This window comes from Colius striatus, chromosome 1 (genome assembly GCF_028858725.1).
Source record: "Colius striatus isolate bColStr4 chromosome 1, bColStr4.1.hap1, whole genome shotgun sequence".
Lineage (NCBI taxonomy): Eukaryota > Metazoa > Chordata > Aves > Coliiformes > Coliidae > Colius > Colius striatus.
In genome coordinates this window covers 116251967-116507047 of record NC_084759.1, presented here as the reverse complement: position 1 = coordinate 116507047, position 255081 = coordinate 116251967, and the positions used below count along the sequence as shown (strand labels likewise).

Genomic DNA, 255081 nt, shown 5'->3' with positions numbered 1-255081 from the left:
GACCACAACTTCCTCAAACACCATTTCCCCTCAGAGCAAGCCAAAATAATAATCCCAAAAAAGCCAACACCCACATGAACTTTTAAACTATCTTTTTAAAAAGAGCACATTTACTACTAAGTTTTTTGTCTTGTCTGTTTCTAATGACTGAAAAAATACTGAATGAAGTATGACAAATGAGAATTAAACACTAACTGGATCACACACTTAAATACCTACGGTAAAGCTGAACACCATTGACATCAAATGGAAATATCTAATAACTTGACACATACATTTACCTATTTAGAGACTGTTACCTGTAAAATGCTGCCCATATTTTTACAAATTAAACATCCAGATACATGTCTTCTTGAAGTAGTGTAAGGAAACCAGAAGCACTTCTCTGCTAAAAAAAAAAGGCAAGAAACAGAGTTGGTGGTTCGTGGCTTTTTTTTTTCTTTATGGGGGGAAGTCATTAATTTACCATATGTCTCTACCAATCCTTAAGTTTGTGCTTCTCAAAATACACATAAATGAGTATGGAGGGGAGGGGGAAAAAAAACCAAACAGCAATGCAACCAAATGGGCTGATGATCTAGTTACAAAAATAAAAAAAGAACACCACAGGGCTGAACAAGTAACAATCATAAGAAAGGAAACATAAAAGAAAGCAAGTAACAGCAATATTGTGCTGCTGTATACAGCTAGAGTATAAATGACTCAACTTTGCACAGTTCAGATCACTACTGTATACCTCAAACTCAACCAAAGGGAGACAGCAGAACTGAAAAGGTAAAGAAAAAGGAAAGAGTGGCCAAAGCTTAGGAGGAAATTCCACAAGAATAATAATAAAGAAATTAAAATAAACAAACAAACAAAAAAACCCCCACATATACACACACATAAAAGAAACCCACAAAAAAAAAATCCCAAACAAAATAATCAAAACTTTTCTGCAAGAGAAATAGTCACTGAAGGTTACTACATTAAAGACAATAATTTATGGAATAGAAAAGGTCAAAGGGAAGCAATTGTTTCCTGTTTCCCAAAACATTAAGCTAGAAAGTACTAAACAAAATTAACAAAGGCAGCACGGGAACATATTACTTGTTTCTTTTTCCTTCTAAAATACTTATTTTCAAAAAATTTGTGTGACCTCAAAAACATTGGATGTATACAGCAGTTTCTCTTTATCACTCCTTCCTTCTCACACTTCTCCTCTGCTGCACCATGAGTTTGCCCGAGTCTGTATCTCTTCAGGAAACAATCAAACAAATCCTGCTGCAGTTTGTGATTCTCCATATGCTGCCCCATCTGATCCCTATACGGCTGCAGAAGAACATGCATCCCCCTTGTCCTCTGACCTCAGGCTTCCCTCTGTTGCTTCTTTTGTTGGTTTGGGTTGTTATCCCTCTCCTTTACCTGTCTGACAAGTTCTGCCCTTCTTTAAATACTCGTTCGGAGAAGCACCTCATGTGCGGCTGCGGGGCTCAGCCATGCCCTGCAGCAAGTCAGTTGGAGATAGCTGGAACTGGCCATGCCCGGTCCTGGGCAGCCCTGGCTTCTCGTCAGAGTCTGACCTGTCATCCTTGCTGCCAGTGCCTGGGCACCTGCACCAGGTACACAGCGCACACTGAAACGCGGGTGTGGACGTGGCAAGAGAACTTCAATGATGAAGTTTCCTTAAGTTTGTGGCCTCAAGTGACATCTGTCTTATGTAAACTCTCCAGGGAATTCACCCTACAGTCCTTTTATACATCTGTTACTTCTACTCAATGCTTTAATTTCTGGAAGCTTACAGAAACTTAGTATTGCTGAAACATAAAACCCCATAGATGGACATCTTATAAGCAACATATATGCTCATAAGAGCTTCATTTCCTTAGAAAAGGAGATTAAAAATGGTGCATTGGTACTCAGACAGTTCTGGTATCTCAAGTACTTCAAATGAGTTTTTCTCGATCTGCTGTTCCTTCATGCTTCATCTGGTTGAACTCAACTGTGCTTTGGACAACGATAGACTTAAATTAACTAAATCAATTCTCATTCTGTATTCATGTATTACATAAAAAAATCCACAGGGGAAAAAAAAAAGAGTAGACAGGATTAAATCTCTTTTTATTCATACCTTTGATATGTTCACACTTTTAATGGTTCCTAAATAAATGCCTGCAGTAAGAAAGAGTCATAAAATAATACAGACATCGAACAGAAAGAAAATGAGACACAAAGCTGTGAGTTAGGGGGTATGAACAGAAACAGGGGAGGCTTAATTTCACACTCTGTAAAAGTATACAAGGTGGGTTTTCACTTCTGTGTTTTGGGGATGGAAAGTGGGATTCAATCCAGAGAAAGCTGGAAAGAAAGTCTGGAAGTCTATCATTTACCTAAACTAGAAAACAACAAAAGTGATCATTTCAAGCAATAATAACATGAATTATTTCATGATAATTTTCTTTAGAAAACTTTAAAACATTAATAACTATTTTTATGTTGTATACACATGCATAGTTTTGAATTATTCCTTACTTTTTGGAAGTTAATAAATTCATATATGTAGTCCTTTTCAAAAAGCAATTTCAATTTTAACAACTGTGCATTCTTAATAAAAAAGGAAATTTTCACATATTTCAGAGAATGTCTGGATAAGAGATTAGAGCATTACATACCACAGGAGTGATTGTAGAAAGCAGCTTTCTATCAGAGATTCACAGAAAAACTGTGATGGAAGCTTAAATAGAATGCTGAGTCTACTATTACCTACATATGAAGGTCTTCAGAGAAGGGAAACAGAAACTGAGCAAATTCTTGGATCCCAAAGTGAGAAAGCTGTTACATATCAAGGATAACAACATGTATCAGTAACAAAAGAGCACGCTATACCTGGTTGTTCCTTATGAATACAACAAACTTCTTATAAATGGCCGAGAATTTTCAGAGACCTCACGATTTCTTATTTAAATGCATAGGGAAGATTTATTTGAAGCTAGTGACAAGAACACTTGGCAAAAGTGGATCACAAATGGAAACTTTGAGTCATGTTAGCATTTGAAGGCTGTACATCTATGCAGCAATCATACACTAATGAATAGGATAAAAACTCAAAGATGCTAACCCCATCTCACACAGTTCCTCCTGTCTAAAATGTTACATAAAATCCTCTTAATTTCATAAAGTAAATTTGATTCTAGAGAAAAATACATAGTCAGCCACTACATAATTATTAACTGGGAGATTTCACGTTTGTAACCTTAGATTGATCAAACTACTGAGGAAAAGTCAATTCTATATGTAGATTACTGCTAAATATTGTCCACTATGTATACCTTACATTTTTTTTATTACCATCTATTTAGTGACAGCTAACCAGTCTTGAAAGAAATATTCACAGTTGTATTGTTTCCTCTGAAACTGTTAAAGTATCAAAGTCATTTGCCTCAAGAAGTCAGTAATCTGTGCATTTAAGTAGAAAATATAGGTTAATCAATGACCAGTATTTATTTGTACAAATACATTTAAGTTCCAAATTTAATAGCATCTATTTCTCTACCCTACAAATTGCAGCCTGCCAAGGAAAATGGTTATGCATAAAAATGGTTCTAGTTTTGGGGAACAGTTGAAATGAATACAGATATTTCTGCATTGTTCTTAGTCACAACTGCATAGGAAGAGAAGATACAGGGTTCTTGAACAGAGAACAGAGGTAAGCGACACCACAGAAAAACTCCTAGACACTTTCTTCTTCCAGAAGATGATAAAACATTTCAAGTTGTATTTACTAAGTTTCTGAAATGTCAAGAAATTAAAAATTTTGCTGATAATAGCAAGCATATTGTAGTTTGCCTATAAACAAGAAAAACCGGAAACAGCAGTTCACCACCTTTCAGGTTGGAATTTGTGTGTCACAAAGAGAGCTATGCTAAAGCATTACAAACAGGATTTGTAAAACAGAGTTGAAGTAACTCTTCCTCCATTCAGATTTGATTAAGGTCAAGTTAGTCTTAAGAGGAGGAGATTTAACAATATCTAGTATCATAATTGCTTGGATCTTGGTACTAATCCATATCATTCTACAAAATGATCTGAACAGAAGTCTGGATTAGAAAGTCATTTTTAGAAAAATACATACAGTCAAGGGAAGAAGAAAATCTTCACTCTCCTCTAAAAAAATCCACCCAAAATGCAATGATATTACTGGACCTAGAGGCTATTCACAAGCTAGACAGGAGGTAGAACTCACAGCAATCCAATAAAAACAGAGAAAACAGGAAATTACAACAATGTATGACTGTAAACAGATTTCATGCGGAATATTATCTCTGCTCACTTTTATTTAGACAGGATTCTTTATAAAACAAAGGAAAAAATAAAAACAAACTGCTCCCCATCTGCAAGATCTATCAAAATAATATTGTCAAAAATATTTTTAAGAATCATTCATTAAACCAATTTTTGACATGGTTTAAACTGCTTAACGGACAGGACTTTTACAAAACATTTAAGCCCTCAGATCCAAAAGTGAAGTTTCATGGCATGACTCTTGTAATATATCTTTAGAGATTAACTGAATGCTTTACACTATGGACAAATTTTGTAATGAGGAGTGATATTTTTATACATCCAGTCTTCCAAGATAATAATCCTAATAACCTAAAGGCCATGTTGCTTCTAATGTAAAATTTAGTTGATACAACAAAATGTAACCTATGGCTCCTGATTATTTCTTAACATCTGGAAAACAGATGCTGAACTCTGAGATGAATGTAGACAAGAAACCAGTGCGAGTCACTTCACACAGAAAGACACATCTATTTTAGTAAAATATCCATTACTGAGGAGTCTGGATTTCAACCTGACACCAGGAGCAAAGACCCAAAAGACGAGTTCTCGGAGGATGCCAAAGTTGTAAAATACAGTAAGCCATGTCAGACAGAGTGAAACTAACTGTGGTTTACATCCATAAAATTTTAAAAGGAAATGAATTATTGAAGAGTTAGACCAGAAAAAGATTAAAAAAAAAAAAACAGTAGTCTAATTGCAAATATCTATGAGTGCTAGAAATAACCGTTGCATTCTTTCCTCACTAGATGTACCAATGTACTTTCAATCTAAGTAGATGAATCAATACCAGCTTTTGTTTCAGAACACTTAAACTCCAAAATAAATTTCTTATTTACAAATAAGGTTTATAAACACAACATACAGCCTTATTACATTTGACAACACTGTTCAAAAACTGAAAAGTTGGAACTGACACACGTCATAACAGAAAAACAGACAGAGGAAGCCTCACCCCAAAGAAGAATTACATACCAGGAAAAACAGATGCTGATAAAAATGAGGATAACAAAAGTTTCAGACTGACAAATAATACAAATATGAAACTCAACATCACAAGAAAATTATTACCACCTATTTTTTGAGTCAAATAAGGATTACACATTCATCTACTTCTCTTTTTGAAATTCAGATAAAAACTTTATTTAGTCAAATAGCAAAAACAATTCTACAGAAATTCCCTGGGAAAAAATTTAATTGGACTTTTCCTGTGCATCAGAGTCTGTCATGAATTAACACTCACAATTAAAGGTAAAACCATCAAAGTTCTGCTAACCAAAATATATTTTTTTAATTCATCGACCAAAGCATTTACACAGACTACATTCCTTTTTTTACCTTTCTGGTAACACAAGGAAGGTGTTTTTTTTTAAAAAAAAAAAAAACAAAAAACAACCAACCAAGGAAAGATTTTCAGTTTGGTTTTATCTGAAGATATGCTTTGAGGAATTAAAAAGTATGGACTGATATATGTCGTCTTCTATAGCTATTTAATGAGATATTGCAGCCAATGGCAAACTAAGACAGCAATCTAATTTTTTTCATAAATTTATTTTAAATTCTTTTTATAGGTCATGCTTATTAGTGGACATGACAAGCATAGATGAAAACTACTTGCTACTAAAAATAATTGGTCTGCATACCAAAATCTGTGACAGCTTGCTGGCACTATTAAACATGCATCAGTGAAAGGGAAGAGGGCAATACAAAGTTTTCTCAGCTCACAACAGAGATGCATCTGCTCAGCAGCACTGTAACTACATAAGCTATCCTGATCAGTACAAAAATAAACAAAGGAACTATCAAAGAGGAAGAAAAAAAGATGATCCCTGTGATTACAATCTGCCAAAGCTGTTAACTCAGTTAACTTATAAATTTCAACTTCTTACACAAAATTATTTCACTTCCTATACACTAGCTCAATTTTTTTGTACATGTAATTAGTGAATTCCGTAGACAGTATACTTTATACTTTTATATTAAAGATTTCATTTAGTAAATCAGAGACGGTGAATACCTCGTTTGACTCATATCACCCTGCAGAAAAACAAGCAGAAGTGAAGCATTTCAATGTTTTTTGTCTGGACAGCAGTTTAAAAAAAAAAATTAAAAAAAAATAACAACTACAAACAAAAAAACCCCACACCAAAAAAAATCCCCACTGTGCCAAAATAGAGCTTCTAGACTTTCCAAGGCCATCTTTTTGCACAATTTCCCAATTCAGAATTAAAATAATTCTCAGAATACAGAAAATGTGGTGTTTGATCCACTTGATGCCATGGATAAAACAATAAACAATATTCTTTAATAACTAAACTACAGAGGTCAAGCATAACCATGTCTCAATCCTTGGCCACACACTTCATTTGAAAGATCTGTTGAATTTACATTATGCAGTACTGTTTGATTACTGGTGGAATCCATCAGAGTACATGGATTATCTTCTTTTTCCATTAATATGTTTTGCTGAATATGACATTTGAGAGAATACATGTGCATGAAGGTGCATGACACATGAAAAGATACAACAAAGATAATACAGAAAGAACAAATACAGTGTTAGTACAAGCTCTTCCAGAATTTCTCATTGCAGCACTACCTGTTTTACAAGCAAGCCAAGTTTAATACCCAGACCAATTCAGCTCTTGATTTCTTAGCAAAAGCTACCAACAAAGATATCAGCACTGTTAGCGGTAGCTATTCCTGCAGTTTGGAAACCTGCCCACTGCGAGTGGATGTGATGCAAACAGACATTACACAGACTATGAGACAATCATCAGTAGGCAGTTTTAGATATAAATTGGTATTTGCATGGGGTTAGACGTATAATAAGTGCTGTTGTTACAAGGTCAAACGAGATTTCAACACTCCAAGGTGCAATAAAGCAAACATTAATAGTTTACAAAAGTTCACCAGGTATAAGTCAGGAACTGAGAAGATTGTATCAGTCCAATCTCATTTCTGTATTCTCCATTTGCTCTATTAAGATAAATGTGGTTAATATATGAATCAACTGTTGATTTAGTTAGTTTAGCACTGTCTCAAAACCAAGCATTTGCACTCAAACACAATAAATAATTTAACTTTTACAAGCCAAGGGGGGAAAAAGGATTACTGCCTAGGTTAGCCTGTAGTCTTTCAAAGGTTGAAGTCTTAGAGCTCATAAAGATTGAAGAAGTTTTGCATATTGCAAGTATCATATTAGACTGTAGAAAGGTTTTAACCAGGAGTATACTAGCTATTACAAAGCCAGCTTAGAAAGGAACAAATCATGAGAGAAGCAGAGGGAAAGGAAGCTTGCCATTAGATGGTAAGCCAACAAGTCTCAGCAGTCAGACATTCCACTTTGGGCTGATCTCTCATCTTTCTTAAGGCTGCAACTTATTCCTTCAGGACTTTTTCCTATCAGTTCAACATGTTAAGAGAACAAAGTTTAGAGAAGCAAGAGACAACCATCAAGGCTTGGAACCTTGAGTCCCTCCCAAAAGAAACAAGACTTCTATGTTATTTTAGGATTGCTTTTATAATCAAATGATTATGCAGCTTTAAAACAAAATTCTAAGACATATCTTGAAATTCAGAACAAAAATAAACATAAAAGGAGTAACTTCTTCATTAGTTCAGTCAGTTCTCAAAGGAAGGGGGTGTGGTGACAAGGGCAGTGCCAAAACATCAAAAAATATACCTATATTTATGTACATAAAGTTCTCTATCACCAATTCTTTCTCCTGCCCATTATATCACAACATTTCCAAATCACTGTACATCACCATACTCTAATTCCACTGAAAATTAAATTATTACCTAAAACTAAGTATAAAGATTTTGAAGATATTTGAAAACAAGTTGGAAATTAGAAAAAGATGACACCTCTTACTCCATTTGGAGCAACACATTGCAAACTTCAATCTACAAAGAATGGTAAATGTTATCATTTCCATGTGGGTTTTTTTAGTGTCAACATTCATGATTTTTTTCACCACAGTATGGCTCCAATTCCATTATTCATACATTACAGCCAAAAATGTTACAAGGCAGCCATGGTTCAATGGTTAGGCTTTCTTGAAGTGTTCCAGAAGTCACCCTCAAGAGCACAAACTAAACTGACATGCAGACTTTATAGAAGAATAACTTTTCTACTAGTTCAACTTTACCATCTAAGTCCTGCCAAAGGCACCAACTTTTAACAGGAAGAGATAAAAACTATTTCTGTTTCTACCATTTTTTTCCTTTGTTATTTTTGTACTTTTAAACCCTGGACAGCAGTCATTAACAAAAGGAACTTTCTTTACTTACAGCTTTGTCAGCATCTTGCTCAAATGACCGTTATATATTTCTTTACAGACCGTTTCATTTGGTTAAAATGGAATCCAAATGAAGGCATAGCTTACACTTGGAGTAAATTTAACCACTCATTATTAAATAGGGAAAGAATGGAGAAAACTGAGTCTTTTCTCACTGCAGTACATATATTGCCCCAGACATACTGTCTTTAGGTGAGAGATATCAATGCTGTTAAGTTTTTGGTGTCCAAATCCTTCTTAAAAGAGACAGCAGCTGGTAAATTCAGCTTGAGTGTATTAAAATCATGAAGATGCCAATGTACAGGATAGAAGCAAGACAAAGCTCAGCAAAAGCATTAAACAGAATCTTAAGATGACTTGGCTCTTTTACTCTCTTCCCTATCAACAACTGGGATACACCAAAAACATTAGATTAATCATCTGTACTATATTTGTACGAAAATGACTTCCCAGAGAACAGATGTTCTCAGTATTTGGCGCAAAGTTTCTTGTCTGAACTGGCCACATTTTGTGTCAACAGATAAGGTGAAAGAGTTGTTAGAACATCATAGAAGCAAGCAGCCTTTATGTGTTCTTCACCTTTCCTGTTATTAATCCTTAGAGTTATTTGGGGGTTTTTTTAGTGTATTGTATTAAAAAAAAAAAAAAAAAAAAAAGACAGAAAAAAAGCTGGGCACAATTTGTTTTCTCAGCAGCTAACAAAGCTAGTTTTTTCATCTCTATGTAGATTACACAGTAAAATAGACATCACAACTCTAAACAGTCAGTAGAACAACAGAAAATTATGCTCCCATCATCACATTACAGCACATCTCCATATCAAAAATTCATCATGTCATAGGTGAGCCACTACGTTGCATTTCTGCTGAAGTGGTTTTTTTGCAGGCACAATTTATTGTTTAAAGATTCTGGGAGCATGCTACAGGCATAGAAAATCTATTCAATGTGGTCAGAATGATCTTGCTGTAGTCTGCACTGTACTATACTCTTGAAGAAAGCAGGTTACATCATCTTAAGCATAGAAACAGCTGCATTTGCATGGTTGTTTCTGTGTTACTTCAGTTAATGAAGCAAGATGACAGAAAAAGTAAAATCAACTTTTCAAAGATTTCCATTAGTTGAATCACTGCTGCTGGCTCTGCCTCAAAGCAGAGTGCCAAATGTAGAGAGTGTCCTAGACAGCACTGAAAATATTGTAATGCTGCCCTTACAAAACCTCCCTGTAAGTCATGTTAGATCAATTCTTCAATTTTACAGCTATTTTAAAACTGATAGAAATCACTTTCAGTTTTTTAAATGAATCTATTATAATGTTGTCTTGAGTATTATTTAAAGGCATTCTGACAGTTCTGTGATCATTTTCAGATCCTTGTAATTGCCTTCACTGACATTATCATGTTTCTGCTACTAAACATAAATGATCATATTTCAAATTTAATCCAAGAAAGCATACCACAAATCATCTTGAATCAACACTGATTAGTTTTCAGCAAGAGTACTCTGCAACAACATCTAGTGGTCTCCATTTTTTCCCTCATTAATAACTGAATAGACAACTGCATAACATAACCCTATGTCATGATAATCACAACTATTATTGTGTTTTACCTGTGAATATATGGGCTAGAAGGTGAGCTCTTTCTCTTGGCTTCTTTCTAGCATTTTAATGGCTTTCTTGGTAACCAGGGCAGGAAGAGAAATTACAGTAAGGTAGTAACAGGTCTAAGAGTGGTTAAATATACAACTTTACACTCATTACAAAGGGACAAGAAAAAAAAATTATAAAATTCTGAAAGTTACAGGGAAAGCAATACTATTTATCACAATACATGATTATTTTCTGCTGGAACCATACTAGCAACTGCTTAAAAAGTTATTTCATTGGAGGCTACATGTACTTCTGCCACGTGTCACTAAAAGCTATAAACGTGCATGGCTTTCTAACTGTATGGTAGCATTTCTGAGGTCATTTATGAGCAAAAACTTTCTAATATTTTTTTAAAGCATCTCAAAAACCTCTGAACTCAGATGTTGTTTTCTTCAGTTTGGGTGCTTTTTGGACATTTTTTGAGACGTTTCCCAAAATAAATTTTCAACATATAATATAGGAAACATGTTTATAAATTTAGAAAGTTTTCCCATTAAATTTCACTAGATTTTTTTCTCTATAGCTTAGACACAGTTGTTAATCTTTTCAAGAAACAACTATGCTCAAATTATACACTATGAGGTGAGGGGTAGGGAGAAAAAAGAGACTGCAAAAAACCTCAAAAACCTAGAGCCAGAGAAAGAGTGGAGTTTAAGGAGCTTTATATCATACTATTTTAAAGTATTCATCATATTTAGAACAACACATTTTTAAATAAACAAACAAAACTGCTTCCATTTAATTCCCAGTAACTATAGCTGAGAGTAATTTATTATCCTTTGGAAGTTTCATGTACCATCCAGTACAATATGATTCTTAACAGTTACCAAGTGGGAAACAACCAACTTGGTTGTTTGGGGAGTATAAAAATACACCATGCAAAACTTGATGCATTTATTGGTCTTAATAGTGTAGGAAAGCATAGAGGACACCTGCTATCATTAAACGAGTCTAATTTGTATGCAAATGACTGACACTTTTTAGCTCTGCCAAAAAACTATTTAATTTAAAAAATTCTGAGACCAGGTTCTCCAACATGTGTACAATTAAGAAGGGAAAAAACCCAAACTCTTGCTATTCTAAAAATTCTCACTACTCTGTTTATTTTTTTAAGAAATAGCTAACACAAATATTCAAATATTTGCAATCAATGGGAGTTATAACACTGCATTCCACAGTCTACTTTAATCAAAATATCTTCCAGCTTTCTCTGGTAACTTTTTCATTCTTAGAACTTTTTGAACTAATCAATCACCATACTGGTGACAGTTTTAGATACAGTCAGCTACTTCAGATCACTGAATTGCGATACTCTGAGCAGAGAGCACACAGCATACAAGACAAGATTTTCTTTGTTTGTACATACACAGGCACATATAACTAGGGCTAGTAGTTGAGATTCAATGAATAGTTCTGATATTCAACACTGATTCAGTCTCCTATCTGTCTTCTTAAACGTTCATATGTGAAAGAGTTTATACTAAACCATCTTTGCTTCTCTTTCTAATATCTAAATGGAATACTTACTTAAATAAAAACAGATACAGAATAAAGATGTTTCATTAAAACAGCCATAAGGAAATTTAGATCAGGCATCTCACAAAACAGAAGACAATCTGTCCAGCTACCTTCTAGCTAGTATTCTAGACTCTCTTCTAATAAAGATTAAAATGGGCAGACATATACAAATGATTCATCTCATCTTTTGATCATATCTATAAGATTGGAATGAACATAAATAATTAGCTCTTGTAACACAAACTCCCACTAGCAATGATTACTTGCTTTCTGAAACACTGAAAACTTCCATGAATGGCTTACGACTATCTAGAATTTGTGTCAAATTGCAGTCCTTTATGTTATATCAGAAATAAATAGGAACATCGATATATTGATGCCTTACACATAGAGAAGTTCTAGAGAGAGTCCAATGGAGGGCTATCAAGATGATCAGGGGATTGGAACATGTCTCTTAAGAGGAAAGGCTAAGAGACCTGGTGTTGTTCAGCCTGCAGAAGATTGAGGGAGGATCTTATCAACAATTATAAATACTTAAAGGTGAGTGTCAAAAGGATGGGGGCAGTCTTTTTTTCTGTAGTACCTAGTGTCAGGACAAGGGGTAATGTACACAAGCTAGAACACGGGAAGTTCTACTGGAACATGAGGAATTTTTCTTTTCCTATTCAGGGGAGTGAGCCCTGGCACAAGCTGCCCAGGGAAGGTGTGGAGTCTCCTTCTCCAGAGGTTTTCCAAACCTGCATGGATGCATTACTGTATGACTTGATAGAGGAGAACCTGCTTTATCGGGGGGCTGCATGATTGCTAGAGGTCCTTTCCAACCCCTACTATTCTATGATTCTGTGATTCTATCAAAATTAGTTTAGCACTAATGACTTTGAAGGGAAATCCTACCATGAACAGTGACAATCCAAAACAATTATAGAACTACTGTCATTCTCAGTGAATATAACAGCCGTATTGAGACTGTTCCCAAGGTAGTACAACTTAAAAGCAATTCTTAACTTTCTAATCCCAGAAAAAGCAAGGACTGAATAAGGTAAATAAAACAATCTTTGACCTATAGTCAGAGACTCTCAGCTATCTCATACACCTTTGGAGTACAAACTATAACTCTTACAAGGATATTAAAAATTTATATTTTCAACAAATAAAAAGAGCAGGTGGTAAGCTAATCAAAACACTGCATTCCCTATTCCAATGCCACAAGAAACAGATTAAAAGAGTCACTCCACAATTCTGATGATAGTAATCCTAACAAAGAGACACAAAGCTTTATTTGTCTCTGAAAACTGTAACTGTAAATAGGCCTCTGTGTGTTTTTCTAAGAGCAGCTCTTTAGAAACTTCATCCCTAAGAGAAAACAGTGTAACTATATCTTGCTCTGCTGTATCTTCTAACTAGGTTCACATACAGTTAAAACTCTGCAAGAAACTCTCTTGAAACTTCAAAAGGATTTTACAGTTTTGTGGTATTTTAATACTTGCTTAGCTCAACTAAATTTTTAGATCCTAATACAAATTAAATTGTCCAAGCCTCAAGCATTACCAACCATACTAAACTAATCCTATAACTTCCATTCATACAACTTGAAACTTAAAATGGATGATAGCCAGGACATTGCAATTGACCATTCTCCTTTGTTAAAACTGAAAACGCAAAGCATAAATTTGTTACTAGTTCTATTTAAGAACATAGTTTTTGCAAGGATGTACTTGCATGGGTAATTTTTTTTTTTTTCTTTTCAATAAGAATATTTCTCTTGAGCTACTTTTCTAGTATGGCTCTGTCCAAGTATTTGTAGACCTTCACAAAAACGGTTAACATGAAAGAGACTAAGAGCTGAAGTACCTTTCATTTAACATATTTTAATGAAAAGTCTAAATTTGTCTACATGCATAAGTTTACCACCTCTGTATTAGTATTTGCATTATGATAATAACCTATGCTATGGTATTATCAGACAATCATAGAATGGTAGGGGTTGGAAAGGACCTCTAGAAGTCATCTAGTCCAGCAACCTGTAACAGTATGAAGCCTTATGAGGAACCATTCCCCTTTAAATACACAGAAGAGTCCACGTGGCTGTTCTTACCATACTGCTCTGTACCCAATAAAAACTCTCCAAACGCGTCAGGCACACATTTCCTTGGGGATAAGAAAGTCTCACCAAAATAAGCAGAAGGTAGCCATTATTTATAAACAGTGAATAATTAACATGTTTTTATTTACATCACTTAGAGTTGCCTTCAAAGAAACATGCCCACAGCTCTAACTGTTCACAAAGCTTTATACAGAAACAAATTCTACACTCCTAGTTCTTATAGTTTCAGCTAAAATTCAGAACAGCATGGCAACAGAATATAGATAGACCTTAAAAATTTTGTATGTATCATCAACAGGAATTCCTACAAAATTTTAAAATATCTATCTATAAGCTATTCTGTTGCCATGCTATTCTGAATTTTACATTTATTATCCTTCCCAAAATTACACGTGACAATGTGTGCCCTTGCTCTTGAACGAAAAAATATTAAATAGGTCATTCGGTGTTGGGTATTATAAATGAAGGAAAGGTGAAAGCTATGATAGGAAAGCTCTACCAACGACTATCAGCCATAACAAAGACAATGGAAAGGGCACATTATTTACTATTTTAATCATTCCATGTAGCAGACTCGTATGGTTTGGTTTATTGTTGGGTTTTTTCCTCCAGTCTTCCTCCACACTAATGATCATAAAATAACATTTCTGCACTGGGTTTCAATCTCTAAAAGAAAGAATTTTTACAGGCCTAAAATATCTGAGTTCTAGCCCAATTCCTGTTACAGAACTAATTAACCATGTAAGCCTACATCACTGACAACAATCAACTCAGTTCTTTGGGACATTATTCATGTCCAAAAAGAATGTCTCTGCACCACAGTAAACATAATAACTATAATGTATATCTTTCACAATGAGCATTCATCCTGCTTCTTTCTGATGATACATTCTCATCATCTGCCCAAATAAATCAAGGTCAATCAATTGGTAATTCAATTAAGGACAAAAAAAAAATGGGCTAATGATGGCAAATGCAGGCTTGTGGCTGAAACAAATGAGTAGGAATATATATGTTGAAAAGCCAACACATCCTCCGGCCCATGTTGCTCCTGCCTCTTGGTTCCCTACACTACATATTCAGTTCATTTTTTATTTCAACACTCCATACAACTTTATATGAGTATCTTTATCTATTACATCTAACTTTTATAGGAAATATTGCTTCACCGTTCACTGAACTGCTAATCATTGTGCTTTCCAAGAACATTTCAAACTATGCAAGTATACATTTATCTAATCTAACTTGAATTTCATTTGTTCTGTGAAGCAAGGTTTAACCTACAACACCAAGAGTGGAAAATATTAATAATAATCTTTTAAATCAAAGGGCAAGTCTTATTTTTAAAGGCATACAGTCAAGCATTTCCCAATAGAGAGCAAACTGCCCTAGGGTGGAGGCAGAATTTAAAAAAAAGCAAAAAAAACAAAAAAACCCCAAACAACTAGTAAACAGCAACAACTAAAAAATTAAATCTGATAACTATCAACTAAGAAGCCAACTCCTTTTATAGAATAGCAATCAAAGCTAACTATTAACATATAACAACATGCTCAGAGAATCCTTATAAAGGTTACAGACGCTAAATGCTGTGTAACTGTCATTTTACAAATAAGATCTCTCTCTGGTATATGCATTCTCAGGCTTATTACGTTGTCACTGACAATCACTTTATAGTAATTTTCTATGACCTGAGGAGATCAGAAGAACACATCGGGATTGAACAGTGTTGCTTGCCTTCAAATACAGCACACATAGGCACAAAGCACTCAATTTAACAAGAATCTCATTGGATCAGGAGACCTGTACTAGAAACAGAGATTTAATTTAGTTTTAATTGTCTTAGGTCCTTTAATGTTCCTCTATATCAAGAACAAGAATCTGTAGAAATAGCTTTAGCATCCTCCCCCCAGGAAAATAAGTTTTCTATATTTCAGGGGCTTAATGATTCTTAATAGAAAATAAAATCTGCTGAAAAAACAACTGCAGAAACTACAAGAATTAATCTACCCCATATGTTTAGAAGCAGCCCTTCAACAGCTGATTACCTTAAGGTAAACCTTACTTACAAAGCCCCAGTACTGTACTTCTTCCATCTGCAAAGAAATCTTGCTATTACAGTACAGTATTCATTTCAGCTGAACTTTTAAAAATAGATTCAACTCCTTAGCAACAACCCCTCATGCAATATTCCTGTTAAAGAACATATGACAAGGCAAAAACATCATTGACCTTGGATCCAAATCTGTTTTTTCAGGGTTTAGGTTTAATTCTGTAAAGTGATATTTGAAACATCAAAACTCTCACTTCAAACCACAGTATATAAATTTTTTAAAATTTTCCTCTTGCAGGATCATTACTACTTTACAATTTAGAATGTACATTAAATCTATTCCAGTCATATTTCCTATTTTTAGGTTTCTGTATTTTACCCTCTTGTATTGCAACCTGTGCTGTAGGGATTTTCCTAACTTTTTTTTTTTTCCTTAGTGAAGTTGAGCAAGAAATGGATTGCTCATGTAAAGATCGAGAAATACATTAGGAGGTAAGTGAAAAAACAAAAACAAAACTTTTAAGTGACTTTTTATTAAAACTGAGGTTTGATATAATTAATACATTTTCAGAACATAAACCAGGCAATAGCCTGTATATACTGAAAGCTATTCTGCATATCATTGTATATACTAATACTGGGTATGTGTATTTCAAGCATATAATTATATCATAGAATAATATAATGGTAGGGGTTGGAAGGGACCTTTAGAGATCATCTAGTCCAAGCCCCTGCAGAAGCAGGTTCACCTAGATCAGGTCACATAGGAACATGCCCAGGCAGGTCTTGAAGACCTCCAAGGAAGGAGACTCCACAACCCCTCTGGGCAGCCTGTTCCACTGCTCCATCACTCACACAGTGAAACAGTTTTTTCTTATGTTTAAGTGGAACTTTTTGTATTCCAGCTTCATCCCATTACCCTTTGTCCTGTTACTATCTGCTACAGAAAAGAGGGATGTCCCAACCTCCTGACACCCATCCTTTAGATATTTAGAAATGTTAATAAGATCACCCCTCAATCTCCTCTTCTCCAGACTAAACAGCCCCATTTCCTGCAGCCTTTCCTGGTATGAAAGATGTCCCAGTCCCCTGATCATCTTGGTGGCCCTGCCCTGGACTCTCTCCAGAAGTTCCCTGTCCCTCTTGAGCTGAGGAGCCCAGAACTGGACACAGTAATCCAGATGAGGCTTCACCAGAGCAGAGGAGAGGGGGAGAAGAACCTCCCTCGACCTGCTGGTCACATTCTTCTTGATGCATCCCAGAATGCCATTGGCCTTCTTGGCCACGAGAGCACATTGCTGTCCCATATTTAGTTTATTATCAAACAGGACTCACAGGTCTCTCTCTGCAGAGCTGCTCTTCAGCAGTTTGACCCTCAGCCTGTACTGCTGCATGGGGTTGTTCCTTCCCAGATGCAGGACTCTGCACTTGTCCTTGTTGAACCTCATGAGGTTCATCTCTGTCCAACTCTCAAGCTGGTTGAGATCCCGCTGAATGGCAGCACAGCCTTCTGGGGAATCAGCCAGTCCTCCCAGTTTGGTGTCATCAGGGAACTTGCTGAGGGTACACTCTGTCCCCTCATCCAGGTCGTTGATGAAGATGTTGAACAAGACTGGCCCCAGAGTGGAACTCCACTGGCCACAGGCCTCCAACTCGATTCTGTGCCATTGATCACCACCCTCTGGGCTCTGTCATTCAGCCAGCTCTCGATCCACCTCACTGTCCACTCATCCAAGCCACACTACTTGAGCTTTCTATGAGGATGTTATGGGAGACAGTGTCAAAAGCCTTGCTGAAGTCAAGGTAGATGACATCTGCTGCTCTCCCCTCATCTAGCCAGCCAGTTATGCACTCATAGAAGGATATCAGGTTAGTCAAACAGGATATCTCCTTGGTGAAGCCATGTTGACTTCCCCTGATAACCATCTTTTCCTTCATATGTTTAGTGATAATATTCAGGATGAGTTGTTCCATTACTTTTCCAGGGATGGAGGTGAGGCTGACCGGCCTGTAGTTTCCTGGGTCATCCTTCCTGCCCTTTTTGAAGACTGGCGTGACATTGGCCTTTCTCCAGTCCTCTGGCACCTCACCTGTCCTCCATGATTGTTCAAAAATGATAGAGAGAGGCTTAGCAATCACATCAGCCAGCTCTCTCAACACTCTAGGATGCATCCCATCAGGACCCATTGACTTATGAGTCTTAAGCTTGGCCAACAAGTCTTTAACCTCCTCCTCTTCCACTCAGGGCAAGTCCTCTGCTGTCCTGGCCATCATGTTATCCTTGCCAGACTGGGCTTCCCGAGGGTCAGCCTTGGCCATAAAGACTGAAGCAAAGAAGGCATTCAGTACTTCGGCCTTCTCTGCATCCTCAGACACCAGGGCACCCTCTGTGTTTAACAGTGGGCCCACATTCCCCCTGGCCATCCTTCTGCTGCTGATGTACTTGAAAAATGCCTTATTGCTGTCCTGAACATCCCTGGCTAAATTTAATTCTAGAAGGGCTCTAGCCTTCCTAGCTGCACCCCTGCATGCCCTGGCAATGTTCCTATGCTCTTCCCAAGAAGCCAGCCCCTGTTTCCACCTCTCATAGGTGGCTGCTTTCTGCCTGAGTTGTCCCAGCAGATTCTTGCTCATCCATGGAGGCCTCCTACCTCCTTTTCCTCCTTTCTTGCGCACTGGGACACTGATCCTGGGCTTGGAGGAAGTGGTGCTTGAAGATTGACCAGCTCTCATTGGCACTTCTATCATCTAGAATCATATCCCATGAGATCTGTCCAAGTAGATCTTTGAAGAGCCCAAAGGTGGCTTGCCTGAAATCCAGGGTCATGGCCCTGCTTTGTGTTCTGCCCCTTCCACACAGGATCTTGAACTCTACCATCTCGTCACTGCAGCCAAGGTTGCCTCCAACCTTCACATCCCCAACCAGACCCTCCCTATTCATCAGTACCAGGTCCAGCAGCACACCCCTCTTCGTTGATTCCTCGATCACTTGCAACAGGATGTCGTCGTAAGCAATCTGTAGGAACCTCCTGTACTGCGTGTGCGTGGCTGTGTGGCCATCCCAGCAAATATCAGGGTGGTTGAAGTCCGCCATGAGGACCAGGGACTGTGATCTTGAGGCAGCTCTCAACTGTTTGTAGAAGGCCTCATCCACATCCTCCTCCGATCAGGTGGCCTGTAGCAGACTCCCACAACAATATCACCTGCCTTGCCCTGCCCATTAATTTTTACCTATAAGCACTCTACTCTCTCCTCATCCCCACCCAGGCACAGTTCAGTACACATGAATTGCTCCCTCACATAGGGACCAACTCCACCTCCACGCCTTGTCAGTCTGTCTTTCCTGAACAATACATAACCCTCCATGGCTGTGCTCCAGTCATGGCAGCTGTCCCACCACGTCTCTGTGACCGCAATGAGGTCGTAGCCCTGCATCCGCACCCACATCTCCGGTTCCTCTGGCTTATTCCCCAGGCTGTGTGCATTGGTGTAGAGGCAGCGCAGGGGCTTACTCAAACACACAGGTTCCCCTGGGCTGGTGCAGGAGGTTCCTCCCCTGTTTGGCTCTTTCTCGGGGTGGTCAGCCTTCTGTATCTCTGCCCAGTGTGCAGATGAAGGGCACTTATCGTTGCATTCCCTGTCCTGCCCTGTTTCCCAGCTAGAGGGGACAGCTGGTTCTGTTTTGCTTCTCCCCCCACCCCCCAAGTCCCTTAGTTTAAAGACCTCTTTATTAAATTTGCTAGTCTACTCCCAAATAATCCAGTGCCTTTACGGGAGAGATGAATCCCATCTCGTCCCATGAAGCTGTAGTCCCCAAGGAAGGATCCATTGTCAAAGTACCCAAAGCCTTCCTGCTGGCACCAGCCTCTCAGCCAGGAGTTCACTTGGCTGATTTTTCCATTACAAATGCCTCCTTTATCACCAGTGAACAGGATAGAGGAGAAAATAACCTGAGGCCCTCTACCTTTTACCTGCTCCCACAAGGATATAAAATCCATCTGAACTCTGGAGATTTCATGCCTCATGACATCATTCACACCTACAAGGAACACAAGTAGGGGATAGTAGCCTGCATCCCTGACAAGCCGTGGCACTCTCTCAGCCACATCCCTGATCTTGGCTCCAGGCAGGCAGCACACCTCTCTTGACTCCCTACCTGCTCCACAGATGGGTCTCTCAGTGCCCCTTAGCAGCGAGTCACCCACAACAAGCACCCTTCGCCTCTTCCTGCGATGTCCATTACCTGCTGCAGGTGGAGCAGCTGATGGGTTGTTCAGTGGGTTTTCTCCTCTTGGAGCTTGCTTCCTTACTTTTAATCCAAAACTTCCTACTTTTGCTTGCCACCTAAAAACTAACTATGACCAGGTAGCCCTCTGTTCCAAGGAAATTGTAAAGAACATACAGAACTATATATTTAGCAGCATATAGCTCCTCACTATTACATCTAGGTTTATTTCGCAGCAATTGTCCTAGTCTTGAATTGGTGCTGGCATATCTATGCAAGTTACAAAGTACACGAGGACAAAGTATCCTATTTATTTATTTATTACAAACTTTAGAAACTCCTCAACTCCACAACTACATCTCTGCCTTACAAGGAAGGAGTCCTTCACATCAGATTCTAGATTTGGGAAAGGGGCAAGGAGATGAAAAAGAGATTAAATTCCAAGAATTGCCTTAAAGCTTGGGAGCAATGGCACAAGCCCTAAATTCCTTAAATCAAGTTAAAGGATATGAACTGGACCCTTCACTCCTTTAAGAAACCAAGTATTCTAGAAGCAATGCAATTCCTCTTCTGAAAGATACCCTTACTCTCTTCCTTGCTCTAACAGAAAAACAGAATGAAACAGAAACAGAAGAGAATCTAGCTTTCATTATCTTCATGGGAAAGAGGCATATCTCTTCTTCCTGTTTAAAACAAGAGAAAGCCCTGTCCTCTTCTCCACACACTGTCATTCTCTCCCCTGCCTTCCCAACCAAGAGTTCCTTTCAAGCATGGTTAAAACACTGAGACCTTAGTTTGAGCTTGTGAGTAGTGTAGCTAGAGAATCCATATCTTCAGAAAGAAAAACAATCTTTAAGCTTCTCCTAACAAATATTGAACTTCCTAGATATAGTATGCACCTGTTGCACTTTCTCTCTCATCAACCATGTGGTCTTGTGTTATGAGGTATTAGATAGTTACTAAGCACCATTAAGATGTCAAAACTATTAAAAGATTGACACTGGCCAGAGGCCTGGGAAATTAAATTCTTCCCTAGTTTGAATTCTGGTCTCTGAACAAAACAGTGTTAAAATAGAGAACATGAAAAGTTATTCAGAGGAGTCTTCTAGAGGGTCTATTTTCTGTACTTACACAACCACTGGCCCATACACACAATTCCTAGAATATTACTTAAGTTCCCCAAGTAAAATTTTATGGTATTTCTATAGAGGAAGCTACCAAACAACCTGTTGCATCCTGCCACTAGATACATTTCTGGGCAAACTAACTTCAAAGTTGTCTATGTTTTGAGTGAGAGGCTGAATCACATGGCTTCACTAAAGCCACTTTTATAATAAATTATTATACGATTCAGCATTTAAATGCAAAAGAGTTCAGGGGCAGCAGTGCTACAATTTCACAGAGTACAGATATTAGTGATAAGTGGTATTAATACAACACCAGGTAATCCAGAAAGACATGTCCAAACTATCATTTGTCACTTGCATGCCTCTGGCAGAATAGTGTATTTCTCATATGTTACATAGCTAGTTTAGGTCATATTTTTGCCAATTAATAGAAAAACAAAGCTTTGAAAGTTTATTCACTACCTTTTGGCCTCTTCTCACAACTGTTAAATATAATGAAGTATTTGGACTGTTATCTTTCTGGAAAAGTAGAGTGCACTTAAGTGTACTATATCTTTTTTTTTCTGATGAACAGATTAAATGCATTTTTGAGACAAAAGCGATATGTATCACTATTTACTGGCAGTTAAATGGAATTTATCAAATGGTTTGGTGGCCCTTCAGATTTTAATCTACAATTAGCAATGCTAGTTATATTTGATCTCTATGACTCAAAGCTAAGAACTATCAATACACAACATTTGATCCAACACTTCTACCAGTCCAATGCAAAATAGCAGACTGAACTCAGAATTAGCTGCATGGTATCAGTGATAAGTTGTTAAAACCCAGGTGCTTCATCAAGGTGTTTAATAGCTCAATTGCCCCAACTACCAACTCTACTATGGTGTTTGTTTTTAAAGTTCTTATGAATCATTTTAAGGCAGAGGCTTAAGGATTTAGTCTATTGACAAATAATATAAACAATATTGATATCCAGCATGACTTCTTCAGTACTTGATAGTCTTTATATGCAATTTAATATAAAAATGCCTCCTTTTTTTTTAAGGATGTATGTCTCCTCACATCCACTTGCACATTTCGCAGTCATTATGATTGTGCTAACATTGGCCAGAAAACAACACCTATAACAACAGTGAAAGCAAAGAATAACCTACATTTAACTGCAGTAGTCGAGATTTGCTTAATAATTAACTTCTAAGAAAGTATTTTATTTAGAGTTGGTTTACAGACTATGATATGTACTACACAACTTTCATCACGGTTGTCACTTTATTTGGCTCATAAGGCTGTTAAACAGTGAGCTCATCCCTGACTCAAAAGAGTTCCATGTTTTCCATATGAAAAAATAACTTCCTGAGAATATCACAAAAAGGATAAACAGAAAGCAAGAGGGGACAAAACCTCTTTTTCTTCACAAAAATAATACATACACCTTTACAAATAAGTACATCATTCCAAGTGCAAGTAATGTGGATCAAGTTCATTCAGAACTTTATTGTTACAATCAAAAGCATACTGGGAAAACTCAACATCCCTTAGGATGTTGACTGAAATGTAGAGACATGAATGAAGGAAGACACAAGTAGAATAAATTGCAATGCCTAAACCAATAACCGCAGATGTTTTACAGTAAAATAAAACTTTCATGCATCTAACACTACATTGCAGCAGTTCAGGGATGGCACTTACTTCAGTCATCCCTTTTACATAAAGCACATGTTCCAGAAAACAGGCAGGGCAGTGATCCCTTTAACTCTTCATGCTGCAGTAGAATAGAAACCATGGGAAACTAACAAAAACATGCAATCCAAGATGATATCTTTCAATAATTTGACAAAAAAACAAGAAAAACCCATCTCAGTTGCAAGATATTGAATCAAAAGCCTATACAAATAAGAAAAACAGATTTATTTGAAGCAAGAGTAAATGAGAAGCAAAATACAGCCCTATAAACAAAACGGATTATATGCTCAACTTTGGAAATCGTAACTCTAATATCCAGAAAAGGAGGAGACACAGAAGAGCTTAGGGATATTATATATTACAGGAAATCCTTTAACAAGATAAACTAAATAAACTGTTGACATATTGTAAAGACAAAGAACACAGACCCCTGAGTTCAGTAGTTCTATCAAGTTTCCTTATAAGTGCTGTATGGAAACATAAAAGAACGGCACATTCTGCTTTTTTATTTCCTTTACCAGTCAAACCAGAAAAAAATGCTGTCTTAGAATCAGAATCTCTCACTCTTTTTTCACATCAAAGCCTTTGAATTCTTCTAAGCTCTCTCATGCATTCAGCTTTTCTTCCCTATGATACCTCTAATCTCCTACTCCAGGAAACACTTGTCTTGGATCCTCACAGTATAACAAGACAAAATTTTGTATTTACAGTTTAGTTTTACAGTTTTTCCCAGACAAACAATTTTTGAGGACAAACAAATATAGGCTTCTATATTGAAATAATATACTAAACCAATAATGTCAGATTTTATACACTCTATACAAATATTGCAGTCCCCACATGCAATCATTAACTATTTTCATTCCCGTTACATAAAATAGTAATCTGAAAGCACAGACCTATTAAAGATGCAGTGTATACTAGGACTACCTACATGCACATACAGAAAAATCTTTTTTTAAAAAAGGATTCAGGAAATAAATTTTATTAAAAACACTACTGTTTTGGTCTCCCCTGCCCCTTACTCTCTGCATATTTCCTCAACAATTTCTCTATATAATTAAATATAGTCATCCTAAATTTCACAGTTAAGCCTTCTGTCAGTTTCTGATATTTACAACAAACAGAAAAAAAGTTTGATTGTGCTCTGCAATTTGTCATCCTTCCACAATTTCTATGCCTGCCCTGCTAAGCATTAGGAAATTTGCAGTCCCAAAATGACAAAAAGACAGAAAATTCCATCACATATGGAACACAGATCCTCAACCTTTTTCTCCCTAAACTTACCCTCTAATGTGTAGAGACTCTAGATAACCTCCAAAACCATATTTTATCCACATTAACCAGTGGCTCAAGAACTGTTTCTGGCTGTTTGCAGGACCAGTTCTGATTAATGGACAGGGAGTTGTTCTAATCAATAAATTTCACCTCCGAGCTGGAAAGGCTCCTTCAACACAATGCAGCTCAATCACCTGTATTTTAATCTACACCACAGCTCTACTCATATTCCAGCTCTGGGTTTATTTTTGAAAACTATCTTCACATACAATGGAGGATTATATTTCCTCCTACTTCACCTCCAAACTACAGCACTATCACTACACAACTGGATGATTCTACCATAAGTAGTGGCCCAACTCACCATGATGTTAGTTTCACATCATCCAGAAATTCACATTTAAGAAATAGATAAAAGACTTCAGCCTACTGCATTTTTCTAGCTTTCCATTATACAGGCCTAAGATTTTTGGCTTCTACTTGATGCTTTTGACAAACACTGTCCTTACAATTTGAACAGCATGAGGGTGGGATTAAGAAGTCCAAGAACCATGGTGGGCTTTTTAACAGTTTGTATAAGTAGCACCATCCCTTACATTAGCCTACTCATAGATGCTAGAAGGAATTTACCTTGACAGCCTGCATTTGTTTTGAGATGCATATAATTGTATGAACTTGCAGTTATCATCACTGATATTCTTCAGGTACCATAAGACAAGGCAAGGAAGCTGAAAATAAGAAGCACTCACCAGGTGGAAGGAATTAAGTCTTGCAAAGTGGCTGTGGTTGTGCTAGAGTATGCTGGGAAGGCAAGTGGCTGTGGTGTAATGATGGCTACACAAGGAGTTGTGGTACTTGCTTTCAGTCCTTAGGTGCGTACTCATATTTTTCTGACTATGTGACACAATGTTTTCCTGTTTTCAGGATTATCAGGCTGTTCTTACCTTCAGCTTCTCTTAGAGTTGCAGAGAGTGGACTTGACAGGTAGTCTGGGGAATGGATGAGAGGATTGTGTTTTTTCTGTCTGCAGTGTGCTGTACAATGTAGCTACAGATACTGTATTTTGTTCATCTAATTCTATTAGAAAAAATATTTTCAAGAATTGAATCAGTAGATGTTTATAGTATACTTAGGAAATTCAGAACCCAGTTATGTTTTATGTTGCTAAGTATTATTTATATTCAACTTTCTGACTTTGCCTTGTTTTGAAATGGTTTTTTTTTGTCTTTCTGCTTTCAATGGTAATGAAGCCAACCTGGTCTTGATCCCCACAGTTGCTGCTCCTTGCATTCTTTTTAGGAACAAAGTTAATATTCATTATGTGCCCTGTAGATGGAAAGCAGGCTGAGCTTTAGATGTGAGCTTATTGGTTAATAACTGCTTAGGTTGGAGCAGAGCCTGGGGGATTTGGAAAACCCAGACACGTTGTATTAGAAGTAAAGAAACAAGGAAAATCCAAAAGAAAGAGTAAAAACAGAGGTAGGGATAGAGGGAGGCTTATCATACTGTTAGAGTATTGAGGAAAGACCAAGAAAAATGAGGCCAGAAATGACCAAGTACTCAGAAGAGACAATTAAAACACTGGAAGTTGTGTCCTATGTGCCATCTGATAGGTGAATTGCTTCCTCGTCACCTACTTGAGAGGCCTCTTTTTAAGGTTTTTCAGGCTGTTTTTGAAATTTGACTGCCTATATGTGCTTTTGTAGTTGAAATGTAAAAATATATTCCTGTTGTTCATGTAGGGAAAAAAAGTACCTTTATTTTTTAAACTACTTTTCTTTTCCAGATGAATGCTGGGGTTTCTAACGCCTGTCTGTAAAATATTTTTCCATTTTACCAAATGCAAGTTCAACAGAAATTTTTACAATAAGTTGTTACCATCTGATACAGATTATAAATCTTCATTGGAAGATGTTCATTGATTTAATCTCTAAAGAGGTAGTATTTTAAAATATTGAATATATTTCTGTACACTATTGGAGTCTAACTTCAGTCTCATGCAGGTCACCAGCATACCTGCAGGAATCTTTACATTTTTCTTTGCTCTAGTCTGACAGGGTTTTAAGAGTAATTGGGAGTGTATGAATCATCAGCATATTTATGAAGTATAGGGAGTAAAGAGTATGTTATTCTTTATCTAAATAATAATATAGTGTCTTTTAGTCCTACTAAAAAAACTTAGAATATTTTTAGTGTTTTTAATTTTATTATAAAAAATAAATATGCTTCAAATATTTTCAAGTAATATCTATTTAAAATTTATTTTTAAATCAGTTTTATTCTGTCAGCTTCTATGAATAGTTAATAGTCTCTTCAACTATATTTTATGGCAGTTCATAGAATCATAGAATGGTAGGGGTAAGGGTTGGAAGAGAGCTTTAGAGATCATCTATAAGTAGATTTCTTAATGAAAATTAAAATCATATGTAAGTAATCAAGATTTTATTTGAGTACTGTAAAGTAGAAGACTTGTGGTATTCTATAAAAATTCTTCCTAGTGCATTTAAAAGCTCCACTGGCAGTGTCTAAAGATAGTTTGATCTAATTATCACTGAGAGGCTATAAAGTACAGGAAATTCTATTCAGCATCTCATGTGGTATAGTGACTGCCAAAAGAACTCCAGGCACAAATCAATAACTATTTTCTAGGATGTTTGGTATTTTCATGCCTCCAAATCATTGTATTGGTATTTTGCTCAGAATTATTACATTACCCATTAAAAAGTCATTAATCTCCTGGCTTTAGGTTGTTCCTATATGATGTTGTAACAAGATGCTTCTGACCCACAAAAAAGGAATGCACATGAAAGTTGCCATGCTGAGATTAGCACTGCAGTCAAGAAAAAGTCCAGCCAGAATTCTTGAAAGCAGCTGCACTTTCCAAGAAGTTAAAGTAGAAGTGAATAGTACATTTGCCCTTTTAAAAAAAACACTTTTTTTCTGATTTGTATCTTATGATACAAGTTTAATAACATTTCTGCTTATATCATAACAATTATCATTAACCTTGCCGTGTTAAACATATATAATTTTTGACCATTTGGAAAAACAGGACTGGAAGTTTTGGCAAACTTCAGAAGAGAAGAAACATCCCATAAAGGTGCTTTGCCTGCCAAGTGTTAGAATTTGCAATTGCATTAGATTTTTACAAAGAAGTTGGGAATTTACTTCTATACCATGATGTCACTGCAATTTTAAACTGAAATTTACCATTTATATTTAAATAAACCAAGCTTTTTAGAAGCTTCAAAACTGTCTCTAGATTGCCCCAATGCCATTTTTTAGACTGACAGGAGCAAGCAATCTACAAATTTGCAAATTGCTGATTATTTATGATGGGTGAAATACATTTAGAGCAGAATAGCTAATGAAATTTACATTTTGGCTCTGTTATGAGTGAATTATAGTTGCTTTGCTTGAATGGTTATACAGTTTTCCAGCTGTGAATCAAAACTACACACAAACAAACATGAGAAACTTGCAGATGTCTACAAATGCTGATTAATTTTGTATGGGCCCATTTTGTATGGGCTTTGTATTGGACAACCAGTTTTGTATTTCTCTGACCTTGTTCCTGCACCGACTAAACACAATTCCCAAATGGATGCAGTGAAATAAAATATCTCATAAGGGAAAATAAGGTAGGTGGCTTAACCACTCCAGCAACAATGCAAATGCCTTCATCTGGAATTCTGAGAAAACTTAAGGGCTGAACAGTTTCAGAGAGATATTCACACAGATGAATACTAGACAAATGGCCTATATAGCTTGAATATATCTCATATATGTCTGAAAACTGTTTGAATGCTCCAGAGCAGAGGGTATAACTCCAGAGCATGGGAAGATTTTAGTCCAGCCTCACTTTGCTGCAACTTCCAACATGTCTGTTGTTCTGCAGATTTTTTTGCCCTGTAATATCAGGAAACTATTCCCATTGTAAAAGTGTTTTGGTGCGTCAATATAATCTGCTGCTGTGTGCTTTTTTCTTCTTTTGCATGTAGTTGGTGAGCCTCTTCTGTGTGTCTTGCCTTTCAACAAGTTTGTTATACAGATTAGTCTGTATTACCATTCTGTCAGGGGATAAACCTAAGCTCATCTAATTCAATGCAAGTTTTAGGAGAACCCTTGTATTGACACAAATGCTTACATTCTTGCTGATCTTTTTCTTCACTGTGACTTTACTGTTGAAAGGTATTCTACTGAAAATGATTTGATAAGATAATGATGTAATTTTTATAGTCCATTACTTTTCTGTTTGATGACACTAGCAAGTGCCTCAGAGCAAATCTACATCTCTCCTAAAATATTAATGTCTTACTGTATTCACAGAATCACAGAATGGTAGGGGTTTGAAGCGACCTTTAAAGATCATCTGGTCCAATCGCCCTGTAGAAGCAGGTCCACTTTGATCAGGTTGCATAGGAATGTGTCCAGGTGGGTCTTGAAGACCTCCAAGGAAGGAGACTTCACATCCTCCCTGGGCAGCCTGTGCCAGGGCTCCTTCATCCTCACAGTAAAATAGTTTTTTCTTATGTTTAAATGGAATGTTTTGTGTTCCAGCTTTATCCCATTACCACTTGTCCTGTTGCTAGATACCATTGAAAAAAGGGATGCCCCAACTTCCTGACACCTACCATTTAGAGATTTGTAAATATTAGTGAGATCCCCCCTCAGTCTCCTCTTTTCTAGACTTTTTCAGCCTTTCTTCATATGACAGATGTTCCAGTCTCCTGATCATCTTAGTGGCCCTCCACTGGACTCTCTCCAGAAGTTCCTTGTCCCTCTTGAGCTGAGGAGCCCAGAACTGGACACAGGACTCCAGATGAGGCCTCATCGAGGCAGAGTAGAGGGGGAGCATAAAATCCCTTGACCTCCTGGCCACATTCTTGATGCATCCCAGGATGCTATTGGCCTTCTTGGCCACAAGGGCACATTGCTGGCTTGTGTTCAGTTTATTATCAACCAGTCCTGAAGTATTTTTAGAAATTCAAAACCACAAGCTTCATTTATGTTCTGAAATGTCCTGTGAGATTCTTTATCTTGATCTAAAAGATGGTGCTTAACATTTATTTCATGGCAACAAACATTGCAATTATTCATTGTTCTAAATTATGTTTTCATGTATGCTCTGACCAAAATATGAACAGAGAAATTGTATTAAATTCTTATAAGTGAAACTTTATTTTTCTCAATTTGTTTCTTAGTGGTTAGGAATCCACAAGCCCAAGAGACTCTGAGATATGTTTAGCAGAGAATGATGAGATTAGTTTGACCTCAACAGTCTTCTTGACTTACAATAGTAGATGAATCATCAGGTCTAAAAAAGCAATATGGGAGGATTCCTCAATTGCTCTATTTGCTATGTTTGTTTAGATTTTCATGTGAAGGAAACAAATTAAATAATGGCTTAGGAGATTTATGGAGAGCTGTGTAACTTCAGAGGCAATTAAAAAAAATATTCAAAAAGGCAAACAATTATGTTTATCCAAAAGTATTAGGAAGTACAGTCTCTGTTTGATGAACTGTTAACCACCAGCAAAGGCAACTGAAGGCATTTGCTTGAGAAGGGGAAACAGTAATTGAGAATGAGAGGGGTCTCAGTTGCAAAATCAATCAGTGGCACAGGGAGACTCCTGAGGTTTCCAAAGTAATAGTCACAAGGTCATAGCAATCATGACTAAAGAAATCTGAAAAATCTTACTTTCTTTTATCTTCCCACAATGTAATGACAGGACAGAAAACTTGAGATACACGCTGAGGAACATACTCACCCCTAATGCTGTAGGGAAATCCATATGAGGCAAAAATTGCAAACTAATACTCTCTGTTCCTCATAAATAAGGTCTTGTATTAATAGTTATATAGCCAGTTGATGTAAGAAAGAATGGGACAAGGGAAGAAACCTGCAAAAAGATATTTTTTCTTATTGAAACGACTAGGCAATATTGGCCCTTGAACCCTGGGGTAAATATCCTTCAGAAAAAACATTACAGTGTTGTTTTGCTCAGTTTCACATACTTTAGCAACATATTCTTGTACTATGTTAAGAATTATCATGTTGGGATTTTTTTTTTTTTCAAGCAAATACACAAACTTCTACTAGCTCATTGGAGACAGCTGTCTTTAAAGACAGATAAGGACAAATGTACTATGGTTAAGAATTTTCTTCTGAAACTTACATTGTGCTAGTAAGTATATTGAAAAAAAACCCAAGCACTTGGGTATGGGATTTTTGGATATTTGGCTACCATTTATTTTACTGTTACCATTTCCCTGTGCTTTTATATATCTGGTCAGCATTGCCTTGTTTAAATAACAATTGCTTTTTCCTGTTGGGTAAAACCTAACAGAACTCTCTTCAATTTCTGCTTTACTTAACAGATATTACCTCTAGAGAACTGATTTTTATAGTAACTTATGTTTGTATTCTAGGCTTACTGTCTTTCTCTCTATAGCAGGTAGCTTCTAAATAAGTTAGTAGAGCGGCATGAGTGTAATAAAGCAGAATCCAACTTTATGCAGTGGACCCAGGAGCTGTTTTCTGTCCACTTGCTATACATGACATGGCCCTTACTTCCAATGTAAAGGCTGGAAGCAATAGCAGCAAAAAGAAATGTTTTGGTGGGAGAGCAAGCAATCCTGTCTGCTTTTTGCAGTTCTTTTCCTTTTACTCTCCCAGCATCGACAACTGTTGTATTAGGGATGTTGGAAGATAAATTCCTGCTTGATCTCTTTTGTATCTATCTATGAACCTATTTTCTGTTAATCTCTGTAATCTTTCTTAGGTCTATTGATACTGTCCACAACTGTCTGGCAGTAAATTCCAGAGGCTGGCTACCTGCTGCATAAAAAAGACTCTTCCTCCCTTGCCCCCTGTTTTACACCAGTCTTATTTCAAGTGTCTTCTACTAATATATAACAGGATTTGTTGAATGACAATTTTTAATTCACTCTGTCTCCAGTCTTAGTGGCATCTGCAAACCTGTTATATTCCCCTCTGCCTGGTCTTCTCCCAGCTGGGATGTTCCAGCCATTTTAAACCACCCTCTTAAGGCTGGATGTCTTTTGTGAGCTTAAGCTCTTACTCTGTCAGTTTTACAGTCCAAGAGTCAGGGAGCAAGTCTTGATGGTTCAGGTATCATAAAGTGTAGATCATGCATGTAAAGACTTATTTTGTGGTGAAGGAACTCAGTGTAACTGTATCTGCTATTTATCTTTAGTGTATCTCTCATTATTTTCAGATCTATATTGTTACTTAAAATGAGGAATGAGTAATTATATGTTTGCTGATGACTTTGTTGCATATAACTAGACTTCTTGAAGTTTTATAAATCGTTTTAATTTTCCAAATTGATGCTCTAACAGTAATAGTGATGTTTAGCATCAATTTATTATAATAACTGTGTGGTTTAGAATTTAGACAAATTACTCACTAGGCACAAGGACATCATTTAATATTGAAATATAATTGTGCGAGAAGTTATTTTCATTTCTTCCTGATTTTGTCACTTTTCAACATCCTAGTAAACTTCCAAGCCAAACTCAAAGTGGTACAGTCCTTAGTTTACAATTGAGTTCAAAGTTTATATGGGATTATGTCAGTTCTCTTGAGCTGAAGTTACATGGTATCTCAGCTAAGCATAAACATAATTTCCATCAAGAAAAGTATTTACCTTGGGTATAATTTAATCTTCACATACTTGATTTAACATATTCTGCTTGAGAGAGAATGGCAAACTTGAAATAAATTTGGGTTATTTTTCCCTTACATTCAGTGTTGCCAATACATTGAGTGAACTTTTACTTTATGCACTTCCTTTAATAAAAGAGCTAATGAAATGTAACTGTCTTAATTCCTTGCCAAGTTTGTAATGGGCTAGTCAGACATGCCTGTGATTTTTTTTTTTTTTTAGTGAAGATGGGAAATGCTGTTGGGTATGACTCAGTTTCACTTATCTTAGGATTCTGTTATTACATTTATTTAAAGATGGGAAAATAGTAAATAGTATTTCAGCATATAGGGCTTGCAGTTTGATATGTCACAGAACTAGAGGCTTTGTAGAATTGTGTATTAGTTGAATAAACTATATCATTCTTTTGACAGCCATGTAAGTGTGCAAGTAAAACATTACAACCTCAAAGAAAATGCAGTCAGATGGAAACTAAACTATATCGACCTAAAAATATGTTAATATACTTATTAAACATACATACTCTTGGAATTCTTATACTGGGTTGTAAGCTAGCTCACAAGTTTTTCTTATTTTAGTTGCCATGCAATTGTTTCTTAAATAGCTTTTCCACATGGCCATTGTGTATCGTTTGAGAGAAGAAATTAGAAAAAAATTATACCACTCACACTACAGGTTCAGTTATAAAATAGCTATTTTCTTTTGGGAATAAGGAGAAAAGAGGAGCTTTCCAAAAACCAAAATATGCAGTGTGGAAAGCCAATTTTCAGTTTTAACTGAGTGTATTGTGTAAGATTCCAAGCTAATATGTGTCAAAGGACATTTAGAGTGTTAGAGCAGTTGGAAATATAGTGAAGATGGTAGCTGTAAATAAACTAATCATGTTATCAAACCAAATCAAGCCTTCCAAAAACTCAAATTCAGACACCATTCTTCACTTAAAAGGCTTATTTACCACAAAATCTCAAAATAAAATACCATTATGAAATAAACCTTTTCAAGAGCACTGTGGTAGACACTTCTGTAAGTATGACTATAATTGTAGAATCATAGTCACCTCACACTGCCAAGACTAAACCATACACCTCAGTACTACACCTATGTATCTTTTTAACATCTCCAGTGATGACTCCACCACCTCCGTGGGCAGCCTCTTCCAATGCTTAATAACCCTCTCAGTGAAAAAGTTCTTCCTAATATCCAATCTAAACCTCTCCTGGTGCAACTTAAATCTATTTCTTTGTGTTCTATTATTTGTTACTGGAGAAGAGTTTGAGAAAATTGATAGAGGGTCTTGCAATATAAGGCCAAGATAGTACCAAGATTATGGTACTATTTGGCTTTAAAACACTGGTCAGTTATCTGTAAAACTACAGAGATTGTAGATATATTTAAAATTTTTCTCAGAATCCTTGTATCTTTAAAAGAAAGATTGCATATGAAAACAAAAGTACTCATGTTCCTCTCTTAGAAGCTCATCATCATTTGCTTCAATGTACCAGACCAAGATTTTGAGCAATATCAGCCACCTAGAGAGCTTTCACACTACTGTTCTGTGGGCTCGGAGTCTGCATCAGGGGAAAGAAGAGTTGTTATAAATAAATGAAAATAGTGCTGAGAACCACCATGAGATACAAATGAGGGTGCAAAGACCAAGGAATCACTGAACCTGGAACAAAATGAGTTGACAGACTCATGACAGGAGAAAAAGCAAGAAAAATTAGTAGGAAAAAGAAAGTAATAATGTGTGTACTTAAACACTATCATTTGACCTCAAGAGTGGTTGGGCAAATACAAAAGCAGGTATAAAAGAAAAACAGCACCTTTCTTTAAAAAAATAAAAGAAAGAAAGAAAAATCAGATACTGTTCCAGATATTTGAACTGTCAAACTATCTTGTGCAACCAGAATTCTATATACTTATAGCATAGCTGAATGGCAAACAGGCAAATTAAAGACATATGCCCTATTTGTCAGAGAAACACCAGACAGCTTTAGCAACTTGATGAGGCCCCATACTTAGTGTTTAAAAGCACAGTGTTTATAAAACAACTCGGTCAATTCCAGAATATGAGCTAATGTACTTTACAAAAAAAAGTACATGAAAGCAATGCTACAGTTTATATTAAATGTAGTAACTACTTTTCAATATCCATCGAACATGTGGTTTTTTTCCAGAATTCGGAAAAGATGGTTTCATTCTGACTACAAACCATCTATTGCATACAGTTATGAACAGAGAATATTCTCTGCTGAGAGGGAAAGAGAATGGAAAGGGTGGAACAAAGAAGGAAAAATCACTGTTGCCAGTAACCATAGTTAATAGACATTGAATTGGACTACTACCTAACTAGTTTTTATACTAATGATAAGAGCTTGAGAGTTACTGATACATTCATTATTAGCCATCAGGTCTTGCGGGTTGTTACAGTAACTGCTGCCAGAGTATATCTAGCTATGTAAGTGATGCACAGGAGGAGTAGACACCAGAGGCAATGTGCTTTGGGAGATTGCAAGTGTGACAGTGGTAACGATGCAGTACTCTGCAGCCAAATCAGTCTACAAGATTTGTGCTTGTGTGTATCTGCTTCCACAGATTTACAGTGAGGAAGGAAGAGACAAAATGGGGAATGTCTCTCTGCTTTTGAATCCCTTTAACTTTTGCTTTTCCATACCATATCCTGTGTTGTCATGGTCTGACACGTAGTAGTGCGCTGTGAAAAGCTTAGAAATGTCATTCTGCAGATTTCAATTCCGAGTCTGGATCTGTGATTTAAAAGCAGCTCTATTTCAGGTTTTCATGATTATTAATTTTTTTTAAGTGCAATTATAACTTTGAATTTTGAAATATAGATACCTAAGCTTGGAATTAGGGTAAGCTACTTTTTAGTTTTTATAACTGGGAACTAGTAAAGACATGCTCAATTAATACAGGTTCAAGAAGAGTTCTGTTTAACCATCTATTCAAATTGTAATTAAAATGTGCCATTGTATGTGTTGATCTCAATAACTTTTTTTTTAACAATATCTCTATAATTAACCCATTTTCTCTACCAATGTATCTATACGTAGTTCTGCCCTCTACAAGCATCAGGACTGCTCACATGTTTCTGGTTAGCTCTCCCATAGGAGGCTGTAAATCCTAGGGCTCGTAACTAATAAATACTATGAGTCTGCTTATGGAAGTATTTTCAGTTCTGAGATCCACAGAGAGCTGTAAAATGCAACTGACAATGCTAATGTTTGTTTATGGGAAGATCATTTAGAGAAGATTAATCTCTTTCCCCCTAGTCAACCCTTAAATGAATAAATTGGAGGCCTTATTGGATATACAGGCCAAAGACGTTGCACATACTTGAAGCGAAATATTTTGAACAATACTTTTACCTCTTCCAACCCTAGTAGGCACTCTTTAAATAAATGTTTAGCAAAACTAATGGCTAAATAGTTACTGATAATAACAATTCATTTAAATATTGTCTGTTTCTCTACAGTTATACTTCACTAGTTTATAAAGAACCTAAAAACAGCACTTACAACTAGTTGACCTTGCAGAAATCTCTTCCAAAATGGTTTAACAATCAACAGTTTATGTAAAATTGAGCTTAGTTACAACACAAGAATAGAGGAAGGAAGAGAAGACTTGGCCATGTGCATATCTGGAAAACTATCTTGCACTAAAGCTTATTGTTTTGGATAAAGTCAGTAAATGAGTATCCCATCTGGTATAGTTTTAAAGAAAAGCAAGAGCTGTCTTACTGAGCAGCTGTACTCTTGTACTCAGTGGCAGTCACAAAAGGAAAGGAAGCAAACAAATGCAGTACTGGCAGGATTTTGGAAGAAGTAATGGAGATTCCAACATCTGCAGGATTTATTGAACCCATTGAGAATTTGTATACTGTGCTTGTGTTGTCCTTTCACCTTTACTGTCCTCTATTACAGCCCTTTGTATTCATTTGCCCTGACAAGTAGTTCACAGAAAGATAGCTGTGTGTGATCAAACCAGAAGCAGTATAAAGCACTTGTATTAGAAGGCAGTACATTTGGAAGACTAAGTATTTACCTTAGTACTGCTTTGTTTTCCCCACTGAGAAAGACATTGTATTTAGGGTGTTTTAAGTCCTTGTTTTAAGCCAGTGAAAATTTTGTGCCCATACTGAACATATTATCAAGTGTAAGTATAGTTACAAAAACTAGTAGCAGTAGTACTTGTATTTTAACTGTAATATTTATGAAGGCTGATTTTGTATGATGATAGTACCATCATTATGTGATTAAGGATCTGATAGATTGTCAGAAGTGGTTTAAAATCACACAGCCAAAAGATGGCTGGCTCTGAAATGCTTCATCTGACAATCGCTGCCAGATGTCAATAGTTTATCTTTCTGTATTAGGCAGAAAACTGTGGCAATTCAGAAGCAGATCTGTGACCCTCAATTAGGCTGTGAGGCTGACACCCAGGGGCAGTGGCAGCTTGAGATATTTGATTTTCTTCAGCTGCTGTGAATGTGTTTGGAGTTTCAGGCTGTGAACAGATATCCTAATCCATTTGCTTCTATATTGGCCAAAGTTGTCACTGTTAGACATCTAAGATGTTGTTTGTGGCTCAATAACTTGTCTATGCCAGAAAAGTGCTTTGACTAATTTGGTTCCTGATTTTTGTAAAGTGAAACCTAATCGGACATCATCATACCTGGCAAGTGGATTTTATCATTTTGCAAAGTTATCGTCAGACCTGCAGTCTTATTAATCTTCAAAAAGAGATGTTTGGAAGCGAGCTAATCAGTTGCCAAACCCAGACCTTAAAAAAAGCATTGTTTAACACTGTGGGGAAGCTGTTTGGTCCATTTTTTTCAAACAACAACTCCTTCAGTGTCTCAAAGTAACTATTCTCTTCAAACTGCAAATTGATCTTTTATGGCTTCAGTCAGACCTTCAATATGTGAGTTTTCTTATTGTGATGATTAGAGGTTTTCTGATTGGTGATTGAGACAATTATTTAAACCAGAATTTCTAAATTAGGTTAGAGAATAGATGCATAAAATATTAATTTGTCTCTTAATAGCGTCTGCTTAAAAGCTTTCTGGCAGCTTATAATAGTACATCAGCTCAGAAAGTTTATGAAAATTCTTCTTTCAGTATCCATGTTTCTCCAGAAAGATTGTAGAATTTGAGCATGGAGACGTTGCAATTTGTTAGATGAACTATGCAGGGATGACCTTGAATTAAAACATTATTTCTGGCTATGCAGAGAAAAGACCAAATTCTTCCAAGTGTATAAACTGCATCAACCTAAATCAGAAGGGGTTTTGTTTGTCTTTTTCTTACTTATGAAAAGCAATTTTGTGGAAATAGCTTTATTGACAGAAAAAGCTGTTCCTGGGAAAGTGTTAGCTGCTTGGAATTTGAACTGGAAAGCCAGTCGACACACTTAAAAGCAAGTTTCCGTTTCAGCTTTTATATTAGCATATAGAAGACTTTCCTCTTTTGCAGTAGAAAAATATAGTCAAGTGTAGTCTCAGCAACGTGGTTTCAATAAAATATTTCTATTAATCAGGCTAACAGCCACATAGGAAATTAACCTGAAAATTCCTTTGTGGTATACTTATGTATATGAGAAATACTGTGACTTAGTTCTCTTCAGGCTCACTTAAAACTATTTCAAGCCTGAAGTCAGGTAAACACTGACAATCTGTTACATCTAGACCCAGAATTGCACGGAAGACTGCGAGTATCATTCTGCATGCATTGCATCCATTCTGGATGTATTGGATCCTCTCTAAATAAAGAGAGCAATGCCCCATTGCTCTTGGCTAACTGCTGATACCTGTTGACTGTTAGGACATCTTACCAAATGCTGAAAAATCTATATTCTAGCTAAGTGAAACAAAACCTCAATATTGGAATTCTGTTATCTGAAGCCTGCACAAAGGCCATCTGTTTACTTTCTTTAGAGAAAATATAACTATGGAAAAGTTATTTGCAAACTAAGATGTCCTCAAGAGGCATCTAAAACATCTGAAATATCTCGAGTTGGCCAGTAATAGACTATGACCAGTCTTGGTCCCAATTCCATCAAGGGGTAACATAGATAAATATATGGCTGTGCGCAGGAATGATGCTGAATAGGCCAAAAAAAAGATGCTGGAATCTTCTGATACCAAGGGAATTTTGAGATTATTTCAGCACTGCTTTATCCAAAATCAGAAGCCACAGTCATTTCCTTCCTTGTCTCATGGAAGAAAATTGGGTTAACTTGATATCTGGCTGTTGGAAATGGATTACATAACCTCTGTTGCTGGTGTTTTATATGAAATCGTAAAATTAATTGCTTGAACTGGTGCATACCTCTAAAATTTCCTTTTTAACTTTCTACACTCTCAAGAATAATTTGAAAGAATGTAATGATGTCTTAATTAACTTTGGAGCTCAATACTACCTGATGCTCAGTTATTGTTATCTATAGAAATGTATGATATTCCCTTTTGATTGCTTTAAAAATAACCTGGAATCACATCTTCAGGTATTACAGAGGTGTCTGTGAACAGTGTAGCTCCACATTAGGAAAAATCGTTTGACAAGCTCTGTGTCTTAGCCATGTCTCTTGTCAGTAGCAATTAGAGGTATCTGTAAGAATAGAAATGAACTCAAGCTGCAGAGAGCTTAAAATAATTGTGGGTAACCTTTTAATCACATTTTTTTTCAGAAGGAGCAAGTAGTGTTCTTTAAGAAATAAAGCCTGGTGCTTTGTGAATGATCACAGTTCACTAGAAGTAGTCATGAGACCTGCTTTACTTAACAGATAATAGAATTGTAACAGGCTTGTATTTTAATGTGTTAAATTGAGGTGGATTTCAAAGCCAGTAAACTGTAAAATCATGTCTGTTGACAGACTAGTTGCATCTGTGCATGGACAGGTGAATGACAATTAGCACTGATATCAGATGTAAATTCTTTGTATACACAAAGAGGTGTGTGTTAAAATGTCTGACCACTTGAGCTGGGTTTACTGGCAAATATGCTTCTCCATTTCTTAATGGAGATTGTGGGCATGTGCTCTCACTTTTATTGTGGCTAGATACGTTCCACTCGTAGATTTCTTTTTGTGACTTTTAAGAAATTAATTAAAAATATCATGGCTTGACTTTCAATGTCCTCTGCTGTCATTTTGGGGATGAGAGTTTAAAAATAATATATATCCACTTGTAAACTGATCTAGTTAAATAGCCATTAGGCAGGGAAGAGTAATGTATTCCAGGACACTGTTCCAACTATCTCAGCAAAACCCCCTCAATGTTTTACTTGGTGAGGAAGAAGCAAGAAATAGCAGATGGGTTGCAGATGGGTTGCCAAACACTTCCAGATGATGCCAGCTCTGACTAATATTAGTCCTTCTTATCTTCCTAAAACACTCAATTGTCCTCACAAACAATTAATTGTTTCATCTGTAACTGTAGACATTTAGTTCATAAACTTTGGAGGTTATGAAACAAGCAAGTGGAAACTTTGAGAAATGAAAATAGGACTGTATAGAGGGACTGTGCTTCAGTGTGAAGATCATTTATTTTTACAGACACTGCTGCAGCAAGATGTGGAGCTTCATTTCAGGGACTAATGGCAAGTTAAATGCAGGCCCATTAGGCTAAGTCTGATGACAGCATGGTGAAACCTGGGAATTCTGTCAGTCTGTTAGTGAGGACACTGAAAGGCACCTCTGAAAGGTGCTTTTGCCTTCCTCCCAGTGGACTACACTTGTTACCAACCTGGTGACAAATTGTTTACAAGGCAGTATGCACTTAAGGATTGACAGTAAGCCTAGAGAAACTGCTATTGGCAGTGGGCTTGTTAGCAGCTCAGCAGACAGCCTTTTTTGGTTTTTCTAGAAAGTCTATTGTTGTTGCATGAAGGCAATAACTTCCTATCCTTCTCATGTCTATAAATAGACTTGAAGATGGAGGACTAAGTATGACCCAAGATTTGTTTTCTTCCTGATGCAGATAGCTCCTAGATCAAACCAAAGCTTTTTCCTCAATATCATCCACAGTACAGGAGGAAGGCAAGTGTGCAGCTTTTCAGTAGGTTGAAAGACTAGAATCATCTTTACTCATTCCTGTGGTTTAGTGTTTTAGTAGTCAATTCTTTAGTAGATGCCCTAGAAATATGCAGGCTAAAGACAAGACTCTGAAAAATTCTTAAAAACCTTTGTTTTCATGTGTTTTCATGAGTGGATTCAAGATTGTAGTCTTAAGTCTTAATGGTGGTTTCTCTGAAGTGTGTGTATACAGAGAGGTTAGTTAGAATGGACTGATAACTTTTGTGCCATAATTTTCTTTTCCTGTCTAGTGGGTGTTCATTCAAAAAAGTGCAAACTAAATTAAAATATGGATATACTTTTCAATATGCCTGTGATGCTTGCTACCAAATCAGTACTGAATTAATAGAACCAGAAGTAGTTTAGAGCAATGCTATACAAATAATAATTCTTCCCAATAGCTTCTATCTGAGTCACAAAAGAGCAAAAACTACTTGCTTCTGTTAAGTAATTTCTTCTATCAAATAGGAATATGCTGTAAGATATATATGTTGCATCTTCCCTGCTTGTCCTCATCTGTCTTGAGTAATTGGATGCTGTCCTAGACAAATTACAGTTAATCTCTTTGTTTCAATATAGTGCACAACACTTTCTGGCATGTAATATGAAGCGTTAAACAGTATATAGAAGGTTATGAAGGCTTAATGTGAGCTGATGAAACACATATATGTAATAGTCTGAATTTTAAAAGCAAAATAGTTTAAAAATATGACCATTGCAAGCCTTATATTTATTCAGGGATATTTTTGTTGCTGTTTTGCCCAATGTAAGTGTTTATTTGTAGGGCTGGGTAGTTTACTTCAGTATCCCCTCCAAACAAAAGGTTTATTTTAGCTCCTAAAGAGTATGAGGGCTTCCTTAGAACAAAACTATTGCTGCCTTTTGGTAAAACTTAACCATGGTGTGGGGAGCTTTGCTTCACATTTAGAACTACTACCTTTCTAAACAGCTTGTGCTACATAATGCTTTAGTCTCATAAATTTCAGTTTGGGATAATGGTACTATATTTTTAATAAATACATACATTTTAAATGTATTAAAGGCCTACTCCAACTCTTTTGGGGTGTGACTGGGGGAGGGGGTTGTGACTTAGACATTTCCAGGTATCACATTTCTTTCTCTTCCTGAATTGTTGTGTAAGGGAAAATTTCTTGTATTTCATGCATATTTGTTTCTATTAACATCTGGGTTTTGTAGGTGTCTCTTGTTACTTCTTGTGGTTTAAGTAAGTTAAACAGTAATGTTGAGATGAGATGTTGAATGAAGAAAAAAAATGGAGAATTGGGTTAATTTTGCAGTTGGATTAGAGCACATCTTCTGTTTTACCAAAGAAAAGCTTGTCTTAAATTTCTATCACTACTAAAACAAAAACCTAAACCTCCTTTGATGAAAAATTAGATTTCTCAGATGAGAAAGTATTGGACAGTCTGATTATTATTTTGTTTTGTTAAACTGAAAACTTCCCAGGATAAAAAAACCTCAAACTTATTTTGAAAGGGTCTGATCCAATGGTATTAGTCTTTTGACAACAGACTGTGTAGTGTAAAATGACCATCTGCTTTGTGAGATTTTTATTGAAGTTATCTCATGCCTATATTTTCTTCAGGCTTTTTCAGCCAACTTGTGAGTTCATGTTTGAGGTAGACATTTTGAGGCTTTGATTTTTTTCTTGTCAAAGAAGTTTGTGAACAGAGTGATGGGATTATTTGCGGTTTATAGCATCAAATTCCTGATGACTTCATGTCTGATCTCTGCTGTCTGTTTACATAGTGCCTCATACCCATAACGCTACTGTGGAATCTCTTCCATCATTGGAATCAGTGTTCATCTTCAGTTTTGACACGTGGATAATTTTTCATCTGCCCCCTCTCAAATCTTCTCCCATTTGATTCCCATCTATATTCTGAGATTCTGCACTTGGCCACTCTCTGTCTTCTCTGCTTCTGGCTCTTGCACACAATTTTTCTGCTTTCTTTCCTCACTACTTTAGAAATAATTAGTTCTTTATGTTTCCCTTTCTTGTATTCCCTTCAGGAGAACTTGAATTCTTTGGAGTTCTGTCAATGTCTGGTTATCAAAATTTTGCCTTCTAGAGAATATGCAGAGCTGATGCATATTTCTTAGGACAGCAAATGGGTTTTTTTTACTTAAATATAAACAGTAACTTGTGTTTCACATGAAGGAACCGTCTTTGGATAGGAAATTGAATATGGAATATCCTCCTATCAACTATTTCTGAGTGTTATGTCTGACTACACAAAGCTGTATCAGCTGCCCTCAGTTATGTGTCTTCTTTCTATATATCCAGTAGCACTGGTTGTGAATGCAGGTTCCAATCTATTGTCTTCCCTTAGTGTTACTGACACAACTCTCAGAAAGTTTTCCATGTGTTCCAAGTCAAAATTCAAAAGTGATATTTCACTCTTCTCCTTGTTTTCTCTTTTGCTTGTAATACTGTCAGCATAATGTTCCTGAAATGTTGCATTCATTCTTATCTTTAATCACTCTTCTATCAGAGTATTGGTTTTTCTCTGACTATTCTCCCTTTTCAATACAAACTTATCTTCCCCATCTGATGACAAGTCATAGATTTACCTTTAGACCAGATGTCTGTGTCCTTGTAAATATTGACATCTTGAAGTGATGGGGTAAGATTATTTCTTGTGAATGGGCTGCAGAAACATGCATAAAACCTGACATCTTTCATCCACCACCTGTCTGATTACTGTATAGAATCTGTGCTTTCATTCTGCCTGTCATTTGCTTTCACAGACAAGGTATTTTTCTTCACTGAAAGCCTTTCCCCAGGATTACACATCTAGGTGACATCTAAGAATTATATTTTTATTTTTGTTTTTATTCTCTCAGCTGGCTGCTAGCTATCCAGACCAGTAGTGTCTGGCCTGCAGAAATTTGTCGTGTATCTTTTCATACACCTGGTCCCACTGAGTGTGACATCTCTTTGTGAGAGGGGAGCAGTCAGTTACTTAATTACTTTGGATCGAAAGCTAAAACCATTGTCTAACTGACATTTAAACACTGACAGTTCTTTCTATTATGATACAGCTTTCCTAATTCAGCTGCACAGACATACTCTTCTCTCTGCTGTCCTTATTGTATTAGTTATTAGAACGTCCATTTTGCAGACTCTGAGAGATGGGAGTCTTGTGCTTATATTAATGCAAAATGCAACTTTAAAAACAATTCCTAGGGCCATTGTTTGATCCCATCACCCTTTTATTTGCGTCCTGCCACTTGTTTCTATTCTCTTCTACAGATCCACATTGCCTGTCTTTGTTTTCATAGCCCTTTCTAGCTGATTCTTGTATTTCTTTTAATTTTAGAAGTATTTGTTTCCTCCTGTCAGAAGTGAACTAGCATAAAAATTGAGTGATACAAGCATGGTGATATTCATAGAAAACAGACCTAATAAATATGCTAGTGACTTTTAAAAGTGGACTAGGTTTAAGTCAGTGTGGATTTGTGGATGAAGATTAAAACACAGGGAAGCAATTAGGCAACACTGGTCAGCATGATCTCAGTATATTAGCTGTCTGACTTGAGATGCCAGACACTTTAAGTCTTGTTGTTGTTTGTGGACTGGGTATTTTGGTTTCATCATAGAGACTTCTAAGTGGACGTTTGGTTAAGATTTGGACCTTTGTCATGATGTGCAAGTATGTGTTTCATTGTTGCTGCATAGGTGATTAATACATTTCCAACAGAACAATTTCCTACTTTTCGTAACTTTCATTTTCACAGTATTGAGAACTGGCTTAAGAGTTCCAGTAAATTTTAATGCAAAGCATAAACTTGGTCCTGAGTTACTTTTTTATGCATCTGAGCTGGATTGGCCATGACTCTTACTGGAACAGCAATACTAACAGATGTTATCCCTTGTGTAATTTCCAAATACAGCCACATTGGTTGACACTTTCAAATTATAAAAACAAAACCAGTCATGCTAAGATAATAGCCATCTTAAAATTAAGTGTAACAGATATGTAGAGGGACAGAGGTTTTCTTTAAGTGTACTCAATGAGAAGTCATTGCAGCAGTAAATTACTACAGGGACAGTAATCATGTTTGCTATCAGATTTAAGGAACAACATAATAGAAAGTTGTTCACAGTAGCCATTCCTGTTTATCAGGCATAAATAAATAGAGTATATTCTTATTCTACATAGCAACTGCCTTATACTTTTACAGTTGTGAATGTACTTCTGAAGACAGGTTTGTTTGGGTTTTTTTTTCTGATCATCTATTAGGATTCAGAGTAACCAAGTCAATGTTTGTGGAGGTTTTGCTGGTTTTTATTGTTAAGTCCAAATTTTACTGAAATTTTGTCAAGATTTCATCTCTGAAATGTGATGTTTCTATTGTTTTTTTGCTAATCTCCTAATGCTAGCTGTTGTCAGCCACGATTGCAGATCAAATAGCCCATTTTTATATTTATTTGACTGCGTTAGGAGTGGTATGTCCATCAGAAAGTGGTTTGGCTTCCAAAATATTAGTTTAGCTTAGAAAAGAAACTGATCCTGTTCAGAGCAGACAGTATTTCTTTTTTTAAAACATCAGCTAAGATTTATAAGTAGTTTTTTGTTTTGCTTGGCTGCATCACTTATTAAGCCATAGCACTTCTAAAGCCAACACCTCAAGAACTTTCCTATGAACTAAATTCAAATTTTGTAGGTCACATTTTATTTCCTATCTGCAAGGAAGAGAGTGTTTTAAATATTGAGATCAGAGATAACTGCCTTTCTCTGCTTCCCATTGTGGGACAAATGATACAGAATTCACTGCAAGTAAACCACTATGATCAGTGAGAACTGACTTGAACAGAATAAACCTTGCAGAAAGCTTCTTATTCTGGAGTATTGCAGTAAATGGAGTTGACATTTCTCCGCAGTTGCTCTCTTAACATCTGTTGGAAAGGGCAAAGAGACTAATATATCCAAATAGCATGCCTAAGAAAAGAATGTAAATTATCCTTTCTATTTATTTGTCTTTAAAGACTGTCTGCTAAAGTTCTTAGCATTTAGATACCACTGTGATAAGTGCATTATAAATAATACTATACCTTTTCATAGTTTTAGTCAAAATAAAATGTGTCCTCATGTACCCTTTTTTAATGAGATGGAGGAGTTTTGTGTTCAGTAAGGCCCATTTCTCCGGAGCAAATGACATAGATAAAATCAAAATCACAGGAAGAATCTGTCTGCTGCTATAAAGTAGGTAGAGAGTTTCATGTTCATACTTACACTGGTGCCCTCTGCATCTTGTCAGGCTAAATATGTTGCAAAAGGTTTCTGATGGTTAATATGGGAACAATTTATCCACAGCAGTTGGACCTGGATTGATGTTGGCATGGTATACTCAAGCACACATTGAAGACATTCAGCTGTACCCTTTTAACAAGCTAGTATCTTTAGATTAGCAAGAAATAAATTGCTACTTGACCTTGTCTGAGTTGCTTTGCCATTCTTGTATTTTTCTACTTTTGGAATAGAGAGGATACTCCTTGTGTATAAATCTTAACACTATTCTGAAAGCTGGTAAATATAGTAATGCAAGACTGTTGTCACAGCCAATATACAACAGCTAGACATGAGATGAATAGAAATATTGTGTTATTGAAAGAGCCCAGTTCCTCAGACTTTCAAGTGTTTGATACAGGCACCAAACAGAATGAAACTCTGAGAAAAGTGGTCTTAACATTTGGGAGTGTAAGATGTCCTCTGGATATCTACCTCAACATCAGTTCAAATAGAAGTGTGTGATTCATTTGTGTTTTATTCTGCATAGTGAATTATTTATTGTTGCAGAAAAAATGTCTAGTTCTTGATATTGAATGGAGGTTTTTACCTGTTTTGGCCATTGTTAACATACACAAGTTTGTTCCTCTTTTGTATTTTAAGTGGCACAGACCCCCCTCACCCCAGCACTGGTATAGTTACCCAGCAATTACGTATGTCCTACAGTTTATATTTGCAGACAAAGAGAAACAATCAAAGTCATCATAAGGCACTTGTCCTGTGATGACTGGCAGCTTCAGTCAGCAATAGGGAAAAGTCCCTGCAGTAACTTTAAAAGTAGATTCCATAAGGATGGCCACCTTGATGATTGTTTCTAATGAGCCAGAACAGACTTTTCAGATTGAGGAGGGAATAAGCAGTAGGGGTCTCAAGATTGTAGCCTGAACTAGGCAAGGGAATAACTTTGCTGGACAGCAGAGTGGCAACTTAATAAGCTATGATTAGCCAAACACATGAAGTAATCTCTGGTTATTCAGAAGGACAGTTAGAGGGCTGCTCTAGCAGGTTGTTTGTTTTTGTATCTTTCAAATAAGTTCCTCAACCACTACAGGAAAAAAAAAATTAACCCCCAAAACCCACAACACTTAGAAACCATAGTATTGTTGCTTACTCCTCATCGCACACTTAGCTTTCTGCTCTATTCCTAACCAGTCTGAAAAAGAGAACTAGTCCCTTAAAATCTGGACAATGCCACCAGCCTACTGTCTAAGAAAACAGTTCTTGTTTTCTTTGTGGTGGTTTTTTTTGGTTGGGTTAGTTTTAGGGGTTGCAGGAGGGGAGGGGAGGAGAAAGTTGGAGGTTTTTAAGGTTCTTAAGGGCTGAAAAGGACTTCCTGTGGAAAACTGAGAAGGTAAAGACCCTTAACTTAAAAGATGAAACTACTTGCATGTTCAAAGTGAGATACTATTGCAAATTGTTTTAAGATGCAAACTGACTGAACAATTTTCAATGTAGTTACTATTTGAGTTAAAACACTGCACCTGTGGAAAGTATGAGAGTTTAGTAACAGATTAATGAAATAAAATGTTAAACACCATACATAGTGATTCATCTTGCTCCCTACTCTTCGCTAGTGAGCAGCTAATGAAATGGAAGTGTGTTTACATCTGAGTCTGGGCTTGTGTGCATGCTAGTGAAGCTGATATTTTCCACCGAGTACAGAATGTTAGTCAAGTTCTAGCAACCTGCCAGCATGCTAGGCATGTGCATGGTTTCAGTTAGCCCTCAAATATAATCATTCACGGTTTCTAAGCTTCTAAATTTTGGTTAACCACAGGTGCCACAGGCAATTACTTGCAGTTTATATAAAGATTAGTTCTAATTCTAATAGCAATTTTATAAAAATTCAACAGGAGTCTGTCCTAGTGTTGTGCAAAGTAATAGTAGGATAAAACATACTCTAATTCTCATTTCCTTCAGTCCACCCAGATGAATGCAGTTCAACTGATATATGTTGGCTATCTTGACATGTCTACCTATATTCTTTTTGTTTTTCCTATGTAATTATATTTTTCTTGTGTATTCTTGGATAGTCTCTTTCATACCAGAACTGTAAAGTAAGGGGTCATTTGCATGGGATTCAGCAGGCAGACACAAGCTTGTTCTTATCTGTGCCTGGTGCCAGATGGATGGTGGCCAGCTCTGAGCAGAAGCTCGGTTGTGCAGGGATGAATCTCAGCTAACACGCTCTTCTGAGAAGCAGGTGATAGTATCTCAGGCCATACAGGCACATTAGGGTGATGATGGCTTACAACACGGATCTGCAAATGCATGATGTGTTGTGTGTAACATCCAAGGTCTTGAACTTAAATAACTCCTTTTCTGTTGTTGGGACAAAGCTAGTGTGCAAGGGCAATATCTGCTCTGCCTCATTCAGTTTCAAAAGAAGTTAATTGCAGAGCATCCTCCTTTCCCTACCATAAATTCTTTCGCGGTTAAGTGATGCTGTTGCTGATTTGAACAGATGTGATTAGGCTTCTAACCCAAGTTTTAACATACATAATGAACGTTAAACATGGGAGACATACTCTGTAAGTTCACAGGTTTCCAAAAGAGAGATAGTAAAAAGAACTATTATAAAATCTAGCTTCATTGAATTGAGTTGTTTAAAGTCATCCTTATGCAGCTGTTTATTCAAGTAAAATAACAATAGACTCTTTTTGGTGGGATCAGAAGTGACCAGTGTTTTTCTAAAGTGTATATGCGTTATTGAGTAATCCTTTGTTTCTTCTGGTCTATGTTGGTTGTTATTACTTTATCTTCATCTGCTTGCAAGACAAGTTCTTAAAAACTGACTGAAAATAGTGTCTTAAATATGAAGCTTAAACTGGATATGGTTAACTGACACAACTAAGATATAACTTTTATTTATTTGATGTCTCTGCTTCTCTTCTCACTTTATGGCAGCTTGGGTAACATCTTCAAAAGATACAATTGAGAGGGCAAGTAGAAAGGATCTATAAAATTGAGTGGCTTGAAGAAAAATTCAATTTCATGTTAAACTTTCACTTCTTGTGTTATGAAAATATCAGAAGTACTTAGGACTGAGCATGAGATGTTTCATAAACTGAAGTTCTAGTTTAACTGAAAGAGTTTAGGAACGTATGGTATTTACTAGAGGGAGTAGTTATCCTCTCCTTTTCAAGAAGCAGTGAAGTGAGGGCTGAGACTTTTGTTGCTTTTTGTTCAATACTACAGCATGGGCATAAGGAATTGAAAATTGTGGGGTCTGCAAAGAATGTTCCCTACCTTACAAGGAGAATGAACTTAGTATTCTTTTTGCAGCTGTCCTACTGCTACTAACAGTGTTTATCTTTACTGTGTACATAGTCCCTTGTGAAATGTCATTTAAAGTGACATTGCATATTTACTTGACAGCACTTCTTTCAATTCTGCTGTGACAGGTGAACATATTGAGTCACTTCATAAATGTGGTTTCACAAGCAACTCTTTTTTATTATAAATCAGCCCTTGTGCTCACCTGTGAGCAGCAGTACTTTATGTGCCTTTTGCAAAGGTGAAACAAACAAAATAAAATTCTGACTCAGACACAGAGAAACAAAGCTGATTAAATAGTGGTGATAGAAATGTCAATGAGGTTTGGAAGAATTAATACACTGCAAAGAAACAGAAATACAAACCTTCCAGAGATGGGCAACATACAGGAGCGTATAATCAGTGACTGTTGAAAGAAGACAGACGATGTGTTTGCATGTCTTCCTTGCAAAGTCTTTTAGTATAGCACAAGTAGCAGACTTCATGATAATTTACTTTTTGCCAAGTTCAGGTAACCTCTGGAGTTCAGAGTTCAATTTTGTAAAACACTTGGTGTCAAAAGAGTTCCTTAGAGAAAAACTTTGCTCCAGAAAAGTGATATTGCCAATTAACAGGTGGACTAGGGAGTCCAATAGGATGACACTTTGACTAGCATGCTTTTGAATGCATGATTTCACAGGAAATTACTAAATCATAGAATCATAGGGGTTGGAAGGGACCTCTAGAGACCACCTAGTCCAAACCCCTGCTAAAGCAGGTTCATTTGGACCAGGTCACACTGGAAAGCATTCAGGCAGGTTTTTGAAAATCTCCAACAACCTCTTTAGACAGCCTGTTCCACGACTCTCCCACCCTCACATGAGGAAGTTTTTCTTTGTGTTCAAGTGGAATTTCCTCTGTTCCAGCTTGTGTCCATTGCCCCTAGATCTGCCACCGGATACTACAGGAAAAAAGTGTCTCTGGATCCTCTTGACATCCAGCCTTTAGATACTTATAGAATCATAGACTAGTTCTGGCTGGAAGAAACCTTTAAGATCATTGACTCCAGCCTTTGTCCCAGCCCCATCAACCACTAGACCATTTCCCTAAGTGCAACATCCGTCTTTCAAATAGCTCCAGGGACAGGGACTCCACCACCTCCCTGGGCAGCCCATCCCAATGCCTGACAACCCTTATAGTAAAGAAATTCCTCCTCATATCCAACCTGAACCTCCCCTGGCACAACTAGAGGCCAATTCCTCTTGTTCTATTGCTTTTTACTAGGGAGAACAGACAGACCCCTGCCTTGCTACAACTTCCTTTCAGGTAGTTGCAGAGAGATCACTCTCTCCCCTGAGCCTTCTTTCTCCAGGCTAAACAGCCCCAGATCCCTCAACTGTTCCTCATATGAGACATGCTCCAAATCCTTTACTAGCTTGGTAGCCCACCTCTGGATCCTCTCCAGCACCTCAATGTCCTTCTTGTACAAAAGAACCCAAAATTGGACACAGTATTCTACGTGCAGCCTCGCCAAAGCCAAGTACAAGGAAATGATCACTGCTGTACTGCTCCTGCTGTACTTACAAGTGATAAAGACTTAGTCTTATCAGGCTAAACAGCCCCAAGTCTTGGAGCCTTTCCTCACAAGAAAGATGTTCCACCCCCTGATCATCTTGGTAGCCCTCTGGTAGACTCTCTCTAGGAGTTCTCTGTCTCATTTGCGCCGGGGAGCCCAGGACTGGATGTTTTATAAAATTATGTGCAAAGATTATTAAAGGATATTTTAATGTGTAGTTAATGTGTAACTATTATCTCCATAATGCAGTAGATACGGCACTTTTCACTGGAAAAGACTATGGGTCCCTGAAGCCGAGAAGGCTTCACCGCGAACCGGGACGGCGACGGGGCCGTGCCCCAGCCTAGGCCGGCCCGGCCGGCTGTGCCTCAGCCTCTGCCGCACTCTGGCGGCCGCAGAGGGGCACCGCGGAGCCCTTCCGGGCGCGGCCTCGGATACGGGCACGGCGGCGAGGGGCTGGGACCAGCGTGCCTGGGTCCCCGGAGCTGTTGGCCGTGGGAGGCGACAGCTGCTTGGCCCTCACCGTCCGTGAGGACTGTTTCCGCTGAGCGGCGTTACAGTCAGCAGGCTGAAACTAGAAGGGAGACCACAGCTTTGGGTGTGGCATTGCCATTTCCAGGCACGACTGTGTCTCTGGTTCTGAGGACACCATGCTGTTGTTGCCCCGACTTTCTCTGCATAACTTTTCCCTTTCAAACATAATTGAAGCAGCAGTAATGACAGTATGTACTTAAATGTCTTCAGCACACAGCCTGAATTGGACATTAAGAAAAGGTTCCTCACTGAGAGGGTAGTCAGTCAGTCACTGGAACTGGCTCCCTAGAGAGCCGATAGTAGTACCAAGCCTGTCAGAATTCAGGGAGCATCTGTCCTTAGTCATATGGTTTAGTTTTGGATAGTCCTGTGAGGAGGAGGGAATTGGACTCAATGATCCTAATAGATCCCTTCCAATTTGAGATACTCTATTCCTAGGTCAAATCAAAGGTGTTTCTCCTCTCTTATAACAGAATTGGGAAGAATACAATCACAAATGTAACAAGTTACTTGAAGACAGTTCCAGTGTTAGATGTGGCTAGTGTAATCACAAATGAGTAGAGAGGTCCAGATAAACTGGAAGGTAGATGATTTTTGTACGGCTGCCAGGTGTGCATTTAGAACAAGTTTTTACCCAATAGCCTTGTGCATGTGTGACACTGCCATATAGAATATGATGAGAAGGCAAACAGTAATTGAAATTGTGCCAGAAGCAAACTAGTAGCCAATAACACATTAACAGGGCAACAATACACATACATATTAATACCAGAATCCTGAAGTGCCTGTCACTCCAGCTTTTATTATATTTAATCTTAAAGTAGAAGAAGAAAATCAAGTTTAAAAGCCTTCTTTTAAGCTGTTAGGCTACTAAGAGCAATGCAGGAGTTTCTGGCCCAAGATTTTGTAGTGATGTCACTCACAGGAATGTCACAGCTGGGTGAGGGAGTCTCCTGAGTAGTCACAGTTCATTTAGGACTTTATAGGTCAAAACTGCTAAGCCTGTTGCACTGGCACTACATCAGTCTGACAATATTGTGGTAAAGCAACACTTTACCTTCTTTTGACTTATGTGAAAGCTACAGCATTGGCACTCCTATGGTGTTTACATGTTGGCTTGAATCTCTTTTGAAATATAGAGGATAAACAGCTGACTTTCATACAGCAATGTGCAGATCATTTCTTGGTTCTGTGCTTGCAAGTTGTCAAGCATATTGTCCTTAACTAGTTTGGAGTTAAGATGACCTGTACTCACTGAAAAGCCTCGGTGAAATCAGAGCAGTGATTCCCTGAAGTTCTGTTTGTTGGATTTGGATTTGTGGGGTTTTTTTACCAGACAAAAAAATAAATAAAAGAAACTTGATCCATGTACCAGTGCAAAGAGACTATTTTCATGTATGCAGGCAAAGTGAGAGATGGGTAATTCAGCTAATTTTAACAGATGAAAACAGGAAATGGAAAAGGCAGATGTTTGCTTTTTTGGGGAGAATATGTTTGTGGTAACATGTTTTATGGGCTGTCAAAAATGCTACATCTGGTTGGGCTTAGTGTGCTTCAAAAAGTCATGGGGATAGCAAGATAACTGCTTGCTGAAATGTGTGCTGAACACTTCTCTTTTTTTTAACTACTATGGTGAAATTAAGCTCAGTAAGTGTGACAGAAAAGTTCTTCACCTTATTGTGGGAGATGTTAGACCTTTGAGTTGACAGAAGACATAAGATGGGTCAATAAAGCCTGGAAAATAATTTTAAGTAAAAGCTTTTAACTTAGCAGTCTCGCAAAAAGAGAGATGGTAGTGAGAGTGATGGTTTTGAGAATTACAACAGCATCCCTACACTGTAGATGGGGAAGTTAGTTGAAGGGTGGAACTGCAGGGAGCAAAATGAGATGGAAGTCTTTAAGAGAAGTGGTGTACACTTAATGTATGGTGCATGACATAGGTATTTCCAAAGTCTTAGTCCTGTGTGCAACTGGATGTGTGTCTGAAGAAATTTCCTGGTACTCTAGCATCCTCAGGTGGCAAGAACCACTGTTTGTTGGTGTGTTCTTTATGTGAAGTTGTAACAAACCAAACCAGATTGTTTGCTTTTGCCCTGAGAGGCTTTGCTTTTAATCCCCATTCCTGGGATTGGATTAAGACCTGAAGTATGAGGTTTCTCTTCTTTCCAGTGATTTGCTGTTACAGGCTTTTAGCTGTGGGTACGATGGATAACTTGACAAGTTGGGCCAGAGATTTTGAGTGCTGAGACCCTTCATTTGCCTGGCATTTCAGTAAGCAAGAGTATTTCATGCCATGTGGAGAACAGTGAACTTGCTTAGGTGGAGATTGTACCCATATTGGAGCTGGATGCATTGTCACCATGTCAGCACGCTGTTAGTAAGGCCCAGGTAGTACAACTTGCTGGTGTGCAGCTCTGTGCTGTCTCTGTGTTTGGGTGGGAAATGTAGTCTGGCTATGGGACAACCACACCTTGTCCAGAAGTGTCAGCCCAAGTGTTTCTGCACTGGGCTTTATTGTGCAGTACAGGCACAGTGAACCGTCTAGCAAGTATAAACACTTCTATTACCTGTAAATACATTAAAATACAATTTGAGGCTCGTAAAAATGTCTTAGATCAATAAAAATGAGTGAAGCTTAAAGACATCATTTTCAAGTGGCAAAAAACAGGCTTTATGGAATCCTTTGTCATACTAGGATTTACTTGTTATCTTAATTGCTATGTGACAGGAAGATTTTTTTTTATTGGATTTTTTGTTGTTGTGGGGGTTTTGTGGCTTTTTTTATCATTATTTTTATTATTTTTGTGTGTATGTCAGTTACAAGAACAATTTGACTGCAAGAATCTTTTCAAGGAAAAACAGCAGAAATGTAATCAGAGTGAATTGTGGAATAGTGATTCTGCTGCTATGTAATGAGGTAGGAAACAAATACTGCTTCTGGGGTAGTAGTGGCTCTGCATGACCAACAAATTCAAAACCCACCTGGACAAGTTCCTGTGTGACCTACTCTAGATGGTCCTACTCTAGCAGGGGGGTTGGACTAGATGATCTTTTGAGGTCCCTTCCACCCCTTAAGATTCTGTGATTCTGTGAAAGTCAAGTAAGCCTTCCAGTTACTGACAGAAGCAGATGCAAGGTTCAGCAAGGCGTTATCTCAAGCACTACTTGTTTCAAATACATCCTTTAGAAATAATGACAAGTTTACCAATAGATTTGTTTGTTTTAAACTGTGTGTTATTTCATCAGGATGTTATATGTTGACAGGGTGCCACTTAAGCCTCCTAGGCAATTTTGTAATGGAAATTACTGAACTTGAGGGTTTTTTGCGTGAGCTCTGTAGCATGTGACAAAATGACCCAGGCTGACTATGGGAGGTGTTCCATGTAAATACACATGTTTTTTCCCAGCCACTACATAGTAGTCACTCAAATTGAGAGGAAAAAGGTTGCTGTCTAGTCTGGACTAGAAACTTGGCTTTGTTTGAATAGGCTAAAACTCTCTGAATTATGATTATTTATACATCCATCAGACATCTGCTTTCCTCTCTCCTCTCAGCTGCCTCTCAAAGCATAATGTTGAGTGCAGCTTTGAGAGCTGATGGAAGGCACACACCCCATAAAATAGACAGTGCAAAGCATACCCTCAAAAAATAGGTGCTGAAAGAAGAAATATCAAGTATAGGACATGCTCTTTTTACTCATGCTGCTGTTAAACAGCTCACATATCCTATCTTCTTGGGCTGGGAAACAATTATGACTTAAGTTCTCATGCCAGCATTTGCACTGCAATAAATCCTTGCAGTTTATACTTGTACAGGTTTACTCACATCACTTGTTGAAGTCCAGCATGCCAGGTTTCATCTACATACACGTTAACCCCCTGCTGTAATTAGCTCAGCCCTACAGATGTTTTTGACCCTACATGTTCATTTAATTCTCATCAACACAAATGCAATAATTTAGTTTGACTGCTTGCAGTCCCACAACTAGGATGAATAGTCCTTGCTGCACTTAAAAGGAAAACAGCATTATGGGTGAGCAGGAAGCTGCCAGCTAATGGAAAGTATATACTACAATAATCCTAAAGTTCTTTTCCTTCAAACAGATTACAGTATCATTTGGAGAAATGAAGAGCTCCCATTTTTGCTGTCATATGAGTTTCTCTTTCTTTTCTAATATATACATTTGCCCTTTGCAGATTGTCCTCTTCTAGGTAGCAAAATGTAATTCTTGGAAGAAAATTATGAAGACAGTCATTCTTTGGAATCCCGATTTTAAAAAATGCACATACAAACCAAGAACTAATCACCGTATTTAAAAGGATGTAAGTTTGAACTTTGTCTGCTCTGGGAACTAAGGTCATGTCCTATACAGGATCTAAATCCTTCATCATCAAAAAAAAATGGCATGGAGAGAAGGCAGAATAGGGAGAATATAAGCTTAATGTTTGTATCAAACTGGTCACTACCATTTTATTTGTTAAAGGGTGTTATTTTTAGCTTTTAAAAAGCAGACAAGCAAACAGAACTCACTAAGTGCAAACTAATTTAGCTCTTCTCTGTTGCAAAACAGTAAACAGCTTTGCTTGCCTTCTAGCAGCATTCAAAAGATTGGGCAGTGATGCAGTCTCCAGTCAGAGCTTTTCTGTTGTGGAGTTTGAGTAGAAAGCAGCAGCTTTCCCTAGACTAATTGTAGTAACATCTTGGAGATGTCTTTCTCTCCTCAAAGACTTTAGTAAATGACTGAAGGAGACAAATTTTCCTCTATAAGTCACATTACTCTGAGATGGTATAAATACATTGTAGTTTTCTGAAGAGTATTGAGTTAATTGCTCACTTAGTTTTGGTGAGGACCACGACATGTCTTCAAGACACTCTAGTAACAATGGGGTGAGTGACAGTGAAAGGTAGGAACTTTCTTCTTTCCACACTTTCATTCAGTGTAGATCATCATGTGATATAAATTAAATGAACACCACATCTCCACATTTCTCTGAGAAACTCTTTTTTTCCTCTCATATGTAACACAGCCTTTGTTTAAATTCTTTTTGAAAGCCATTATTGAAGTGGAGTCTCCCATAGTAACTTAGAGGTAGCAGTCTAGACTTAACTGTCTTGACCGTGGTCTGTCTTTAAGGCCACAGATACTGATTGCTTCCCTGAATTTTTTTCCTTCCCTGATGCATCCAAACTTGTGCTTCATTCTAACTATATGCTATTGCAGGTACCCTGTCTAATGCATTTCTAGGGCACAATGACAGCATTCAAAAATATAGGACACTTTATTATGATGATGATTTATAGAACTAAAAATATAAATTACTCAGAGAAGCATGAGTGAAAGAATATTGTGATTTCTCAGTGATTGTGCTGTAGGTTATCTGCATTAATAAATTTGACAATGAAGGAGTAGAAGCAGCGTTGGAAAGGCAGGAGAGTTTTTCTCTGTGGTCCACAGTGTGGATTTCAAATAGCAAAGCGTAACTTTCACATGTTCTGTATACATGCATGAAAAAATTCTCAGAGATTCTTTAAAATTGTTAGACTCTAATGGTTATAAAGCAATGTTATTCTGAGCTACCCCAAATTTTTTTTCAACTTGAAGTAAACTTAATGTCAGCAGACATACTCTCATTTAACTTTTCCTTTGGCTTACCCAATTCAAAGGACTAACCTGATGAAGTATGTGTTGACCAGGAGAAGTCTGTTTCATTTTACTTTATTGATTCTTTCTTGCTTGTACTAGTGATTGATTTCAAGGGGGGTTTTTTAGTTTATTTTAGACAGAAGAAATTTCTGACAATAAAACCAGAATATGCTTAATACTGTTAGGGTACCATGAAATAGTTTACTGTCACAAAGACTGATCTATGTTTGTCCTTTTACCATTCCAAGAGCCAACATCAGTCAGATGTGCCAGATTGGCATACTGGTATACATTACATCCAACAGTCTTTACACAGAAGTCTTTAAGGTTTTCTGAATTACATTTGCTGTTGAGCCCCTTATCTTTTTCTTCTATCCCAAAAAGTGGAAGCAAAGAAGCACAATGTGAAGAGAAAATAGCATGAGACATTTTGTAGAGAACTCATGGGGAAGGCTCAAACTATCAAGCCTTCTTTAAAATAGAGAAACTGTAGTATAGGCATTCCAGAAAAACTCAACTAAACTAACAAAAAACCCAAAGCAAATACTCACTTTTAATATTTTTTTCAGGTGCACTATTGAAAAAAGTGTTGCATGTTTTCCCAGCAGACATAAGGTGTTACTGGAAAGACATCCACTGATTATCTTATATTCAGATCAGTTGCATTCCAGCATTGTGTCTCACAGTTGCTTAGTCAGATGGCAGTCTATTTTTATCCAAGGTTCATTGCCAAATGGGATAACAGGGCTCATCTGACTGACAGGAAAGCTTGATTTTTTTTTCAGACCTGTCAGGAAAGCGTTCTTGTAATACAGGGAAAGCTTGCAGTATGCCATTTCCCAAACACAGGGCTGACAGGAGATTAGACTGTTAAATAAATGGATCATCTCTCTTTACCAGAAGCTGTGCAACAGTAATAAACCATCTGCTCTCCTGATTGTCCTTAAAAGATGAATGAAAATTGAAGACAAGTTTAGCCAGGTTTTCTCCTTTATTTCTTCTAATGAACTCTTTTGCTGGTAGTTCAGCGTGCAGTTTGTAAGACAACAGTTATTAGTTGTGACATTTGACAGCTTGATAGACATTGATATTATGGTTAATAAGACACAAGGTGAATGATATAAACACAGAGAATTTTTGAGATGCATATCTAGAAGCTGACAAGTTATTTCATAAATCTTTGGCCTCCACAATTAGGGTTTGAAGTGTTTCTCTGCTTGTTTTTTGTTGGCCAAAATTGTTGGGTTTTGCTGGGTTTTAGTTTTCCTCTTTTACTGCAAGTGATTTATACAAGTTCCATGTGAACCTTCCTCAAGTGCTTAATTGCCCTCTTCAGCACCCAGATGAGGCACTAATGTTATCCCTGTCTAATTATTAGAGGAGCAAGATTAATAGATTGGGAAACATAAGGACAGATCAGAATTGTTTGTCTTGTCATGAATCTGAGTGAACTGAGTACTTCTGTTGATTCTAGTGAAGAGGAACATGGTAATCCAGACTTCTAGATATTTAGTAGTTTAGTAACTTCCCTGACATAATGCAGAAAGCCTGTGACAGAGCTAGGACTGTGGCCCAGAGCAGGACAAATTTAATATGGTTCTGAAAACTAAACATCCAAGGCCAGAGGTAATTTAGAGTGAGAATGTGTGTTTGTGTTTACAGATATTTATATATAATTGGGAATGGAGTATGGTTTTCTGTGTTGTTACAAAGAAGTTAAATTTCCATTTCTTACCTTCTCAGTGATGTTCTTAGTTTTTGTTAAGTTTGGATTGGTGTGTTTTTTAAAGTTAGCAGACTAATTGTGTAGGTCTGTTGGATGGGTTTCCTACTGGGGAAGCATGTCTGTGGGGTTGAGATGGGGAATCACAATTAAACTGTTTCAAAGAGCTGATGGGAAGTAGGACAGGGAAATCTCTACAGATAGTTGTGGACAAGAGTTTTCTACTGGGGGTAGTGCAGACAATGGGATAGCAAAGTCTAGTGACACAAGATGGGATGGAGGTACCATGAAGTATTAAAATGGAATAAGTATGTTCCTGGAGGCAGAGGATAAGCCATTATAGGGCTGCAAAGCTTGTGAGGATGGCAGATCAGTGAAGGAAGTGTAACTGAAGCTACCAGCTAGAGTAACAATCTCAGTAGTATTACACTACCTCTGAGGAAATCATAGAACCACAGAATGGTAGGGATTGGAAGGGACCTCTAGAGATCATCTAGTCCAACCCCCCTGCTAAAGCAGGTTCACCTAGATCAGGTCACACAGGAACATGTCCCAGTGGGTTTGAAAATCTCCAGGGAAGAAGACTCCACATCCTCCTTGGGCAGCCTGTGCCAGGGCTCCCTCACCTTCACAGGAAAGCAGATTTTCCTTATGTTTGAGTGGAACTTTTCATGTTCCAGGCTATGTCTATTACCACCTTTTAGTCCTTCTCCATTATTAGCTCATGCTGTTGAACTTAAGGTGTAATAATGTGATCACGGAAAGACAACTGGATATAAGAGTATGCAAAGTGTTTAAAGTTGAGACATTTGAGGTGTGGCATGAGACAATCATGTCAAGTGCCATTCAGTGTGCAAAACTCATTCAAGTCCTGCTTTCTGAAGGGAGAAAAGGAAAAATTATACTGTAACAAATGTGGCTTAGGGATGGGAGAACTTGAGAAAACTAAAAGAATTGAGCAAAGAATAAGGAACTAAAAGAGAAGTTGGAGCAAGGAAAATGATAAACAAGAATCAGAGAATATACTATTGGCAGACACTCCTTGTTTCTATAACGGTTTTCAGGTACATCTAATAGCACTGCAGTCTGCAGTTGGTTGGTTGGTAGTTGTATGTCATTAAAAAAATTCTGTGTTTGAGTGTTTTGTTTATTTATTTCCGCCTTCCCCACCACAAAACTGAGCTAAAAAGTTTAACTAGATGTATAAAGCCACACATGTGTCCATATTTTTCAGTTGTTAATGAATGAAAAGATTTTGCAGTCCTTTGGATTTTGTCTTCAGTAACTCAGAAAGAGGATGTCCCAGTCTGTATGCAAATGTCTGTGAGAGGTTTTTTTAGTCCCTTGCACTTTCCCATAGAATGCTGGGTTTGAGAGCCTGACTGTCTTCCTTGGATGTTCTGATAGCTTGAGGTAGTGGTAGGAATTCCACTTAGAGGGGTGGAAGGGAATACTGTAAATACTGAAGAAGCAAATGGGCAAATAGCACTAGTGTTCATACAGAAAGCTGTAGTGTGGTCTGCTGATCAGGTCCCAAGAACTCACTGTGGCCTACACTGATTATGAAACTGCATCTTAAACATGGACATTGCTACCAGAAAGAGCAACCTCACCATCTATTTTCCTTAGAATGCATTCCTTGCCTGTTTGCCAGCATTGGCACCAGTGGATGGGCAGCAAATAAATAGAATACAGCCAAAATGCTTGTTAGGGCTTGAGGGTTTTGCTGTTTAGGGCTCCCTGCTTCAGCTGAATTCACAGCTGTGTAACCTCTAGACACAACAGACTGGCAGCAGAAATGCCCAAGTGGGCACAGGGAAGAGGAGGAGTGCTTTTAGATAGGTTTATTAGTCTCTGCAATTGCTGCTGTGTTACCCAGAGTTTCCAAGGTGGCCAATACTGAATACTTGAGTGAACTATTTTGCCTGTAGGGCTCTTGTGAGGGCTTGGTGGGGGCTCTTGTGTTATCTGGGCAGTTCTACAAGCTGAGAGTCTTCTTCTGAAAGTCCAAAAAGATAGTACCTGGACCTCCCTGGTTACCCAGATAGAGGCAGTTTTCCTTGTGTGTTACTACAAAGATAACATACAATGTCTCACAGCAACATGCAGATGAACTTATGAGTTCTCAGTGGATTGTAAGAGCATTTCTCTGCCTTTGGGGAAGCATAGTCCCAGAGTAGATGGAAATTGTGGGAAGGCATTGGTAACTTATACTGTGCCCTTTTTGTGAAATGGACAGCTTCCCAAACCTCTTGGGAGCTTTGCTCTGAGTTATGCAGCCCCCAGTAAGCCATCTGGTCTGCCTGGCAGGTGTCACTGCACTCTGGTTTGAGCTGGTTTTGTGGTGATTACATAGAGCAGAGTCCCTGGTACTTCCTGTGACTCCTGGATTGCCTTTTGTTAGAGTAGAGCAAACTTGTGGCGATGTTTTGTGGTCTCTTTTTGTGGTCAAAGCAGATTTTTGTCTCTTAATCTCTTTGTCAGGGCTCTATCTAGTTTCAGCCAACTAGCAATTGCATTTAATCATGCACCAAATGTCTGGGCAGGTTGTTTGTTGTTCTTCTGGGAAGGCACACTAGAGTAGTCCACCAGCTGACAGAGAGAAACTATTCATTTTGAAGAGCATCAGGAAACTTGTTAGGACTAGCAAGGAGGGCATCTGAAAGCAAGGCTCAGCTTAAGCAATCTTGCCTTCTGTCTGTGCCACAAATACATTAAAGAATCTGAAGGACAAAGGCTGTGGATTAAAATCTTAAATGGATAAGTGCCAAGCAAATCCTAAAATGAGTTAAGCTTTTCTAGCAGACAGTGGCTGACATGAAAGCATTGAGGCCCGTGCACTTTCAGGTCCTTTTGAAGTTCTTGAGTAACTATTTATGCACTGCATAGTTTCAGGGAGAGCAGCCCTTGAAACCTTGTGCTTTAATTCACTCAGGACTTCCACTGCAGTTCAGCAGCCACATAATCAGTAGCATACAAAGAAAAGGAATTTAAAAGATGTTTACAGAGACCTAGATGCACACTGTGTTTAAACTAGGGCCTGGAGCTTGGTCATTTTGAAATAATGCCACTTTCAGCCCTGAATGTTGAACAGTGACTTAGTAGTCACTGTTTCTGTATTTTAGCATGTGTGTATTTGCCAGAGATAAGGATGGAAGCTCAAAGATACTTGGAAAAGTCTGGTGGATGCATGAAAAATTTCCTTGGGAAGCCCTGCCAGACAGCGCATCCAGACACAGGTGGTCAGACCAGGGAGCTAACGTGACTAGGTGTATGAAGAGACAATATGATTTGTGGGTTGATGTTTCTGGCAGATCTTTAGTTTAACAAATCTCTCTTAGTTATTTCTAGCTTTGACTGATTTGATGTGTGTTAATAATACTGATAAAAGAGTCAGGAGCAATAATAGAAAGGCCCTGGTCTGCATTACCATGCCTTTGATCTGTTTTGTTCAAAGTGTATGTGGGGTAATGAAATAAGAATATCTACCGGTTTTGGTTTGGTTTTGGTTTTTTTTAAGAGGCTACAAAACAACAGGTGCAGATTTACCAAGGAACTTAAGAGATTTCTCTGATGTGATTTGTGCTCCTGTTCATTACATGATGTGAAAGTAGCTGCATTCAGCTTAAGCCAAAAAACCCACTACTTGCTCTAGGATAAAAATAGAGCTTTTAAGAAGGCAAACAAATTATCTTCTGACTATTCCACTTACAAGTTATTCAGAGAAGCTCCCATATGCTACTAACAAAGATAAGATGTATTAAACAGCCAGTAAATTCTGCTATACAAAAACATATTTTCTACATAAATTGAGAAGAGGAAATTCAAAGGATATTTATGTACCTGTTGCTATTAAGTTTAAAACTAATAATAACTGCTTACATATTTTACATAATCATTTTTTTTTAACCTTCTCTCTAACCCATAGGGAGAAATTGGAGCACAGGAGAGCATATTTAAGAGCAAACTAGGTGACTCAAACTCAGACAGTACTTTTGGATCAAAGATAATGTTCGAATTAACCCATTATGGAGGTATATGGAGGCTGATTACTTGGAGCTTCGTTGTTGAGGCTGATATGAGGGCTGCTAAATGTGGAATATTTTTTAGTAGTGCTGTCATAGCAGTGATGGTCTAAGAATACAAGCAAGATAAAGCTTCTAGGGAAGGAGAATATTGTTACACCTGCTGCTTCAGCAAATGGGTAGGGGAGAAGAAGCAGCAAATGAGATTTCAATTTGAAAGCCATCAGTCTTCCTGTTCCCTGAAAAAGACTGTTTCTGGAAACATAATAGATCATATTTAAATTTCTGATAATAGGTGCTGGTAGCAGTATTTGGCATTCAACTGTCCTTACTCCTCATGTAAATAGATTAGTCGTACTAGGGGAAGAGAAGAGTATTCTGGTTCTCCTTGATCTCTCTACTGAGAAAGCCAATAAGCCTTCCAGTTATGGTGGTGGATTTTGTGTGTGTATGAGATATAAACACCTGTTTATTTTCCATAAAGTAATGAATCACCAGATGGTAAAGGTTTTTATCCATGCTGCTCTAGCTGGATTTGTACCAGTAAGTTGGAGGTGAAAGGTACCATATGGTACTGTTAATCCCTGAAGCATTTGTTATTTCTAAAATAATCTTCAACACCTTTTAGTGTTGACATCTCTCATTAATGTCTGTGCTTATGTGGACAATGTTCAGATGAAATGTAACTTAGAGCATTTGGGTTTGTATTCTTTTTATGTGAGTATTCCTGCAATTCATTGCCAATTAGAAAATTAATTGTCCTTGGATAGCAAGTTGGGGGCTTATGTGAAATGACCTGGTTGTCTCATTACAGTCTCCAGTGGATACAGACTGTCACTAACAGCCTCAGCAGAAAGGCAAACTGCAAACAAATGGGATATCTTGGGAAGTGATATGTGTTCTGGTCAATAATATCTAAATATTACTACACAATATTACTTTTCCTCAGAAAGCCCCCTGACTGCATCACACTGCCCCGAGAACGGATCTGAAGCACGTTTAATTTGATTGTAATGAGGAAATATGTTTAACAAGACTGTATCACTGCTGAAACAGCTTCTGCTTCAATACAGCTTAGTGCTTGAATTAAGGTGGTTTGGCCAAACAACTCTGCCTTCTGAGGAATGTTTTATATCATAAAATCCTGTCAGTAAATACCATTTATGTATAAAGAAACGGAACCAGCTTTTAATCATCAGAAACACCTTGTAGCAGGTTTTTCAGAAATGTGTCAAATACCTGAGTTGACAAGTAGCTTATTGAAAGTGATGGGCTTAAGCATTCCAGCGTGATTTCAAGAAATCATTTCAAAGCAAGAAACATGTCAAAGCTATGCTGCTACTTTGAATATGGATGCATTTATTCACTCTTTCTTTAAGAAGCAAAGACAGTACCAATAAGATAATGTTTTCTGCAGAGCAGTCAGACAAGGAACCAGTTACTATAGTAAGCTATGAGGAGAGCCGTCCACAGAACCTGAAACCATCACATACCGTTGTCTTTGTGATCTCTCTGCACAGGAGACACTGGAAAATGGCTGTTTTGCAGCTGCTGTTTCAGTGTTGCCATCCTTGGTGGTGAGGAGTGCCCAGCCGCTTTCCAGCAGGCCCTGTTTGGGAAGCCAGCACTGCCAAAGCCAATACACTGCTTTCAGCCACACCAGACTGTTCTGTAGGCACTGGGGAGCGAGCCTGGCCTTTCCGCTCACCAGAATGCAGGGATAGGGGTCTTGCTGAGAGAACACCCACTGTCAATGCAGGTGCAATGAAGAGGAAGATGCTGGCTGTCCTCATGGGTTGATCCTTTCCAGGATAGCATTTGCCAGCCACTCTGGTGGTTGCTGCTGCCAGCCTGTTTTTCTAGAGCTCTGTTGCTTGATCGAGGCAGTGGGTCAGCACTGATCAAACTGTCACTTGTGTTGTTCCATGTACTCTCCTGCTACAGGCCTGGAGCCACCTTCACTGGGCACAGACTAGCTTAGTGCTAGAAGCATCCTGAGTGGCCTTATCTTCCATGTGGGATAGTTTATTCAAGAAGGTAAATTAACCTATGCTGAACTTTAACCTATGCTCTACTGTACAGGATCTTCACCTGTAGACCATTAGCCTGTATCCAAACTAAGCTAATAGTCTTCCCTTTTAGTCTGATATGGACTTATTTGTGGTCCACAAATTGCATCATAGAATCACAGAATGATTGGGGTTGGAAGGGACCTCTAAAGATCACCTAGTCCAACCCATCTGCTAAAACAGATTCATCTTGATCAGGTGGCGTAGGAACACCTCCAGATGGGTTTCAAAAGCTTTAAAGAAGGAGACTCCACACCCTCCCTGGGCAGCCTGTGGCAGGACTCCTTCACCCTTACAGTAAAAAAGTTTTTCCTTATGTTTTGTGTTCCAGCTTTTGTCTATTATCCCTTGTCCCATCACTGGACACTACAGGAAAAACTGCCGCCTCATCCTCTTCACATGCACCTTTAAATACTTGTGTTAATGAGATTTCCCCCCCTCAGTCTTCTCCAGACTGAACAGCCCCAGTTCCCATAGCCTTTCCTCGTATGAAAGATGTCCCAGTCCCCTGATCATCTTGATGGCCCTGTGCTGGACTCTCTCCAGAAATTCCCTGTCCCTCTCGAGCTGAGGAGCCCAGAACTGGTGAGGCCAGAACTGGACACAGTACTCCAGATGAGGCCTCATCAGGGCAGAGGAGGGTGGGGGGAAGAACCTCCTTCGACCTGTTGGCCACACTCTTCTTAATTATATGGCTACTTTACTGAGCTGACAGTTGCTTGGCAGGCTGATTGCTTTGGGCTTTCTTGATGATGCTCAGGAGACCCACATATGTCCATATGATATTTTGAAGGCAGCTGCAAATGAGATTTAGTCAGTTGGAATCAACCAAAAACCTTGTAACTTGAGTAGGGTCATACATCTCTCTTTGCTTCTTGGGATGGAGAATGAGACTCCAGACCTGGCTCTTTGGTCAGTTTTTGGTACCACACAAAAAAGGCAAAGTGTAGTATCTTTGCCCCACATGAACAGGTGTAGTGGTACAGACTGTCAGCCATGCCCTTGAATTGAAATGCATGAGATTTATACATCTGGCATCTCAGTTATCAGTGAAGCAATCCTGTATCTTAGTGAGATCCTTGGCTGCATTTTGAGCTTAAAAACTGCACCAAAAAAAAACATTACACCTGCTTTGTAAAAAGCTCTTGCAGTATTTTATTACAGACCCATTGAAAATGAAGGCATGACTGGGTTGACAGGAGGACATTCTGTTCTCAGCCTCTGAATAAAGGAAGTTTAGGGTCAGAGTTGTATTTGGGAGCTGCTATGGATAAAAGTTCTGCCATAGTCGTATGCAGGATTGCTGTTTGGGGCTAGGTGTTTGAGTGTGCTATAATTATGGATATTAAAAGTAGGAAAGTTAATTTGAGAAGCTAAGGAAGGACAGCCTATGTTTTGAGGGAGAAAAACAAAACAAAACCAAACCCTGAAAAGGTGTTTACTGCTTCTGTTTGTGGAGAAAAAGTGTGGAAAGGTAGGGAGCTTTCAAATGATAAGTTTTGGCACTAGTAAGAAACTTGAGTGCTTTCCCCCTTCCTCTCCTAGACTGATGGTATTCTTTGCCTTGGCTCTAGTTCATTTCATAGTTCATTTCAGAGGTTAGATTTTTTAACTCCAATTTTACCGTGCTCTGTGTGTGGAAAAAACAGAGCAGATGTTTCAGTGCACATAGCAAAGAGACACAAAGTTGAAATGAGTATTTCCTAGGGTGTCTCGTGTCCTGCAGTGGAATAATCCCTCCAGGCTTCCTTCAAAGCTCAGGGAATTCTGTGGAAATACATCTATCCTTTGCCCTGGTCCCAGTAAGAGCCTTTAAAACAAGAGATGGACAGGACCACTTGTTTTCACTTCCTACATTTTCATGTAGATTTCTGTTTCTGACTTATTGTTGCTGACCCAGACTGTAGCCAAGCTTTGTCTTTTGTCCATTTTTCTTCCCTTCTTTTGCCCCATCTTCCCACCCCCAAAAGCATCCTGAAGCAAGATCCAACTGACACAGATGTAGAGCAGTTAGTATTGCTGTGCTTGTGGACTAGGTTGAACACTTCTTTAATTTGAACTGAGTCTTAATTTGGCCATTCTAAGCTGAAGCCTTTTGGTACCATTTCGACTAACTAGAGGGAAGGAAGGTCAAAGTGGCAGGGCTTTTGAGGCAAGCACAATGTAGATCAGCAGAAGTCCCGAAACAATAAAGTAACTTCATCTGTGTGAGACAGCTGATGATCTTAGAAAATCCCATCAAGAGAAAATGTATTTTGCTGTACCAGATGCGTTTTTCAGAATGATTTGCGTGTGGGCTTTTGCATAGACTGAAGTTTAAAACTGGATAAATGCTTTTAGTTATCAACTTTGGTCCCTGAATGCATCCTCTGTTTGCTGACCAATCTTTGCTAGATTGGAGGTTTCACATTTCCCAGGGCAGAACAGGGACTGTGCAGCACAACCATTTTGACATTGTACATCAAGAGGCTTAGTTAACCAGAGCTGGTTGACAAATTCACATCTTTGGTTTTCTGTATTACAGAGCTGAATGGCTCTCCTACTTCATAGAATCATAGAATAGTAGGGGTTTGAAGGGACCTTTAGAGATCATCCAGTCCAGCCCCCTTGCAGAAGCAGGTCCACCTAGATTAGGTTGCACAGGAACATGTCCAGGCAGGTCTTGAAGACCCCCAAGGAAGGAGACTCCACAACCCCTCTGGGCAGCCTGTGCCAGGGCTCCCTCACCTGAACAGTGAAATAGTTTTTTCTTATAAGTGGAACTTTTTGTGTTCCAGTTTCATCCTATTACCCCTTGTCCTGTTGCTAGATACCATAGAAAAAAGGGATGTCCCAACCTTCTGGCACCCACCATTTAGATATTTATAAATGTTAATAAGATCTCCCCTCAGTCTTCTCTTCTCCAGACTAAACAGCCCCAGTTCCCGCACCCTTTCCTCATATGAAAGATGTTCCAGTCCCCTGATCATCTTGGTGGCCCTGTGCTAGACTCTCTCCAGAAGTTCTCTGTCCCTCTTGAGCTGAGGAGCCCAGAACTGGACACAGGACTCCAGATGAGGCCTTACCAGGGCAGAGGAGAGGGGGAGAAGAACCTTCCTTGACCTGCTGGCCACACTCTTCTTGATGCATCCCAGGATGCCATTGGCCGCCTTGGCCATGAAGGCACATTGCTGGCTCATGGTTAGCTTCCTCAGGATCTGCCAGCCCAAGATTTTCACGTTATAAAATCATCTGCTTTTTGCATAGAAATAATTAAACAGTTTTGTTAAATGTTTATGGTACATACTGGTCAGCAGAGCTAATCGGGTTTTTATTTCATGATGTTGGACTCTGTGCTGTGCTCCATCTGGAGAGGAGCAGCTGATGGTTTGCAAGTTTGTTCACAGACAGCTGAGGGTACTCGATACAAGACAGTTTTTGAACAGGTACTAAGCAGCAAAGCTGGAAAACCTCAGCTATACTTGGTCACACACATCTCATTAGTATTTCACACAAAAACAAATTTCCCGTTAACCTCCTTTATGAATACAGGTGCTGTATTTAATCCTTCTTCCTTGTTTATTTCTGGATGTGGCAGTGGCAAATAGCAGACTTTCTTCCTTCTCTCCAGGATAAATGATCCTTTTTTGGAAACTGGTTTGTGGTGCCTGCAAACCACAGACTGGTTCTATGCTTTGAATGCCTTACCAGCAGCTTCTGCTTCCTTTTTTCGCCATAGGTAAGCATAAAGTTCTTAGGTTCTTTGGTCTTTGAAAAATGTCAGTGTAGTCGTGTGGTGTGCTGAGAGATGGCCCCAAAACACTTACCATCAGCCTTACTCTGAAGTCATGCACCCACGGATTCTGCTTTCTGTTTGCTGAGTGTATTCAGAATTGCATTAGACGTGAGGTGTGTCATCAGGAGCTGTATGCATAACGCAAAAGATCCATCTCTCCTGAAAAGTCAGTCTCTGAATGTATAAGGCTCACAGTCCTGTTCACTGCAAGCCTCGGGATGACATTTCAGTGTGGGTTTGTTGGTTTGGTATTTTTAAAGCAGGTATGCATGAGCTGACATTATAAATGGTGTGGTGGGGAAAAGGGTAATGCGAGAACTCCTAATGGAGGAGCTGTGTGTAGAGCCACAGTGCCTTCCCACCATCACTGTGGGTTTCCTTCCATCCCTAAGGTTAACAGATACAAAGCAAATGGTAAAAATGGAAGTGTGGGAAGGGTTTTGGGAAGTTTTTTTAATTATTTTTTGGTGGTGGGGGTTGTTTCAGGTTTTTTTAATCAAATTTAAATAAGAAGTAACAAAAGACACACGCATTAAATAAAAAGCTCTGCATCTGTCCCTGGCTTATTGGAGGACTGTACAAAGCATTTTTGTGAATCAAAACCCTCTGCTCTTCCCATCTGAAAACAGGGCTGGAAACAACAGCCACTCCCTTGCAGAGCAGATGACTGGAACTGTGAACAGTGAGCCACAGCCAGCAGTTACCTGCAGGTCGTGCTAGGAGAGTAGAGCACTGCTGCTGGAAGTGCTTTGCATCCTCCTCCCTTTTTGGGATGAGAGATAGTGTAATCACTGTGAAATCCTCTTTAGGTGGAGCTGAGTGCATTTCCTTGGAGCTGTGTCTCATGATGGAGGTCTTTCACTCTTGGGATTGTTTTGTATGCTCAGCACTTAGAGCCTGCCGCGTCCTTGCCCTGTTTTATCCAGCCACATAGCCTCAGTACTGCATAAAGTTTTGATGTATGGCTGTATCCATTATTGTTCCAGCTTTCATTTCTGTTGAAGCTATGTCAGCCTTTCCAGAAAGGCATAGTTTCCTCATCTGGTAATCAGCTGTGGAAATGCAATGGCAACTCCAGTTAACACAAACTCTGATTTGTGATTAATATGAGACTTTTTTAATAACATTTCAGCTTCCAACAATTCAAGACAGATGGTATTTTTTTGTCATTTTCTTTGTGTAAATGAGAACTGGTGAGGCAAGCTCCTCTTATAAAAGGTCAGGCTTAAGGTGTAGTTTACTCCAACTTACATATTTGATACAGAAACATAGTCCTTAGAGGTGCTGATGGTAGAACTCATTTTTAAACTTAATAAATAGGCACACATCACACAAAATTCCAGGACATTTTTTATCCTGAAGCAATTATGAGCTGTTGAATTGGAAACAATGAGTTTGAGGTGTTGGTCAGCTGGCTTATTCTGAACAGCTGTAGCACCTCAGACGAGCTCTCATTTTAGTCCTGCAACCTGCTGTAATCTTCCAAGGAGCACTGCCTGCCATGAGTGTGTTTCCCACTGCTAAGTGCAGTGGGTGACCCAGCAAGGAGGGTGAGAAGGAGGATGGGCAAGAGCCCAAGAACTCAACTAAAATTCCTGGGAGCCATTAATAATTTGGAGTAGTAGAGCCAAGTACTATTCAGTGTGGCAAAATCCAAACTTTCCTGCTTGGATTGACAAATTAAAAAAAATCCTTTCCTGGACAAGAAATAGCTTTGGATTTGTTTTTGGTTCAGTTGGGATACCAAAGCCAATGGATGGATATATAGAACATAAAACATCTGTTCCCAAACTGGATCAGGTAGTGGAAAGGTAAGATGGAACTGCTGCTTGTGTTGCAATGCATTTCAAGTCAAGTGCCATGAAATTCCTGTGTGCTTTCTAGTAACAATGCCCCATCACCTTTCTTATGCTGCACAAAATCAGGCTGTAACTGTCCTACAGTGCTTACAGATAGATAAATTGGTGAATATTTTTGTTTTGTGTTTTAGTAGGGTGAGGTGCCTGTCCCTGGGCAGGGGCTCTAGCACCTTAACACACCTGCTGTGCTCATGCTTCATGTGCAAGAGTGCTCAAGGTCACTTCATGTTCCTTTTGCAGGCTTTCACAACAAGGACCAGTTCCAGTAGGTCTTATGAGGAACATGAGTGAAAGTCTTGATTCTTAAAAGCTTTTCCCATTTTTAGCAATTAAGCTGCAAGTTCTTAAAAAAAATCTAAACTTTATCCATACTCCATTTTTTAGAGGAGATAGGAGAAAATCATAGATTCAGCTATCTCTGAGGACCTGAAGAAACCTGGGATCAAATTGTTACGTGGTGGTACACAAAACCCACAGACCTGACCTTAACAGAACAGCTAAAAGCTATGGAGTGACTGAGCATATTTTTGGTGGGCAAAGCTCTGTCCTTTGCCAAAAAATTACTAAATAGAAGGCAAGCACACAGTTCCTGAACTGCTGTCAGCCTTGTAGCTCTGAATGCTTGTTCCGATACCCCAGAAATAGTAAAGGCACAACCTACATCCAGTGTTTTTTGCATTACATAGAACTGTGATCCAGTGTGGGTTGCTGTATGTTTGAGATCCTCTGTTAAAGGAGCAGCTGGCAGTGTCATGCAGGGCCTTGGTTTTGTCTGTGTTTCAAGCCTCCAAGGGAGCCACAGAAACTGAAAGACCTGTTAGTGTTCAGGAAACAATGATTGATTTTGTCCACATTCTTAAATCAAGCCCAGTCCTTAAAACTTGTACTTTTTAGCGACTGAAAAACTGCATGATAGCTGAGAACAGGTACTGATAGAGTTATACACCAAGTCAGTTTGGTTGGTTTTCTTAATATGAATTTTTAGAGATCTTTGTCTCAGCCTTGGATTGGGAAGAATGAATCAAAGAATGAAAGCCCACTAAGCCCTTCCTTGTGTGTTGTAAGATGCATCATCAAACAGCTTAGATGAAGAGGTTTGAAAGGGGAGGTGTTTGGTTTTAAGACTTCAAGATTATCTAAGTAACAACATGTTTTGGTTATTTGAGCTGAAGCATCTTCAAAATGGGCAAAGAGCTTAACCGAAATCAAGGCACTCAAGTATGTACTTTCCAGCATGAATTTTCAAAATACAGCCTTGCAAGTGAAAACTAAGTTTGGCATTGTTGTTAGCAAAGGAGTTTAACAGTTTAACCAACTCTGTTTCAAAATCCCCAAGTTTTCTGATCCTATGTGAGAAATCATCATAAATAAGATACCTTCCCTCTTCATCTCAATCTCATCATCTTTACATTAATTTTACAGGAAAAAATACTTTGGAAATATGGGGTTTTTTATTGTAGTGAAAATAAGATACCATTATGTTCATATGCATATACACAAACAAAGAAAACATTCATTGTATGTACACTGAAATACCTCATGCTTGGTATACCCAAGACTCTACTCAGCTCGTGCACAGCAACTAGTAGAACATCTTTAAAATGTGCCTGATCCCAGCTGCTACCTGCTGCTGCTACTAGGCAGCAGCATCGAAGCTCCCAGGGCTGGCAGCCCAGCTGCACAGGAACAAGCCACAGGTTGATGCCTACCCCGAGCCCAGGATTGTCTCTGTTGTACAGTGATCATGATGGCAGGCCTTGATGTCAGAGGATGACTCAGCCGTGCTGCTGCGAGGGCAGGAGGGAAGAGTCTGTGCCTCCAACTCTGGCCTAGCTGCTATAAGCGCCCTTGGGTCACGCAACAGAGCGGGGCCTCTGTCTCATAAGTGTTGAGCAGCACCATCTGACCTCCCGTTGCCCTGCGTTATTTGGGCTCACGGTGGTTTATGAACAGGTTTCTTCGACAGATGCATGGCTCTGAGCGCCACTAGCTGCCACCCAAGGCAAGGAGATAACTACTCAAGTGAGCCAGTGAGGTTCTCCAGAACGTAGAACAACTGAAACTGTCACTTGTTTAGCCAAGCCACCTCTGGACATGTAAGTAATTCTCACTGTCGCTTAACTCTACAAAGTGTCAGGTGGCTGTTGGCACATGTGGGCTGAGAACTACAGACTGTAGAAGTAACAAATAACTTGGCCTTATTTGCTATCAGAAACTAATGGGAGACTATTTAGTGCCCTAACCCTGACAGCCATGTTAATGCTTTAAACAAGTCAGACTAAGTGATGAACAGAGCCCCCACACATACTTTAACATTGTAGTCAGAACTCTCTTCACAACTTGGAAGATACAACTCTGTTTCTGTACCTTGGAGGTTCCCATCTCAATTCAGCTATTTTAAAATGCCTCAAGGCTGACTTCTGGTTAAGGAATTCTACACTGACTTCCACCAAGCCAAGAGTAATCTCATTTTTTCCCTTCACCATAGGAAAGTGCTGCCATCTTCCAAATATGCATCACTTAAGTACCACAGCCTGATTTTTGAAACAGAGCTCATGGCAGGCTATTGTCCAGTTCCATAAAGAAAATTGAAATATTAGTTGGCTGAATTCAACATTGAGTAAATGCTAAACATATTTTTAAAAGTAAGGATCCCACTGTAGCATTTCATCGTTTAACTATTTGTCTTTCTATTTCAATGATTAAATTTGTTCTGAAAATAAGCTAGTAGGGATAGACACAATGAATAAACAGTACATATTAACTCATAAAATACCAAACAAATAGTATACACAAAAAAAGTCATGGTTAGTCACTTAAGCTCCACACAACTCTTGTGTGATAGAAGCCCTTCTGTGTCTCAGCTTGTGTGTCTGCCACGAGCAAAAAACCCTCCTGGCTTTAACGCCCTTCAGTGTGCTGCTGACACACTGCCCATCTCACTGAGGCACCCCATGGGTTCACTGCCAGGCAGTGCTGGTGCTTATTGTGGGGGGAGAGCTTTCTAGGAGGCCATCAGGCTCAGTCCTACACTGTGTTTTGCTAATGCTGAGTGTCAAAACATACATCAGGCATCTGTACACAAACCCCCCTTTATCTAGTGGGGTTACATTTATGTTTATAATGGGAATGCTTTAACACAATACTAACATAATTCTAGCACAATACTTCTCCCCTACAATTCATTCATATGCAAACCAAATACTTCTTTCCACTAGTGCTTTATACCCGTGAAACCACATCAGCCTCCAGTGAGGGGATTGCAAACAAAAATTTCAACTGTGCATTTCCTTTTGATTGTGTATATATCTTCTCTTACCTGAGGAGATCTACCTTGGGATACAAGCTTTCACTGTCCATTTCAGAGTTGAAGAAAAATGAACTTTCCTACCCTTTGCCACTTTTGATCACCTCTTTAAAAAGTCACTTTACACCGAAAAGCCAGAAGTAATTGAGATAAACAGACATCTGTACATTTTAGCCATTCCTTTAGAAAACATCTGTATCTGTCCATGCAATGTTAAGACTATAAGTAATTTCTCAGTTACATCTGAGCCCATTGCTATGGCAACAAGGTAGTCTTTGTCTCCCACATACGTTCTACTGACTTCTGTTTTTTCTTAAAGCAGCTTCCTGAAACGAAAAACAGAGAAGCAACGATTAAGTCAGACTCTTTCAAACACTGGATCTGAAGCTTTATATGAGGCAGCCTTTATGACTTTCCATCTGTGGAAAATTTAGACACTGATCTTATTCAAGATGAAAAAATGTACAACTGACATGAAAAAATGTGAACTGCTTTTGCTTTCAATTAAAAGTATAATTGATGATCTTGGAGTGCAAGAGTTTTGCTACTGTGGCTATTTTTAATAGGATCCCAAGGAATTGTACTCTAGTATCTTTCACACCAAACAAGCAAACTGTAACTTGCTGCTTGCTACAGTGAGAGTACAGTTCATGAGGCTGCATATGCTCATAATAAATTCTTTGATGGCCTTTTTCATGGTTAGCTTTCATCAATGCATCCAGCTCAGCTTCAATAGTTGTTTGGAATTGTGAGCCTTCTGGGGTAGTAATGTGCTCACCATACCAGACAAGAGTGCAGTAGTCATGTTGGGTTTTGGTTAGTTGCTATGCTTTTTAAGGGAATCTGTTTTAAATAGAACATCAGGCAATGGTTACTACACTACAAGAGTTAGGGAGGTTTTATCTGTTCTTTCAAGGAACTAAATAGATGTCAGTGCTTCTCTGACACCCATTAACTTTGGGATTCCTCTTCACTGCTTTTAACATACCTTCTAGGACTGTCTCTTTTTTAGATGTACGATTTTAAGTATTTTAAAAGGGCTGAAGCTCTTAAGAAATAAAGTTGAACCCTTAACCTCTAGTGTCCCAGGATTTCTACACCCTTCTATGAAAAAATACAGTAAAGGCCACATGAGAAAATGTCAAAGGAGTTAGTTTTTCAGGCAAGGCATTTCACTCACATTTGGTGCTGCCTAACAAACTCTGCAAACTGACGGTCTTTAGCGTAGAGCTCTATAATTCGAATTCTGTCCTGTATTTCCTAGAAACAAGAAACATAAGTGTAAGTACATAACAAATCAAAACTCTACTGAAATGACTGATTTATTGGTTTTGGAAAATAAAACTCTTCTGCTTCTTGAAATAGAAGAGCTTAAAATCAGGAATTCCAATACTAAAAGTCTTCTTAATGCTTTTTTTCTTTTGTCTTAAGTGAAAGGCTTCATTGGGGTCCAGAAGTACTGTATTTCTAAATCCAAACCAGAGTTTGGAGAGAGTGTGGTGTTTCAATGGGCTTTAACAAAACTATATAGTTTGCCTGCAAGCCCAGCCACAGGCTCAATTCACACCTCTCACAGTTGCCTAAGGATCACTAGTTAGTTCCTGGATGTAAATTCCTTCTCTTTAGCCTTCTAGAATAAACCCTGGATATTCTCTATGCAGGAAGAAAAGACAAGGATGTGGTCTAACTTGCAGGCTACAGAAAGACCTAAACTGTTTCTAGAATACTCTGTAAAAAGGCTTGGCTGTTGCAGCCTTTCACTGAATAGTGACTCTTACATAACGTAGTTGACACTAAAAGCTAAAGGCTGGGTTGGGCAATACAGCAAATCTCCCCAACTTGCTTAAGCAGTCAGGTCCTTTATCCTGTAGAGTTCACTACAGCTCAGAACATACCCATTCCTATCTCTATACCTAACAGCAAGCAGGGAAAGAAATAATTTCTCTCTTCTCTTAAATAGCTGCAGCAGCCATAGTTACAACTTTTTTGTGTAGAACAGAGATACTGGGGAAAGACTGGGCCTACTTCTGAGGTTACAGGCATTGCATAAACTCATCATTCACGTGATCTTTTCCATGCCACTATGAAAACAAGGTCATTTACCTCCTTAGTAAGCTCACTGTTTTCATAAATGTGCCTGATCTCTTCACTGCTGTAGTCTGTGGATGTCTCTGCACTGGTGGAACTGTAGGACGTTAGCTGAGGGTATCTCCGGTAATAATGGCTGTAGCCAGTTGTATCACTTTCATACATGGGGTTGTATTTAACTGCGTTCTCAATGGACGAGAGGCTGTCACCCTGCCTGGGGGAGCAACAAACAAATGGTGAGCTTCACTGTAGTCTGGAGGGGCAGCTGGTAGCTTTAGGAAGCCTGGCATATGGAGGTGCATGTACATTCTGTGGCTCGTCAACTGTGTGAGGGAAGACTTAGAGCAGAATTGTCCTTATTGTGCCAGATGTGTTTTGAAACAGTAAATGATGTCACTTACCCTTGTGAGTCCTCAGTATCACTCTTTGTGTACTGGTCTCGAAGGGTTCTGGCCAAGAAGAAGATGATAGCAGATGCCACAAGAAGGAATCCTGCCACAGAAGCGATTGCAATACCCACAACTAGTGGCTCAGACACATATTCTTCACAGTGCTCCCCTCTGTACCACCAGTTCTCTCCCACACGACACCTGCAACAAACACAGGGAAATTAAACACCAGCAAAAGCTTTGCTTAACGTACATGTATTTAACTTCCTGTTGATGTACCCTCAGTCAGGTCACCTTAACAAATACCTTTCCATGTTCTCGCACAAACTTTCTATTATTATTATTACTATTATTAGTATTATTGTGAACAGCCTAGGTATAGAATCACATAATCATTTGGGTTGAAAGGGACCTTTAAAAGTCATCTAGTCCAAATCTCCTGCAAAGAGCAGGGACATCATCAACTCAATTAGGTTGCTCAGAGCCCCATTGAACCTGACCTTAAATGTTTCCAGCCTCTCTGGGCAACCTATTCCCCTGTTTCACCACCTTCATCATAAAAAAACTTTTTACATCTAGTCTGAATCCACCTTTTAGCTTAAAACCATTACCCCTCACTCTATGACAACAGACCCTACTAAAAAGTTTATCGCCATCTTTCTTGTAGGTCACCTTTAGGTACTGGAAGGTGGCTCTAAGGTCTCCCTGGAGCCTTCTCCTTTCCAGGCTGAACAACCCTAGTTAACTTAATTGAGTGAAGAAATGTAAAGTAATAAAAGAATAATTCATTTGTGATGAAAAAAGCCTGTGGTTTTTTGCAATTTAGAGTATCCTGTAATGTGTTAAAACTGGAAGGTGTTTAGACTAAGTAAAAAGTTAGGCCTTAATTGAGCCTTGCATGTGACACATTAAATACTGTGAAGGTAGAAAGCAGTTGTCTTATTCATACAGTAATGTAAATGCAAATGAAGATGTGTTAAATGAGCAGAATGGCTATAGCATAGTGAACTCCACAATGGTTAAACAAATACATAAACAAATGACTAGAAAGATGTGCGTCCAAGATTGTGTCTTTGGAATGGTTGCCCAACAGAGCATTTGGTGTTTTTGCCTTGCTGTGGCTTTGAACATGAGAATTGTAATGTTAATATTGACTTTAAATATAACAGTAAAAACAACAGATTTGCATTATGTGTTTGGGAGTGCTTGAAGTAAAGACTCAAGGAATTGGAAGTCGTTACGAGCACTCAAAGCAGTGAAACTTATAATAAGAAACATCAGTAAATTAAGTCTTCCAACATAAGTATCTGAAAATAGTGAGCAGTACTTTAAATTTTTCACAAAGTTCTTAATAAATACTAACCAGAGCATGCTGGAGTTCAGAAACTTGTCTGTTTCTAATTAACACTATTACATAAATATGATAACATATTTGCATCTGTGATAGTATCAATTGTTATAGCTTTAAACACATTTTCATTTATCCTGTTAACTATTAGGACTCTAAGACTGACTTCAGAGACTTTGTAGGTAAACTTCTTTTCCTATCCTTTGTTCATCAGTAGATTTTGTTTTAAAAGATAGACTGTTACATTGCTTGAAAAGAAAAATTCAGTCAAATGTCAGAGAGAGCATCTTTTTATCTACATTTTGTACTCTTTTCCCTTCCTTGTAAAATACAGAGATCTTATTCAAATCCTTCTCTATCTTTTAAAAGCAAAAATTTAAACCAGAGGGCCTGTGCCTTGATATTTTTGAACCATACATGATTTTGTCCAAACAGCCAATGATTTACTTTTATGATTTTTTCTTAACCAGAAGCACTACTTTTAATATACTTATGCTGTATGAATATGGAATTCAGATACAAATTTTTGTGAGAGATGTAACTTTCGTCTGCTTCATGACATTATCTAAGACTTTGCTACTTGAGAAAACTTCTGGAGTTAAATTCAGTCCCCAAAGGTCAATGAGGGGACTTGAACAACTGAGTGTGCTACCATTTTTGGTACCATTTACTACCCTTTTTCCTAGGGAACTTTATTTCTTGATATTCTGTTCTATTAAGTAAATTTATTACTGTCTTATTTCTGGTCCTTACATAGGAAAACTGATGTTAGTATTGGAACCTCCACTCAGCAGCTTAAGATGAATGATAATCATTATCATTTCACCTGTTACACATTATCTGACAGAATTTTGCACAAATCCCATCAAATGCTGCAACAGAGAAGACAACAAGGGTTTTTCATCAGGAAGCATGCACTTGAAACAGGCGGATGACTTACCTACAGATGGCCCCTTGCCCAGGGCTGATGTCACACTTCCCATCATTCAGGCAAAAGTTTGGTTGCAGGTCACAAATGCTATTGCAGGGTAGCCCATCAATGCTCAGGTAGCCTGGATTGCAGACACACTCAGCTTCCCCACTCCAGCGATTGACTAAGCATTCAGAGAACTCATTGCAGGCCTGGAACTTGCAAGGATCTGCCTGCTCACCTGAGAATACACAGACCAGAAAATATTAATGTTAGAGGAGTTCCTTAACTGAGATTCTGCTGAGATGAACACACTCTAGGAAGCATTTCCCTGGCTGCATGGCTAAGACCAACTAAGAAACCAATCAAAAAAGCAAGTATACAGTGTACTTTTTCTTACCAGAACCTGCAGTACACCTGAAATGTTTTCTTGTCTGCTGGAACCGTGTTTTGCAAATGGGTAAAACACAACTGATCACCACTATGTCTTGTTATAGAAAATCTAGGCAGTGTACAAGGAAGAGCACGGGGACCTCAGGCACTCAGAACCTACTGTGAGATTTGCCTTTGGAAGCAAGGAACACGAGCTTGTAGCATTTGGGAGATCTTACGCGTATCAAGCTTAAGAGGGCTGGCATATAGTTAAATGATCAATATCAGAAGATTAGTCATGCTAATTAGACTGTCTTTATAAGAGAACTACCTCAGAAGAACAGTTACCATCTTCCAACAGGTCAGCACCATTGTGTTTTCTCTAACCTTAAAACAGGAAATATTTCTGCTTTGCTTCTATAGTATATTGGCCAGTTTGGACAGGAAAAAGAAACTTTCTTCATGCACGAGTGAACTAAGAGGGCCTGGAACTTTATAGTGCAACCAAGACTTTACACAAGAGTGAGGCAGCAGCTCTTACCTGTGCAATTGCCCGCCTGGCACCTAAACTGGCTGACACCTGCAGGATCACATGCACTGTAGTTCTTCCAGCCTCCCCCTCACTCCCTATTAAAGGTTCAGTGGCATTAGCTAGAGTATTACAGGAGCTAATGTCATCCCAATATGTCTATATTGGTTATGTATAGTTTGCTCAGTCCAGGTCCCGCTTTGATTTTGTCTCTTTAGTCCCTTAACAGATTTTTGTTTGTTTGAACTCTGTGGAAGACCATCTTTCTAAAGCCCAGCCTGTGAAAAGTAGTGGGCATTCTCTGAGCTGCTGAGATCTTCAGGAAGTTCTTAAAGCAGAAGTTGCTCTAAATCCCTTGCCCTAAACTGCATTTACCTGATTCCACATCCAGGGAGTATTTATCAATGGCCAGGTTCATGGTGTGATATGCAGTGTTGCAGAAGTCTTCCAGGATCATATACACAGCATTGGTGACGTTTCGAGGCACAGGTTTAGCAAATTTCATTCGGCTGTTTACCACAATGCTGCCATTTCTGAAGTTCAGGATTTCCAGGTTCTGGAAGCCAGTTAGATTTGACTGAAGGTAGGGCACCAGCTGCAACGTGGGATGAGACAGAAAAGATGAATCTTTGAAGCTTTACTCGAGCCAGTTGCACTGTTAACGCATAAGCGGGAGCCTGAATTACTTTATCCCAGTCCCCCAGCGAAGGCCTTAAAACATCACAGAGTGGAAGCCTGTGTTGCAGCCTTCCAGAAGCCCCAGTACTTTGGACATTTCTTAAGAGCACATGAATTTGCATGTTTCCAAAGATATACAATTCAAAAGTACAATTCTCGGGACACACATGGTGCTCCCCTTTGATCTAAGCACCTGGCATACTTGCCAGGTCAGGAGTAGTTCCTTCAGATACGTCTTCTTTCCCTCTCTCTTCTTTGCTCCTTTCGTCTCCCACAACAAAATGTTAATTTCAGTCAGGAGAGGTGAACTCCCTGGTTAAAGTTTGGCAGTTGGCGCTGTATAACTCCTGTGAGGTTTTCCTAGCCATCAGTAAGTTTAGGAAGAGCTTAGTTCCCTGAACTACCTCTTACTTAGGATGGGTTGAATATCTGGCAGAAAAGTTACCTCATCACAGCCCCAGTTTATTCCTCTCTCTCTCCCTATAGACTAAAATTAGGGAGCACTCTGGAGGGTCATAGGGACTTCAGCTACATTGCTGCATGTATTGACACCAGCAGAGTATCTGCTAAAATTTATACTTTTAAGAGGCTACTGATGGACTAAGACACAAAGCACACATTCTCACCTCAACCATTTCCAGACAGAATTTTTCTATGGACAACTTTCCAAGGAAAACACCTCATATCTGTAAACACTACTATTTACCAACCCTTTTTTGTCTATCTGGTAATGGACTTTCAGTACAGAAGTGATTCTTACCAGTTCCAAGAATCGCTGCTCCAATGCTTTGTATTCAGGGGAGTTTTTATTAAAAAGGTCCTCTGAAAACATCATGTTGGTAACCCGAAGACTGAAAAACACCACGAGAGCTCGTGATGGGACAGGAGTGCTACTGCGATTTTCATGCGTGGCCCAGGCCGCGCTGGCCATCTCTGTGGACTGCACATGAGTTGTCAGCTCCACATGACTTTCAGTTATGCTCCTTCCCTTCTCCGTCAGCTCAGGAGAAAAGTGGACAGTGCTCATATGATCCAGGTCCACTGAAACATCCAGAACTCTTGTTGTTTCATCTCCTGGCTTTGTTGAGGTAGCCACAGGCAATGCTGTGGTGGATCCCACAGGAGGGAGATGGGACAGAAGCTCAGCAGTGGTGGTTGTTACACTCACTGTTATGAAAGGGTTCCCAGCAGTGCTGACACTCATGGAAACAAGTGTATTGTGGTCTGTGATGCCCTGTCCAGCAAAGCCCTCTGCAACAGTGGTATGATCTAGTGCAGAAGGAACTACAGTTGAAACTTGAGTGGCAGCTGGTGCTGCTGGTTGTACTGGCTGATCTAAGGAGTTTTCCAGTGCTCTGTCAGTAGGCCAAACATCAGCAGGTTTCTTCACAGTTGACCTAGTAGTGTCTTGGCCTGCCAATGATGAATCTATGGTCTGCTGGTCTTCTGTGGAAGCATCGGTGTTTACCATGGAAGCATCAGGGTTTATTGTAGAAGAATCTGCAGTCAGAACAGTTTCTGAAAAATTTTTGTCCAAGTAGCCTATTGTAGTAGCTTCAGTTACCTCTGATAGCTCCTCGGTAAATAGTTCTACCATTGTCCTGTCTTCATTTTGCTGTTCCACAGCTTCAGAAATAATGTTCTGACCTACATTGGACTCTTCAGGTTGCTCCATATGGATGGTCCCTGTTGACATATGTAGACTATCTTCCATGGACAGATCTATGTTGTGTGGTGAGATAGGAGCCTCTTCAGTCGGCAGGTCTACAAAGGAATGGTCCAGTGAAGGCTCCAAACTCAAAGATGGTTTATCAAATGAAGAATCATACATGCCTAATGTTTCCTTCTGTGTAGATGGTTCCACAGATGATGGCTCTTCTGTCTGTAAGAGAGGTACCTGCTGAGTTGTAGTCTCTGGAAAGACAAATATTTCAGACTCATCGAGGAAATTATCTTTTATATCGGCCATACCTTCATTCTCATCTTGGGAAGGATCATCATCTAATTTATTCCTGGAGTTAAGAATATAGTCCAAGATCATGCCTTCAGGAATATCCTCAGTTCTGATTAACAAAGACTCATTGTCATCATCAAGCCAGCTATCAGGACCAGGGTAAAAAATTGGTTCCAGTGTTGCCTCTTCCCAAGGCCAAATACTTGACTCCATTTCTTTTCCTGAACCGTCAAAAGCTGAACCAGACCCATCATCATATATAACTCTGTCTCCAAGATATACATCGGTTTCATCTTCCACAGGGTACACTTCTAAGGGAAATGAATTTTCTTCCACAGATTCACGCAACACAGGATCAGCACTGTTACTGCTTGCAGGACTGCCTTGAGTTACTTCTTCCTTCTCAGTAGATGCTGTTTCTTTACTATCAGTCTCTACGACTGATGAAGAGGCCACTGTTGGTGCAGGAGGTAGAGGAACTGCATAATCATCTGTAGATGGAGGTTCTTCAGGCACAAGGTGAGGAGGACTTGAAGGCAAAAGGTCTTCAGATGGTCCAGTATCTTCAAACACTAAAAATATAAATACATTTCCAATTAGTTGCTGTTTATGATCAAGTGTGTCAAATTGCATTAATTTTATTGTCTGTAGATCTGTATTCAGCATGTTTCCCGTGATATATCCTGGCCTTGGTAACCTGAAGTCAGAAAGACCCCTGTTGACCTCCCACTTTTCATTCAGATGTTCTACGGGACAAGTCAAGACATAGGAAAATATTTCTGTGCAACTAAACAAGTACCATGCGTGTACCATTTCCTGAAGGGATAAACAGGCATTATTATCCATTACAATTATTTTTATCATAGCATATTGTTCTTGGACACATGCACACAGGAACAGTAAAAAGTATCAGAGAAAGATATCCAATTTTTGAGAGCTTTCTGAAAAGTCCTCTGGTGAACTACATCTTTGGTAAGTATCAGCAAACACTGGCATCCAAACCTAAAATTTGGTCAACACCATTAACTTACCATCTAAGGAACTGGGGGCTGAAAGCCATTCCAGGGAGTCCACAGAATCACGTCCAAACACTGGTGCAGTGACCAAATTCTCATCCTCTAAATTCAGCTCATCAGGAAAAGAAGTGACATCAGCCTCTGAGGAAAGCGGAGCTTCAGGTGCCAAACTGGTCTCAGAGTCCAGATTTACTGGTCTTGGCCGGATTTCATTGTCATTGGACTCTTCAATGTCTGAAGGGGAATCTGGTTTGGTGAAATCAAAGGGCAAGGTATTGCTGACAGTTGATTCATCTGCTGAAGGCCGTTCAGCTAAAAAGGTGCTGTCCTGGAACATAAACCTACTATTAATATTTCCACCATTACGGGGGAAGCATTGGCTGACACGCAGAGGGTGTTAACAGCAGCCAACAGCAAAATCTGGTACTACTGCCTCTGAGAGAAAGTAATGCACAGCAGCAGGAGGGGCCAGACTGTTATATATACTATTTTATATATAGAGATACATATATATAGTGTGTGTGTATATATATATACACACTATATATATTATTTGCTAATCATGTGCAAAGTACATTGTACACACCTTTGTGACATAGATTTCATGTCCAGTCACATTCACTACAAAGGGAGAGAAACCATTCATAGTTTTTTGGAGTGCAGCTTCACCTATGGTATTAAAGAGATTTACCTTCTATCCTCACCCCATCTCCTTTCTTTTACTGAAAAAGAAAGAATCTGTCCGTTTCTAATTAAATCAAAAAGAGAAATGCACACAGTACTGCTTGCCTTGCAAAAGTGTGAAGAGGTCTCAGCTATTATTCAACTGCTACATAATCAGCACAGTAATTAAGAAACTAGAGTGATTTTATTGACTATAAAACAGTTTAGAAACTGGACTTTAATGTCTGTATACCCTGTGATCAATTATTGCTATCTTAGTAGGTGGGTATGAGAACTCAGGAGAGAAATAAAGTCCACAAGGTAAAGAGGACCATTTATAACCTGGAACAACTTTAGTCTCCAAGTCAAGGTGCCTGTGCAGGGGAAAAAAGTATAATCTATCAGCAGTAATGATGAAGAATAAAGAATATGCACAGTGAATCTGCGAATTGACATGTGGAAATAAAATTTGGATTTAAATCTCCAACTTGCACACCGTTTTCTTACTACTCCATACCCCAATCATTATTTGATTTACACTTAGAATACTTAGCACATTTCACCTTTGAATATTGACCCACTACCATAGTGTCTCATGAGGTAATTATATTTGGGAAGGAAAAAAAAATGATGAGATTAAACTACTTGGTCAAGGCTAGAAAAGCAAGCTGACTTCTCAAAACTCAGGAATTCGTGCTTCACACGGATACCTGCCTGCATGTCAATGCTGTGCAATAGTCTAATAAGGGCAAAAACAACCTTGGCGTATGAAAAACCACCAAGAAGGAGCAATTTACTAAGAACTAACCAATTGCTGAGGTTGAATAGTAAACTTAAATGGACAGCAGACATCAGTTACACAGATTTCTGGATTACATTATTACAGTTCAGAACCATTTTAACCATTTCTGTAGCTCACTATTCCTGTCTAATCGCTCTCTCTTATTCACACTGGTGAAGTAAAAGAAAGAGTCCAAACGCTTCTCAATTTAAAATTTGAATCCTGGTTGAAATGTGGGAGGATTAAGTTTTCAATTTCATTTAAACTGCATTTGAACACTTTGGAAACAAGCCAGTTAAGGTATTTTTATTAAATTATTCATCTACTTGTATTCATTTATTTTTTTTAGCCAGTTATTATGCCACCATGATCTCGTCACATTTTTTAATTTCTATGGTAACAATCAGTTGAAAATTATATACACCATATAGACATGTGCTCCAGCAATTATCTTTTGTGGTAAAAATAAAGCTGTAAAAAAAGTTGCTGTGCAAAATTAGAAACAAATTACACATACAAATTCCATAAAGAATGAATAAGGACTACCAGCAACAGCTTCTCAATACATTTTTTTTTCATATGACCACTTAGTTGCCAGGGATTGCACTTCATCATTTATTTGAATGTGGATAGATGTTCCTATGACAACTAACGTTATTCAAAGATACCTCTTACAGTGCAGTATATTATAGTAACAAGTTTAATATCATTTTGGCAAGTTCTGCTTTTCACTAATGTCTTTTGAGGGGCTTGCAAATATGACAGATGACTGCAAATACAGAATCCGCTCCTTGATTTTCAGTTTTCTGCTGCCAGAGAGGCATTGTATTCAGCAGGCCGGAGCATTCTACCTGTTACAGCTCCACAGAAATAACAAGAAAATACAGATTTCAAAAACTAGAGTTGATATTTCCTTCACTCTTTTAAGAGAGCTGTAAAACTCAACGAAAAGAGCTAATGATTAGTTGGTACTAATGATTAGCAATTAGGTGGTGAAGTCATGATAATCCTGATGATGGTTGGAACAGGCTGCCCAGAGTGGTTGTGGAGTCTCCTTCCTTGGAGGTCTTCAAGACCTGCCTGGACATGTTCCTATGCAACCTGACCTAGCTGAACCTGCTTCTGCAGGGGGGTTAGACTAGATGATCTCTGGAGGTCCCTTCCAACCCCTACCATTCTGTGATTCTACATTATGTCATGAGTATGTATGATAATAGAAATCCAACTTAAATCAGCTAAGAAAAATAATAGCAAAATCCTTCTTTGTAAATAACAGTTCTACTTATCACTATCTACTTGGACCATAAAGGTATCGTATCTGTGGAAGTAATTGACTAGAACATTTTCAGCATTGTTTACCGTTGAAGGACATTTATGATTTTTTTTAAGATTTATCTGAAGTTACTTCCCAAATTAACTGTGCACAATCTGCAGCACACAGATGTTTTCCAGATATACTCACTATCTTTTACATAGAGTTTTTGATCGAAGACATAGATGATATCATTATAAACGTAACTTGCAGAAATTTTTCTGGTACATAATAGTCCCTAAAACTGGTTTGAACTTTATTATTGCAAAGCTACTTCTACTCTAAAATCTTCTTGCCTGCACATCTGTCAGAGTATCCACAGAGAGAATGTAAAGATAGCACAACTCATTGTGTTACTAAATTAACGTCTGCAACATTTTAATCTAGTCAGATGGCTCTAGGAAAGAGCCCTTTCCTGAAAGCTTAACTTAAATTCACATTTATCCACAGTATGTTTAAACCATATGAGTTTGCATTTTAGACACCAGGTTTTAAAAAAAAAAAATCAGGGAAAACTGGCATGAAATCAAAGATATTATACCTATGACAAACTCAAGAATATTTGAGTTCTGTGAAATGACTACAAATTTCTTCCACAAAGATTTTAGAAGCTGACCTGACACTAAATGTGTCTGTGTTCACAACCTTATCTCATTGCAAACTTGGTGAAAATCTACCATTTGACATTGGTTGACTGGGATTTTGTGACATAAACTGAGCCTGTTTCTTCTGGGAAGGCACATCTGCTCTATGCAACAGAAACCTACTGGATAAATCCTTAAGCCTGGACAATGCTCCACCACTCAGAAATTCTAGCAGTTGGCAGAACTATTTGACTTGACCTCAGGGTTGCTGTCACCCAGTTTGATATCTCTGCTTAAAGCCTCTTTTTGTGGGACAGACATGGTCAGAGGTACTAAGTCTCCTGCCTATGTTTTGTGTTGTTCCAGAGGTAATCAAAGTAGGTAATTAACATTTCAAGAGGGGGAAAATGAATCCACTGTCTAGTATGGACATCCTTTTAAAACTGAACTGAGAACTTTCAGTGAAAGCCATCCAATAACAAAAGGAGCATATCAAACTTACCATTTTATCTTTTCTAAAAGCTAGCTTAATGCTTACATCTATTTCTCACTTTTCAGAGAAATGTAGTGTTGTGGGAAGAATAATGCCTTCAAAGCAATTTACAGTTTAAACATCATGAAAAAATAGACCAAGGAAGGCTAAGAAGCAAGGCTTGGCTGTGCAAATATAGTATTGCCATGTAACATAAGATGATCACAGAAAACTATCAAATCACAGAAATTATCAGATGAGAGATTTCACCAGAGGTTTGACTCCAGTAGAAGGTGTGCCTTCACTACTACGAATTCTAAATGAACAATAAGATAGAGAAGCTCTGGGTATGTAAATGTGTGTTAATATGGCCTTGCTGACTTAAGTTATTAAAAAGTGTCCAAAGGCCATAGAATTGTACTCACATCAAACTCCGGACGCTCCAGCACAACTGGATGCTCAGTAATCCAGGATGGATCTTCTGGTGTAGGGTGGAGTATTTCTTTCACTGTGGAAATATAAATACTTGGGATGTAAAGGTTGCAGTAGCAGTGTGAATAGTTTGTTTTGGAAGACTGAAAAATCCTCTCTCACCTCAGATTTGTGTGTAGAACTTTTTAAAATATTTGCCAGAGAGATTTTGTTCCTGAAAATGCCCCCAGATCACTTTCCTCAAGTACAGAGGAAAGATTAGAACGGAGGGGTGGACAGCACTGCTCTACGACCTCTAGCAGGGTTGTTGAATATTCCACAATAAGCTATTTCCTTTGTGCTGCTCAAGACTAATACATGGCCACTAAGCTGAAGGTCATCTTGGCACAATGTGCATCACATGAACCACATTTTCCTTTTTATTCCTGTGGATTTTTTTAAGTGTTCTGAAATTGCATACCACAAGCCTCAGTGCCAAATTAAAAAACAGGCTAATCTAGTGGATTAAGAATGGAATACTACTGCTAATGACTTGGCCTGGATTAAGATCAGAGAGAAATGAGCTACAAGACAGATGGTTTTGCTGTTTGGTTTTTTTTTTTTCAGAGGGCTGTCACTCATCTGACACAAGTTTTATAAAATCTTAGATGTGTGGCCCACCAGTACATCATTATTAATACCCACCATTAGTAAGTTGGAGAGAGTTAGGGTCTAAAGACAAGGATGTGTTTTCAAGCAAGGCATTTTTCTGAAGGATTTCGGCAATATAGTCTCGGAAATCACTGATTGTGTACACGACTGTAGGATTATCCTCTATGCCCATAAAGGAGTTGTCCTCCACCTTGTTGGATTGAAGATTAATCAGGTCCCAGGTGGCATTGCTGATGGCTTTTCCACCAAACGTAACAGCATAGTGAACTTCCACTCCACTTACAAAGAGAAAGAGAACACAGATAAGAAACGCAAGGTTTTCCAACATAGAACAAGCACTGTATTTGTACTTAGGGAAATGGTCGAGTGGTTGATAGGGCAAGGACGAAGGCTGGACTCGATGATCTCAAAAGTCTCTTCCAGCCAAAACAATTCTATGATTCCATGATATTTCTTTTCCGAAGAACCTGTGTCAATACTCTTCTAATATAAATATGTATTGTTTCAAAGGATACTAAATATAAACAATTTAATCATTTTCACACTTGTGTCTGCCTGCCTGTGTAGGTTCTTACTGCAAAGTTCTCAAGGAAAACGCTACCAGAACCTGACATCTGGTCTGGTCCCAGCCCCATATTTCTGTTTGTGAATGGTAGAAACATCACAAGCTCACCAAAACATTGGCTTTCTGCCAGCACTATTAGTGGGCACACCAGCATGCAGTGGTGTGAGTGACAATTTTAAGATCACGTCAATGATGTGATGGCTCTGAGGTACAAAAACAGCCAGGAAAAACAGGATGTATATATATATAGTAGCAATCTACAGTAGTAAGAGGGAGCCCTGATAACTGTCACTGTGCAATGTCAACCTGCTTGAAATAATGTCTTTAGTAGCAACAAAATGCTATTTAATATTGCTTATCATTGGGAACATTTTTCTAGACTCATTTGGTCATTTTTTGTTTAAGTTTTGTGTCTGTGTCCAGCATAGCTTTTTAACTCTCCTCCATGTGACTAACTTTCTTTTCATGAGTCTGGATGTCCTTTCCCACATGAAAGCATAGGCAGCAATCAGATACACCGAGCATAAGCCCAAGGGACCTTTAGAAAATAAAATATATTTTGGCTGTACACAGAGCACTGCATGAAGATGAAGCAAGCTATGAAGTGCTAGAAAAATCACTGGGCCAAGGCCAATGCCATGAGTTTCAATAAGGCCAAGTGCTGGATCCTGCACTTGGGCCACAACAACCCCCAGCAGTGCTACAGGCTTGGGGAGGAGTGGCAGTGATAGTTGACAGCAGCTGAACATGAGCCAGCAGTGTGCCCAGGTGGCCAAAAAGGTCAATGGCATCCTGGGCTGGATCAGGAACAGTGCTGTCAGCAGGAGCCGGGAAGTGATCATTCCCTTGCACACCTCAAATACCGTGTCCAGTTTTGGGCTCCTCTCTACAAGAAGGACAGTGAGGTGTTGGAGAGGATCCAGAGGTAGGCTACCAAGCTAGTAAAGGATTTGGTACACATCTCATATGAGAAATGGCTCAGGGATCTGGGGCTGTTTAGCCTGGACAAAAGAAGTCTCAGGGAAGACCTTATCACTCTCTACAACTGCCTAAAAAGGAAGTTGTAGCAAGGCAGGGGTCAATCTGTTCTCCCTAGGAATAAGCAATAGAACAAGAGGTAATGGCATCAAGTTGTGCCAGGGGAGGTTCAGACTGGATATAAGGAGGAATTTCTTTACTGACAGGGTTGTCAGGCATTGGAACAGGCTGCCCAGGGAGGTGGTGGAGTCACCATCCCTCGAGGTGTTCAAGAAACAGTTGGATGTTGCATTTAGGGAAATGGTCTAGCGGTTGATAGACAAAGGCTGGACTCGATCTCTTCCAGATGAAATAATTCTATGATTCTATGAAAAATGTGCTTCAAATATAGATACTCCTCAGTCTACAGAGACAGACTGGATTGCTAAATAGTGGCTTTGTTCAGAGAAGTCTCTAAAGCACCAGTGCCAGATACAACAGAGACATAATCAGCAAACACCTTGACTAAAACCAGAAGCCTGCAGGAGTCTTGCTGCTGGCTCTGTCATTGAAACAAGCCCACTGTAGGCTCAGCATGGGCACTGACAGCAGGGGAAATAAAAAGGGCAGTAGTAGTGCCCAAACACAACAAAGATGGACTATAGTATGCTCCTGAAAAGTAATGTTTAAATTAGATACAACTGTGCTGTCAGTTGTAGTTAATTCCTAATAACTATGGCACCATCATCAGTCAGGAAAGGGCTCAAACATCTGGTGCTTGGAACACAGCCTTTGTGAATAGTTGAATGCATCTTAGCCTGCCCAAGTGCAAAGTAGCAGAGGACGGCTTTAAGTTACTATTTTTTGTGAAAAGATTTCTGGTTTTTAACCTTTCTTCTAAAACTAAAATGCACATTATCTGTAACAAAATAGAAACTGGTTACGTCTTTGCTGAGAAATCCACACAAGAAAATAATGCATCTAGTAAGTTCAAGGCAGCAGTTCTTTTTTTATCTCGTGAAATTCTTAAAATACCAAAGAAGAAAAAGTTTGGATGCTTAACCTGCATATGTCTGACAAAAAAAAGTCCACACCGATCCCATTGTCTGCTAAGGATTGTTTATAAAACTGCTGCTAAAATGTGCAGCACATCTGGCCCTAAAGTAGCTAAGCTTTTGCTGGACAACTACAGTTTTCTTACCAACTTCAATTTCTAGAGAAATAATCCTCCTGTATCTGCTCAAGACTTTGCTGCAAAGTATAAAGACCTTGAGGCATCATTAAGGAATTTTGTTTTCTTCACAAAGAGACTCCTATAGACAAGTTAGCCCAGTACTTGACTTGTGTTTAGGAAGATTTGCCCCAAGTATTTTTTTCTGATTGGGACATAAATAAGCAAATTAGGTTTATCAATAACCAAAACACATCAGTTACTTGCAGTTTCTGGTAGAACCCCCTCACATAATATTTATGCTAGATAACTCTCTCACTCTGGAGGCAAAACTACAAATCCCTCAAACAAACAGCATCCTCCAGCTAAACACATTTTCTTCCACCTGTATTATGACAATATGTATTAAAAAGTTGTCTTTACCTGTCCTCCTCAGGAGCGCTGCATATAGAAACAAAAAAAAACCACAACAGCAAAACCTGTTAAATCAATGTTACAATTTCCTTTAAAGCCTTCCAGCTTTAATATGTTTGCCTTGATATTCTACAGTGGACACATTTGAAAAAGCATGCAGCAAAATTGTTATAAATTGAATAGTTACTCTGCCACATAACAAACTGTTCTGCTTTTACTGAACTATCTCCTATTGATCATAAGGAATCAGCAGAGCAGTTACCTCAACTTACTGGAAATAATGCAGTTAAATTGCTGTCAGTACCAAGGAAATCAAGGCCCACTAATTCTACCTAAAGGTTTAGTTTACAAAGACTATTTTTTTCATGCACAGTGAGCACAGTTCACCAGAAATATCAACCTTTTATTTGTCTTCTCAAATGAACCAAGAGCTTGAAAATGTATTAGACTGTAGATACCAAGATGGAAGGTTCTGCTGCCTTCCAGGCTGGAAACTCAACACAGTCCAGGTTTTCAACCATAAATTTTTTCTAGCTGTAGCTGCTTTGTTACCTGCATGTATTCTAGGTAGAATATTACAGCCAGTAAATGTTAATAAACACAGCTTAAAAAGTCTCAAGGAAAACACAATTTAGATTAACTTGTGAACAGTCTCATTAAATTCTGAAAGTTATATCCAGGCCCTTCAAGAAAAATTGTAATTTGTAATCCACATATGCCAAAATCCAGATATTAGATTTTTTATGTGTAATACACTGGATCCCGTTTTTCCCCAAATTCACTTAAAAACACAAATTGATTTGAGGAAACCAGTCTCAAAAAAAAAAAAAAATCTAAGAATACAGAGAGTTAAAATGTTATGTATCATTTATCAAATTATTCACTCACCTTTGCCTTGACCAAAGGGAGAAAGACCTTGACATATCTCAAACACCAAACTTTAGAGTAATCCCACTTTAACATTAAGAAGTTGAAAAAAAAATTCAAGTACACCATATTTTTCCAAAAAGATTTCTGTGTTCTTGTTTAATACTAGGACATATCAACAGCACTGAAGAAGTATCAGATACAAATTCTAAATTAGAAAAGATCTCTTTTAATTTTAGGACAGAATGTTGAATAAGAATGCCTTGTCTTAAAATCAAGGCAATCACATCATGTGAGATTCTCTGGTGGATGCCAGGAGCAAAAAAAGAGATGATTACATTTACATACAGTTCCATATTTCTATTTCAACCTCCGTATATAGAGGTAGCAAATATGAAAGCTCTTGTTCTTTGTTTAATGCATCATAGAAACTCCCACACACTTGCCTGACATTCTTCCAAGTGCGCCATCATACACAATTAGTTTCAAGCACCACATATGCATCCGCATCTTTTTACCTGTAATCCAGGATGTGGATGCTTTTGTATCCAGGCAGTCCTTCAAATACACTTTCAATCTATTTTGAGGGGAAAACAAGAAATTAGCACAGATTTCCTTCACCCTACTTGTTTAGGGAAAAATCAGGAAGCATTTTCAACATTTTCTAAAAATGTATCTGAGCTGTTATATCTAATAGGATACAAACATTCTCATATTCTCCCTCTTTATGCAAAAGTTTTGGTGACATTGTTTCATTGTTAGAAAATCATGAAAGAACAACATTCAGTGCTCCTCCAGAGCTGCATAAAAACATTGAAAGGCTAGGGGAGGGGGAAAATTCCGACTCTGCAGAGATCTGCACTGCCTGTTGCACACTACGTTCTTTCTCTTATTTATGCAGCACAAAGCCTTCTCTGCCCTAAAGGCTTCCATCACATCCCAAATATCTCTGGATTAAAAAGAATTCAGGAAAAATTTTTTGGTCTTTAGCAACTTAAACAAGAAGAGCGGCGGCTGCTGTAGAAAGAGAGAGCCCTTAGACTCCAGAGATACAAAAGTACATTAGTGCAAAGTGTGGCTCATCTCCACTGCCCTAAACGTACAAAGGGCTCAGTGGTGATTGCCTTTACTAGTCAAAAAAGATAACTGCGGACAGTAAAACGGAAGTTCATCCAGGCCTAATTCAATAGTCAACTATGTCATGTGAGACAGAAAACAAGAAACGGAGTATCGAAGGTTTACATCGGCTTGAGGGGGGATTTCTTTCCCCCCTTCCAAAAGATCCTTGCCAGTTGAGGATTATTTTCTAGTCCTCAATTTCTTCTTCTCTCCCATCTCCCTATTTTTAAACTGTCTCTGGTGAGACTTACACAATCAAAGTAATGCTGACTTTCTTTTTTTCAAGAGCTTTTTATCCAAGCACAGAGAAAACCAGGCAAGGGATCAAAGGAGTGGAACATCCATATGCCAGGTGGACTCTGTCCCATCTGACATTTCTTACACACTCACACACACTATGGCATTGCTACTTGGCCACACAACTAGGAAAATTAAGATGTCTAGCCTACACTAGCAACTTGTGACAGTTGTGGTGATGCTTTTTGGCTGCAGTGCAGAGTACATCTCTTTCCCATCTGGCCCAGGATCTGGCACAAGGTTAACCCCAGGAAAAGGGATTCAACAGAGAACCCCAACTAAACAGAACTAAAAAAGAAGCAAAGCTAGAGAAAAGATAAACCTCATGATGCCCTGCTGTGTGGTACCCAAGATGCCTCTCCCAAGAGAAAGCAAAGATAAACTTATTTCATTAACATTAAATTAACCTGAAATCAAGTTTTAATAAATTGTGCTTATCATAGAATCTCAGAATGGTAGGGGTTGGAAAGGACCTCTAAAGATCATCAAACCCAACCCCTTATGTGCACATGTATTTTTTTCTTCAAAGTAGGTGATTAACAGTCTAAAATCACGGTTCATTTCCACTGATTCCTAATGAGAATCAAGCATGTCTTTGAGAAGTGGTTATAGAGTTTTAAAGCGTGCTCACATGCACTGCTGACTCTGGGCACAAGCAAGGAGCATGAGCTGCCTCGGAAGCCTAGATTTCATCCAGTATCTCACTGCAGCGTACAACGATTCCTTCGAAGAAATGTCACTTGTGAGCAGAAATAAAGAACAAGTTCTGCTGTTTGCAGCTTCTTCTGATTTCTCCATTTATCTGTCTGTATAGACAGATTCTCTAGACTGATGCCACAGTCTTTTCTACAGTCCAAAATCTGGACACTGTGTAATAAATAAGATACTCTGTATCCCATATCAGTGCTCAGCTTCTGTAGGAGACCCAGCACATGCCCACATGAGCAGATGCTGGTGCACCTGGACACCTTCTATCTGCATTCCTCATTAGTGCTGTACTACTCTGAATGACTTAAACTGCCTTAAGGCAATGCCCCGGTGCAAAATGATGGCTCTGAGTTGCAGTCAATTCATGTCCTGCCATTTGAGAGTACAGGCAGGCTGGTTTGCTAAGACCCTCAAATTAATTTTTCACTCTCCATTCTCAATCTAACTACGTTATGGAACATATCAAACTGGACCACAAGATTAGAAAGCACTGAAATAAACTGTGTGCAGACTAGTCACTACAGAGATCTTAAATGCATCTTTAAAATTCAAGATTTTCAAATCATAAAACTTTAAGAACTAATGAGGTTGCATAAAGAGGCAAACAAGAATCTTGCCATTTTGTGAGTTTAAAAGCTCTACTGCAGTAACATTGACACGAAGAGGTACTGAAAAATTCTGAAAGGATGGTAAGGCCAAAATTGACCCCAGTAGAAATAAGTCCTTTTTAAAAGGACTAAAGTAAGTGGGAATGTTTTTCATTTATTAATGGCATCTGACTTAGTTTCTTTTGCTAACATGAGGCAAAGCAAGTCAAGGAAATCAGAATATGGCAGGGAAAGCGAGAGAGAGAGAGAGAGATTAGTTGCTCAGAAAGGTCCCATTTAAAGTATGTCCCCATTCAGGGGTTCAGCATAACTTTCTGCTCCTCCCAAAAGCATACTTTTAACCATTTCTGTCTGCAAAAATGATAGCAGGCAAGTTCATGAGAAACACAAAAAGAAAACTAGAGAGTAATGGGTCTTTGACAACTGGTATGCTACACACAATGTATGGCACTCTGCTACCTCTAAAAGGTAGTGTATCAAACAGAATGATGTGTTCTCAACAGTGAGTGAATATTTTTCCAGCCTGCCTCAGGCAACAAAAGCCCTGAGCTGGTTCTGCCAAGCCCATGAGAGAACAGCAGTCCTAATGCAAGTGCTATGGGCTAACACTGCTTTGCAAAGCCAACAGAAAGAAAAAGGAAGTCAGGGAAGGCAATAACCTGAGAAATGAATCGTTCAGAAAGCAGCTGATGCTTTACAGTAGCCGAATCACTCAGCTCCTCACTGTACTTTTCACCAATAATCAAAGTGCTGAACTCAATCATCTGCTCAGTTACAGGTCTCACTAGCTTCTCATCCTGCTTCTTTATCTCATTATTGATCTGAAAGAGAAGGAAGGAGAAAACAAGAGGTGATTTAATGCCTTTTTTTCTCTATTTTGCCATTTTTTTTTTCTAAGAACTAAATCCTTGTTATTCATAACAGGCCAGATTCCTACCTACCCTGGGTTTATGTATAAAGCATCCCTAGATATGGTCTTCCAGCTGTCAACAGCACACCACATACCTAAGCTGTCCAAACATCTATCTTACATGGGCAAGAAGGTTCTCCAGCTGGTGTAAACCTGGAGGTTTCTCTGGCTTGTGATGGGGCAGAAAGCCTAAGCCATCTCCATACACCTCAGGGCACTATTGGTGGGCCACACTGATGGTCATGAATACACTCAACGACATGCGAAAACTGCAGTCCAAAGCATAGCCTGCTCACTTAAAAATAATACAACCATCAATCAGAAAAAGGAGGGGCGACAAAGGAAAATAATTAGGCTGTAGCTTCAATTGTGCATTCCCATCAGCATAGCTATTTGCTTTGCACTACAAGAGAGTGTTCATGAAGCCTCAGGGACAAAGATGGCAACTAATGAGGCAATCAAGTAAAAAGAACATTTTTTGAGAATTCTTGCAGTGCAGATAATTCTGGTTTGCATCTACATATCTTTAGAGCAAGGCCACCCATCTGACCTCAGCTACAAACAGAAATCCAATGGTGTGGGATGCTCATGAGGCAATTAAAAGTGCAGCTATGGATACACAAAGAGCTCATTTGAGCCCAGTCAGCAATAGGCCCATTTACCCCAAATTTACTCAGTTATCACTTACTGTTCCAGCTGGAAGACAAGCTACCTGTGCAAAGTTCTACATTCAGAACAAACACCCTGTGTTTTTCAGCCTCTTACTGAGTGAAGTATCTCCCCAGATCTCCAACAGACACTGAGATCTGTAGGGAACTCTGCTGAGCTGAAGTAGTGGACTTCAACTAGTAGGTGTACAATTGCCCAGGAAACCCTGCAGCAGTGGCTGTACAATGCATCAGAGAAAGGTGCCATGGGCAGCAGTGAATTTCAAGTTTTAATCTGCTTTGAATGACTTAGCAACACAGGAAGAGCATTTTATGTTTAGTTCCCTAGTATTTTACAACCAGCATACTGTTCCTTGTGGTATACTGAAATAGATGAGAAAAAACAGATCTCATTTCTTGGTTTTGTTCTAAAACGAACCCCACAAAAAATGAGTTTGTGGGGGAAGGAAGGGAAGGCTAGCTTAAGTTACCTTTAGCCAAGTAGTCAAATGTCTTTGGCTATTTACATGCCGTTGTCCTTTTTCCTCCTTAGAAAAGGAAAAACTAGAGCCAACAAAACAGACCTTTTCAGCAAAACTTCAGCTTGTGTTACATATGGTGCAGGAAATGGGAAAAACTTTCTCCAGAAAGTTTTGCTGCCACTCATGAGAAACTTAAACATTGTTCAGAGACCCTCTGAAAGTTTAAATTCTCTTCCTTCCCCATCCCTTTTTTGCTAGATAACTTTGTTAGAGACCCTAATGACTGGTACGCTACTTAATCAGCATTTGAGAGGTACATACTTAGCAGGCATATATGTGCTGCTACTATATGGTTGTTTGGAAAGCCATGTAGTTTTAATCATTTGTCAGTTCCCCAAAAGCAAAAGCACAGTCAACACGTGAGTGCAGAAGATGAGTTTTGCTCACTCTTGGTCTTGTAATCTGCAATGCATTTTGGCTGCATAGAGTAATGATGAGGTGTGATGTAACTGTATAGAGTGAAAACACTGTAGCAGCAGTAATCTAATTCTGGTTTCTCTCTGATTTACTGAGTGGTCCTATTCTCTGCTCAGGCAGAAATATGTCAGACAGTTCTGTTTCAAAAAAAGAATAATGGTGTACATGGGGCCAAGCCACAAGTGTTCTTGGTACATAATATAAAGTCAGACTCTGGACTTGAGTCAGAAGCTGTCTGACTGCTTCATATTTGGTATTTATTCTTGGAGGCACAATATCAGAGCTCCACAGTCAGCCCTGAAAGCTCCAGAAGAAAGTACAGTTTGGCCCAGCTTTGTTTCATGGCCATACTTGGTTACAGAGCAGTGCACAGTTAAACCCAGTACCATAAATCAGCTTCTACTTATATGGAGCATGTGGAACTTCGTAAGCTTCTCATTAAATCCTCCGAGAGTTTCGCATTTATAAGAAAACGAAAGCCAGCTGATTCATACCACTGGTTTGCAAGATTTTCTTCAGTCATGTAGGCCCATGCATATTGCAATTGGATTCTAAAGTTTGGGCTTAAATTTTAATCCAGAGGAGCAATTACCTAGAAGAAAATAATTCCTGGGGACCTATGTGGTGGTTAGTACTTCTGAAAGTCAGCTCACTCTGACAGAGACATTTTAAATGCTTGAAGTAGGCTTCCCTGTGTTAGGAGTTTTGTTTAAATATCAAGGTAAGGGTGACTAAGGTAATAAATAAACTCTGTGTCAGCAGAGGACAAGGAGCAGAGAATCAGACTCAGTCTTCAAAGGCTATCCAGTCCACCTCTCTGCTCTCCTACACAATTGGACCACAAGGACCCTGGAAAGACTACTTCAGCAATTTAAGGCTCATTGCATTTCCATAGGAATAACAACATTCCACACTCTTCTTAGAGCCCTAGGCATTCCCTGTCTAGTCCTATCTCAACTGGCAGCTCAGCTGATCTGTTTTCTCTCACCATCTGGGAAGCGGCATTGCGAAGCCTCTGCAAGCAAAATGCCTACCCAGGAAATGGTTTTAAAACTTTCTTAAGTTCATACTTGTATGAAATCTTAATTTGTGTTAACACATTTTGCTAACAACATCTTTTAAGTACTAAGAAATGCAAATAGTCACAAACAATATTATTTAAGAAAGGTAACAGAATGCAGAAGCAAAACAAAAAAAGCCACTCACAGTAGTGTCTGCATCTTCAATCTCAGGGATGGTGCCAGCCACAGGACTTTCAATGGAGATTTCGTGTGGGGGGGGAACATTGGCAGCTGCATCTGAGTTTGATAGACAGCAGTATTATTTTGTTTGCCTTTTTTTTATACCCACATACATGTAGATACACACAGAAGCAGTTCAGCAAGCATAAACCAACAGTGAAATTTAAATTCCTATTCCTATCATCGTAACTGAAACAACACAGTAAATATCTGAAGAGTCTGAGAAGTATCAAATACACTAATCAGAATAGAATGCTAATATTCCATCTAAGCAGATATACGTTCGGGAACCTAAAGTTAATTGCAGTAAAAACTGCAGAGAACTAATTTCTCAAGTGGAATTTTAAGGATTTATACAATAATAGAATAATATCAACAAATAACACAATGTCCAGATCACAAGCAGCTTTACTTGAGATGCAAATTTGAGGTGTTCTTTCTGAAGTCCAATCACCATTGAATTTCTCAATATCCTAGTAACTCAGAATCATCCTTGACAGGAGCTAAATGAAAACTGACCTCTCAATGTGGTAACATCAGCATCCGAAGCTGGAGTTGGCGTCCCACTACTGCTAAATAAAAATAAAATCAGAAATTGAAGTTGGACACAGTGAGAGAGATTTATCAGGTTTGGATTTATCTGTGATTCTGTTGCCACACCAAAAAACATGTTTGCAGTAAAATTTTTTCATGATGCTACTTTACTGATGGTTTCAGAACAAGTAGGGCTTTGCAATATTTCAGTTATCTTTTGCAACTTGGATATTGCATCACTTCCATCACACATCACATGCCTCCCTGGGTTGCCAGCCTCCTTATATTCGAACTGACTTAGAAGTCCAGCCCAAAAATGCTTTTGCCTTCTAGTTGTTCTGCGAAGGAAGCAAACGTGAAGATCAGAGGTAAAACACTAAGATAGCCTGTAACATTCTGTAAAATGCTCTGCTTTTAAAATACTCTCCACTGCACTAAAACATCATAAAGGAGGTGTTTCTCTGCAGCACACTCTTCATTTCACCCTTGTTTTGAGCAGGGGAAAAAGAGGAAATTTTTGTACTTGGAGGCTATGAGTCCTCTTCAGAGTTCTGTAGCCACTGGTAACTACCATAAACTCTCCATCTCACAAATCTAATGAGGTTTTCTTAACTGTGCATATTGCCTCCTCACTGAGAAGGGCTGTGTCCAGGAACAGTCATTCTCTCAGGTAACCGTTTTCTCTCTAACACAAATATAACAACCTGAGCAGCCTCACCGAACTGAAGATATCCCTGCTTATTACAGAAAGGTTGGAACTAGATGACCTTTAAAGGCCCTTTCCAACCCAAATCGTTCTGTGATTCTGTAACTATGTTGAAATCACTGCACGGCGATATGTGCTTTTCATCGTGACTTTTACTCCGCTTATTTGGAAATACTCAAAGTTTACAAATGCAATTCTTGCATTCACACACACATAAAACAACTCTAGGCTAAATGTGCAAAAGATAAAAAGTCAGATAAAAGTCCGATGAAGACTGTCAGCCTGAAGAAAAACTAAGAGCTTTGACATGGCTCTTGCAGTAAAGTCAATCTCCTGGGGCCAATTCTGTGAGCCCTGGGGAACTGCCAAGTTAACAAGTGTGGAAGACACGCTCTGACAAAGACAAGTCTTTCCTGAATGAAGAAAAAACTATTTTTCAGGTTTGCCATATTTTTTATACACACACCCACTCCAGAGAGAAACTGAACTTCATATAATCATTGAAGTTCAACGCATTGCAATATTGCTCTCACTTCTAAAGGAACTCCTTTCTTATTGGTGGTCACACTTGTGCCATAAAATAAGCATTGCAGCAAGGAGTCTTCACTGCAACATATTCAAGCACTGGTATTATGCCAGCCATGGCTCCTAGCCTTATCAGCTTTGATTTTTGATTCACATAGTAGATTACTGGTCTTGCAGTGTGTCATCAAGAAAAACTTCACTCCAAATCGATATTTTGCCTCCTTCAGGTTGTATAATCAGTCACTGTATCACTCCAAAAAACAAAGGCTTCCAGTACCAGCCAGACAACCAGATCCAAAGTTAAGTACTAAAGATACCAAGGCACAAGCAGGTGATCAAATATGTTACAGCTTCACTGAGATAATGTCTTAAATCCTGTTTCTGCCCCTGCATCTCACAGACCCATTACTACTCACCAATGAACAGACCTGAAGAGAAAACTGATTCATTTTCTACTTAAGAATCTTCTTCCCCAGCCTTTCCCAGGAGGCACAGGCCAGTCCTGCATATAATGACTTACTACACCAAAATATACTAACTTCAGGGACTTTTAAACTGACAAGGTGAGATCTACTTAATAATTACAAAATGTTAACAAAAAAAGAAATCATTTCCAGATTAACAAAGCAGAAAATTCTTATTTGAGAGTTTAAACAGTACCTTCAAGTATTTTCATGAACAACTAAAGTCAGCTCTGTGAAAACTTTAAAATGTGCAGTTATTTGTGTCTGCTTCCATCTTGTGGTCATTGGTACCTGTTTTCAGCCAGCACAGCACAAAGCAACTCCCTAACAATTCTGCAACAATCTCAGTAAATCTTGGACTGAGTTCAAAAACTGGAAAGTCAAATTTTACTAGCAAGTATAATTTAGACAAGGTATCCTCTCTCAATCTCTCTGACATTGCCATCACATATATGAAGAATCACAAGTAACTCTTTCAAAAAACATCATCTGCCTTCTGAAAAGAAAAATAATCTAACTCACATTAAAAGAATTTAGATATTCTTAAGAATGCTGCTTATATCTTAGAGGAATTTAGTTTCCTTACTTGTGTATCATCTTAGAACTTTAATAAAAACTATTGCTTCATTGTTAACTTATGACATGAAATATTTTCAAACTAAATTCACCTATCTGCAAAGATGCATTACTCTTACCAATTTTAATAGTCATTAGATTAAATCTGTACCAGAGTCTCACCAAATTACAGAATCAGCCATGTTTAATGATGGTATATTCAGAAGCAAATACAACTCTACTTCTCAGGAGAGGTGAAACAATCTGGGATTTTACTTATTACAAACTGTTTAATGTAACTAAGGTCAGAATAAAAACCCAACAAAAGCAAGATGATGTGCAATAAAATAACTCTTCTACAGGATTCACAATGTTCTGGTCAGCTGAAGCGCTCAAACCCAAATGTAAACATTAGCTGAACCCTGTATCAACCCCTTTTTCTTCAGAAGGGAATGGTGAGAAACATGACTTGCTGTGGCAGACTCAGCCAGAGATTCACAAGAGGCAATCCAGTTGCCCATGAGTTAGTTGGTTGGTATATTTTAAGGGACTTCCAGGCACTCCTGACCTACAGCACAGGCCACCTGTGGATCCCACATCATCCTTGACAGCATTTTGTAGATGTGTGCTAGAACATAGGGCATCTCAAAAAGACCTAAATGAGTATCTGAACGTCTGAATTGAGTGCCCAGATCTATAGTGGGTTAGCCTTGGCTAAGGGCCAAATGCCAATTCAGCTTCTCTCTCACTCCCCCTTCTCTACAAGACAGGGGAGAAATTAAGAAGGTAAAGCTTCCAAGTTGAGATAAAGACTGGAAGATTTATCAGTTACCTCCACAGGCAAAACAGTCTCAGCTTGCAGAAAATTAGTTTACTGCATTCTTAAAAAGGTTTGGATAGTGAAAAACCAAGGTAGGGCTACCAAGATGATCAGGGGACTGAAACACTTTTCTTATGAGGAAAGACTGAGAGACCTGAGGCTGTTCACGAGAAGACTGATGGAGAACCTTATCAACATTTGTAAGTACCTAAAGGGTGGATGATGTCAAGAGAATGGGGCAACATTTTTTTCTGCAGTGTCCAGCAATGAGACAAAGGGTAACGGGCATAAGCTGGAACACAAAAAGTTCCACTTAAACACAAGGAAAAATTTCTTTCCTGTGAGGACAAGGGAGCCCTGGCACAGGGAGGGAGGGTGTGAAGTCTCCTTCTCTGGAGGTTTTCAAAACCCGTCTGGACATGTTAATGTGTGACCTGGTCTAGGTGGACCTGCTTTAGCAGAGGGTTGGACAAGGTGATCTCTAGAGGTCCCTTCCAACCCCTATCATTCTGTGATTCTATGAAACAGACAAACATTAAAACACCACCAATACTCCACACTTTCCCAGAGTCAGCTTCACTCCTGGCTCCTCTACCTGGTGTGGGTTGTGTAGGGGCAGAAGTTCTGCCACAGAGCACCTCCTCCATGCTTGGCCTGGCTGTTCCCTATGCCACCATAGGCACCAATATAGTTGTGTTTGCCAATGTACCCACAAGATCAATTTTAACTAAGTTGCTTGAGTTTTTAGAGGAAAAATCCTCAAAGTAGACACAAAATCCAGAATGCTATAGTTGAAATTACACTTTCAAAAGAAGAGCAGTTTACAAATGGAAAAGCCTAAAATTAGCTTTCCAGAGTACTACCTCTTGATTACTTTACTGGTTATAGATACATCAAAATAAAATTCTCAAAGTTTCAAATGTCATAGAATCAGAGTCATTTCAGTTGGAAAAGACCTTTAAGATCATTGAGTTCAATCACTAACCTAACACTGACAAGCCCATCCATGTCTCTCAGCACCTCACCTGCATGGCTTTTAAATATCTCCAGGGATGGAGAACTCGACCACCTCCCTGGGGAGCCCATTCTAGTGTCTAACAACCCTCTCAGCCCAGTCTAAACCTCTCGTGGTAGAACTTGAGGCCATTTCCTCTTGTGCTATCACTTGTTACTTGGGAAAAAAGACTGACCCCTGCCTCAATACAATCCCCTTTCAAGTAGTTGTAGAGAGTGATCACGTCTCCCCTCAGCCTCTTTATCTTCAGGCTAAACATTCCAAGCTCTTTCATCTGCTCCTCATCAGACTTGTTCTCCAGACCCTTCACCAGCTTCATTGCCCATCTCTGGACACGCTCCAGCACTTCAATGTCTTTTTTGTAGAAGATTTCTGTAGGTCTCAAAGCATTCTCACTGCCACTGATTCAAATGAGCAGGAGCCCTCCATCCAACAGGGCACTATGTTTAGTTATGTCAGCTTAGGCACTGGGTGACTGTGAGTGCTGAAAAGTGAGGTCACTGTCATTTATAGCTTAGCAAGTCCATCATCTTAAGCAGCAACAGGCCACGCTCCTTGCTGAATCTGGGTAATACATTTTTATTGGCAGCAAGAGACTTTTAAATGCAAGCCCCCATGAGCTAAATGACTTTCTGACAAAATTCCAGCTCTCAGGTAGCAGACAATTAAGACCAAGACATCTAGCAAAACCCCAATCGCAAGACCAGTCAAGTACAAATGTAGTGGGTCTGGGACGGTAGTGATTTTCCACAGCAGCTCCTGCAGTGCTGTGCTTACTGTTGATATCAATATTATGACTACCGCTTGCACAACATCGGGGCTGTCCCTCCAGCATTCCTTCCCCCACCTTCACCAATAGCTGTGAGTGGGCATGATCTTGGGAGGGACTATGGCCAGGACAGCTGACCCAGGCTGACCAAGGAGATATTCCATACCATATGACGTCAGCTCAGGAATATAAACTGGGGGAAAGGAGCAGGAAGGGGAGGCGAGATTCATTTCTGGCCTTCCCAAAGCAACCGCTACGCGTACTGAAGCCCTGCTTCTCGGGAGGTGGCCGGACATCGCTGCTGATGGGAAGTAGAGAGTAACAGCTTATCTGCTTCTGCTTTGCTTCCCGCGCGCGCGGCTTTGCTGCTTATTTATTAAACTGCTTTTATCTCAACCCACGAGACTCCCATCTTATTTTCTCCCCTTCCCTGGCTTGCTGAGGAGGTGGGGGGTAAAGCGGTGTGGTGGGCACCTGGCATCCAGCCAGGCTCAAACTACCACAGCCTTTTTGGCGCCCAACGTGGGGCGAGATAATAGCAGATTTACATTAACTGCATTGCAATTACAGTAAACCAATGAGAGCAAAGTTCCTGTGCTGGTCACGGAGCCTTGCTGTTATGCAGCTTATCTTACACTTTCTAATGTTTGGGAACATGATGCTCCTAACATTGACTCTCGGCTGTGCTTTAACCTTAATAGCTTTGCTAAGCTGGCTATATAATTTTGTGAAGAGGATGAAAGGGCCTGGGAACATGATGGCCCAAATAATAATAGCAAGTCTCATTCTGTTACTGATGAATTTAGTGTGCTGTGGGAGCTATCTTGTGGAGGCCATGGGGCAAAGCACCTCTTTCTCCTCAGCTCGGACTGATCTAGACAATTCTGTTACACAAACTTCCCAGGTCCTTAGTCACCCTTATACGAGAGTTTTAATATTACTAATTAACATGGTTGGTATATTATATATCTTGTGGAATCTGGAGTCATCTGGGTATCAGAGAGTACAAATTTGCGATGGAAACATGTTAAAATGCCCCCTGAAGCGGCCAGTCCCTGGGTAAAGAAACATGGCATTGAGTGGATATACCACATCCCCTATCACCCACAAGCCTCTGGAAAGATTGAGAGATATAATGGGTTACTAAAGACCATGTTGAGAGCACTGGGCAATGGGGCATGGAAGCAGTGGGATAAAAATTTAGCAGAAGCCACTTGGCTGGTCAATAGCAGAGGTTCAACTAACCGTCCTGGTCCTGCCCAAACAAAACCACTACATACTGTGGGAGGAGATAAGGTCCCCGTAGTGCACCCAGGGAAATGGCTGGGGAAGGCAGTATGGGTTGCACCTCCCATGGGAAAAGGCAAACCCATTCGTGGGATTGTCTTTGCTCAAGGGCCTGGCTGTACTTGGTGGGTGATGAGAAAGGATGGGGAAACTCGATGTGTACCTCAAGGAGACTTAACCTTGGGGGAAAAATAACCTGTTATGTGAGTTATCTGTTGTAGATGAACTTTGCAAGAAAAACCGAACAAGTGGACAAACCAAGCCGGTGCTGGTGCCCAACACTGAACATACTGTTTCCCCTGGCCTGGATATTCATCTTGATGGATGAGACAGAAGTTATGACCTGCTCCAGTGAACATCTACAGAGGATGAAAGATATAAGAATGTTGTTTGTTTGTTTGATGCAAGAGGGAATACAAGAATGATGTTTGTCTGTTGAAGAGTGGGGGTACTGGTTAATGAGAGTATATAAGAATGTATATGGATTGTTAAGATGGTTTGTCTGAGCATGACATAAATGGTATGGAATAAGGGGTGGAGACTGTAGTGGGTCTGGGACGGTAGTGATTTTCCACAGCAGCTCCTGCAGTGCTGTGCTTACTGTTGATATCAATATTATGACTACCGCTTGCACAACATCGGGGCTGTCCCTCCAGCATTCCTTCCCCCACCTTCACCAATAGCTGTGAGTGGGCATGATCTTGGGAGGGACTATGGCCAGGACAGCTGACCCAGGCTGACCAAGGAGATATTCCATACCATATGACGTCAGCTCAGGAATATAAACTGGGGGAAAGGAGCAGGAAGGGGAGGCGAGATTCATTTCTGGCCTTCCCAAAGCAACCGCTACGCGTACTGAAGCCCTGCTTCTCGGGAGGTGGCCGGACATCGCTGCTGATGGGAAGTAGAGAGTAACAGCTTATCTGCTTCTGCTTTGCTTCCCGCGCGCGCGGCTTTGCTGCTTATTTATTAAACTGCTTTTATCTCAACCCACGAGATTCCCATCTTATTTTCTCCCCTTCCCTGGCTTGCTGAGGAGGTGGGGGGTAAAGCGGTGTGGTGGGCACCTGGCATCCAGCCAGGCTCAAACTACCACAACAAAATATCGCCAAATATTGAAAAAGTTACCACTTTTTCTCAGGAGAATAAAAACATCCTTTTAAGAAAAAGTGTGCTGTATTCAGCCTTTACTTTTCGCACAACATTGTTTTCAATGCTCTACCAGAAGAGTGAGGCTACCTTTCTTTTTGCATCAATTTCTTTTTTTGGTTCTATTTCCCTTTAACATTTTAAGATTTCAAATACCCACTTAATAAAGTGTCCTAAAAAAAGCAGCAATAGTACTAGTTATCTCTAAGGAAGCCACTCAAAATGCACATGACAATGCATATATTGATTTGCCTGAATACATTGATCAAGGTAAACACAGATTTGAGTTCTCTCTCAGTCACACCATTTAAAACACAAGTGATTCTTTTTTTCCCCAGGATTAATCCCAGGCTTTATTTTTAGCTATAGCTATGCAAGCAAGCCACTCTGAGTGGGGGACTAAATTCCAGCAGAAGCTTATTGTGAATTTGAGACACATACATACAAAATGTCATTTCTATTGTCCTACCTGCATGAGTGATGCCCTGGATGACCTTGGCTGAGCAGTAAGCAAAATATGAAAACATACACATATGTATGGAGAGGTAGGGAGGCAGATGCACAAGCAGGTGTCTAAGCAGAAGGACAAACAACACTGCACTGTATTTCCTTGGCAGAAGCAACCGGTTTCAGATCACACAGTTCTGTTAGACACTGGAATCTAGGCAGGTGGAAGACAAGGCCCATAAGGGCCCCAGAAGTTTATCTGAAGCAAAGGGTGCTTATGGACAGCCTATACACATTAATACAACAAGCACAGTTCACAAACATAGCCTATATATATTCCCCTTTTTCAGATCCCATGGTACATACTCCTGCTTGCCATCGGTCATGTCAGGAAAAGACTCAATAGGTCCACCAAAGCATATACGGAGTCCCATTGACTCAAAGGCAACTATAGAGGCTAAACAAGTTCATTGTGTTGAGCCACACTGTTATTACAGACAAATACCACTCTGGACCTATCAAATGAGACATCACTGATCCCATTTCATCCATCCATGAAATTTCATAAAGGTCTAAGCTGCATTTTTCTCTACATTACTCCTCAAGGTTTAACACAAACTCAGTGCTGTGGCTAAAGAAGGTAACATCTTCAGATTTCTACTGCAAGTTCTGAACATCCATCAGTTTATCAATGACTGATGTAGTTAATCAGTTTGAATGTCCTAAAGCCTAATTTGCTATGTCAAGCATTTGTTTTTCTTAAACATCATTATTTCAATGCTCATATTGCACAAAGAAGGGAAAATAGTTTTATGGGCTGATTGTCTTCTTTTTAAATACTTTAATCATACATCTTTGAACTAAGTAAGCATGCGATTTCAGAAGTATTTTTATGCAGGCACAGAATGCAAGGCTGAGTCTTGTCTTCAGATTCTCCTCCTTTTAAATGGCATTTATCTTATTTTTCGTTTAGGTAGTTCTTGATTTTTGTCCTCTCTTGGTTTTAATTAAGGCAGGACAGACATTTCTTCACCAGCTACCTGACAGTAAGAAGCCCAAAAGAAAATATACAACTGCAGAGGGGCAGTGTGGAACTCTTCACATGGGAGGAAGCTGCGCTGATGCTCAAAAATTTCTGATATGAGCATTTTCATTACCAAGTCTACATGCAGACAGTAAAGGAGTTCAGGTATGTTTCTACTTCGCTGCAGGCAGAACTGCTGAGTGGTTGAAATTACTCCAGCACAAAAGAAATTTGTTTTCTTTCATGAAGCAAAATAAATTTGTTTTCTTTCATGAAGCACAAAATTTGAATTGATACATCACCAATCATTGCTGTCACTGCTGAAGACATATGGATCCTGCATTTGCTAATGTATTTCAATGCAGAAAATATGGACAGAACAAAGGAGGTCTGGACATGATTTATTGTGACTAATTTCAGTGAGTCCAGAATCAGCAAGTACCACAAGAAAGGACACATGCTTCTATTCATTTCATTTGACATTAGTAGCTACTTCTGAAGAAGTGAAAGAGTAGTTTATTATATTTGTCCCTCTCAACTATCCCATAGTCCTTATCTTTTCTTCAGTATATTATTGTGCATACAGTGCTTGAGCAAGGCTATGACATAAAATTACACTCTGGTTTTCCACTGTGGTGATTTTATGCTATTCCTTTGCCTTCAGTTGATTCTCAACATCTGGCTTTTGAATTCTCCCCCAAAACTGACAAGATGACTGTCCCATTTTCAAGAGACATACTCCAACATTAAGGGAGCAAAAATCATTCTGCAAAGTCCCAATGGTCTACTGAATAAAGCAGTCATTAAAAGTGTTTACCTGACGTAATACTTTCATATTTCCAACTGAGGCAAAACTCTACCACATCCACTGGTCTGCTCTTTACACATCTGGATTATGTCCAGATTATTACTTTTGCTTGGAGGTTTTCTCCTCCGTGGTACTTAGTTTAATCCCTCAGTTCCTTTAAAGGCCAGGCAAGCTGAGCGTTTAACCTACGTGAACGTGTGCACCAGCCTTACAGGAACAAACTTCCATCCTGCTGTTACGTAAGTGTCAGTAATGCCGGATTGAGAGTTATTCTGGGAAGTAAATTACAGAAGTACAAACCACCTTTCTGCAGGCCACAGCTACATCAAAAACTATCCTAGCAATTTAACTAGCTGAAAACAACTTTTTTCCAGCTAGAGACATGCTATTGACATCTAGGTAGGATTATATGAGTTGTATTAACTTATTTAAGTCACAGCTTCAATTCTACAGCTGTTTATAGTTTTCAGCACAGTTTTGCTTTAATCTAGAAAGGTGGGTTAATTAAAATGACCGATGGATATATATACAAGCCTGTATTTTGTTCCAGATTAGCCCCAACTTAAGAAATTTTTTCACAGAGGAAAAAAAGGCTGGTCAAAATTCATAAAAAGGAAGTACTCTTAGAGTTTTTTTCTGTTTGGGCTATTGTCTAGAAAACAAACCTACTGCAGGACTTCCTTTGTTCCTATCAGTGGGGGAAAAAAAGGCTGAACAATCTGCCTAGTGCTAGGCCTCCAAACTGAAATGACTGCTTCTGCACATTTGTCAGAGAAACTGGAGTTCACCAGGGGATAAGTCAAAGCACTCCTGCTAGACTTCTGCATTGAGGCAACCCCTGGAAAAGCCTATCCTTTCCTGACAATGTCAAACATCTAATCTAGATACTCAAAGCTGGTGCTTTAGGTTAGTCCTGCCATCCTTTCAGACATGAGACCAGGGCAGTTCTCTGGTCTGACAAAGATGGCACAACTGGGTGGTGAGACAGCCACCACTTCAAATCACAGCATTGCCCTGCACTGGACCAGCTCCTCTCTGCACACGTAGGTCAACAGCCAATGACAGCACTGCCCAGGAAACAGCAGAATTGCACTCACAGCTCCTCCCATGCAGAAGGGATTTGATGCTGGATTTCCCACACTGTGCCTTAGGGACTGGGGGTGATCCTGGGTTTAGTACTTTGAATCCCTACAGGACATTTTTAAAAGGTCTTAATTTTATTCTGATGTGTACTGGGAGGTCTACTGTATTTTTGCAGGAAATAATAATGTTGGTTATTGGCAATACTGAAGTGAGTCACTCAGTCTTCTTGATGGAAGACATCCAAAGTTAGACGAGACATCTTTTACCCGTGAAAGCAAATCACGGCTTTGTTTTTATGTTTTTTCAAACTTCACATCTTCAACCATGAATGCCCTAAGACGTGCAGAATGCTCTTAGAATAAGTTTAGGGGTTCTAATATTGCCAAAATAATTTCAGTTAATTTCTTCATGATGCATCACTCTCCAGGGAAGACCTGTCTGTTTCTATGTCACTGCTTCAGTCCTATATTACTCTCTTTAGCCTAAAAAACACTGTCACATCCAAGTACAATACAAAAACTTTTAGAGGAAAGATATAAAACCAAAGTTAAAACCGACAAAGATCCATCCCAAAGCTATGAACAATGTGAAGTAACATATACTGGGATAAAAGCAGAGTATTTTTGAGAGACATGCAACACAGCCCCGTAGTGAATTGAGTTGAGTACAGTTTGCCAACCATCTCCTGGAGCCCCTTTAAATCAATTCACAGAGCACTTGAAAGATGGCTTTTGTACAGCAGAAAGCACTTTGATCCACTTTTCAATGAAATGTTAGGCGTTTTGGATTGTTAAGTTGCTTACCCCAGTGCATGCGGTGACTATAGATTAATTAGCATTGACTCTAGTTCCTCTCACATATTTCTACATTTACCAGATTTCCTGAGTGATCACATAAAGGGATATAGTAGGTTTTCAAACTCAAACTTTTTCAGAAAGATGAATTTTCTGATACAATGTATTTCCATTCATGTAAAGAGCCAGTAGAGAGGATGCCTGATGCTAAAGAGAAAGAATTGGTCGCACAAAGTTTAAAAGGACAATTTATTATTATTATTAGTAGTAGTAGTAGTAGTATTTTTTATAGTCTTTCTGAAAAGATAAGCATATAAAATTTGGGCTCATGTTGAATTCTTAATAGAGAAAGTTTTGAACAATTCTAAGCTACCCAATTGACTTGGAGGCTTCAGGGACTGCTCCAGTCAAAGGAGAGTTGAGCTCAACAGGAGAAACCAGATCCCTCTTAGAAATCACTTTTGCCCTTAGTGTCTCATTATATTAATTTTAATGCATAATACTGTGGTTATTAAATCATTATGATGATACATAATTTAGGATATTGGGGGTTTTTTTTAAGTCTGTTAAGTGACTGCTCTTCCCAGTAAACGAATTGCTCATATTTGTCATAACTTTACATGCAGAATATTGAGTCTGTCATGTTTTCAGATGAGTTCAGCACTAGGTTGCTTTGGTTTGACTTAACCTAAGCTGTTATTTTTAGAGCAAGTTCCAAGTTGGTGTAGAGTAGTAATAACTTGAATTGTTTTCATTTCAGTTCAAAAAGGACAAGAAAATAACAGGTCAAGTTGAGGCTTGCTTTGGTAAAAAGAAGCCACAATTCTGAGTAGTTTTCATTTTTATTGCCTTGTTAAAAGTATGAGGAGCCCAAGCAGTCAATGCCCTTGTAAATGCTTTTAGAGTACATCTCTCAAAACATGGTTTTAAAAAGCATTTCAAAAACACTCCACTTCTTTGTTTTTTGCAATGGTGACCAGGACTACCTTAAAGCCTTTGGGAAAGGTTCTCAGGATAACCAGAACACTAACACAAGTAACTATCAACACATCTCTTTCCCAAAATAGATTTCCCCCACTAAACCTCTTCAGGTAAATAGCCTGCATCTGTGCCAGACAGCCAACAAGGTGAGAACGTACTTAAGCAAAAGTACAAGCCCCGGATTGACTGAGATATTTTGAGCACGTCGAGCATGCCAGGACAGAGGTTCACGTGCAAGAACCACAGGATTTCTCCACCATACTTTTCTGTATGCCCTTTTGCACAAAGGTGAATTTTGTTCATCCTCAGTGTGCAAATTAACTCCAGCAGTTGTGAGAACTGGAGGAAGGACTGATCAGAAGTCTTTCAAAGGGGAAAATTACTTACCCACATGACCAATCAGTGCAGGAGCTGACAAGAAAAGGAGAAAAAAGGTTACAAAATGTTACAACTTGGGCCTGCTGTTATCTCCAGAGAGACCAAAATGCAAGACAAACACAGATACTCACCTGCCCATTGCTTCCTTTGTATAGGACAATTTCTGGAAAACAAACAAACAAGCCCTAAGTATATTAGAGTATCATAAGGTGAACGGAATTGAAATGCAGTTTATACCACTTTGTTTCCTCCTCTGTGCCAAAATAATTCTCTTTTCATTCTTCTGTGTTTACTTAAGTTCAAAACTTATTAACAAAGCCCCTGCTGAAAGAAAATGGGTGCTACGTTTCCAAAATACAACTCAACAACAGGTGTGGCAAAGTGCACTAGGTTTAGCAGAAGATGCTCTGTATTTCTGCATTTTGCTGCATTCTTCTGCAAGAACAATGTTCTCTCACCTTAGAGGAGGCTAGAAATAAGACCCTTCTAAGCAAGAGGTCTTAAAGAATACAATATCACTTCTGCTACTTTTATATAGACTTAAAACCATTTGTTTGAAAGTACAGTTACAGCTTCAAGTAACGTATTAGGATTAGTCTGAAGACTTTTTTTAAGGTTATACAAGTGACAGGGATGACATTTTTCATTTATGCTGCATAGTTCACATTTTTTCATCAAAATTGTCATGCCCTTGATTCTTGAGAGATGTAACAGGAATTTCTGTGAGGAGCCCCACAAGTGCAGGAGATCCTGAGCAGTTTGCAGCATAATAGCTGCTGAGGAACAATGCAGGAAGTAACCTGCTGTTGTACCAATGTGAACAGAATATACAATACTCACAGACAATTACCATCTGGACACAAAATTTCTGGTTTTCTCTGGTTTGGGGGGAAATGGGATTGTTTGTTGGCCTGACTTTCTTTATGTAATCAATGCAGATAAATTCTTCACTAAAAGCTCAACCCAAAGTGGATTGACTCGAATACCCCTCTGAAGTCCTATTTCAAGAAAATTATCACATGCTACTTCCACTTTGAAAACAAAACACCCATATATATTTAGTGACTACAGACGGTCACTTTAAGCTATCCTGGTGATTCTTTTTGCAAAGGAGGGTTGAAAAGGCAAAAGATACTTTCTGAGAAGGTTAGCCTGCTCATTTTCTTCACCTGTGTTTCTAAGGAAAATAGTCAGTCTTTATTGGTTTGGAGCTACATCAATGACTACCTTTCTGTCCTTTCCAGGACATCTGTGTACAGTAAGTGTGATCACATCTAGAACGGCTGGCAGCCTGGATATCAACCTGAGGACATTTTGCCAAAATATTGGTTTCAGTCAGTGTGCTTTTCAGCAGGTCTGTTGGCCAACTTCTATCGTACAGGTCAATTAAATGAAGTATTTGTAGACACTTCAGTATGAAAAACTAAGACACAGAAAGATCAGTTTTAAGTGACAAACTATCAGAACTAGACAGTCTACAGTGAAAAGTCTAACTCAGGACCACTAAAACTGTACTGGACCTGGACTTAGGGTATTTTTTTTATATGGGTCATGTTGGGCCTCCAACATAAGGAGAATATGGGCCTGTTGAAGTGAGCCCAGAGGAGGGCTGTGATCAGAGGGCTGGAGCATCTCTCCTATGAAATAGGCTGAGTTGGGGCTACTCAGCCTGGAGAGGAGAAGGCTCTGGGGAGAACTTAGAGCTGCCTTCCAGTACCTAAAAAATACCTACAAAAAAGCCAGAAAGGGGCTTTTTACAAGAGTATGTAGTGATAAGACAAGAGGTAAAGGCTCCAAACTGACAGTGGGTAGATTTAGATTAGATATAAGGAAGAAGTTACTCCCTGTGAGAGTGATGAGGCACTGGCACAGGCTGCACACAGAAGCTGTGGATGCCCCATCCTTGGAAGTGTTCAAGGCCAGATTGGATTGGGCTTTGAGCAACCTGGGCTAGTGGAACATATCCGTTGAAGGCAGATGATCTTTAAGGTCCTTTCTAACCCAAACCATTCTGTGATGATGGTTACACTGCTTTATATAGGGCTTGTACTCAGTTTTAGAACACTGGGATCTGCAAGAAAATAGAGAGAGAGAGGTTCCCTCTCTAACAAGCTTTGGAAAGTTATATGGTAAAAGCTGGTTGTTCATTAGAAAAAGACTTTCTTCCATGTTCAGTCAGTCAAGGCAGTTTGTAGGTATTGTTAAAAACAAATCCAGTTATTAGGGGGTCCACACAACTTTTAATACCACCTGGTAGTCCATACCCAACAGATTTACACAGTGATTCACAAATGCCATTGACAGCAGAGGTCAGCATAGTCCTAATCATTTCATACAGCAAGGCAATAGATGCCTCTGTTACAGGTTAGGAGTGCTTTGGCCAAAACGCTGTTGCAGGGTAGCCCAAAGAGCTGCTGGTACACAGCTTTCCTGAGCCTCATCCAAGACTTAACCAGTATGCCTTGTTGTTTCCAAATCCTACAGTCAAAAAAGAAGAAGAACTTATAAGAATCAAACCTGAAATGCCAAATTATTATTTTAATGGCCAAGGCTTGGAATAACAAACACATCACATTGTCACCTTTCCTTAATAATGTAGATGTGAAGACAAAGTTCTAAGTTTTCATCCAATTTTGTAGTAAACTAGCAAAGCCTAATACTATTTGATTGGCTTTGAGTGGAAACTTGTGTGTAGGGTAGCTGGATTATTCCTTAATTCACCTAGTTCAGGACAGAATATTCTTTCTTCATTGCAAATCACTTTATTTTATTTATCTTTTGTGAAATAAAATAACAGTTTAAGTGATCTGACTTTTCACTATGCTTCCTCGGGCAAAATCTCCCACTGGATTCAAATGCAGCTTTGAGAAATAATGGTAAAGATTGTCACTCTTACGTTTGCTGTGAAGCTATTGCAAAAACAACCAAAAAAATGCCTAAACTGCAAATTATAAATGAGTTGATAGAAGAATTATCTATTATCCATTAAAACCCATATGCCAATGCAAAGCTTGCATGGAGATTATTATCGTCTTGCAGCTTCATGTCACAGGTGAAGTCTTAGGTTTTACACTAAATTCAAAAGGGGTATGATCTCAATACCAAATCTTCAGTTTCTTGCAGTCTATAGAGGGCTGAAAAACAGATTCACATATCTTAGATCAGTCCTACAAACTGAAGTAAAAGACTTCTTTAAAAAGTTAAATATGCTTATCATCAATTGAGGATGTGAAAAAAGAAGCATCCCCCTACTGCTAAGCTGGCATGCTCTGTAATAGCTTGTAGTAAAATTGTCTTCCTCTCTCTTAAATGTCTAATTTACATTCCAGGACACAGGGTGGGCAAGCACTGACATATTTTAATTTCAGGGCAAACAAGTACCTTTTTCTCTTAATTAGAAGCCAAGGGCTCTAGATTTCTACAATTGTCTTGGTTTCTCATTTAGTACAGAAGACCCTTTGCCAAATCACCTCACATCTCTGGCTCAGTCCCTTCATTAACAAGATAGAGCTATAAACATACCTACCGAACAAGGATCTGCATAGATTAATATTTTTACCCTTTGAATACTTGAAGGGATCTATAAACAGCTGTACATAATGGGAGCAGCCACAGCAAGGTTCAAGAGGATGACTTTTTAATCAGTGAAGATACCTCTGGCAGATGTTTTGTATAAAATCAGATCTCCCGAAGCCAGACTTTCATGACATTGTTACACTAATGGGAGCTGAGTTTTGTGTTAGCTGCATTGGCGCTTACCTTTCTCAACAGACCATAGTTTCTTTTGTTTAATGCGTAATTATCATGAATGAATAAGAGTCCATAGCATAAAATAAAGTCAACCACACCACCACAAATCACACACAGTACCAACTGGATGGATGAGCCTCTGCCAACTCATCAACTTGCAGAAAAGCAATTATATAGAATATTCTTGTCTGATCCTAAAAGACAATCATTATGCACAGAAGACAAAATATCTTGGAGATAATTCCAGGCAGGAGAACAAGGTGGAGGAAATGTCAAGGAGATCTTAAATAATCTCATATTAGTTTAATCCTGTCTGTGTAGGATTGTACTGAGCACGTTCGATTTAACCCACCTGTACACATCATTTGCAACAGGAAAGTCATACCAAGAGACAATAATCTCTTTGCTTGCTCCAATTCCCCACCATGGTGTGCAGCTGAACCATGCCCTCACAGAGGCAAGGCCAAAGCACTGGAGGGAATTCAAAGAAATGGATGACAATGTCCAAAACTGAAGCTAGAGGGAAAGGGTAGGATGAAAAACAGCATTTTTAGGCTCAGATAAGGTGGTAATACAGTCTACAGTAAGAGAAGAGATAGCAGGGAGCGCTTAATGGATCAGAAGATCTTTTAACTACGTTCAACTTGAAATAAAGGTTAGAGAACCATGGAAAGATGTCAGAAACAAGCTGAGAGTCTAGTCTGTCCAGGAGGAATCCGCTCCACAGAGAAGGTGAACTTTCAATATAGAAATGATTCTTCATTGCATGTTTAGGCAGTGCAAAACACAGAAAGTAATGAACTACAGATTTGCAAAGAAAGTAACAGATCAGACAAGGATGATGAGGATGAAGCATCAATTCTGAGCTCTGCCTGGAAAGAGAGGGGCACAGACTTGATGGCTGACAGGTTTTTTGGTGTGTCAGAGGTCAAAGAGAATAAAAAGGAAGATTTAGGCTGGAACTAGAAAGTGACCAGAGGTAATTGACACAGAAAGAACTTAAGAGATGAAAGAGAGGAGACAAGATTTGAGGAAGCAACTGGAGCCCATTAATCTTTCTGCATAAATGTAGTGAAGGTTTGGACTTTTTTTCTTTTTATAGTTAGCTATAGTTATAGTTAGAGGAGGTTAAATCTTGCTATGCAAAAAGAAAGATAAAGTCAACAGGAGCATAGTAAGTGTGGGGATAAGAAAAGCGGTGAAGTACTTGTGCTGAATAAAATATAGTCTGTTTGATTGAGACATCAGTGTGGGTTAGGTGCAAAGCATAGTGGCAATCAAAAGGGTGTTAAACAAGAGGCTGTAAAACTACTCAAAGTAATCGTCCAAGAATATCAACAATAGTTGTGGGGTTTTTTTCCTACAGCCAAATGCCACCTTCACATGCTATAGCTAAACATTATAATACAGTTTCTATTACAAAACAGTCCTACATTCAACATGCATGTGTGTTCTATTCCCTTGTTTTCTGCTATATGATGTCAGGATAATGAAAAAAAACAAGCAAAAAAAAATATAAACATGACAGTAATTTCTTTTATTATTATTATTCCTTAGGAAGGAAATGGATCTTTTTCCTCCTCTTCTAATCACAGTAAGTTTGTGGATTATATTCATAACAAGACATGACATTGCTTCTTGTTATATGAGCATATATACTACTAGTTAAAGTGAAATCACCTAAGGTTACATAGAAAAATATAAGCAAAGTATTGGTAAGGTAGCTACAATGTTAAAGGTATTCACTAGTATCTTTCAAAAGAAGCTGAATGTCTGCTGTGTATTCTGCCTATTGTATTTGAGTTTTTTGTTTGTTTTAAAGAACCACAGACTATACAAGGATGTGCTTGGCTTTACTTCTACTTTTTTAAAAACCTCTTGAAAATATCTCTCTTCTTACTACCACTCTATGTTTCTTTTTGTTTCTTTTAGCTTTGTTCCTTCATGCTTAAACATTCAGTGCAGCATCTACAAAACATTTCTTGCAGGACAGCAGGTGTCAAAACAATTAAACCAACTACTCCAGAACTGCTGCATTATTTCAGTAATTTATGAAGTAAATAAAGGTGCCCACAAGCTATGTGGGTCTGACAGAGAATTACAAATACTAGCTGTAAATGCTCCTGCAAACAGCACAGATGTGCTCGTTAAGCAGCAGTGCTTCTGTCTCATAGCAAGTAGTACAAAGGCTCCTGGGAAATCAGTTATTTTTGCTTTTGTTTCTCCTCTTTTGCATTTTTAAAAAAGTTTGCTAGCACAAGTGTGAATGCAGCCACAGCCATAGGACAGTCAGGCCAAATTTTGTCAATATCAGAATTCTAGAAACACATTCCAAAATGTAGAATGACCATATGAATGGAATGAATAAGGACATTCTACATAGTACAGAGCTATACTCTCACTGAAATAGACCTACATAGTAAGGAATGCAAGCTGAGTCAATTCATAGGAAGGAAGGTTTCTATGGAGAAATACACTGCAAGTGAAACTTCCCTTTGGACTGCAATTACCTTCTCCTCTGTTTCACAAGAGTTGAAAAGAAATGGAGGGATAGCATAATACGACACTTTGTGTACCTATTTAATATCCAAAGAAATTAGTTAGGCTAGTATTCTTCTTATGTACTGTCATTTAACATGATGGTGTAAAATGAAGAATTTGAGGGGAAAAAAAGAATATTTAAAAATCATTTTTATGGTCAGCATAAATCTGCTCCTTCTGAAAAACCGGCAGATTACTTGCTTTAAGGATCTAATGAAAATTTAGAACATGTATTATGTATAACCGTTTAACATGCATATATATATATATATATACACACACAAACACATACATGGACAGGCAATCACACAGAGGCAGGACTCAATCCCTGAGACAATGCACAGCACACATCTTGCTCATTACAGAGCAACAGAAGTGTTGTCTTCTGAGGTGCACCTCCCATATCAGTAGAGGTCATGTGATGGCAAAAGAGCAAATTCCAGCTACATATGTCTTCACTTCCACCAAATTAATCAAGTCCTTTTAACAGACTACTAGAGACAGAACAACAGTTTTCCTGAAGAAAAAAGTGTGATCAGAGCTCATACCAGAGCTGGTCTGAGCTCCATCTCATACCTAGTAAGTGTGTCAAAGCAAGAGAAATATAATTTTTCTTTACATGAACTAAGCCATGCTGGGGAAGACATTGCAACATCTGTAGGTCTCCAACAAAGATTACTAGGGATTAAAGGGTAAGAAATAAAACCAGGAAGGAAGGCTAATAAAGTTTCATGTAATTACACTGCTCAAAACTACAACTCCACACTACAAGAAAAATTGCATAAAAGCAATTGCTTTGCCTAAGCATTGCTTATTGAGAGCAAACTCCACAGATTTATTTTGCCTAATTTTCAGATATGCTGAACTCCTTTTGAGAGAGAGAGAAAATCCACGGCATGTAGTGCTTCTAAAAATTGAGTTTCATATCACTATCTACCAAAAAGTAATACAGAAAAATACTCTGGAATAAGAATGACAGAAGTTGCCAACATGCACAATGCAAAATAGGTGGTAGATCAATGCTATTGCAGTAATAGCTAATATACACCAAATGCAGAAATCCTTTGATCAGCTTCAGTCTCTAAACTAAACTCTTGAAATTAACCATATCTGATTCGCAAAGACTGGAGAGCAGAGGAAGTGTAGAAACAAATGGTATTTAATGAAGCATATAATGGCCATCAGCCAACAACTGTCACCTTTTATCAATTGTGCCAAAAACAAGTAGAAGGATAAACACTCTTTTTCCAGAATATTGCAAAGCTGAAGGGAATCTAACCATCTACAGGATAAAGGAAACCTAAATTACAGATGAAGTATCTGAATAAATCATCAAACGCAGAGCACTCTATCTGACTCCATTGTTACGGTGAAGGGCCATGTCCAAAATAGTAAAGCAGCAGCTGGAAGTTAGATGCATCATTGTGCTTCCAAAAATCATCTAGGTTTCTTTTAATAAGCTCTCACTATAGATTATCTTACTGCCAAAGTCTTACCTAGAGCAACGATACATTCATTGTGCACATAAAAAGTTCATATTAATTTTATTTGTCTCCATCTCTTCTAAGGATACCATAGAAGCAAACTTTGGATAGGATCCATCTCTGAAGACTGATATGCAGGCTTAGGAAAACAATCCCTTACCCAGACTAGTTTTCACACATATATTCCCCAGTGCACATGCCTAACATAGGAGTCCATAAAAAAGCAGAAAGGAAACCTATCAACACACCTACACTAGCTGAACATTGCTGATTCTATGGGATCAGACATTTAAGACTTATCATAAGTTTCATAAAGCTACTCATTTTCTTGCAAAAATAGATGGCATTGTAATCTTAAAAAAATCAATAAACCTCAATACATTTTTAAGACAGTCTTTTATCCAGAGAAATTGAGATAACTACTGTATCTCAGGTATGTAGAAAGTTAAGCACTTCATTTTATAATTCAAAAAAATCTTGATATTTAATTTGACACAGGCTTCTTTAGTTTAGCTTAATGCTCTTTTTATTTCCTTTAAGTTTTATGGTTTTACATTTCTACTCTGATTTTAACCTCTGCAACTCTACATGGTAACGTTAGCAATTTACTTCATAGGATGCCAAAGGTTTTTATATTTATAACCACACTCATTTCAGTCAGGCTACAGAGCACAGATATCATGAACCTACAGCAACCTAAAACATCAACAGGTAATTTTGCCATAGATCTTAGTAGCATCAGAAATACAGCTCAGGCCTTCCTGCTTCAAAGTGCCATTTGGACTGAGGGCATCTTCATGTGCAGTGCAGAGCAGGAAGGCTTGCTACATGCCACAGGGGACAATGAGCCACAACCTGCTTCACGTCATGCTGTCTTTTTAGACACAGTCTAGATATTGTATACTTGTCAGGAACATGCTCACTGAAGACAACCTTCTCTTCATCATCATTGCTCTTCCCTACATCAGACCAGCTACGGCTTTGGTTTTGGAACCTGTCTCAGACTTATAGATCCAAGAGCTGGTATACACATGCTTGTCCATTTTAAAGGGTTTCACATGCCTGTGCTGTGCCAAGCTGTATGTTGCAGTGGGACATTATCACCTTGCTCATGAGAAAATGTCATCCCAGTGCTGCACCCACCTTCACAATCAGACTCCGGTGCTCCTCAGACTGACTGAAGTTTGTGCCCATTTCAAAAGTAGTCATTGTTCCCTCCTCACACAGGCTCATCCAGGTCTGATATTCTTCACGCTCTGGCAGTCTATCCCAGAATGTCTTGAAGACCTCCCAGACTGTTTCCTGACACACTGAGGGCACAAGAAAGGTCTGGTGTTAGTACAACAGAAGCACTTCCATGGCATGGGTGGCCATGATATTATTGGTCAAATATTGCATGCTTTTCAGTCCATTGACATATAGAAGATAGTGACTAGATACCTACAGTTAAATGTGTAAGATGTTGAAGGGAATGATGATGAAGATCTGGTGGGCCTTCCACACTTACTACATTTCCCTCTCTGATTTTGTTTCTACTGAAGTAATTAATTACTTCATTAAAGAAAAAACAAAAAAAGGAGAGCATATCTTCTAAAAGCATCAAAAGCAAGCACACTTTCACAGAATGAAATTGTCTTTGATCAATAGATCAAATTCTTAGAAAATTTAGAAAAAAAAACCCACCAGGATGACAAATGTCCTCACAGAAAGCAGACCTGGAGTTTAATTTGTACGAATGATAGTGGCACTGATCAAAGTTTGAGAGACTCGAGACGTAACAATTCCTTTGGACTCACACTTACATTTTTGAATTTGAAATAAGTTTCAGAAATTATAGTTGCATTAATAATTTGAAAAACAAAGCAGGACCATGACACAACAACATAATATGCTAAGAAATAAGTCATTCTCTGATCCTACTGTATGTATGCAGCAAGAAAGTACTGGACTTCTCTGACTGACTAGACAGCCTGTGAATTAAGGGTTAAATTCTCTTGTGCTATGCCAACTGCTTTAACTTCCCAGTCTGGCATGTGCTCTTTGCCAATCAAAGCAGTTGGTCACATAACACTCAAGCAAGAGCCTTTCTGTGACTCAGGATAACTGGAAGAGAAGAAGATTTATAGGATTCTCCTTGTGTCCTGCAGGATAACAACGTCAAAAGGAGAACAACTCTAAACATCACTCCCAGCAGCAGCTGCCAGGCTGGAGTAGTAGCAAACAAACCTGCTTTTTGGACTTAACCAGATTTTACTACTTAGAAATACACAGTTCAGCAGAGGAATGCTTTGCATTCAGGGATAGTCCTGACATCATAAGCAAGACCCTACAGGAAACTGACCATAAATATATCTACAGATAGTCATTTTCTTCAATCAGCTTAAAATAAGCTCCATACTGACAAAAACAGTACCTGACTGATGTTTCTTCTTGATACTCTGTATTCTGAATTCCAAAATCAATTAAAGGTACTTGTGTAAAACTCAACACAGAGATGAATAATGGAAACATACTTTCATTCAACCAAGAGATGGACGTTTTTCTTAAAGGCAAAGGCTTTATAAATATCAACCATGAGGAACTATTTCACATGTAGCAGTACCCTTTCAACTTAGCAGATTGGCACGCTGGAAGGCACCATGCAGAAACATCTCTTGTCTTCACCCTGAATTTCAGTTTATGAGAAAAGTTGAGACCATTTCTCCACTGTCAAGTTTTACAGACACACAGATCTCTAATTTCCATGCCACACTCTTGGTAGCTTTCCTACATGGAGATTAGCCTTATAGCGCATTTGATGTGTGACTCGAGACAAACAACGACTCCAAACTCTGCATTATTAACTGGCAATAGTATATTACTGTTCCAGCACCCCTCCAGCTTCCCAGTAGTTAACTTTAACTGTAAAACACAGTAATTAGGTAAGGGGTATTGGAGATGCTTCCAGTTTTGCTTATGCATCTTCATAAATCAGAAACAGATAGCCAAATGTAAAAGCATCCATGTGCCCTCTCACATTCCCCCTCAAGTTAATGCTTGCTCCCTCAGCAGCCAAGTCTTTAAGGCAGGGACGGACCACATTTCCATATGACCTTTGCACAGACCTCAGGCAACAAAGCCATAATCCTGCTCTGGGATTTCTGGATCCTGCTGTAGTACTAATAAGCTTCCTGAAGCAGAATGACATCTGTAGTATCCTCTCTACTATCCATCTTATAAGACCTAGGCATCCAGAAAAAGACCAAAGTCTAGTTTCAAATCCAGATGGTTACACTTAAGGAATACCACTCACCCATATTTCCTTCAGCATTCTTGTATTTTATATCTGTATCTTGTATCCTGCATTCTGACTAATGGATCTTTCACTCCAGGTGCAATACTATACAGCAACAATCCCACAATGAGATTATTCCCTGCGGCTGCAATAAGTCTTCAGCAGGCTCTCAGTAAGCGCTGAAGCTATAGCAATAGCTTGCAAATACGTTGCAGTGGCACTATCTAATCCCACAGTTTTCAAATGGCAACAGGCAAAGGACTGTCTTTGCAGCTGCAAGCAAAAATTGGCAGTAATAACTGAAGGCAGTTTTCCTTAATGCTCTTAAATAAGTTTAATCTCTTTTTTAAAAGAAATGTGATGAGACAGTGTCTTGCCTGAATACAAGCTCCTGCGTATGAACAGTTGTCCCAGTCAGCTCCCAATAGATTAAGGATTTGTTGTGTGTCCTTTCAGTTGGAATTAGACACCCCACTGAATTCCAGTCCCAAAGGTTTTGTGCTATCTGTGACCTCCAAGCCCATTAATCAGACCTAAGCTGCCAGAACAGGGTCATATTTTCTGTGGAAGGAGGAAAGGAGATGCAGATAAGGAATGACCTTCTGTCATCTCTAGCCTGCATCCACTCTAGCTGTTTCCACTGCAGCGAGTAGCAACAAGTTGGACAATGTGGTGCAAGGTGCTACCACATTCAGAATGAAAAGACTGGCCCATTTCTTCCTCTCTAGTGCTCTGAGTATGTTTGTTCTGAAACATACAGGGAGGGATTAAAAACTCCAGGCAAACATCTACCATGATTGCCATTTAAACAGTCCCGTTACCCTTGCCCAGGAAACTGCCACTCAGCCATGGTGAGCTGCTTGCCACACAGGCACGTCAACCTTGTTGACACCACAGTCTATCTTGTCATTTTCCTGTTTATCCCAACTAACCAGTTTGTAAAGCAGAGGATTGCTTTGCAGGATAACAAATCCAGGCTCTAAGGGCTCAGCTCAAGAATCATCCCCAGGCATGCTTACCTATATGGCATTCAAGAGCAAATTCATAGCCTGACTAAGAAAAGAAACAGTTTTGTTTCAGTCTTTCACACACCTTTGCAGTTAGATAACAGTTGCCACTCCATGCATAGAAAAAGAATAGCCTCATTTCTTCAGTGTGGTTTAAATCATGCTCATGTAAAGAAAAAGACAAGCATGATTCTATCTCCACTTTCTCCTTCAGGTATTTCAAAGAGGGAGCCAGTTCTTATCGTGGCTTCATTGACAAGGCCACCCAGAGAACTGAATTGACGCTAACCTTACAATATGTTCAAGTTTCCCAATCAATGTGATTAACCTTTTAATTTGCGGGTAGAGCTCACCACTGTGGTAGGTTTTCAACTCTGCTGGTGAGGAAGGTTTTTCAAAGTTTCTTGTCAACAACTTCTGAAAAACTCAAATATAAGAAAAACATGCCTTTGATAACAATGTTATAAGCATCCCGAGACTCTGTAAACAGAACTCCGGACATAACAATGGAAGCAAAAATAAACAGGATTTGACTGGAAGCTTCAGGAAATAACTATACCTTACCATATAAGAATGATTCACGATCTTTGCTTTCTGACTTTGCAACAACTTGCCAGTATCTGGGTCAAATATACTGTATATATATAGGCTGACAATAAATGAAGCGACTTTTGACTAATATTTAAAAGAGCAACTCCTTGAAAGCAAAATTTTAAAATTAAAGAAAAGGGGGGAGGGGAGGCACGTGACTAAACAGGTTTGACAGTAAACTTTTTTACAAGTAATGTAACCTTGAACTTTAAATATAAATCGTTTAAAGTAGATGGAGAATGGAAAAAAAATGCAGCATCAGAGCTTACAATAAATGGACAGAGGTCCAACAGTTCAGAGTTATGACTGAAAGTGTCTTCTGTGTTAGCATACTCCAATTGTTAAGTCAAATCTGCTGTTTAGGCTTTGTGTTATGATCTTGCCAGGAATTAGGTTTCTAAGACTAGACACAATGCCCTTAAAAACCAACCACCCAACCAAGCAGCCAGCCCTGCCAGGATCAGGAAGGAACTGCTGAGCAGCCCCATCGGTGCTGCCACATGTCACCTGAATTGCAGATCAGCCCTCAGGGCATGTGAGAAGAGCCTGTCTTTGTCACTATATCTCACACCAAACTTTCACTAGCCTGCTACAGCAGTAGCCACAGGCACAGAGATATGGGACAGTATTATCAGGCCCTGAAGGAGACAGGATTTGTGATGAGGCCTCTAATCCCTGGCAAACAATACTGATTAAAAGCATCATAAAATCGAGATCAATCTTTTAAGGCAGTGAGCTAAGAACCTTGAAGCTACACGTGGGTGGGAAGGTAAGCTCCTCTAGAAAATTACTTCCTGCATCCCATTACTGCAGTAACAATTAACTTGTATTTCTGGGTTGACTGATCTCTCTGCAATTTTCCTCTGGAGAATTCAAATGTTAAAAAAAAACCACAAAAGACCAAAATGGAAGCTATGAGATAAAGAGAGGCTCCCTGCTATGGAGATGCCACCATTCCAGCTGCCTACAGGAAAGGAAACAGGTATGCAGAAGATGTTTGACTGACACAATAAACCAAAATTCAAGCCAAGAATGCAAAAAAGAGAGCTCATTCTGCAATTTTTCTCCAAAGTACATCTTACAAGCATATACCACATTTTGCATGTACTCCATCCTGAAATACCTCAGAAATTAGAGGTCACTTAACTCATCAATGAGATCATCATCTTCAAGGTGAGAGAGGAGATAAGGCAAATTGAAATATTAGTATGTTTGGCTCATGCCCTAGTGCAGACTTCCACTTCAGCAAAGTGTCACAGGCACTCAAAGTAGGAAAGTCCTGACTTTTAAAGGTCGTTAACAGGTTTCAAAGGCTGTCTCAGAAAGCCGGACATGTAGTAAGATCACGTGAATCCCAGCACATCAACTCTGAAAGCTGAGAACCCCAGCCCATGGCAGCTTATCTGCTTCAAATGTTGTGTTTACACTCAGCTAATACTTACAAATAATAGAGACTGTCCTGAAAAGCTTAAGATAAACTATGTTGTAGCCCCCTAAAAAATCCACATAGCTCTTATCAGCCCTATAAATCTGCAGAAATGGGTGAAATAAAACTTGATTTGAAGCTCCCTTTGCTAAAGACTTCATCATTGTTTTCTAAACATCCAGCTAAGATCTGGGATGAGATGATCTCTCCCTCCCTCTCAAATTCTCCTGTATAGCTACATTTCACACATCTGGACAGGATACAGCATCTCTGTGGCTCCAACATTACCATTCAGGATGTTTTTTTATCTCTCAAATAAGAGACAATTAGCCCATTATGTTCAGTCTGTGCTCAGGGATTTCTGAGGTTAACAGAAGAGGCACCACATGACAGCACTGAGCATCTAGTAGGGGGTAGGGTAGCTTTCTGGCCATTTGTGTAAGTGGGCAGTGCTGGAGTTTAATCCCAGTTAAATCCCATTAGTGCTTCTTAAGAGTTGAATTGTGAACAGTGGCTAGAAGCACGAAATCAAGCTGAATATTCTATTTTGAGGCAACATGAGGCCAACTCCTTCTCATCTCTAATGATTTCTGCACAACTTCTGGCTCAATTTTTATTTGAGTACAGTGACAGGGAGACTGCTAGATACCTCCTAAGAAATCTTTCCTGCAGTGACTTTATTAGCAGTCACCAAAACAAATTAATATACACATATTCAGTGAAATCACTTCATCTATTGCTGAAAAGCTGCTGTGTATGGCCTATAACACAGTAATCCTTCTAAAATATACAAAACTGCCCAGGATTTTTAATTGAAATAGCTGAGTGTGAATTAGCTAACCCACATGAAAGTTTTTATTCTTTGAACACTAACACACAAAACTCTCACACATAAGCTCCTCTCACCAGTAACTACAGACCAGTCTTTTGTGGGAAAAGTCAAGTGTTTTAGAAGCACATGCTGACACCTAAAAATTCAAATTTAAAAAGAAAGACAGAACTAGGCCTTAAATAAATAAACTTGAGAAATGTTTTTGATGAGTATGAGGTATGTGTGATATGTGCCAGGGATGAGAAGGAAACAAGGAGAAAAGGCTTACTCAAATACCTTTATTTCTTGTATGCTTGTTCAGCCAGGTGCTTTGTATGACTTTGTATGGACTGTTTGCTTTCACCACCATTCAAGCAAGATTTGAATAATTTTTAACATTTAGGGTTTCAATATCATATTGAAACTTCACTCTTAACTCTGTCCGTGTGCATCATTATTTCTAGCACTTCAGTAAACAGATCTGAAGTGACTCAAGAAAAGGGAAAACGAGGAAACTCTTCACTGTGCCCAAAATCACCAAATCTAGGGATTATAATCATGCATGGAACTTCATTCCTGAGAAATCTCTTTCATTCCTTCTAAAGTTCCAAAATGTCCTTGTCTTTCATCAGCTATGACATACTGGAACACAATCTACATCCTTCTTTGGTCGGTGTCTTTAACCTTGATCTTTAGGTTCTCAGCTTTATCTGAAGCTCTGACCGACAAAAACAAATTCTTCCAGAGAGACTATCTGATCTACGCATATGAAAAGAAAATGTACTCACTTATAACCACACACTGAATTGTTTAAGATGGCAGATCACTGTAGGAAAAAACCCAAATGGAAGTTAGGAAAAGTACATCTCAGAGGTGGCAAAGAGCAGCAATAACTAACCCTGAGCCATGCTGTCAAAATCCAGCAGCCTTTGTTTTACCCAACTAACAGGCATAGGATAGGGAAATTATGCAAGCCATTCTATCTTGCAATCTTTGTTTTATTTGTGTTTTACTGGCTAAATTCAGTCTCCACATCTACTACAATCCTCAGCCATCTATCAGTGTCAGCAATTTACATCAAAGGAAATGAGCAGATTCACTGAATTGTCTACATAAGATGACTGGTCATGACAGACTTCTGGTCTAAGCAGGTATTGCTATTTTTCATATATTAATTTTTATTTAACAGGGGCTTGGGCTATCATCTTGCTGTCAACAGTAAACAACATTATTCATAATCAATATTACCATATATGGCACACTCACTATCTGAAATCCCACTGTCAGATTTCAAAAAACTCTGTTTTGTGAAATCTCCAGCTGCCCATTGGACACATTTGGTGTTCATCACAACAGTCAGCTATGAACTACCACTAGATTTAGATGACTCTTCCAGAAGCAGCCATAACATGACTACCATTTAAAAGGACGTGTGTTACAAACATTCTATAAGACCCAACCCACAGGCCTACAGTACCCAATGTGTAATCTTTGTAAGATCCATAATCATAAATTAAACCATAATCCCAGGTTCATCTCAAAAGAGACTGAAAAGAATATCTTCTGCTAATGCAAAACTCAGTTTCAATCTGTGATGTAATTGACCATAGGAAAAAAAATCAGCACTTCAGAAATCTGTCTTCTAGACTTCAGTTGTAGAGAAATCAGCACAAAACCACCTCTACTCTTAGCTGGTGCTTCTGACTACCATAGTAATAATAATAACTATCAGTGAATAATCATAACATTATTCAGACTTTCATGTACTGAAGGGTGATATTGCTGTTTTAGAAAATAGTGATTTTTCTCCGGATTCCTTATTTTGCCGTAGCATCTCAGCTCAGGAAATCCTTGCAGATTGGGTAAGCCATAAGTCCAGTAGGGAAGCAGATGGGCTAGGTGGATTTCTGGTTTAGTCTAGGATCATTAAGTTTTAGACATGCCTTTACCACCTAATTTCCAGATTTTCCTTCTTTATCATCACTCACACCTTTGCTTACTTAGTATTGCCCTTACATACCCCTATCAGATAACCAAGAGGTGACTCCAGTTAAAGCACATAGTATGGATTCATTTGGAGCAAAATAAAGAGCAGTTGAGTGTTAGTGGGTGGACATAAACAAGAAGCTTGCAAAGCCTGTGAAACTGTGTGATTAGTGGTGTTGGCATCCCTAACAAGCTGGGCAAAATTCACATTTGAATGAGGCTCTGGAATCATATCATTCCACCGTGTAATCCAAATGGATTCTTTATGTTTACTTATATACAGACACTCAACAACTCTCAGTATAAACTGTTTTTCATTGCTCTAACTTAACGAATTGAGATACCAGTTGAGTTTCTTCTATAGACCATCAAAAAAGTCCCATTAAACATAAGCCTCTCAGCATCTTTCTTTCTCCTTTAAGTGATAGCAGGTATTACATGTTTAAGACACTATGAATCGTTTGAATACCAGGAAGTGTTGCATGACCTTGATGCCCTGTTCCAATGTTGTCAGACAGTAGGGTTTAATATACATTACACTGCTGGAATATTTCATCACATGAAAGAAGCTGTTCCTGGCAATACCTCAGCTTTTCAGAGAAAACTTTGTCAGATCAACTTCTGCATCTTAAAAGAAAGGCTTTATCACTGTTATACTACAGGGTGACACACAGAGGCTGGCTTTTGACACAGGACATACTAAACTTTGGAGAATCAGCATGGTCAAAAGTCACATGACTGAGACACCCATGTCTCACATTTGACTCTTTTTTGGAAGATCCCCCTGTGAATTCCACTAGTGCTTGAGGAACTCTAAATTAAAACAAGCTCTGTCACTTAGCTAACCTGTACAGAACATCTATTTTTATTAGCATTCAAATTGTTCTGTGAGAAAAAATTAGTCATTATTAAACATTAACTGTGGTTTCAGGGACTGAGAGTGTAACCCAGAACGCATTCTTTTAGCTCAGAACAGCTCTCATAATGAGGAACAAAAATCTGAAAATGGGTGTTCTTGGTAACAATGTATTTCTTATGGCCTGGTATTTACCTATGTTTAAAAGCTTAATCTAGTATTTTTTTCTAAATAGGTGTTCTTTATTAATTACACGAGACATACCATCACTTACCTCTGAGCCTGAAATATTTCAGATGGTTGGCAATAGCCTGCTCAACGGATTCATCAGGGCAGATTTTAACTCCACTAGGAAAAAGAATGGACCGTTTCCTTCGTAACAGCAAATGCTTGTGAAATTGTTCAGCCTCCACAATGCCATTAAACTTTTTCAACTCAGGAGGTAGAGAGGGGTTTTCCAGTTGCCAGCCACTGAGCTGGGAGTTTGGTGAACTATCTTTAGTCTGTCCTCCTGTAGACAAAAAACCTTCTGCTGTAATATTAAAACCACATGTAAATTTCTCAGATGTGATAGTGAAGCAATCGTATGTACCTTAACACCATTTCTGTGGTCTCTGAAGGACACAAGTGTGGCTTTTTTTCATTAACAAAACTTGCCTGTATAATTATACTACAACAAATAACCTCAAGCTCTGTGCAGCATCCTCTCAGATGGTAGCAAAATCTAAAGCTCTAACTTTCGAATGCTAACGTTTTGTGTTTAACTTCCCTTCTGTGACTTGGCTTAAGTCTATGCAACTATATTTGTGAATAAGCATGTAGTTAGAAGCTTTCAGGGCTGAAAAAGCATTATTTAATCATTCATTGAGAATTCCTCTTATTCCATACTTTCTTTCCACAAGAAATATTTATATCCCTTGCAAACAGAAAGCTGCTTGAATCGACAGTTAGTATCCCTTTCACCACTAAGTGGGCTCCTACCCAATTAAAGCAGGAAAAGAAACAAAACATAAGAGAAGGAAAAAAAAAACCAAAACAAAAGAGAAAAAAAATATAAAGGGCTAAATAAATTCCTTCTTAATGTTAGTTGTTTAAAACTGAGGGGAGAATGTGTCTGTCTGGTTTTACTCTGACGGTCTCTCTATCCTCTGAAATCAGCTGGTTTGAAATTAGTTGTTTCAACTTTCGTCTTTCACTTTTTCCCCGGAAAACATGTCTGAAGAAGAATCACAATCAATCATTTATAAGAGAAAAAACAGTAATAAGTGTATGGCTTTTTCCATCCCACAGAATGAGTTTATTCTGCAACTTCAAAGTCAACAGGATCTTTTGACTTTGAAGACGGAAAGATGAAGAATGTGATTATTTTGACGGTGTATTAAGAGTCAGCTTTAGTGAAGACCACCAGCAGATGGTGCGGAGGGAGAAAAGAACATCAAAAAAAGTCGCTAATGCAAAAGCCCAATCTTTACCCAAACTGATACATCTTCAGCATCCACAAACAGAAGACAAAATCTCACTTTTTAAGATTTAATACAAAACTATTAAATAAAGAAGCATCAAGTAAAAAAACCTATCTCTCAAAGCTGGAAAAACCTGCCTTCTGTAGCTACATTCTACCCTTACAACAACACAACTGTACCATAATATCTCCTGGAAATCACTCCAAGTATTCTATAATTACACTGATATCATGGCATAGATTTGACCAAACTTTTCTCTACATTAACCCCTTTGTATATAATTAAAGCAGAGAGGTATTTTTATTTCTACATACTGCCATAGGTGAACTTTGAAAACAAGACTAGAAATAAGATTTCTGCATTACCTGCAACTATTTGAAGATCGCCTTTAATCGTTTCCAGAATCAGAAAGCAAAGAAAGATTTTCCAAATGAAGCCAAGCATAATTATTTATGAAAAAGAGGTGGGAAAAAAAAATCCTTTCAGCAAAAGAGCAGTATTCCACTTCAGTGAAGAAACAAGAAAAGGTGATGGAAGTAAACTCCTTGGAGCTAGCAGATGGACTGAGACAATTTTTTAATTTTAATCTGGCCAGTTAAGCTCTTTACCAGAGCTTGTCATACCATTAACAGACAGTCCAAACAAGGACAGCACCTTTCACATTTAATTAACCAGGGCTTTTTTTCATTGGCCTTTCAATTTCTGCCCTTTTTAAAAACTATGCTGACCACTGAACTTCAGAGGGAGCATGCTTGTCCCTAGTGGAAGGTTCTCAGTGTGTTTTGTCTTCTGCTTGTATAAATATACCCATCCAAAAACACACCAACTTGCTTAAACTTAGATAACACTGAAGCAACCCTTCTGTAGGACTGTTTCTTCTGGTGACAGAGCAAACACAGTCCTGCTGCCTCATTCTGTGCTGAAGGACAAAATCTTGTGCTGTTTCATCACTGTTTCTCACATCCCTGAAATGGCACTTCCCTCAGACATAAAGCCAGGGCAAGTTGTGATTCTTTCATCTCAGTCCAGGTATTATCTGACATGAGCAGCAGGAACAAATTAGAACAGACACCTGAAGAGATGATCAGCTAGGAAGAACTTCAGCAAGGACAGAATGTGGGAAAGCTGCAGCACTCTCAGCTCTCCTCCTGTTCAGGCTCAGTTCATTGGGGAATCGTGTACGGAAGCCATCCTGCAACAGCAGACTGCATTCAAACCACCAGAAAAGCCCCATCAGTGCTGTCCCCTGGGTGGCGTTACTCAGGACTTGTTGGCTACTGCATTCACATCAATCTAAGCAAACTGTTGGGTTTGTCTGAAGTGACTATTTTTAGTAGTGGTTTTGCTAAGTATTTGAAAGTTAGATCCCCAAAACTTCCCAGATGACAGTCTGTAGATCATTTGTGCAGAGTTCCTCAGGTATACAGTGCTGATTCCCTTCTTCTAGCTGCTCTGCTAAACTGCCAGCAATTCAGATAACACAGATAATTCCTCATATTATACACAGGACACACAGGAATCAAATGAAACCACCTTTGTTTTTAGTCTCCATCTTCTGATATCTAACAGACTCAACTTGGTATTCCTCAAAACGGCAACAGACTTTCCTTGTTTTGTTCCGTATTCCACAAAACTACTAAATTCCACTTCACATTAAACCACTGAGTTGCTATAACAACCTCCCAAACAGTTGTCTTACAATCAGACATTTTGGATCTATCAAACCAGCACTGTTCACCGAGGCTGGCTGTCAATTTAACTACAGCACTGACAGCAGCATCAAGTGCTGAATGGTCCTGATGGTATGAGGCATAGGAACAACAATCCACAGCCAGCGGCATTTCTAATCAACAACTCTAGGTAGCCAGAGCAACTTTTGAGCCTAGCTTAGGGTAGCTTTATTACAATCCTGGATTCAATAAAACAGACCAGCCTTTTCTCAAATCCTGGGCAGAGACTTGTGCTTTCAATATTACAAATGCTCCTTCTTGCATTACTCCGCAAAAATGCAACTGAATCAAGATTTAAAATATTATACGTGCTTATAAAGGCAAAGACTAACTTCCCTCCAGAATGCATGACAACTAATCCTTTTAAAGAAAATTCTCAGAATACACACGCTTTAGTAAGAGTATGAAATCCAATGAAAAGTTTTCTTGGAAAGTCTTCAGATTTACAGCATTGCTGTTTTTTTTTTTTCCATCAGCAAAGTACCCAAAGGCACGAAACACTGTAAAAACTACCTGCTTTATACCTCTGTCAAAATTTGTTTTCTATTGTATGGCTATGTGAGCTTCTGTGTGCTAAAATGTTTTAAACACTTCCATTCAGTTTTATTAATATTAGTTTAAGCTATCCATTTCAAATTCAACACCAATTCCAGTACTGAAATTTAGATGTGCGATAGTCGAAAATCTACACTTATAATTAAATTTAAAAAAAAGGAAAAAGCAGCAAAATCAAAATTTAAAGTTTCTTAAAACAAGCAAAACAACTCTTGCAATATATTTCCAAAATAACCTTGGAAAATTAACTCCTCCCTTAGTTTGATTAAAGCCTTTTCAATAATACTTTGAATCAGATGCATAATTCTTCACTTCCAGTAAATATACAGTATCTGTTCAAAAGTATTCAATACAAACATATTCTTCTTGGGGGGATAAAAAAGTAAGTATAATCCTAGTGACATAACACACCAGTGTCATCAGTACCTCCAAAAATAAAAAGACAAATTTATGGACAATTAGTATTTCTAAAAAGGAAGGACAGGCACTTTCACATAGGAAATGTGAACCACATTTCTCCACTGTTCTAAATTACTTGGTTTTCAAGTGCAATTTATGCCAAAAGCTAAACCCACTCATCTGTAACGAAAAAACACAAAACAAAGGTATACTTTAATGAAAATGCCTCTAATGAAGAGCCACTCGATGGCAGACTCTCTGTTATCCAAGCCTATACAGCTTAATACCAAGATTATAAATCGTATCCTCTGACTGGACTGCAGCAACCGACTTTATGGCATTGGACAGAACTTACTAGTTTAGCTGATACAATTATGTTAGACAACACCTTTTCACTTGTTCCGTTTCTGTGGTTGCTGTTGCCAAGTATGTCAGTTACCATTTTTTGCCTATGCTACTGGAGAGTTCTCTAGAGAACCATCTCCCAACAGCAAGCATGGTCTGAGGCTGTTTAGCCCTCCAGTTGAGCACATTCAGCCCACCTGCTGTATTGCCACCTCTTCCATCAACTAGCACTGTAAGAATTCAGAACAGAAAAATGAGAAAGTGAGGTCAAGAAAGCCAATCTAACACTTGATTATCTACTCTGTCTCTGTAACGTAAATCTATTCTTAGGATTCTTCTGCTTCTGAACCGTTGATCAGGTAAGTATCTCTTACCTTGTTTGACAGTCAAAGATGATCCCAGTGCCTTTACTTAATGTTTGAACGCTGTTCTCAACGTCTATTTGGTTGGACAGAATTGATGCTATTGATGTTGGTTTTATTTGACCATTAACAAAAACATTTTAAATAGAGACCTTTCAAGCCACATTCTACCACTCCTGCTTTTCCCTCTAGAGGTTGCCAGAAGCAATATTCTGCTTCCCTGTCTTACTCAAAAGCGTTACTACCACAGCTTTTAAGTTTTTAGTCTTCTGTAAGGTATAGTACTTACTGAGTACTGTGAGCACATTTCAGAGTCAAATTCTAGGAGGAAAGTCCCACAAGAGGACAGTTGGACTCCAATGAATCTGTCTGTAATTCCAGAAGAAAAGCAAAGTAGTCCAAATACTTTTTAACAAGCACACTTGAAGTTTCACAGTTCACTTCTCCAGTTCTTGATGAAAACTAGGGAATTTTTTATATTTTTCCTGGAAGATTTACTTCCTAAAACTTACTCCTCTTTGACCTTGTTTCTTCTGTCATGCTTGCCAATAGTACCTTAAACAAATCCCTGTAACTCAAGTTTCTTCATAGCAGAAGGTGTCTGGCCACACACAGACAAAATGTAGCACTTTATTTTAAAGAAACTCATAGCTACATTTGACACCTGGGAGTACAACTCATTGCCTTGAAACAAAAATTATAGAGTTGAGGGTAAAGAGCCTTACAAAGACTCTTTTGCTCCGAAGTACTATGCCAGTCCACCACTTCAGTTAAATAGGGATTAATATGGGAAACAGAGATGTGGTAGATGCACAAAAACAGTCCCTGAGTCAGTTTGTTGCCTTATATATGCTAAAAATTACCTCTGGGGAGTTCCAGCAGCTAAAAAGGAAGCACAAAGGTACCTGGAGGGTTTTTTTCCCCCCCACTGACACTTGCTAGTATTCACTGCATATCTGTTCAATGCCAATGAGTGGAATGGGGTGGGTAGTGGCCAGTGTTCCCCGGGATTTCCTAGGCTAGTCAGTCAGGCTGTTGTGACTGATAGCCTAACAACAGAAAACAACTGCAAGTCTCAAGTCAAAAAGCAGCCTTGCATGCCACAAAAAGCTCTGAATTAGCTGCATGCCTTTGTAAGAACTGAAGAGCAAATAAACACTTCGACACAAATGTGGGTTAAGAGACATGTACTGCTTATATACCTTAACAGCAGTAAGATAGCCTGTCTTACGCTGAGCTCACTGGCTATTTGTGGCAGCTAGGAAAAGAATGGTAACAACCACATTCAGCAACTTCTGGAGATAATTTTAATATCAAATGTATTGGCATTCTTGTAGTACATATCTAACAAATCTACAAAGGAAAATGTTTAACATTATAAAACCAATTTAGAAAAGTTCATACATTACTTTTGCTTTTAAATATCTTTAAATCAGTCAAACCAAAAAACAAGAAGTTACTTTATAACAAAAACTAGCTCTACCATAAGAAAAAGTGCTAACTATTTTTTCATAAAGGAACACCAAAAGCGTTAAACTAAAAAGGTGCAGAGAAAGGGTACACATTTCCACATTTTATCTTTTGTCTATCAGAATAAATATATGGATTATCCCTCTAAGTATTGCTGATGTCATTAGGTCATGAAAGCCACAAAACTTCAGCAATGAGGGCGGTAGATTTTGTGGAGGGTAGTGAAAAGCCACGGAATTAAAGTAGAAACAAAGACAAAAAATGTACAGTAAATGCACTAGGCTGCTCACAGCTATACAGAAAGTAACTGTGCTCAGCAAATTATTTTGGTTTTAAATTGCCTCTCTTCTCCAGAAAGAATGATTCCTGGTTTGAGAAACAATAGTGACGGGGTTTTTTGGATGACTGTACAGAACCTGAAGTAATAAAATGCTAGGTTTCAAGAGCAGTCTTTAGGAAAGAGGCCCTGAGAATTTTGCAATAGCATAAAAATGTTCACATCTTTGGGTTGCCCTCAACTTCTACTCTCTAGCCTACTTCCAAGCCTGAAGAGCTCTGGTTTTGTACATACATTTGTGAATCGGGTGGTTTTGGTGGTTATCTGACACATGGCCCTTCTGAAGTGTGTGATGACACTGAAGTTTACTCACAGTGGGGAACAGCAGAAAGCACCCTCTTAGAGTAGTCACCTTCTGTCGTGCAATAGCTACATTTAAAAGTGTGCAGGTGTCAAAATATTATTAAAGTTTTACGTGATCACTCTGGAAAAACTACATAAATATGTATATTGACAGAGATAAACTTGTGCTAGTTTATCAAGTTCAAACAATTATTCAGGCACCTTTCCTCAATTCAATTCTTCTGAACAAAATACATATAAGACAAACAGGATTTATAAGTTGCATATCTAAAGGACTTCTTATATACAACATAATGACTTTTGTGAAGGAGAATGGTAATCTTTTTAAGTAAAACACCTCTAACTTTTAGGGTTGTTGTGCCATAACTTGCTTGCAAGTAATGCCATAAAATTTGCAGGAATAACTCCCCAAAATAAGGTGAATAAGATTAAAAAACTACTGCCTACGTGTATTGTATTGACACTTGAGAGCAAGATTTCTTCTAAAATCTGGTAAGAAAGAAAAATACACTTTTTAAAAAAATCCACTCTTCAACTGAAAAGATTTCAGTGGTCACTCTCAAACAAATGTCTTCCACTCATGGAAATAAAGTTTTACGATGAAAATGCTTGGGAGGGGAAAAAAATAAAACTATTCAAACTTAGCAGCCTCAAATCTTGGCAGAATTTTCTGACACATGCAGACTACTTCTGTATATAATCAGAAATAAATAAAAAATACATCTCTAAAGAGAGTCAATATTAGATCCTTAAATTAAAACAATACATAGTATTCATTCTATTTGTACGAGCTGCAAAATCAAAGACAGTACAGGGTGAAAATCTGTCCTCAGGCTTGGCTCTTACTGATCATCCACGTTGATACAGAATTGTAAACAACAGTTTCCAAAAGATTAAAATATTTTAAGTGCTTGTGGTACATACTTGTGTGCAGCTTTCATATTCCACGTAAATAACCAATTAGCAATCCACATATATCAGCTTTAACTTAAATATTTACACTTATCAACAACCTTCTCCTTCACCTCAATGCATTATATGGCTACACAACTCAAATGAAAAAAAAAAACCACACTGCCTAAATAAATATAAGTCAAACAAACAAAACACTTCTTGTGGGAGGTTTTTTTTCCATTCTTTTCTCTTTGTTTTTTTTTTTCTTCCTTTCAAGGCAGAAAGAATCCAAAGGATGCTAGGCTGAGTTCCAGTTTTTTTATACAGCAATGTTCTTTGCCAGGTTTGGCTTATCAGATTTATTAGCTGCTACTGCCACTATGCTGTTGAAAGTGCAGTTGCAAGATCAGGTCTCGAATTTCTTCTCTTTTGCTTCTGATCAGTTGACGAGGGAACCACTTCTCCAGATGCAGTGGCTCTTCAAAGTTAACTATGGGATTCTGGTAACAGAAGAAGGAATATTGACAGCATGAATTTCCTAAAGCAACCTTAAAAAATAATTTCAAACCCTACTATTACGCTTGAGACCACAGAGGTACAAACGAGTTTCCCTAAGGCAGTGACAGGCTTCAAAGACAAATTCCGCTTCCTCCATGGTAACCACATATATACATACTACAAGCTACTCATGGTAAATGCTAACCAGGTTATCATCACTTCTCTTAAAGATATATCAGTATAAGCACATATTCAAAGCAGATTCTATGTATTCTGACACAATTAGATGTTCTCTTCATATCTAACATGAGACAGATGCACTTTGGTCACAAAACATTCACATAAAAATCACAGTATAGGAAAGATTCAAGCAAATGGCAGTTTAGCATGATGAAGTTTTGTTGCCTCAGGTATGTGTTTTTCTGTCATGAGCTACTCTGTCTGATAGAAGGAAACGAAGAAGCAAGAACATTGGTGGCAGTTTTAGCAGGACATCAGAAGGGGAGGATTCAGAGCAAAAGAGGCTAGCAAATTGAAATGGCTGAGAGATGTTGGCAGTTATGGCAGTAAGACCACAACACTGCACTTGAGCTATCAAATTTTTTTCCTCTTTTCCCATGTTTATATTATACCTTGTCCTTCCCTTTAATATAATAAATTCAAAAATCAAAATGAAAAACACATCATGATCTGCTGTCTACGAGCCCTGATATGTTTCAGAGAAATTACAGCCACTTTGTCCAGGCCTTGATTCTGGAAGCAGAACATGACCTTACTGTTAGAGAGCGGGCATTTTCCACCTACACAAGAGCTCAACCTATCTGTTAGAGAACCACAGATGTTTGAGGACTGAAGGAACTTCTGGACCTTCCCTTCAGGTATTAATATATAATATTAATATCCTTCTGGTATTAAAACACACATTAATAGGATCCCTCCTAAGCTTTCCTCTTAGAGTCCAATCTCTCAAACTTTCCCCGTAGGAGAGATGTTCCAAAACCTTAGTCATCTTTGTAATCCTTGGCTGTACTTGCTCCAATAGCACTGTCTCTCTCTTTCACTAAAACCGGACACAGCATTGAAGGGAAGGATCATCAACCTCAAACTGCTGGCAACATTCTTCCTAATACAGGAAGCTACTGCTAGTAGTAACAGCAGATATTGCTGACTACCTTTGCCACAAGGACATACTGCTGCCACATGTTCAACTTGGCGTCCCACCAGGACCCTCAGAGGTCCTGGAAATAAGCTTTTTCAGAAAAGCTGATTTCCAGCAGGGTGATCTGCAGCAAATATTGGTGCCTGAGGTTACTATCTGGGTGCAGGGCTCTATTCTTCTTGTGAGCTTTGTGAAATTCCTGACAGACCACTCCCCAGTGTCTCAAGACCCCTCTGAACAGCAGCTCAACCTTCTAGTGTATCAGCCACTCCTCTCACTTTTGTGTCATCTTGGAACTTGCTGAGGGTGCACTTTGCCCCAACACCCAGATCGTTAATGAATATGTTAAATAGGACTGGACCCACTACTGGCTCTTGGGGTACATTGCTAGATACTGGCCTCCAAGTAAACCACCTGCCACTCATCACCACCCTCAGGACCAATCCAGTTTTCAATTCAACTCACTGTCTGCTCAGCCAGCCCATGCCCCATCAGCTCCTCTAGGAGGATCCTATTGAAGAGAGTGTCAAAGGCCTCACTGAAGTCCAGGTACACAATATCCACTGTATCCTAAAAGACAGTGCCTGAAATCCAGCATCTGCAGATGTTGAAAGGTATGTGCTGAACAGAAGAGAGAGGCTCTCCTGGCTCTGTGCATCCTTTTTTAAGGAGTCCTCCCTCTCTCTGCAAATTGCTGCCTGCAGAGCCACTCAAAGGCAAATGCACAGGCCAACCAAGAGGCTACAAGAAGAGATGCACAGAAAAGAGATGTTTGCAACATCTGTAGGCCAGAAATGGGCAAACTAAATATACTCCAAATATATCCAAATAGAGATATTGAATCAGTCAATGTAAAAGCGACATTAAACAAAAGTCACAGATGTCTGACAATAAACACTGATGTGAAACACTGTGCTCCAAATAGGAAGACCCTTGTCACTACTTTAAGAATGAGGTTTATCTCTTCTTCCTCAAAAAGCTTTGACACTTTTGTTGCTGAGCGTCACAGGCTACATTTGGCTATTTAATAGAATAGAATCATAGAACGGTAGGGGTTGGAAAGGACCTTTAGAGATCATCTAGTCCAATCCCCCTGCAGAAGCTGGTTCACCTAGATCAGGTTGCATAGGAACATGTCCAGGCGGGTCTTGAAGACATCCAAGGAAGGAGACTCCACAACCCCTCTGGGCAGCCTGTGCCAGGGCTCCCTCACCCTCATAGTGAAATAGTTTTTTCTTATATTTAAATGGAAACTTGCATTTCCCTCAGAAACAGTTTTTTGGTAATTTGGGGGAAAGGGGAAGGTAGTTTTCATTTGTACCTGGAAGAAGCTTTCCACATATTGCAGCAAATAGACTCCACAATCACTGCTGTTATCTTGCTTAGGCACTCTGGGACACAGGCCAATCATTGTTGATTTATTGAATTCTCGATGTGTTTTTCGTTTAGCTTCCCATTCCATTTCAAGGTACCTGCAAAAGAAAGCAAATAGATTAAGTAACTCTGAAAGCCAATTCATTTTGGATACTACTTAATATTGTTCTGAACCTGGCCAAAAAACTCTAAAATAGCTTGAAGTAATTTCTTTCACAGAATATGTCACAGAAATTCATACAAGAAACACAATTTCCACTATCCAATATTCTACAACCCTCAGAGGCATCTTTACCACATAATATGCAATGCACAAACCAGAAAGATGCATGACATCATTTTAGAACTTTTATTTGTGCTAGTTTCTTCACGCTATTGGGAAACCAGGACATTTCTAAATCTTAACTAAAGGAAGAAGCTATCTTTCCAGGCTATTACACAGATTTTTCCTGGGTTCATCCTAAGAGTCTGGCGGTGTTTTTTTTAACTAAGCCAACCATTTAAAGAACCTTAGGATTCACCTTACAAACAACTTCAGTCACAATTGCACTAATAAACCCTTGCAACATTAATAGCATACAAGGTATACAAAGACTTGTTAAAAACCTTAAGAGATCTCCTCTTTAGTGATTAGGACTTGTTAATTGTCAGGTTTTCCTATTGTTCTTGTGCCCCAGTAGCAACTCACTGACCCCACAGCCCGGGCTGGCAACTGATTTTGATGATGGGATTGAAGGCATAATGGTCTGATTTTCAAAGGCAACAGTTACCTATACTTTTCTGCTGACTTTAGTCAGCACTGCAAAGGCTCAGGGCTTGTGAAAATTAAACATAAAGTCTGACTGAATGTATGTATTTTTTATTCCCTAAAGTCAGACCTTGTGTTCGGTTTCAAGAAGTCCCGAGTCCTTGCAATTTTGAGAATAAAAATACACGTAAGTCATACAAAACAGCTTTTGGGGAAAATGGCAAATGGTAAAAAGAAGGTAAATATTAAATAATTCAAAGATGAAGATAGTTTAGTGAAGCACATTTCCTAGAAAATAGAAGAATCTATGACTGTAGACTTTACTTGTTTGAGTCTGACCACAGACCAAAAAACCCAAACAAAAAATCACTTTATGGAAAGAAAAGGTCACGGAATGCCTGCATCAGTTTGCTCAAACTTCTGCTTTCAGAGCATCTATTCCTCAAACTTCCCCAATCTCATAACTCCAGAAACCACCTCTTTGCCTTCTGACTTTTTTTGGTATCTCTCTGAACCTCACCCTCTCCATCTAGGAAAACCAGGCCTCTCTATCTAGGAAAAAGACAGTGTCACAAAAATTTGTGATTCTCATCTACCTCTCACATAGTATTTTGAAGAATTCAGTTTTACAAGGAGCTGCTACTATTTGTTTTACAGATTTTTACTCCTTTCAGTGAAGTGAACACAATAGATTACAAAAAGAACAATTCTGTTAAGCAACTTTTTAAAGTTGTTGAATGGTGTTAGTCATTAGAAGTGTATGAAAGTTTGAAGACATTTGCTTACATACTTATATTAAAAACTTAATATATTGTTACTCTAACTTTTTAACACAAGTAACGCCATTCCCATATAACCATACTGTCACATCAAGCTTTTAGACAGCCTCAGTCTCATTTCAACTTTTTTGCACATAGACAGGAGTGGATTTAACACTGTAAATTCTAGAAGATCCATTAAAAAAACAAAACCAAGCCCTTTGGAAAAGTAATCATTTATATTTTAAGCAATCTGTTTTAATACCCTTAAGAACATTGCTCCATTACTGAACTGGAAGGAATAAAAAAACCCACTCTACTCTCTTATTTATTTTTCAATTTCAACAAGACTGTCCAATTTATAATTTTTGCATTATATCTGGGCTTCAGAACTATGACAAGCTTTTCACACACCTCTCTATTGGTATTACATTTTCTTTGTTGTGACTCTATGTATTTTCCTTTAGCATTAGAAATGTCAATCTTTATACAGAAAAGTGTTCTGAACACAGAAACATGCACAGAAGTATCTCCTGCTTATAATTATAAACTGTAGTTACTTACTCTCTCAAAATCTGAACTGTTTTCTGCACAGAACCAGCTTTCAAAGAATCTAAGATGAGTATACAAGGCCTGTACATGACAAAAACAAATAAACAAATCATTGTAGTCTTTTGTTACCATTACTAAAGCAAATATTTTGTTTGAATACAGCCTATCAAGAGCATCAATATCTGAAGAAACATGTGAAAAAATGGACAACTCCCTCCAGCTTTAGCTTTATGACAAATAACTGAATTACTGCAGAATTTTAAGTATAATTTAATGATACAATATCAGTATGAAAATAGAAACATACCTTTTACAAATCTGCCTTTTGGAATTACTTAGGGAGATCTGGGAGGAGAGAAAATAAAAATAACCTTAGAAAACCTATAACAATTATAAACTCAAATGTTTTAATAGATCTAAAGGTAAAGCCAGAGACATTTCTGTGTCGGAAAGGCAGAAACTGATAAATTAATTTTAAAAACACATGAAAACATGGCATGGCCAACATAGGCAGGCCAAGGAGGACTTTATGTTAATTCAAAGTGTCTTGCATATGCTGCAGGCCACAAAATATCGACAGGTGCTGCAAAAAATATGATGCAGAATCACTTGGTCCAGTCTCAGAGCCTTCAGAAACAGAGCAACACTTGTTTCCTCTGCCAGTATAAAAAGGCACTTACTTTAGAAATCCCTGAATCCAGGATGGAAGCAGAAGCACCCAGTTCATTGTCATCTAGTACAAAATAACAAATTAAAAAGTCTTAAGAAAGTATTTCCTAACTGAAATATCTTCATTTTCAAATTCATGATTATTAGTATTCAAAATATGATAGTGAAGTATAAATAAATTTTGTTTCCCTTTTGAATGTTCATATAGCAGTTACTGAAGACTTTTCTTTCTAATAAAATCCTTGCTGAAATCCAAGAACTTTCCGCTCTTGATGGGAACCAAGTCACTGATTTTACACGTCCCTTCCAGTATTTCTAGACTTGCAGACAAGAATGCAGCGCAGTCATAGAGTGATAGAATCATTTCAATTGGAAAAGACCTTTAATATTGAGTCCAATCACTAATCTAACAGTAATACAAAAATATATTACACAATCCTGATGTGAAAGATACTTTTTAAGACATCACATCCCTCCTTCAGAGATTAAGACACTATTAGAAACGTATATGGCTTGATACAATTTTCTTCTAGATTACCTACCTTTTGAGAATAAACTTCTGTTAGCATCCACCACTTCTTCAATATTGCAGTTACCAGAAAAGGCCAACGGTGAACCACATGGAGTGTTCTCACTCTCTGACTGAAGTGGAGACAGTTGAGGCTGATGACGTAATGAATTCTGATGGGGCCATTCCTCATATATAGCTTCTTCTAACCAAGGAAAACAAATAACTGCAATGTACCAATGAGACCTGCCAAGCAGTGGGGAGAGGCAGGGAAAAAAAAAAGAAGTCAAACCTGTGTAACGGTAGGTTGAGAAAAGGATACAAAAATTTTTTATAACATTGAGAATTCATAAGCAACACAAACATCATTGCCATGCTCCTTCACAGCATCTCGTATTAACCCTATCACTCATTTTTTACCTTTCATTGTGGCATAACAGTAAAAATAAGTATCAATTCATTTAAAAAATCCCAACTAATCCACCACAGCAATTTATCAGTGTCTCAACACTCATTCCACATTGTAAAAAAGAAATGTAGTGATCTGTGATGGTAAACTCAGTTTTGAATATAGCTTGAGGTATGACATGACATGTCTCCAGTCTCATCTCTTTCTGCAGCTGTTTTGCATACATAACTCTCCATAGCTATTCAGTTTTACTGGCATTTCCATGTGCAAGTCAGCTATTCAACCACATCAAGTCACAGACCATGGAAGCACTACTCTTGATTCAGCAACAGTTGCTGTGATTTCTTTACAGAAATATCACTTAAGCACACAGGGATCATCATAATGACACAAAAATTGAACTGAAAACACATGAAAGGAATTTTCAGTTTAACAAAAACCAAAGAAGCAAAGTTTAGTGAAGACAACTAAAAAAAAAGTTTAACTTCTGAAGTGACTTCAAAAATTAGTCATTACACACCTGTTGCTTCAAAATCTCATTTTCAATGATTTAAGCTTACTGCTAGAAATCTTTTTATCACCACAACAATCAATTATTTAAATCTTTAAATATCAGAAAAGGTGTCAAACACATAGACTTACTCCTCATTCACAGGCACGAAGATATAATCTTTAGTGAAGATGTTTATATGACGAGTCCATGTTCTTACTCTTCTGTGTCTTCTCTGTGCTGCTCTGCAGAAATTACATGACAACTGTTGTTTGATTTTTCTTTATTGTTGAAGCAAAGTACAGGGATTAGTACTCTTACATATTCCCACTTCCTCAAATAGTTTTTCCTCTACTCTTCAAGTCTTCCCCACAGAGAAAAATAAATCAGCACACTATTACAGGCAAGTGACTAAAAACCCACTTCCAAACCATCTTAAACTCTTATGGAAAAAATCATCCACAGATTTGAAAGGATTTCTTGCAAGTTACTTATCCAGTAACTATTATTTACTATGCCAAATGCAAAAAACTCATCTAGACACCACCCAATGTAAAAGCAGATCTACAGCAATCTACAAATGTCCAGGAATTAAACTTCACAATTGAAGGCCTGTCTAAATAACCTTATCTTTTGAAGGAAAAAGTTAAATGTCTTGCACATGGCCAGTTTAAGAAGAAGGGGAGAAAAGGAGTGAGTGAGGAGCAGAAAAACAAGACTCTGCAAGAGTCCGCATTAAGTGAAGAATTCCACAAACTACCTCTGCTTCACAGAAGCATTGAGAATTTAAGGGCAAGGCATGTTTGCAACCTGGGAAAGCATCTACAGAAGGAGCTTTCTTAATCTACTGCTTAAACAGCATGAAGGAGAGGCAATAAGTTATACAGCTACATCAGTGGAGATTAATTTACAATAATAAGAAATGAAATCCAAAGCACATATAATCACTAGTTAAGTATTTAAACCAAAACACAAAACTAGAATTTCCAAAGCTATCTCCTGATCCAGAGGCCCTACAGCCCTCAAAAGACAGTGAATTAACAATGCCATTCTAGTTCCTCAAGGAGACAGCCCAGCCTTTTAAAAGGAACGAGATTAAAGGACAACAGCATTCTTAACATGGAAATTTTCATCTCTGCCTCAGAACATTCAGCAAGGCAAGGCAAGCTCCACTCTCAAACACCAGCTTTGAGGAATCAGTGTTGAGGAGGAACAGAAAGTGTGCTAGGGATGGTCCTATGCTTTATAGTCATAGCTGGAAACACAAAAGTGATGCAGCGTTCTTGAGCTGTTCATGATACCTTTTCTGAAAGTCTCTGATTCCACAGTATTCAAGTGTTAACAAACAAAAAAAAAGAACACACCAAAAAACCCCCATATTTTTGGGGTGAAAATATTCTTTGGACAAGAATTTACCACCAATACGTGAAATGAAGTATGTGGTAACTCTAAAAATATTTTTAGAAGTGCAGTTTCTTAATATGATGCATGTCTTGCAAAACTCTTGAGTTTAAAAGTTCAAAACATGTAAATAATTGTAAGAAATAAAGATTCAGATAGAGTCATAGAGAGGTGGATTCAGTGTGAATCACACGTCGATTTTAATGAAAAACACCAGTATGCTTAAATTGCAACTTACAACATTTAATCACTAATCCTTTGAAGAGTGCTGATTACTATTTTATGTGCTAACTAGCAGATGAGCTGCAGCATTTCCAAGTGACATCAACTGACAGCTTATTTCTGGTCATAATGGCAGGTAAAACAAACTTACGAAACTTTGAGATCCCCCTCAGAGTTTTTTTCTGTCCTGGTCAGGCACTTGTAAAAGAAACTGCTAAAAATGTGTGTACGGTCAGCAAGATGTTTTGGCACCTTCTCCAACAACAGGTATCTACCAAATTAAAAAGAAGAAAAATAATAAATTATTTTTCTAGAAACTGTAATTACTGATAAAAAAATATGGACAATTACTTTAATAACTTACCATACAGAGGTTATGCTTACTATCAATTGCTTTCATGGCCACTAATCATGCCAAACTTTTCTATTTTCAATATGTACAATGTAACAACCAAGCAACTACTAAGAATACAATGGTTTTTATCTCAGATTTATGCTCCAGTATTAATGCTTCAGAATTTGGAGTTGGAGTTCTATTCTAGCCCTTGTAATTAAGACAGGCTTGAAAACCTAACCAAATATAAACCTATGGAATGTTATACTCCTGTGTATACAAAAGCATAGAAGAGGTCAGTACTATAAATTACAGAATCACACAGAATCACAGAATGGTTGGGGTTGGAAGGGACTTCTAGAGATCATCTAGTTCAACCCACTGATAAAGCAGGTTCACCTTGATCAGGTCGCACAGCAACATGTCCAGGCAGGTTTTGAAAAACTCCAGAGAAAGAGACTCCACACCCTCCTTTGGACAGTTACAGGTGCTGCATGTGAAAGTTAAGATAAATGTTCTCCAAGTATTCACTCTGTGTTACTGATGATTATTTCACCATAAACATCAGCTTGAGTGTTTATTCTGTCATCTTAGAAGGCCAAAGTTCTCATTGCAATTGTCCTACACAAGTTGCCTCCAGCTTCACCTGATGACTTGGGCATAGTTATATATTATATAGTCTGTAACACAAGGAAAACTGAGATAGCAGGAAGTCTAACAAAGGTTACAAGCAGAGGAGTTTCTGCAACGACTGCATCAAATTCCTTTATTCAAATTTTCCTTTTCTGGTGAGATGAAGCTACAGATATTGAGAGGACCACATTGCATGATTTGTTTCTAGTTTTGAGCAAAATACAGGGGGCTTTGTTGTAAAACCACATTGAAACACTGGTGCATATTTCCTTTCCCACTCCTCTAGACAAGAAGTTTTAACTGGCTTCCTATTGCTCAGTTACTGCAGCCACATTGGATGCCAAGAAAACAGGATTCTTGGCAGAACGGACAACCTTCAAAAGAGCCAGAACTCTACTTGAGTTTAAGCCAGAACACAGAAATTAAACCTCAGCTTTAGGGAATGTTGGGCCACAATGCTAGTTCTGGAAAACTTGCTTTCACAAGCAGCATTAGCAGAACAACATGAAGAAGGTAAGCCAAGCATGACTTCAGCATGAAGTACTAGCTGTGTTCCTTTCTGTAGGAGCTTCACACACAAAGAATTCCTGAGTTCTTACACAGAACAGCAGAGGACGCTCCACATTGTGCAAACTTCGTAAACAAACTACTACTAGACCCTTTACTTTGTTCAACTGCCAGTTTAAAACCACTCAGCACTTTCAGTTCTATGAGGTCACCAAGAGGCTTTTTTCTCCCCAGCTATTCTGTCTGGATTACATCACAACCCTTTTTGAGGGACAAGAAGAATGAAATTGAGATAAATGAAACTGTAAAGAATACACAAAAGCTTTAAAAAACCAAAAAGTCTAACTTACAAATTCACTATACTGTTACTTCTGAAATTGTTGTATCAATTTTAGTGACCAACATTTTACAGTAACATTCAAGTCCAGATCTGGTCTCAGAAAGCAGGGTACAAGTAATGCCACAATTACTTACTTCAGATAGAAATCAATGATGACATCATTGAGAAACTCTCCATATTCTAAGCACTCTAGGTCTTCTCTTGTGACTCCCAGTCCTCCTTTTTCAGGTGGGGGTGGATAAACAATTAAACTAGAAGACACAAATCACGTTGTGACAGTGACAAACTGTGTTTTACATGACCGTTTTTGTATGGCTTTTCCACATGTAGAAGATTTTCTAGAAAACCTGTTAAAAGTGGTAGTTCTCAAAACAGTTTTCACTTACTCAGAAGTCCTCTACCATTTCTTCCTCCAATAGGAAAGTGTTACAAAAGAAATATGCACAAAAAGAAATATGTTACAAAAGTGCATACTGCACTTTTGAGGAAAACTTTTGAAAAGGAGATTACTCTTTGCCTTCATCCTGTTTTTTTATTTTTGATTAAAGTAATCAACAAGTGGCTAAATGAAATGGGAACAAATACCTGGGGACATATTCTCAAAGGATATGAACAAACAGTGACTGTCTATTCATTAAAACTCCAATGTGAATGTCCACATTTCCAAGCAGGAAACTTGGGTTTAGGCACCATGTAGCGTATGTGCTGTAAGTGGTTTGAAAAGTCATGAGTCACCTCTAATATCAGTATTTAAAATGTACTTTAAAAGCTCTAGATTAACAACCATATTACTTGACTGGAACCATAAACTGAGAAACAAACCAACTGCTATGCTGTCAGTAAAAATAGTGACAGCAAAACATCAAGAGTTCTTGAGAGTAACTTACTTCACTAACGTTTGTAGTACTAAAAGGACTAAAAAGCTACTGCAGACAGAGCTGAGACACATCAGTGCTCTCCTAGTATCTTGCTTCATTATACATTTATGTGTTCTCACTTTCTACCATCTTTTGTTAACCAAGCTCCTGTGCTGACTAGTAAATTGTATGACAAACTAGTTCTAAACAGATTCAGTGTGACAGAACAGTGAAAGAAAGCTTTGTTTAGACTTTAAAAAAAAAGGCTCGTCTTGAGTTAGTAATAGTTTTGCTTTGATTTGGACTTAGATGGACACTCACAGAGGCCACGACGTCCCTATCCTCCCACTCATGCGTGTGCTTGCAGTCACATTCAGGTATTCTCTAATTTCTGTGACATTTTCTGCCATTGAGTAAAACATCCATTCTGTCTGCTGACAATTAGGAAACTACACTCATAACTGGTGATATTTTAGATTCATATAGTATCTTTCACATAACACTTGCAAATCAAATAGAGAAGGGTAGTTAAGCAGGGGCTTTTATTCCAGCAATTTGTTTATTCAATTTGGTTTATTTTCACTTTCTCAGTTATAGGAAATATACTCACTTCTTAACTGTGCCTGTTTCTCTTACTTCTCTCCATTCTTCATTCAGTGCAGAGGACAAACAAATAGAATAGCAACCACTGTTCTGCTTATTTGCAAGGGCATAACTAGGCCTGGACACTTTCAGTTTTGACTCCTACCAGAAAAAAAAACAAGCAATAAAACTAATAGTTAAAAGCATTATACAGCTTGGTATGTCACATAGAACACACAAAAGCCAAGTGTGAATGAAGCTCACAGGAGTATTCTGCATCACTGAAAAAGAATCTTGCTGGAGATCAAAAGTGTAAACATCAGTACTTAGGCAAACGTGCCACTGCTCAGACAATAAAATCAGTAAAGTTCCTTTTAAAATTATGACAGGTCTTCATCTGTTTATAACCTCTCTCTAAAGCTACATAAGCATTATTCAGCTGACTGACATAGAACTGACTTGGGTGAAGAAACAGGACCTGAAAGGATGGAGATAAGTATCAGACTGTCTTGCTAGGGAGCTGTGCAGGCCTGGGGGATTTCCAAATCTAGTTCTTAACAATTTGCCTAAAAATTATGTAGATTTGAACTGGTTGGTTCAATTTTAAGTTCTCCATTTCACAGCCAGATTGATCCGTTGTCTCTGTGCATTTTACTGATGGGAACAAATATGTAATTTCTGAAAGGACAATGATGTGGTGGTTGGGTTGCAACATTTACTCCTCAGAGGGAGGTGCATTAACACTTTAAGTTACACACAATCACAGAATGCTAGGGGTTGGAAGGAACCTCTAAAGATCATCTAGTCCAATCCCCCTGCTAAAGCAGGTTCACCTAAAGTTGCACAGCCCCATCTCTCCAGTAGCCTTGGGAATCATTTAGCATTTCAAGCTGCGAAGACCCCACAAGAACGTCTAGAGATGTCTAGAATGAAAAGACACAGCTCCTCCTCTGCTGCACACCTTCATTTCCAGCTCAACGGAAAAATGGCTTCATCACACATTACTTGATTAAATCCCAACTTGCTGCCCTGGAGATACCACAAGGGCAGGAAATCCCTGCAGTTCTAGGCAGATGCAACCACGAGTCAACACAAAGCTTCAGTATTTGCCACTTACTGCTAAGGTCTATCACTATTGCTTCATGGACACAATCTAGTTTACTCAAATTCTGACCCATTGTGAGAGAGAAATAACAGCTACACACTTACCTGAACTGCAGGCTCATGAGCATCTGAGGTCTTCTCTTTTGGCAGACATTGCTTGAATAGATCCTTACCGTAACTCAAAAAAGAGCTCTCTTCAGGAGAAAGATCCTTAAACAAGGGTAATGCGTGCTTCAAAGACAAAAATTCAGGGAGATCTGGTGCTCTGTTCTTCTTGCTCACATCCATAATCAGTTCAGTCAGTCTTTCCTGATCCCATTCTGTGAGTGGCTGGGACAGTTCAAGAAATAGAAATTCACTGGATTTGGCTGGAAAAAGGAGAGAATGAATACTTGTAACTATTAGGTTATAAGCTAAAACTTACCAAATGCACAAAGGAGCATGAAGAAACAATGGCAGGAGAGGAAGCCCAAATAATACCCTGTCAGGCCAGTATAGGGGTCGATAGTGCACCAAAGTGCACCCTCAGCTGCTCCTCATAAGACTGGTGCTCCAGATCCTCCAACAGCTTCGTGCCCACCTCTGGACATGCTCCAACACCTCAGTGTCTTTCTTGTAGTGAGGGACTCGGAACTGAACACAGTATTTGAGATGCGGCCTCACCAGCACTGAGTACACGGGGACAATCACTTCCCTGGTTCCGCTGGTCACACTTTTCCTGATACAAGTCAGAACACTACTGGCCTTCTTGGCCCCCTGGGCACACTGGTGGATTATATTCAGCCATCTGTTGACCAACATTCCCACATCTCCACCAGACAGCTTTGAAGTCACAATTTTTATCCAATAATAATGCAATGGCCCAAAATGCAGTCTTGTCAAAGACCAAATCAACCTTTACCTGCCAAGCTTTTTGTTTGGCATATACATTTCTCAAGAGCAAGGACACTTAAAACTTCTCATTGATTTTAAATGGGGAGACACTTTATACACAAGTCTAGTTTCAGATAGCCTCCTCATATAGATTACAATTGAACTGTGTTACAAGGTCTTTTTATTAAGTAGCAGTGGTTTTGAATTACCTTATGTTAGATTTTTCTTCCAAGTACAAGTATAGCAAGGCATTTTAGAAAAACAAAACTAACATGGTCTCAAAAGATATAAGCTCTCCTCTGTTTTCCAGAAGCACAACTGTAAAATAACTTCTTTATTGACATGCCACATATTAGACTCTTTTTTTTTTAATTTAAGGAAACAGACTACTTACATGGTTTGCTGATAACTAACTTTCCTAATTGGGTTTCAATCTTTTCTAGATAATCCACAGACAACCAAAGGAAAACGAACATTGTTGAAGAACAGCCACCATCACTTTTCCATAAGCCAAACCTCCTCAGATCCAGGGTATCCACTGTCAGCTTAATGTTCTTATTAAGAGCCACTGTAGAAAACAGAATTTAAAATAAGTAAATCTTTCAAAGCTGTGGATAAAGTCATATTACAGTAAGTATATGCTAAAGTATAAGTATGATCAGAGTGCATTAAAGCAGTACTTGTAGATTTTAGTCCTGGCATTACATAAAATGAGTTTAGAATTTAACACTTAAATCACTTATCATAGTATGGAAAGAAAGCGAAGAAATATTAACACCAAAAGCTAAACATCAATGTAGGATTCTTCATGGAAAAAAAATGTATTTTTGTTCAGAATAACCACAGTTAATTCCTACAAATTAGAAGAAAAAATATTGCAAATCATTAACTCCTGGTCCCTTTTATTAACCAAATCCACAATTGCTCATAAACTTTCTCCTATGAGATACAGAAACCATATATCCTCTTCAAAAAACAGACAGTGCAAATCTACAGTTATATTCCTCTTAGCTTGTCAGCTAATACATTTTTCTTTAATAAATCTAAGGGTCTAAAATCCTAATCTGAAAATGTTGTTTCACCTAAAAATATGCATTCATATTTACTGCAGTTCAACATAATGTATGCAGGAGGAAAGGTTATTAATACTAAAAGTTCACCTTTAAAGTTTAAGAAGTTGTTAAGTTATTCATGCTTACACTATAACACTGATAGTTTTCTTTATTGAAAAATGCAAATTTTAAAAGTTATTGAATGTGTTTGTGATGTCAAATAACATTATAAATTATTTGTAGCATTATTCATAAATACTCAGCATATTATTAACACATTAAAACAAGACATTAAATATATAGTTAAGAAAAGATTCTCTTACCTTGAAATGGGATCGTAATATACTTGGTTGTAAACTGAAATAAGATCAAAAAAATATAAATTTGTTTGCTTTTTACAAATCAGTTAAAACAAAGTAAGAATGTTCAACTATCTGCCCATACTTCTCTGCTTATAATCAAACAAACTGAAAATAATATCACAGAATCACTCTTAAGATCATTGCGTTCAACAGCTAACCTACCACTGCCACATCCAATGTGCCTAGTTTGAGACTTAATATTGCCTGTTTCATCTCAGGCAACACTTCTAAATATATATTGTAGACTCTAAATGCAAAGAGCCTTCCAGAGGTATTAAGCACTGAGAAACATGCAGAAAGTTGCAGAGTTACCTACACCTCCTCAAGAAAAAAACAAAAAACAAAACACTTGGGACAAAAGGAGCTTAAGCATTCCATGACAAAGACTGAGTTGCACTATTATAGAATCATAGAATGGTAGGGGTTGGAAAGGACCTCTAAAGATAATCTAGTCCATCCTCCCTCAACCTGCTGGCCACACTCTTCTTGGTGCATCCCAAGATGCCATTGGTCTTCTTGGCCACGTGGGCACATTGCTGGCTCATGTTCAGTTTATTATCAATCAGAACTCCCAGGTCTCTCTCTGCAGAGCTGCTCTCCAGCAGGTCACCCCCAGCCTGTACTGGTGCCTGAGATTGTTCCTCCCCAGGTGCAGGACTCTGCACTTGCCCTTGTTGAACCTCAAGACATTCCTCTCTGCCTAGCTTGAAAAGAATAGTACATGAATGGCTCAGCTCTGGGGTGTTACTTTGCTATTTACATTAATTTATTTTTTTAAATTTAATTTAATTTTTAAAAATCCCATCTTTAAAGGCCCTTAAAAGTTTCCACTTACACTGCTCCGTTACAAAACTCGACTAAATAAAGAATGCTTTATGGCTGGTTTGACAGAAAGCTGTCCTATTCATCTGAGAAATTCTCTTACATTACCACAAGAAACACAAAGAACAAAGTTGGTTCTTCCAAATAGTATTTTTTTTTCACTTTCCACCTAAAAGCACTGATTCTAAAATTATTTCAACTTATCTCTCAAATTATTTAGATAAATTAATTTAGGAAATTTCCATGAAATCTTTTCATTACTGCATGAGAACTGCTGCAACAAACTGTTTTGTGAAAAGCTAGAATTATTATTACAATCCAAGATTTCAAAATGTCTTACTGTACACAAAAAAAAAAAGATAAACAGATTCAAACATTTCTTTTTCCATTTCAATATACAGAATTGAGCATGGTCAAAGACCTGTTAAAACTCCTGCAGCTGGTACTCCATTTGAAGTGTACATTCACCTATGTTTCCACATCCTGTGAGAAGCATACTGCCTACATGCTAATGCTTTCAGTATTGTTTTGATACTTTAAAGCTACAAAACAACAAATTCTCTGTTTAAAAGGCAAGAGTCATGCACAGAGTATATCTGAACTCTGAACACTATGGATTACTTTATTCTCATATCTACACTATTTCTCAGAAAGGTAATTTTGTATTTTAAGTGACATTAACTCTAATGTGGCCAATAGCTTCTGTAATAATTCATGAAAAGATTCCTCAGTATGATTTCTTTTCCAACACTGCATTTATACCGAACCTTTACCTCTGAAAACTTCAGGCACAGAAAATCACAGCTTTTCTACTGACACCAATCCAAAGATATACACTCCATCATTTAGCCAAAGCAATTTCATGCCACAATAATCAAAACTCAGAGCTTCCATACTAAGTAACATTAACTTTGCTTAACCAGAATTTTAATTTTTAAATCACCGTAACAGAATGACTTACCCTAGCAGGACCTGTTGAGAGCCATTTAAATTTTCCAATGTATAGACTATGAAATTTAACGTCCAAGGTTGGGTTCATCTGTTTTGTAGGTGTGCTTCCAGAAGGTAAGCTGACAGGACATTTATCTTCAATTGACTCTGATAAAAACTGGTAAAAAGAGTATATTTACTACAGGGCTTTAAAGGACATACTTCCCTCCTGTAACCTTAAGAATTTTCACATTGGTAAGAATTTACTCCCAATCATTACTGACAACATTCTTTAGAGTTTAACAATATCTTGTTCTACTTCTAAAGTTCCCATTGCCAAGACATAACCCGTGCTCTTTACTAATCTAGAGCAACATAAAAATTCAAACAACAGAGCAACAAAAAATATCCCTCCTTGATAGCAAAGGTATAGATTCCAAATCAATGTTTATGATCAAAAAGATGCACCTGTGAGAAGAGGTAGCAAAGGCTCTTCTGATCCGTTTCAGGATTACAGAGATAACCCAAATCCAGGCCAACAAACAAGGAGCACAGAGCTGATTAAGTCCAAAATGGGGCAACAGCCTTTATGATTAGTTTTATGTTCAAATTCTACTGCTGGTTATCCAGGAAAGGGAACTTTACCTTATCTCTGTCTGCCATCAACAAAGATCCTTGAACCTCTTCATACACCAATTTACATCACAGGATTGGTTGACCAGAAGAAACTACTAACTGAAACTATGGTCAATATAAAGCATCGTGTGAAAAATAACTATCTTCATCATGTCTACCTCTAACTCAAGTTGATATTTGATCCCTCCTGGTTTGTAATATTAAATATTCGTAAAAGTTCATTTGAAAAATATGAAGTACATTGTATGGTGCAAAAACACTCAGCATTCAGAGTCAGAGATCTTCTCTAAAGACTATCCTGCATTCTACCTGTGAAATAAGTTACTGCAGCTAATGCTTGTTGCCGGGAGTAATCACATCTGCTCTAAGTATTTCACTTTTGTCCTAACATGCAAGAAAAAACAAACACTGGAGAAATAAAGGGCTAGCACAACAATACATAGTCCAAAAAGTAGACTACCTGCTCTGTGGGACTTCCCATCTTGTCTTCCAATTGCTTTGCTGAGTAACAGAAGTCAGACTGTTGGCCTGTTTCTTTACTGCCAGTGATATTATCCTGCAGCAGTTCTGTGCCTTGTGGTTCAGAAGGTCCATCTTCATCATCGCTGGAAAGGACAACTAAATTGGAAACAAAGAAGTATAAATATACTACAAGATGCAGATTTGAGAGTATTTCATTCATGGTGGATTTCAGATGAGCAAAGAATTCTCTCTGGTAGCATGTAATATCAAAGTACATTGCCCACACCAGTCAAGGTTTGTGTGCATGAAAGTGTATGCAACAAATACTGCTTTGTATCTTTATTAAGACTTTTTACCCAAGATCTCCAAAATGATTTGACTATTAAAAGAAACAGGCAGTAACAAAGCTACTTCAAAGAGGAGAGAATACTTTTTCTCACTTTAAGCATCATCAGAAAGTACAAGCTTGATTTTCCATAGCCATAAAATCAGTTGCAAAATAAGGACTGGAATTTAAAATTACTGCTATCTCAAGTTCAAGACCCTTTATGCTCCAGCAGAGGAAACTCGCACTAGGGACTCTTCTCTAATCTGCATAACATAACAAGCAACATGATCTCTGTATTCAATCTTTTGTTCCGTATGTTTCTACCAGTCAGTCATGGCATGAGCTCTCCCAGGACCTAAGTATACCCATAATAACTGTCAGCAGCACAGATACAGTACATACTTGGGTCAATTGAAACAAGTTGCCGATTACCCCTGTAGATTCTGTTCCGCAGCTTGCTCAAGTATTCCGATGTGTCCATCTTTAATCTCCTGATGGTACTAACTCGTGGTGAAATCAGGTCCTCGCTGGTAGCAGAAAGTTGTTTCTCTGACAAATTTCTGAGAGAGGAGTCTGAGCCAGGTTCCTTTCTGCAGCTGTCAGAAGGCCTTAAGTGCTTGTGGGTGAAAGCATCTTTATAGTCTCTCTTTAAGGGCTGAAGAATACACTCTGTCTCCAGCACTTTGTCGGATCTGCGGCCTTGTCCATCCTCACAGGGTGTGCTGCGGCCACTGCACCTAGATGAACTCGGTCTTTGCTCCTTCTACAAAACAGGAATCAGAGAAGGGATATATCTTTATTTCTTGACATTTGGTTGGTTCAGATCACTGATCACTGAGACTTAGCTATGTGCTAGATAAAATAATAATAGTTTAATGCAGTTGCATTTTGAGCTCAAGTCAGGGCAATTTCTCTCACTTCATATTCCAAAGGTTATTATTTAAAGGTATGAGGGTCAACCTTCTAGAAGTCTACTATGGCCCCTACTCAAACTGAACAGGAAACTATTTCTGATTTTTTAGCTTTCTCACTGCTTGACACTGAAAGACCAAGCACCAGTCATTTCATTACTCTGCAAACCTATGGCTTGGTCTGGGTGAACAGGACTCAGCAACCACCTGCTTCTGTGAGGTTTTAATCAGAAGATTAGAGAGATGCCTTTATTGTATTCAAATACTTGAATATAAATCACAGTTTGTACTTGAGTGACTGATGCCCTCAGGTTTTTTTTCTTGTTTGTTTGGTGTTTTTCTTTTTTTTTTTTTCAAATCTTAATGATAGATAAGCATACAATGCACTGAGGAAGAGAGAGAAAGATGATACCTGCAAGATTTCAGTAGCCCCAGTATAATTTTTGTATTGAAGTCCCTAATTAGTCCTATACTATATGTGAAAGCAGCTTCATAGAAGTATCTAGATGCCTTACTTCCAAAATTGCTTTACTCCATGCTCCTGTCTGAGGGAAACACTGTCATTCATCTCTCACAGCCCTTCTGCCACAACAAGTATCCTTTGATATTGTGGATAGAAGCACACAGTCTCACTCGATGCACCACTGAACTACTTCCCCTCAACAGGTACAACTGTCCCTCAATACCCTACTTATTAGTATGTTCTTTTATTTTGGATGTTAATACTGCTGCTAATGAAATGTGTTTGCACATGTGTACTCAAACACATACATCAAAACAAAGTGCAACTTACAGATGGTAAAAGTGATTTTTCTGGAATGTGTGCGTTACAATCATCAGAAATAAGGCCACTAGATCTTCTTTTCCTTTCCCCAGGTTCCTTCTGACTAATGGGAGTGCTGTTCATGTTTCTGCCTCTCTTTTCCAGTTCATCATAGTTCTTGTTTTCTGGATCAGAAGAAAAAAAACCAACTTACATAATGTCTTATTCCTAAAAACCTTTCATATTTTATCTTTTATGTCTTAAGTAAAATGCATGGAAGCATATATCTTCCATGATATTGCCTTCCTTTTGGCAGTGTGTGGCTGCCAAAATATATTCTCTAAAATAATTAAGGAAAAATTATTATTGCACAATTAGTTAAGGGTACAACCAAATTCTCAGCTCCCTTCCAAGTAAGAATTAGCACTCTATACTTGACTATTTCTTTTCTGTTGGATGCAACATTCCTCATTGCCTGTTCTAATCAGCAAAAGTTAGTAACCAGAATTTAAAAGATAGTACATTGTCCCTCAAAGGTCTGCACAGAGTTCATTATATTTCATCAGTAAATACAAATATTGCCATATAGCATAAACATTTTATCAGGGTTCACAAAACATTCGAGTATTCTTAAAGTACATTCTTGGGTACAAAAAACTTCTTCTAAAATCAGTATTATTATAATAGTGCTGTGAGGCTTCCCTCAGTTTCCTTTTTCTTCCATAGATCTGATTCACCATAGCTTTATTCCTATTTTTAAACAGCTATTTGATATACTTCACCATATCAGTAAAAAAAATGCTTTTTAGGAAACACATATACTGTGTGCAACACCTATTTTACTTCTGTGCTCTCCTCATAATACTAGAATAAAAAAAAGACAATATCCAAACGCTCTCCAGCACTCATTTAAAATGCCAAATTATTGCTTACTACAAACCTTTCTTCTGCAGTTCACGTCTTCTAAAAGTGAAATTATTTTTTTCTGGTTCCTTAGAAGCCTTTGTCAATTTACATAGATCATCATCCGTCTTTGTCAGACAACGCTCAGACCTGTAAAGAATATTAAATACGACTTATTTTTAATTTCTAAAGAATACCAAATAAAAATTCCAACAGAAACAAGAGCTGCTTGGACCACAAACTTCTGCCTCTCTCATAAGCATATGGAGCTTCCCAAATGAAATACAAACTAATTTCATTATAGTATCAAAATACACAGATACTTCAACTTTATCAATTAAACAGATGCTTCCAAAAGGTGGAAATATGGCATCAAGACATTGAAATATTACTTTGTATAACTGTAAGAAGAACATATTACAAGAAAAAAAAAAACAAACAAACAATCAGTTGAGTGTATCCTTGCCTTTGTCATGAATACAGTGGGAATGAGGCAATGTCATGTATTTTTAATTTAGATTTAAAACTGCTAATAGAATCCACTGAGTAAATTCCTGCAACGAGAAAATATTTGAAACAGAAATTCCTGCTCAAAAGGGTCTGAAATAGTAACTTTGAAGGAGGTGTGAGGCACAGGATGTGAACGAAGATGAAACAGAAAAGGATTACAACAAAGAAACTAGGCAACCTGCAGATATTCACTTCAGTTTATAGTTTCATTCTAGAAAGAATGACATGCAAGAAAGCAATCAGTTTGGGTTTTTTCAAGTTGTATTATATTTTTATAAATAAGATAATATATTTTATAATATATGTATAAAATATATACTTTTATATATATATACATACTGATAGACTGAACAGTATGACATCCTCACATTTGAGGTTTAATCTTGTAAACATACTCTCAATTTCTCTGGAGGCTAGTTACAGTTGACAAAACTACATACTCTATTTTGGTTTCTAGTGTATGCAGGATAAGTGTATGTAGGATAACATTTAGTTATGTGTTTATGTGATATTTTCTCACATTAACTTAATTATAATCAATATTTTATGTGTTCCTGTGTGACCTGATCTAGGTGGACCTGCTTTAACAGGGGGGTTGGATTGGATGATCTTTAGAATTCCCTTCCAACCCATACCATTATGTGAGTCTGTGAACATGCTAGATTTGACTTCTGAAAATGTAGCAAGGTTACCAGATAGAAGAAACTAAACCTTCATCGCTTCTGTTTCATTTTCTTTGAGAGATGGAAAAAAAAAAAGAAAATAAGGAAGACTTCATAGATGCAGCAATGTAACGCTGCTCTGGAAAATCTGTTCCATTACTCCCTTTTTCATATCACTTAATCCAAGGACATTTTGTGTTCATTGTTTTATAATGCACCTAAGTCTCCAATTTGCGAAGAGCTAAGTGATTATCACAATGACTGAAATCACTGGAAGCTGAGCTAGGCTCATAAAGTGCATCATCGACCATGGGAAAGAACCTTCTTCACATCTCTAACTAGACAGTCAAAACTGTTGGACATTTTCTGAACAGATGCCTATTCTTTAGCGCCATATCTGTGTATTGTTGTTGCACTTTGGGAATATTGCAAAGACAAATAAAGATTTCCAGAGTGCTCTGACAGTACAGTGATAAACCATGAAGAAATTACTGATTATCTTTTCACTCATTAAGAGTAGAAGTGGGCAACATACAGAAAAGTTGTTGAGTAAGCACTATTATTTATACTGTATATTGAACAAGACAGAGTCTTCCATAGATCAGGCAGTTCTAGTTCTGGAATAATCTCACTAGAGCAAACTTGATTTTGGAACTCACATCTCTCTCTCAAGTATTTGTATGTGTAACAGCTATATAGATTTTACTGCCTTAAAAAACTACACAAAACCATTAAGTGGTTTTTAGCATTTTTTTACACCAACATCACAATTCAGGTATTTCAACAATAAGAAACATTTCAGTAAGAATGCTTCAGCTAACAGACCTTCCTAAACATATTTACTCTATACACTAATTCTGAACATTTTATTTTCACTTCCAATCTTCACTAATAACTCAGTTTAAAATGCAGCTCTTAATAGATATATGCATGACCTAAGAAGCTATGTCAGTATATGCTGAAGTGTTCTCAACAGCCATGAGAAACACATGGGAAATACTTTAAAATCCTTAGTTTCTTTACACTTAAAACCTACCTCTAATTCCTTAGTTACACTGATAGGTCAGTGGGGATTTGAACAAACGCATTTTATATTGCATTGTATTTAACAAGCAACACAAAACCCACTAATTCTGTAATACCAAAAGCAAGTAAAGAAAGAGGGAACTTGCAGCAAGTTCATAGAATCATAGAATGGTAGGATTGGAAGGGACCTTAAGAGATCATCTAGTTCAACTTCCCTGCAGAAGCAGGTCAACCTAGATCAGGTCACATAGGAATATGTCCAGGTGGGTCTTGAAGACCTCCAAGGAAGGAGACTCCACAACCCCTCTGGGCAGCCTGTGCCAGGGCTCCCTCATCTGAACAGTGAAATAGTTTTTTTCTTATGTTTAAATGGAACTTTTTGTGTTCCAGCTTCATTCCATTACCCCTTGTCCTGTTGCCAGATACAAGAGAAAAAGGTGATGCCCCAATCTCCTGACATCCACCATTTAGGTATTTGTAAATATTAATAAGATCCCCCCTCAGTCTTCTCTTCTCTAGACTAAACAGCTCCAGTTCCCGCAGCCATTCCTCGTATGAAAGATGTTCCAGTCCCCTGATCATCTTGGTGGTCCTGTGCTGGACTCTCTCCAGAAGTTCCCTGTCCCTCTTGAACTGAGGAGTCCAGAACTGGACACAGGACCCTACATGAGGCTTCACCAGGGCAGAGTAGAGAGGGAGAAGAACCTCCCTTGATCAGCTGGCTACACTCTTCTTGATTCATCCCAGCATGCTATTGGCCTTAGCCAAAGTTCTAGCTCATAGAGAACAGTCAACTTATTACCACCTTGTTCTGATAATACACAATTCTTTGACTTAATTGGAAATTTCCATAGCACAAAACCGGCACAATTTCAAGTAAAACAGAGTATGCATTCTAGCTATAATACAAAAGAATATCTATGTGGTCATGTGTATATATACACACATAACCATTACAAGGGGTGAACTTTTACCGTCCCTTGAAAGAAAAGACCCCAAAAGAACCCGTACATCTTACGCACAGACCTTAGTTACACAGAGGTGACCAGGATAAGCCACATACGTATTGAAATAACTCCTAAATTCACCAATTCCCATGTGAGACCTATTACAACTTGCAGTAATATGCTGGTCATTGGGGAGGGGTGAAAAATCCTCCTAATGTCTGTTCCAGATAATAACAAGTGTTTTACTTTAATACATTAGAAAAGTATATCATGGGAACGCAATACTAATGCTTCAAACACTGAACTGCTCCAAATCTACAGCAAGTTGAGTACATCAACTAGTAAAAAAACCCAACTAGTTTGATTCATTCTTGTGCTTAAAACTCAGCAGATATGAGCTTAAAAAAATATGCAATATGTTTCCTCAGATTTACAGAATTACATACATGACTTAAGGTTTTCCACTCTGAACCCAATAACTCCTATCATCCAAAATGATAGCAAGTGAAAAAATCAGATACTAAAGATTATAGATCTTGAAGATGTGTTGTAGTAAAACAAAACAAACAATCCAACAATTCAAACAAATTCTCCACAGTTCAGTCCGTCTAAAGATAAGGAAAACTATTAGCAACAAATGTAATACTTCTAAAATGAGGCAATCTAATACATTATTCTAAATCCCTTATTCAAATTGCAGTTTTGTCAGATTAATTTAAGCAGCAACAGGGTTTCCAACAAAAAAAGACAATGGAATTCATACTCATTTCAGTTCTCTGAGAGTTCATGTATCAGAATGAGAAGTATGACATTTCTCAAGAATTTTTCTTTAATCTGAGAATTGTTGATTATCCCTGCTCTTACAAATCATTCTTCTCTATTTTCTTCCCCCTAATACCTTGCTATTCATTCCTATGTATATTTCAGTGTTGACGAAAGAGGCAGCCACAAAAGACAAGAGGAAACAGCTTACTCAGAATTCAACTGCCATCTTCAACCAAAAAGTTATGCAATTCTAGTACCTCACTTCTGATAATTTTAAATATCAAGCATTACTGTGATGGTCAGTCAACCTAAACATAGGAAGAAAAGAGGAAAAGTAGATGTTAAGCAGTGAGAGGAAATACACAAGGCCCTTAACAATGGCACACTCTTGGGACTGATACTCTTGGTAGATTATAATGTGAAAAGAAAGGAACTATCACAGTGAAGAATTTTGAGACATTTTGCAAAAGAAGTTACTTGAAATCACACTAGAACACATTAACAGCAACTGGAAGGCAAGATTTTGATACTGTACACAAAACCAACTTAAACATGTTATAATTACTTGTCAGTCTTCACAAATCAAAACACTTATCTAATGAAAATGGAAATTAATTCATGACAGAAAAGTAGCCAATTAACATCAGATACAAATGCAACGTTAAAGTAACTCACTGGAGCAGCACACTAGTTTGCACTCAAGAAATTGATCTCCTGACTCCAGACAAGAGTATAACAAAAATGGTTTCAGGGAAATTCTTTTCCATTGAGAAGTTACATCATTTCAGGAAGACTGGCAAAAGCAGCAGCAAGTAACATACCTTTCAGACAGAAAAGAACTTTCATGAGGAGAACTTAGTGTTTGACATGTCTGTAGGCTGGCAACAGATGATGAGGGTAGATGACCCGACTGTAATTTGTCAGCATCAGATAAATTTGCATCAATTATTACATGTCTGTCTATGTATTTTCTTCCAATTTTCGTCCTCAGGACATTCGTCAAGATAACTTTGGGTTGCCTGCCATATATATATATATATAAAACAGTAAATCATAAATACTGCACTGAAATCTGGAGAAAGAAACTTCTTATTAAATTCATGTATCTTAGAAGGTTGATAATCATCAAACATTACTACTTTCAGATCCTTAGAGACAAAACAAAATCCCACTACAGAATTTAAAATCCAAGGTAAGCAAATAAACACAAAAAAGCAACACGAAAGGTAAAAAATTATAGCCATGCAATTTCACTTTAACCAGACACAATTCACACTGTATTGCCTCCAAAAAGTCATCTAAATGTTGTTTAAAAAATGGTACACGTTTATCTCTAAAAATACTTTAAGGCAGTATCTGTACACACTTGTCAAAACTATAGAGCAAATAATTTTGATTTTCCTGTGAACAAGAAGCCTCCAGTAAAACAGACTGAATTCTCTCAAGCTCTTAGTCAACAAGTAGAAAAGTAGCAATACACAAAAAGGCAGTGTTAGATTTAATTCCCCTCCTCCACTTCCGGGTGACATTCTACAGGATAGCAAGAGCAAGACTCAGAAACATTCTCAAGTGTTAGAAAAGCACAAAAAATAAGCTAGCCAGAAATATGAAGAGGCAATTGCACTTTCATTGCAATTTATTTTGGATTATGTGATGTCATGGCCTTTTTTGAATCTGTTAGGAACAGCATTGTCTTTTGGGTATCAACTGCATAATTCTCCTGTTGTCTGTATTCACACACAAAGCACACTCCAGTATAGACTTGTGATGTCTGGGGAGCACTCAGATCTCTTCTTGCACTGAGATGTAAATTAGCTTTTAATCAGGGGACTACTTTACAGAGGAGATACTGCAGAGGCAATAACAGGTGATAAGCAATGGGGATATGATCAAGATGAAATATCTAATAACAGAAAGACTGGAGTATGGATGAAATCTCCAACAAAGGCACTAAACTGTTTACCATCACCATCCAGAGAAAACTCCGTGAAAAGAAAACATTTGCCCTAGTCATGCTTTTCTCTGGCTATCTGCGATTGACCATTGCTGGGTGTGGTGGGGGAGGAAGATACTTGATTTGATAGGCTTTTCCTCTGACCCTTTCCATGAGTAGTCTAAAATGGTTACCTTGAAAATTTGCCTTGAAACATTCTCAAGAGAAAAGAAGGCACAGAAATGCAAGTTCATTCTTTTCAGAAGAAAATAGTCCCCAAACATTTGGAGACTCCAATGGATGAATCAGAATTAATTGGTCTTGTCAATATAGGACCATCCAGAAGCCATCTGATGAGAACATCCACTACAGTGTGCCTGTCACCACCTCTCTTAGTGATTATAAAAAGGAATCAGGTACAAGAGAATTCAGTCAAGTCAGGTAGTAGGAGAATGAGAATATAGTTCATGAACAAGACAGCAGTGTTACAACAAAAAAACACTTTGTCATGAAAAAACAACTGCAAAGAAAATTTTATTTAGTGACAAGAGGTAAAGACAACATACCTTCTAGATAGAAAAAGGCTTTGGAGAGTAGGGTTTAAAATTTGCCATGTCTTTAAGCTGACAGCAGATGATGAAGGTGGTTGATCTGACTGCAACTTGTCAGCATCAGAAAAATTAGCACCACTTTTAGGTTGTATCTGTTTGTATTTTCTTCCTATGTTCATCCACAGGACATTCGTCAAGATAACTTTGGGTTGCCTGCCACATACAATAATAAATCAATAGTAGAGTGCTCAGAACTTCTTAAGTCTCATGAATTCAACAATGTTTTTCTATGAGTTTACTGTCTCTGCATCATACCTTATATTTTCAGTGTAATTAAATTTACTCCCTTGACAATTTTCATAGCAGTACTCTTTGGAGAAGAGGCCTCACAAACACATCTCTTGATCCAAACAGCATTTACAGCTTTCTTCTTCTGGCATCCATGGCTAACACATGCCCATGTGATTCTTCTGAGGTACACTTTCAGTGTAGAAGGATGGAAATTTTGGTGCATCTTTTTATTGCAAGATGTTTGAAGTGGTGTTACTACGGCCTTACAAACTATTCTGAAAGTGTTCACTTGAGCATTTCCAGGATATGAAAATGTGTGCTCACTTTGGAAACATGAATATTATTGGATCTCCTATCACAAATTAGATTATGATCTTGCTGGGGAAAAAAAAAAATAAAATCAAGAAGCCAGTACAATTTTTCAGTTTTGAAGCTCTAACTGATTTCTGTTCAGTTTCCCTAAAGAAATGACATAATTAGGAAATACAAAAATCAGAAAAAACTCCCTATTGAAGTTCTTTAAATAAGTATCTATATTTTGCTGATTCTGGTACTAATGTCTTCACGTTAAGAATTAATTCTGCAGCACAGTCAGTAATTTGGAAGTTTCCTGGATGACTTGTCAGGATTGACTTTCTTTTCAAACATGACAACTGGACTTGGTTTTGTCTGGGCTGAAGTTCGGTCTCATTTCCTGTTTTTAAAAGATAACTGATGCAAGAACTCCTTTTTCTATTGCATGTCTTGCAAAACAAACTAAATTGTTCACCTTGTAGAGCAGGACTCCTTCTTTCATAGCTCAAAAAATCCTTTCATTACTCACAAAGCTGATATATGCATGCTACCATGACATTTCTTCAGTGACTAGCTGCTGTTCCTCAGTGGGTTGACAACTGTGCCAGCAACTTTTAGGAAATCACACTTGTTCCACTGACATGACACAGCACAGTTATATGGTAACTACATGTGTTTACCATTAGGTATAGCATGAAAGCTGATGAATAGATATGCTCAAAAAACCCAAGTAGATTTGGAACTGCCATGCTAGGGAAACACGTTGAACTCTGAGAACATTCCACATAATCTACTCTTTCAGCTGCTGTGTGCTGAAATTTCTTTTCCCTGGTTACTTACCATGTTAACAAGACACATAACTGCTCATTGAACTTAAAAAGACAGCAAGGTTCCTATGCACGGCTTGGAAAACCAGCATAAAAATCTTGAATGCTTCAATCTTACAAGATATCTGCATCACTGAATGCCATAATGTGTTTGCAATGAGCTGCTTTCTCTTAGAGTTCTGCTATATATTTCCTAGACCAGTGGTCTCCAAACTTTTTCTGATCATGCACTCCATCAGTACAAGTATTTTGAGCACATACCTTCAATATGTTTAATTCAGAGATGTACTAATTTAATAATATTATGTACATTATAAAACACAAATAGAAATTCACAAAACAATGCAATCAGGTGAAATACACATTTTATTTGTTGTACAAAATAATAGTTCCTTCCTGCACCTCAATGGATTGTCTTGCACACACCTTGCAGACCACAGTCTAGACAATGGGCAACAAAGCTAAACAATTCCCATTCAAAGACAAGTAACTTAAACTCAAGTGAAGGTAGTGTCCTCCACTCCCTGAGCTTCTCTTAGAAGTCTCCCAAAGAAAAACTAAGGGATATAGAAACAAAGTTTTGTCTGAAAAAAAAAGTGCTGAGGGATAAGAAAACAACTAAATTAAGGCATTCTGATGTCAAGAATCTGGACAGAAGAGAAAGTCTCATGTAAGGGACTGGTCCTAATTAGCTATTGGAAAAACAATCCAGGGCTTCTGAAGTGATGGACTCTGTGAAGGCAATGAGAAGTCCTATGTACAAAGACAGCCTCACTAGATGACCAACCTAAACTACAGGAGCGCTCCTGGATGTTTTAGGCAGAGACAGCAGAAGGCACATATACATTTGTTTTTACCTAGACCTGTATATGTTCTATAATGACTAATGCAAAGAACTGTTGGGTTTAAGAACCTATTGCAGATTCTGAGCATGTGCTTTCAAAAGTGTAGACCAGAAGAAAAGGTTTCTTCAACACTCCAAGGATTCAGAGATTGGAGTTCCATTTAAATATATGCTTTAACTACTGAAAAGCTTAGAAAGTAAATACAGGTCACGAGGGACAGTTTAGTGACACTAATGTCTTGCACGATGGAACCTAATTGTAGCAGCCCATTAAGAATATAGCAAGCTTGCAAAGTGGCAAGAGACTTCTTTTCTAGAGAAGTCACACTAAGTGAAGGTCTAGCTTTTTCTGGGCTTCTCAATTGTTCATAGTTGGTGGATACAGTAACCATAGTTAATGCATCAGAAGAGCTTACAGTGGACAGACTTATACATCATCTGTGATTTGTCCAACTATAAGGTATCTTAGGAATAAGGAATATATAAGTAATGTTTGAGAGAATAAAGAATATACACAATTAAGAAATGTAATAAAAATTTAAAATTTGGCTACACAAGAACCTATTGCATAAGAAAACTTACAAGTACTAAAGCAGCTAGAGGCAATGTCAATATAAAAGTCATTAAGTAACTCATGTAAATTCACTTAATGAAACTAGACATTTACGCTTGTGCATTCATTTTGTTTTTAAAGACAACGAAGATCCAAACTACTTTAGAGGTCCAGTTACTAAACAACTGTAGGGGAAAGACACTTCATCTTTTGGAGTGTCAGAAGAGATGAAGCAATAAAAGGCTAAGCCAGATACTTCATCTCTTCCTCTAACAGGACTTGAAATTACAAATCAAGTCTTGAAGTATCTAAATGGCATTTTGAAACAGTTGTACAAGTTGTCTATAGGAACATGAATATGTGAATCACAAATTGCTTCTCCTTCGAAAAAAGTTTTAAAATCATTAATGTAGAGCACCATGAGACAACATATATGTGTTATTCTTTAAGTAATACTTGGCTTTTCCTGACTAGAATCATGCCAAGACTAACAATCTTCTTCCCAGATTAAAATTCTTTCAGTTTTCACTGCTCCACCTTTGGAAATGAAAGATTTTGTTCTCTTGCTATTTGTTAAATAAAAGATATCATTTTTACTTAGTTTAGACTGAACTTGCAATATAATTAGTCCAGTGGGAATATACGTGGTCACAGTGTCTTTATTTTATTTTCCTGATCCAGACTTGTAAAGAAAATATTTCAACCTTTAGGGTCTTTAACAACACCATCATGACAGAGAAAGCTTTGAATAGGATGTAAAGGAGTCAGAAGCAGAATTCCCAGTGAAACTGTACTTTATTACCTAACAGTTTGCTGGCCACCTTGGAAACTCAAGACTGACATCCTTTGCTCACATTCATAACAGGCTAGACCCTGACAGGCTTCAGGTCCCTCTAATTTGATTTACTGATTGTTACTAGGTACATAATTTGCAGTGTTTCCCACTCCTTTGATTTAAATGGAGTTTATACATTTTAAGCAAGCACCTTTACAGAAAAACATCTCACAATTTTAAGCATACACACATGCAACTACCTGCACTGGAAATCTGTGCAAAGGAGAGAAATCTTCAATAATGTCCTGGTTTCAGCTGGGATAGTTAATCTTATCCCTAGTAGCTGCTAAAGGGCTCTGTTTTGGGTTTATGCCGAGGAGAATGTGGATAACACAGGGATGTTTTGGTTATTGCCAAGCAGTGCTTTCACAGAATCAAGGCTGCTTCTGCTTCTCACCCTGCAGCACCAATCAATGGGCTGGGGTATGAAGAGAGGCTGGTGTGCGCACAAGAAGCTGAAAGGGACAGCTGACTCAAAGTAGTCAAATGGCTACTCCAGACCATAGGACATCATGTCTAGTATATAACTTAGGGGCAGCTGGTGGGGAGCAGCGGATCACTGCTTGGGCATCAGTCACCAGGTGAGGAGCAATTAAATTGGGCAGCGCTTGTCTTTTCTTGGGTTTTCCTTTTCTTAATTATTATCATTGTACTTTTTAATTATCACTGTAATTACATTTTTATGTAGTTATCATACTTGTTCTTATCTTAACTCGTGAGTTTGGGTTTTTTTTCCCCCCATTTCCCTTCTCACCCCATTGGAAGTATGGGGACGGAAAGCAAGTAAGTGGCCGTGTGAGGCTTCTTTGCCAGCTCAGCTTGAACGACAAATAACAAGGAAGAAAGACTTATACATTTGGCTATTCTTAAAGACGTCAGTGCCAGGTTAGGGCATAACTTTTTATGCAGCACTAGTTTTTGCCTGAACACCTTGATAGGACCAGAGCTGTACAGTGGCACCAGAATTTTCAACGGCTTCCCTTTCTAAAGGAGTAACGACATCTGGCAGCATTTCTTGAAAAATTACGTCATTAAGACTGTATGCAAAACAGATACAGTAAAAACATCTATACTTAAACCAGCCTGTACACCTATTAAACTGTCCACAGGATAAAGTGAGCAAATAATGCAAAAGACATTTCAAAAGATAAAAATTAGCATCCAACAGAAAAAAGCAAGCCAAGCATATGTTAAAGGAAAGTCACACCAGCATACTCTGCAAGTAACCAGCACAACAGTATGACTGAAGGCATCTTGAAGAAGGAAAACCAAAGGCAACTAAATTGATTTCTGAAGTAAACACCTACTGTACTCCCTCTTATTTATCTCCACAAATCAGGAAAAAAAAAAACCCAGCAAAAGTAATGAAAACATACTTACACACGTAAGGATGGAACAGACAAAAAAATATAATATGAAAAATGTTGTTAGTTGCTTCTGGCAAGTCTCATATAACTTTTCACAGGGAAGAAAAAAAATATCCTACCTTACAAAGAACCAGACCAAAAGCTATTAATTGTTTGCATCTTGTTAGGGAAAATGTTTGACCTCTATTTCACTCTGAGCTGTTAGATCCAACTCCTTTCTCAATGTTCATATTTGCATATGCACCAGTGTTATAACCACTGGCTCAATTTGCTCAAATTTGTATTAGAAAATTATCAAAATGAGACCCAAAGACTATAGACTCCTTTAAGAGTAAATTATTAGTAATAGCCTACACCATCATTTCCATGCCTACATTCTTCTACTAGTAAATCCAAGTTCTGGCAAATAAATATTTTACAAGGTTCATTCCATTAGGTCCCATAAAAATTGAAATCTGTCCTGAGTTTACAGAATAAAGCAGCTGAATACACATCAAATCTATCAGTGATCTGAGGCTCCGTAGAATGTGCACAGCTCGGGAGGTACTTGGCTTTTCAGAGCCCAGAAGAATAATGTGACATGCTATCTCTAATGTGAAACTCATATTGCCATATTCACTGACTATATCCTGTTGAGAGAAAAAAACACCTCCTACTTCAAGGCTCTGACCTTCATCAACTGATTAGAAGTCAATGTTTTAACAGCAAGCATGAACCTTCCTACCAACCTCCTTGCTTTGCTGGACCAAAAAGTTATTAATGCCAAATGTGCTGGTCAGGGAAAGGTGAAACAGTATGTAAATGACTGTCATAAAATCCTGACTGCTAGAAGGTCAGTACTTGATTCAGTCATATTTCAATTAATAGTTTACTGAGCTGAGTAGTCCTCTCACCCTTCTTCTAAATAAAACATGATAGATCAGGATGACAAGCTTGAATTTCAGATGTATTCTATTTTCTTTTTTGTTTTGTTTTATTTCCCTCTTGGGAAAATGCAGGAGTAAGAGGCATTCATTTATTTTTGCTGTATAAGCTCTATTTCCAGGTGGTAATGGCTACCCTTGAAATATTGTTATCCACTTCCTCAACAATAAAAAAAGTTTCATAAGTGGGATACAAAACATTGATCAAATACATAAATACCATACCTAGCTTTCTGCAATAAATTGAATCATTCCTATCTCATAACAGTCCTAATCTGTCTTGTGACACAACCATTGGAACATGTAAGAGACTTCTAGCATGTAAGGAGGACTAAGGAACTAACCTGCCCTGAGAGCCCTGACTGGGACCACAAACAAGACACTGACCTTTCACAAGGCCATGGGCAAAGGTGTTCAACTGAGAGTAGCTGCAGTTGCTGCTTTTAGGCCCCATGGTCTCACAACACAATAAGACTGACAGAAACAATTAACAACTAAATTATTTAATCCAGAACTTCAGTTAAAAACACAAGTAAAGGTGGGTTTGTGGTCATATATCCACTTTGTCATTTCTAACTAAAATTAAGTGTCAATAACAATGCTCATGCAACACTTTAGCTCCTATCAAGAAAAAAGACTTTTTAAAATATCAGGGGTTTGTCACCAAGACATTTCCTGCTTTTCAATGCAAATGAAAAACTCTTCATTGGGAACAGGGAGCAGAGATATTTTTGCATTAGAAAGATTCTCAACATGCTATTTTACTCTGTCCTCTTAAAGTTTTGTCAGTTCTCAGACTTCTGCTCAAAAAACAATTCTTTACGACCTGCGTGCTCTTTCTACTTACGCAATGAGATCAGAATGTTGATTTTGACTTACTGAGAAACATTGGCTACACAAATTGAATACTTAGAACAAGCTTTTACTGCAGACAGTACATAAAGTTTATTTTACAGAGAACCTCCAGCTAGTCTCTATACACATTTTTTTTAAGGAAGTGGAAAAAGCAGAGGTTTCATATCTTAATATTTACTGTCTCTTTATGGCTTTAGATTTCTCACCAGTATGTTGGTAAGAATTTTGACAAAAATGATGGAATCTATAAGTGATAGTTGACAGTCTTCTACACATCAAATTTAACATATTTAACAGAAAAATTGACAGATGCAAAGGTAGCTTTTGTTTTAAGGCTCCTCAACATAAAAAAGTCAGTACAAATTTTACTAAAAAAGCTTTAGAGATTGATATATCAATTGTTTCCTAGCATAACTAAAACTCAGAAAACTGAAAGTCACCCCCTCAGTTAACATTACTGAGAGAAGCATTTTGAATTACATGTAAACTGACAGTCTCATCTCTGAGGAGGTATGAAAAATAAATTCAGAATCTTTTATAAGTTCAGCTCTTTTCTGCAAGAGTTTGAAGCATTCCAAAGATCAAATTAAATTACGACTATTCATATGTCATCAAAGCATTGAATTCAGCAGCATCAAGTTGCTTGCTGTCCTTTAGCATTTCCATTAGCTGTACTGTGTTTTTAACAGCTTATCCTGACAAGAAATCACTTACAGTCAAGTTAAGCTCCAGTCAGAAAGTGAGCAAAGAATGCATACTCTTGTTTAGATTCTAATGATGCAGAATATCAATTGCTTCATTAAGATAATATAATTCATTTCATCATGAAGCTTCCTGGCTGCTGTTAACGAATCTAACTCTACATTTTCGTTCCCATTTGTCAACTCTGGCACTTAAAATTTTCTTGGATAAATTAAAAAAACTATCTAGCTGTCAATTTCACAGAAGCTGATTTTAAATAATTTGTCATAGTCTCAAAGAAACCAAGACATTTGCTCCTGGCAACAGAGTACAGAGAAATGACAGATCAGCAGTCTTATTTACTCAGAGGTCAAAAGCATCCAGCTTTTTACTGTCTTCCCCTACTAACCATCACATTCCTTGCTGGGGGGTGTGGTGGTGTTACTTTACCAAGCTGATAAAGACAGGTTAATGACCGTGGACAACAGAGCAAAAACTGACAAGCAAATGATAACCCAGGAAACTTCTTCAGTACCTGAAAGCTCAGACTACAGTAATAATTTACACTTAGAGGGTAATGAACACCTTTCAGGACTCCAAGCAGGCCAACAAGCAGTTACTACTCTAGAAAGTGTCACACTCTCATTCTGATGTCACAGTCTTGTGTTAAAGAAAAAGACTTGCCATGAAATCATTGAAACAAGATTCTCTGCAGTGGGCTACCTAACAAAATTAAAACAAGCTTTGCATGCCACAAATAATTAGTTACAGACCAGAGATATTCATCTTCAAGGAAGATTACAAAACTCTCAGAGAAATAATTTTGAGATTACTTCTTACCCAACTGATTCTTCATCATTAGAAGTGCATCTGTCAGAATCCTTGTGCCTTTTTCTTTTCTTGGAAGGCTCCCTGTTGTTGGCACTTAATTTCCACTGAAATAAAACAAATAAAACTGGCAGGTTCCCACAGATACTTATATGCCATAAAGGGTATTACACTAGGAAAAAAGGGAACAATGCCAGATACGCAAACAATACAACTGATCAAATAAAGCAGAGACACAAAGAGTACACAGAGCCATTTTACAAAAAAATCCATTTGCTTCATTTAAAGCACCTGATCTTGAATGGAACTTCTTCTCCTGAAGAATTTGATAATACAGGACAATGCAATTATTATCCTGTTTAAATGAGGACTGTCCCTAACAGGAACTTAAATATTTGGCCTGTTTTGCATCATCACAAATATGTAAGATAAATGCATGGAGTTAGAACGTAGAGATCAGTCAAGTTACATTCCACTTGGAGACATTCAATTCTGAGAGAGAAAAGGAGTTTGAAGGTTTGGTACTTGAGTGTCAAAACCAACAAGTGTAAGATTTAACTTTTTTCCAAATACTCTTACTTTGCCAGAATAAACATCTATTTCCTAATAAATAAATAAATGAAGTCCCACCAAAACATAGTTATTTCTGCAATTCCAGAATCCTATTTCTCTCTTCCATTACCTCCTCCTAATGTCTCCTCACTTCTTTTAATCTAAGAGATAATAAACCAGATGTTTGAAAGTTATGCCAGTCAGACCAAAAGCACACAACCATCTTCATTTCTGTTTAAGCAGCGAGTGAAAGGATATCTGAAAAATTCATGTCCAAGTGTATTTTACATACTTGAGTGAAGTCTGAAAGATGCATTCCAAAACAATCTTTTCCTTACCATAGGGGCCAACACTAATAGAAAATATCCTCATTATTAAAACAGATTACAGGAAAAGATTGCCTTGAAGGTGCTCTCCCTTCCTCCTGCCTTCCAACCCCTACCATTCTATGATTCTATGATCATCTGATTCACCTCTTAGAGCTAGTCTTCAGGTATATTAGAGATCTGTATGCCCAAATCACTGAAAGGTGCACAAAATTTCTCAAACATGGAGCAAACTCGGCCAATACTAAACACAACTAGGACAGACCTTTGTACAGAAAAACGGTAATGTTTATTTTAATTATAATATGAGCAATAGTCTCTTTAATGAAGAACGTAAAGAGTAATCAGTGTTTTAAAGCATACAAAGCTATCCACCACCTGGAAAAGTCCAAAATACATAGATACAAGTAGGAAAAATAATAAATGGGAAATCAGACAATATACAGGAAATAACAAAGAGCAAAAAAAATGGATCAAGTAATCCAGTCTAATTATTGTTTTTATAGAGGTAAAGACAAAGATAGGAAAAATTCCGTGCAAGTGCTGTCTGTCTCTGCCCAAGAGGCTGCTGCTTGTAACCACAGGAGACATTATTTCCAACTTCAAAACCTATAATTGGATGCTCTGCTCACGCAAAGCATTAACAATATAGAACATAACCACACAGAAGTTTGCATGGCAGTGTGCCCCAATGACCAGGCCTACCAAGAGACCTCAGTCACGTTATCACCACTACTGTTAAGTCAAAAAAATTCCTAATTTCTCTCACTAAGTTCTTAAAACTCCTCTGTGGGGGAGCCTCTTGGTCCAGCCCCATGATTCTGAAAGCACTGAAATCAGCAACAAACTGTCAATCCTGAGATGGAATAGTCAAAAGTAGCAAAATACGTTTCCAAAAGATGATATTTTAAAAATGCTTAGTTAATCTGGAACTGATTTATGGAAGCAAATATCTGCTTCTATATGTAACTGAGATGATCAAGACAGTGATTTATGATAAATGTCATATAATTATTCTTACAGTCTTTTGCTCTTAACACTGAAATCAGTTATTTCAGTATTAGTATCTAAAATTCTGTCCCAAGTCATACAGTACTTAAAATATTCCTTTATAATTTAAGGTCTTGGGTACGTGATAATAAATAATTGAAAACTTAATGTTAAAAAAAAATCCAATATCGTAACAAAACCTTTGGTAAGTGACCACAATATAACCTAAAAGTTCAGTAAACAGAAAATCATTAACTAAAACAAAATATATACATTTGCCCTGAAATTCATGATTTCATGACCAAACTACACCAGAAGGCCAATTCTGCTTTTTAATGCTTTAGATCGGCAATGCAGCACAAAGACTTTCATTTCTCTAGCTGCATGCTTGCAGGCAGATTTCAGACCTACATCCTTATCTTTTCAAGACAACTTGGATCAGACACTGGTCACAAGGCAACATTCAGTATTTAAAAAAATCCAGTCTCCAAAACAGAATCAAAACCCCACATAATGTTCTCCTACGCACTTTACACTCCAAAGAACTTCTGTTTACCTCTTTTAAAGGGTAGTCCCAATTGGGGGAGCCTGGAAGCCTTGCCAAAGGGGACTGAACTTGGACATCCTCTGACTTGGCGTTTGTTTTCTTCTTTGGTATACGAAACTGAAAACAGATGATGTTACACACATGGTAAAACTAAATTATCCATTGGTGCTATCAGTTGACATAGTGCCAGGTATAGTTTTCTAAACAGTCAGGCAAAATAACAAAGTTGCAAGTGAAGCACAGACCTGCGACTTGAATTTAAATACATTCCTCATTGACACTTGATACTAAATCATGTGTCATATCACATAAGGAGTTTTAACATATGAAGTGTCTGAAAAAGCTCTTCCTACTTCATTAACTCCACAACTTCAAATGTGCGCCTAAAAGGCAAGAACCGATTTACTTGCACTTAACAGTTTTCTTAGTTTCCTCTGATTTGTTTACACTCCAGTTTAATCATTTCAGCTTAGAGAATGATAAAAAAATGAAATAGCCGAATGTCACACTGAACAGTACATCAGGTTTTTTCTCAAAAAAGAAAAATGAAGTTGAAGAGCAAGTATATCTAGAACAGTTCAAGTGCACTATAATGTACTCAAAATGGTATCAGTTAACATCATTGCCAACCTTCACAAAAATGGAGCCAACATTCCAAAAGTAATTATTTAAAGATAAAGCAGTAATTCATAGAAATCTGCCAATTCAGAAGAAACAGTGCTCATTCATTGAAATTCAGAACAAAAATGGTCAAACAAAATTCCTACCAGTCTGTCAAGAGAAGAGGGTGACATTTCCTACCAGTTAAATAAACAAGTTAAAAGAATATCAACTGAAACAATATGCTATTTCCTCGGGTACAAACACCAGACTAGACTGTATCAGACACTAAACAACGTTTCCATCTTTCAGACAGCTCATTCTATCTCCACCAGGGAAAAGTTGAAGCTGGAGCATACTCTACATGACGGCCTCTGTCAAGTGTATTATGCATTTAATCTGCAAGCTGCCAAATGCCCTACCTTGTCACACAAAATTACATGCAAGGACTCCAGAATGGCAATGCTAACAATTATTAACACAGCAACTGCATTCATTAGCTCTGTAGACAGTCCTTCAGAAAGACAATAACTGAAGCATACTGTATTGTGTAATAATCCTTTAATTCTTCAGTTTGAATTATGAGTGCTCTTTTTTTTATTTTTACCTTTTTTTAATAATTGGACTCTGATTTCTATACAGTACCTCAAACTGCTTTTACTGGTCAAATGCTATAATAACAAACATGCCTTTCATAACAGATTTCTCAAATCATAAAGGACATAAACATTACACACAGGCTACAACTTCTAATACAAGTACCTCCCATACAATCAGCATTTAAGGACTGAAATAGACATGTTCCTATTCCAATATGTCTGCAATTAAATTGGTGTTTTTTCAGAAGTGGCCTATAAATACATTTCATCAGCCAGAATGCATACTCCTGAGTTGCACCTAAATGGCCAAGTACAAATTTCTTACTTCAGAAATCCACCTGCTGCCTGACTAGTAGTTTCTGTTATTAGCTTCCTAAAAAACACATTTGTCTGCTTTATCAAGTATTTAAAGCTCCAGAGGTTCAGACAAGCTCTGTAGTAACACTGCAGATAACATTGAGAATAGGTAAGGTCAGCCTCAGAAAATACAGACAGTTGGACAGATAGAAAGGGATAAGAAGCACGGGACATATTCATTCCGAGCAAAATTTCCACCTCACCATACAGTATCTTCCTAATGCTTACACTCATTAAGAAGATGTTGGTTTGCAGTACCCACTATTAACTTACAAGACAAGTACAAAGTCAAGAGGTAACCAACAGAGGTTTGTACTTAACAGTAACTGCAATGTGTGCAACTGCCTCAGCTTTTCCCTAATAGAAAACTATTAACTCACATACACATGCATAGACACTTAGCACACTCCTCATCTAAACCAGCAATACCTTTCTGAAGGAAAGGAGCCTATAGGAGCAAGGGTCAGAGAAAGCACATAAGTGAGATGCTGGGAACAGCTTATTTCTACAACACTAGATAGCCCAAATGTTACCAAATCAAACCAGTTGCTCTGTCTATAACTTCTCACCAGTGCTTCCAGTACTAGAAACTACTACTACTAAAGGTATTTTATGGAAAATAAACAACAGCATAAGCAGCTTCCCAAGATATCTTTGCAGGTAACTAAGTATTATGCAGTTATACAGCTGGTCTACTTACTTGAGTATTACTCTTAATGCCTTAGATGTTAGCTTAGGTCTTAAAACATCCTTGAAAATGCATTCTTTATGTGCAATCAAGTGTTAAGCCTATCACGTATCCATGATAGGGTACATGTTCAACAACAGACTTTATTATTGACTGCTACCAGAATAAACTGTTTATCGGGAAAGAGCACTCCAACAAAACAAAAGTTGGACCACTGGAGAATGAATTTAGTTGTGCAAATACATTAGAACACTGCTGGATATCCACAGCTTCAAAATAAATTGCTGTAAATTGGAGGAACACTTACACTGACATGACTTGAAGATGATGTTCTTGTTTCCATTATTTTCTCTACTGAAAAAAAAACCAACACAAAATGAAATTAGCTATTTGCATTTTGATTATTCAGAGGGAAGCAGAACCACAGTAGCTGGTATTAAGCAAGAACAAGAAAATAATTTTTGAGCAAGCTAGCACAAAGAGAACTCATTCATCAAATGGTTTGGGTTGGAAAAGACCTTTAAAGGATCATCTAGTCCAACTCCTTTGCCATGAGCAAACATGTCTTTCACTAGAGCAGGTTACTCAAGGCTCCATCCACCCCAGTCTTGAATACTTTCAATGACAAGGCACCCACAACTTCTCTGGCAACTTGTTTCAGTGTCTCACCATTCTCACTGTAAAAAAAAATTTCCTTATGTCCAATGTAAATCTACCCTCTTTCAGTTTAAAATCATTGCCTCGTATCATGTCACTACAGGCCTTGGCAAAAAGTCACTGACAGTCCTAATACAAGAGAAACACATGCTCTGGCAAGGGTCTGAACTGTCTGCATGGATAGAACCGTTAATAACATTTTAACTAGAATTCATCCTTAGTGAAGGCATTTGCCGCTTAACTCCACACCCTGGCAAGCACATAACTAACAGGCATTTCAGGCTTTTCTTATAAAGTGAAAAGGAATCACAGAAGAAAACTGTAACATTATAGTAGCTCAAAAAAAAACCCCAAACATTCAAGGACTCCTGTTACCAGACAAACTTCTTCCTCAGTGAATGAACACTGCTTCTGAGCTTCCAGCCTTCACAGTGTCTACTCTCTTTGTAAACATTCTGAATTACTCCAATGTAAGACCTTCAAATCTTAGAGCTAGTTTGAAGTCTCCTAAGAAGACGTTTAAGTTTGTGTACTTTCATTTAGCCCGGCAGTTTTTCAACCCACAGCCTTGAGTGAGGAACAGCAACATTTACAAACTACTAAACAAAAGCCAAACTACTGCCTACTCCGACAGCTGCAGAGTTAAAACTGACAAACGACGGTCTTCTGACAGCTCTGGGGGGAAACAGGGGCACCACCCACAGTGGCACTGCCGCTGCTGTCACCGCAGGAGCCCGCCCCGCGACCCAGCTCCTGACGCAGCCTCTGGCTCTTCCTGCGAAGGAGAGAACAGGCTTCTCACTGACAAACAGACAAGGGCCAAGGAACAGCGACTCCACGTTCCCATGCTCGCTCTCTAGTTGTCTCACAAAGAAGCCTCAACACCGCCGAAACCACGGCCACTACTCCCCCGCCCCATCAACGTCCAGCTGCTCACCCGCCCTCCCCTGACGGCTTCGCTCGCTCGCCCCGCACCGGCTGCACAGGACTCCCTAGCACGCTGCCAGCCAGCTTTACTTCAACACACCCCTTCAAGCAGCTCAAGAGCAGAAGAAGAGAGTTCTAAGCAGCAGCGCCAGTACCACACAGCACTCACCGCCAGAGCCGCGGCGCTGCCGGTGTTGTTTACCCAAGTCCCACCGCCGCCTGCGCAGCTTCCCCGGGCACTTCCGGCATGGGCACCGGCACCGCCTCCCGACCCGGCCCGGCAGCCTTGCTCGCGCCCCGCCCCTAGCGGTAGCCGCCGTCTCCTCACACCGCTCTCCGCACCCTCCCGCCTTGTCCTGGCCTTGGGGCAACGGCCCGCAGCCGCCCGCGCTAGCTTCGGTCCTCCCGCCATGCCTCGCGTAGCGAGCGAGTGCTCGCCCGAAGGCCAGCCCTATAAACGGTTCCTTGCCCGTCCTGCGTGCCCTGCAGTACGAGCGGCCGCTCCAGTTTTAAACTCGTCGAGTTTAGCCTGAAATTGAGCCGCTGGGGGGTAGGGGGGCGCAAATGACGTGGAACAAACAACAGAGGTACAGGTGTGCCATTACTCGTGTTTCCCTGCGTCTGACAACCTGGAACAGCAATAAAATCAGTAGGTCTGTGAATGCGATAAAGTAGCATTAAAGGAAACAAGAGACATACATTTGTGGGAGGAACGAATTGAAACCCGGTATTTTTAAAGATGCCATATGTAACCCGCCGAATCGGGGATAAATGGCACCTTGCCAATCACGTTTTCCTTATTAGACTTCAGTCAGGCCCCTGAGGGGAGGGCGGCTCGCACATCTCCCAGCTGCAGCTGCGACCGCCCGCCGCCGAGCCCAAAACCCGAGCGGCCGGGCTGCCCGGCACAGCCGGGCGCCTTCGGCATCAGCGGGCAGCGCTCTCATAAACCTGGCTGTGGCCGCAGTTCTCAGACGATGGCCTCGGAAATTCTCCTACAGCCCAAGAGGCGACAAAGAATGGTTTGTTTGGTTTGGGTTATCGGGTTTTTTTCAGGGCAGTTTGAGAATTTTAAGTTTTGTGTGTAGTTTTCTGTCCTCTTAATAGTGCCTTTGTATCAGTTAATAAGTACCTAAATGTTAGATGATGTCAAGAGGATGGGGCGATGCTTTTTCCTGTAGTGTTCAGAGACAGGATAAGGGGTAATGGACATAAATTCCACTTAAACAACTTCTTTCTTGTGAGGGTGAGGGAGTCCTGGCACAGGCTGCCCAGGGAGGGTGTGTAGTCTTGTTCTCTGGAGGTTTTCAAAACCCATCTGGACATGTTCCTGTGTGACTAGATCAAAGAGAAGCTGCTTGGGTGGGGTGGGGGGTGGATTAAATGATCTCTAGAGGTCCATTCCAACCCCTACCATTCTGTGATTCTAGTGCAGAAGCTGTGCAAAGCTAGTTTTGACTTCTTAGTTTCATACTAAATAAGTTTTGGTTAATAAACTGTAACCTATGGTCAGGTGTAAATTACAAACATGAGATGTTGCCTTGTAACTTGAAACTATGTGAAACACTTCAGATAGCCTTAACTATCAGCAACTGATAAAATTTATAGACACATCCCAGGATAAAGTATATAAAGTCATGAAACATGAACTAAGATGTGTTTATTTTCTTTCAAATAGAGAAATTGTCTGGGATCTCAGAAAAGATTTCCATCTACGATGACGACAGATTTTACAGGAGATCATACGGTAATGATATTGCTTTATCAAATAGAGGAAACTGGTTGGAAATGGAAAAAATCTCATTGAGAGTAATAGTCTAGTGATGTTTCAAATTTGCTAACTGTTGCAACAAAATCTATCTGAATATACAGCTGGAGAATCTTACAATACAAACCGAAAACTGGGAGCAAGGGAAAGAGGGATTTCTTTGGTTTTCCCCTCCAACAGTAATTTTAAAAATCAACAAAGCAATTGTAAAGTCTGCCAGAACAAACACTCTTGAGTATTGCAGTTATATCTAGATAATGAAGCACAAGCAGCAGTCAACACTGATTTAGAAACCAGATTTACCAAAAAGCAGTAAATGCATTATGCAGCTGTGTCTAGAACAATCTCTCAATCTTTCAATCTAGAACAAACTGCTACTTTTTAATTCTATAAATAGCATTCTGAGTGCTATAAATGGCATAAAATCAGTCATCCAGACTAATAAGTATATGATTTCTAAGGTACTGTTCAAGTTAACTTTTATGTGATAACCCAATATAAATTGCTTAAAAATTTTCCAGTTCATACCTTGAAGGCAATTTTAGGAAGGTAAATCATGCCTATGCATGATGTAAAACTGTTTTGGTAGTTTTTTGTTTCTGCTTCCTACAGTCCTCAGAAACCTTTCACAATGCTTTGTAAAGTAGGCATTTAAGCAGATGTTCAATATCACTTACCCAGAGTTTTATTTGGGATCACACACCCTTGTTCTGTTTTGGAACTAAAAAAGCAATGTTGGCACAAGTAGCTGATAAGAACATAGTACTTTCCTGTTCATGGTATGTCAGGAAACTACAGTCCCTCACCTTTTAAGGGTGAGGAGAGGAAGGGCCTGAGAAAAACTCAGGTCAGCATGCCATTCTGTGAGGAAACTGCATTTATGTATGCCTAATTGTTATGGGATGCTTCCTCCGTGCTTCGTTTCCTTAAACCATGTCCATTTTTATCCCACTTTACTATTGTATGGGGAAAATAAAAAGAATATGGGTAGCTTCCTCTCTACTAAATATGATCTCTTTCTCATGAATTGCTCGTATTTCAGTAGTACAGCAAACTGACTGTCCTCCCATCTCCTATGAAAAAAAGGCACAGATAAATGCATGCACTTGCCACTTTCATGCTGTTTCTATTCCAAGAAACTGGCAAGACAGTCATGGTTTATAAATCATAGAATCTGATTTTTTTACCCCCTTTTCTATGTGTGCTTATATGAGAGATGGTAGCATCTTCTAGCTTAGAAGACAGGAATGGCCCTGAAGAGATGACTTAACATCTCTCACTGAATGGAGAGTACTCAAAAGGAAAATGTATATGGTGGTGTTCTGCTGAAAAGTAAAAAAAACTTTTTTTTTTTTTTTTTACTTGGAAATCTAACAAATAATTTTTAATATGCTAAGCAGCTTACTCAAGGAAAGTTACATTCCATGAAGGAGTTGGACTTCCAACTCAAGTAATTTACATGAAAATTTTCAAATCACTTTCCGTCCTAGTAATCGGGATGGTACCAGAGCGTATGATGAGTTTTAACATATTCAGAATGGGATTTACTATGTTCTGAAAATCTCTGTTACTTCAGCAAGAAAAAATTAAATGTATATAGTAGCTTGCACCAATGTACTTACCAAATATAACTGCATATAAACTATCTGCCCAAATAAAATTACTGTGTTAACAATTTAAAAAATACTGACAAATGTGAGAATTTAATGCTTTCTAACTTCTGCTGTTGGGACAAAAATCCCGTAAAAGCAGGATTCTCACCACAGCAAAGGTTACTACATGTTTACCATTCTACAGCCAGTGACAACTGATAGATTGAAGAGTTATTAGGAAAAAAGAATGTTACTATAAGCTCATTTTTCATTGCATGGAAGCCACTCCCTAGTATAATTCCTATTAGATGAAAAGTCATATGAGTTGAAAAATGATCTTAGCTGAAACTAGAAACCTAGTCTCATGAAAGTTTGCTTGCATGGACTTTCTTTTCTCCTGTTCTTGGATCACTGCAGCTAGCTTATTCTGTCATCCATTCCACAATTTCCATGTGGCAAGTGCTTGCAAGGATAAATGAGTAACTGGAAGACTAGCATTAATGTGCTGCTGTTGGAATTCAGTAATCAAAACCTGTGAGAGGCTTTACATGCATCTAGTTTACTACAGATCACCAAGAGATTGTCTGTATCAAGTACTTTGTTTCTAACCCCTTTTAAATCTGAACTCTAATACAATAGGTTTTCTTTCTGTAAGTGTTGCATGGAAGTGTATTGCTACATTGACATAGTCTTTTTAATTTGTAGTGGTTACAAATGCACCAGGAATCAAGATTCAGGAAACTAATAGAAAGTTCAGAGTATCAAGAGGAACTGAAGTATGACTTCAACGTAAAAGGGGAACTGAGGCATCTGGATACAAATGAGTCCTTTGTTTTCAGTTATTACAAGAATGCATATGAGCAGAATCATAAACGCTATCAAGTTTTGGTACATTTGATTACCCAGTATGTTTATGAGCTCCTGGAAAGAGTCTGCATGCTACAGAAAGTTTATATTCCTACTGGTGCTAAAGATGATGAGCCAAGAAGCTTCTTTTTCATGAGTGAAAATGCATTAAGTTCCTCTAGCCTGATTGTCCTCCTGCAAGACCGTGGAGTTTTCCGTGCTGGACAATGGGGACAAAGAACTACTGTCAAGGAGGGCCTAGTGCATGGAACACAAATACCATTCATCAAAATGGCCCTTCAAAGCCACAGGGGAGTGATTGTACTGAATCCTAATGACAACTTTGTTGCTCTGAAGACTGAAAATGAGAGGTTAAGCTTTCCTACCAGGGAAGGAGCATTGACTTCTATGGAGTCTGTCTGGTGGATGCCCAAAAGGGGCAGCAGCAGCCCCGAGGAGCATACCATCTATGTATGGGATCATTTCATTTCTAAGAGTGCAGTTGAGAATGTGGCCTTCATTGCCCACGGCTATGGCGGCTTGGTGTTTGTTGATCTGCTGGTGCACAGAAAATGGGAGGTGATGAATAAAGTCTACTCTGTGGCATTCATTGACTCCATGCACAACACACAGCACCAGAGTGGAAGCGACCCGCAAGTACAGGAATGGTTACAGAAATACTGCCGTGAATGGGTGTCGAACAGTAAGCCTCTAGATAAAGCTGTGGGCTCTGTTGTTAAAGTGAATTGCCCTACTGTCTCTGCTGGAACGGAGAAGCATGGTTTGGCACCTTCCTGCTGCTTACATGCCATCTTTAAGTACCTAAAGAGCATGCTCAAAGCCAAGGTTGCAATAGCCTTTAGGCGTTCACCTGTTGCAACCAGAAGCAGCACGAATAAGAAGAGAGGCAATAAATAAAGGTATACTGATTTGCTCTTGATAGCGGTCTCTTCCTTTCATAACCACTTCTTCACCTTTCAGTCATCTAAGGACCTTCCCCTCACTGTGAAACAACTTTCAGTTCTTAGTTTGAAGCCATTTTGTTCTTGAGAAACACGCAAGTACACGTTAACTGTTAGGAAAGAACTGCACTGTTGAAAGCATTAGAGCTACAGTTCAGCAGTGAGCTGTGAAATGTAAAGCTGCACAAAATAAAGATGTTAAGGTATGCCAACTTGCACCTGTATTTTTTTTTAAACAGTTATACTGCAGTTATGGCTCTATAATCAAACTGAACTATCATGAAAACACTTGCTTCTTAAGGGTACAGCTTTCTTTAAAAGGACACATCTGGAACATGAAAAGAATGTAAAGGATCTATTTCCACCTTGCTGTATACCACAGAGTATTTAAAATCTTTAAAGAGCAGGAACACCCACCTTCCTTCTTGAAAAGTTTACTGTTGACTGACACTTCAAGGAGCTACATACTGCTACTTTCTCTCCAGTTGCAGATTATGTGCCCTCAAAATGATATGGTAAATTGAAGTAATTTCAATTTAAAAGCCAACTAAGCCAGTGATATTACTGGGCAGGAGGTGCTACAGAAATACAATACTCTAGCACCCTGCAGTTACTAAACTGCTGCAAAAGAATGGCACTGTTGTATTCTCTCAGCTGTTTCATTTTAGATGAGGTGGGAAATAGAGATGGGTTTTAAATATCCATACTCAGGCTTTGCAGTCTATACAAGCAAAAGGTCAAGTAACCTTTAAAGTGAATATAAACAAAATGGTCATCTGAATTTCCAGTTTAATCCTGTGGGAATCAAATGTCTTCAGTGGCTGCAAAGGACTTTTGACAGATGACAAAACCTTGTCCTGCACTTTCAGTTCCCATCTGATTCAAAAAAAAAGAGTTGATACTGGGTTGAACAGAGGAAAGAGTGTCAACTTCCCTTTTGTGTTTATATCCATTTCAGATTTCAGTCATGTCTAACAGTGTTTCAAAAACCATCTGCCCCTTTATCCAGTAATGGGTAAAAGTGTAAAATGCTAGTAAGTTGAAAGCTCTTGAGAGCATGAATAGCTTTGTTAATAATGACAGGTTTACTGTTATTACATCTCAATGAAAATGGTACTAAACAGACAATTAAGAGACTATAGGGTACTTCACCTCCCTTCAGAACATTGCCCATGGAGATGCTGAGATAGAGGATGTACGCAACCCAACATGCAACTTAAAGAACAGTCACTTGCATGAATTTTACGCATGAATATGCAGCTTTATTTACAAGAGAAGTACAAGGTGACAGAATGTCTGTCTTCAGAGGGAGACCAATATGATCCTTCAATATAAATGCTCAAATTGTCCCATTGTATCACAAGTGGCTACGAATGCTTGAGGAAAAAAAAAAAGGAAACTAAACTATCATCCATTTCTGTAATTCTTTATCTCAGGTCAACCCATTAAATTCCTTGGTAGAGAAGGTCATATTTAGGAATGTTTTTGGGATCAATAGGACTTCTGACAATGAGCTTTCCACGCATTGCTCCACGGTAAATCACTTCAATCAGATCTATAAAGTCTTGCTTTGTTTTGAAGCTTCCTACAAATTTGGTGTGGTCTGGAGACCTAAATATAAGCATAAGGTAAAGATAAGAATTGTAATGTTAAAGTGTGCTAAGCAAAAACACCTAAAAGACATGAAAAGATGTATCATGACATTAGAGGATCTAATCTGGTCATTCTGAAAGAATGACTTGCACTGGTAATAGCATGATCAAGTCAGGAATATACTGTGACCTCCAAAGTCCAAAAAAGTGTAGTATGATGTCTAAGACTTTAACTATACTGTTTTTGGCAGAGTCGGTCTGTCAAACAGCTGACACATATTTACTGCACCACAACATACTTCAAAATATGTCTTAGTTTTACATCCTTCCGGCTTCCTACTTAGTCCTTGATCAAGATTCTGACAAAAAACGTTATCATTTTCAAATATTACCTTCCCCAGACATGATAACATAGAGAAAGACTGATAATTCTTACAGATTAATAGATAATTCCAGGTAGGATGACATACCCATAATCAACCTTCATATGTTGTCCATTGAAGAAAAACACAGTAGATGGAATATAACTGATGTCAAAATACTGGGTATACACTGGAACCTTGTTCACATCTACCAGGTAAATGACTGCCATTTTACTTAGGTCGTGGGCTGTCTTTGCAAGCTGAAAAGGGAAAAGTGGATGACAAATGGAAGCAGATACAAGAGGAGAAAGGGTGGTAAGCGTTATAGAGCCCATTTCTCTTATGTCTTATCAGTTTAAGCATGGCTAGAATCTCATGTCCTATCTACTTCAAGCACTTTCTACACCTACTATAATAACATACACAAGTCCTTATTTTTAAACCTGTTTTATGAATATAGCATTATTTCATTATATGTGTTGCCAAAATTTTCATGAGACACCATATTAGCCCAAAGCAACATTTTACATTCTCTTGTATTGAACACGTATACTAGTAGAGGTTTCTTCTTGTTGTTTTTTTAAAGTAAAAAAGAAAAAAATGCTCTTACAATATCATCAAGCTGCAGACAAACAGCATCGTTATCTCTTCCAAACCGGAGAACCAAGACCTTCTCGGCCACGGTTTTTATTGCCTGATCCACTTCCTTCTTACAGGTCAGTTTAGGCAGCAGGAAACTCATCCCGACAGACCACGGCTTCCACCACAATCCCCACCTGACAGGAAAAAAAAACCAAACAGAGAGACAACAACAAAAAAAGCGTCAGAATGAAGCGGAACTTCTATTTAACAAAACAACAAACAAAGAAAAACCCAACAAACAAACAAAAGAGAACGAAAAAGAGCGGTCTGCACACGGGGCTGATAAACCCCTCGGGCTCACAGTGTTCGCCTCACGCCCTGACCCCGGCGCAACACCGTGGGGAGGCAGGCCCGGGCCTTAATCGCGCCGCACCGCAAGGCCGCGTCCCGCAGAAGGGCTGCGACAAGGCCGCACCGGCAGCCCCGCTCAAGACCGGCGGCTCCCCGTGGGGCCTCGGTGCTGATCGCCCACCCCCCGCGACGCTGACCTGCCCCGCGGGATCGCCGTACCCCGCAGAGCCCTACGGCGGGGGCAGAGAAGAGGGCCGGAACCTTGGCCGTGCAGCCGCGGGACCCCGAGGACAACCAAGGAGCACGGCGCCGCGCCCGGGCAAGAATGTGCAGAGGACCGGACCTTCCCCGCGCACGCGCGAGCTGCTTCCCATGAGGTGAGATTCAGATGGCCGAGGCCTCCGTTTTGCTGTTGGGCGACTCTTAGCCGCGCTCGCCGCCCAGAGGCGTCCGTTCGCCCCTTCCCTTCCCGAGCGGGACGGGACGGGACAGGACGGGACGAGAAGGGACGGAAGCCTAAGCGGGCTGGAGGGCGGCTGGAGCTCGGGCAGGTGCGGGCGCGGCCTCTGGAGAAGGAGGCCTCTCCCGCTCCGTGTTTCCCGCCACTGGGGGTTAAGGACGAGAGGCGCGGCCGAGGTGCCCGTCACGCTCCCCTGCTTGGCCCGCCGGTGGTCCTCGGTGACCTTGGCAGCGTTATGCCACGCCGCAGCCCAGACGGCTTTCCTCGGAGGGCCTGCGGCCCGGGGGCACGGCTCCACTCCGGTTCCCGCTGCCGCAGCGGGGAACGAGAGGCCTATTGGGCGCCACGCGGGATGGTCTTTGAGGTGTCACCTAGCTTGTCGCGGTTTGGGTCTGTTGTGGGCTGCCTTAAAAGTTACTAAGGAGGGTGTAGTATCAGTCGGGAAGAGCCATATCGCTGCTTACCTTCATCTGACACGTTCAGGCTGAGCAGTCGTATCTGTGCTGAGAAGTGAGGTGAATTATTCTATCTCTGAAACATCAGAGAAGGGCCCTTCAGTTACAGTGAAGACATTAAAACAAACAAAAAAACCCAGGAGAATATTTTCTAGGCTCTGCAGAGATTGAGAGTCATTGTTGCAGTAGTGACATGGTGTTGGACACCCTAAATAGTAGCTTGTTTTTTTTACCAAAAGCGGTGATCTACTGTTTAGATTGTGTAAATCAGCTTTTCAACTATTGACTTAATTGGGGCTCCAGTGATCTAAGTTAATTCAGAAACTGGTCCTTTGATTTCTCCAAGCTGGAAAACATACCCTTTTGATTATTGTTTTTGCTAGTATGTTTAACATTGAACTGTAAAACTTATGAGTTCTCTCATAGCACAGATTTTCTTTTAACTTCACACAATTAAGTTAGTTGGGAGTTATGTTCATTTCATCTTAATAACAGTAGAAAATTAAATATCAGTCACCAGTTTGACCATTTACAACATCAAAAACACATGACAGATTATATAATGTTTCCTAGTAACGTGCTGTTCTTTCTGTGTCTCTTTATCTGGGAAGATGTGTATATATATGACTCCCAAATTAGATTTAACTTTTTCTATCTATCACATTATTTTTCAGGTGGTATATTATTGAGGAGACTGTGAATTTTGCTTTCAAAATCCTGAGCTCATTTTTGTCTTTTGACCAAATCGAATTTTCTCAAACATTGAGCTTCACTGATTTTTACTTAAGGAAGTTTGCATAGGGCAAGTGAATATTAAATGTTATTTGGCAGTTTCCTTTCTTCAGGCCTTTTACATTTAGATACAAATATGTAGGAAGTTAGTGGAACTGTAGGCTTAGTGTCCTTAGCTTTATGTGCCAAGATCAACCTCACAGGCAATTAGCAAAACAAAAGAAAATAGTCTCTTCCTGTACTAGTTGTTTATGTCTTTTCTTTCTAGGAGATGTCTGGTGAATCAGGTATGAAAATGCCTTTGAGTGGGATGATAACTGCCCATTTCTCATTTCTCCACCACCTGGTTAGCTGTCCCTAAGATCAGGTCTCTCTGATTCAGCTTATAGTGCAGATGTATGAATGCTTGCACTGCTGAGGGAGTCAGGAGCAAGGGGCTCTCAGGACACAACAGTGCTTTCACTTGACTGTACTGTTGGCTTAACAGAACTACGGGGTTTATGGTTTCACTGGTTGCAGTGACCTGCAATGTAGAAATGCAGAGAAGAGGAATAAATTTAGTACTAAAGTTGGCAAGTAGAGCTTTCCCAAAATATAATAGTAGAAGTAAAAATGTGGCCTTCTGTGATACACAATTATTCCAGAATATGTTACAAGATGAGGCATCTTGTTCATTTTCACAGTGTAGATCAATTGGTTAAGTACCAAGGTTGTGTATAAAAATATTTGCAGTTTCCATATAGCATTTTGTATACTTAGGTTGCAAAGATTCTTATTTTTCATATGATACAGATAATTTAACAAGATCTAAGACAATACTTAAAGGTTGCTTGACCACATTCTGAATTACAGTAGCTGTAGCTGTTTTCAAGCAGCACAGCTAACCATTGTCAATTCACAGCAGCGCCACAGACACCTTTTTATTTAGAAGCCAGTTGAAAAGCAATAGTGGAAGTAGGAATTTCTAGTATTCTACAAGAAGTTGTCTGTCACTGTTACTAAGGGTGAAAATCATGATTCTGACACGTTTTTTCCCTTCTTACTGGTGTTTTGCAGATAAGTGTTTGAAAACAGCACATGTTTAAGTATGCAGTCTGCTAATATGCTTCTGAAGAAAATTGTAAAAAGTTCTGTCCTTCCATTTGCCGCACAACATGGGGTGAAAAAGGATTTGTTTCCGCTCAGTAGAGCTCTGAGTTTATCACTTTGCTTGAAGCAAGACAAGCCATGCAATCCCTCAGAAAAACTAGATTTAGATGCATGGAAGAAGGTAATGAGGTCTGGGTTGCAAGAAGAAGCCAGTGAGACAGTCCCTGACCATAAGGAGCTTTCCACTTTGGCTGCTGCACGTGAGATTTTGTCGATGTGGAGACTAGCTGGCAGAGCGGTTCCAGAAAACATCAGTGATGAACAGCTAAAAACCTTCATGGAATGTCCTTCCAAGTCAGCCAAAAAGAAGTATTTAAAATTTTTGCACATCAAAGAAATTCAGAAGAAAAATGACAAAAGAAAGCTGGATGAGAAAAGGGAAAGGAGGCTGGAAGCACAAGAGCAAGCTTCAGAAACTGAGGAGACCAAAAGGAATTCATTGATATGTTTGTGGTCCAGGTCTATGGATAGAGCATACAACTGGAGGGTTGCTCAGTCTATGATCTTTGGCCAACCTCTAGTATTTGACATGTCTTATGAAAAAGAGATGTCCACCCGGGAAGTCACAAATACGGTGAGACAGGTGGTGTTGAGTGAAAGCTGCAATCGAAGATCTGTGGATCCGTTCCACCTCCATTTCTGTAACTTGAAAGACGATAGCCTCTATCATAAGGAATTTCTCAAGCATTACAGGGAGGCGTGGGGCAAATTGCTTGTCACTGTGACAGACCAGTGCTACACAGAGATCTTTCCAAAGGATAAGCTTATCTATCTAACTGCTGATTCTCCCAAAGTGATGAAAACGTACGATCACAACAAAATCTATATTATCGGGTCGATGGTTGACAGGAGCATAAAAACAGGAGTTTCTTTAGCACGGGCAAAGCGATTGGGGCTGGAGACTGCGGCCCTTCCGTTGGAGAAGTACTTGCTTTGGAATACTGGTGCCAAAAACCTCACGCTGGATCAAATGATGCATATTTTATTAACCTTGAAAGACACTGGAGACTGGAAGAAGGCTCTGGAATATGTTCCAAAAAGGAAATATTGTGGTTTTGTAAACAAGCCTGTAAATGAACTGAAAAAAACCTTAAGCCTGATGAACACACTTAAACTTGGAAAGAGACGGGATGAAGTACCAAAGCAATTGGCTAAGAACTACTATAAGAAGCAAATGCAGAAGTAGAGTGATAGGGAAGAGAATGACATTTTACAGGCAAACTGTGCCCCACAATGACTCAGTTTCTTGAGATTCCTGGAACTGTTGGCTAAGTTTGCAAGGACCATTGTTAGGGATTTTTCTTTTTTTTTTTTTTTTTATTATCATCCCAGCTGTCGAAATTTATTCACACATTATTGAAATTATGTAAGAGAAATGAGAAAATCTGTTCTAAAAAAATTACTCTGTGCAAAGAACATCAGTCTGTTCATTTGAAACATGCTGGGACAAGAGTGATTTGTACCCACGTGTGAAGGTCGGTTTTTCAGAGAACTCCTCAATGCTTTGGGTGGAGGCCATCCATGGTCTTCATCTGAACGGTTAGCTTAAGATGAAGTAGAGGAGACCTTTCCCCACCACTTCCCAAATCATCTTTAGGTGCATGGATGAACTGAGTTTTGATAGCTGAACTATCAAAATTTGGCTAAACCTAGCATGAGTTTAAAGATTTGCACATTTTATTTCTGGGTATCCTGTCTGGCATGAACTGAGTCCTTGTTTGTAAAGAATAGGCCACGTTTCTTGACTCAGGTAAAAGACACAAAAGTATGTTTTGGTTTTTTTTGAGTGCCTTTTTTTTCAACCCATGTAATGTAGATTTCACCAAATGCTGGAACTTTAGCGATGACAAACAGTCTTATTAGTAAATACATACAAGAGCAGAAAGCCTTTAACTGATTCTCATGGCTGGAAATGGTCTCTGGTTTCTGTGACAGTCTGTGTTTGGGCTGCACGTTGTTACATACCATTCTTTCTGTTGTCTATGGGACAAGGAGGGATTTATTTATGGGTGCTTAAATCTTTTTGATTTAGTCTAGTTGTCTGCCCTGATGCTTAAAATCGACAGTGGCAGAGAGTGGGTTTTGACCTGAAAATTTGAAAACTGGAAGTGAAGGAGTTTTGAAGAGCAGACTTCAATTATACCAGGAGCTGGTGGTGATCCACTCCCTGTTTTACCTCTTGCTCTACACTGTTGCAAGCAGTGGGTTGGAAGGAAGAGGAGGAGGTGCTACTCCAACTCCACCTTTCACCCCCCTATGAAGGGCTCCATGTATGGAGACTCACGTCCTTGTGACTTCATGTGGTTGGGTGTCATGCAGAGCTTCAACCTGGGGCAATTCTTCAGGTCAAGCTGGTGGTTGCGACCGGCCCCCCGTCCAGCCCTTGAGTGCCCCCCAAGACCAGCCTCAAGAGTGAGCAGCCGCAGCACTGAGACAGACACTTTTTCTCCTCACACAAGGAAGAGAGAAGGTGGAGCTGTGTGCTGCTATGCTCTGCCTCCAGTTATTCACCATTTCTTTATAAAAACAGCCTCTTCTGGTCTTGTTAACTGGTCTGCCCTTGCGGGGGAAGGGGAAATGACATTACTGTGTTACCAAAAATCATAACCAAGAAATCTCTCCAAATGATAAGTGAGAAAGCAGCTATTGATTTAGCGCAGTGCTGGGTGTGTGGGGGATCCTCAAGGGACTCAAGTGTAACTCTTCATACACATGAAGAAAATGGATATTCATAGAAATCCAGTGCAGGGCCACCAAGATGATCAGGGGACTGGAACATCTTTCATACGAGGAAAGGCTGTGGGAACTGGGGCTGTTCAGTCTAGAAAAGAGAAGACTGAGGGGGGATCTCATTAATATTTACAAATATGTAAATGGTGGATGTCAGGAGGTTGGGGCATCCCTTTGTTCTATTGTAGCTAGCAACAAGATAAGGAGTAATGGGATGAAGCTGGAACATGAAAAGATCCATTTAAATATAAGAAAAAACTATTTCCCTGTTCAGGTGAGGGAGCCCTGGCACAGGCTGCCCAGAGGGGTTGTGGAGGCTCCTTCCTTGGAGGTCTTCAAGACCCACCTGCACATGTTCCTATGAGACCTGATCTAGGTGGACCTGCTTTTGCAGGGGGGTTGGACTACATGATCTGTGGAGGTCCCTCCCAACCCTACTGTTCTGTGATTCTATGATATGATATATTCTAAGACACCACGAAACTGCCTCCACAGAATGGTACTGAACTTGAGTTAAGGTCTCTGGTGGTCACTAGAGGTTGACTTTAACTATTTTGACCGTCTATGGTCACAACTTGCAGTTTCTGCTTCCCTAACTCGTCAGAACCAGGATGCTCAGTCCTGACAAGCACCCGCATTGCCCTTTAGCACGCAGACTTGCTTATCTTGCCTGTGCAAAGTTTGCACCAAGGCGTCGTTCCTTCAGTTTCCTCCTGCGTGAACGTGGTTCTGACCACCAGTGACGCGAGAGATATCGGGGGGGGGGGGGTGAGGGGTGACGTTGAGCCCCGCGGAAGGGAAGCGGTGCCCACGTGCGCTGCGGTGCGTCACGGTCCGCCGGACGTGCGTTACAGCCGCGTCGCTCAAAGCTTTCCCGCCTTCGGCGCCGCAGACGCGGGGGCCGGGCCTGGCCGCGCCGCTCCGGCCTCCACCCGCGCGTTCTCTGTGGTTGAGGGGCGGCCCGACGGGTGGCGGGGCCGCGCGCATGCGCGTGCGCGGCGCGGGAGGAGGAGGCGGGCGAAAATGGCGGACGCCAGAGCTGACGGGGAGAAGGCGAAGCGGCCGCAGCCCGGAGGAGGTGAACATGTAGCGCCTCTCGCCGCGTAGCTACGGGGTGGGCAGGGGACCCGGACCCTGTTTCCCGGTGGTGATGGGGTGTAGGGGGGCAGCCTCCGGCCGGCCAGACCTGGAGCGGGCTGGGCCGTGCGGGGAGAGGGGGCGGCCCGGGCCCGGGCCCGAGCCCGAGGGGACTGCGCTGGAGGAGAGGCCGCGCTGCGGGCCCGCGGTCCTCACGCATGAGGGTCTGCCGCAGCCTGACGGGAGCTGTCTTAAAAACATTACAGTTTCTCCTCGTCCAGCTAAATGCGTTGTTTTTCTCTCGGTAAAAAATATGCGGAATAGTTCTGCCATGTATCGAGGGAAATGTGTCGCTGCTGACGAGGGTGAAAGCAACGCCTTAAGGATTAGCTTTTAGCAGCTGCGGTACCTTTTAAAAATGGGTACGGTGAATGTTCCTCATCTGCCGTTTTGAGCATCACGGGATTTTTGCTTGGCAGCAGTCTGCCAAGTTTTCTGTTTGGTTTTATTGTATTTTTATTACGACTGGATGTTCCTGTAATGTCCTGTAATACTTGTGACCTGTTCTAAGGTTTCTAATCTTATATTAATTTCTTTCTTTATTCCCCTGACTAAAGACTGAGAAAATATTCTCTTGGCAAAGATGAAGTTTACCTTTCTTCTGTTTGTTTTGTTTTGATTATTTGTGGGTTTTTTTGGTTTTTTTTGGGGGGGTGGATTAAATATATCTGTAGACAGAGGGCATTTCTTTGCACTTTTGAAATAGTAAACCAAGTTTGTAAACCTATTAGGATAGCCTCAACAGTCAATGTTATTTCTGGTAATCACTACAATATGAACAGTAACACTTGATTTTAGATACTTCCTTGAGTCTTGGTTCTATGTTAGTTTCAGTCAAGGTGTTTTAGTTGGTGGTGTTTTGAGGATGTGAGGGGGGTTTTTTTGTATTAGAGAGACAGTGACTGAACAGCATCAGAGTATCAGTCATCTGTACCATCCTGTGTACTGTTCAGTGTCCTGATGCGTGATCTTAGTGAGTTATATAGTACATTGGCCCTAAAGAGAATAGTTACCCTGATGACTTTTGAAAGATATTTGGAGCCTTTGGCTTTTGTGGAGGTTGGTGCCGTGTACCTTAAAGTTAACTTAGTTGTGACTGGTTTGTTCCCACCACCACCAATTGCTGCACTTCCCGGGGGTAAGAGATCCTGAGATGCTGTCCACCTTGTACTGTCAGTTTTCTCACTTAAACCACCCAGATAGTGGAAATCGTCCACTGACATAGCTTGTTGATACTCATGAGAAAATACAATCTGTGAAGCAGAACAGCTTTTTATTACTGTGATCTGTGAAAAGAGTACTAGTCAGGCTAGTTTTCAGAATAGTACTGGTGCTTTCTGTACGTGAGGTATGACCTCCTTGACATCTCTAGGAAATAACAAGGAAAACTTGATGCCTTCAAAAAAATGTCTATGTGAGGTGGATATTTAATGGATAATATATGTTTGCGTTTCTGACTCCTGCAGAAAATAGAACAGCGCACTGTCTTCTTCTCTCCCTACCCTGATTGTCCTATGCCCTTTACAGCTCCTTTTGCAAGTAAGAGTATTTTTTCCAGCAGTCTACAGTTCATCCTAAATGAACTAGTAGAAGTAGCATTCAGAATGCAATGGTGATAGGAGCTAATTTTGAGAGAGAACCTATTTAATATTTTGGTGAGAAAACAAATGTGGGTAGATTGTGTTAGGCTTCATCTTGTGCTTAGCAATATTCTAGAACTTGCAATCAAAGTAGTAAGCTGCAGTGTAATTAGCTTCAAGCTAGCATTAGCTTAGGAACCTGCACTGGTCCGGTGTGCCCCAAGATTCAGGCTGCCATGGATTTTGTGTCTTAAAAAAAAAGACGACTTTTCAGGCCCATACTTCCAACACTCCTAAGGCCAATGAATCTTCTGTCTACTGTCAAATGACCTTACAGTCTCTAGTGTACCTAAACTGGACTTGTAATTAAATGCTGCGTTTAATGGGATTTTATGGACTAGACGTAAAGGTCATGTAGCTTTGCAGACTACTGTTTGGGAAACCATGTTAAGGCAGCAATCAAACCAAGGTACCGGTACTCAAGGTCATTTGCTTAAATTTTGCTTGTTTCTCTTTCCTCCTTTGTTTGTCACTCTTACATCTATACTTTCAGAGTGGAATTTCTAGTAGAGCAGAGTAGTATCTCTTTCTTAATAGAGTGAAATTGATTAAAGTTACTAAATTTTTTTTTGTAATGTTTCTAAAAGGTGAAAAATAAATTATTTTTTGTTCCAGTCACTTATTATCTATCTTGTTAGCTAGAGGAGTGGAATAGAAAGGATATATTCTGCTGCTCGTGATTTTGGAAATAGCAGAAAAAATATATAGGTGTATATGTATAGTTGTTTGCTTCATTTCTTCTTCAGAGCTACAGTTTTCTCGACCCTTGGTTCAGACTGGCTCCCATTGCTCTGTCTTAATTGAGTTTTGCAGGTAGAGAGCAGTGTGAAGAGTTTACTTACCTAGTGGTTTGAATTTGCTGTGCGTGGAGGGTCCTGTTCTCCACTTGATACAGCAAGGAATCAGTGCTGAGCTCCAGTTTTTCTTAGACTGATATTGTCAGCGTTTCCTTGTCTGTTCTCCCATGTGGGGGGGTTTGGTTTTTAACTTCTGCTGCTGCAGTGATTTGCTTATTGGAGCAGCTGAGAAATACACTGTTGTTGAAGCAATTACTACGTCCAGTATGAGTTTTCCAAGGACACCTTTGTCTTGTGGTGTACCTGAAGAAGCTGAGTGTATAGAAATAAATTTATGATTTGAGTGTATTTTCTCTGTGGATTGTTGTTCAGTTGCTATGTTTTCCATTACTTTACACAAATCCAGACAAGATTAAATCTATATATATGTTTTTCTAGTGCTGATTCCTTCTGAAGCAGAGATTGGCAGATTTATTACAGATGAGGTGTGGACATACAGTGACTTGAAACACGATTGAGACAGCTGGCCTTACTGTAGTCACTTCTGTGATTTTAGAGTTGTGTCAGACAAGCCTAGAGACTGGCACTGACATGTTTTTTGGTAGGAATTTAGTAGAATTAACTTTGATTATCCACGCTGGGTTTGGAATTAGGATTCCAGTTATGAAAGTTTATCTGTGGCAACTGAAACCCTAAAAAGATTTAGTCATCTACATTTAATTTACTACCTGAACTTTGACTTCCATGGCAAAGAAAGAGATGGTACTTCAAGATTATTTTCCTGGCTCATACACAAGAAGCTCTATACAAGTAGTGGAGTGCTTACAGTTTAATCTCCTCTTTGTGTTTTGCTGTTCACTAAATGTACGTTGGTGGAAACTGCTGTCACTAAAAACTCCTTACCTTTTGCACTCAAAGTATAATGCTTTTTGAGGTTGCTGCTCCCATCAATCTGCTCAGTAAAAATAGCTCATCTTGGTAAGTTGTTTCGACTTCACCAGGACCTGAAGAAGAGGCAGAAAAACCTGTGAAAACTAAGACTGTTTCTTCCAGTAATGGAGGAGAAAGTTCGAGTCGCAGCGCAGAGAAACGGGCAGCTAATGAAGAAGCTGAAGACTTCACCACAAAGCCTGCTCCTGCCAAAATGTCCAAGTTTGGATTTTCCATAGGCAGTCAGACAGCAAAGAAGGCATCTGCAATATCCATCAAACTAGGATCAAACGTAAGTTATCTGAAGGCTTTTCATTTTAGGGAAAGTGAGGCAAAGAGGGAAGTATTTGGGGGAGGCTTCCTTGCAGAAGGAAAGCCTTGAATTACATGAAGGTGTCTTGGATAAAGTTTAACAAAGCGTTGCAGGGCCAACACTTAGTTGTGAATATATGTAAGTACTTCAAGGTGATTAATACCAGGTCAGTTGTCTCATGAAGCGTAAGATTTGACTGAAATTAACCATAGGTCTTTGAACACACAGAATACTTTTGTAATGAGATTTGATAAATCTGGAATAATTTCCTGAGGGAAACGAGCAGACTTTCTGAACTGTTCAGGCCACTTTGAAATGAATGCTGGGAGCTTCTTTGCATAGGGTGGTTAAAGCTACAGGAAAGCAGGCACTCTCCTGCATGACTTAATGGGTTGTCCTTTACTCCAAACGTCTTACTTTAGCATGGAGAAGTATAGTTTATTTTTCGTTACTGTGCCTATTCTTTGCAAGGTCAGTGTGGTTCGTTTATATTGTGTGCAAGAGATGAGGTTTTATTACATAGGTTTCTAAGAATTCTGATGCCCTTTATTGTCCAGTACAAAGTATCCTTGTGCTTGTGCAGATGTGAATCTGATGCTTGTTTTTACTGCCAAAGTAGTCCTCTGCTAGTTTGGGCAAGGACAAGTCAGGTGCTGCCTCTCTGTTTAGTATAGTTCCCTTACACTTCCCATCTACCACTGTGGTGGATATGTTATAAATCTTTGTCTGGATTGAATTCAAGCTGCAATCATGAAAGGCTTGTACCTGCAATGCCAGCTTTTTCCAGATCTGCAAAATATGAAAGGAGTGCTCTGTTATTTTGAGATGGGAGGAAGATGTGGGCTGGCAGCATTCTAGGCTTATAAATGCAATCAGGTCAGCTCAGACTTCAGAAAAATTGTCAAAGCTGACCACTCTGAGCTTCCAGCAAGCTCTGATTTCTCATGTGCAGAAATAGTTTAAGTTGCAATACATTTGCAATACATCAGGATTTCTGGCTCACTAAATTTAGTGGGTGACTGACAGTGCTGAAACTTAACCTGTTTCTTTTTAGTAATTGTTGCTCCCTTAGTACGTTACCTTTTCCTGTGGAGCTGATGCTTTAAGAAATGGCACAATTTTTACATTACACACGATTGGTGAGGAATAACAGTAGACAGTTCCATAAGGGCTCTGCTGCAGTATCAGTTCTGAAGCTATGAGTGTGTACAAAATAATCACCAATAAAGTCAAAATCGAGGAAGCGGTGCGTAGGACTGATCTAGAGAATTGGTAGTACTGCAGAAGCTAACTGTTTCTGATGACTCAGTGCTTTTTTTAGTGATCTCGAAGTTACTTTTGATATCTCTGCTGTATTACATGTAACAGTTCTGAGTTTGATAGGCTTTGTAAATACAGGAATGTATTTATTGGAAATCAAAAATATGCTTTTGAAAGGAACTTTCTATTAATCAGACTGTGGGATGCACCCTGATGCTAGTTTAAAAGTATTGAATTGCTTTAAGCTAGAAAGCTGTTGGCTTGTGAAAAGAAAGAAACATATTCATCATCCTGGCATTGAAGGATAAGAATTCTCTGAAAGAATAATGGAAACAGCAGCATAGTGAGATTTTTGAATACCACAACTTGTTTGAGTTCTGATTTAATTGCTCATGGCATGCACCAGTGGCTGCATAACCCTGCAGTGTGCTAAAAAGTTAAGACTTGCTTGTGGGGAATTGTAATGTGAGAGGGCTCAACTGGCTTTTCAGAGTGTATCTTGCACAGGTGAACAATCTTTTTCATTAGAGAGTAACCTTTATCTGCCTGGTTCAAAGAAAAAACACGTTTTGCCCATTTCAGTGATGATATTTTAAATATTTTGGTAAAATTTAGTCAAATACAAAGGGTGGCTTTTTTGAGTTAGTAGACTTACTTTACTTGTGTGTTTGGTCTTTTTCAGAAGCCTAAAGAGCCTGTTCCAACCCTTGCTCCAAAAACCCTTTCTGTAGCAGCAGCTTTCAATGAAGATGAAGATGTGAGTAATAAGCCAATGATCAACACAACTTCTTAAAGTACTACTGGTCTGGGTTAGACTTGGGCAGACGGAAGTGGATCATTTGCATAAATGTCAGGGGTTTTCAACCTAGAAACATCTCCTGTGATTCTGCTTAAGTAGCTCCATGTTGGTTCAAGAAATTGTTCAAGTGCTGGTAACTTTTCCCTGAAGATGAGATGCACAACCTAATTTGAGTTAAGGGTTGCTTTCTCTGGGCTTGGTAAAGGGGAGGCAAAGACAAATTGTGCTTCTCCGGTTTGCTAAATATTTCATTGTTGTGTTACTGCTCCTTCTTGCACAAAAGTGAACAAAGGAATTTGTGTTTCTGTAACCTTGTAGAACCTGTTTTATCTTAAGGCTGAAATCCCTACTTTATCTTGTCAGGCATTGTGAATGTTCATAAGATAGTGCCCAGCTATAATCTAACTTCCTTTCTCTCCATAGAGTGAACCAGAAGAAATGCCTCCAGAAGCCAAGATGCGCATGAAGAACATTGGAAGGTAGGGTCAGCCTTCAACTAGGGTTTGGAGAAGGGTGATTATGCAAGAGTACCTCCTCCAGCACGGATCAGATCTTGCAGGTGGTTTAGAAATATGGGAAGATAGAGTAGGTTCAAAAAGTTTTTCTCGAGAAACACAAAAATTTAGTACAGGTATTTTTAAATATTTCAGCTGTAGGTTAGTAGTAGTATGTTTACCTTCACACTCTTGCTGAGAAATAAATTGGTTCCGTATGAAATAGGAGTTCATTTGCTTCTTGGAAAAGTAATAGGTGTGAGTTTCTGCTACCTGCTAAACTTCATGTCTTACTAGTTCTCTGTTTTATAAATTGCCCTGAGGTAGGGTAGTCTGATCAGATTTGTATATTCCTGTGCAAGGGCAAGATGATCCTTTTCAGAGAAATAATTGCTTGTTTACTTTTGAAAGAAGTACATATAGTTCTTCTGCTTGCCTCAAATTTGAGACAGTGTAGGGCCAATGCTAAAACAAATAGGGATACTTTCAAAGTCAGTCCCCTGGAGGCTCGCTACCGTTAGGGTTTTTTTTTTCCCTCGAGCAGCATCCTCAATTTTGTAGCCCTTGCAACAATTTCTTTGGAGCTGGCAGCAGTTACCACCATTCCCACCTCCTCTGCTGCTCCATCTAATTGCTCTGTCTTGATGTGCTGCAGGGAGATCAGTTCTGTGGCCAAATTACTGTTGCTAACAGGGAGAACTCCTGATCACAGAATCACAGAACGTTAAGGGTTGGAAGGGACGGCAAAAGATCATCTAGTCCAACCCCCCTGCCAGAGCAGGACCACCTAGAGTAGCTCACACAGGAACTCAGCCAGATGGGTTTTAAATGTCCCCAGAGAAGGAGACTCCACAACCCATCTGGGCATCCTCTTCCAGTGCTCCGTCACCCTCACAGTGAAAAAACTCTTCCTTGTATTTCTTTGGAACCTCTTGTGTTCCAGCTTGTACCCATTGCCCCTTGTCCTGTCATTGGGTATCACTGGGAAAAGCCTGATTCCATGCTCCTGACACCCACCCTTTATGTATTTGTAAATGTTAATGAGGTCACCCCTCAGTCTCCTCTTCTCCGAGCTGAAAAGCCCCAGCTCCCTCAGCCGTTCATCACAAGGGAGATGCTCCACTCCCTTCATCATCTATGTGGCCTTGCACTGAACTGAGTGGCCCAGAACTGGACACAATATTGCAGATGTGGCCTCACCAGGACAGAGAGGGAGGAGAACTTCCCTCGACGGACTAACCACAGCCCTTTTTAATATACCCCTGGGTACCTGTACTGGTGCATAGGGTTATTCTTTCCCAGATGCAAGACTTTACACTTGCCCTTGTTGAATTTCATTGGATATACGGAGAGAAATGTGTGGTAGTTTCTGACAGAGGGTTCGACTTGAAATTGGTGTTGCCAGTGTCATGTTGCACAAACTACTGTAATTGAGCTGCCTTTCTCAACTGATCTTGTTTTGCTTTTCACAGGGATACACCAACCTCAGCAGGACCAAATTCCTTCAATAAAGGAAAGCATGGGTTTTCTGACAACCAGAAGCTATGGGAACGAAATATAAAATCTCATCTTGGAAATGTCCATGACCAAGAAAATAACTAAATGATGTGGATTGAGAGTTGGGTGTTTGGGGGGAGGGGAGGGTGAAACTTTAAAGGAACAGTTTCCTTTTTTAAGAATGGTATAAGACTATCTTTGGAGCCACTTTTTTAAGATTTTGAGTGGTACACTAACTGAGTTTGAAATTAGAGGTAATTTATGTTTTGTATACAGATTTCAAGGCATTTGCTAATTTTGTAGTTCCATGTGATTAGTTTCCAAAGGTTACGGATAATAAAGACATTGGAGTGGTACCTTTTTAAGGTTTTTTTTCTTTTTGTCAGTGAAGAAGGTGGATGAAAAAGGTTACTGTCTCTTTAATCAGCTTAACATTGAATGCTCTTGCATTCTCACTTCTGGCTCCCTCTTCCAAGCAGGAGAAACATTTGACTACTAGAAATACTGCTAAAGAGAGTGAGCATTGTCTTGCGCTAGAAGTGTTACTGGACTATTAATTTGAATAGAAACTTATGCAGGAAATAATAAGAACCTGGATATTTTTTTGTTTTCTCCCTGCAGTCATCTTTTGTTAAGTCTCTGCAAACTAGGAATTACGTTGCTCTGAGTGGCTCTGGTAATTTAGCTCTAATTTTGTTTAAAACTTCATGTAGGATGTGTAACCTTCTGTGGCCTATTTCATCCTAGAGAAATGGGCCTTGTCTGTATATTAGATACAGTCTGTAAAGAATATTCACTACAAAGGTAGATCAGTATTTTCAGTGTGCTCCTCTTTAATCATTATCCTTGAGTAGTGCTTGTTAGCATCTCCTTGTGGTACACAAAAGGTACCACCAAAAAGACAAGCTAATGTACATTAAGCTTCACATTTGGTTGAAATATTTTTCTTTACTATGCCTAGAAGGAATAAAAGCCACACCAAAAATCGGTAACTCACTGCTTATGTATGAAAAACCTAAGATGCACTTTTCCTCTCTTGCTATTTAAATGCAAATGCCTTGATGCCGGTGACCTCAGTGTACACTATCAGGTTAAAGATGACGACGACTGTATTTGCAGTCCTAATACTTCTAACAAGCATCAGCTTCAGAAATAAAACTTTACTTTTTCCTACCTGTTTGCCTTTTGAAATAGTTTTCAATAGGGACGTTAGTCTGGTCAGTTTGATATCCTGGCTTTCAGACTGCACGACAACAGTGCTGTAGGAGTTCAAACCTAGTAATGGCTGTCGAAGTGTCACTGACTTAGATTGCATATTTTAAAAACATTTTATTCACAGAACTGGTTAAACCCAAAGTCATCAATATCACACCCCCCCTTCCTCCTTCCCCCAAGTAACCAAAAAAACCGTAAGGTTCTTTTTAATTCAAATACCTGATAGTGTCGGCCACTAAATTAATTTCAGCCTGGAACTGGCTGTAGAATTGAATATGTTAATTGCTTTCATCCTCATGCTAAAGTTGAAGCTGCAAGTGCAGAAAGGAAAGTGCATCTTGAAGTGTATTTTTTTATTATTATTTTAGGAAAGCTCTGACCACTTAGACTTTTGAGTTTGTAAGTTCTAAAAAATACTCTTTTTTTGTATTTTTGTATTGTATGTGTAATCTTTTTTTCTTTCGAGGTCTTGATGCAGTTGAATACCTGTAACTATTTTCTTTAAAAGCCTTGTTATAAACGTAACATAAAAACGTATACGTTATTTTTTTCCGTAGCAGAAATCTTTGGTTTATTTAAAACAAAACAAAGCACACTTTCAGAACTGACTTTCAGGACTTGCGAAACTGATTTGGGCATTACTGGAAATGAGCAAGGCAAAATGAAGCATTTACTTTTCACTTGGGTTTTTTTTTTTTATCACATGTGGTTATCTTTCTCAAAATAAATCCCTTTAAGATAGTGGTAGTTAACAGTGAATAACTGTTTTATCCTGCTCCTTAGTAGTTAGTTCATTACTGTCTTGGTCAATTGTAATAGGAAAAAGGAAATGGGAACTTTTGAGTAAGAGGATGACTTGGAGACCTATTCCTTCTCCTTAACTTGCCACCAACATCTTCCACGTATTTGGCTGAAATACACATTAATTTAAATAAAATATCTTGGTACTTTAGAATCCTTTAGCAATCTTAAGTGCTTGCCTGAGACCCTTAGCTGCTTAGTACAGCAAGGTACTTGTAACTGTGAAATGGTTGAAATGGCTGTCCTTGTAACTTGTGTGGTTTTCTCTCTGAAGGCTTACACATGCTTAGCAGTACAGCTTTACTCAGAACCTGAGCAGCTTGGAAAACATTCAAGGTGTTAGGTGAAGACAAAAGCAGTCATTGGGTAAACCCTGTGCTACCCTGCAGCTAGGCTGTTTTTGAGCCTCCTGGATTGCGAACAGTTCCAAACTCATCTAATGTTAACTGTATTAAAATAATAATTATAAAAAAACAACCTAAACCCCAATGCAGTTGTCTATTAGTGGCAGTGTTTCAGGCAATCCTGGTGGTAGCCGCTTGCACATTAATTTCATTCCTTTGAAAACACAGGAGGGGCACTACCCAGATTCTCAGTGACTACATTCTCAGCAGAAAGAAGTATCCAACCAACCAGCCTGTCTGTAAGGTAAACTGAGGAATGCTCTTTTCACTTCGTGGGCTTCTCTCCCCTGTTGTAGATGACCAGCTTGGACAAACCAAGCTCTCCTGTCCTAATGCAACCACTCTGGGCCTGTTGTGCTTCATCTCTGCCAGACATGCAGAGTACCTCCTTGTTAGAACCCATGTCAGTTCTGTGTGCTCAGCAGGGGTGTTAGCAGAGCTTGCATTGCGAGGACACTGGGAGGAAACATCAGCTTTGCTTCTTGAAGAGTTCTTAAATCACAGGGATAATGAGAACTCTTTTTCTAGGCTGCTGTAAAACAGTAAGATAAATGTATTTGGAGAAGCTACAGATTTTTTTGATGCAGTGGCATATAGCGAGATGTTAAAAAGCTTTGCTAAACTTGTGACTTGTTAAATTTGGTTATTGGGAGTGGATTTCCTGATGTGATGGGTGAACAAATAAACCATCAGTGGTTCTGAAGCAAGAGCTTCACTTAAACTTGACATCAGGAGCCTGTGCTTGTTTTCCTTGCAGTAAATGCAGGCTTACTAATCTAAGTTAATGCAAATCATTGTAGAACCATCGTTATCTCTCGTTTTCTCGCCCAGCATTCCACAATTTCTAAATATAGTAGTTGCATGTAAAGTGTTGGGTGATGCTCAGTTGCACTTTATAAGATCATATATGCAAAGGCAAGTTCAAAAGCAAAAGCTTTTGTGAAGCAAGTGTAACTGTGGCAGCCTTTCATATTCATACATGCACCACCCGACACCATATAAACAGCAGTGTAGCATAAAGAGTAGTTGTGAAATGGACATATCTCAGGCTGTGCTTGTGTTTTTGCACTCTGATACTTGTTCAACAGCCCTGTTCACTTGTAAAATTTAAGGCCAAGACAAAACCTTAAGAGCAGCTCAGGTTACCACACATTTAAAGCACTGAATAAGTTAATACTGATTTGACTATCTAAGTCAGGTCTTAGCTTTATCCAAGACAAGAAGTACTGCTTTCAAGACAAACTTACTTCATCATATACCCCTTGGAAGTCACTAGATGTGTAAGCAATGCAGGCACCTCAGAGTTGCAACAAAGTGAGGGGGAGAATTGCTTAAGTGGTGCAAGAGAGGTGGTGGCCCAGTGGGCCATCAACAGCAGCTGTTAGACTGGCTCCCCAGTGGTACTACATTAATTGCACGCACAGTTCTAATGCTGTGCAAATCTATGCCTCAGAGACAGGAACAAGATGGTTTTGGCTCCTGTGGAAACAAACTGGAGAAGTTATCCACACGCCACTTGGCTGGTTTTCATCTATAGTCGCATCCCTGTTCAGTGGCAGGCCACATTAATCCTTCAGCACTCAACCTTCTGACACCCAGTTGTATTTAATTGTATACTTCCCCCTGAGCTTAGTTACCTACAGGGGCTCACAGAAGCCTTAATACACTGAAAAGCTCCTAGGAATTGGGATGAACCACAAAAGGTAATCAAGTAATCAACCTTTCTGCAACATTAATGTTCACAGAATTGCAGAATAGTAGGGGTTGGAAGGCACCTCTAGAGATCATCCAGTCCAAGCCCCCTGCTAAAGCAGGTTCACCTAAATCAGGTCACATGGCAATGTGTCCAGGTGGGTTTGAAGACCTCCAGAGAAGGAGACTCCACACCCTCCTTGGGCAGCCTGTGCCAGGGCTCCCTCACCTGAACAGGAAAGAAGTTTTTCCTGAAATGCAACATTTTGGTTCTAGCTTTTGTTCATTACCCCTTGTTCTGTCACTGGGTGACAAAAAAAAGTGTCAGCACATCCCCTTGACATACATCTTTTAAATATTTGGAATTATGAACAAGGTCCTTCCTCCATCTCCTCCATAATAAACAGCCCCAGTTCCCACAGCCTTTCCTCATAAGGAAGATGTTCCATTCCCCTGATCATCTTGGTGGCCCTGCGCTGGACTCTCTCCAGCAGTTCCTTGTCCCTATTGAGCTGAGGAGCCCAGAACTGGACACAGGACTCTGGATGAGGCCTCACCAGGGTGGAGGAGAGGGGGGAAGAGAACCTCCCTCAACCTGCTGGCCACACTCTTCTTGATGCATCTCAGAATGCCATTGGCCTCCTTGGCCATGAGGGCACATTGCTGGCTCCTGTTCGGTTTGTTGTGAACCACGACTCCCAGGTGTCTCTCTGCAGAGCTGCTCTCCAGCAGGTCAATCCCCAGCCTGTACTGGTGCATAGGGTTGTTCCTTCCTAGGTGCAGGACTCTGCACTTGTCCTTGTTGAACCTCATGATATTCCTCTCTGCTCAACTCTCAAGCCAGTCAAGGTCCTGCTGAATGGCAGCACAGCCTTCTGGGGAATCAGCCAGTCCTCCCCGTTTGGTGTCATTGGGGAACTTGCTGGGAGTAGACTGTCCCCTCACTGAGGTCATTGATGAAGATAATGAACAAGACTGGCTCCAGAACCAATCCCTGTGGAACTCCACTGGCCACAGACCTCCAACTTGACTCGGCTCCATTGATCACCACCCTCTGGGTTCTGCCATCCAGCCAGTTTTCGATCTACCTCACCCTTCACTCATCTGATCCACACTGAGCCTTTCCTATGCCAGAACTTTCCTATGAGGATGAGAGATGGTGTCAAAAGCCTTGCTGAAGTCGAAGTACATGACATCCACTGCTCTCACAGAGCCAGCCAGTTATACTTGTTATACAGTAGAAAATGCTGTCTCTTCCCATAGTAGGAGGCAGCTGTACATCTCATCCTTCAGCCAGGAGGATGACACGGAAGGTCAACTTCCAAGCCACAACCTTTGCTTGAGTATTCAGAGCAGAACAGGCAGAAGTGCTGTATGAGGCTTCCCTGTGGGTCAGCATGTTGTACAGAAACCCAGGTCACCAGAAACAACATCTGAAACAAGCTTCAGCACAGATGGCGGACCGGATGCCTCATCCACCAGGAGATCTTGCAGCCACTGACTTCAGTATAAATACAGTGTTTTGGTGACCTGCGCTCTTATGTAACCATGGTTTGACAGTTTGGGAGGGCAGCTAGTGGTTTCTTTTCCTCTTATAATTTTTTAAGCCTTAAGCAAAAATTAACAAGTAGGTGTTTCTAGAACAACTCAGAGCAGACATCTGTCTAAATATGGAAGGTGAAGGATGGAAGAACAAATAATTATGCAAATTTTTTAACCTGAAAGAGTTGCTTGAAAGAGTAGTTCATCGCAAAGCTCAGTTTATTTCATGACAGAAATAACCATAAATTTATACATCCAGCACTAAATAGAAACAGCAGAATGTACAAATGAAACTCATTATATACAGGAACTCATTAGGAATACTTTATAAATGAACACTTCTCAGGGACTCTTTTTTTTTTAGAAAATGAAGTTATCAACTGCGTATTTGCAGTCTGACTTCAAACAGGTGGCAGAAGGGTAGGGAACCTCTTAAATGAAGAGCTGAAGTCTAAATGTAAGGCAACTTCACAGACAGGGGAACAGCAAAGCCACAAGTGACACTCCCGACTTACCTCATGCCGTTCTGGAAAGGTAAGGCACAGCACGCTAGGAAAGGGGTGCCGCAACATTCAGCTTTGACATCCCTGGCTGAGTCTTGTTTAGGAAACAACCTCTTCTGGTTTTGTTTGTTTGTTGACTTTTTAAATGGCAGGCCTTCAAGTCAGTTAAAGCATTTTTACAGTGGCTAAAAAGGCTCCAAAATTCAGATTCACTTCTGCTTCTTCTATAGGTCGGGCAAATAAATAAATGCACCAAAGATTCAACTAAGGTGCTGGTCATAGTCTTTCCGTAAGGTAACACACTAAATATACAAATAATGTTCTTGCACTATTTACAGCTGTTTTTCCCCAAACACTTCCTCACTTTGCTAATACATAATTATTTGTGAGATACAAATGTTGAAGCAAATTTTAAAGTTTATCTAGTGCACCTTTAACTCTGTTTCCATCACCATGGCAGTACTTTAATTTTAAGCATGATGGTTATCTCCTATTCTTCACCATTGAAAAATTGAAGAGTTGTAGCTAGCAGTATATTTTTTAAGAATTCATTTTACTTTTACTCCTTACTTAGAAAAGAATACAATTGTAAAGGGCTGAAGGACATATAAATAACGACATTACTTCTCTGCAGGAAGACCTTGACCATTGAAATACTTATCTACAGATTAATCCAGAACCAAGGCAGGAACTCAAATTACATATTGCTTTAAAAAAAATTTTCAACAACTGCTTATCTACGTGCTTGCGAAGTACAAAAAGAACAGTTCGCTCTGTATCTTAGTAGACAGTTAACTAAGATGAAAAGTAGAAGACCTAATTCAAATAAGGTGCCTACTTTGTCACAGGACTTGTTTAGGTTTTGTTCAGTGATCCGTTTCACAGGTAGCACAGAGTTCTATGCACATAACTTTATTTACAACGTTTACCATACTGTGATATTACAGGCTTTTGGCTCCTTGGAGATCCTGCTGCTGTCAAAGTTGGGAAACATCTGGTACCACTAGAGACTGACAACAATTTAAATAATACAGTTCTGATTGTTCATGTGCATAGAAAGTTCAAGTTACCCCTACAGACATGTTTCTGGATTAAAAAACCCCCACCCAACCAACCAAGAATGAAAGAACCCACACCTTGTGCACCATTCTCTGCTGTTAAATCAGAGACATTTAAGCATGGGCCAAGCATGGCCGCCATTCAGGCCTATTTGCAGGAACACTTAGTATCTATGAGGTGTAACACCAGGAAATAGCTTGCCGTAGAAGTATTTTCTTACAGCAGCAGTAATAAGGTCTTATGGTAATTTTGAGACAAATTTTTACCCTGTACAAAGATTTTCTTAGTCCCCTATTCCAATATTGCTGCGTGTCCCATCTGGGAATTGGCAGGGCTCCTCCTTTCAACACGACAGAGACAAGATCAGGTCAGCTGGACCTCTCCAGTCTATTTCTATTCCCAAAGATGTGTGTCATTAGACCTTTTTCATCTGAGAGTTTCTACGTCAAGTGTAATGCTGCAGAATTAGAAACACCCATCATTAAGTTGCCTGCTTTGGACATGCGCAACAACGCAGGCAACAGCTTCCTTTGCACAACTCAACATCATTAAATGAAAGATGATTGTGCCCAGAAGCTGAAGGGTAAGCTCCTCGCTTACAAATAAAATGCAGTTCTCTGAGCAGTCTCCCTACAGTGGTCTGTCCTCTGGACAACTTAAATTCATGATCCATCAGAAAGAACCACTTCCTCGGGCTTCAGTGGAAACCCACCCACGACCTGCAAAACTTTGTACAGCATCCTGTTCTGCTGAACCTCAGACCTGCCACACGCTGCCCTGGAATTTAATTAAGTTCTTCACAACTGGGATTTGCTAACTGCTGACTGTGCATCTACCCAAAGGAAAAAGCCTCAGATTTTCTGTAAGTTGCATGAAGCACATGCTGCACAAAGCATTTTACCATTCCCTGGGGGAGTAAACAGGCAGCAATGCAGCTAATTTGCTCACAAACTTGATGAAATGCACTTGAAAACAAGAACGAAATAAACCAAAAAACACTAGCAACAGCTGTGCATTTCTAGCTTTTTAGTGCAGCCTGTTTATATTTTTTTCCTTTTCATTTTTTAAAAACTTACAGCGGGATCCTTACTCCATGACACAGAAAACATTATTATCCCAACTTTTTTTAACAGTTACGGCCAGTGCAGAAATCTTAAGCTTTCAAAACCCTGGCCCACACTGAAGCATCTTAACTTCTTCCCCATAACGCACAGTGCAGTATTTTGTCACCAAGATATTCAGTACTGGGGATTAACTGTTTGAAAACAGACATCGCTGTAAGCCTCAGCTATTCACTTAAATACTTAGCTCTCTAACATTGTAAGACCTCAATATTCTTGCTCTCTCATATGCTATATTGGCTCTGTCTTTGTAACATGGGCCACTTCCACTTCTACGGTTTCAACGGCCTGCGTCACTTCAGCCATTTTCTGTCCTTGCTGTTGCGCCAATACGTAATTCACCACCTGCATGATGCTTTGGTCAGAAAGAGTAGAGACCGATGTACATTCCTCAGCAGTTGCGACCGCTTCGATAGCTTCGAGTGTCTCCCCTGTCACTACCACAGTCTCAATCTCGCCCCCATCAATGCTAATCTCCGCTTCTTGTTCCTGCACGTCCGCTGCCAAAATGCTGACGGCGTGCTCCACCTGCGTCCCCTGGTTATGAAACTGAAGAGTATCTTTCTCCAGCATGATTTTGCAGGGCACGTAGTCCCTGTGAAACTTGGTCATGTGCTTGCGCAGCGTCCGTGCATCGATGTAGGCCTCGTTGCAGACGGGGCAGACATAGGGCCGCTCGCCGGTGTGTGTCCTCACATGGCGTTTCAGGGAGCGTGCGTCAGCCCAGGCCACCCCGCATGTCAGGCACTCGAATGGTTTCACACCTGTTGGCAAAGGGAGAACACGTGTAAGGGCACCATCAGCCTCTGGGGAACGGCACGTACGCTGCCACAGGTATTCTGTACTACAAGATAATGCGAGTTTAATACATTGACACAGAATCACAGAATGTTAAGGGTTGGAAGGGACCTCAAAAGACCATCTAGTCCAAATCCTCCTGCCAGAGCAGGACCACCTAGAGTAGGTCACACGGGAATTTGTCCCCAGAGAAGACTGAACAACCCATCTGGGCAGCCTGTTCCAATACTAAGGTTTACCAGAAGTGCTCTACCCAATATTTTACTTTTAAAACATTTTTCATCTCAAAATTCCTTTCAAAGCGGTTTTTCCCTTGTTTGAAGTACATACCGCTTAGTACAATTCCAAGTACTTTACACAAGTGATGCCTTTCCGAAACCACGTTTCACGCACACTTTGTTCCTGTAAATCTTACTAGACAGGCCTTATCAAACCAGCCCTTATTCTAGTTACCTTTATTCTAGATAGCTTGTAACACCATGAGAGCTTGTTCCCGCCTCCTCCATGCTGCATATGTTCCCATACTGCACCTGATGTCTAAATAATCTCTTTGTCCCTTACAAGGCCTGAGTTCTGTGGCCTGTAGTATCTAACGAGGCGTGTGGGTGGCGAGAAACACCATTTCAATACTGTAGTTTTAGGCTAGGTGCCTATTACAGGACACCTTCTCTGTTTAGAAACAAAAGACAAAATTCTCTATTTCAACAGTTAGACAGCTCTTTGATTTATTCATAATAGCTTTTCAAAAAGAGATTGGCTTCAAAAAGATGGGGTTTGACCCACGATAGGAGTATATAGAGACTTCCAACACAGTTGGAACAACCAAATACTAAAAAAAAAAATCATAGAGTCATAGAATGGTAGGGTTGGAAAGTTCATCTGGTTCAAACCCCCCTGCAGAAGCAGGTCAACTTAGATCAGGTCACATAGGAATGTGTCCAGACGGGTCTTGAAGAACCTACTGTAGCTCAATAATGTTTTTAGAGGCTGAGTTGTCATGACTACTTGTTTTCTACATACCTTCATGATTGTTCATGTGTCTCCTGTATTCCCGGAGTTGTGTGAATTTTCTCCCACAATGCTCACAAACTCGCTCCAGATTTTGTTTTGCTCTTCCTTTTTTACCATGTGTGGCTTTCTTTACATGTCTTCTGTATAAAGCTTTCTCATAAAATTCTTTACCACATATATTACATCTAAAACATATGAAGTGAGGAATCTATTGAAACCATTACTCTATGCTTATGTTACACTTTTTAAACCAGAATGCACTTTAATTTCAGCAGGCAAAGTTTAATGTGAATTCTGTCTATGACAAAATTCCATAATTAGAAACAATATTGCTGGACTGAGCTACGTTTTCTCTTACAGCCACAAAGCCTCCATTGCCATTCTAGAGAAGTGAGATCACATATAAAGAATTTCTAACTTTGTCAATTATATTTAACCTCTTACAACTTCATATGAATTAATGCTAGGATCGTGCCAGCAGGTTAACAGTTGGACCACACTACGTGAAATCAGCCATCCTTTCTCAGGTATTCAAGGCCTCAGTCAACTTTAATCAACTGGTACTTCACCACCGGCTTAGGCAGTTCCTTGTTGACCGGCTGTGGATCTGTATAATGTCATACTGATCACTACATTTCAGTTGTTAAATTGATTTCCTCTTACCTATAAGGGTCTGTGACAGAATGAGACTTCACATGAGAATACCAGTCTTTCTTCCAACTGTAACATTTCCCACAGTACTGACATTGAAATGGCTTCACACCTAAATGTTTATTCATATGCTGACGAAGATCTCGAGCTTCATAGAAACTCTTTTCACACCTGTAACAGTAAAGGTTTTATCATAGAATGGTTTTATCATACCACATAAGAAATATCTTGGTGATCCTGATTTCAAAGACACTGAAACCCTCTTTAATGGTAACTGAAGAGTTTGAGAAGACAATACCTATTACGTCATCAATATCTACATAAAGCAAACTAGGGAAAATTAAGAGAAATAGCAGCTTATCTGAAAGTCTGGAATATAACTTGAGGACCTCTGAAACACTTTTGTCTGTTGCAGGTAACTACATTCTTTCTGTTATTTTTTTATGGGGAATAATCAAAGGCAAACTGACAGGAAGACACTGAAAATCTGTGTTATACCAGATGAACTTAGGAGAATGGGAATGGCCGTTTCTTTCCTTAACCAGGTAGAAAAGCAGCTTTTGCTCTCAAATGCCTGTATTAACAAAAGTGTATCTTTCACTCGTTCACTTTAAAAGTCTTATTCCAGGCCAGTGAACAGTTTTGCACTAGAGCAAGGTGCTGTTTTTAATTACTAAGACCATTAAGAACAAAAAGCTGACCAAGAAGACCCCAGCAACCAACTTACTGAGTACACTGATATCCACGAACTTCGGGCTTTGGCTGGTGTTTCTTTATGTGTTTACTGAGTCCTGATGCCCTGTGGAAAGATTTTCCACAGATGGAGCAAAGGTACTTGGATTCTCCTGACAAAAACAAAAAGAAACACGTTACCAAGCCAGGCCTCCATATCTCTGGAGTGCTTTGTGAGAGTGTCTGCTTCTTCTCATCTAATTTATCTCAAGTAATCAGAGCAGTGGTGCAAAAAGAAGTTGGTGTAATTACACACAGATGGAACTTTCAAGTGTATTTTGTATGTGACAATGTAATAACACACAGAGAGGAGAGTAGCAACTCTAAATTGCTTTATTGCATGTTTTTAAACACAGTTCCAACACTTCAGCTACTAATTAATCATGAAATGTGAACAGGCTAAAAAATTGCCCTCCTGTGAAAAAAAAACCCAACAAACAATTGTCTGTGTTCACATTATACGCAACTTCTCAGCATTGCCTACCAATGACTTACACCTTGAATTTGTGGAACAGCACCTTAAAATAAAAGTTGTACACTCCAATTCATCAATTCAGGAGTGTTGAGTACTTAAATTTCTTTATTTCTGGAACAAGCTGTCTTAAAATAAACAGTCTCACTTTTAATTCCATCCAACTCTGGAAGTAAGAAACAGGGTCAGTTTCTACATATTACAATTTCAAAACTCTGCTTGTATGAAATCATAGTGTCATCTTTCACATGCCAAGATATTTCAAGACACCAGGTTTGCTACAACTTCAGTATTAGGACAGCAAGTCTTGTAAAATGCATTCGGAGACTCTCAGAGATTTAACTTAGCATGTTTTCCTCTGACAGGATAGGCTGGAAGTGCAAGTGGTCCAGAACATTCCATCTTGTTTCCTATCTTTGTTGAATTGATACAGGCATAAATACGGACTTATAAACACAGGAGGAGACCAACTACGGTTCCCTGCTCTTGTACAGAACATGTGAATGACAACATTAAGCTATGGTAAAGTAAGTCCAAAAAAATAAATGTAAAATGACTGCTTACCTCTATCACAGCTACCTGACCAGTAGAAAGAAAAAGGAAAAACTACTATTTATTTTTACTTTTTAAGCAGTTTCTTTTACACTGAAGAACGATGTTAAATTTCAGCAGCATAGAATAGCCAACCAAAGTAAAAGGATGTTCTTTCTCATCACTTACTTACCTGTATGAATGCTCATGTGCTCCTGAAGACTTCTTTTTGTGACAAAAGACTTCTCACACAAGTCACATTTGAACTGTTTCTGTACTTCATGGAGAGCTAAGTGCATTTTTAATCCTTGCTTATAGGTAAAGGTCTTTCCACAAGCCTAAAAAAATATGGGTATTCGGCAAAATAGAACAAGTAAAAGTCATTATGTTAGAGGTGTTTAACTTCAAAGACAACAAAGCCTCCCATCTCTCTTGGGAAACAGGACGGCCAAGCCCATGGCAAAACTGGTCTGTCAAAAAAAAAGAATACTCAAGGGAAGACATTCTTCTAGATGCAGGAATATGAACTTTCATGGTTCAACTTCGTTTTAGTCTTCTCAGTTTTGGACTCCAGGAATTTTCTTCAGGAATGTTCCTGTAGTTTTCCCTACTCTAAGTGACCTAAATTAACTTACATTTTAGGAGCGTGAACACCAAAATATCAAGAAAATATTACTAACTGGATTACTACAGAGTAAAACGAATCTGTCCTTACCTTGCACGCGTGTGGTTTTACACCTGTGTGTTTGAGCATATGTATCCTGAGTGAATAGAGCTTGGGTAGAGTTCTGCCACAGATGTCGCACACAAACTCTCGTTTGGTTCTGCCTTTCACAGTGGAGGAGCCCGTCTCTTCTGCACCAGCAGCTCCAGCGCTCACTTCAGTCTTCCGCGTGTGCCGCACCAGGTGGGCTCGCAGGGACGCTCCGTACTGGAATTCTTTTTTACACAACTGGGGAAGGGGAAAACAAACCCCATAAATATTACAACTTTGCATTGGATGATCCGAAATTATTTAGGGAAAAAAACAAGGTTTCAAGTCTAGTAATGTGATTAGTTAGGTCTGTAACCTAACTCCAAGAGCCAATTTATCTCAGGTTAATTAAAGGTTGGAAGTTCTGAATTTTATGGCTACTGACAGGACCACTGATCCTTTCCCACTGAGGCTAACTTCCAGCCTAATCTAAACACAGTTGCAAATCTACTGGTAAGGTTACAAATGTAGCCCACGGCAGCTCTATCTTGCCCTGTGAGCACACTCCCCTGTCACATGGTGCTGTCAGGCCACCTGGCTCATGGCTGCACAATGTTTCACTCCACTCAGATCAGGGCTGCACCCGTCTCTGAAATCCATAAGGAAAATACACACACATGAAAAAAGGCAAGAAAAATAAGTACTAATACCGTTACCAACTGAGTTTTTATAAGAAGGGAGATTTAGAGACATCTCCCTAACTTACCGGGCATTTATAGCCTTTAGACCTTTCATGTTTCAGTGTGTGCATTATAAGTGCGTAGCGCCGCTGGAACACCATTCCACACTCAGTGCATCTGTGCTGGGCTTCTACTTCATTATTTTCTGCGGTCTCTCTTTTTGGCTGTTTCATTTTTTTCCCTCTCTGTACCAGCTTCATGGCAACCTGAGTTGGAAAAACATAACCCTTGAGTGAAATTCATTTCATACATGCTGTGCAAGTTAGTTCTAAAAGCTGAGGTTTCTCTGTGTTAACCACAATACCACCTAGTGTTGCTCAGTTTATTTGGCTCTGGAAAGTTACCCCCTTTCAGTTCACTTCAAAACTACAGCTCTTGTGGCAGGTGAAAACCTGTTCTTGTTTTAAAACTATAAACTGATTATAAATATAGGCAGACAATGACTTAACCAGTTCAGAGACAGCTAACTATTCAGCCTTGAATAACTGCCTAAGTGAAAGCTACAGGGATAACAAAGTACTACCAGTCATAACTTCTATCAAATGTTTCCAGCCCTTTCCTAATATCCATCTTCCCTTTTCAGGATTTATATTTAGTTTACTACAAAAGCCAACAGATTTTTAAAAGGAGTGGCCCAATTAATTCTTACCAGCCAGCAAAAACTAAGCTATTAAAACCTGTAAAAAAAATTCACTGTATTTAAGCAAAGTTCTTTCTGGTTAAGAGCATTCCAGCTTTATTAGTGGTTTTATTAGGCACTAGTGGGTTTTTTGTTAGGTAGCATTGGCAGTGTTACTTGCAGCTGATAATCTCAGTTTCCTTCATAGAAACTTGCTGTCAAACTCTTTAAAAACCAAATTGTAAGTGACCAGGCAGAAATTTCCTTTATCAGGTAGCTCCCATTCAGGTTTCTGAGAATAAGGCAAAGGGAAAAAAAAAATTACAAGCATCCCCATTTCCTCTTCCTGTTCTCTCAACAAATGACATATCTAACAGTTTTTGAAAAGATGCTAACCCTTCCATCTGTCTCAAAACCAAACTGAAGCTCAATACAAGGACAATATGTTCAATTTGTAAAAATTCTGCTGTTACTCTGAAAAGTTACACAAACTTAGCTAAATTGTGAAGCCACAAAAATAAATCAGTTCTGTAGATGATGAGTAAGAACTTGGAAAATAATCCACTCATACAAAGCACGCTTCATCCTCACCATCTCTATGCCAACTGCAATTACTGTAATTCAAAAGTCAGCAGCATTTTCCCTGCAACTTCTCTTTCCTGTTGCTCTTGCAGCACCAAAACTGGCAACTCAGGAAGGAACGTCTCCTTCCCAATGCTTATACGTCATCCACTGTCATGAGGGGCAGCTGAAGGATGCGTGAAACAAAAATCATAAATGCTATGAAATTATTTATGAAAGGAGAAACCTATTCTCAGAGTCCATCTATAAGCAATTATCTATTCTCTTTTCCATAGGTGAATGCTGTCTGTAGACTTCATCTATCAAGAGGATAGACTTAAAACCTACAAAATAAGTTAATGGGAGTTGTTCCTGAAGGAAGATATTCCACCTTCCAAAACAGAATGAGAACTTGTAATTCTCCAACCATCATAAACAGGTTGCTCAAATATTTTGATTGCAACAGTTTTAACATCTGGACTTCACTTCGTCCACTGGTAAAAGGAGAATAATGCTACAATTTCTACCTATGCGAATGTTGTAATGATAATGAGTTAGTCTGTGGCACTGGTGGCACTGGTGACTCTACTATGAAAATGTCTGACAGAATAACCTCTGGAAATAAATAGCTCTTCCCAAGACTTGGCCACTGTGGAGTGAGTTATGCAAAGCATACTCTGTCACAAGAATGAATGTACTAATGCTCAGCAAGGTCAATGTCAGCTATCCACAGGCTATCACCGAGGAAAGTCTCCTGAAGGGGAAAGTAAGATCATTTCAGTAAAGGAAAAAAAACCCAAACTCAAACAAGTAGTTGAATTACTAGACATTTAATTTGTCTGAGAGCTAGAGTCTTTTGCTCTTCCACCTTTTTTTTAACTGATCCTAATCTAAAGGTAGCAAGAGAAGACGCCTTATTTTTTCCTCCCCAGAGCTCTGCTTTTTAAGTCTTAATAAATGTAGGGTTTCACTTATAGATAAATACATTTGTCTATGACTGACATACACACATGCTACTTAAGAATTAAATTCCCAGGTCATTAAGCATTTTAGGGAGAAGATACATCTTCTGTCTATCCATAAGAAACTGTAAGAAGACACTCAAGATGGACTAAGGTCACTGAGTATTCTAAAGACCTTCAATACAGAAGGAATTTTGACACCAATGGTTGAAATTTTTCCACGCAGGTGTCACATCTTAGAAGTTACTTTGGTTTGCGCTAACGTTAATTGATGAAAAATGAAAAAACATTTGCCAGAGTGCTTGGAATAAGGAAAGTCTTTTCAGATTGGATTCAAAACATTGGACAATTACTGACAACAGGCCTAAAGACAGACTGAATACCTGCTGTATTGCAGATTTAGGAGTTGTCTTTCTATTTTGCAGTTTTTTTTCAATTCCTTTATGCAATCTGATATATCCCCCTTCACTAACAGAACGCTGACGAAGTTTGCTTTTGTAAGTATCATCTTGGCTGGAAGCCAGGCTTTCTGGTTGTGAAACTGCAATACTCTGTTCTTTACTTTGCCCACCATGTTCTTCCTTGAGTGTCTGCGAGGAGTCTTCAGAAGCAGTGTCTACATTTGCTTTACCACTTTCGTTTTGATCTGTCTTAATCTCTGCTTGACTTTGTGTGTCCATGGCTTCCACAGCTGATGGCTCAGCCTCTATAACAGACATGGTGCTACCGGAAATGCTCTCCAGCAGCTGCACCTTGACATAACTTCCAGTTGTTTCACACTGTACCACAGGCTTCGAAAGACCATCTGGAGCAGCCTCTCCAGGTGCTGGGGGCAGGAGGCCAGGCTGGGGTGCTTCTGCCTCCTCTATCCCAGCACAGGACGGAGCTCCATTCACAGCCACTGGCACTTCACTGGCTGCGAGCTCAGGTTGCTCAGCACCATCCACGGACTGCATTACAACTTCAGTCTGCTCTGCTAAATTTTGTGTTGACTCTACTGTTTGAATATCTCCTTTTTGGTACACCGTAATTTGCTTATCTTCCATCTGTTTGTGCACATGTTCACAGATTTCAAGGACCTCTGACATGAAGAGATGCCGGGCAAGCATGGCTACTTCTGCCATACTGCAGAAGTCAAAAGTTAGTTCTGAAGTATAAGCGAATTCCAAGAGAGGCAGGAAACTGGACTTGCAGAACCCTACCAGGAATAAAAACAAGAGATTAGAGCAAACACTGATGATTCGAAATTACATCCCATAGTGGATACAACAGTTAACCATATCAAAGGAGAAGTATGAAATTTAGAGCAAAACAAACTTACAAGCATCTTTTACACAAAAGCATCCTCCTTGTGTATATTCTATATGTAAGTAAGCTCAGACAACTTTTTTAATAAGTAAGTATGAACTGAGGTAGCTTTACAATAAAATTCTCTAGAAGAATATTTCAAGATGCTGGGAGAGCCACAGTAATTTTGATGCAGATTAACCCTTAGTTAATCAAAGTGTCTCTGGACCTGCTACATTCAGAAAGTAGTCAGGACCTAAGGAACAACTGATGTGGCAGAAAAGTAAGACAAGAAAAATTAAAAAAATATACAGATCTATAGATAGAAATGCTTAAAAATAAGTGTTTGGTACAATTTTCCACAGTTCTGTAAATCATAAATCAAATATTTGGTGGACCTCTTGTACCATCACACTACAACTTTATTGTTCATGCAGACACAGATACAGCTAAGAAACAACTGAGAAAGCAACATAGCGGGTGTATGTTCTGTACTTTGTATGTTCTGTATTTGTAGAACATTTATTTTTAGGATTGTCTCCTAAAGATTGTACCTATCTTTAAGGAACCAGAAGGTTTGAGAAATAGACAGGAACATGTATAATAGTGTTTTGCAGACATAGGAAACATTTACTATTAACATTACATTAACATTACATTTACATTAACATTACTATTTGTTCAGCTAAACAGCTCTCCGAGAGGCTAAACAGCATGTCGTCAAGCATTTGTTCTCTTTTTTAATGTTTTTAACTAATACAATGAGAAAGGATCGAGGTAAAAATCAATCCAAAGCTTCTCATCGTTTCTAAGATGAAATCCCATTCAACATGGACGATCAGATTATGTAAAAACAGAGTGATCGCTTCAGCATTAACATCCATACAAAACACTTATAGATTAAAAGAGAGAAAAAGAGCACGGTAAAATATTTTGTTGTCTTGAACACTCAAAAAAGACTGAATCAAATACTGTACACCTTACTTAGGAGAATTATTATTTCTAGCTTTGAAACCCACAGCAATTCACCTGACAGATCCACTACAGCTTCATGACTAGAGACAGCTCCCTTTTCAATGAAGAGCTCTCGGAAGTACTCGCTGTTGGCTGCCAAGACAGATTTGTGAGCTTTGTACTCCTCTCCTTCAATCAGCAGAGTCACATCACAGAACTGATTGGAAAGCCTCTGCTGATTCAGTTGGTTTAAGACTGACAGACAATGTTTGGAAGATGACTGCTTCACAAGGCCCTTACTGTCAACCTGTCATAAACAACATTATGAGAACTTCATTACATTTGGACTGTGGCTTTTTAAGCATTCACACTGAAATACAGAAAAGGATTATTTTCTGCAACCATACAATTAGTTCAAGCCTCTATAACACAGAGCTTAAATTTACAATTGTTTTCTTTCTTCAGACATGTCAAGTTTCACCCTCCCTCCAAATACAGATAAAATAGACAACTGGAAAAATAGGAAGATACGAATATTCAAACAGTTCTTTGACTGTACTTTGCAATGCTACAGTCTGAAACTATTTCTAGATTTGAAAGTATTTACATGCACATGAACCCCCAGTTATTGACAAAGATCTTGCACGTAAAGATAACATAATTTATAAGGAACAGATATAGGTTCCATGAGAATATTTTATATGATGATGCTTTACTACTAAAACTTTGGCCATTCCTTTTCCCCTGGGTGCTATATGCATCAACAGAGATTGAGTGACTCCATTTCCCAAAGATGATGTGTGAAAATTGATTTCATGTCATGTATACCCATAGCCCATTTGCACATTTTGAATATATTTGGCAAAATTTATGCTGTCTCATTATTGCAAGGTTATCACAACGATGGAAAATAAGTGTGTGGCCAAAAGCATTTTAACAAAAAACTGAAAATACATTCAGATGTAAACAATGGTACTTACAAACACAAGCTCATGCTTTGCTATTGGCTTCTTCTTCACAGGCTTTGGGGATGCAGCTGGAATTGATGACGTATTGCTCAATTCATCATCTGTTTCGTTACTGTCTTCATGAGATTTTGTATCCAGTCCTAGTTCCTCCAGCATTTCAGAAGGATCTGACAGAGATCTAGAGCGATCTAGCTTTTCCTGGCACTTGCTGCATTCTTTAATGTAATCTTTAACCTGCTTAAGAATACCTAAGAAAAATTAATGGAGTTTAATTAGGTTTCCAATCTTCATTCCATTTACCTTAACATGCAATTAAATATGCAGCTGACTTGCAAAACAATATTTCACCCTTACTGAGAAAACTGAAGCGAGTCCCCTACATTTTCCTTCTCCAACTTCTTTTCAGCAGTTCTGCTTCTCTCATATCATCATATGATACTGCATGTCGCTATTGTAATCCACTGTTAATTTGAGACAGAACATCACTGCATCAAGCAGACAACCCCCCTGAAAAACTTCAAGGTTAGAAAAAAACCCCTGTGTTTATACATAGTTTTAGTCTAGAAAAGAGGAGACTGAGGGGGAATATTAATAAATATTTACAAATATGTAAATGGTGGGTGTCAGGAGGTTGGGACATCCTTTTTTTTTTTGATGTTATCTAGCAACAGGACAAGGGGTAATGGGATGAAGCTGGAATGCAACAAGTTCCATTTAAATATAAGAAAAAACTATTTCACTGTTCAAGTGAAGGAGCCCTGGCACAGGGTGCCCAGGGAGGTTGCGGAGTCTCCTTCCTTGGAGGTCTTCAAGACCCGCCTGGACATGTTCCTCTGCAACCTGATCTAAGTTGACCTGCTTCTGCAGGGGCGTTGGAATAGATGATCTCTAAAGGTCCCTTCCAACCCTACCATTCTATAATTCTACATTCTCCCTGAGAGTCCCAAGTCGATGAAAGCTGTAACCCGATCCTGTATTTAGTCCACTCAAGTGGATCTCGGCTTGTCCTTACTGAAAGGGGCAAGAATTGGAAGGCTCACCAAAGTGCTTCTGCAAGATTGAGACCAACCAGGTTATATGCAATTATGGTGATCTGTTATTAACACCAATTTGACACCAATCACTTATGATCTGGGGATTTAAAGAAATTAATTTCCCTACAAGTACTTTAACCAGCATCAACTTAATAATTTTAGAAACCCAGTACCCAATATTTCCTAAGCTCAGGGGCCTCTTCCAGGTACTAAGGCATTTTCTGTGTACAGCTTTCAGCCCATATAATTTTCTTCACTAGGACAACATAAAATCCATACATGACAACAGCTGTGTCTCTGTAGTTCAAAATCTGCTGAGACTTGTCTGACCATAGTGTTTGGAGTTGCACTGCTCACACCTTTTCAGAGCATGATATGTACCTATTATTATATACATATCCTGGTAAGGATCAGGAAAACACAGACTTCAGGTAACCCATGACATTCCAATCCAAGACATTCATGCCCATTTCAAATATTTTTTCTGTTTCCTTGATTTAATGTGAAACCAGGGACAGTTCTCGGGATTCTCATTTTCAGATCCCACATCAAATACTCTTCCTAGCCACTGGGCCCCACTCCAGCCTGTTGCTTCCCAGTTACTGTGCAGACAGACACAACAGATTGACAAGCATCTCCCTCAGGATAATGACTGGGTCAATGCTGCTGCCCTCTAGCAGCAGAAGGGTATTGCAGCAGCAGGGGAAACCAATGTTCTTTAGAGGAGTTACAGATAAGAAAGTGCTTGAACTGAAAGCAGGGCATGAATTTTGGTATTCTCAGTGCAAAAGAAATAAGAGAATATAGGTTGGGCAAATAAAGGTAACCAAGATGATTAAAAGCTTCAGAATAGAGATGCCCACTTCTGACACGTAGATGTATTGCGGTTCATTAAGGAAGCTTCCAGCAAAGGATGACAGTACAGATGAATATTGGTCAGACAACAAAAACCCCAAATAGAGGCAAGAATATCATAATCCAAAACGGACCTATTGACTTTGAGATACCAAAACCCCCTTTTTCATGTCAAATATCTTCAAGTCAATGAGATCCAGACTGGAACGATGGCTTGCAACTAGAGCAAATAGGCTCCAAATCAAGAGAGCAAAAAGATGAAATGACAAATGTGCTGACTGACAGACCAAAAAAAAGCAAGACAAGAGAAGCAGTACAAACAGAAATTCGGCCCATGGTAACTGAAAAGCAGGATTTAACAAATACAGAAGACTAAAAGTAGAACACCAAATCTAAAGGGAACACAAATATACCAAGCCATTGGTTCAGCCAAAAGAAGGACCTGATTGGGAATTACTGCTGTTCATCCACTACCATTTCTTACAGCAATGACATCACTCAGGACCCAACTGGGAACTAGTCCGGTGTTTTTGGCTTCTCGTTGTGGAAGAGAGAGGTAAATATAACAATGAGCGCAAGAACGATGAACCACTGCTGGCAGGTCTACTATTTAAATGTGAACACCATCCACATGCTAGCTGGAAACGCTATCACCGAGGTGAAAATCTGAGCTCGGTCACACGGAATGGACTACTGCCCTATACAAAGCGTACAAGTTGAGAAACCGCTACCTTAACAACACTCAAATTGGGACCATCGTGCTCGGGGTTTCTATATGTTCCAAAGACCATTACTCAGTAAGAAGCCGCAGGACAACAACGTGCTGAGCACGGCGTAACCGGCATAGAGAGGCCTGCTTCTTCGGGAGGAACCCGCAGCCTCCAGTCAGCCAGCGAGCAGCAGATCCCCCCCACCAGCCCGCAGGCGGGCACACAGACACTCCTCCTCACACACGCGGGCCATCGGCCCCGGCGCCGCGGGGGCAGTGCCCGCAGCTCTGCCCGCTCCTCGCCGCGGCTTCCCCCGCCCACCTTGGCCCGGCCCGGCCCCGCCGCCCCCGCTCACCTCGCCACCAGTACTTCTGCGAGAGCCCCTGCCAGGTCTGCAGGCGGGTGCGGTGCGCGCCGTCTGGCGCCAGGTGCGCGGCGCGAATGAGCCGGGCGCGGCGCTCGGCCTGCAGCACCACCTCCAGCTCGGCGAAACGCTGCTGGTCGCGCTGCCGCCGCTGATAGTAAAGGGTGCCGCCGCGCACCACGTAGCAGGCGGCTGCCTTGCGGATCTTGCGCTTGGCATTGCCCTCCGTCCCCGGTGCGTAGGGCTCCCGCTCGTTGGTCAGGTAGCGCAGGATGGCGAGGTAGCTCTCCTCGCTGGACATGGTGGGGTGGCTACGACGGGGCGCCCTCCACGCCCGGGCTTCTCCCCTCGCCGCCGCCGGGCAAGGGCAACGGTATATGGGGCGCGCCGCACGCGGAGGGCAGGCGGGCGGAGGGTCAAGCTCTAGCTGCCGCGGCGAAGGCGGCTGCGGGGCAGCGTCTCCACGCGGACCGGCGCTCGTCCAAGCCGGTCACACGCGGCGGGCCCGTGGGGGCAGAGGCGTCCCGGCCCTCGCCGGGGGGTCCGTGGGGCTGCGGAGGCGTCTCCCGGGGCAGGGAGGGCATGCGCTGCCGGAGGAAGGAGGGCCGGGGTCCCCCCGCGCCTCCGCCGGGCCCTCGCCCAGGCGCGGGTCCGGCGGGCGCCAGGCCCGGGGGTGGAACTGGAGTTTCGCAGCTAGGGGCGGCGGGAGGGAGCGAGAAGCTCGGGCAGCAGCAGCGACGGAAAGACAAAATGGCTGCTGCACAAGAGGAAGTGAAGTCAGAAGCCCGCGCGTATGGGAGGGGGCCGCGGGGGCGGGAAGGGGCGTGTGCTCACGGGAGGCGCAGCTCGGGTGCGGAGCCGTGCCGCCATCTTGGAACCGGGCGACGGAGAGGCCGGGCGGAAGGCCGGGGGCGGCTATCTTAGAGTCGGGCAAAGGCTGCGAGGGCGGCTAGGGATCGGGGCCCTGGGACCGGGGGACGCTTCTCGAGAAATACCGTTACAGCGAAACGAGCGGCCGCCCCTGACAGAGTAGGAGCTACGAGAAAATGACAAGCGTGAGCATACCTTTCGAGAGCAGCACAAGTCGCGGTGGCCGCACTGGTGTGGGCAGGGATGGCACACGGTAGCTTTTTTATTTGTAAAAGGAACAAAAGAAAACGATTTGAATGTTGAATACCGGTTTTCCTTGCTTATGTTCCTGCCTGGTGAGTTTGTTTTACAGCCATATCAGAGACACGAAACACAGAAGCTGCAAGATGCCAATCAGTGCCCCTCGCATTGTGCTTTAGTACTTGCCAGATGGCATTTAGGGTACAGTGATACTCCCACATTGAAAGGTACTGCCTGAATGGAGCGAGTCCAGCAGAAGGCTGCCAAGACGATCCGAGCATGAGGGACAAGATAAGGCTGAGACGAGCATTTTTTTTTTAAACTCAGGAAGGGCTTTGTGAGGACCTTGCTGCTGTTCAGTTAACTCACCAGAGGATACAGAGAAAATGGACGCAAAGTCTCGTCAGGTTGCATCACACAGGAAAGTAGTTATATGTAAGGATTTAAAAAATATATATTTAAACTTTTTTTTTTTTAGGTGGTTAAATACTAAAATAGGTCACCCTAAGAGGTTGGAGAATCTCTGTCTTTGGAGTTGTTCAAGACTTGGCTGGATACTCAGGTGGGCAACCTGATCTAAATAAATGCGCTTTGAGGAAGGGATTGGACTACATAACTAGACTCTGGAGATCCTTTTCAAACTGAATTATTCTGTGGGCCTATGAATAATTGAAGTAATTCATTTTTCCATAATTATTCAATAGGAGATTAATTATGTTGCATTAGGTAAACACAACAACTTTAATTTCTCTGTTAATTCCTTGCATTGTATCTATATTTTAACTGGAAAATGTGCAGTTACACCAGGTTAATGCCCTTCTCTGAACATACTTCCTCACTCGAAGCATAGCTTATGAGAAGAAAAACCTGATGGGCTGTCATTCTTTACTCCGTTTCACTGTATCAGTCAGAACTTACAAAATAAGCAGCAAGGAAGAATCATCATGAAGCATTTCTACAATAACACACTAGGCAGCCAAAGTATACAAACTTTAAAGCATTAACAAACACACACTTAGAATTAGTCTTATCTAAAAAGGCAATTCCTACACATCATTATGGTATTTCAAACAGAGGTAATTGTAAAAGTTCATCTTCACTTTCAGCATTTTAGCTGAAAACTTTCACAAGCATGTATGCAGTGTACCAGGTACTTCCCAAGATACTGATATGAGCAGGATTTTATAGAGTTAATAGTATGGGTAACTCTTCAACCTTAAAGGATTAAGAAGTCCTTTCCGTGTAACAAGCAGTTTTCCTTCAGTTTCCCCCTCTGGATTGTAGCTTCTTCACTTTTTAAGTGTGTTAAGCAGTTTAAGTGCCTCCAAGTTAATTCCAAACATGAGTAGCTCCTATGTTTTGGGCTTTTTTTACAGCAAAAAAACTAATAATTGTTTGGAAGATAATCGTGCAAATTCCACTGATGTAACCAAGCTAGCCCTGTTTTAATCTCTATCCAGAGCCATACCTATTTTTTAGGTTAATAAATCCCCCCAAAAGTATGATACAACTCAATGTGTAACCTGTTACCCAAAGTGCCCATTAGAACTCTTGGTTTTGAAGCCCAAAAGAACTGCAGGAAACAAAACTATGAAAAGACAGTTGATTTCTTGACTAGGGTAGTAAGATAACAAAACAAGCCTTCAAAGCTCAGACATTAATGTGGCATCCATAAATTGATAAATAGCTTATCCAGAAAATAAGAGGAAGTTGTGTCAGAGGTCATTGTTTTGCCAAAGCTGTTACTGTCCATCAAAACTACTGGAAAGTTTGGGCACGCTGTGTAGTAATTACTGAAGGAGACGGAGACTTGGCTTGAAGAATTTAACAAACAGCCACCCCAGGTAGGGGTGGGAGGGTTAGGAATTACTAAGGGAATCCCTATTTGCATTCTGTAAAACATGAACCCAAATGGGCTTGAAGTAAACATATAGCACCAGCTGCACTTGAAGCTCAACCTTCACAGCCACCCTTTTCCTGATAGCAGGTTCCAACAATCCATCACTCTTTCACTTCCTGACCCAGGACTTGCATCTGAACCTTTGGTCTAACAGCCACTCACATGATCTGTGAAACCGGCCATTGTTTTTTCAACCTGTTCCTCCTTTGATCCTCTACAATATACATAATCACAGAATGTTAAGGGCTGGAAGGGAAAGATCTAGTCCAACCTCCCTGCCAGACCAGGATCACCTAGAGTAGATCACACAGGAACTCCTCCAGGTGGGTTTTGAATGTTTCCAGAGAAGGAGACTCCACAACCCATCTGGGCAGCCTGCTCAACTCTCCATCACCATCACAGTGAAGAAATTTTTCCATATGTTTCTCTGGAAGCTCTTATGTTCCAGCTTGTACCCATTGCCTCTTGTCCTATGATTGGCCATCACTGAGAACAGCCTAGCTCCATGCTCCTGACACCTGCCCTTTATGTATTTGTAAATATTAATGAGATCACCCCTCAGTGTCATCTTCTGCAAGCTAAAGAGCCTCAGCTCCCTCAGCCTTTCATCATAAGGGAGACGCTCCACTCCATCATCTTGCTATGTGCATTCTGCAATATGGTGCCTTAACCTTTTTAAAAATCACTTATGTGAGGTACTGCTTCACACTCCCTTTAGTTTGCATCTCTGAGCTTGGAAACCTCTTTTTATGCCGTTTGTCATAGATGCAGAATGGTCTCAGACTTAAATGCTCCTTTGTCCTTCAGGCAACACCAGCTCCTCAGATATCAGCTCCATCTTCCCTGTCACCCAAGTCCTTCATTAAAGACTTACTGTGTGCTAATATACCAGATTGTCTACAAAACCAAGTGGTTTATGCCAAGATGATGTTTTTCAATCTGCAAAACCAGACATGGTTATTTTATGCATTAATTCTCTTCAGTATCCCTCACACAGTTGAAGAGAACAAGGCTCAAGTAATGAACGTTAGTCAGATGTTTATTAAGCATGACCAACAGTTTGGCAAGTTAGCGCTTTCCACCAACACGGGGAGCAGAAACCTTGACTGGTTTCACAATCTTCTGCTTAGGTGCTGCCTTTGTCGGAGCCTGCAGAGAAAGAATAAAATATGAGCAAAGAGAAGCAATTTATCTGCAGTCCTCAGAGTGTCCCTGTGTATTTAAGATTCTTGAGAGAAATTTGGCAATTTACATCACAGGAGATTAGTTACAATCTTACATCAGGTTAGAATCATGTTAATAGCTGGTCACACAGGTACCACTGCAAGACTACAACATGCATGATCCCAACATATGGTATGTATTCATAAGAAATAATGAAATGGATGCTAGCATTCATTAATATGTTACCAAGTTCCTAGACAGTGAATTTATTACATACAGACAAGTTTTTATCTACGAAGAATCTCCAACATACGGTTGGACACTTTTTTTCTCCTGTAAAAAAGGTTCACTTTATTCAGCTGAGTATGTTTAACTGTAGTACGTAAGTTTGATCAAGGTGCATCAAGTTCAAAAAAGATAAACAAATGCTTCTTCCTAACACAAATGAGAATTTCCAATGAAGCACTGCAACAAAATATTGTGTTACAACACGATACATTCCATCTCATGATTCACCTGTTGCATCTTACCTTTGCAGCAGAAACAGCCGTTTTCTTGGTTGCCTGCTTAGCCTTCTTTGCTTCTTTTGCAGCCCTGTTAATTCACAGGAAAAAAACAATAAGTAACTTATCCATGTCTGCTCTTTTTTATTTCTTTGTCTCGGCACTGCAAGAGCTGCTCAAGACCGAGAAAAGAATGCATAATTTCAGGTTTATCCTTTGCATTCAGTACTCTCTAAAGAAGACTACTACAGAGACAGCAGAACTGTGGGTGAAAAAAACAGTATTTTCACAAAGGGAGTCTCCTCTCTGCTGCTACCATCTCTTGCTGAGATCACTCAGTATTACCTCCAAATATACTGATTAAAAAAAAAATCACAAAAACAAATCACAAAAGAAGCTTGTAAAATACAAAGCTCATCTAGAGTTTAAGCTCTTGTATGGAAAGCATGAATGATCTTTGTAAAGCCTGAGATAGCTGCACTATCTCTGATTTCTCACCTAATAGCTTGTTCCCTCTGCGCCTTTCGTACTTCAGGCTTCTGATTCCGTTTAGCCATAATCTCAGCTAAAGACGCTCCAGTGATAGCTCTCTGAAACTTAACAGCACGACGCGTGCGCTTCTTTTGTATCTCTTCCTAAAATGGCAGGAGATGAAGACAGACAATTAGTATCACAAAACACTAAGTGCAAAGTTAAAGACAATTATACAAAGATGCTGCTATTGAGAGTGAAGCTATTACAAAACTGCATACAGATGCAGAATTTTACTCCTCGATTTGGAGAACTGATTTCTTTCTCTGATTTGCCAAAGCTGATGAACAGTTAAAAAAACCAATTCCACGTTGCAAGGTAGGAAAAAAAAAATCTTTTGGAAAAATGTCAGTAGTTCAGCCTTCCCTAATTCCCAGAAAAAAAAGGAGGGATACAGTCCACTTTGATGGAATATTCTGAAAGGAAAACTCTTCTGAAGACACTTCCCACCTGTTTCAATCAAGTGGGATCACACTGCTGGTCAGTGGCATAAGCCACTGAGTATCAACTTTCCTTCTTCAAACAAACTGGTAAAAACGTCAATTTACAATACATAATACCTTCTAAACCCTGTTTTGCTGTGCAAGTTTTTCTTTAAACACTGAAAATACCTCATGCTATATGCCTTAGTGTTGCCACTACCAGCAACATCACCAGGCTGCCCACACAGATCACTCAGCCCACCGACCGCTGAGGGGACAAGATCACTGCATATTCAGAATGGATGATGCTTTATTCCAACTAATTGTTTACACCATGCGCTTTTATCTGCTACCACAACCACCTCCTTTCACTCCACCCTGTGACCACATCTTCTGTAGCCTCCACCTCTTCCAAATGCCTACAACACTTTAGCAACTTCTCTTTTTGATAGAGTGACAACTACAAAGGAAAGACCTCCTACTAAGTTTTCAAGAAGGGTATGTAAAAAGTTCTCCCACCCTTTAACCTCCAAATCAGCTTTTTATGTTATTACTGTTGAGGAAGTTTTCAAGTCTAAACTTTCAGGTCTGTGTATTATACAGGACTACTCTCTAAAATGAATTTTTTAAACCATATGCCACTCATTCAATTGTTAAAATCTACTGATCCTACTGTGGTTCTCAGTGGTCCCTCAAAGAAGTGCAACAACCTATACACAAGGCTTTCACTGAACCGGTTACCTTTCAAACATAAAGTAGCGTATGAACTCACGTCAATGCACTCACATCTTCACCATGAATGGCCAGCCTTCATCCCAGTTACATGGGTCACGTCTCTGCTCATCATCAGCCTACCAAAGTTACCTCTATTCTAACAGGCCAGTGACCATATCTTTTGGTAGAAAACTCGAGCGTGCCATTAATCAGTACATACTTACCGACTGTCCTTTCTTGTGTTTACGTCTATACAGAACAGTCCAGTTGATTTGACGAGGGTTTCTCTTGGAAAGGAATGCAGACTCACATTTTGCATTCAAGAACTGAAAAACCTACAAAGGTAAAGTACTTGGTATAAGCTTTGTTTCTATGAAAGACATCACCACAATTTACATTAACACACTAATTAATTCTTTGATTTGGTGTTTTTCAACAGTGATGCTCTTTGTTTCTTTACACAGCTCTGTCAATTACAAATTTTAGATGGCAATTTCAAGTTTGGAATTTGTTCTATTGATCAAATTGATCTCTTATGAAGCATTCTGAAGCAGCTTAATTTTTTTAAGAAAAACTCGAATTACCACTTGAACTCACTGCTGGGCACAGCAGAAAGAGCCAGATCCAGCATCATACTTTCCAATTGTCTGTTCTCAAGGAACCATATGCTTCCTGTATATGTAACCCTGTCAAAACCTGGCCCAAGGGACAGATGGATAATACCCTGACCAATTCCTTCTTGCATAGCTACCCAAACCTTCTTTCCTAGAATAACAGGCAGAATTAACAGGCTGACTTGTTGTTAGCTACACAAGACAATTTAAAGTATAAATTAATTTCCAGAAAAGCACCTTAGGAATCAATCTATTTACTTAGATTGTATTTCATTTTGCATGAGATTCTGTACAGCAAGACCAGAACATAGTTTAGTGATGGGCTTGGCAGCCCTAGGTTAGTATTTGTACTTAATGATCTTAAAGGTCTTTTCCAACCATGAGTCTGTGATTCTATGAAGACACCTTCTGTAGATGTGAATAACCTATTTGTATTGACAGTTCAATCTGTATGTCATACAGCAGCCTAAAAAGGCTCTTTTCTGTTTATCCTAACACTCTGTACTCAATTGATTTACAAGTCCAGTTGTTTGCTTCAGCAAATCTCAGCATTAGATGCAGTATGCCTAAACAGCATTTTCTACAGAACTCCCATACTTTGCCCTGATGCTTGAAAGCACCCTTCCCAAACCACAAACTAGAAGCTGGCTCAAAATCCTAGGCTGTAGCACCAGCATAGTTCTCCCACGGAGCAAGTTTGACAGCAGTCTTGACACCCAAACATGGACAGAAACACAGCGACGCTGACCAATACGAGCCGTTCCCGCAGACGTGACAGCAGCGCTGTCAGAGACCCCAGTCGACACCGAGCTCCCTGCTGCGCTCCAAGTACGAGGCCTTCGCTTCCCCCTACACGGCGCCAGCCCCTCTTTCGCGTCCGCCGCCCTGCCCCTTGTGCAGGGCCCGCTCCACCTAGCCCCTGCTGCCCGGCACGGCGGCTGCCCCTCTCCCACGGGACCTTCCCAGGCCTGTCTGCCTGCCCCCGGCCTTACCTTCCCGTCAGTGCGGGCATAGCGGCGCCCATGTCCCGGGTAGATCTTATACCCGCTGAAGCTGCACAGCTCGACCCTGCGCGGGAGAGAAGGGATAGCGAAGAGAGCATGTTAGCAGAGAAGGCAAGGAGAGGCCCTGCGGCAGCCCACTCCCAGCGGATGGCCCCGGATGGGGCGGCGAGGAACCGCCGAGGCTCTTACTTCATGATGGCGGCTGTTGCGAAGCGGGCGGCGGCCGGGCCCGAAAGGAAGAGAGGCTGACGGGAAACGGCGTTGTGTGCGCGGCGCGCAGCACGCCGGGACGGCCCCCTGGACGCAGGGGCTGCCGGGAAGGGAGACTAGAGGGGAGCGGCGGGCAGCGGCTCCCCGGCTGGAGGGGGCGCGGGGGCCCTGCGGGAGCGGTGACGCCGGACGGGTCCGCCACTCTTCCGTTAAAATACCGTTGGGCGGCTACATACGCGAGATCTTCCGTCCTACCGAAAATAAAAGACACAGTTTTTCTCCTCGCGCAGTGAGGCAGCCAGTTGGCGTCCGGTGCTCGGTTGCCTTGGCGGCGTTGGCAAGCGGGGGAGGTATGGCGGCGACAGGGGTTGTGGCGAGATCGGAGGCCGTTGTTTCGTCGGTCGGAGCGGGTAAGGGGAGCACCAGAGGCAGTGAGTGGACCAGGGGCCTTTCGGGCTGTGTTGGAGGTGCTGGGGGGCGGGCCGTGCGTTGCGCTGGCGGGGGTTTGTTTGGGTCCCCGTTGTGCGGCGTTGGGAGGCGGGACATTTAATCTGTCAGTACTATTTGGAGTCACAAGCACCGAAACCCCAGGGCAAAATGTGCCTAAGGATTTGGTCAGCAAAGTCCTAGAGTGGAATCTTTGTCTCTGAATTAGAGACATTTCCTTCGTATCTAATAACTTCAGACTGATAAAAGGGAGCATGCCTTAATATATCTGATAGGACAGAGGGAGTGTTGAATCTTAAGTTTATTTCTTCTTTGAAGTTTAAGCATCCAACTTCTGACAATGGAGAGGTGTCAGTTTTGGTTTCACAGGTTAAAACCTCTGCTTTCAGTTTGCAGCCAGAGTGCAATTTAAACAAACAAACAAACAAGTGCAGACTAAAAAGATTCTGCCTTTGAAATAAAGACAAGAGAGAGAATCTACAGATTTGTATTCAATGGTGTAGATTTTTAACAACGTGTTCGTGGTAAGGCTGTTTATTTCCCTCTGACTGAGGACTATCACATGAGTATGTCACATTTATGAGTTAAGTGCCATGATCTTCAAATACTCTAGCAGGGTGTCTGATGGAACCATATAGGAAGATGAAGTTTATAGTTTTGCATCCTCATCAGGTTTCCCACATTGTGCTTGACGAAGGGATGAATGCTGCTTACCTTTTTCCCAGACTACTCCCCTTTTTAAAATTTTTTGTGTGCATGTAATGGGTGTGACTACTGTTGTTTGTGGAGTATGATCCCACAGATGTGTGCTAGGCTTGTCCTAGGTTTGCTTGGTTAGATAAAGTGCCTACGCATAGACAGGTAGTTGGCAAGCTGCTCAAAACTTGAAATCTTTGGAGAATTAAAAAACTATGAGGCTTTTAAAGTTTGGAGTTTTGAGGGTCATGCCTTTAAATTTGGTTACCAAAATTTAGCACTGCTTTCCACTTCAGAAGATCTGTTACTGACTTCCCAGAATTCTACCAGAATTCTTTAATGGGACGGGGCCTGGAATATGTATCTTCCAGTTAACTGTATCAGTTACTCTAATGTGTTTGGTCTGAAGTAATATGCTTCAGTTTTATGTGAAAAAGATTGTTAATTTGTATTTGCAAGTTAACTGCGTGCGTTACAAAACAAATCTGTTTATCTTGCTTTGCTTTTTTCATACCCGTTCTCATATATGAAGTGTTGACATTGGGGCTTTTTTTTTTTTCCTTCTCCTTTTTCTTCTAAGGTTTGGTAGTCAACTGGTCAGGTCAAGGATTGCAAAAACTGGGCCCAACCTTACCATGTGATGCCGATACTCACACTCTGATTCTGGACAAAAACCAGATAATAAAATTGGAACACTTGGAGAAATGCAGGAATCTGATGCAGGTCAGTGCTTTAACATAATGGAAGTAAGTTAGCAGTTACTCTATTCACAGAAAAATAAATTACGGCTACCTAAAATAGAAATCTTTGTGTTCAGTGTAGCTCTATGGCTGATAGTAGAGAAGACTGTTTAGCGAGTTACCTAGGTAACTAAAAATTAACTCAGTAAATCCTAATGGGAGAATGTCGTAAGAACACTTAGAATAATCACTGATAACCCAAATTTTTATACTTGTTAGCTTCTGAATACTTGAGCTTTGTAACCTTAAAAATAACTTTATCTTTCTTTTCTGTAATTGTAAACATGCAGACAGACGTACAGGGCACACATTTGAGTTTCAGAACTCATCACAAAGGCAGAGGATTAGTAGCCTTAATTTAACTTAATCCACATGGCTTTTTTTGTGTAAGATAGAAATAGCAAATGAGAAAACTGTGAAGTGGGAGGGATCCAGGTAGTCTTGTTAACATCTCGGTTCATGTAAGCTTTGATGTTACTAGTGCTTATCCTTAAATTGACCGCTGCTAGTATTAAAATTAAGTTCTTGAGGGTTTTAGTGATAACAATGTTAAGACTCTGCATGGTGCTTACAAAAAATTAATTCATTTGGGGCCAAGCTATACAAGTCACAGAATCACAGAAAGGTAAGGGTTGGAAGAGACCTTGAGAGATCATTTAGCCCAACTCCTTGCTAAAGCAGGTTCACCTAGATCAGGTCACACAGGAATGTGACCAGGTGTGTTTTGAAAACTTCCAGAGAAGAAGACTTTACACTCTTCCTTGGCAACTTGCCTCACAGGAAATAAACTTTTCATTGTGTTCCAGTGGAGCTTTTTGTGTTCTAGCTTATATCAATTACCCCTAGTCCTGTTGCTAGACACAACAGAAAAAAGTGTTTACCCATCCTCTTGACATCCACACATTAGGTGTACTTTGTTGATGAGGTCCCCCCTCAGTCTCCTCTTCCCAGGCTAAACAGCCCCAGGTCTCTCAGCCTTTGCTCATAAGGAAGATGCTTCAGTCTCCTCATCTTTGTAGCCCTCCGCTGGACTCTTCTCTGGAAGTTCCCTGTCCGTCTTGAGCTGGGGAGCCCAGAACTGGACACAGGACTCCAGATGAGGCCTCACCAAGGCAGAGTAGAGGGGGAAGAGAACCTCCCTCAACCTACTGGCCACACTCTTCTTGATGCATCTCAGGATGCCATTGGCCTCCTTGGCCATGAGGGCACATTGCTGGCTCAATGTTCAGTTTATTGTCAACCAAGACTCTCGGATCTCTCTCTGCACAGCTACTCTCCAGCAGGTCAATCCCCAGTCTGTACTGGTGCCTGGGATTGTTTCCCCAGGTACAGGTCTCTGCACTTGTCCTTGTTGAACCTCATGAGGTTCCTCTCTGCCCAACTCTCAAGCAAGTCGAGATCCCGCTGATGGGCAGTACAGCCTCTGGTGAATCAGCCAGTCCTCCCAGTTTAGTGTCATCAGGGAACTTACTGTGGAGTATATTCTGTCCCCTCAGCCAGGTCATTGATGGAGATGTTGGATAAGGCTGGCCTCTGAGCCAAGTCCACATTAGGTATCACTGAAAGTGTCTCCAAATAGATTTAAAGTCACTCAATAGCTTCTAGAGAGACAAGCTAAATCAAGATAGAAGAGGTGGGGCTTGTTGCTACAACAAACCTTCACCAGTCTGCCAGCTTGGTGGTCATGTTATTAATGTGTATGTCTAGTCAGGATTTATCCTTTAGAAAATTTGTGATTTACATCCCTGTTAGCACTAGACCTTTTTGAGAATCATGTGAAATATACTTTGTCCTCTTCTGTATTGATGGTAAATATGACCTAACATCAGTAGCAGTGTAACGATTTGCACAATGATTTGGCAATTCTGATTTTAAAATCATATTTTCATATGACACAAATCCTCATTCATTCTCCTTTAGCCATTGGTAGGAGGATTTCCTCTGAAGTTTGCAGCATGGGTTATGACAACAACTGTTTTTGATCAGTAATCTATTTCCTGGGTTTTTTTCAGGTTTTTTTAATGCCTGTGTTATTTGCTTGAAAAGTGAATATACAGATTGAAGAAGTTGGCACAGATTTTAATTAAAAATAAAAGCCTATTCATTCTATGCACTTCAGTAGTTGAAACTATTTCTTTTATTTGTGTGTTAATCTGCAGCTCTCTGTAGCCAACAATCGTTTGGTGCGAATGATGGGTGTTGCAAAACTGACTAAGCTCCGGGTACTAAACTTGCCTCATAATAGCATTGGGTATGTGGAAGGGCTGAAGGATTTGGTGCACTTGGAATGGCTGAACTTGGCAGGAAATAACCTTAAGGTGAAGTATTTGTTTTTTATATGGTTTCTAGAAGAAAGTATAGTAGAAATTTGGACAATAGTGCAATGAAATTTTAATATGTTTCTGATTTCAATTGGAGCAAATGTTGAAGTTTTGTATCCCCTGGTTTATGAAATAGAAGAGGGCAACTTTTGGACAATAGTTGTCTAGGAAAAAAAGAAATAGTTTTATTTTAAAATGTAATTAGAATTGGGAGATAGTCCCCAAAATAAGATGAGAGTTATTATCTTTAAGATGAAACTGTGTAAAAAAACCATTGTTTTGTTTTGGATTACTTACCCGGTGGATTTTAGCTTTCAAAATACTTTTTATAATTATTGATACCTAGTTTTATTTAATGATTAAAGAAAGAGTTACTGTGAGTAATTAACTTCTTTGTTTTTGTAGGCCATTGAACAAATCAATTCCTGTTTATCTCTTCAGCATCTTGATTTGTCCGACAATAACATAGCTCAATTAGGTGATCTCTCCAAGCTTACATCACTGAAGGTAAATGCTATTTTATCTCTGTTACAGTCTCTCAAAGATTATTTCTTTGTGCAAAATTACTGCCTTATAAAGCATTCATTATTCAAACACTAGCTTTTAAAGAATTTTAGTTAATCACTGTAATTTCTGAGGGAAGCATGTAAGAATTCTTTTCCTTTCTTTTCAAGTTGCAGGAACTGAGACAGTGATTTTTTTCAATAAGAAATGGCTTTGTTAAAGATAACAGGGTGAGATCTTGTTCATAGCTCTCAGTTCTCTCCTCTCATGTTATGAATCAAGAACAACCATAGTGTTAACTCTTTCAGTGTGAACACTTGTAGAGAAAAAATATTTTCAAACACTTTTTTTTTTTTTTTTTAACTGTGGCTGTACTTCACTCCTGCATTTTAGAATGAGAATATTTTGGTTTAAAATGTAAAAAATAATTTTTCCTTGCTGGAATAACAACAAAAAATTTTTTATGATACCAGAAAACCTAGTGTCTGTTGTGCAGGTATTGCCTGAAAAAAATGTAAGGTTTTGGTCAAACATGCATTTAATCACTATATTTTTATTTTATAGACTCTGTTGCTACATGGAAATATTATAACTTCACTTCGCACTGCCCCTCTTTGTCTACCTCAGAACCTGACTGTTTTTTCCTTGGCAGAAAATGAAATCAGAGACTTAAATGAGGTAAGATATAAAAGATACATCACTTTGTCTTCAGGTAGACTGAAAGCAGATAGTCAAATAAATCTTTTGAAGCTGTAACTAAAATGAGCTCTCTTCTTCAAAGTAATCCATGTTGATAAAAGTAACTTTTAATATGTTTATGTATAGTAACTAGCAGTAGCTGCACAATCTAGATGATAGCTTTTAAAATTTATCCTTGAAAGAAATGTTTTTTTTATTTTATGTTTTTATGTTATTCAAGGATGTCAGAAGTATAAGGGCTAAATCATAGAGAGCTTTTCATGATTGAAGGTTGAAAGCTGAGGTGACTAACTGCTGCAGAGGACTTCTGTGGCCATTGTGTTTAGAACAGACTTTTGAATTGTACTTGTCGCAACTGAACATTTTGGGCCCATGTCTTATTTTATCTGTTTCTCAAACAGCATGTAAGAGAAACAAATACTCTACCTGTGATTTTTGTCTTTATTGTTTTGTTCGTGTATTTGGTTTTGTGTTATTTTTTTTAAATATAAGTAGCAGCCAAAACTATCTGTTGGAACTCCATATTGGAAGAAAAAAATCTTCTATTGGTAATACATTCCTCTTCAGAACCAGACAGTGTTTCTCTAGCTTGTTGTTTTGTCATTTGTTTTTGTCAAAATATCAATGCTCATTGCAGTGAACTGAAATTGTAGAAATACCTGGAACCACATCCCCAGCTAATAATTTTCAAGGGTTAGAGTACTTACAGGAGAATGAATGGGAAAATGGCAGTAGTTGACAGAAGGTCCTTTGAAGGTGTTCGTGTTAAAAAACCAAATGTGATTTTTGTGTGTGTTTGTAATTATACTGTTGTGTGTGAGATGTCTGGGAGAAATGTGGTAGGTTCTGTAAGGATTTAATGAGTACTGTTCAGTTAACAAGTATATCTTGTTTTCTCAGGTTTCTTTCCTGGCCTCTCTTTGTCATTTGGAACAGTTGTCAATTATGAACAATCCTTGTGTGATGGCCACACCTTCTATCCCTGGCTTTGACTACAGGCCATATATTGTCAGCTGGTGTCTGAATCTTAAAGTTCTTGATGGATATGTGATTTCCCAGAAGGAAAGGTGACATGATACTATTAAATAAAGTTTGACTAAACAGAAATTGCATTTTTATTTAATAAGGAAATAGAGAAGTGCCAATGATCTGAAATTTTGTTTGTCTTCCTAATGGCCAGTTAACATTGTTTTTCGTCACTAATTTTTTCATGTTACACTGGAATTACTATATAATATCCCATGTTAATTTGAGTAGATGTATGAAGTTAAGCTTTTAATTTTAACTCGCCTCACAGTAACACTTTTAAAAAGCAAATCTGCGGCATCAGTTTATCAATGGTTTGTTACTCCTTCTAGGCTTACAGCATCTTTGTCTTTGCAGAATGAGACAATCTACAGATCTTAAAGCTATTATCTTGGGGGAAACTCAGGCCTGAACTATTATAAAGGGCCTAATTTGCATGTGCATTTCTAAATTTGGTGCTTTTTTTGTATCAATTAGTCAAATATTATTTTGCTGAAATTTCTTGTTACTGTATCATTGTGGCCACATATCATTATAACAGTAGAAATGTCTTCTTAAAGTTCTTCACATCAGAACAGTCCAAGCATAAATTCAAGACATTCAAGTTCAATAATTAACATATTCCAGGACATTTGTCCATTTTTTCCCCATTATTGAAATAAAAAACTGCCCTTTTGGTCAAAGAGAAACCATTTTGTTTCACCATAACAAACTATGACTTTCTCAAGAAGTTAGTTCTAGCAATTGCTTTAATGACTAAGGGGGAAGGTGTGGTTCTGTATTAACTGTATTATTATATAGATATAGTACATTAAAGGACACCGAACAGATTTCAGTTCTTAAATACTTTCCGCAAGATTTGCTGGTTTTGCCTGTTCTGCATGTTTGTATGAACTTCTCTGTTTCTGTGAAAGCTTTGCTGATAAACTCATTGAAACAAATGTGTTTTCAGCGTTCAAAGACTCTACACAGATAAAGCAGAGACTGAATACTTTTGGTCAGGTTTTTTGTTCATTTCATTAATGCTTATGTGAGAGAATACTTTATTCATTATTCTGGTAATGAAATTTGCAGTTCCTCTGGGCACTGCACATGTTTCAAGTTTTGAATAGATTTGGGATTAGCTCTTAGGTACCCACTAGAAGAGCAGTGATCCCAGGAGAGTTAGGATTTTTATCTGTGCTTCTTTAATGGTCATCATTTTCCCCCTCTCCTAACAGTTTGAAAGCAGAATGGCTCTACAGTCAAGGTAAAGGAAGATCATATCGACCTGGGCAGCATGTTCAACTAGTCCAGTATTTGGCCACTGTTTGTCCTCTTATATCTACATACGGTCTCCAGACTGAAGAGGATGCCAAACTAGAAAAAATACTAAGTAAGCAAAGGTAAGAACTTCTTATTTCTCTATCATTGCAGAAGGTGTTTGAGAATATAATTATATTTCTTATTATGTGTTGGATATTATAAGATTTCCTTTTAAGTATTTCTAGGTAACAGTAAGGGCTGGGGATGGAAAGAGTAACGGAGCTACAGGATATGTCCTAGAGGGGAAGGAGAGGCAAGACAGCAGCGGGAAAGTTTTCCTGCTTGCTGAGACATCTAGGGGATAGCGTTCTCTTGATCTGTAGGACATTGAAATCTGTAGGATTTGTTTTAGGACTGTGGTTAAAATAAACTACCTACTGAGCTTTATTTTTTTTTTCCCATGGAGAAAGTGAGGAAAAGTCAAAAAGGAGCATGGGTTAACTTTTGTTCTAGTTATAAAGGAAGACTATTGTGGTACACTGGTGTGTTAGCCACTTCTATGTTGTTGGTGTGTTCTTTCTTAGTGTTAAGATTGTCCTTTGAGGGGCGCTGTTCCCAGTGGTGCCCTTAATTATATCTTGCATCTCTGATGTGTCAGCAGAGGCCCTTCTAGAGCCTGCTGGTTTTGACAGCAGTAGCTGTTTTGCTAAGGTCTGTGCAGGTAGATGAGAATAGTTACCATGGTGAACTTCCCTTTTGTGAAAACGTGAACTAATAGGGATTAAAACCCAGAAAACATCACCATACAGGTATTCCTGTTCCCCAGCATCTATTGGCAAACTTTTTTTGGCAGAGAGATCAGGGCATAAGATTCAGCTCAAAGGAGCAGGCTACATTAAGTGGCATAGTGTGGGTAGAAAGCTGGGCAACAAAAGTGTTGTGGTAAGCAGAAGAACATCATCTCATCAAAAAGTCTGGAAACTTCAGAGCATCTGGAAGGCCATGACATACTTATTAAGTATAGATTCATCTCCAGGAGGAAGTTATAGAAATGTTGGGTTCATTTCAGAGGAGAAGGTGTAATAAAAGCATATTGACTTTGGAATGTCCAGGTAACTGTTCTGACATTCACGTGATGTTTCTGGGGTAAATTCAGGAAGCTGATTTGCAAAATATAACTTTTTAAAAATTAAAAACAAGCAAACAAATATAAAATCCTGTCAGCAGAAAAACAATGCCCCAAATCCCCACTCACATATATATATCTACATATCTGTATACACACACAAACATATGATTTTTGAGGCAGTTTAACTTTATGACCTCTACTTCATGAATTTTGCATTTATCTGCATTGAAACAACCTGTGTGTTTTCTCAGTTTGTAAAGCATAATTCTATGTTTGTGGCCATATTTATTGTTTTGTAAGAAGAATTTTTCCCTCTAGTACCCTTTCCTCAATTCAGTACTTTTCAAATGTAAAATATACTTCTCCAACTTCTCTGTGCCTACAGACATATTGTTTCCTGCAGTAGACACTTAAAAAGTACCTGCCTACTCTCCTTATGTGTATAAATACTTCATGGTTTTCAGTCTATAGTCAGATTTGCATGTTGGATTTTTCTTCTTTCTTTTTTGTGATACATGTAATGACGCAAAACAGGCAGGAGGAAGGGGAACAGCCTGTGCAATGCCTCACTTTGTGAGTAGTCCTGTTAGTGTCTTGTTAGGTGTAGGGATATGCATAACTAGCCTCTTGTTTAGAACGGTTTGATCACTTGTTTCCTTTACGGTAGTTGATAGTTTCTTTTAGATGGCTTCTGTACAAAAAAAGGTTTAAAAGAAATGTAAAATCGGTTGGACCTCTGTGCTTAGGCTCCACCAGAGGCAGCTAATGAATCAAAACCAAAATGAAGAACCGCCCACATCTACCAGCAAAACACTGCCAGTTACCTCTGAACACAGCAGTCCAGCCCAGCCAGCACAGAAAGTTCTTGAAAGTGGTAAGAAGCTAATCTGCACCTGTGATCTAGCCTGTGGCAATAACGTTTTTAATTATTATTTTGAACATAGTTAACTCTGTGGAGAGAATTTCAGAACAAGGCCCTGTTGTTATTTTTTTTTTTTGTTGGGTTTTGGAGATTATCAACTGAAGCTACACTTTGTTTTCTAAAAAATACATTCCATGTTTATTCATGTCTTAAAATGCTATTGTTATGTGAAAGACACATTCCAGTAAACTAAAGAGTTGTATCTAACAAAGATGTAACTTCTCCAGAGGGAGGCAGTTTGTGCAATTTACTGTACTAAGTATTTGCAAAGTTTGTGGATGTTATTGGGATACGTAGCTATTGTCCTTATTGTTATATAGAAATAACACTATTATCACTAGCATTTTAGATCTTCTTAACGTGCCTGGGTTCTAACTATCTAAAGAAATTGGGAATCCCTGTGACTTAAATGAGGAGATGTTATTGAAATACTATGAAACGTTTGAATGTGGCTTTCTGCCTACCCAGAACCTGTCATCCAGAAGAATTCTTGGGTTGGACCAAGTGCCAATGATGACCATTCCTATGCAGTAAAGAACACTTATCTTGAAAGAACTTTTCACAAGGAGCTATGCCTTGAAGATATACAGACGGATGAAGACAAGTTAAACAGCAGCCTTTTGTCCTCGGAGTCTACTTTCATGCCAATTGCTTCAGTGTCTCCTACTTCAGACCTGAAGCAACATGGAATTGATTTGGGCCTAGAAGATGATAATGATACAGTGATTGAACACATGAGAGATGTTAATAGCAGAGAAACAGCTAGCAAGCAAGAAGCTTCATGTGTTAAAGGAAAGCAATTGAACAAAGTGGTGGGAAGCGTGGAAACTCAAGAGAATATCGTCAAAGAGAGTATGGTGCTGTCACCTCCTGATCCAGTAACAGCTAGCCTGACTACTAATACTAACAACTGTTTAGCATCCTCTGAAGAACAAGTTCCGCATAGCCGCCCCAGCACCTCAGGAGATGCTGAATCAGGAGTTAAAGCTCTTTGTCCTGTCCAGGTGACAACAGAAGGTTCCGATTCATCAGCTGTTGTCAGTCAAGGCACAGATGAACTGCAAAGAATGACTAAAGCAGCTACGAAGCTTCAAGCCTGCTGGAGAGGGTTTTACACAAGGAACTTTCATCCCCGAGCCAAGGAAGTGCGGTATGAAATTCGACTCAACAGAATGCAGGAGCACATCATTTGCTTAACTGATGAAATAGAAAAGTAAGTTGAGGTCACGCTGTGTATTTTCAAATCTGAATGAAGATAACCATTGTTCCAGGATATTTCAGAACAGGTATAAATGGGTCAATACAACTACTCACAGTAGAACCTAGTATCAGTGATATAAAACTGTGATTACAATAGAGGATTGCTTCCTGTAGGATAAGCACAGCTATGCACGTAGCTGCTCATACAGGATGCCTTCTATGAGTGGGTTTGGTTGGAACATGTTTTTCTATTCCTCTATCAGCAGCACTTGCATGGTTCTCTGCATAATCAAAATAGAATTGGCTATGTCTGTTTTAGTTTTTTTTAACTCGTCTCCTAGCAATTACGAAGTCTATAAATTAAATGCGCATAGCAAGAGCCATTCCTCTGTTAGAAGTGAAAAGAATTCTCTCTGCTTTGCATGATAAAATTTTAAAATGCAATTTCTGTGCTTGGTTGTAGGGGTTTTTTGATCATATGAGTCCACATTTGGAGGAGATAATTATCAAAGTTCCTCAATTTGTAAGATTTAAATTGCAGAATCAGTTAATATCTTTCTGGATCAGCCTGGGAACTGGTGTTCTGACAGGCTCTTTTCCTTTACTGTCACAAGTGACAATAGTTCAGTGAATCAAGCTGAGCCCTCTGTGAACCTCTAGAAACAGCCAATGCTAACACATCATGTCTACCTCCAAGTGATGTCTATAGGAGAGAACATAATTTAAAACGAAGCAGCGCTATTTAGCGTTGGGGGTTTTTGTGCAGGTAAAAGAGGCATGTCTACCCAAAATTAAATGCTCAGGTTCAGCTTACAAAAAAAGGACACTTAACGTACTGGCAAGTCAATAAATATGCTGCAGCAAAAGGAAGCATAATGTTAATGTAACTCTGAAAAAGAAACCTGAAGTCAGCATCTGGATACTGGTGGCAAGCCAGACTGCAGTAATATCTTCATGTTGTAGGTTTTGTTGTATCTTCAAAGAGTGCTGTTATATAAGTAGGCATTTTTATGTATTCTTGTTGATCTTGTTACCCAAGTGTTGCCTATTTAAGCTACATAAATCTGGATGTGTGTCCTTGCAGACTAAGAAAAGAAAGAGAGGAAGATAGGATTCAGAGACTTGTACAGGAGGAAGCTGTTAGATTTCTTTGGAACGAGGTAAATAGTTTTAGTCTTCTTATTTTTCTGCTTACATGGGAATTTGCAGGGCATTGTTTCATACTCTAGATGCTGAAGAAATAGTCAATATGATCAACTTATTAGAATCTAATTGTCATGTTTGCTACACTGGTATTCTGGGGGAAAACACGTTCAGAAGTATTAGTGTAGGAACACTGTTTTTGCTAAAAAAAGTTAAATTATAGCATTGTGTGAGGAGGAGGGCAAAATGCAAGGGAAGCTAAATAAATGTAGCAGAAGTGTGAAGAATGATGTTACCGCTGCATGCCTAGGGTGAATCAAATGGGTTCAAGCTATGCTCCTTGTGATCAACTCATTTCTAAAGTAGAAAAGTTATTAGTACCTCTTATAATAAGCTAGTCTTCTAAAAATAAGACTGTTTCCTTGAGCATGGGTAATTTCATAATGGTTCCTCATAGTTTCCATTTTTAAGAGCAGATAGATTTTTCTTCAGGTACTTGAATGGGGAGGCTTTTGTGCTGTATCAGTGTTGAGCATCTAGGTTTAAAAGCCATTATTTAACAGTGCGAAGAACGTATTTTCCCTAAAGGTGTAGCAAATCTTCTGATAGTTTACTTGGCTTTAAATTTTATACTAGAGCTTTGCCGATGGCAAGAAATACCCTAGAAGTCAAAGTACTTTCTTAGTTGCATTTCATAATGAAATTCTCTCTGTACTTTGCAGGTGAAATCCCTTCAACGATGGCAGCTTTCAGTGATGCAAAATGTAGGAGCCACTTGGCAACCTGGGATCCCTTCAGCCAGTACTTTCACTCCATCTGAACCATCTATTCGACCATCCACGCTTGAACAAGAAACCCCACCGGATGTTAGTTCTGTTTTGTTAGTTCCAGACAGTGAAGCTTTTCAGGAAAAGTCTTTGTTGCCGTTCCCAGATTCTGGATTTCAGTCTTCCATGGCTGATCAGAGTCAGGCCAGTGACTTATGTAGCTCTGAAAATAGTTTAACAGAAAAAACTGAGAGCTCTTTTTCAGTGGAAACTGTCAAAAAGTGTGTCAGTTCTGTTTCAACATTTTCTTCAGATGTAGAGGATGGCCATGGGGAATGTGGGCAGAGTAAAGAGAGCTCCGGTAATGAGCAGGACAACAGCCTAATACAGCAGTATTTGAAATCTATTCAGCAGCTGGAAGAGGCTGATGAAGGAACAAATTGCAATGATGAAACAGAAGCTAGCTGGCCACAAATTGCTGTTTCAGCAGAAAGCCAAGATTCTTCATCTGACATTGTAGATATCCCTCAAGATACATCTTCCCCAGCCCGAGGTGATATCAGTCAGACAGCAGAAAGCTGCAAACGGAATTCGGGAATAGGAGAAGTGAAGCCAACGGACTGTGATTCTTCATTTCAGATGCTGCATGTTGGGATAGCTGTATAGTAGGCTCAATTCCACCAATGACAATGGGATTCCATTTCACTTTCTATTTTTCCATCAATACAAAACTTGTTTTTTCATGTGTGCTGTTTCAGATTTTGACTCACGTTACCAATTTAAGTTTGTATTTTATTGTTGTTGCTGAGAACTGATGCTAACTATGCTAACCTGAAATGTGCACAGTTCTCAGTGACAATCATTATGCACTTTATTTTCATAAGCTGATAAACAGTTACAAGCATACAGATAACATAAAACTGATATCCCAATAATTGGCTTCCATAAATTAGTTCTGAAGATTAGGGGTGGTGATGTGTTTGCTGTAAGTTTACTGTGGTGAATGTGTTGATAAGTCTTTTAAGTCTTTCTAAAAGCAGAATTGAACTCTTACTTTGCAAATGTAAGGAAACACTATGAGGAGAAACTGAACCGGTATAGACAATGTGTATGTGTATGGATACAGCCTGATAAGAAAGGTGAAAGCAGTTGCCTTTCAGACTTCTTTTGACTTCAACAAGAGCAGTTTGGTCAGTGTTTCAAAGATGCATTCCATAAAACCGGTATCCAAGTCAGTGACTTCTTTTTGTCATTTCCTTGAAGCTGCTGACTAGGAATTAGGTCATTTACATATGCACTGAAACAAGGACTTACAGGTGTGAGACCTTAGGGAACTTCAAAGAAACTTTGACCTTTGTTTGCCCTGAGGCTGAATTTCCCTGCTTTCTCAGGTAAAACTCAAAGTGGAACCAGTAGCAGCCTTTACTAAACAAGGATTTCAAAAGGGGCATCTGATATGGGAACATAGTTTCTAAGACAGCGCTGCTGGGTTACAGCAGCAGACTTTGTGATGTGTGTTTTTTGCCTCCACGAGGATGCTCATGTCACTGTGGGGTTTGGATCTGCATGGCTTTCAAGACACTTAGTGTGTTTGATTGACCACAAATACTTCTGTGTACAGCTATAAATAGTAAAGGCAAATGCCATGACTTAAAAGTATTTCTTGACATATCTGTTGGGGGGATTGGTTGGTTGTTTTGTTTTTTTTCTCTTTATGTCCAGTATTTGACATTCTAATTGAATGTGGATAAAAAGGTGTATTTCTTCCCTGTTGGCAGATGTGCTAAGTGATTGAGGCTATGCTTTCCACCTAAACACTGAGAATGCAGTAGGTTTTGTGTCTTGCCCAGCAATTGCTCTCCTGTTATTTTAATGGAAGATGATGAGGTATCTTAGTGTACCTCAGAAGGGGCAAGGGAAATCTGTTTTGCCACATGATTTGTGATGGACACTGGTAAAATAAAAACTGACGTTGTGACTTCTAGGGTTCAGTTCACTTTGCTAATACTGCATTTTTCGCTGTATACTGGAAGACCAGTGTTTCAATAGTTTGCTAATATTAACTTCTCTAGTTATAAAGACACATGCATATTATAGTTCTCTGAATCCACAGGTTAACTTCTGGTGCTATGGTGTCCATTAAAATCAACTAATGCTGTTTTAAGCTGCATCTTACTGCCATGTTACCAGGTAAAACAATTAACTGCTTGTAAAAGCTTTGATTGCTCATCTACTTTAGCTTCTGAGCTGAAATTTACCACTACTCAGGAGATTGGCATGAGGCCAGTATCCACTTGAGGCCTCAAAATAGCCTTTATTTAGAACATAAATGGTGTTTTGGACTTGTACCAGCCATCTGCCCGGTGGTGAAGTTCACCTTGAAGAATAAAGCTTGCCTCTGCGTATAGAGGAGCCATCACCAATTTTTCCCCATCCTCAAAAAAAAAAGAGTTCTATGGCTTTAATTTCTCAAAAGAGCAGTCACTGCAGTCAAGCTGACACTTGGCTGTTCCTTGCATACATAAGAGCATTTAAAGAAAAAAAAACTGAGGTGGTATATTCTTAATGTTATCTCTCTAACTCAGGCTAGTAACAGCACGTTTGTAGCATACCCGTATTCATCATTAGATCTTAGAGCCTGCTTGTGCTTGATTATTGAAAGTGGTGCAGGTGCATCAATGTATCAGAACATCTAATTAACTGTGCAAAGAAGTGTGTAGTCTACATGATCATACCCTTGTCCTCTGAAGATTCTCAACTTGGATTTAAATCTGTCATGCTTGGAAATTGCTGCAGTTCATAGGATTTGTTTCTTTATCAATCTGCTAAAAAACCCCAGGTTGTTTAAAGAGACTTTATTTGGATTTTGAGAGAGAAGTTATTTCTGTCCATGAAACAGTTATTGGACCTTACACATTGGAGGCAGTGCTTAAGTGTAATAAAGCAGTTAAATTCTCTTTTGTGGCAGAGTGCTGTATTAGCATATGCAAGACATGAGAGAAACCAGTCCACTGGCTGGATAAAAATGTTTCATTTGCTGAAGACACTGAGAGACGATATATATTTTGCTATTTTGTATTGTCAGTTATGCTGCAGAATTAGAAAGAGGAGAAACAACTTTAATTTTGGAGGTGTCAAAAGAGAAAAACTTGGTGAAATATTATTTTTTCCATGGAAACCCCAAATGGTTCTTGACATTTCTCTGCTATTAGGACTTGTGAGCATAAACACAAGATGACTTATTTTAACTAATACCTAGGTCAACTGTTGACTTTTTTTAACTTGTAACCTGTATATCCAAAAGTGATTTTATGAAGGTACAGAAAAGCGTGTACTGACATATAATCAACTTTATCTTACTCTTTTGGGGAAGCTGTGGAATAAGAATTTGTTTTGCCGATGTTCTGGAAAGTATTTTGCATGTGTATAGGATGAGTTGCCTAGATAGATATACAGAAATCACAATGGTGAAGTTTTGGATTAGTTTTTACAGGGCTAAATGTAATTAGTTTGTATATACACAAAATATTTTAATCTTTACCATTAAAATACATACAGGGAAAGACATAATGAAGAGTAGAGTGGAAAAATAAGGACTCAAACTGGATATATAATTAAAAGTGGCTTATTTCAATCTGTTTTGAGCTCTCAAAGTATCACGATAATAAAATACCATAGTTTAATACATGGCTTAACATTTATTCTTCTTTGTATGTTTTGTTAACCAAAGTATGTAATACTCTTTTACCTGGATAGGCATGTACAGCTCCCTTTGGAGATGTTGAACATTTCATAAAGGAATTGGAAGGCTTTATATATGAAAGTCCGTGTCTGAAATCTTGTATTAATATTGTCCATCTTTCAGCATTTTCCTTTTGCAAGGCTTCATATTCATCAGAAGAATGTACTTTGTGGAATTAGCTTGTCTGTTGTGCTTTGTCCTGGGCTGATCTTCCTGCGTTGATGGAAGAGGTTGCTAATGGTCATTTGTGAGGCAATGCTGTCAGCTCTGCCATGAGTACAGTTGGAAGTGCTGCTTTAGTTTGATTGAGGAAAAATCAGCTAAAAACAGCACAGTTTAAATAGCCTGCACTACACAAGTAATTTCACTTCAAATGAGATGTTTGGTACATGCAAGCCACTTGCAGCTACTCTATGGCAGAAATTACTCTTTTTGTCTGTTTTTCTGAAGGCAGGGACAAGGGGGAAGGTGGAAGTGGATTTGTATGTGTTTTCAGGTTTAGTTTGTCATGGTAACACCAGTGCTTTTACAATTGCTAATTTAGTTCTCTCCCAATCATTTTTGTAGTTTACACATTTCCATCTTTCATGTAATCAAGAATATTTTGGGGTTTTTTTCCTACTGCATGTAATATTTAATAGACACTGTTGCAGATTGCAAAGGTAGCGGAATATCATGAAAGCAAGTCTGATCGTATTTTATATATCTAGGAGGGTTTTTTTCAGATATTTGGATTATATTGATTCCTTTCTGATACGTAACTTTTTTTTTACAAAAGAAAAACACAGGGCAATGCCTTGTTAATGATAGTAAATAAATTTCTGTTTCAAACTTCTTCCAAGAACTGAGCTTAATGGTCACAACTCTGGTTTTAGTATCTAAAACTGTCACTTAAAGAAACAGAAAATTTAGCTGCTGAATGAATGCAGCAACTGTAATATTAGAGTGTGGTTTGTTTTTTTTTTTTTTGTGGTGACTATTCCCGTGTGGTGCTATTTTGTAAACAAAGCACATGTGGCAAGGATGCAATTTTTAAAAGGTACTGAACATTTCCTTTAAAAGAGGCAGGGTCATGCTTGAGTCCATATGAACTGGCTGTCTAAATTGGGATTTTTATCTCATTTACTTCTCCAGAAGTGTTCTTATACCACAAAGCAAGAAGGCATTAAGATTGCAAATTATATTTGGTTGATTCTAAAACACAAATATCTTTCAGCAAATACTTGAGAAAGTCCTTGTTAAACCTTGTTTGTTTATAGTCAAGTCCCTGAAACAACCATAGATTGTACTATTTGCATGCAGCAGTTTAAATAAAGCACTTAGCAGCCAATCTGTATATATGAAAAAACAGGGGTTTTTTTTCTGAATAATATTTGTATGTCATTGAGCTTGCAAAATTGTTCCTGCTTTTTATGAATTTGTAAATATTGTCTGAAGAATTCCAATCCTAATTTCTACCTGTAGCACATTGTTTGATGAACACAAATAGAAGATACATTCCCTTGAGACTACCTGGGTACTTTTTACTGGACTTGAAGTTACAGTGTCTCACATAGATACTTTTTTTTTCCTGAGAGAGTAGAGTTGTAGAACTTCATAAAATGTAAAATCTGCAGTTCCCCTGCTTTTTAGTTAGTAGAAAAGTCCCTCTTTTTGTTGCTGTTGTGTTAACTTTTTTTTCCCCTTGAGGACTGTGCCACTCAAACAAGTAAGCATCCAGTATTCATTAAGCCTTTCAAAAAGTCTTTTTTTCATGGTTAGTTTGTTTTGGGTTTTTTTTCCCCAGTTTGGTTTTCTGTGACAAATTACTGAGAAACACACACTTTCTTTATGTCCACCAAGACACTGAGACTGTCTATTTTTAAATGCTTTCATTATGTCAGTATTGGAAAAAACACAGGATCCTTTACTTACAAAAGCATGAAACCAGTATTTATCAGGAAAGGTGCTTTCTTTCTTGGAAAGTGCCGTGCCAAATTTTACTGTATAAGAGCTCTCAATAAGGAACTTTTGTTTCTGGGTTCATTACATTGACAAGGGTACTAGCCAAACTCACTTGTAGTAAAATTCTATTGAACTAAAGTTTGTTGATGCTTTCACAGTAGTATTCTACCTCTGAACTAGAATCTGAAAAAAACAATTAGGCATAGATTTGTCTTTATTTCTTACTGTTTTCTGTGAAGAATAATGGGTGGTTAAATTGGTACAGTTCGTATATTTTCTATAAGCGTTTACATTTCTGGATTTGCTGTTTCTTAAATATTTTGTTTGTACCTCTAAGTTTTGAATTTTAAATAAACAATTTTTACATTTATTGAAAATGTTAATTTGTACTTAATCCCGACTCTTGTGGCTACCAGTCATTGTCTTATGATTGGAGAGCTTTTCTGGAAATGGACAGTTTAGAAATACAAAACAGTCATGACAAGGGACATCCCTTTTTTCTATAGTAGCTAGCAACAGGGCAAGGGGTAATGGGATGAAGCTGGAACACAAAGTTTCACTTCAATATAAGAAAAAACTATTTTGCTGTGAGGGTGAGGGAGCCCTGGCACGGGCTGCCCAGAGGGGTTGTGGAGTCTCCTTCCTTGGAGGTCTTCAAGACCCACCTGGACATGTTCCTATGCGACCTGATCTAGGTAAACCTGCCTCTGCAGGGGGGTTGGACTAGATGATCTCTAAAGGTCCCTTCCAATCCCTACCATTCTATGATTCTATGATTAGCATTCATGATTTAGTACAGCTCCCTGTTTCAGTGTTGAAGACATTAAGAGTGAGGTAGGGTGCTTGAAGTTCATACAGCAATTGATTAGTAAATGCCACTGAAATTTGTATTCATGAGTTGCAGTACATTGGTTTCCTATCACTGACCCTGTCTTTTGTGTCTGTAATTCCCTACTGTGTTTAAGTTAAAAGACGTGGCATTGTTCTGTACAGAGCTTTCTAGAAAATGAATTAAGGCTATGGGTTTATCAAGAGAAGTACAATTGCAAAGCAGGTTGTTCCCTCTCCTACTCTTTTGGTCAGATACCTGCTGTGGCTTAAGTGACTAATTAATCATCTTTTGGGCTTTAACAGTCCAGGAGCTGAGATGTATGTGAAAGTCATATTTTACTGCAGGACACTCATCCCAAAGGTAAAAAAACCCACAAACAACTTTATTTTGCTTAGCTCTCATTTCACATATGAATGTGAGTGGCCATTTTTTAACTCTTTACTATGAGCTTCCATTTCATTACACTAAAGAAATTAGCTGAGGTTTTTAAGTGACACTCGGCTTTTTCTCTGTGAAGATATTGGAAAGGCAGAAATAGACATAGCTGTAGTGACTCAAGTCTGAAAGAGAAGAGCAGTGCTGTTTTTTTTTGTCTTGGAGTAAAGACCCTAAAGGTGTGATATTAAGTTTAAATGCTGTATTTTCTAACCCAACACTTGAGCAGCTCAAGTTGAAGGTCCCCCTTGTCTCGGTTTTTGATTCATATTTGTGAGGTCAGACGTTAAATCTTTGTCTAGAGTTGGAAAATAAAAATGTAAATATATATCTAGAGGACAAACCAAATATTGTCAAATGGAAAAAATAGTTACTTTTCATTTTATGGGCTGAAGTCTACGTATCCTAGGAGCTGAGTTTCTTTTCTGTGTGATGGTGTGGTTTGAAAAACTCCTGTTAATGAGGTATTTTCCCCACTCACTAGGGAGTAATGGTGGGAAAATGATTTTTCCTCTGATGTATTGATACAATTACAAAATAGTGAACCCATATGTCCCAGTATAGCTTATGTCCATCCATCATTGATTTCAAGTTATAGTGCTGCATTTGGGAAGGATTTATGGTGATATAATGCATCTATTTGGGGTATAGGTAGAAATAAATATTACTTTGGCCTTCATGGAACCAGCATGTAAAGATCGTGACAGACTGAAGTCTGTCATGTGCTTCCTCAACTTTATCCATGTCACTGATGAAGCTTATTTTCTGTCTATAGCTTGGCACAGGTTTTGCCTGTAAATAAGAATATTTTCATGTTCCTTGTGACACACCATCGTAACTTCTGGGTCTGGAAAGGTGGGTGTGGCTGCCACAAGTCTTGCAGGTAATTAATTCAGCAGGTAATTAATTCGATCTGGGAGCAGCGAGACCAACAGAGTAAACATGCCACCCTGCATGATCACGCCTGTAGAGGACTTCTTGCTAGGTTTGCTAGGACCTTTTCAGGTACAGCCTAAATTGTTTCTGGTAGTATTTATGACTAGAAGCGTTTTGGGATTGCTCAAGTCTATCCCCATTTTCCTTGCCAAGATCCTGTTTGCGTGCTGTTGTGGTTTAATCCCAGCTAGCAACTGAGCAGCTTGCTCACTCCTGACAGGTGAGATGGAGGAGAAGATCAGAAGGGTAAAAGTGAGAAAACAACTTCTGGGTTGAGCTAAAGACAAATAATAGGTAAGGCTGTGCATGCAAGCAAAGCAAAACAAGGATTTTTTTCACCACTTCCCATAGCAGGCAAGAGTTTGGCCATCCCCAGGAAAGCAGTTCTCTGTCACTTTTAACAGTGACTTTGGCAGATAAATGCCATCACTCCAAACATCCTCCCCTTCCTCATTCTTCCCCCAGCTTATATACTGAGCATGTCATATTGCCTGAGATGATCTTTTGGTCAGTTAGGATCAGCTGTCCTGGCTATGTCCCTCTTCCAACTCCTTGTGTACCCCCAGCCCCCTTGCTGGCAGGGTGGTGTGAGGAATGGAAAAGGCCTTGACTGATAGCAGTAATGAACACACACATCGCTGAATTAACAACACTTTCAAACACAGATCCAAAATATGGCCCATATGTGCTACTATCATGAAAATTAACTCTATCCCAGCCAAAACTAACACAGCTGCTCTTTTTGATGTGTACAAGACAATATTGACCAAGGGCAGTAGTAGCTGAAAACTGTGTACAGCATACTCATATTAAGCCAGTTACAGCCTTTGACTTCCAAGACTCTGTTTTGTCTGTAATAACTGGTCCATGATCATGAAGGATACCCTGTAAAATGTAAAATCTGTGGCACATTGTGTTGAAATTGTTTATTTGTTGGGCTGGAAGCAATAAAGCATTCCAAAAGCCTAAAGAATTGTGAAACAATATAAGGGTGTGAGAAACAGCAGTCTGGCAGCCAGGGCTATTTTGTTAGTGTTGTGCTAAACTGCATTCAACCAGCACTCTTTGTGATGTCTCTTCCTGTCCGTTTTTGTTATACCAGCTGAAGTTCTGCAGTCCCTTGAGAACCCGCAGCGTGTTTTCTGGCATAGGAAGTGCAGGGAGAATGAGCTATAGGAGGTTATCGCTGCTTATGTGTGTGGAAGCTGTGGGACCTGAGGAGAAACGGGAAACTTTACAGTCTGAACTCTTTTTTTTTTCTTTTTTTTTCTTTTTCCTCACCACATCAGCAAAATACTTTTTTGTATTTAACCAAGTCAAATACACCTTCATTATTGCTATGCCTGAAACCAAGGGTCACACAGAGCTTGTGTGCAAAGACAGAGTGAAACTCTGCTCTAGGAACTGTGGAGGGACAGCAATGGATGGTTAAGTGATACAAGGGTGTGTCAAAAGGGGGATGTCTGTAGATGTTTATGAAAAAGGAACAAGGTGGGTTGGGCTCTGTTCAGGCTTTGTGCAGGTCTCTGTCCAGCTCATTAAATCTTGTCATGCTTGAGCAGCAGTGTGTGTTAGTTTGTCTCAAGGGGTAAACCAAAACATTCCCCAACACTTGGCTATAATGAAGAATCAGTTCAGTGACCCCATATGCATTATGTAATATACTGTGTGTTATTGATCATTATGTGCAGGTAAGGGAGAGAAGGCAATGAGGCCAGGAGCCCAGCATAACTTCACCTTATTGCGTGTAATTCTGTGAAAAGAAATAAGGAAAGACTGATTCTTTCATCTATATTTCTGTACTTAACTCAAAATAATTGCCAGGTGCTTTGATGTGGTGAACCCTGAGGGATGTGAGTGACAGATGCTGAAGCTGTAGTTTTTTGGGCCTGATGTTGTTTAGATGTTTCATGGGGAACACTGCCATACAAATAAAGCCAAGCAACCTTTTACAAGGTCCCTTCCACAGAGTTGGTAGGCAAATGGTCAGTGATCAGTCTGTAGTCTCTTTATGAACAAGGCCTTACCATGTTAGAGTTCAGAAAAGCTCATTTGATTCATTATTAAGTCTTCATCAAGACTAACTACAATAATAACTGAATTAAGAATTTATGGAGAAAAGTAGTGTGGGATCCCTTCTCATTACTGAGAGATGGTGAAACATAAAATGTGGCAGAGAATAGCACAGCAGTACCTAATCCCTGTGAAGAGCACAGGTTTTGTCCATGTTGTCATCTTCCACCCTCTCTCCCTCAACATCAGTCCAGTTCTATTACAGAGATGAGCTTAAGCCTGGCATTTAGCACACTAATTAGATAGTTTTGCCTTGGGTTTCACTTTGAACTGAAGAGATTGTAGGGGAATTTGACATGCTGCATTGCTGATGAAGGCAGAGTGAAGAGAAATGAGACTGCTATCAAATCATTAGACTTTATATATTGATAGGAGAAAAAAAAAACAGCACAAAGAATCTGTCAAGATACTGAGCTTTTAGTGTTCTGCTTAGACAGCCCTGTGGCTTTCAATTCTTGTGTAGTACTAATAAAAGGTATATGTGTCTGTTGAAACTTTTGCTTTCCATCTCTAACAGGTAATCACCATTGTACTGTGGGGAAAGGAGGAGAAAAGTAGAATTGAG

General features: G+C 39.1%; 9 protein-coding genes across 23 annotated transcripts; 4 read left to right on the top strand and 5 right to left on the bottom strand.

The window, feature by feature from the left end:
* Positions 1 to 50534: 50534 nt before the first annotated feature.
* On the bottom strand, positions 50535 to 130742 carry IMPG2 (interphotoreceptor matrix proteoglycan 2). Its single transcript, XM_062007889.1, has 21 exons — positions 130664 to 130742; positions 129110 to 129367; positions 120028 to 120194; positions 111241 to 111272; positions 111119 to 111142; positions 98290 to 98342; positions 97736 to 97827; positions 94673 to 94834; positions 91800 to 91858; positions 90424 to 90441; positions 87341 to 87585; positions 86650 to 86732; positions 82428 to 82740; positions 80203 to 81968; positions 79140 to 79359; positions 77894 to 78104; positions 75618 to 75806; positions 75232 to 75430; positions 74309 to 74388; positions 73493 to 73547; positions 50535 to 50765 (listed from the first exon to the last, which is right to left on the bottom strand). The coding sequence occupies exons 1-21, from the start codon at positions 130740 to 130742 to the stop codon at positions 50535 to 50537; spliced, it is 4536 nt and encodes a 1511-aa protein (XP_061863873.1).
* A 4231-nt stretch (positions 130743 to 134973) lies between these two features.
* Positions 134974 to 179078, bottom strand: SENP7 (SUMO specific peptidase 7). Of its 8 annotated transcripts, none has more exons than XM_062004074.1 (24): positions 178985 to 179078; positions 177539 to 177585; positions 174997 to 175104; positions 172585 to 172679; positions 164290 to 164487; positions 162612 to 162809; positions 157918 to 158030; positions 157008 to 157162; positions 155706 to 156066; positions 154974 to 155131; positions 153909 to 154055; positions 152087 to 152120; positions 151106 to 151279; positions 149944 to 150206; positions 148763 to 148896; positions 147430 to 147546; positions 145633 to 145752; positions 144011 to 144103; positions 142994 to 143205; positions 142463 to 142515; positions 142090 to 142127; positions 141795 to 141863; positions 139672 to 139822; positions 134974 to 137193 (listed from the first exon to the last, which is right to left on the bottom strand). In XM_062004074.1, exons 2-24 carry the CDS (start codon positions 177572 to 177574, stop codon positions 137056 to 137058), a joined length of 3165 nt encoding a protein of 1054 aa, XP_061860058.1. In that variant the 5' UTR covers positions 177575 to 177585; positions 178985 to 179078; the 3' UTR covers positions 134974 to 137055. The 8 variants fall into 8 exon arrangements, with proteins under 8 accessions (XP_061860058.1, XP_061860075.1, XP_061860066.1 ...); XM_062004091.1 differs by having other exon boundaries at positions 155736 to 156066; XM_062004082.1 differs by having other exon boundaries at positions 177539 to 177582; positions 178985 to 179007.
* On the top strand, positions 178723 to 184157 carry LOC104553413 (putative protein FAM172B). 2 transcript variants are annotated; one of them, XM_062004144.1, is made up of 4 exons: positions 178723 to 179468; positions 179620 to 179837; positions 180494 to 180562; positions 182881 to 184157. In XM_062004144.1, the coding sequence occupies exons 2-4, from the start codon at positions 179793 to 179795 to the stop codon at positions 183937 to 183939; spliced, it is 1173 nt and encodes a 390-aa protein (XP_061860128.1). In that variant the 5' UTR covers positions 178723 to 179468; positions 179620 to 179792; the 3' UTR covers positions 183940 to 184157. The 2 variants fall into 2 exon arrangements, with proteins under 2 accessions (XP_061860128.1, XP_061860135.1); XM_062004151.1 differs by lacking the exon at positions 179620 to 179837.
* Positions 184158 to 185223: 1066 nt separating this feature from the next.
* TXNL4B (thioredoxin like 4B) lies at positions 185224 to 187347 on the bottom strand. 3 transcript variants are annotated; one of them, XM_062004060.1, is made up of 4 exons: positions 187068 to 187347; positions 186548 to 186713; positions 186046 to 186197; positions 185224 to 185594 (listed from the first exon to the last, which is right to left on the bottom strand). In XM_062004060.1, exons 2-4 carry the CDS (start codon positions 186677 to 186679, stop codon positions 185429 to 185431), a joined length of 450 nt encoding a protein of 149 aa, XP_061860044.1. In that variant the 5' UTR covers positions 186680 to 186713; positions 187068 to 187347; the 3' UTR covers positions 185224 to 185428. The 3 variants fall into 3 exon arrangements, with proteins under 3 accessions (XP_061860044.1, XP_061860031.1, XP_061860036.1); XM_062004047.1 differs by having other exon boundaries at positions 187090 to 187179; XM_062004052.1 differs by lacking the exon at positions 187068 to 187347 and adding an exon at positions 186881 to 187038.
* TRMT10C (tRNA methyltransferase 10C, mitochondrial RNase P subunit) lies at positions 187164 to 191564 on the top strand. Of its 3 annotated transcripts, XM_062004024.1 has the most exons (3): positions 187372 to 187421; positions 188786 to 188804; positions 189574 to 191564. In XM_062004024.1, exon 3 carries the CDS (start codon positions 189605 to 189607, stop codon positions 190850 to 190852), a length of 1248 nt encoding a protein of 415 aa, XP_061860008.1. In that variant the 5' UTR covers positions 187372 to 187421; positions 188786 to 188804; positions 189574 to 189604; the 3' UTR covers positions 190853 to 191564. The 3 variants fall into 3 exon arrangements, with proteins under 3 accessions (XP_061860000.1, XP_061860017.1, XP_061860008.1); XM_062004016.1 differs by lacking the exons at positions 187372 to 187421; positions 188786 to 188804 and adding an exon at positions 187164 to 187247; XM_062004033.1 differs by lacking the exon at positions 188786 to 188804 and having other exon boundaries at positions 187350 to 187421.
* Positions 191565 to 193294: 1730 nt separating this feature from the next.
* Positions 193295 to 201628, top strand: PCNP (PEST proteolytic signal containing nuclear protein). 2 transcript variants are annotated; one of them, XM_062004003.1, is made up of 6 exons: positions 193459 to 193474; positions 196889 to 196948; positions 197024 to 197192; positions 199156 to 199230; positions 199696 to 199751; positions 201239 to 201628. In XM_062004003.1, the coding sequence occupies exons 2-6, from the start codon at positions 196893 to 196895 to the stop codon at positions 201366 to 201368; spliced, it is 486 nt and encodes a 161-aa protein (XP_061859987.1). In that variant the 5' UTR covers positions 193459 to 193474; positions 196889 to 196892; the 3' UTR covers positions 201369 to 201628. The 2 variants fall into 2 exon arrangements, with proteins under 2 accessions (XP_061859978.1, XP_061859987.1); XM_062003994.1 differs by lacking the exon at positions 196889 to 196948 and having other exon boundaries at positions 193295 to 193474; positions 196972 to 197192.
* A 5490-nt stretch (positions 201629 to 207118) lies between these two features.
* Positions 207119 to 224279, bottom strand: ZBTB11 (zinc finger and BTB domain containing 11). Of its 2 annotated transcripts, none has more exons than XM_062003975.1 (11): positions 223535 to 224279; positions 220593 to 220828; positions 219688 to 219919; positions 217755 to 218569; positions 215256 to 215435; positions 214511 to 214747; positions 213989 to 214133; positions 212788 to 212905; positions 212073 to 212231; positions 211419 to 211594; positions 207119 to 210364 (listed from the first exon to the last, which is right to left on the bottom strand). In XM_062003975.1, exons 1-11 carry the CDS (start codon positions 223842 to 223844, stop codon positions 209832 to 209834), a joined length of 3141 nt encoding a protein of 1046 aa, XP_061859959.1. In that variant the 5' UTR covers positions 223845 to 224279; the 3' UTR covers positions 207119 to 209831. The 2 variants fall into 2 exon arrangements, with proteins under 2 accessions (XP_061859959.1, XP_061859966.1); XM_062003982.1 differs by lacking the exon at positions 223535 to 224279 and adding an exon at positions 223201 to 223387.
* Positions 224280 to 227571: 3292 nt separating this feature from the next.
* Positions 227572 to 231801, bottom strand: RPL24 (ribosomal protein L24). The gene is made up of 6 exons (XM_062003964.1): positions 231695 to 231801; positions 231494 to 231569; positions 230112 to 230222; positions 228719 to 228855; positions 228248 to 228311; positions 227572 to 227702 (listed from the first exon to the last, which is right to left on the bottom strand). The coding sequence occupies exons 1-6, from the start codon at positions 231697 to 231699 to the stop codon at positions 227622 to 227624; spliced, it is 474 nt and encodes a 157-aa protein (XP_061859948.1). The 5' UTR covers positions 231700 to 231801; the 3' UTR covers positions 227572 to 227621.
* On the top strand, positions 230322 to 250556 carry CEP97 (centrosomal protein 97). Its single transcript, XM_062003952.1, has 11 exons — positions 230322 to 232125; positions 233439 to 233581; positions 235758 to 235916; positions 236325 to 236426; positions 236988 to 237101; positions 238023 to 238189; positions 239369 to 239533; positions 241269 to 241396; positions 241913 to 242657; positions 243729 to 243804; positions 244510 to 250556. Exons 1-11 carry the CDS (start codon positions 232068 to 232070, stop codon positions 245218 to 245220), a joined length of 2568 nt encoding a protein of 855 aa, XP_061859936.1. The 5' UTR covers positions 230322 to 232067; the 3' UTR covers positions 245221 to 250556.
* Positions 250557 to 255081: the final 4525 nt, after the last annotated feature.

What these genes read in the sequence shown, in the direction of transcription:
- IMPG2 (XM_062007889.1), bottom strand. Translation starts at nt 130,742, where the DNA reads ATGCTTGGCTTCATTTGGAAAATCTTTCTTTGCTTTCTGATTCTGGAA. An exon ending in CGATCTTCAAATAGTTGCAG is followed by an intron (nt 129,368 to 130,663) that starts GTAATGCAGAAA and finishes TTAATATTACAG; the next exon opens with CAGAAGGTTTTTTGTCTACA. An exon ending in AGCAGCGATTCTTGGAACTG is followed by an intron (nt 79,360 to 80,202) that starts GTAAGAATCACT and finishes CCCACGTTGCAG; the next exon opens with CTGGTGCCCTACCTTCAGTC.
- SENP7 (XM_062004074.1), bottom strand. Translation starts at nt 177,574, where the DNA reads ATGGAAACAAGAACATCATCTTCAAGTCATGTCAGT. An exon ending in ACGTGAACTGCAGAAGAAAG is followed by an intron (nt 157,163 to 157,917) that starts GTTTGTAGTAAG and finishes CTTCTGATCCAG; the next exon opens with AAAACAAGAACTATGATGAA. An exon ending in TATTACGATCCCATTTCAAG is followed by an intron (nt 151,280 to 152,086) that starts GTAAGAGAATCT and finishes TGTTTTCTACAG; the next exon opens with TGGCTCTTAATAAGAACATT.
- LOC104553413 (XM_062004144.1), top strand. Translation starts at nt 179,793, where the DNA reads ATGGCCTCGGAAATTCTCCTACAGCCCAAGAGGCGACAAAGAATG. An exon ending in CCAAGAGGCGACAAAGAATG is followed by an intron (nt 179,838 to 180,493) that starts GTTTGTTTGGTT and finishes TCTTTCAAATAG; the next exon opens with AGAAATTGTCTGGGATCTCA. An exon ending in ATTTTACAGGAGATCATACG is followed by an intron (nt 180,563 to 182,880) that starts GTAATGATATTG and finishes TTTAATTTGTAG; the next exon opens with TGGTTACAAATGCACCAGGA.
- TXNL4B (XM_062004060.1), bottom strand. Translation starts at nt 186,679, where the DNA reads ATGAGTTTCCTGCTGCCTAAACTGACCTGTAAGAAGGAAGTGGATCAG. An exon ending in GTCTGCAGCTTGATGATATT is followed by an intron (nt 186,198 to 186,547) that starts GTAAGAGCATTT and finishes TTCCCTTTTCAG; the next exon opens with CTTGCAAAGACAGCCCACGA. An exon ending in CATATGAAGGTTGATTATGG is followed by an intron (nt 185,595 to 186,045) that starts GTATGTCATCCT and finishes GCTTATATTTAG; the next exon opens with GTCTCCAGACCACACCAAAT.
- TRMT10C (XM_062004016.1), top strand. Translation starts at nt 189,605, where the DNA reads ATGCAGTCTGCTAATATGCTTCTGAAGAAAATTGTAAAAAGTTCTGTC.
- PCNP (XM_062003994.1), top strand. Translation starts at nt 193,420, where the DNA reads ATGGCGGACGCCAGAGCTGACGGGGAGAAGGCGAAGCGGCCGCAGCCC. An exon ending in CCATCAAACTAGGATCAAAC is followed by an intron (nt 197,193 to 199,155) that starts GTAAGTTATCTG and finishes GGTCTTTTTCAG; the next exon opens with AAGCCTAAAGAGCCTGTTCC. An exon ending in CGCATGAAGAACATTGGAAG is followed by an intron (nt 199,752 to 201,238) that starts GTAGGGTCAGCC and finishes TGCTTTTCACAG; the next exon opens with GGATACACCAACCTCAGCAG.
- ZBTB11 (XM_062003975.1), bottom strand. Translation starts at nt 223,844, where the DNA reads ATGTCCAGCGAGGAGAGCTACCTCGCCATCCTGCGCTACCTGACCAAC. An exon ending in AGCTGTAGTGGATCTGTCAG is followed by an intron (nt 218,570 to 219,687) that starts GTGAATTGCTGT and finishes TATTCCTGGTAG; the next exon opens with GGTTCTGCAAGTCCAGTTTC. An exon ending in CTAAAGGCTATAAATGCCCG is followed by an intron (nt 214,748 to 215,255) that starts GTAAGTTAGGGA and finishes CCCCTTCCCCAG; the next exon opens with TTGTGTAAAAAAGAATTCCA.
- RPL24 (XM_062003964.1), bottom strand. An exon ending in AACACAAGAAAGGACAGTCG is followed by an intron (nt 228,856 to 230,111) that starts GTAAGTATGTAC and finishes CTGCCATTTTAG; the next exon opens with GAAGAGATACAAAAGAAGCG. An exon ending in CAGAGGGAACAAGCTATTAG is followed by an intron (nt 228,312 to 228,718) that starts GTGAGAAATCAG and finishes GTGAATTAACAG; the next exon opens with GGCTGCAAAAGAAGCAAAGA.
- CEP97 (XM_062003952.1), top strand. Translation starts at nt 232,068, where the DNA reads ATGGCGGCGACAGGGGTTGTGGCGAGATCGGAGGCCGTTGTTTCGTCG. An exon ending in ACAGAAAGTTCTTGAAAGTG is followed by an intron (nt 241,397 to 241,912) that starts GTAAGAAGCTAA and finishes CTGCCTACCCAG; the next exon opens with AACCTGTCATCCAGAAGAAT. An exon ending in TTAGATTTCTTTGGAACGAG is followed by an intron (nt 243,805 to 244,509) that starts GTAAATAGTTTT and finishes TGTACTTTGCAG; the next exon opens with GTGAAATCCCTTCAACGATG.